General features: G+C 44.4%; 11 protein-coding genes and 1 non-coding gene across 14 annotated transcripts in view; 5 read left to right on the top strand and 7 right to left on the bottom strand.

Annotated features, from left to right (window-relative positions):
• timm9 (translocase of inner mitochondrial membrane 9 homolog) overlaps positions 1 to 4,126 on the top strand; it is an 8,774-nt gene extending 4,648 nt beyond the window's left edge. Inside the window, exon 4 of one of the 2 annotated variants that reach the window (XM_072365680.1) lies at positions 3,690 to 4,125. In XM_072365680.1, coding sequence (XP_072221781.1) covers positions 3,690 to 3,824 — 135 coding nt within the window. In that variant the 3' untranslated portion in view covers positions 3,825 to 4,125. Of the gene's footprint in view, positions 1 to 3,689 lie in introns of both variants that reach the window. The other variant, XM_072365681.1, reaches the window with a different exon arrangement.
• A 3,291-nt stretch (positions 4,127 to 7,417) lies between these two features.
• Positions 7,418 to 47,708, top strand: arid4a (AT-rich interactive domain 4A). The gene is given in 27 exon segments (XM_072364680.1): positions 7,418 to 7,747; positions 8,684 to 8,734; positions 12,146 to 12,256; positions 15,789 to 15,854; positions 16,482 to 16,572; positions 21,377 to 21,456; positions 21,574 to 21,671; positions 23,261 to 23,393; positions 24,150 to 24,229; positions 24,883 to 24,959; positions 25,071 to 25,249; positions 25,400 to 25,472; positions 28,423 to 28,517; positions 28,754 to 28,851; positions 30,767 to 31,001; positions 31,145 to 31,428; positions 33,189 to 33,350; positions 34,732 to 34,813; positions 36,192 to 36,396; positions 36,472 to 36,534; positions 36,620 to 37,575; positions 37,577 to 37,692; positions 37,694 to 38,103; positions 38,184 to 38,288; positions 38,365 to 38,517; positions 39,796 to 39,942; positions 46,371 to 47,708. Coding segments are annotated over 26 exon segments (4,209 nt in total). The 5' UTR covers positions 7,418 to 7,747; positions 8,684 to 8,728; the 3' UTR covers positions 46,475 to 47,708.
• LOC140270972 (small nucleolar RNA SNORD53/SNORD92) lies at positions 19,588 to 19,670 on the top strand. The gene has a single exon (XR_011907788.1). It is a non-coding gene; the product is annotated as a small nucleolar RNA SNORD53/SNORD92 (small nucleolar RNA).
• A 195-nt stretch (positions 47,709 to 47,903) lies between the features above and the next one.
• Positions 47,904 to 52,755, bottom strand: psma3 (proteasome 20S subunit alpha 3). Its single transcript, XM_072365085.1, has 11 exons — positions 52,649 to 52,755; positions 51,800 to 51,882; positions 51,597 to 51,720; positions 50,918 to 51,019; positions 50,725 to 50,798; positions 50,538 to 50,610; positions 50,402 to 50,467; positions 49,024 to 49,070; positions 48,867 to 48,934; positions 48,411 to 48,475; positions 47,904 to 48,059 (listed from the first exon to the last, which is right to left on the bottom strand). The coding sequence occupies exons 1-11, from the start codon at positions 52,667 to 52,669 to the stop codon at positions 48,015 to 48,017; spliced, it is 768 nt and encodes a 255-aa protein (XP_072221186.1). The 5' UTR covers positions 52,670 to 52,755; the 3' UTR covers positions 47,904 to 48,014.
• A 2,118-nt stretch (positions 52,756 to 54,873) lies between these two features.
• snx6 (sorting nexin 6) lies at positions 54,874 to 65,762 on the bottom strand. Of its 2 annotated transcripts, none has more exons than XM_072365168.1 (14): positions 65,664 to 65,762; positions 65,477 to 65,527; positions 63,829 to 63,933; positions 63,636 to 63,746; positions 63,301 to 63,422; positions 63,103 to 63,226; positions 58,543 to 58,638; positions 58,343 to 58,448; positions 57,870 to 57,945; positions 57,432 to 57,471; positions 57,244 to 57,330; positions 56,998 to 57,157; positions 56,236 to 56,321; positions 54,874 to 55,767 (listed from the first exon to the last, which is right to left on the bottom strand). In XM_072365168.1, the coding sequence occupies exons 1-14, from the start codon at positions 65,667 to 65,669 to the stop codon at positions 55,714 to 55,716; spliced, it is 1,224 nt and encodes a 407-aa protein (XP_072221269.1). In that variant the 5' UTR covers positions 65,670 to 65,762; the 3' UTR covers positions 54,874 to 55,713. The 2 variants fall into 2 exon arrangements, with proteins under 2 accessions (XP_072221269.1, XP_072221270.1); XM_072365169.1 differs by having other exon boundaries at positions 65,477 to 65,524; positions 65,664 to 65,685.
• Positions 65,763 to 68,177: 2,415 nt separating this feature from the next.
• cfl2 (cofilin 2 (muscle)) lies at positions 68,178 to 77,538 on the bottom strand. Its single transcript, XM_072365144.1, has 4 exons — positions 77,429 to 77,538; positions 74,622 to 74,929; positions 71,889 to 71,965; positions 68,178 to 69,204 (listed from the first exon to the last, which is right to left on the bottom strand). Exons 1-4 carry the CDS (start codon positions 77,429 to 77,431, stop codon positions 69,092 to 69,094), a joined length of 501 nt encoding a protein of 166 aa, XP_072221245.1. The 5' UTR covers positions 77,432 to 77,538; the 3' UTR covers positions 68,178 to 69,091.
• A 9,196-nt stretch (positions 77,539 to 86,734) lies between these two features.
• On the bottom strand, positions 86,735 to 109,921 carry baz1a (bromodomain adjacent to zinc finger domain, 1A). Its single transcript, XM_072364841.1, has 30 exons — positions 109,776 to 109,921; positions 109,325 to 109,460; positions 107,226 to 107,504; positions 106,732 to 106,893; positions 104,757 to 104,855; positions 101,729 to 101,816; positions 101,532 to 101,654; positions 100,653 to 100,895; positions 100,469 to 100,564; positions 97,622 to 97,760; positions 97,239 to 97,370; positions 96,376 to 96,696; positions 95,953 to 96,118; positions 95,162 to 95,269; positions 94,301 to 94,383; positions 92,996 to 93,102; positions 92,521 to 92,759; positions 92,221 to 92,441; positions 92,014 to 92,144; positions 91,780 to 91,934; positions 91,554 to 91,705; positions 91,356 to 91,427; positions 91,124 to 91,209; positions 90,857 to 91,021; positions 90,367 to 90,584; positions 90,109 to 90,291; positions 89,862 to 90,037; positions 89,395 to 89,579; positions 88,326 to 88,413; positions 86,735 to 87,928 (listed from the first exon to the last, which is right to left on the bottom strand). Exons 2-30 carry the CDS (start codon positions 109,435 to 109,437, stop codon positions 87,753 to 87,755), a joined length of 4,506 nt encoding a protein of 1,501 aa, XP_072220942.1. The 5' UTR covers positions 109,438 to 109,460; positions 109,776 to 109,921; the 3' UTR covers positions 86,735 to 87,752.
• A 5,316-nt stretch (positions 109,922 to 115,237) lies between these two features.
• LOC140270619 (uncharacterized) lies at positions 115,238 to 123,837 on the bottom strand. Its single transcript, XM_072365817.1, has 8 exons — positions 123,707 to 123,837; positions 121,613 to 121,734; positions 120,894 to 121,032; positions 116,538 to 116,659; positions 116,310 to 116,420; positions 116,124 to 116,230; positions 115,946 to 116,036; positions 115,238 to 115,801 (listed from the first exon to the last, which is right to left on the bottom strand). Exons 1-8 carry the CDS (start codon positions 123,801 to 123,803, stop codon positions 115,688 to 115,690), a joined length of 903 nt encoding a protein of 300 aa, XP_072221918.1. The 5' UTR covers positions 123,804 to 123,837; the 3' UTR covers positions 115,238 to 115,687.
• Positions 123,838 to 125,279: 1,442 nt separating this feature from the next.
• slc3a2b (solute carrier family 3 member 2b) lies at positions 125,280 to 136,680 on the bottom strand. Its single transcript, XM_072364842.1, has 8 exons — positions 136,198 to 136,680; positions 135,333 to 135,523; positions 133,853 to 134,026; positions 132,398 to 132,495; positions 131,578 to 131,720; positions 129,858 to 130,173; positions 129,587 to 129,646; positions 125,280 to 125,864 (listed from the first exon to the last, which is right to left on the bottom strand). Exons 1-8 carry the CDS (start codon positions 136,524 to 136,526, stop codon positions 125,514 to 125,516), a joined length of 1,662 nt encoding a protein of 553 aa, XP_072220943.1. The 5' UTR covers positions 136,527 to 136,680; the 3' UTR covers positions 125,280 to 125,513.
• A 12,224-nt stretch (positions 136,681 to 148,904) lies between these two features.
• Positions 148,905 to 178,209, bottom strand: ehd4 (EH-domain containing 4). The gene is made up of 8 exons (XM_072365138.1): positions 177,708 to 178,209; positions 173,027 to 173,203; positions 169,209 to 169,306; positions 157,235 to 157,401; positions 157,019 to 157,152; positions 156,691 to 156,802; positions 152,674 to 152,838; positions 148,905 to 150,176 (listed from the first exon to the last, which is right to left on the bottom strand). Exons 1-8 carry the CDS (start codon positions 177,935 to 177,937, stop codon positions 149,619 to 149,621), a joined length of 1,641 nt encoding a protein of 546 aa, XP_072221239.1. The 5' UTR covers positions 177,938 to 178,209; the 3' UTR covers positions 148,905 to 149,618.
• Positions 178,210 to 179,913: 1,704 nt separating this feature from the next.
• On the top strand, positions 179,914 to 197,507 carry g2e3 (G2/M-phase specific E3 ubiquitin protein ligase). Its single transcript, XM_072365178.1, has 17 exons — positions 179,914 to 180,066; positions 181,667 to 181,741; positions 182,761 to 182,858; positions 186,247 to 186,348; positions 187,632 to 187,756; positions 188,309 to 188,477; positions 188,684 to 188,790; positions 189,051 to 189,167; positions 190,278 to 190,402; positions 190,584 to 190,677; positions 192,964 to 193,134; positions 193,234 to 193,388; positions 193,513 to 193,697; positions 193,807 to 193,979; positions 195,417 to 195,456; positions 196,496 to 196,667; positions 197,206 to 197,507. The coding sequence occupies exons 2-17, from the start codon at positions 181,684 to 181,686 to the stop codon at positions 197,505 to 197,507; spliced, it is 2,193 nt and encodes a 730-aa protein (XP_072221279.1). The 5' UTR covers positions 179,914 to 180,066; positions 181,667 to 181,683.
• Positions 197,508 to 202,357: 4,850 nt separating this feature from the next.
• scfd1 (sec1 family domain containing 1) lies at positions 202,358 to 237,102 on the top strand. The gene is made up of 25 exons (XM_072365255.1): positions 202,358 to 202,440; positions 203,663 to 203,733; positions 204,855 to 204,943; positions 205,907 to 205,997; positions 206,903 to 207,025; positions 215,572 to 215,659; positions 216,131 to 216,220; positions 217,214 to 217,269; positions 218,664 to 218,749; positions 219,015 to 219,114; positions 219,325 to 219,464; positions 221,204 to 221,294; positions 221,650 to 221,723; positions 222,495 to 222,576; positions 222,986 to 223,082; positions 223,426 to 223,496; positions 227,408 to 227,487; positions 228,737 to 228,799; positions 229,140 to 229,215; positions 230,827 to 230,880; positions 234,713 to 234,765; positions 234,883 to 234,916; positions 235,629 to 235,694; positions 236,749 to 236,817; positions 236,912 to 237,102. Exons 1-25 carry the CDS (start codon positions 202,410 to 202,412, stop codon positions 236,933 to 236,935), a joined length of 1,899 nt encoding a protein of 632 aa, XP_072221356.1. The 5' UTR covers positions 202,358 to 202,409; the 3' UTR covers positions 236,936 to 237,102.
• The last annotated feature ends 23,557 nt before the right edge of the window (positions 237,103 to 260,659 follow it).

Here is a 260,659-nt window from a genome sequence, read left to right on the forward strand (position 1 = left end):
ACGCCATCACACCCCCACCACCGTGTTCAGCAGAGCAGCTGCTATGCTTTGGATCTTGGTTCCTGTTGGTCTCCACTCTTTCTTCCTGCCATCACTCTGATGCAGGTTCATCTGGGTCCAGAACACCTTTTTCCAGAACTCTGCAGCTCCTTTAAGGACTTTTTGGCAAACTGTCACGTGTCCATCCTGTTTCTGTGGCTAACTAGCGGTTAGCATGTAGCAGTGGCTAACTAGTGGTTAGCATGTAGCATGTAGCCTCAGTGCTTCTGTGGCTAACTAGCGGTTAGCATGTAGCAGTGTAGCCTCTGTGTTTCTGTGGCTAACTAGTGGTTAGCATGTAGCATGTAGCCTCTGTGCTTCTGCTCATGAAGTCTTCTGTGGACAGTCGTCTCTGACAGAGACACACCTGCCTCCTGCAGATGGTTCTGATCCGTTGGACGGGCCTTTGAGGATTCTTCTTTACCACAGTGAGGATTCCTTTGTCTTCTTTGGCCGACCAGTCCCTTTGTGATCACAGAGCTCACCAGAGCATTCTTTCTTTCTAATGTTATTCCAGGCAGTTAATTTTGGTTCATTCTTATTTTTCCGCCTTCTTGACTTTCATTGGCACAGCTTCTCTCCTCATATTGAACAACTACAGACTCCAAACTGTAGAAGCAAGCAGAGGTGTCTTGTCCCTGCACTGATGAAGCAATGAAATACACCTGAGGCAGCACAAACACCTGAAATGAGGATAAAACTTGTAATTTCCTCATAGTGGAACTGAAATATAAGGAAGAAATACTTTCAATGGCCTCATGAAGCACTGAAGCTTTCCATCTGAGTAGTTCACACAGGGGCTGAAGCTTCATGGCGCTTCATTTGCTCTACTGCGCCATCAAGTGGACAATAAATGTAGAGCAGGTGGTGATTGAAATGATAACATGGCTTCACTGTGTGAAGCCTGGACATGATTTGTGCCGATTTGATTATGCTAATAGACGAAATGAGCTTGTGTTGCTTGTGTTTGGGGGGGGGGGGGGGGGCATGTATTATTTTTTATTGAAGAACAGTAACTGTTCAACAGTGCTTGGCTTCAGGCGGTTTCTTTCTTTTGAGCAGACACCGTTTCACAGGGCACAGGCAAAGCTGGGGTGCACAGAGTCTTCAGTGTTGTAGCGGGTCCTCTGATCTCTTGACATTTGGTTCTGCAGGATATGTTTTGACCTCCACTGTTGCATTCATTTTGGATTCTGCTCCTTGTACTTCTGGTATCTGTCGTCCACCATAGCCTTCAAAGCCTGAAAGAGAGAACTTTCTTGGTAAATATCAGAAAATGCTTCATGTGGCTGCCTTGTAGGGGGAACATAGTTAAGGTTCAAAGCTTTAACAAGCTTTTTGAGCCCTTTATCCTCCACAGCAGTGAAGGGCTGTGAGTCATCTCAGCCGAGGCCTCATCCACAGTACTCTTCTCTCCAGATTAAAAAAAGAAATACAGTGATGTAGTAAGGAGGCTGGGGCCAGCTGGCTCACCTGAGCTCGGTTCACTGTTGTTGGGCTCAGCATAGATGTGTTACTGTTGCATCCGGTTACTTTGGAACACAACTAAAAACACTTTTAAAATGCCAGAATGTGGAAGATGGACATTAGTAACAGGGTTATGCAATGCATTATCACATTTATATTCATTTAAAATATTATTTATTTCATAAATGAATAATATTACAAATACTAATATTTATTTAATATATATGCCATTTATTCTGTGTTATTTCCCTATAATTAATATTATTATAAAGGGATTAATAAAGTATTTCTAGTCTATGTCCACCCAGTTATTATTGTGTGCCTGCCTTATTTGGAGAGATCAGCGGAGGAAATATCCGCTTTCTTCCTGGCTCCATGACAAAAAGGCAGCTAGCTATGAACAATAAGTCCACACAGTAAGCTCCTAAATCCACAGAATGTGAGGGTAGATCCTTTACGATTCGCTGGCACTTGGAACGCTTCCTGAACCGGTCCAACGTACAACAAGGAAAAGAACAGACACAGTAGCCAACAGGCACTATCACACCAGGATAGTCTGGGGGAAATAAAGGGGGTTTATTTTCACACTGCACTTTGGTAACCCAACCGCCTGAACTACGGCACGCAGGTACAGCAGCTGCTCGTTTGGGGCAGCGTTGCCCGAAACCAGCACTGACCAGGAAGGTAAAAAGCATGAGGAAGAAGAAAACCGCACTCATTGATTGGTCAGGACCGAAAACGGAAATCCACCCCCTTCAGTTGGCTTGTTGTCAACAAGCAACAGCCTCAGCCACATGCTAACGCGACATCTAGTCCTCTGACCGTATATCAATAAGCTCCTCGCTGTTTTCCTACTTTTTCTTTGTCTACCTCTGCAGTTTTTTTCCATCCAAAATGCACAGCACTCTGTCACTTCCTCTCTTTGGATAGGCTGTGTGCATTCCCACTGTAAGTTAATTTCCAAGTAAACCGAGTTTGTGTGAAAGCAGCTGAAGGAAATGTGATTTCCATCCAGAGAAGCCAAAGTAAAGCATCAGCAACACCTAAAGAGGAGAGAAGCAGCTCACAGCGGCTGAAGAGAAGCAGCCAGGGACTGTGGATGGTTGGATGGAAGTGAGACTCAGAGACGAATCACCAAGGAGACGATGCTGGAGCTTTACTTTGGTCCAATGAAACCAGCACATCTCCACCATCAGTGATGATATGAGCTGATGATGGACCGGGGGAGATGGCAGCATCACCTCTGCAGGAGGTGTTCAGGAGGACACTTTCCTCATCACATCTATCTAAAGGAGGTTTGGTGATGCTGAGCTCAGCTTTCAGGGTGATGATGCATCTCTCCACAGAGCAAAGAGGGTTCAAACTCTTCTCCAGGACAGACACATCAGCCCAATGACATGAGCAGCAAACAGTCTGGATCTCAGTCTGTTCAGATTTAAGGAGGAAAGGAAGAAAAAGCTCCATGACGAGCCTCCATCCTGCAGAGCTGATCTGTCAGCTGCTGCACAGCAAAGCTGGAACCTGACTGATGAAGGAGGATGTTTTTCAATCATTCTTTCTCGTTTCTCGTTTTTTTCTTATCCATTATTCTTCTGCACATCAAGCAGTTTTATTAGACTTTTTCCAGGTATGTTTTACAAAACCAAAATGTTCAATTATTAAAGTTTAGTGTCGTATCAATATGTTGCTAATTGTCTTTACAAAAAAAGCTGAATGAACTCCAATGCACAGTGGTGTGGTGGGTTAGAGGGTTCCTGGTTCAACCCCCGGCTGGGGCCTTTCTCTGAGGGGTCTGCATGTATGCCTGGGTTCTCTCCGGCTTCCTCCCACCATCAAAAACATGCATGTTAGGTTAACCGGTGATTTCTAAATTGACCCGAAGAGTGAGGATGAGCATCCATGATTTCACCATTCTGTTATGGACAGGGTATAGCCCCGCAGCTGGGATAGGCTCCAGCACCCCCACAACCCTGAATGGGATTAAACGGGTATAGGAAATGGAAGGATGGATCGTTTCCATACTTTTTGGTAAGGGTTGTTAGTTTTTACTGACCTCAGGGTCAGTAAATGGCTCCACCAATGAGCCCATTGACATAGAATGTGAGTCGCTGTTGTTGGCTCAGTGAAATAATTCCCCACTGAGATGTGTGTTGTTGTTAATGTTAATGCTTCTGTGGTTCCAGTCCAGCTGCTCGGAGTCCTGCCTACAGAAGTATCTGAAGATGACTCAGCGGATCTCAATGCGTTTCCAGGAGTATCACATTCAGCAGAACGAGGCTCTGGCTGCCAAAGCTGGACTACTGGGTCAACCTCGCTAAAATGGTCTCAACCAGTCTGACAAAGTAAGCAGAGCCAGGCTGCTCCTGGTCTAGAAGATCCATGATCATCTGCATAAAGACTAAAGCAGTAGCCCATCAGGGTGGGTTGAAGGTGCGAAAAGATGCTGCCTTCTTGCACGAAGGCCCCTTTATTTGCTTTTCTTCAGTTTGTGAGGCTCAGCAGGGCAGAAAAGATCTGAATCAAAATCTGTAAAGTATCCTTTAATGTGTCTATTTCTTAAGTGTTTCGTTGAGGAATTGTTTTGATTTTTAAGTAAACACTTGTTCCTATATTCTGAAAATAATAAAAACCATCAACAGACAAATTTTTTTGCATTTTTGTCCATTTTATGGTGTCTTTACTTGCAGGTTTTCATTTTGCTTAGGTGGGAGAGCTCTTTCAAACTGATCTTTTACAGTTAAATCTTATGATACACAGTGGTTGTGGAAAAGTGCATTTACTCAGATACATGTTAATATAACGTCTGTATGTTACTCACACCTGCAGTTTAACATTCAGAGTAGTAAAACTGATGAGGAAAAGCAATAACCAGCACAATGGAGCAGCTTCCCATGGCCCAGTAACGTTTTATATATTAAAAATATATTCACTAGTTTGGCTAAGCCACACAAAGAGAAAAATCAGTCAAATATGGGGAATTAGGGGAAAGACGTGAACTCGATTCCCGCTAACTTGTTGAATTAAAGAGAAATATAAAGCACCTGGGTTCGAAAGCTCGCCCACAGACGGGTTTCCAGTGTAAAGTCTCTTATTTTTACTGTTCTTTGAAAGAAGTGGTCGTCCACTGTAATGAAATACAAAGGTAGTTACGAAACCTGATGCAGGATCATCATCAAAGCGATGCATCATATTGGAGACTTGATGATACATTTGCCAGCTTTGAACAAAAATCTCAAAAATGTGGACAGACCAGTACTCTCTTTATCTTTATGAGGTTTCCAAATATCCCCCTTTATCATGCTTGGACTCAGTTAATATGATTATTAAGGCTTTACACTCGCATGATAAATAGATCCAGTCCCTCTAGTTCTCATATCTGACATGAGAGGGAAATGACTTTGGGTAAGTTAAGTTTGTCATTATTCCACCCTGGTCAGGTCATCAGGCCGATGCAACACAGACACCAACAAGACAGCCAGGCACTCATATTCACTCCACTGTAGAGCTGTCTGTGAACCTAGCATGCATGCTATTTGGACTGTGGCGGGAAGCAAGAATACCTGGAGAGAAGCCTCTCAGCTGGGATTTGATTGAGGAGCTCTCTTGCTGTGAGGCGACAGTGCTGACCAACACACCACTGCTCAGCCCACATTTGTCTTTCAGGCCCAAGGACAGTGCAAAGGCAGGAGCGTGTTCAGACCCTTACGTTGGGTTAATCTGAGGACAAACCACAACTGTTAGTTTTAATCCCTTTGGCACTTCATCTGCTGAATTAAATGGAGGAGCCGCCCCAAGTCCTTCATAATAACCACCAAGATCTACATTTATAAATAACCTCCACGCTGAGCCCAACATGATGTGGCTGTTGCCGTCACTTCTTCATGTTTCGTGTGGGCTCACATGGTGAGAAGCCCTCTGCTGGAATCTGGGCCTGAGCAAGATGGGACACCTGTGAAGAAGTAGAGTTACTAACTCACGTTTCTCACAGCAGAGGAAAGGTAAAGCAAAAACAAAGGACTTTAACATAGAAATGTGTTTGTGTATCCCTACAGAAGAATGTTTAGCCCAGAAGAAGAAGATCTGTGCCTATCCTTATACACATGTTCAGGGGTTCTGACATTGAGCTCTGAGTCACTCACATTGCAAATGTCAGATTCTTGAGCTGCGTTCAGATGTTAAAGTTTGTGTATTATATAAATATATCACATAAGAATGTTTTTCCAAATCATTTAAAGTGACCGTCCTACAGTACGATTTCTGTAAGTCAAGTCAAATGTATCTGTAGCACATTTCATGGACAAAACAATTCAAAGTGCTTTCCATAAAAGAAAAGCATTGCAGCGGGGAGCGGAAAAGCATTAGAAATATATAAAGAATATAAGTAGAAAGAAATAAAATAATTAAAATGAATGAAAACAAGCAACAGTTGAAATAGAAATAAAGATATTGTGCAGATTTCATGCATAGACACATGAGAAAAGAAATGTTTTTAACCTGGATCTAAAAATGTCTCCATTTGGTGACAGTTTAATCTCCTCTGGCAGTTTGTTCCACTTGTTTGCAGCATAGCAGCTAAATGCTGCTTCTCCAGGTTCAGTCTGGACTGGACCAGCTGACCTGAGTCCTTGGAAAGAAAAACACACCTCAAAGATGGCCACACATGAGGAATAGAATAGAATAATGCTTTACTTGTCCCTAAGAGGGGAAATTTGCATTATGACAACAGCATACTTAAAAATGGACCAAAAACAGAAATACAGTCCTCAAAATTCCTTGAAATAAGTATACAAAGATAAGATCATTTCGTTTTTGTATTGTATTGTATTGTGATGTTTTATGTGGCTTGAAAAGGGGCTGAAGATGGAAATGAGCTCTGGCTATAATCTTGCATTTTTACATTTATATATTCATTAATATGCACTGTCCCCAAAATAAACATGAGAGGGACAGGATGTGGGGGGCTGGAGAGTGTGGATGGGGGGGGGGTGAGAGCTCAAACCGCAGTCACATTAAAATATTGTCTGCATGCAGATCTATAGTTTTTTGTGTCCCAGACATATAAGAGTTATAAACAAGAGTTTTTCCAAATGGCCATTTCTTTAAGTGATTTTAGAACAAAAAAAATCCTGAAAGTCCACTGGAAGTTGTTCCAGTCATGAAATGGGAGAAATTCCTCTGATAGATCCATCCACCAGGTGTTCACTGCATCCGGCAGTATTTCATTAAGGAGCCTATTATCACGCATGGTGGGTATTCATCCGTCTATCGCACCAGAGGTGCCTCTCACTGGGCCCTTTGAGGCCGGTGCAGCCGGCGCGTATCCCGGATGCGCCGCTCAGTCAGTGGCGCAGGCGGCAAACACGCACCTCGACCGCATGGATTACACAACGCGCGTGTTTTGATGGTAGCACCAAGCCAGCAGTACACGGCCAGCTCTGTTGAAGGTTTCCCTTCAGGTCGTACAGCAAATGAACGCTGTGAGAATTAACGACACGGTGCAGCTTGATTACTCTGACATATCAAAGGCGACACCTCCTTACGCGGCAAACGCATTCCTCTCCATTTAAGAGAGAAACTCCTCCCTCGCCGTCCTTCACCTCCTCCAGTCGGCTTCAACGCGGAAAGGAGGACTGGATGCACGCTCCGCTAACAGCCCAGAAAACTAGTTTTAGTGCCGGCGAGCCTCCTGCACAGCCGCGCTGGTTGACAAAACTTTTTCGCGACAAAAATTACGGTGGAGCCATTTGAAACGTGTCCACAAATATATTTGCAACCACATTTTTGTGAGTTATTGATGTGAGAGTACAGAATGACTTTTTTTGGTACTGGGTTCAGTTAGCAGCGCTCCAGCACGTAGCGGGCCGGGCTTCTTACGATGTTGGTACAAACAAGGAAGCTCGCTCAGCCAATAACAACATGCATCTGTTGGAACAAAACCTAAATGGCCAATTGCGGGTTTCTGTGGGGGTCTATTTCAACTCCCCTCTTACTGGACAACAAGACGAGCAGTTATCGTCATTTCCCTCGTGGCGCCGCGTTCGTACCCACCAATAGCGACTTCACATGAGGTACATCCTATGGAAAACGGGGAAATGCTCCACCAATCAGATATCTCCGTTATGACTATCGCTGTCACCGCAGCCAATCAGCTGTCAGGAAACCCACCTCGGGGCTCAACAGCTTGTTGTTCGTGTATCTCTTTGCAGCTCGAGCGAGAGAGGAAGCCGTCGCGGTCGCGAATGTAAGTATAAACCTTATATATTTTGTCCCGGCCGATACTTTACGTTGACCGGTGACAATAATTGACAGACCGGTGACATAGAAGCGGGTGGATGTCAGTGGAGAGGCCAACTGGATTGTGTAGAAAGGGGTTGACTGTGAACTGAATGGCAGTGAAGAAATGTGAAGCTCCTGAGCCTTTGTGGAAGAGCCGCTTATTAAATAAATAACTTCCCAACAGCCCTCGCTTCGTCCAATGTCACAGATTCGTAGATTGTCACTTTGTTTATATTCAGAACCAAATGAGGACTCGTGTGGTCTCGAGGCAGGGTTACCCTGCCGCTGCCAGGCAGTTAAAATCGCCGTGTGATCACAAACTAGCTAGTTGCGTCGCTTGTTAGCCTAATGGCTAAACGCCGCTTTGACCAGGCGAGGGAGGCGAAACCCGCTCGGTTCGCTGTCTGGTACACTGGGTTGCGACGCGGTTGTGTAGCAGCGACCCTCCTCCCAGCAGCCCGTCGCGGTTTCGATGGGCGCAGGCGGACATGGTGAAGTTAGCCCAGCTAACTGCCACCGCGAGCTGTGATGGCGACGTGACTCAGTTGCTCTGGGAGCGGAGCGGGAAGTAAAAAGGCTCTTCTCCGGTCGCGCTGCAGTCGCTCTGTGCTCCACGCAGACCCACCGACACAGCTGCCCTGGTCAGCTGTATTTGGGACCTGTCGTTCAGTGAAAGTAGATGTTGCCAGCTAAGTTCGCTGTAACACAAATCTGCTCTGATCCAGGCAGAGGAGGAGGAGGGGAAGGAGGGGAGGGGGGCTCAGCCAGCAAAGAATGCCGAAGCTAACAGAAGTGCGTGGCTAGTTTGTTAGCTTAACATAGCTCAAAACGTTACATTTTCGGCTCAGTTAGACTCTGTCCCATCTATCCTCATAACCTAATCCTGATTTTTGTCTTTCAGTGATCCAAAGTATCTCGAGCTGGACTCCTTAGAATAGCAGGGAAGATGAAGGTAAGTGCTCTGCTACACAAACTGAACAGTGTTCCCACTTCCAGCTCTCTGTCTACATTACCAGGAGAGATTCTGTTGGAGCTAGCTTCTCACTGGTCCCTGGTTGTCTAATGCCAGCATTTACCAAGATCAGTTTGATTTTACATGGCAGGATTTTGCTCTGGTGTTACAGTGATAGGCCACTGTTTTCATCTGTGAGCACGAAATAAGATTAGGTTCAGCACTTAAATCAGTCTTTTATACAAATATTTGAAGGTCAGCCAACAATATAAAAAAATTCTACTATATTTCGTCATCTGTAGTTTGGAGTCTGCACCCCAGGATGAACATTATAAATGGTACATTTACCTCCTCACGGGCCTTACAACCTGCAGTTAAAATGGATGCAACATGTTTATTTTATGTAAGCAACAAAGGATACAAAAGAAAACTCTTAGTAGGGTTTGTCTGTATCATCTGGCCACTGGGACTGTTGTCCATTCTTTTAGGCAAAACTTCATGAGTTAAGCCACAGATTGGGGTCTTTGTCCTGCTGGGAGGTGAACTTCCTTCCCAGTGTCATATCTTTAAAAGGCTGAGACAGATCTTCTTCGGGAATTCATCATTTCTTTGTTTTCTTTCCACTTTCTCGGTCCTTGATAATGAAAAACATCGCCACAGCATGATGCTGCCACCACCGCGCTTCACTGCTGCTCTTGGAGCAATGCACCACCAGACATGGTGGTTCCTTGATGGCCAAAATGTTCATTTTCAGTGTAGTTTTAGTCTTGTGTGACGTCCTTCCACATGTCTGGGGACTCTCATACATGCCCTGTGTAGCTTACAAAAATTCGTAAATGAATAAAACACCAATGGAGAGTATGTTTGCAAGCCACTGTAGCTCTAAATGATTCTGTTATTGAGCTGGAGATGGAAGCTATACGTTGATATTAGGCTTATGTTGAGCAGAGGAACCGAGCCTTCCTGCTAAAAAGTACCAATGCTAGATCAGCTGTACACTTTCAGTCCATCCTAATAAACACGGTTAGAAAATAAGCAGCTTCTCTGCTAACTGCACTCGGCTGCAGAGATGTATGATTTGTGGAGGGTGTTCATTATATTGATCAGCAACTGCATTAAAATAACACTGTGGAAATGGGAAAGTGAAAGGTTTTTCTAACAAAACGAGACGAACAGACTCTATTTAAGCTGATTTCACGCCAGCTATCTTCAGGTGACATTGTCAGCAATTTGGTGTGGACTTTTTTCTTATTTCTGTGTTTCGTAGTTGGAGAATTGCACTCTGGTGCGTAGAAATGTGAGCGCAGGGGAACCTGTGTCTGAAGCATGCTGGAGGCAGAGCGTGATGAAGAAATTACGCTATGGCTTTGCTTCCCTTACAACACATTGATGAAGTTCCTTATTAGGCTTATAAATGGTATGAATGTGAGTAGTATTCGCACGTGCCTGTTCACGGCTGTGAGATGCCAGCGGAAAGCAGCATGAAGGAGCGACTCTTACCTGCACAAAGGCAGTAAATGCTCAAGAATATCTGCTGATGCTTTTGCACGTAGCTTCACACACTGATGCTCCAGAGATTTTACTGGATGGAAAATCTCCACAAAGTCCAGAGAAGATGGAAACGGAACAGAGTTTTTAATCTTTTTACTCTTTATCTAGGTAAATGGTTACTTGCACAGCTGGTTAAACAACAGTTGCAGCTCTACTTGGCTGTGGAACGGGACCACCTTCCTTCCTGGTGTACGTGCACAGCAGGAGAATTAAGTTATTGGCCAAAGTAGGCCTGCCACTGCAATGCTGTGGACTGTAGAAACTACTTCTAATTTTCTTTGAGACAGATCATCGTACATGCAAGGACAGCTGAATTCACTGCACAGGCGTTGTCTTTAAGTTGGACAGCAGAAACCCAGGGGAGGGCTGGCGGAAGAAGAGAAGGAACCATCATGGAACCATGAGCCTCATGTATCGAGAAGTCCTATTAGTATAGGCTGGTATAGGCTAGTCCGAAAGGCAGTAGTGAGGCAGTAATCGTGGCAGCTGAAGAACAGGCCCTGAGGTCTACCACATCACACAGGACCCCAGGTGCAGGCTGTGCAAAGACGCCTCCGAGGCAACGCAGCCCGAGGCAGCAGTGACAGATGTAGCAACGTCACGTGACGGCAACACCAAGAAAAAGGAACACGAGAAGCTTGAAAAATACCACGGGCTGAAGGAGGAAGTTTAAAGATGTGGGAAACAGCGGTTCCACTGGTAACTGGAGCGCTAAACTGGGGGGCTGGCTGCAGCAGATCCGGAAACACCATCAGAACTCTTATGTCCAGAAGAAGCAGTTCTAGGAACAGCTGAGATACTGCGTGGAACCCTCAAGCTCCCAGGCTCTGTCCACAGTTAACTCACGATTAATCGCAAGATAATCACACCTCTGGCATATGTTCGAAATGCACCTTGAAGAGATATTTATGAGACAAATATGCTTTCTTTATGCAAATGCATATTATATTCATCTATGTCCTGACAAATACTGTCCAGAACTTTCTTCAGTATTTTAAAATAAAAATGCTTTTCATGGCGAACTCGAGCCCAACAACAGAATGGCACATTGACCTGAATATAACCGCCTTTCACTTGTTTCATATTCAGAGTGTAAGAAAATAGTCTTACACGTTGTAACTGTGTTTAACCTTGCTGTAGGTAGCCTTTATCCAGACGCCACCAGGAAACTACTCGGCCTGCTCTGCATTTGGCAGGAAGGAGCGGGATCTCTGCCGTGTGCTTTGCCACGCCGGTGATGACGCCGTTCACCTCGACAGTACAGCAGATAACTGTGGTCTTGTCGAGAGAACCATGTGGCAGGGTTTTGAAGATGAACTTGCCATTCAAAAGACCATTTTCTTAATCTATTTTAGCTCGTCATTCTCAAGATTACACCCCGTCTTGATTCCTCACGCCATGCGGCGGACCAGGGCTCGCATTCAGAGAACATGCCTCTGCGTGTATAATCCTGCTTAAAATTAGTGGTGTTAAGATGAATTTTTGTTCATTCATTATTAACATGTAGTTTTCACAGCCCTCATGCAAATATTTGTGTGTAAAAATAAACTCCTCACCTGCTGTTCTTGTGGGTGGTCCCCATCTTTCTAGCTCGGGTCCTCTGCCAGAGGCCTCGGAGCTCGAAGGCTCTATTCAGTATCTATGCAGACACACCGGCTCACACAGTCCACATACACCTGGTGGAGTACAGATGAAAAATGCAGTATAATGCCCTGAATTTGTGGTTGGTGAGCTGTGGAGGTCATTGGGGCTGAAACGGCTCAAGTTGGCAATTTAATTAGACCACCATTCTTGTCCCAGTACAATTGCTGATGAAAAGCTGATTTGGTTTATTTTGTTCCCCGTCTTTGTACGTTTCAGGCAGCAGACGAGCCTGCCTACCTGCCAGTGGGGACAGACGTCAGCGCCAAGTACAGAGGAGCCTTCTGTGAAGCCAAGATCAAGACTGTTAAACGCATGGTGAAGGTCAAGGTAAGTCCTGCACAAAGGAGGCGTGGCCTTGGACATGCTGTCTGTCTTCATCTTAGTTTCTGAGTCTGTCCTCGGAAGCAAGAGAGGACAAACTACGCTTCCCAAACTTTTTATTTCCTCAAAATATTTTCATAAAAGACTTTTCACATGACGTACACAAACAGAACCCCACCACCACAGAGGAAAGGTCTGCACAAGGCAAAGAAAAACCCTGAGGAGGGGGCCGTAAACATGCATACATGATCTGTTACAGCGTCTTTTTAAAGAGGTTCTTTAATTTGCTTTGGATCCATGTTATTCTGTTTTCTGCAGACGACACCATTGTTTTTGGACTGTAAATCTTGTTTTCATGAAGTTGTAGAAACATCGGATGACATTAACTGTTGACACCCTACACTCACTAACTTTAGGCCCTTGAGTGCAATTGGAAGTGTTTTATCAGTCCTCTGTGCTGCATCTTATGTCCCTACAGCAGTCAGTTTTTTAACTCTGCACATTATTGACAGTGCTGGGATGCAGAGGCTGATTTTCAGTGAGGCTGCTCAGTAGGGGCTACAGGAGTGGAAATGGCTCCCTGTTTACCGGCGGCGTCAGCTCACCGTCCCACTGTATGGGGCTGATGTCCACACTATTAATTGTATTGGACACAATTTATTGTATTGGAGTCTCTAAACCTTTTTTTAAAAGCTGTTCACACTGTTGCAGAGCAGTGGAGATTTTGGCTTTTTTGGCTCTAAGGAGAGTTGTCTGACCCAACTACTGCAATGTTTTTATGAATATTAGCGGTCTGCAGCATTACCATGGTAATGCTGATGGTGCGCGAAGTAGGTGGAGCTTGCACAGCTTTTTAAAAGCATTGATGCATTAAATTCAAACAGCGTTGTTTGCTGCCCCTGTGGTGCAGTTAAAGGCACGCAGAGCAGTTAACACAGGTAGTGAAAAGTAAAAAGACGACATGTTTGGCATGTAAAGCGCATGAATAGCAGCATGGTTTGTGCAGACTCTCAGACAGTGGAGTAAAGTGAGATACATCGGTAATAAGCACATAAATATAGAGCAGGTATGAGTGGGTGCAGTGTCTGAATATGGTAGCAGCATTCGCTTTGGGTACAGCAGGTTGTTAAGTCCAGTGTTGGTGGGGGTGACTGTTCAGTGACATCAAAGGTTGCCCTTCTCCTCTGTGTCCTGCAGCCAGGGCGTCCTGAAGGTCCAGTAGTTTTAGGGCAGATTTTCACTGTATTCTGTAGGCTAATGAGTGGAACCCTCTTTGGGACGTTCCGGCCGATTCCAAAGGTGTTGAGTTTGTTTTGTGGCATCTCCTGAGAAGCTCCTCTGTTGGCGTTTAATTTCAGAGACTTGTCAGAGATGGTGCCCTGGTATTTGCACACCTCCACCATCTTTCCAGTCCTCCCATGGGTTGTGCTGATGGCTGCAGCAGCCAACTCCCTCTGCTCGTTAGAGAAGGTCGCCACCATCTCTGTGGCCTGATCCATGTTTAACCCTAACTAACCCATCAAAGAATGAGCTGAGCTGAGGTGATGCGAGGGTCCTGAGAGCAGGGAGAGGACAACCTTTGATAACCATCTGTGTCCTCCTTCTGGCCGGGATGTAGGCTGGTGCCAGCAGGATGGTCGGCAGAGCCCAGAGGATGAAGAGCCTTATCTTTATAAGCATCTGGGACAGTTCTGTAGCGTTTATCCAGTCTTCCCCACGTGGGTGCTGCAGCTGACATATTGTGGAAATCCTTTTAGTGACTTCTCAAGTTGGGAGTGATCGAAGTCACCCAGGATGAGCTGAGGAGCGCCACGGGAAAGGAGTTTAAGTGTTTCCCTTGTACACTCTATGGCTGTAGGTGCCTTAAACCAGGATGAAAAACAGCTGAGGGAATTCTCTGGCTAGATGAAATGTGCACAGGAAGTTTGAGTTTGTGGTTAGCTCGCTACCCGTCTGCCTTGTGCTGTAAAGAGCGCACGTTTGCTCGTGTGATTGAGGAGAGCCCTCAGTGTTTCTCCCTCTTTGCTCTGGCTTTAATGCCACCCTTTCTCTTCCCTCTCCTGGTTCTTTTTGCCATGGCTGGTTTCCTCTGTTTTAGCAGACTCGTCCCGTAGAACTGCCTCAGGAAACAAAAGGCTTGTTGTGAGTGAGCTGCGAGATGAGGAAAGCGAGTAGGTTTCTGTCCAGGTGGTGTGATTACTGGAATATTTACTTTTCTGTGGCATCTTTAGCTTGTCAGTGATTATTGGCGCAGTAAATCTGCATCGCTCTGACTGTTTAAAGGTGGAACTTCTCCCCTGCTCCTCATCCCATCCACTCAGATAACACACCGGTGTTGGGAGAAGGAGCTCTGTTTTCCTGCCTCTTTACTAAAAGACAACCTGATAAATGACTAAATATTTGCTTGTTGATGGAGGACTGGTGAGTTGATTGTAGGCTGAGAGGATGCTGACCCTCACTGATCCAATCACAGGTGAACAAACTCACTCCAGACACTCTGAGATCCGATTACCTTTCCGATGAGGTTCAAGCACTGGTTCTGGAGCATATTCTACGCTGGTTCTCCAAAGAACCAAACCAGTTAATTCCGACACTTTAAAGCTGCAGCACATTGAGTTTCTGCAGAGGATTGTAGTGCAAGGAGACAGTTTGTCTGCACATGTAGGCGGCTGTAGCGTTTCCCTTCAAACTGTTTTTGGCACAGAACAGTAAAGAACAGCACAGTGTCAGTGGGGTACACATTCTTAGTAATACTCAAACATCTCTGCCATCAATCAAAGGTCTTTGGTGGTGTCTCTGCTTTGAGATTTGTATTCTGTCCATTTTCCCCTTTTATCGAATTTTGTTTGCTGGAGTCTCAACATGTTGATTATCTCTGAGTCCAGCCAGTTCCTGGGTGGGAGGGTCCACTGTACGCCGTGTCCTGGTGATTGCCTTCCTGGCCGCAGTCAGCAGAGTTTTTACCAGACATTCGTCATCATGTGGTACATGATTACACGGGTATAATATTTCACATGTCTTTGGCAGCTCATATCTCAGTATTGTTTTAAATTCTACCCATACATCCTTCCAATAACTCCCTAAAAACACGACTGTGGTCTGCATCCCGCTCCCCACGCCGTCTCCAGCATGTTTGTTGTGTAGTTGAGCATTATTGTTGCTATTTTAAACACTGGTTTTGAGCCAACAGCTGTTGTCAAAGCTGCTGGTAGGAATTAAACGCGTCGTTTCAGTGTAACACTTCAACACCTGGCCGTGTTGGTCCGCATTATTGCAAAGGTTGTGTGAAAAGAACCGAATTTTGTGGCCTGCACACACGTTTGCACACTATTCGATGAGCTATGGAGTTTATGATCTGTTTATTGTGGATTTTCTTCCATTTGGAAAAAGGTTTTGGCACGTCCACAGGGGCGTAACCGTCTGAAACTGTCGCAGGTGACTCTGAACTGACCCATACGTTGCTTTCTTCCATCACTCTGTGGAAATGAATGAAGGCATGAGGCTGTTACCCATCTTTCGTCTTGCTTTGCATCTGCAGGTCTCTCTGAAAGGTGAGAGTACGTCCCAGGTGGTGCAGGATGACCAGGTCAAAGGGCCTCTGAGGGTAAGTTTTTCACATTGTTTCTATGCTAAATTAAATTGTACAGACCGCAGCTTTTCATCTTATCATAAGGCCTGGGAGGCTACTTCAGAGCTTAGTTATATAAAGCTCTAGTTCTACAGAAAGCAGCTTGTGCCCACAGTGATTAATCGAAACATTAAATTAACTAAAAGGTGTTTTGTTTTAAAGGAGACAAGATTTTTCAAATGTTTTCAAATTTCTATGGTGATTTTTTTTTGTCAAATGATCTTAAACTAAGCATCCTGCACTGTTTGGCCGTCATACCTTAATGACCTTGAGCTTCAGCGAGTGATGGTAATGATGTGCTTCCTCACTACTGGCACTTATCAAAGACTGTTGGGTGTACTGAGGAAGAATATTGTTGGTTGGACTCCAAAACAAATAATTAAAGCGATTCAAATTTTGAAATGGGCTTTTGGTGTGGAAAACCTTGCAATGGACTCAGTGGAGCACATTTTTATTGGCCATATGCCTCCAGATGTTTTTGGGGTTCCTTGGAGGTGTGTGTCCCTATTTAACTGGTTTTTAACTGCTGGAAGAGTTGATATCTCTGAAAGAAAATGTAATCCTGTTGATGCTAGATCCATTCTGAGTGTCTGTGTGCTTTAGGTGGGCTCGACTGTGGAGGTGAAGACCAACGAGGGCTTGTGTAGTGAGGCCGTCATCAGTAAGCTGACAGATGCCAGCCTCTACACTGTGGGTGAGTCTGCCACTCGGCCCACTCTAATTGCTTCCTGATGCAACGCTCCACCTTCTTTCACAGAAGCCTTGTGGGCAGTGGGCCCTGAGGGTAGGAGAAGTTTGTGGCCAACAGCTTGGTTCTAAACATGGTTCATAACTCACAGCCAAATTGAGCTTTAAAAAACTCCTGCTGCTCTAATTGGCTCCTTTTTAATTCCACTGCTGTAGAGTCTCGGTTGGTCAGATTCAATACTCCAGTGGCCTCCTCCCCAGTAGTTAGACCTATGATTAATGTAATATGGGGTTTACTAGAAAGAGAGGTGGAATCATTGGAACTTGTGGCCACCCCACAGCATTGTTATGTCATCCAGGACAAAGAGAAAGCACAACGATATTCCATCAGCACTGGTTTCAATTATGTGCCGTTTAAGTCATTCTAATGGGCCATTGTGCAAGGAGGAGAGTTGGCCAATAGCAATGGTTTGTTTTACCATAACTCTTTGGTTTTTATTGTGAGTCACAAGCTGAAGACATAAGAAACGGGACATCCCTGCGAGAAGCTGAGGCTCCATCAGTTAATGCAGATTCCTCTCACATAAACGAACACTATTGTTATCTTTCTAGTCATCCTTTTGTGATATTCTGCAGCAGAATGGAGAGATGGAAGTAGCCGAGTATGGCATCAATGCCTGGGAGTTCTGGTGAATGCCACATATACCTCTCAGTCTGCAGCAATATGAAGTTACTATGTTTTTCATCAAGCACTTTCTTCAGAAAACTGGCTTAAAGATGCTGAAACGTTGCAATCAAAGTGCTCAGGTGAATCCTGTACCTTTGCTGATCTAAGGTGAGTGTTTGTGAGGCTGAATAGATGCGCTGGATGCAGCTGTGCAGTCAAACAGGACGTTAACAAAATAACTAATTACCCAAACGGGATAAAAGCACTTCAGTCTCAGTCTCACCTTTGCTTCGGGCCTCTGTGGATCCACTCCCTCACATTTCCACTCAGTCCACCCACACCCCAACCTAAACTGTGCATACATCAGCGCCTTTGGGCTGTGGGAGAAGCCGTTTGCTGTGGATTGGCTGATATGAATCTAATGACATTTTCTGTGTCTTATTTTGGGCACTCGTGGCCTTTAGTCAACGGACAGGAAAGGGGGCGTCGAGTTGGGGACGACATCCGGCAAAGGGCCGGACTTAAACCCGAGGAAATCTTGTTTGATTTACGTTTGACTGCAAAAAAAGTCTTTTATTAAAGCAGCTAGTGCCAGTTTTGCTAGCTATCACAAGGATCAACAATGGAATGATGGCTTTTCAGAAAAAGCATACCAGAGCAAGACTTGAGCCAACGAGAAATATCATGGTGGGTTAAAGTATGACAGCAGCACCATCGGCTGGAAAAGGCAGGGTTCTGGGGCCGGTGTCGGAGCCCCGGCTGCCCAACAGGCTCTGCAGCTGTCGTCCTGACTTACTTCAGTAGGGATCTGCATGTGTAACTGAAACCAATGTGGAATATTCGCAGTGTTATTTCTTTCTGAGGCGCTTGCACATGACTGCTTAAAACCAGTTAAACATTAATGACATTTGAAAGGGAAACACTCATAACAGCAACACACCACCTGAGTTTTGTTTTGACGTAAAGAGGGACAACTATGGAGCCAAAAGACGGTTGTGTCCCTGCATATCTGGTGGCCTGCTTTAGATGACACAGGCTTGTGAGAAAATGGCACACGTGAGACTTTCCTCTGTCAAATGACACAATCAGGCGGCGCATTCAAGACATGGCAAATTATATTAAGAAGCGCTTTAGCAACACAGTAATGAAAAGTGGAGGATTTTCACTGTAAATGGATGAGTCAGCATATCTGTCAGGTGACGCACAGCTGCTTTGTAAGAGGGAAAGCGCAGGCAGATGTGTTTTGCATGTCCCTGGAGAGGATGTGCACAGGTCATTACAAGTTTAACAAGCTGAATGCTAAAATGCCATAAGAAGGACTGAATTGAGTCTGGCGGCAAACTGGAGTCTGACAGCGTTTTGCATCAGGTGCATCTGTACAATATAAAAGCCACGATTACGAAAATATATTGATATCAGCACAAGAAGGCAGTTAAACACAAAAGGCAATTCAGGGAAAATGATCTTTATCAAACATCCCAGATCGAGATAAAGCTGTGCATCATGGCTTTACGTTTGGATGATAGAGGAGGCCTAACATCCAGCCTGGTCTGGCTGGATCTGAGGGATGCTGCCGGTGCAGCGGGCGGGGGGGGGGGCCTGCAGTTATAACACCAATAAACCGTTATTAGACTAAAATATTGAAATATGTGTAATATGATATTAATACTGAAATATTACCGCTTTTAGATGATTGGCCATGTTTTAGTGGAGCTGTGATATTTTGCATTCGACTTTCTTCCCGCCATCTACTTTGGTAAAATTCTGCCAATGTCTTTGGCACGGATGGTAGAGGAGGACTCACCGTAAAGTAAATGTTCAGCAAACCACCGGATGTTGAACAACTACCTGTCTCCAGTGGGTTGGGCTAAACCAAAGTGGTGAAAACAAGGGGGGTGTTCTCTGAAGACAGACAGGGCTGCTCTGAAAACACTCTCCTCCTGATGAAATTAACCACAGACTGCATGAAATTAACGCCGCAAAAAACCGACCAATCAGAATTTTGGTCGACCCAGAACATATCGACCAATCCGTGGACTGGGACTTTCCAGCCTTTCACAGTCGATATGCGCCTGTTGTTGGAGCTGGAAGGTGTCCTGTTGGACCTCTCCTCTGACCACACATGACAACGTGCACACTGCTGTGGAATACAGTGACCTTTAGCATTCAACTTGTTTTTTAGCCTGAAAGTGTGAAATAAACCGCTTTTTAATCAGACGCGAGTTGTTCATGAAAACCTGAACTATTTTTAGCATTTGTCAGCCTGAGTGAAAGGAAACAGAAGCTAGCTGTCTGGAACAGATACAGCTTCAGTAGAGGTTGATGTTTCCCTGCAAACACCAACTGGCTGAGGAGGAGGAGTGATGACGCTGAGAAATGGTTTCGCTCATTGAGCTGATATCTTATGATGTCACATCTTCTCTTGGCTGTCTGACCAATCCCCTGCCAGTTTCAGTGAGACATCAGTACGATTGCTATGGATAATCCCATCTTTGATCAACAGGTTTTTATCATGTCATTTGGTTGTTGCAGCAGTGATTCTGTTCTTTTTTTCTGGTGTAGCCTGGAGCTCGCAGGCCCATAACTCTGTAAATGACATCCTATTTCAGCGTTATTAACCTTTGCACGTGTTCTTACGCTCGCTGCAGGGATAAAACAGCTCCCCGCCTGCTGTCTTCTTTCACACTTAAGCTGGTTTTACAGCTGACGTGTCGCTCATGGCGTATTTCTGCCTGGTGCGTGCCGTGAAATGGTGGCAGACACTGAAACGTGGACGGAGATTGGCAGAACTTTGGGGAAGAGAGAGAGTTCTGTAAGAAGCTGCGGGACAGATATGTGAAAGCCTGAAAGGCAGCGATAATTCCCAAGTGTGTCCATTGAAGCTATTTCGTAACAAACAAACTAAGAAAAGGTAACACCTATAACAATATTCTAAGTCCTATATCGGACTATAAGGGTGAATACACACCCGTTGACTTTCAGCTTCTGCAGGCTCATCAGCTGTTATGTGAGCAGAGGTGAGATGGGCATCATCATGCCTATTGAAAACTTCTTCTTCTCCACTTTAGTCGGTGTAGAGTAGCTTTAGACGGTCATAAGACTTCAAAGGGAGGTCATTGTATGGAAGTGGGACCGATCGCTCAGGGTTCTGTGGACTCGGGAGAAGGCGGTTTCTCGGTTTGCATTCACACCACAGGTATGGACACTGAGCAGCCTGCTGGTGGACAGCAAACGAGTCAAAAATCCGTTGTAACTCTTCAGTTGCATATAGACTTGATAAGGCTTGATCCTCTTCTCTGTTTGGTTTAGGTTGTTGGAGGCTCACGTTAAGAGCTTTTAAACAAAAAAAAAAAATGCTTCTTATGTCTCTGTTTGTGGCCTGTGTGGAAAACATTCAGGACAGCTGTCAATCTTCAGGCCTCTACAGGCCTCAGTTAGCATGTTAAAGGTTAAAGTTCACCCCAAGGTGAAAAAGCCCAGAGCTACATCTCAGACTCTACAGGCCTCAGTTAGCATGCTAAAGGTTAAAGGTCACCCCAAGGTGAAAAAGCCCAGAGCTACATCTCAGACTCTACAGGCCTCAGTTAGCATGCTAAAGGTTAAAGGTCACCCCAAGGTGAAAAAGCCCAGAGCTACATCTCAGACTCTACAGGCCTCAGTTAGCATGTTAAAGGTTAAAGGTCATACATCTCAGACTCTACAGGCCTCAGTTAGCATGTTAAAGGTTAAAGGTCATGACAGCACAGTTAGAAAAAGACTGAACAAGGATGGCTTGTTTGGAAGGGCTGCAGGAGAAAGCCTCTTCTCTCTAAAAAGAACATGGCAGCACAGCTTAGGTTTGCAAAGCTGCATCTGAACAAAGCTCAAGACTTCTGGAACAATGTCCTTTGGACAGACCAGAGCAAAGTGGAGATGTTTGGTCCTAATGCACAGCAGCACGTTTGGAGGAAACCAAACACAGCATATCAGCACAAACACCTCATACCAGCTGTCAAGCACGGTGGTGGAGGGCTGAATTATTAGCTTTTAGTTGAGCTTTTGGATCAGTTCTGTCACTGAGCAGGAGAGTGTTGTGAAAATGAAGCTGTGGACACAACTGTGTAAATCCACAGCTTTGATGTGTTATCTGGTGTGTGTGTTTCAGTTTTCGATGATGGAGATGAGAAAACTCTTCGCCGTACATCGCTGTGTCTGAAGGGGGAGAGACATTTTGCAGAGAGTGAGGTGAGTTATTCTATAGATGGACGATGGGCTTCTCGGCTCTATCTGTTCTTAATACCACGGATGTCTGACACCTTTAGGCGTTATGTCTTAAAAGATTGTCATCCTGCTGTCACACAGACGTTGGACCAGCTGCCGTTGACCAACCCAGAGCATTTTGGAACTCCGGTTATCGGCAAAAAGTCAAACCGAGGCGGGCGGCGCTCTTCCCAGGCTGTGTGAGTTTTCTTTCTTTTAACTTTATAGATATGGGCAAGCAAAATGTTCGCCATTAACTTTCCCTTAAATCCTATCTGAAGCTGCTATCCATGTTTGAATGTTGATCTTTACAAATGGTAAGTAAAGACGAGAAGCTGCCTATTGAATGCTGTCACTTGGCCAAAGAAAGAGGATAAAAAAGGCTTTATTACTCCAGCTTTCTGGGCATTTATTCTGACCTGTCCTTACAGGACATTGGGTTGAAAAAGAAACTTCCTGTCTTCCACGCCTGTAAGAAGTACATTTTGGTCTGTGCACTCTGCTTTCCTTGCAATGCAGCTGGATTCTTGTGAGTTAAACTGAAAGTAAAGTGGATGAGACCGCAAAGAAAGCATCTCAAAGGCTGTGTTACAATAATAACTCTGTCATGTCTGACGGCTTGTTTATGGGTCACTCCCCTGAGATTTTGGGAGGAATGTCTGGACTTTTTGCTCGGTTGTCATTCATGCACGTGCTTCACAGCAGGAGGCTTTCTGTAGGAGATGCGCTGTCATCGTTGGAGATGAGATGTGATGCAGAAATGCATCTTTTTTCTTTTTTAATGACAATGCATTTAGAATAGCAGATGAGGCTCCTTGTTGTGTTCGTGTCAGTTTCTGAATGGAGCAAGTGAGCACCAACATGCAGGTCAGCGCTCGCCCCCCCGCACACGGGCAGTAAATGCTTGTAATTGGATCTAGGGCTCTTTTTCAGAGATCCAGACCATTTGACCATTAAGTCAGGAGCTGGCTCTCATCATTAGCAAGAGTCTTACGTCAGTTACGTCACTAGTGAATGCTCCTGAATAGTTTCTGCTACATTTGTACACTGATTTCTGGAGATTTTACCTTGGGCTGGGTGGTAAAACTGTGCAAGAAGTCCTGAGGCAATGCTGCAGCCATTTGTTCTCACATGAATATTTCAGAACTTTTGTGACAGCAGCCCTAAAAAAGCTGGTTTCATCTTAATCACATTTAACCTGTTCGGAGCAAATGAAACGATTCGCTGACTTTGTCTGTTTTGGAACTGGATACAACTCATCGTTACCATAGCTGCTGAGTGGTCAGTCTTGTTCTGGCCTCGCCGCATCAAACACCGACTGTCAGCAGTGCCAGAGTAAGACCATTTAAACACCATTTTCTTATCACAACACGTGAATATGGTCCTATTCGGTGTTGGCAGCTATCAACGCACGCATCTTGCACTCTCACTGAAGCGTGCTGAAGTCACCAGAGTTGCCAGGCCCAGTTATTATGCTCTGAGCTCTTTTTGTTTTGAGATGTTGCCATAGATCGGTCTGCTTGTTTCCTGTCAGCAACAGATTTTAGCGGGAAACAGTAAAAATACCCGAGTAGAATAATGCTTTGAGCAATATGAATACATTGAATATTTTGGATGGACACAAACATGGTCATGAGTCCTTCATTGGGCTGTAACTTATAGAATATCACATATGCAACTCATGTAAACGGCAAAAACTGAATCTTTCCTTCAATATATTACGGTTAGATTATGATTCAGTTCCTGTTTGCTGTAAGTTGGAACCCTGACTTGTCCGTCTGTGTCTCAGAGCTGATGAGGAAAATGACACTTCTTCCAGCGAGGACGAAGAGGATGACGGGAGGAGGCTGAATGATGAGCTGCTGGGACAAGTCTGCAGCATAGAGAACACGGAGGATTCCTGCAGCTGGTTCTTGGCTCTGGTAATCTAATGCATACAAATTCCATCCAAACAACTGAGCAGGAAACCTCCTTGTACCCGACTAAATAGTGACCTGGTGGAATGCAATGATTTAAAGTGGTTTATAGACTGTTTGCTCTCCCACTACTGAAACATTGTAGGGTCCCAACCACAGGGTAATGCATGTCTGAAGCACACTGTGAAGCAATTGAAGTTGGTGTGGGATCCGGTTTCCATTCACTTAATTTAGTATTAGCCCCAATTCGCAATGAAAGTGATCTTAAGGCATTTAAAACGGAAAAAGTAAGTGGGTCCAAATCGAGTACAATTCAATCCAGTTATAATGCAATTGATTGGAATTATATTCGTATAATGCTTGTTTATTTATTAAAACTTGAAAGCATGGTTAGGGAAACCAACGTTGTGAGTGTTCATGGGGCAGCAGCAGACAACGGAGAAGAAAAACTCCCTTTTAAGGGAAGAGACCCTCAGCAGAACCAGGAAGGCCATCTGACTTGACTGGTTTTGGGTGGCAGAGCCACACCAAAACCACAAAGCCAGAGACATCTGTGATGGGGAAAGAGAGAAAACAGAAGCTTAAAGTTAAAGACAACAGGGATGTTGTATCCGTGATTAAGAAGTGGTGCATCATGGGAGGTGCAGGTCTACAGCACTGATCAAAGACTGCTTGATTACTCATTCTGTCACAGACCTGCGTAGATCTAGACATTGAATGGATGAAATACCCATAACTCACTACAGTCTGCTGGCTCTGCAGGTGGTGTCTCCCAGCTGTAACGACGAGCTGGTGGTGAAGAAGGATCAGTGTGTGGTCAGGTCATTCTGCGATGGCAAGTTGTGAGTTTACTTTGATTCTTTTTTTCCCATCTTTGACAAGAGGTTCACATGAAAACAGAAATCTGCTTCTTGGTCTCACATGTACCAAATAAGGATCTGATGACTCAGCATTTTCACACTTTCTCCATCTCACCCGCTGAATCTATGTAAATGTGTCTCTGGAATGAGGCCATTCTGTAAACTTTGTGTAAACCCAGTTCCCCATCAGCTCTGTACCACCAAAGTGGTTCCAAGTCTGGTTCAGCAAAGAAACGATGCTGGAGCCAGTTCTCATTTGGTTTTATAGAGAACAACCGTTTGTTTTTTCTACAGCCAGAGAACCGACACAGAGCCTCATCATAGGTCACTGTTGTTCATCTGGTTTGAACCTCCTTCTACTGTTTATTAAGAAACAGACACACTGTATGAAGGACTTTGGATTTTAAACATGGCAGTCACAACATTTTGATTGGTTTGCTACTTTTCTGTAACTCCAGTAACGAGTTTTTCTGGTCTAGAGTTGGAAAGACAGACAAACCAATTCAAAATTAGGCTCTGGTTCCGACCCAGGACTGGAACTGCTTTGGTGGAAAGGACCCACTGACCTCTGATCAGAAGCATGACTTGTGTGAGATCAGATCTGCTCTTTCTAACCTCCCTGTTTGTTCCTGCAGTTACATCGTGGCGAGGAGACACATCCACCCTGTCAACGCCATCAGCATCACTAAATCTGAGTTGTTCAACAGGAGAGGTATGGCACTCTTCTTTTGTTTTCCTCATCCCTGCCTGATCCTTTTCTCCCACTCTTTCTGTTTCCTTTTTTTCCCCTTACCTTTATCTTTCTCTCTTTCGCCTCCTGTAGGTCTTGCAGGAGCCCAGATGTTCCTGAAGAGCAAAGAGGTGCCAGATGTGTGGAAGATGGATATGAGTCAGATCCTAGACTCGTCATCTGGTGAAGATGAAGAAGATGAAAAGGAAAGTGAGGAAGAGGAGGAAGAAGATGCTGAACATGAAAAGAAGAAGAAACGCATAAAAGAAGAGGTACAAATTTGACAGCTTTCACAGGAGACTAACAAATTGATAAACCACATGTCCACAGTCATCTGACCAAAGTTGTAGCATAAAAGTACTTGAAAAGAAAGATGAAAAAGTGTTACCCACCTCTCTGTTCTGCGTTCTCTCTTTCTCTAGCCTGAGGAGGAGGCAGACCCTGAGGAGAGGGACTACTTCCTTCAGCAGCTCTACAAATTCATGGAGGACAGAGGTAAGAATGCTCAGATCTTTAGCCTGGACCAGAGCTAAACTTAGTACCTACAACTGCACACATTTCAAAGGTACTGATGGTCAGGATTGTCAAAGGATGTTCACCCAAAGAACAAGCTGCTGTCATTATTCAGTTATAGAGTCGGTGAAATACATAAGCAGCAGCAGGATGCTGCGATATTTCAGGAGCCTGGTTCCTATAAACATAGTTTGATGTTCAAAACTGCAGGATTAATAAAAAGGTCCTTCATTTTAAAGTCTTTCTTGTCATTTTAGGAGGGTTTAGGTGGGTGCACCACTAAAGGGAAACCTGACTGTTGTCGTTATGACGGTTCGTTGTTGCATTTTTGATGCATTCGCCCATTTTATACCACTTAAATGGGACTGGCTCACAGGGACAACAGTCTAAGCAGAGATCTTAAGACCTCCTTCTCCCCAGCTACTTTCTCCAGGTCTTCTGAGGGTTGCTCCCAAGCTAGCAGAAAGGTTTACTCTCTTTAGCAGGTCCTGGCTCTTCCCTAAGGCCTCTTCGTGGTTGGGCATGTCTGAAACATAACCACGGGGACGCATCTCTCCAGTTTTGGCATCCAAACTAGATGCCAAATGCCAAAACTACCTCATGTGGTTCTTTTAGGTGTGGCAGAGCAGTGACTGTATTTTGACTGAGCTCCTAACCCGATCCCTAAGGGTAAGCCCGGACACCCTTTGGAGGAAGCTAATTTCTGCTTCTTATATTCACAATCTCATTCTTATGGTCACTGCACACAGCAACTCACGCCCAACCTGGAGGGAGCACTCCACCCTTTTACATCTGAGGACCATAGCCTCGGACTTGTAGTTGCTAATTGTCATTCATTCTGAGGGTCTTAAGGAATTCAGGGCAGATATTTCCACTACTAGGGCCTTTCTGCCACAGAGTTGTTCTCAACAGCTTCGACGCCTGTGATTTACGAGCCTCTCTTCAAACTTCCTTTGGTTTGGAGAAGGCATAGTAGTCAAGTTCTTCTTTCTGCCACCGGATTATATCCCCACTCAGCAGCAACTCCATCCCCACTATCAAAACAATGTCATTTTCATTTTCCAGAGTCTCACCAGATTCCTCCCACACCCAAGTCATTGCTTCTGCAACTGCCCCAGCTGCATTCTGCTGAGCTTGTCGGTACCTGTCAGCTGCATCCGGACTCCCACATGCTAACCGTGTTCTGTCGGACTCCTCCTTTAACCCCAATGGCAGCTCTGTACAGCCATCTCGGCAATGTTGGCCCACTTGGACTCGATGGCCACCGACTCTTTTGGATTGTGGGAGAAGCTTTCCCGAAGATCTACTTGGCTGAGGCCTCTACCAGATGTTCCCAGCACCGAGCCTGTCTGGGGTCCTCCCCCTGCCAGCTGATCCAGTTCAGCTCGGCTCCTCTCTTCACTCCAGTTTCCAAGACATGTGGTTGATGATGCAATTACAAAATCGACTATCTTTCTGTGACTTGGTATCTTGGAGCCAGGGGTGGTTATAGACACCCTTATGCTCAAAAACATTGTTTAACCTTGTCCAACAAGGTTAAATTCCTCTGTCACAGCCCTCCATGAGCATCGAAGAGTTCCCGGGTGGCTCACTTTCCACTAACCTCTTGGAGGCCTCAGGAAGGCTGGTAAGTTTGAACTGTCACAAGGCACCTGAGCGCAGATAACCGAGTCTTCTCACCGACCCAAATGCACAGGGAAACCACCTACTCAGAGAACTGGAGAACTCCAACATTTGAGTGCTTAAACAGTTGGTCTAATCCCCGCCAACAGTCTCACCCAGGACAACTCCAGACCAGCATAAAGTCCAGCCCCACTCCAGAAGACTGGCTCCAGAAACTCTGCAGTGCATTCAGGTAAGCCTGAACATATCCAGCCAGTGTGCACAAGCCCAGGCTCCTTCCTCACCAGTGAAGTGACATTTCATGTTCTGGGGAACAGAACGATGAGGTCTCCGCCTCTGACTCAGTACAAGAAGACCCTTACAGTGCGTCCTGCAGGTGGTTGGTCCACTGGGAGGTCGTCCCATGTAGCTGGTTCAGGCTGTGCCTTGCTGGACCCAGTGGGGAAATGGTCCGACCATCAGGTGCCCACACCTGGTGGGACCCCTGGCTCCCTAACATAGGCGAGGTAACTGTGTTCCCTGAACTTTCCATCATCATCAGGGTATTTGACTCGCACTTTGTCTTGCCCCTTACCTAGGACCAGTTTGCCTTGTGAGACCCTACCAGGGGCAAACAACATAGCTTTTGGGATCCATCAGGCACTCAAGCCCATGTAAGGTTTCATGGTGGCTTTTGAGGGGTTTTGGTTATTTTAGTTTTTAAATGGGCTTTTATTTAATTTTTTACCCCTTTTTTTTTCACTTTCATCAAGTGAAATTTTCTCCAAATACGACAGTATGTGTTGTTGTTTTAGTGGACTGTAGTTGGATTTAGTCCATCTTATCAGATCATTTGGTCTCAGGTGGAAGAGTGGTCACCCTACTTTTGGAAAATGGCAGAGCAATCCGAACCGTTTCTGGAGCAAGACACTGAACCCCACACTTTGGGTGTTTTCAAATGTTTCTTTTGATGAGATGTGGACAGTGTGTTGGTTATGTCATTAATCTGGTGTTCAGATAGGACAGATTTAGCAGTCTGTTGTTGATTTAGCTTTGAATTGGAGGGAGGATTTTCTTCCTCGAATGCCGTTTTATATGCAGGTTATATGCACAATTGGGAGAATTAAATGTTCAGAGCTGGTCAGAGATGGAAAAACTTAGTAGCACCCCCTCAATCCACATATACACACATATAAGACATTTGTACAGCTTCTGTTACAGTAGTCTCAGTTTTCTTATAGCAGCAGATGAAAGATTGTCACCAATAATTTTTCAGATTGCTTTCAAGTTTGTTTGAGAACTGACCACGATTTTTGGCTCTGTGTCTCAGGGACTCCCATCAACAAGCCTCCAGTTTTGGGTTATAAAGACCTGAACCTCTTCAAGCTTTTCAGGCTGGTCTATCACCTGGGAGGCTGCCACAAGGTGAGAAGGTGTAGCTGCTGGTCGTCTGCAGACATGTCAGTGTGGAGCATCAGATTGATTAGAGTGCCAAGTCGTGTGAGTGATGATGCCGAGGAAGGTTTCACATGCTCGACTCCTGGAATCCTGATGAGCCTCTTGGCTGTCTGAGACTGACAAGCTTCACTGTCCAGCCAGTAGATGGACAAGCCTTTCAGTTGTAAGTGTGTGAACTGACATTGTGCTTTCCTGTGTTTCAGATCGAGTCAGGCACAGTGTGGAAACAGGTCTACATCGATCTGGGGATCCCAGTACTCAACTCTGCTGCATCCTACAATGTCAAGACAGCCTACAGGAAGTAAGAGAACGATGGATGGGCTCAGATAGCTGGTTGCATTTAGGTTCTGTCTCCAAGTCGATGAGATGTTTAGCTCCACGATGAATGAGTGATCTCGGCATGGGCTGCACATGCTTTAAGAACGTATCCAAGTGAGACATCTCACTTGATTTAACGATGACATCTCAGTTTAAAAGAATATCACAATAACACGGTCTGATTGTTTCGCAGCCATTTTGTTTAGATCATTGAGTAAATGCACTTCCTGGTTGACCGTGTGGGCAGCTGTGAACTTTGTACTTACTTTGCCAAATCTAACTGTACCTTTGAACTCACTGGAGTTGCTCAAATAATCTTGTAGCTTCCTGGAAAAAAAAGGTATTAGCCATTTAGGTTCTGGGTCCTTTTGATTGAAATGTGCCTAGTGTTGGGTACCACAGTATCTCAGTAGGCTCATTCCCACTGTAGGAACCTTTTGCAGTTCCTAGAACCTTTTCAGGAATAGGGCCGTTTTTTTCGTGCATTCGGACAAACAGGAACTAGGGACCACGGCCCTCAGTTCCTAGAACCTTTTCAGGAATAGGGCCGTTTTTTTCGTGCATTCGGACATACAGGAACTAGGGACCACGGCCCTCAGTTCCTAGAACCTTTTTAGCTCCTTCAGGGTCTTTTCTGGGCTCCACAGGAACATGACGTAGGTGTTTGGTGGCTGTAGCTCCGCCCCTTGTCTGAAATATTTACTCATGCAACACGGACCCAACCGGCGCCTGTTTAATAAGTTAAACTTCGTCTCCTTTGTCTGCGGCGCTCTGCTCTCCTTCTTTCCTCCATGAAACGAAGAAGTATCGCCCGCTGCTGGATTCTTCGGTGGCCTCCTCGCTCTTCATATTAGCTTCTCGGTTGTGTTGTTTTCTTCTCTCCTTACTTTTCCCGGGTTTTGTTTTGTTGCTGAGTGGCGCTAAAGTAACAGTCTGTCGCAGACGGCTGCGTCACATCAGTCCCTGTCGAGGTCCCCGACTCATGTGGGAATGCAAAATGAAACGGTTCCCCCGGGGAAGGACAGGTCTTAGAACATCTCTGTCCAAATGCGCCTATTGATGGATTATTGTAGAACCTGGATGAATGATTTCTAACAGCTGAAGTGCAACCTTTTCAATATGATCACTGCTTCCAAATGGATAATGAAACTAACGCTGGATTTTGATTTTAAAGGGTTAGGTTTGGGAAGACGACTTGGATTAAAATGTTTTTTCTGCACCTGCTCACTTTTGCATGCTGTTCTTCCAGTGATGTAAGCACGGCTGTAGTTTGTCAGTTATCTGGGAGGGACCGTTGTTCTTCTTTTTCGCTTCTGAACAAATGGACAGATGTCAGCTCAGTGCTCCTGGTGTTTGATGTCTGTCTCTCGGCACAGCATAGAGCGTCACTCACAGTCGCCATTTGAGTCTTTTGATTTAAAATCAGCTGGCATCTTTAGATCCCGCTTAGTTCATTATCACTCTTCATAAATACCAGTCAGCGTTCACACAGCCACCATCTGTGGTTTAAAACAGCGTTTTTAAACTAGACTGGTGACAAAATGAGACAAAGCTGTTGTTTTTGTAAGGTTAAAATGCCACACACTCCACGGGAGTGTAACACGTGGGGCTGGCTGTGGCAGACCAGTCGACCTGTTCTGGGCGAGGACACATTTTCAACCAGCACTGGAGCCGGGGCGAAGAGAGTGCTTCCACGGCTGCTTTGGTCTTTGTATGTTCAGTCCAGAGGACTGTTCTCAGACTCTACATCCTTCACCTTCTGCTACTGTGCTGTTGGTTAATCTGTGATGTCTGGTTTTGGTGAACTGGTTGTAGCTCAGTCATTTTTCACACTGATACTATTGGATGATGGCTTGATATTTCTTCAGTGACCTTTGACCCTTGGTTTGTGTTGTCAGGTATCTCTACGGCTTTGAGGAGTACTGCCGCTCGGCCTCCATTACATTCAGAACCATCCATCACAACAATCCCCATCCTTACGTCCTGCTGGTCAATCAGAAGAAGGCTCGCGCAGAGCTTAAAGAGGCCTCCATGCCACAGGTCAAGGTGGAGCCTGTCGATGACAAAAGGGAGGAGGTCGATACGGAGAGTGAGAGTGAGAAGGAGATGAAGGAGAGACAGTCGTCCCCGAGGGTAAGAAGCACTTTTTCCTGTTGTGGTTCATGCTTGGATCTCTGTAGAAACCAGGATGAACTGATGCAAGACGTTCATTTACTACCAAAATGCATTGAGAATGAGGTCCATAAGAGGAGTCGTTTCTCTTGACTGACTTGTAGGGGAGGAGGAGGTGTGTGGGGAGTCGGATGAAGCTCTCCTCCAGGCCGGAGAATGTAGGCCGAACATCAGCAGCAGGCGGAGACGGAGCAGAGAACAGTGAGGAGCAGCCGAGGGAGGCGAGGAGACGCAGCAACAGAAGAATGGAGGACTCGGACAAGGGCTCTGATGATGAGGAGGAGGAGGAGGACGACGACGACGATGAGGACGACGATGATGATGATGAGGAGGAGGAGGACGAGGAGGAGGGGGAAGAAGGGGAAGATGAGTTGAGAAAAGAGAACCGGTGAGACTTTCCACTTCAAGCTATGTCCACTTAAAGCAGCCTGTTGTTAAGCTGCAGGGGAAACAGCTTCCCTGTGTGTGTGTATTGTTAGAAGTCACCTCTGGTCAGCAGGAGGGGGGGGGGGACCAAGTGTAGATGCATTCTCTGTGAATGAATGGGCTCATGGATCCATTATTAATCACATCCCGTGCACAGCTCAGATAGCCATGATTTGAGTTTCCATTCTTGCACACGGAACAATGAAGTCCAACAAAGATCCGAAGGAGCAAAGTGTCTGCAGGGCCTCGGCATGATTCCAGACTCGGGTGATTCTCTGACCAGTCATTAGTCTGCAGCGGTTACATTGGTTTGAACCCAGGCCTGCAGTGATGAGGACTTTGAGCCTCTGCACATGGAGCTGGGGGGGAAACCGTCGGCATGGTTACCTGCGCCGCTGGTCAGGCTACAGTTGCAGCTCACCTTGGCCAGTTAACTGCTCTTGTTGTGGACTGCAGCCTCTAACGTTCTCTGTAGGAGAACAAAGGTACATGGAAGTACGGGTGAATTCACTGCACAGGTGCTGTCTTTAAGTAACTTGGGTGCTGATTCGATGCCCATCATGTAGGTGTGTTAGTCTGGTTCAAGTTTTCTGTTTTTTGTCTGACTAATTGTAATTTATTTATACAGCCCTTTACAAAAATCCATTTCTGTGTACCAAAGTGCTTTACAGCAGATAATAAATAAAGAAAAGAATAAGTAAAAAACAATAAAATACAGCAAAATTGAATAAGATAATATAAAAGTGTCACCATACTACTGGGTATTAAAAGCCATCTGAAATAAGTATGTTTTTAGTCTAGATTTAAAGAGGTCCAGGTCAGAAATAAGATGGATCTTGGGGGGGGGGAGCTTATTCCAGAGCTGGAAAAGGCTCGGTCACCCCAGGGCTTTTATTTTGACCTGAACACTTCCAGCAAAAGTTGATTTGTTGACCTCAGAGCTCTGCCAGGGTTACAGTTAAAAGCTCAGATAAATACGATGGGGTGAGCCCGTTAAGAGCTTTAAAAACAAACATTAAAAGTTTAAAATCAATTCTTAAAATCAAGGACAGGAAGCCAGTGGAGGGAGTTAAGGACAGGAGTGATGTGCACACGTCTCTTAGTGTTGGTTAAAGACGGGCAGCAGCAGCAGAGTTTTGCACCAGCTGAAGGCGACTGAGAGAAGTCTGGGAGACGCAGACAGGACTGTGCATGCATTTCTTCCATTGTCTTATTAGTCTTTGTTTTTGAATTCAGACCCCACTGCGGTGACTGAATAATCCCCAGAATGCACCTTTGTAGATGACAGGCGTCAGCAGGGGAGCTCAGCTGGTTTTGCTGCACACTTCCCAGTATTCTGAGCTCACAGAGTCAGGACAACAAGGCTTCCATCAGCGTTTTTGTTGCACATTTTAATGTCATTTTAAAAAAGTAGATGGAAACAGCCAAATTTGAAGGTCTTCTGCTCAACTGCGGCGGGTTTTTTGCCTCCTTGAAAAGCTGTCACACATGAGTAAATGGACATGCTGGCATGAAACAGTTGGGAAGAATTCCTGAAGGCCTCTCTTGGTTTTCTCTCTGACGCGCCACTTTTGTTTTGCCCCCCCTTGGCGAGCGCTACTGTTGGCTGCAGCCATGTGGAACGTAGCCCATCGCACCACCTGTTTATTTGAAAAAAGAAAGAAAATGTGCTCATTTTCAACTGAATTTGATGTTCAGAAATAAACTGTTTGTTCTCTCCAGCAGTGAGGATGAGGAGGATGGAGACTCCGTGACGGGGACTAAGGTCAGGGTGAAGTACGGCAGAGGAAAGACGCAGAAGATCTACGAGGCTCACATCAAGAAGACCGACGTGGACAACGGAGAACAGTTCTACCTCGTTCACTACTACGGCTGGAACGTCAGGTCAGTGTCACACATATCATCTGTCCTAAAAAGAGAGATTTCCATCAAGCTGCCGTGACTTTAAGGGTGAAGAATGATATGAAGCCTCCCTGCTGGGTCTCCTCGCTTCAGCAGCATCTGAACAAACCAAATGCATATAACTGAGAGGGGGGGGGGGGGGGGGGGGGGTAATACTTGGATTCCACAACAAGGAAAACCACAGGGCTGCACAGAGTAATAAAAAACCAAGCAGTCTGGTCGGTGTGTCTTCAGTAATGTTGTGTGGTGAAAGTGCTTTGGAGAGAAATGGTGTGTGCAAAGTTAGCCGTTAGCTTAGCTCGCGCACTGGGCTGAACAGCCAATCAGAGTGAGCTCTTTCACCAACAGCTGTGAGGTGGGATTGGCAGAAAAAGCTTGTTGACAGTCTGAAAATGACGACTGTACTGGGTCGTATGTAAGGGCTTTGTGCAGAAGTCTCTTTTCCTAAACTTGATTAAGTGTATTTTACTGTTTGTTTTTCTATTGAATCAGTTATTGATGGATTAATTTGTTTCTTCAGTATTTCACTCATTAGTTTCCATGTTTTCTGTCTCAGTATCGCGCTCCTTTATGTATTTCTGCCTTATTTTGTAAATGTTGGCAGCTTCTCACCAGTATGTTGATCAGTAACGTGCAGAGGAAGCATTTCCCAAAAGTGAACCTGTAATACACTGAGAGAACGCAAACTGTTGCAGTGAACACAGTGACTCATTGGTGTGCTGCAGGGAGAGCTGTTTGCACACTTTGAACAAAGGCCAAACAGCAGCGGGTCGTGCAGCTCAGCTTTTTGTTCCGTCTGCAGCTGCAGGTGGATGTTAAAGCACACATCCATCTCCAGTCTCATCCATTTTCTATACCTGCTTGATCCAATGTGGGGGGGGTGGAGCCTATCCCAGCCGTCATTGGCTGAGACAGCTGGTGATTTGGAGATTAAATGGCAAAATAATCAAATGGAGGTATTAATACAGATGAAGGCATATGTTCCACACATTGATTTTTTTGCTTTATTTTAGTAGCATTTGGCACATCTATTAAAAGATATATTTATTTCTATATATATATGTGTGTGTGTGTGTTGTATGAAGGGCTGGGGTCAGGAAAAATTAGTTTCTTTATTTATTTCCTGGAAAGAAAAAGCTGAGTGGAGTGTTTCTATGGACTCTGTCAAGATTCAAGATATGGAATCTGTTAGGAAGCGATTTGAATGTAGACGAAGAAAGATGAAACATAGATGGTGTTAAATAAACGCAAGAGATTGGAAAAGAAAAATCCGAATGAATGGAAATGAAGCGTGTTTCAAATGTCCCACTTTGTCTCCGGTCGGTGGTGAGCTTTAATGTCAGGACATGCTTCTGATCCACAGGTACGATGAGTGGGTGAAGGCTGACCGCATCATTTGGCCTGCAGAGAGGGGGACAAAGAAGAGGCAGAGGAAGAAGGTAAAGGTGAGAGTCTGGGTTTTGTTACATGTTAGAGGATGAAGAATGGGCAGCAGACAGCAGAGCTGAGTCACTTTCAGTTCAGCTGTGTTCCTGTGGAAAGCATTGATGCTCTGAGGGTGCTTGGTAGGGAAAGTAAAGGAGTTCAGTGCAACTCCAGTGAGATTCTCACCCAGTTCAGCATCAGTCATTGTAGTCGAATACATATGGTGCCACTTCACTGAACCTGGCCTCGCTGAGGAAGTCTTTATTCTGAGTCTGTGGCCAAAAAAACTTCCTTTTAACTAGAAGAAACCTGCTGAACCTGCAGGAAACACGTCCATCTCAGCTGGTCGGGCTGAGAGGACACCAAAGGATGAAGCAACAGAGGAATTCATTTCATGGGAAAACGTACAGATCAGACACTGCAACACCTGCCAGCACAATGGTACAGACACAGAACATTAAGGGTGAAGGTAAGGTGAGGTCATCAGGTATCTCAGCCTGGGAATTAGCTCATATCAGCGATTCTAAAAACTGATCAGCTCAGCTTTAGTGAGAAATGTAGCCACAGCTGTGATCCAGTTTGATCTCTTTTTGAATAAATAACAATGGTGGAATGCACAGTCAGACGTTCAAAGATGAATAAAGAATGTTTTGTTTGACAGATCATCAGAAACAGAAGGGTTTTCAGTACCTTTGCATCTTAGCTAGTTTCACACATGAACTGCAGTCCTGATGTGTTCTGGAGAGGTTCTGGAACGGTGCTGCATTTGCTTTTTCCAATCAACTCCTAAAAAGATCGGTTTCTAGCTGCCATCAGGCGAGGCGCGGGGAACAGGTCATAAAAGGAGTAAAAGGAAGAAAGGTTTTAGCTCAGATGCTGCAGTACAACTGTGCCGGAGGGAAAATCCAATAAACAGGGTGTCCGCCGGTATTAAAACGTCTAAAATCCAATCATTTAAGGCCTTAAAATGTCTAAAATGACCTTTTAAAATTTCATGAAAGGTCTTAAAAATGTATTGCGGTTACTTTTATTTAAAACAAATGCGTAATTTATTATTTTTGAGGACAACAGAACATCAAACCCATCTCCAAAGTTAACAGGAGAACAAATATTGGTTCCCAATAGAGAGGCTTCTGGTGTTTTTAGTCGGGTTAAGCATGTTGAAAGAGCTGTAAAAATCTATCTCCTGAGTTTTGTACTTTTTTTCCAGTATGGCTGTGAAAAGGGTCTTAAATTGTATTCATTATGATCTTAAAGTCTTAAATTTGACTTGTTGAAACCTGCAGAGAGATGCAGAAAGCAGTGTTTCTGTGTCACAGACTTATTCAGCTGCATCGGTGGCTGTGAATTCGCTGAATGACGTTTAAAAACGATGGCGTTTCCTGTTTGTTCTGACAGAACAGAGACAAGGATGAAGCAGAGAGGGATGAAGAGAAGCCTGCATCAATGGCAGCAGTTAAATCGACCGCTTCCAGGCGCGGCCGTCCTCAGATCAGGACCAGCGCCACCGGACGCAGTGTCTCCAAAACCCCCAGCAGTGAGGGACAGTCCAACGGCAAGAGCAGCAGGATGGACGCCATGTCCAGCCTGGCCAACGGAGACGGTAAGAGCTCGCTCAGTCCTGACAAGTAGATTCCCACGGGACCAGACCCTGTATGACACGTCATCCTCTCTACAGACACGCCCCGCAGGAGAACCAGGAGGACATCCGGTATCTACGACTCCGACCGAGCGTCCAACGGTGAGAAAACCCCCCCCCTGACAGATTTCCTGTTGGCGATCTTGTCAGTTGATCAGTATCTAACCTCTGCCTTCCTACACTGCAGAGGATTCTGGGAACTCCTCAGATGACAGCGAGTCAGAGGACAAACCCGACAAAAAGCCGTTGCCATGGCGAGGGAGAACTGACGCTCAACCCTGCAAACACGAGGAAGAGCAGCGGGAGGAGGGGGAGGAGGGGGAGGAGGAGGAGGAGGAGGAAGAGCTGGAGGAGGAGACGAGTGAGAGTTCTGATGTCGCTGCACCTGCCAATGGCAGCAGTGCAGCTCAGCTGCCATCTGCCACCACAGCTCTGTGTCCCAGCATGCTTCAGGAGAAGGCTGAAGACCTGAGCCAATCAGAGGCGGGGGAATCCAAACCGGGGGAGGAGCCTGCAGGCGAAGCCTCGGTGTTGTTAACTCCTCTGGACAAGGAGACAGACATGTGTCCCGTGAGCAGGACGGTGTCACAAGCGCAGGACGCGCTCCGGGAGACGTCTCCCAGCAGGACGCCGCCTCCACCTGAGGCGCAGCAGCCTGCGGCCTTATCGCCCCCCGCCACCGAGGACGGTGACCATCCAACCCCCCTGTCCTCACCCAGGGTCAAAAGTCAAAGGGGCAACCTCAGGGAGCCAGGCTCTGAAAGCTCTCCCACAATTCCCCTCTGCAGCCTCAACCCTCCCCCCAGCCCCCCCCAGACAGAAGGGCCGTCTCCTCCTCACGGCGTCCTCAAGAGACAGGAGGAGCCCATGGTGGTGCTCCGCTGCCTCCCCACACAGCACGCCTCCGCCAAGTCGCCCACCGCCACCTCCGACACCGACTCTGCCACGGAGGAGGAGGGGGGGCCGGAGGAGGAGGGGGGCTCGCCTCAGGAGAGGGGGGGCATGGTGACGAAGCGGAAGGCGGCAGAGCAGAGAACGGCGGAGAAGAAGCTGTGCCCCGACAGGAGGCAGGAAGAGGCGTGCTCCCCTGCTGCCCCCGTGCTGCCTGCAGAGGCGGCCCCCAAAGCCCCGGCCCCCCCCCCTGTGTTCGGACAGGAGGGGTGAGGCAGAGGAGCGGGCCCGTCCTGCTGAGGACGCGGCAGAGGAGCAGGTGACCGGTGGCGCTCAGAAGGAAGCAGAGCGTGCAGGGACCCCCCCCCCTCGCTGCAGAGGCCCCTGGCCCCGCTGAGGAGCTGGAGCCGCAGATCGGCCCCGAGGCGCTGGTCTGCCACGAGGTAGACCTGGACGACCCCGATGAGAAGGAGAAACCCCCCCCCTCGTCGGAGCACCTCCTCCTGATGATGCGGGAGCCGCAGCTCGCTCTGCCCCCTCCGCCCCATGTGGTCCACTCCTCCCCTCCCCCCCACCTGCCCCAGCCTCAGGTTAGGCCCTTCTTGATAGCTGCCACCCCCGCCCCCTGCCCTGAGGAGCTCCACCAGGCCAAGGCCGCCGCTGAGGAGGAGCAGGGCGCCGCCAGGGGGGAGCAGGAGGGAGACTCCAGCCCCGGCTTTGAAGGCAGCGCCTCCTCCTCCTCCACATCGCTGCTGTCTCTGCAGGAGAACAGGGACCGAGGTAAGGACGGTGCTTCAGGAGAGCAGCCCGTTGGGTGGGTGCTTGGGTTGTGTTGTAACGCCTGACCTTTGACCTTTCAGGTCAGAAGAGGGTGAATGACTGTAGCTCCAGCCCCTCCGCCAAGAAACACAAGCGGAACCAGAAACGGCCTCATACTCCTGCCAAGGTGGACAAAAACGGAGCAGGTAAGGTGATGTCACGTGACCTGCGGCGTGCAGAGGAGGCCTGCCACCTCTGACCCTGTCCTCCTGCCCCCCCCAGGTCACAGCAGCGACAGCGAAGACCAGGCTCGTCTCTCGCTGTCCAAATCTCAGAAATCTCGCTGTCCTGGTTTTTCTCCTCCGGCTGCTCACAGTAAGGATAAGCAGGGCTTCCCGTCCCCTCAGCGCTCCTACAAGTGGACCCTGCAGCTCGGTAAGAGACCCTCACAAATACAGCCGAAGCTTCCACTTTTATTTCACTGGAGGACTTCAGATTACTCATAGGAAGGCTGCTGAGGCAGTCAGTGGGGGTCTGCACATGTTCTGTACCTAACTAGTTCCTTTTTTCTTTAATCTTATTATTACTAATCATCATATGTTCCTGTTTTTGTCTCTTGGACGTTCAGTTAATCTGTAACTTTGTGTTTTGCTGCTGCCTAAAACAGGTCTCTCTTGCAAATGAGACCCTGGTCTAAATACAGGTTAATTTTTAAAAAATACAGCCGTGTTGTCATAGCGACGCCTGGAATTACGAGTCATTTCTGAGCAACCTGCTGGGGTGAGACTGGGTGAGCATGGAGGATGCTTCCTGCATCATCTCTGAGCCCCTGAATCTGGTTTAATGCTGTGAAAAGGAACCCCAGACGCTGTTTTCACTGCTGGTCATGGCTGTTTCCTCGGGGCACGAATCAGACAGGAAGCCCATCTTTCTGCTGTTTTTCACGGGACGCTGCAGGACTTCAGGCCGTCAGTCATTCCAGAGGAAAGCACCAACCTGTTGCTGCTGGTCGCCTCTCCTTAGGCGTGCCGTAGCTCCGCCCCGTTAGCAGTCAGGACTGGTTGGTGCGGGTTCCTCCAGGTGGTTAATGTAGAGCCTTTGTGAGGCACTTCCAAAGCAGAAATCCTTCGTCATGGTGATGGCTTCTTCTAGCTCTTATCACACGCTCTGTTTCTGATCTGTGGCGTTGAAGCTGCTTGGACACAGAACTTATCGTGACCTTAGTTCAACTAAATCTGTGTGATTCAAGGTCGTTATTAGAAGCAAAAAGATGGTCATGATGGGCCTGTGTTTGTCTCCATGTGTGCATGTCAGAGTGAAGGCTTCTCCCTCCTTATTTCCCTGAATGAGGCGCTTTACAGGAAGGTCTCCCCCCACAGCGAACCTGGTGTTTCACTGGGTTAAGAACCCGCCATCAGAGCACCTCAGAGGTGTGACACGAGATGCCTGATGAACAGAACTGCAGGCTGTAAGCTCGGGTGCGTTCCACCTGTGCATGTTGGTTAGAAACCGAAGCAGAACCTCCTCTGAGTGGGACGCAGCCCACGTTAATTCACCTGCCCTGAAGAAGAAGTTTCCCTTTATGAACCTCATTCAAAGAGGAGCCTAAGACCATCCAAGTGTTTGTTAAACTTCAGTTGGTCTTCGTGTCCATCAGAGCAGAAAGCTGTTTAAACTTGAGCAGGACAGAAATAACCCGAGTCTCTTCCTCAGATGAGTTGGACGGCATGTCGAGCACAGAGAGGATCTCCTTCCTGCAGGAGAAGCTGCAGGAGATCAGGAAGTACTACATGAGCCTGAAGTCGGAGGTGGCCTCCATCGACAGACGCAGGAAGAGACTAAAAAAGAAGGAGCGAGAAGGTGGGAGCAGCAGAGCATGCTGGGAAACGTTTCATATGTGTAACTGCTGCAGTACTATTGCACCAATTACTCACTGTGGGCTGGCTTTTTGATATACTTTCTGATTTCAGCTGTGCAAGTCTGTGTTACCCTTCATTTCTTTCTATAGATCCAGGAAGCAGCTGCAGAGATTCACTGAAACGTGTTCAAACATGAACAAAAACCCAGAATCTGAGGCAGAAACAGAGTTTTTTATCAGTTCTCAGCAGCTTTAAAGTGAATCTCTGGTCTGAGCTCCTTTATTCTCCAACTCAGCAGGAGAATAGGAGCCTTTTTTCTGCCTGAATGCTTCATAGGTCAGAGTTCAGTGGCTGAACAAAGAAAAAACACTGAAAGAGCTTCAGGAAGCTGCAGAACTGTTGATCAGGACACTTTAAATGTTTCAGAAAGCTGCAGAACTGTTGATCAGGACACTTTAAAGGTTTCAGAAAGCTGCAGAACTGTTGATCAGGACACTTTAAAGGTTTCAGAAAGCTGCAGAACTATTGATCAGGACACTTTAAAGGTTTCAGAAAGCTGCAGAACTGTTGATCAGGACACTTTAAAGGCTTCAGAAAGCTGCAGAACTGTTGATCAGGACACTTTAAAGGTTTCAGAAAGCTGCAGAACTATTGATCAGGACACTTTAAAGGTTTCAGAAAGCTGCAGAACTGTTGATCAGGACACTTTAAAGGCTTCAGAAAGCTGCAGAACTGTTGATCAGGACACTTTAAAGGTTTCAGAAAGCTGCAGAACTATTGATCAGGACACTTTAAAGGTTTCAGAAAGCTGCAGAACTGTTGATCAGGACACTTTAAAGGTTACAGAAAGCTGCAGAACTGTTGATCAGGACACTTTAAAGGTTTCAGAAAGCTGCAGAACTGTTGATCAGGACACTTTAAAGGTTACAGAAAGCTGCAGAACTGTTGATCAGGACACTTTAAAGGTTTCAGAAAGCTGCAGAACTGTTGATCAGGACACTTTAAAGGTTTCAGAAAGCTGCAGAACTATTGATCAGGACACTTTAAAGGTTTCAGAAAGCTGCAGAACTGTTGATCAGGACACTTTAAAGGTTTCAGAAAGCTGCAGAACTATTGATCAGGACACTTTAAAGGTTACAGAAAGCTGCAGAACTATTGATCAGGACACTTTAAAGGTTACAGAAAGCTGTAGAACTGTTGATCAGGACACTTTAAAGGTTTCAGAAAGCTGCAGAACTGTTGATCAGGACACTTTAAAGGCTTCAGGAAGCTGCAGAACTGTTGATCAGGACAGTTTAAATGTTTCAGAAAGCTGCAGAACTGTTGATCAGGACACTTTAAAGGTTTCAGAAAGCTGCAGAACTGTTGATCAGGACACTTTAAAGGCTTCAGAAAGCTGCAGAACTATTGATCAGGACACTTTAAAGGTTTCAGAAAGCTGCAGAACTGTTGATCAGGACACTTTAAAGGCTTCAGAAAGCTGCAGAACTGTTGATCAGGACACTTTAAAGGTTTCAGAAAGCTGCAGAACTATTGATCAGGACACTTTAAAGGTTTCAGAAAGCTGCAGAACTGTTGATCAGGACACTTTAAAGGCTTCAGAAAGCTGCAGAACTGTTGATCAGGACACTTTAAAGGTTTCAGAAAGCTGCAGAACTATTGATCAGGACACTTTAAAGGTTTCAGAAAGCTGCAGAACTGTTGATCAGGACACTTTAAAGGTTACAGAAAGCTGCAGAACTGTTGATCAGGACACTTTAAAGGTTTCAGAAAGCTGCAGAACTGTTGATCAGGACACTTTAAAGGTTACAGAAAGCTGCAGAACTATTGATCAGGACACTTTAAAGGTTTCAGAAAGCTGCAGAACTGTTGATCAGGACACTTTAAAGGTTTCAGAAAGCTGCAGAACTGTTGATCAGGACACTTTAAAGGCTTCAGAAAGCTGCAGAACTGTTGATCAGGACACTTTAAAGGCTTCAGAAATCTGCAGAACTGTTGATCAGGACACTTTAAAGGTTTCAGAAAGCTGCAGAACTATTGATCAGGACACTTTAAAGGTTTCAGAAAGCTGCAGAACTGTTGATCAGGACACTTTAAAGGTTACAGAAAGCTGCAGAACTGTTGATCAGGACACTTTAAAGGTTTCAGAAAGCTGCAGAACTGTTGATCAGGACACTTTAAAGGTTACAGAAAGCTGCAGAACTATTGATCAGGACACTTTAAAGGTTTCAGAAAGCTGCAGAACTGTTGATCAGGACACTTTAAAGGTTTCAGAAAGCTGCAGAACTGTTGATCAGGACACTTTAAAGGCTTCAGAAAGCTGCAGAACTGTTGATCAGGACACTTTAAAGGTTACAGAAAGCTGCAGAACTGTTGATCAGGACACTTTAAAGGTTTCAGAAAGCTGCAGAACTGTTGATCAGGACACTTTAAAGGTTACAGAAAGCTGCAGAACTATTGATCAGGACACTTTAAAGGTTTCAGAAAGCTGCAGAACTGTTGATCAGGACACTTTAAAGGTTTCAGAAAGCTGCAGAACTGTTGATCAGGACACTTTAAAGGCTTCAGAAAGCTGCAGAACTGTTGATCAGGACACTTTAAAGGCTTCAGAAAGCTGCAGAACTGTTGATCAGGACACTTTAAAGGTTTCAGAAAGCTGCAGAACTATTGATCAGGACACTTTAAAGGTTTCAGAAAGCTGCAGAACTGTTGATCAGGACACTTTAAAGGTTACAGAAAGCTGCAGAACTGTTGATCAGGACACTTTAAAGGTTTCAGAAAGCTGCAGAACTGTTGATCAGGACACTTTAAAGGTTACAGAAAGCTGCAGAACTATTGATCAGGACACTTTAAAGGTTTCAGAAAGCTGCAGAACTGTTGATCAGGACACTTTAAAGGTTTCAGAAAGCTGCAGAACTGTTGATCAGGACACTTTAAAGGCTTCAGAAAGCTGCAGAACTGTTGATCAGGACACTTTAAAGGTTTCAGAAAGCTGCAGAACTGTTGATCAGGACACTTTAAAGGTTTCAGAAAGCTGCAGAACTATTGATCAGGACACTTTAAAGGTTTCAAAAAGCTGCAGAACTGTTGATCAGGACACTTTAAAGGTTTCAGAAAGCTGCAGAACTATTGATCAGGACACTTTAAAGGTTTCAGAAAGCTGCAGAACTGTTGATCAGGACACTTTAAAGGTTTCAGAAAGCTGCAGAACTGTTGATCAGGACACTTTAAAGGTTTCAGAAAGCTGCAGAACTGTTGATCAGGACACTTTAAAGGTTACAGAAAGCTGCAGAACTATTGATCAGGACACTTTAAAGGTTTCAGAAAGCTGCAGAACTGTTGATCAGGACACTTTAAAGGTTTCAGAAAGCTGCAGAACTGTTGATCAGGACACTTTAAAGGCTTCAGAAAGCTGCAGAACTGTTGATCAGGACACTTTAAAGGTTTCAGAAAGCTGCAGAACTGTTGATCAGGACACTTTAAAGGTTACAGAAAGCTGCAGAACTGTTGATCAGGACACTTTAAAGGTTACAGAAAGCTGCAGAACTGTTGATCAGGACACTTTAAAGGTTACAGAAAGCTGCAGAACTGTTGATCAGGACACTTTAAAGGCTTCAGAAAGCTGCAGAACTGTTGATCAGGACACTTTAAAGGTTTCAGAAAGCTGCAGAACTGTTGATCAGGACACTTTAAAGGCTTCAGAAAGCTGCAGAACTGTTGATCAGGACACTTTAAAGGTTACAGAAAGCTGCAGAACTATTGATCAGGACACTTTAAAGGTTTCAGAAAGCTGCAGAACTATTGATCAGGACACTTTAAAGGTTACAGAAAGCTGCAGAACTGTTGATCAGGACACTTTAAAGGTTTCAGAAAGCTGCAGAACTGTTGATCAGGACACTTTAAAGGTTACAGAAAGCTGCAGAACTATTGATCAGGACACTTTAAAGGTTACAGAAAGCTGCAGAACTGTTGATCAGGACACTTTAAAGGTTTCAGAAAGCTGCAGAACTGTTGATCAGGACACTTTAAAGGTTTCAGAAAGCTGCAGAACTGTTGATCAGGACACTTTAAAGGTTACAGAAAGCTGCAGAACTATTGATCAGGACACTTTAAAGGTTACAGAAAGCTGCAGAACTGTTGATCAGGACACTTTAAAGGCTTCAGAAAGCTGCAGAACTATTGATCAGGACACTTTAAAGGTTACAGAAAGCTGCAGAACTGTTGATCAGGACACTTTAAAGGTTTCAGAAAGCTGCAGAACTGTTGATCAGGACACTTAAAAGGTTTCAGAAAGCTGCAGAACTGTTGATCAGGACACTTTAAAGGTTTCAGAAAGCTGCAGAACTGTTGATCAGGACACTTTAAAGGTTACAGAAAGCTGCAGAACTGTTGATCAGGACACTTTAAAGGTTTCAGAAAGCTGCAGAACTATTGATCAGGACACTTTGAAGGTTTCAGAAAGCTGCAGAACTATTGATCAGGACACTTTAAAGGTTTCAGAAAGCTGCAGAACTATTGATCAGGACACTTTAAAGGTTTCAGAAAGCTGCAGAACTGTTGATCAGGACACTTAAAAGGTTTCAGAAAGCTGCAGAACTATTGATCAGGACACTTTAAAGGTTTCAGAAAGCTGCAGAACTGTTGATCAGGACACTTTAAAGGTTTCAGAAAGCTGCAGAACTATTGATCAGGACACTTTAAAGGTTTCAGAAAGCTGCAGAACTATTGATCAGGACACTTTAAAGGTTTCAGAAAGCTGCAGAACTATTGATCAGGACACTTTAAAGGTTTCAGAAAGCTGCAGAACTATTGATCAGGACACTTTAAAGGCTTCAGAAAGCTGCAGAACTGTTGATCAGGACACTTTAAAGGTTTCAGAAAGCTGCAGAACTATTGATCAGGACACTTTAAAGGTTTCAGAAAGCTGCAGAACTATTGATCAGGACACTTTAAAGGTTTCAGAAAGCTGCAGAACTATTGATCAGGACACTTTAAAGGTTTCAGAAAGCTGCAGAACTATTGATCAGGACACTTTAAAGGTTACAGAAAGCTGCAGAACTATTGATCAGGACACTTTAAAGCTTCAGAAAGCTGCAGAACTGTTGATCAGGACACTTTAAAGGTTTCAGAAAGCTGCAGAACTATTGATCAGGACACTTTAAAGGTTTCAGAAAGCTGCAGAACTGTTGATCAGGACACTTTAAAGGTTTCAGAAAGCTGCAGAACTGTTGATCAGGACACTTTAAAGGTTACAGAAAGCTGCAGAACTGTTGATCAGGACACTTTAAAGGTTTCAGAAAGCTGCAGAACTGTTGATCAGGACACTTTAAAGGTTACAGAAAGCTGCAGAACTATTGATCAGGACACTTTAAAGGTTTCAGAAAGCTGCAGAACTATTGATCAGGACACTTTAAAGGTTACAGAAAGCTGCAGAACTGTTGATCAGGACACTTTAAAGGTTTCAGAAAGCTGCAGAACTGTTGATCAGGACACTTTAAAGGTTACAGAAAGCTGCAGAACTGTTGATCAGGACACTTTAAAGGTTTCAGAAAGCTGCAGAACTATTGATCAGGACACTTTGAAGGTTTCAGAAAGCTGCAGAACTATTGATCAGGACACTTTAAAGGTTTCAGAAAGCTGCAGAACTATTGATCAGGACACTTTAAAGGTTTCAGAAAGCTGCAGAACTATTGATCAGGACACTTTAAAGGTTTCAGAAAGCTGCAGAACTATTGATCAGGACACTTTAAAGGTTACAGAAAGCTGCAGAACTATTGATCAGGACACTTTAAAGGTTTCAGAAAGCTGCAGAACTATTGATCAGGACACTTTAAAGGTTTCAGAAAGCTGCAGAACTGTTGATCAGGACACTTTAAAGGTTACAGAAAGCTGCAGAACTATTGATCAGGACACTTTAAAGGTTTCAGAAAGCTGCAGAACTGTTGATCAGGACACTTTAAAGGTCTCAGAAAGCTGCAGAACTGTTGATCAGGACACTTTAAAGGTTTCAGAAAGCTGCAGAACTATTGATCAGGACACTTTAAAGGTTTCAGAAAGCTGCAGAACTGTTGATCAGGACACTTTAAAGGTCTCAGAAAGCTGCAGAACTGTTGATCAGGACACTTTAAAGGTTTCAGAAAGCTGCAGAACTGTTGATCAGGACACTTTAAAGGTTTCAGAAAGCTGCAGAACTGTTGATCAGGACACTTTAAAGGTTTCAGAAAGCTGCAGAACTGTTGATCAGGACACTTTAAAGGTTTCAGAAAGCTGCAGAACTGTTGATCAGGACACTTTAAAGGTTTCAGGAAAGTCTGAGATAAAGGGCCCTGGGTCAGGGGGATAAATGTATGCTGGATGAGCTTTTTCTCGGCTAAATGAAGCTCGGTGCTGCAGGTTCTGTAACTTCTTGTCCGCTTGTTTCCTCCTCAGTGTCCAACACGACGGCGTCGACCTCGTCGGGCTCCTCAGATACAGGTATGAGTCCCTCCTCGGCCTCGCCCACTCAGAACACTGTGGCCGTGGAGTGCAGGTGATGACACGCCCACAGGGGTCCCCACAGCCACGCCCCCTCTGACCACAGATTCCACCCACTCTGTCAGCTCTGATGGTACGATGGGGAAAGTTAAGCTGGGACTGACGCTGTGGCTGCTGGGAAACCCGCCACTCCTCCACACGTGGCTGCACAAGCCCCTCCCCCACTCCTACCTGTGGACTTACTTCCTGTTTGAGGAGACTAATTTGATTAAAATCTGTTGGCCGTCTGTTGAGCTGGTGCAGAGCCCTTCTGTTTTTCTCCCCCCCCCACCCAGCGGTTTTATTTGAGAAGGAAGAGAGCGAGTCCCCACCTCCTGATGTTTTTGGTCGTTATTTTATATGAAATCAAAGATTTTATTTTAGTAAAAACTCCCAGAAGTCTGAGACGTCGCAGCGAGGACGAGAATGAAATATTTGTACTTGAACTTTTTATTTTGAACAAAAGCAAAGCTTCTGTAGGATTTTGTGAACAGAACTCTTTCTCTACCTGTTTCTTTTCTTTTTCCATGTGGAACATCGAGTGCCAACGCAGTAAATTGAGTGAAATCGGTCCAACTGTTCGCCATCGCATCTTAAATTTTGACGCAGTTTTAATGTGTTCATTTTGGTTTGTCCTGTTGAAATGATTTCGCTGTGATTCTTTTGGAAAGTCACGGAGTCCAATAAAACTCGAGTGTAATGTTTGTCACTGATTTGAATCCATTTTCACACAAATGTGACCCGTAAAAGTTCAGATTTAATTAAAGCAACAAAGGTTTTGATTTGAAACATCACAGCTGCTGCTGTTTTCATCCTAAACGCATTTCTACTGTTAAACAGTAACTGGGAGTGAAAGATGGATCCGCCTCACGCAGCTCTGTGCCGCCTCATCGCCTTTCCTGCTGCTTTCTTCTTCTGTGGTTTCCTTTCAGTTGTTTTCAGCTCCTCGACATGTTTGTTTTGTACATAAAAAGCTAAGAAAAGAATAAAAACCAAACCTGTATTTGAGAACTACATTTTACACGCCCACAAAGAAAGATTTCTAATATTTTCTAAGAGAAGACTGTTTGTACTGTAGTATTATGAACTCTTTGGTTGTCTGTTTTTCCCTTCTGTGGTGTTTTGCTGGCGGTGGTTCGAGAGTGAAAACTGTAAACTACAGAAACACACACACTTCCTCCTTAGAACAGAAGCCATGCTGGAAGTGTGTGCACAACAAGCAGCTCTCTGTTTCTAATAAAGTTTTTAACCATGTTTCCACTGTCTTCTTTCACTCCTGCAGCGATGGCGGCTTCAGGTAGCCCCCGGCTGCACTTTAGGACAAAGTCTGGCTTCTGATCTTCACTAAGCAGAATGTTTTTACTAGTTTCTGCAAAAAAAAAGAAAAAAATCTGCAGAAACGAGGAAATAAATCAGACTGTCCGGAAAAAGAAAAAAAAAAAACTCAACTTTTCTTAGACTTTTATTTTCAAAGTTGAAAATCAAACCAAAAGCAGAACAAGCGACTTGACAGTCAGTGAACAATACAAAAAGAATCAGGAGTCTGAGCCACAGTGGAGTTTACATGTTGTCCTCATCGGAGTCGTCTTCCTCCTCCAGAGAATCCTGAAACAGAAACAGTATCAGCTGACAGCAGCACCCCCTGCAGGCGCACACAGGAACTACACAAAGCTGCTTCTCAACCACAGGAACCAGAGTCCTTTCCCTTTAGAGGGTATTGAACTCTAACTGGCTGGAAGCCATCTTTGTGCCTTCAGGTGACATTGTTGTGATCTGGCGCCAAATAAAACTGAAGAGAATCACCTTCAAAGTCAGACCAACGTTCAAACATGTTCATTTTAACTGGTCACTTTTTTCTACTTAACCAGAAAAGACCGGAATCATCCCGGTGATGAGGTTCAGGTGCTTCTTAATGTCATAACTCAGAACTCGCAGAGTGTGTGTGTTTCAGCTCACCTTAGCATACTTCTCCGCTTCCTCTCGGATTTCTTTGGGAACAAACTCATGTCGTCCATTTGTGACTGAAGCAGAGGAAACAAGAAGCAGATGTGTCACCATGGAAACCACAGAAGCTTTTCAGGGTCAGCACTTTGATGGGAACCTGTTCAACTTCTCGCCAGCTCCTGGCAGACTTTGCATTGCAGAGCGAAGCATCGGTACATGGACTCCATTCATTTCTGTCCCAACATCAAACTGAACACTGGATGTGAAACCGTGTCGGGGGGGAATGCAGCTCAGGCTGAATTCTGACTGCTAAAGAATCCTAAAAGGTCCTTGATTGAAGCACAAAGACCTTCAAAGGATCCCTGACATCAGAGCAGGAAGGAGCCATAAAGGACGTCTTCTGGACTCTGAGAAGCACCTGCCTGCGGGTGCAGATCTTTGAGCAGCTACAAAGAAAAGAGCTCTTACCCTCTCCGACCCAGCTGAGCTCCAACTCAAACGCTTTGTCCTTCACCTCGTCGTGAACGATGTAGATTCTGAAAAATTAAAGAACAAAGTTGGCTTTCTGCAGCCTGCAGGTTCACAGTTTTACTCCCAAACAGCTGATGAAATGAGGCCTACTCACATTTTGGCTACTTCTTTAACCAGCTCTCTGCACGTCATCTCCTTCATCTGCCATCACACACACACACACAGAGTTACATCACAGAGAAACAAGCGCTTCAACATGAAAACAAGTCAAACACACTGATCACTGGTCCTGTGTGACCAGATTTCTCCTTTAATGCACATAGTAGCGAGTACACACTCCCTTTGATCGAGTACCTGAATGCATCGCAGCTGGACCAACACTGAAAATGCATCAGAACCAGTCCTCTACCTGCACTTTGAGAGTATTTATAGTGATTTAAACTGAAGAAATGCCACACAGTGGAACTGGTGTCACCCAACAGGCTGAATCCCTTTCAGAGAGCTGCACTTCTTAACCTACTGGGCTTCACTGAAACTGAGCAGCAGAGGCACAGCTGGGGGCAGTTTGCTCATGATGGACAGCAGGTCAACCCTGCACACACTGAGCAGGTAGCATGCTAACACCTCACAGGACTCCAACACAACCACACCTGCTGGCAGGAATATCACACCATGTGATCTTTTGAGCCAATCAGCCCAACTTTCACGTTCTTCCAGTGCTGGTGACATGGTAGGAATATTTTGGTGCCAGGGACTGTCCTCGGGCCGCGCCTGTGGTGCACCTTTGAGTATAAACTACAGCTTTTAAAGCCGGGAAGCAGACACCCTTTCCACTTTTAAGATTAGGCTTAAAACTTTCCTTTTTGATAAAGCTTATAGTTAGGGACGGATCAGGTAATCCTCAGGTGTTATGGTGTTTTTCCCCCCTCTTTTCTGTCTTTTCTGTCTTCTCAAACCCCAGCTGGTCGAGGCGGATGGCCACCCTTCCTGGTTCTGGTTCTGGTTCTGCCAGAGGTTTCTTCCTGGTTCTGGTTCTGCCAGAGGTTTCTTCCTGGTTCTGGTTCTGCCAGAGGTTTCTTCCTGGTTCTGGTTCTGCCAGAGGTTTCTTCCTGGTTCTGGTTCTGCCAGAGGTTTCTTCCTGGTTCTGGTTCTGCCAGAGGTTTCTTCCTGGTTCTGGTTCTGCCAGAGGTTTCTTCCTGGTTCTGCCAGAGGTTTCTTCCTGGTTCTGGTTCTGCCAGAGGTTTCTTCCTGTTAAAAGGGAGTCGTTCCTTTCCACAGTCCCTCAGGCTCAGGACGGGAGATTGGACTGAAGACAAGTTTCGGTCCAATCTGTTGGTTTCCTTAGCTCGGATATTATTTTTGAATTGGCTCCATATGAATTAATTGGATTATGATTACAATGAATTGAATTCCAGTTGGCTTGAATTGGACTTTATTATTTAAGTGCCTTGAGATGACAATTGTTGTAATCTGGCGCTTTATAAATAAAGTTGAATTGAATTGAATTAAAGCTTGACGCGGGCGGAGCTCACCTGGAGTTTCTCGATCTCCGTCTTGGCAGCTTGTTTAGCTTTTCCAATGGCACAGCCCCAGTAGCCCTAAACACACAGACTGGTTAGTCCCGGCTTAGTCGTGGTCTTTACTCACTGTGGACCGACTCAGACTCACGTAGGAGATGCCGGACGGATCGACCATGTAGAGCTGAGAACCGTCATCCTTGTCGTATGAACCCAGGATGAAGCTGAGAGAAGAACACAGAAGGACAGATTCAGCTTCAGCCCTGATCTTTGACCCCTCCAGGTCTTCCTTTATGTTGGACCTCACTGAACGGGAGCCATGAAGGCTGGAGACTCACCTGCACCCGAACGGCCGGACGGCGCTGTACAGCGTGTAGGCGTGGACGTACATGGCCACTCTGTCCGACAGGTGCTGCAACAACAGCAGGCACAGGAGCTTAGCATCCCGCCGTACTCAGTAAATTACGTTGGGTTTTGTTACAGGAAAGCAGCACCCCAGTAATCAGAAAAAACATGCAGGGGGTCAGGTACCTTCAGGGGAATGTCGTGGCCATAGTTGGACCTGAAGTTGGAGGCTTCTTCTCTGGAAACTTCAGCAAGTGAGCGAGCATCAGCCAGTAGACCAGCCACTGCCTAGAGAGGGGGGGGGGGGGCAATCAAAAATAAAGCACCGACTGAGTACAAAGGCAAAGTTAGACAGAAACAGACCGATAACACGACACCCCCCCACTTCAATAACACAGGAACAAGCATCAGGTGGAACGATTCATTTTAGCCACATTTATCAAAGCAGGAACCACATTTCAGCCCCGAGGATAAAGGATCCTCAGCATAGATGGAAAGTGTGGCGAATATCTTAGGAATGAAGTTTTGTTGGCTCAGGTTCAGCTGGTGCAGCTTTCCTGGACCCCATCAGCTTCTACCTCCAACAGGACGAGGTGTTTGAATGGAAAAGGGTTCAGTGAGATAACTGCGCTGTTCCTGCAGCAGCAGGTGCCTCCAGGGTTCCCATCAGGTGCAAACACTCACTACCAAATCAAATCTCCTCCAGAGGTACAGCCCACCAAAGACTGGTGGAGCGCTGCCTGAAACGGCTGAAACATCCACGACTAAACTGGGATGCATGTGGAGCTGAGAGTTTGAGGCTTTATTTACAGATTATTTATGCTGATGCGTCCGTCTGTGAAGGCTGGAGTAACGTGCGCTTTACCATGCCAACGTGTCGGTCGATGTTGAAGATGCGCTTATTGGAGCCGTCCTCGTACAGTTTGGACAGGACGAGCTTCTCCACCCCAAACACAACACCGTCCTTACAGCGGATCCCGATGGCTGTGCTGCACACACAAACACACCTTCAGTGCACGTCCTTCAGCTCCAGCTCACAGAATTAATCAGTAACACACCGGGACTCACCTGCTGTTCTCCACAGCCTTCATGGCATACTCCACCTGAAACACACGGCCATCAGGAGAGAAGGTGGAGGCCGACAGGTCGTACTGCGGGACACACACAGCTTCACATCAGTCACAGTGGCAGATCATCACCCAGGTAAGCACTTTTCAGAAAGTAAATCATGCTGGAGAGAGATGAGCCAGCGCTGGGTGTGAAAGAGCCAGAGGAACACAGGCGGAAGTACGTAGAAGGATGCTTCCGCCACACTCACCTGCACCTCAGCGGGCTTTCTCACACCTCACTCAGAAATAAAACATTTATTGCATTGTACCCTTTATTTTAAGGAAGTCATTTCTCCGCTTTAAAGGCTTTTAAAGCTTTCTGAATGTAAAATAAATGTAAAATAAATGTAAAATTAGGCCAGCTACATGCTGGGACTTCTGCTCTTTATGGTGCGATGCTTGGTTAGCATGTTAGCATGTTTGGTTACTAGGATTTAAAAACAGTTTGACAGAAGCCGGAGCTAACTGTTAGCAACGAGTTGACCAAGTGTGGGGTGAAAACTAGCTGAATTAAAGTGCTGAATTAAAGTGATGCACATGTTAGCAACACAGCAGCGAAGCTTGTCGTTTTAGATCACATAAAAAGGATGAAAATAAACCAAACTGACTTCTACTTTCACTTTAGCTTGTGCTAGCAAGGCCGCTCTGTGACTCAGCAGGCTAACACTTAGCTACACGTTGCTCCGCAGGAAAAGCTTTTCCTTAAAAACAGGAACACTTTCTTTGAAGCGGAATTAAACACCAAGAAGAAAAGCTCAGTCTGTACCCATCGAAAAGCCTGGGTTTAGACAAACATGGTGATACTCACCCCGGTCCCAATAGAGCTCATTTTCACACAGACTATGAATGCTGAGCAACTTTCAAGCTGTTCTTCCGGAAACACACAATTATTTCCGGTTATTAACTTCACAATAAAAGCCTCAGCGAGATCTAGATAATACAAAATAAAAACAATATTTCCATCTCAGAGCAACCTTCAAGAGTGATAGAAGCGGGATGAAGAATCTATTACAGTACTTACACCTTCTAAAATGCTATAGTCAGCGATCCATTGCAATATGCTCTTAATAGTACAATTATACAATAAAACCCAAAATAAAAAGATTGCATTTTTAATGTTAGATTTGATCAATACACTTTTGAATTTAAGTGTTTTGAACTCTTGTGAGTTGCATATTTCGACACATTTACTGAGGTGTACTTTTGCTTTTGATTGGTACGTTCTTAGTGAAGCTTAAATGGGAATTTTCCTCCATGTTCCTCATTACTTGGGCGAAAACAGAGTGGTAAATAATCGTAGAATAACATGTCTATGATGTGGACTGCATTGATGGTTCCTGGAGAAGTGGGTTTACCCAAAAACAGGTACCCTCCTCACCAGAGGATTTTAAGAATGGTCCCACTATTTCAGAAGTAATTTTCTGTTTACACACAATCATTTTGAGCTGGTTTGAGAGGGTTCCAGGTTCAACTCCAGCTGGTTCTGTCTGTGTGGAGTTTGCATGGGTTCTCGCCGGGTTCTCCAGCTTCCTCCCATCGCCCAAAAACATGCCTGTTAGTCTCTGTGTGGCCCATAGCTCTTTATGGCCAACATCAGGACCGTAGAGCTTCATTCGAGTAAGATTTCTGACAGTTTCTGTTCGGTGAAGTGGCACAGAATGACCCCGAAGTCTTGAAATTAGTGCCGTCAGTCCATTAAAATACTTAATTGCGATTAATCCATAGATTGTCCATAGTTGACCCGTGATTTATGTTTTAATATGCTCTAAATGCACCTTACATAGTTTAATACGCTCATCAACACGGTGGCAGACAAACATTTGTTCTTCCTGCATTTTATTTTTTCATTGACAGCCCAAAACTAACTGTCCTGATAAATACTGTCCAGAACATTCTTCATCCAACCTGCAACGACAGCAGCACACATCGACCTGAATGGAGCTTTCTTTCCTCGGTGTAACATGAAGAGAATAACTTCGCCTGGTGTCTAACCTGCCGAGGTGGAGGTGTCTCTGTTGCAAACTACTGAGCGAGGTCTGCCTGTGGCGAGAGGGAGGGGCTGCATCATAAGGACAGCAGCTGCAGAGAACTGAGGTCCTGTCCACAGAACCATCCGGCAGGGTTTTGAAGATGAACTTGCCGTTCAAAACACACTTTTCTTTAAGAGCTTTAGCTCGACATCCACAGGATTAGGCTCCATCCATGGAGCGGTCACATTTATGGGACGTGCCCACGTTAATCTTTAACGCGTTCATTTTAACAGCCCTGGTTGAAACCATTGGAAACATGAACTGATGTCTATAAATGCACAGAAATCAGACCCAAAGATGGTGTAGAAACCTGCCAGAGAAGCTCATGTGAAAGCTGCCCCCCCTCCCCCCTCTGCAGGGGCCACGAAACTGCTCATACACACAGAGTTTGTAAGAAAAGTGTCCATACATTTTTATTAAGTCTCAGGGTGACCAGGGTGCTTTACAGACCTGCTGAAGTTTGAACAACTAAAATGTTGCATCATCAGCCACTTTTCCTCTTTTCTGTTTAATCACATCTTCATCTGGAACCAGGAATGGAAGCTTTGGTCACGTACGAGTGAAAAAACATTCATATACAGTGCAGTTTAAAAAAAAAAACACAGAATGGGGACAAAAACCGGGATTTCTTCTATTTGTTAGCAATTAATCAAACGAAGCAACTGACTGACTTTAAGGCAAAAAGACTGAAGCTCCACCACCTGGAATGACAAAGCTCATCAGAGAAAACCAAGCGACAGCGATGATTAGCGTTCATTAGTCAATACAAACATGTACAAGGCTTTTCTATTTTATTACATTTTAATGAGAACAGGAACCAAGGGCTGGCCTCCACCATCACACAGCAGCAGCATACATTTAACAATTCCCAGGAAAACAAGCACCACCAAAACTAACGGGAAAGGAGCAGGAAGAGGAGGACAGACGGACGCCGCAGAAAGGACAGACTACGGAAAAAAACACCAGTTAAACCGGCTCCAGTTTTCTACATCAATTCAAAGAGTTTCCTTTAGGTGCCTTAAAACTTTAACATTTTGGCAACTGGACAAACGTCCCTAACATAAGACTTCAGAGTCAGGAGCCATCTCGTAACGAGACAGCCGTCCTGTGCCAGAAAGCGTCAGAGCGGGTAATGCTTCAGAGATCCAGCTTCCACTCTGTTCTCTGGGATATTTTTAGAGCTTCCTTTAAAGACAAAGCATATTGAATGTCCTGGCATTAGGTCACTGAGGATGATGGGGTGGTTGGCTGGGAGGGTGGCGACCACACGTGGAACCGTGAGAGCAGATGGGCTTCAGTTCCTCTGAGTGACATTCATAGCTTTGTTTCTATTCTGCTCCATAAGGAGGATCTGCTGCGTCACACCCTACAACATCAGCTCCATCACCTCACAGCGAGCCTCTCACCGAACAGAAAAGGAAAGGAATACAACTCAACTCAAGTATTTAACCGTGTTAATGATGTCCAACAGAGCTCATAACGTGGAAGCCTTTCATATGAATGTCACTCAGGGAGGAGGGAGAGATTAAGAAAGAAAGAAAGCTTCAAACGGACCCAGGTGCTTCTGTGGTACCTGTAGGAAGTACAGTCATGCAGGTCTAATTCTGAACCAGCAAGACGAGAGCGGGTGCTTCAGAGAGACAGGGAGAGAGTTAGGAGAATGATGAGGAGAGCTTTAGTTGTTGGTGATGCAGAAAACAGACTTCCGGTCAATTGTGAACCCTTTGCTGTCTCTCTCTCTCTCTCTCTGGCCCAGAGTTCTCAGTGTCGTTCGTCCAGCCTTACTGGCTCCCACCTCACAACGAACGGCCGTGTCCAGCTGGCGGTGGGCAGGGTTGGACACTTAGGTGTTTCCTTTCAGTACGCCCAAACAGCTCTGCAGTAGCTGGAGGTTTCCCTGGAAGAGAGAAGGCAGGGTCAGGGTCAGCGAAAGATCCAGCATCAGCTCCAAACCCTGCTGCTGGTGGACAGAGGCAGCACCCCCCCGCACAGCTCTGAGCTGGGCCACTCAGGTGCTGAAAACATGCACCGACAACTTAGGGAATTACCTTTATGAACAGAAAAGTTAGCCGTAGTTTGAGGAAGCAATACACCAAGATGTATTTTTAGATGTTTCAAATCCAATCATGAAGCCAGTTAAAATTCACAAGTATGTGTTCAAAGTTACACGTTAATGTTCCTAGGTTGGTCCCTAGTCAGAAACCACCACCAAATGTTCCCGGAGAAGCAGCGAAGCTCTCCGTCCAACACGACTCAGCTGGGACTCAGAGGCTGTGGGATGAATGTGTTAAAGGCTGTTTCTCCAGCCTGTGACTGCGGTCCTCTGAATGCAACGCCAGGCTGGCCCTGAGCTAGGCTTCAGTACCTTGGCATGTTTGAGCTCCAGCTCTGCCAGCTCCACCAGGTTCTTCCTGAATGCGGCCACTCTCCGTGTCTTGAAGTCTATGAGCTCTGTTCAAAAGAGAAACAAATCGGGAGAACGTAAAACCAACAGTGTAACAGCTACAGTCAGTTTGTCACAAAAACAACTAATCTGAGCTATTAGAAATATACAGACCAAAAGCAACACAAAGCACACCCCCCCCGCCTGGACATAGGCACAGTTTTAGGAAATATCACCAGAATCACCCTTTAATTGAAGTTACCACCTGAAGCTTTAAAGAAAGATAACTTCTGATTGAATTGTTGGAGGTTTCTTCCTGTTAAAAGAGAGTTTTAGGACGGGGGATTGGACCAAAGAGAAGTTTCGGTGCAATCTGTTGGTTTCCTTAGCGAGGATGTTGTTTTTGAATTGGCTCTATATGAATTCATTGGATTATTCTGAAATGAATTCATTGGATTATGATTACAATGAGTTGGCCTCTAACTGGCTTGAACTGGACTGTATTACTGAAGTGTCCTGAGATGACATTCGTTGTGCTTTGGCTTTATAAATAAAACTAAATTGAATTGAATTAACTTCCTCCAAGCAGGCTGCATGTGACCGTGTTCCATGCTGATGTTAACTGCCGCTGTTATGGAGTCACAACCGTGTGATGAACAGCACTCTGCTCAGATGTACACGGATATGGATTCGCTCAAGAATAAATTAAGTTTAAGGCATTCAGTTACGCAACAAAGGACGCACCTTGTTTGGCAGATTCTGAGATCTTCTCAAACTTGTGGCAGCAGAGCTGCTGGCTGGTCTCAGCCTGCAGGACGTCTCTGTTTTTAGCTCGCGCTTTATCCAGAGCTTTGTTAGCATTCTCATAGTCCACCAGAGCCCGGCTCCTTCGGTACAACAAGTCCTGTGGGGAGTCAGAAACTCAAATCAACATTTTCACCAAAGCATTTCACTAAATATCGACTTTTCACTGCCTGTGAGCGCTCAGACCTTCGCAGCCTGCGACTCTCTCAGGTAATACTTGAGCAGGTCAGCCAGCTTCAGATCTTCATCTGCTGCTACCCGGGCTTCAATTTTCTTTAAAATAACAATTAAGAAACAATTAGCAGATGGAATGTGACCAAAAGCACACGAACAAGCCTGTCGGCGTAGCTCATCAGGTGTGAAGAAACACATACCCTAGTTTTCTCAAACAGCTCTGACACCTTCAGGAAAAACCTTCAAAGGAAGAAACAGGCGACAAATCAACAAAGCGGCTGTCAGCCTCCTCAGAAACACACACAAGGCATGCTACACACTGTGCACCACGTGTATGACATGCATCACACATGCAAATGTCTCGCCTGCCCTCAGAAATTTAGAAAAAACCTGGATCCGTCCTCCAGGATGCTGTGGTACCAGACTTATACCCGGATAAGAAAAGTAACCGGCAAAAGTGTTCGAAGCAAGGGGGCGGGTGTAGGAGCGGAGAGGACTGCGGTGGGGGGTGCATCGTGTGCAGGTGAGGCCTTGCATGCATCGCCACAACTAATGTGTCTTAAGGTGTGACCAAAGCAGCCAGACCAGGCTCCAAAGTGAGTTTGTTGAATGTTTGTCAAAGGTTGGTTGGTCCATACTTGCAGAGGTCTGTGGAGTCCTGAGTTCCTAACGTGTAGAGTGATGAGGCGATCCTGTTCATGTCATCAGCAGCATCTAAACAAGTAGAAACATCACAGGATGCTTAAAAACAGCAGCCCCTTCAGTGGTGTAACCCTGGGGCGACCGTTTCAGGTGAGAATAATCTGAAGGTTGTGAGATCACAGCGTGATGAGGGTTAGCTTCACATGGCTGAACAGACTCTGATGAATCACCAGCCTGCTGATGCACACTGTTCACCTCATTGTTAGTTTGAATCCTGCCCAACCGAACATCCAGGCAATTAACCACCGCATAGAGGACTATTAATGAGCTTAACACACCGTTTGATCTTAGCTGAGTTTCTGCCTCTGTCTTCCACAATAGGAGGAGCGTTATAACTGAATGTGTGAACAGAAGATTTCATACGAGACTACAGGGAAAACTTCTACAAAATGTAATGCTTTGTTCTTACTTTTGTGCGAGCGGATCATTCTGTCACATTTGGCCGAAGAGTCTTTGACTCGGTTGTGGTATTCTAACAGAAATGTCTTCTCGTGCTCAAAGAAATCATCCACATCCTGAAACACCGACAGAGAAGAGCGAAAACAGAAAACAGTTATGGAATAATCCAGGTCAGCTGGAGGCTCTGAACTCCGGCTTTTGTGTTGTCACCTTGACTCCGGCCACCAGGACACCATCTGCCGACTTCACAACGTTCTTAAAGAAGTCCTCCAGTTTCTCCTTCTTGTTCTTCCCTCGTACGCTCAGCTGTAAGAGGCAGAACATCTGAGATCACACAACAACACGCACTGACAGAAGGAGGTCAGAGGTCACGCCCCTTCCTTTGGCTACTGCAGATCATTTCTGCTGTCTGCCATCCTCTCCATCTGTGGCCCATGAAGACGACACGATAACCTGCAGTCACTTTCCAGAACTCAACACTATCTGGAAGTCACCCAACAACAGCTGAGCAACACCTCAAATGCCTTCTCCAGAATATGGGGGAATCCCTCTGTACACATGGGGAGCAAACTTCTAGTCACCTCAACTACGGGTCACATGCTATCCCGCCCAACGGGTCAAACGCTATCCCGCCCAACGGGTCAAACGCTATCCCGCCCAACGGGTCAAACGCTATCCCGCCCAACGGGTCAAACGCTATCCCGCCCAACGGGTCAAACGCTATCCCGCCCAACGGGTCAAACGCTATCCCGCCCAACGGGTCACATGCTATCCCGCCCAACGGGTCAAACGCTATCCCGCCCTACGGGTCAAACGCTATCCCGCCCTACGGGCCACACGCTGTCCCGCCCTACGGGTCACACGCTATCCCGCCCAACGGGTCAAACGCTATCCCGCCCTACGGGTCAAACGCTATCCCGCCCAACGGGTCAAACGCTATCCCGCCCAACGGGTCAAACGCTATCCCGCCCTACGGGTCAAACGCTATCCCGCCCTACGGGTCAAACGCTATCCCGCCCTACGGGTCAAACGCTATCCCGCCCTACGGGTCAAACGCTATCCCGCCCTACGGGTCAAACGCTATCCCGCCCAACGGGTCAAACGCTATCCCGCCCAACGGGTCAAACGCTATCCCGCCCAACGGGTCAAACGCTATCCCGCCCAACGGGTCACATGCTATCCCGCCCAACGGGTCAAACGCTATCCCGCCCAACGGGTCAAACGCTATCCCGCCCAACGGGTCAAACGCTATCCCGCCCTACGGGTCAAACGCTGTCCCGCCCTACGGGTCAAACGCTATCCCGCCCTACGGGTCAAACGCTATCCCGCCCAACGGGTCAAACGCTATCCCGCCCAACGGGTCAAACGCTATCCCGCCCTACGGGTCAAACGCTATCCCGCCCAACGGGTCAAACGCTATCCCGCCCAACGGGTCAAACGCTATCCCGCCCTACGGGTCAAACGCTATCCCGCCCTACGGGTCAAACGCTATCCCGCCCTACGGGTCAAACGCTATCCCGCCCTACGGGTCAAACGCTATCCCGCCCTACGGGTCAAACGCTATCCCGCCCTACGGGCCACACGCTGTCCCGCCCTACGGGTCACACGCTGTCCCGCCCTACGGGTCAAACGCTATCCCGCCCAACGGGTCAAACGCTATCCCGCCCAACGGGTCAAACGCTATCCCGCCCTACGGGTCAAACGCTATCCCGCCCTACGGGTCAAACGCTATCCCGCCCAACGGGTCAAACGCTATCCCGCCCTACGGGTCAAACGCTGTTCCGCCCAACGGGTCAAACGCTGTCCCGCCCTACGGGTCACATGCTGTCCCGCCCTACGGGTCAAACGCTATCCCGCCCTACGGGTCAAACGCTATCCCGCCCTACGGGTCAAACGCTATCCCGCCCTACGGGTCAAACGCTATCCCGCCCTACGGGTCAAACGCTGTCCCGCCCTACGGGCCACACGCTGTCCCGCCCTACAGGTCACACGCTGTCCCGCCCTACGGGTCACACGCTGTCCCGCCCAACGGGCCACACGCTGTCCCGCCCAACGGGTCAAACGCTGTCCCGCCCTACGGGTCACATGCTGTCCCGCCCAACGGGTCAAACGCTATCCCGCCCTACGGGTCAAACGCTATCCCGCCCTACGGGTCACACGCTGTCCCGCCCTACGGGTCAAACGCTATCCCGCCCTACGGGTCAAACGCTATCCCGCCCTACGGGTCAAACGCTATCCCGCCCTACGGGTCAAACGCTATCCCGCCCTACGGGCCACACGCTGTCCCGCCCAACGGGTCAAACGCTATGCCGCCCAACGGGTCAAACGCTATCCCGCCCTACGGGTCAAACGCTATCCCACCCTAAGGGTCAAACGCTATCCCGCCCCATGGGTCAAACGCTGTCCCGCCCAACGGGTCAAAAGCTGTCCCGCCCTACGGGTCAAACGCTATCCCGCCCTAAGGGTCAAACGCTATCCCGCCCTACGGGTCAAACGCTATCCCGCCCAACGGGTCAAACGCTATCCCGCCCTACGGGTCAAACGCTATCCCGCCCTAAGGGTCAAACGCTATCCCGCCCTACGGGTCAAACGCTGTCCCGCCCAACGGGTCAAAAGCTGTCCCGCCCTACGGGTCAAACGCTATCCCACCCTAAGGGTCAAACGCTATCCCACCCTAAGGGTCAAACGCTATCCCACCCTAAGGGTCAAACGCTATCCCGCCCCATGGGTCAAAAGCTGTCCCGCCCTACGGGTCAAATGCTGTCCCGCCCAACGGGTCAAAAGCTGTCCCGCCCTACGGGTCAAACGCTATCCCACCCTAAGGGTCAAACGCTATCCCACCCTAAGGGTCAAACGCTATCCCGCCCTACGGGTCAAATGCTGTCCCGCCCAACGGGTCAAACGCTATCCCGCCCCACGGGTCAAACGCTATCCCGCCCTAAGGGTCAAACGCTATCCCGCCCTACGGGTCAAACGCTATCCCGCCCAACGGGTCAAACGCTATCCCGCCCTACGGGTCAAACGCTATCCCGCCCTACGGGTCAAACGCTATCCCGCCCTACGGGTCAAACGCTATCCCGCCCCATGGGTCAAACGCTATCCCGCCCCATGGGTCAAACGCTATCCCGCCCCACGGGTCAAACGCTATCCCGCCCCATGGGTCAAACGCTATCCCGCCCCACGGGTCAAATGCTGTCCCGCCCAACGGGTCAAAAGCTGTCCCGCCCTACGGGTCAAATGCTGTCCCGCCCCATGGGTCAAACGCTATCCCACCCTAAGGGTCAAACGCTATCCCACCCTAAGGGTCAAACGCTATCCCACCCTAAGGGTCAAACGCTATCCCGCCCAACGGGTCAAACGCTGTCCCGCCCCACGGGTCAAACGCTATCCCGCCCCACGGGTCAAATGCTGTCCCGCCCAACGGGTCAAAAGCTGTCCCGCCCTACGGGTCAAATGCTGTCCCGCCCCATGGGTCAAACGCTATCCCACCCTAAGGGTCAAACGCTATCCCACCCTAAGGGTCAAACGCTATCCCACCCTAAGGGTCAAACGCTATCCCGCCCAACGGGTCAAACGCTGTCCCGCCCCACGGGTCAAACGCTATCCCGCCCCATGGGTCAAACGCTATCCCGCCCCACGGGTCAAACGCTATCCCGCCCCATGGGTCAAACGCTGTCCCGCCCCATGGGTCAAACGCTGTCCCGCCCCATGGGTCAAACGCTATCCCGCCCTACGGGTCAAACGCTATCCCGCCCTACGGGTCAAACGCTATCCCGCCAAACGGGTCACACGCTGTCCCGCCCTACGGGTCAAACGCTATCCCGCCCAACGGGTCACACGCTGTCCCGCCCTACGGGTCAAACGCTATCCCGCCCAACGGGTCACACGCTGTCCCGCCCTACGGGTCAAACGCTATCCCGCCCTACGGGTCACACGCTATCCTGCCCTACGGGTCAAACGCTATCCCCCCCAACAGGTCAAACGCTATCCCGCCCAACAGGTCAAACGCTATCCCGCCCAACAGGTCAAACGCTATCCCGCCTAACGGGTCACATGCTATCCTGCCCTACGGGTCAAACGCTATCCCGCCCAACGGGTCAAACGCTATCCCACCCTACGGGTCAAACGCTATCCCACCCTACGGGTCAAACGCTATCCCACCCTAAGGGTCAAAGGCTATCCCACCCTATGCTGTCCCACCTTTACTTTAGATAGTGTTTTTATGAACTATATGCATTTATTTGGCATTTTCCTAAGTTAACTTCCTACCTCCAAAAGAGGAGATATGTTTATGACAGAATAAGCTATTTTGCCATCAGCTGGAGGCCAAGGTAATGTCATGACAACATTGTGACTGACAGGAAAGAGAACAGCCTCTAATAACACGATGCAGGACTGATTCTGCAGATGGACCAGATATTCTTTTTGGCTCCACCTCTTAAACAGTGATGGGAGGTGGAGCTGCCACTCCATTCAGTCTGGGTTGAACACAGGGTATTTTACACAGTGAGGTGGTTATATAGCCACGTGCTTTAGCTACATCAGACCTTTCATTTCTAAATGAAAAGCGTTCCAAATGTCTAACTTCGGCAAACCTACGCACACAATACTTTCCTCTCCACCTCAGTTTGTGCCATCATGCTTCCTCACACAGACCTGACCATCCACCTGATGACTGGCTGTTTTAAGCAGACTTGCAGAAAGCACTTAGTTCTTTTTTTAATGTTAATCCAAAGTAGTTGTCTGATAAATACGAGAGCCGACACTCACATCCTGGTTGTACTCCAGGAAGACATGGAAGTTGAGGTCCTTCCTGAGGACAGGGTGAGCAGCCACACGGCACAGGAAGACCTCATGCATGGCGACGGTCTTCTTAAAGATGGCCAGGTACTCTCTGAATGACAACACACCACAGTCAGTGCAGGGATTTACCAGCTACCTGAGAACCAGCTTGTTGTGTTCACTCACGCCTCCAGCTCCTGTTTCATCTTGGTGAACTCCTCCTTGGTCATGGATCCTTCTCCCTCCCCCAGCTTCTGCAGCTTCTCTCTGGATGCATCAAAGTCAGGTCTCGGAGGGGCTGGGGGAATCTACACAAATACAACACCAGCGTCGGTTCATCCCGTTTCTGCCCATTTTTGATCAAAATTCATTGTTAAAATGATCTAAATCAAATCAAACTAATGGAAGGAAGGGAGCTGCTGCACTGTTATCTCCAAAGAAAGAAAGCACAGGACAAACATTTCAAGAACATTTAGGAAAACGACAGAAATCTAAAGAAAGAAAGAAGCATTTTCTCTTACTATGTATCCTGCATAGTCTTCGTTTTCAACAAACGAGTCGTGCAGCCAGATGAACTCTTCGTGCTGTCGAACCACAGAGAACTCGTTCTGTTTGAAGTTGGTGAGCGTGCTCTGTGGAAACATCAAGCGTGTCACCGGTGCGTTCTAACAGAACCGGAGGTCCACTCTGGCACAGTGCAGCTGGGTATCTCACCTTGGTGTGGACAGTAAATTTGACCTTGTCTCTCTCACTCAGAGCGTCAGAGATGTCGACCTGCAGCGTAGCATCCATCTCCAGATCCACGTTGACTGCCCGTGGCTGCAGGAGGACGACAGACACATATCCCATAATCCATCACTTCCAGTTTTCAGAGGACATGACTGACATCAACCCGGCCTGCATCAAAGTGACAGTTAGCACCCGCTACGCTAACAAAGAAACCGTTTCCTCTCAGTCTAATGACACGTATTCACATCTGCCTAAAAGCATCGTGTCCAGGGGCCTTCAGCTCCACGAACATTTGGTCAGAATAGAAGAAAAGAAAGGCTAAATTACTGAAAATCTCTGAATCTGCACCCAAACATGATCTTTGTGAAGTGAGATGTAGATCATAGCAAGTTTTATTCCAAACAGGTGATCTGAACGGTTCATCTGGAGGTGTTTAAGTCCCATTAATCAACTTACTGAAGCTTTCACTGAGCTTCTGCTGACATCAATGTGTTTGAGTGCAAACCCAAGCTGCTACACCCGTTTGCCTTCACCCAACAGTTTGCTGGAGACAGTCCAAATTCATCTGGAAGGTGCCAATAAAACTAGGACAAAACTGAGGTGTTTTTTTTAACCTGACATGTAAAAGGCTGGTGCACGAGAGTCCTTTACCAGCCCCACAGCGGGGGAACTCACAGCAGCGAAGACAGAAAGACTGTGGAAAACACGGTCTTACAGTGAGGCAGGCTCAAAGAACACCGGTTCCATGTTCTTGCAAGCAAAGATAAGCAGTGAATATATCAACAGGATGGGCATTTTTCAGCCCGTCGGCTGATTCAACCTCCAGTTAGCGTGCACGCATCAGACGGGGTGTCATGGCAGATCACTGGATGCCTGTGGGATTTATGAGGTGGCTGCATTCACCCTTAACTGCACTGCTGTGTGAGAAGCTCCAGAAAATACAGCTGGAGGCCTCCACCACCACCTGGTTCACAGTTTGTCACACTGGGGGGGGGGTTCAGGGGGTTGAGGACCAGGAGCCAGTGGCCCGTTTTGTGGCATGCTGTGGAAACGCTCTCATCCTGAACATGAACACAGGAGGTAACTGCAGATGGTAGGAAGACTGGGAAAAAGGCCAACCTTTCGTCATTTTTCAGTATTTTTTTCCATTGCACACAGAGTATTGGTGAAATCCCAGCGTGTGACAACACACAAGGCCGCACTTCTGCGAAATTAGCGACAGGAGCTCACACACAGGGACTGGGCGTAAGTAGGTCATGTGACAGTCTGATGGCGACCACAGGGCTCAAACAGCAGCTCATGAATGCCGTGAAACCGAGCAGCAGAGCGGGTTGTCACATGAATCTGGTAGCTCCGTTAGCCGCTGAAGCTAACGGCCTGTGGCTGCATTCAGTGCATATGGCTCGTTTGGACTCCGGGCCGGGAGCCCAGTCTGACTAAAGCTGAAAGGCTAAATACTTTAGCATGAAGCTAACATTAGCCGGGACGGCTAACCAGGCTGGAAAAACAGCCAAAGCTAACTCACTGCTTTTGCTTAGCCGAACGGAACCGAATCGTAGCAGACGACTGTGTACACACGCAGACAGGCAGACGGATTCACGAATACAAGGCAAACGGGACGGAACGCACTCACCCCCCGGTCCTCCTCGGAAAGGAAGTCGGGACCGTCGTCCAGCCCTTCCTGCTGCGGAGACAGAAACACGGAGCCATTAGTTTACAGACCCCCCCAAAGTTAAAGCAGTTACAACAGCATGGCTGGCCGTGCCCCATCGTTCAGATGACAAAAACTGTGCGGGCAGAGGACAGAGTGAGAGACCCACCATCATGGCTGCGAACGTCTGGTAACAGGAAGTGGTCAGTGTTGCCAGATCTCGTGAGAAAAACAAGCAACCAGATCTCTGGGAGCGAGTCGCAATCGTTCCACTTATTTCTTCTCAACAAAACTTGGTGAAAAACTTCCTTCTGATTCCTTGAAGCATTGGTTACACTTTGCAGAAGTAAAAGGGCTCAGGTTACACACAAAGAACATTTATACAGTTCACTTTTACCCAGCAGCCTTCTGTTACAGTCATCCTCCACAATGTTTCCTAAAGGTTTCAGTCACAACCTCTGGATTCTAGTACGTTGAAGGCCATTTTCATAAATACTCTAATATCCATCAACGACACAAGTGTATTCAGGGCACAAAGCAGCAAGAAAGAGGTCTCTGTGGTGGTACAGCCAGATGTGATGTGGTGGTGATGCACCTTACCCCTGAGCAAAAATGACTTTTAATAGGTGTGCTACAGAAATTAATTGACCTGAATGGCTGTTTATTCAGCCCTGTGATGGACTGGTGACCTGTCCAGGGTGTCCCCCGCCCGATGACCGCTGGGATAGGCTCCAGCCGACGGATTAAGCGGGTATAGAAGATGGATGGATGGCTTTTTATTCAGGATTTTTTTTTTTTATAAACCTCCCTGCAGCAGCTGTCATTTCTGGTACGCTTTATATTCTGGGGCGAGTGAGAAGGTACATAAAGTATATATACTATCATGATCATCAATAATAATAATTATAATGAGCTCCAAATATTGATCTGGAGAAATATGAAGGTAATTCTACCGAAGCTCAACAAAAGGACATCACTGTGAGGGAGGCAGGAAATGTGAAGGCTTTATATACTATAATAATATAACTATAAGTCAGTCTCACTTCTGTGAAATCAACCTGTCCAGTTAGGAAGCAACACTGATGGTGAATCAGTTCCCACAGGAACAGACACCAGGTGGAAATGAGAGAAAATAGAGGAGTGGTTCTGCCGGTGGTGCCCAATTTAATCCAGGTGTGGGAGCAGATCCCTCAGGAGGTCTTAAAAATGGCGTTAGACATGTACAGTGTAATGAAATTCAATCAACAAAGAAAATAAAATGTTAATATTTTTCTTCATCTCACCGGGTGCATAAAGGCGTGACTGGATGTGCCCTCAGTCAGGCTACACGGGGTCAACAAGTGGGTCAACTGAGAGGAAACAGCTACAGTCCAGAAACCCCTGCTCAGCCTTCATCAGTCAGCTTGAGGCAAAGCAGTGTGCTTCTAAGGCTGAGGTGTGAGTATTCATCTTTCTGCAATGCGTCTGTGCTGGTCCGGCAGCAGACCTTCACCTTTCTGTAGCGTACAGGGGGAATTACAAGAGTCCAGCGTATTTAACTCAGTTAAATATAGGGAAAATAACTGTCCCCGTTTTCTACTGCTCCTTCAAAACTCGGCCCTCACTCTCATTAAGCCCCTAATGTGTGATTCACTGTTATTTGTGTCCCATGGATCAGCCCGAGCCCCTCGCCTCACTCAGCACTCTTCTGGGCACTTACAAAACATCTTGAATCGTCGCTTTTCCGTCTTGGGCTGCTGTGAATGCCAGATGTGATGCTCATATCTTGTGGGTGCGCTTGTTTTACTTCACAGTGCGTCCAGGTGATAGATTACTTTCCCAGAGCAGTAAAAGAAGGAACACTCTCCGTGTATTTCACAGATGTGAGGACATATGAACCCCAGGAGCTCCAGGTACAATGGAGCGAGGCAAAGCAATGAATTAGACTCAAAAAAGCAAACTTGACCTGGTGACCTTTACCTGCTACATGTTCATTCAGTCATTTTCTGTTTCTATTCAGCGAGTGTGAAGCAGGACCTGAAAATGGCACAAAACAAGCTTGACAGAGCGAGTTTTACTGTCATCTGAATTAAATCTTAGATACTATCCCTTCACCTCGGTTTGGCAGCTAGCACGGAGGAGGAGGTGGTGCTGGTCTCTGTTAAGACCACAGAAAGGATTTATTCTCAGTTTCTTAACCTCAGTCCAAGCTTTTTCTCTACGTTTTTTCTCCCGGTCCGTTCCACAATGCGTCTCACTGAAAGTTCTCTAGCATTTAGCTTCACTGCAAGTAGATGTCAGGTCTCTAATCTCCTACAACTTAGAAGTTGTTGGACTTCCTGGATGACTTAAAGAACCCGAGTTGGCCCGCTGACCGGTACCATTCGGCCCCATGGTAGCCGCAGGTCCAACAGGACAATCCCCTTCCAGTGGGGGAGGCTCTACTGGACTTTAAAGGTGCTGATAGGGTTATTCTCAGGTTTGACTGGAACTATGAGGTCAAATGTAGCAGCGCTCAATGAGACTTTAAAGCAATCTGTTTCAGTGATGACAGAGAAGCCCTGTGTAATGTTTTATGCAGGTGGGGGGGTCCTGCTGAGGCCACGGGACCAGTGTGCAGACAGAACTCACTGCTGAGCCTTCCTGGTACCTAAACGGCAGACAGGAAGGAATGATTGATGAAGCAGAGACAAAGCAGGGAGGCTTCAGATCTGCCACAGGCTTTTATTGCAAAGTGGCTTGCTGTGATCTCAGAAACAACGTTCCACTTTAAGGCTCCAGATGTTGTTGTTGTGGGGGTCATCTCTCACTGCTGGGGACAAATCTGCTTCCTGTAGTGCTTCTTTACAAAATAAAAGTGCACTCTAACTCTTCTGTGACGATTACATTCAAACTGAAAGTAAGGCGACAACCAAACAGCTAAAATGACGATAAGTCCGACACGAATGAAAACTGAGGTAACAAACCTTAGCTCGGGAACATAAATACAGAGAATTTAACGTCAGAATTTTTTCTGTCTCAACCTGTAGTGTTTCAACAAAAAGTGCTGGATAATAATCTTCTCCTGAATGCATAGTCTAACACAATGTGTCTGCCTGCATGAATACACCGGAGAGGACACAACAGTTTACAATAATAAATAAAGTCATATGTAAAAAGCATCATGAGTGCGACCCGTGTGCGGCAGGAGGCAGTGCTTTGTGGCGCTCGCTTCCCACACGTGTGGCTGCTTCCTTCATCGACTTTTTGGCAAAACTCTGGCTGAGAGAGAGAGAGAGAGATACAGAGAGAGAGAGAAAGAGAGAGAGATACAAGCTTCCTGGGGTTTGGTAGTGTCGTTTCTTTTGTTTCTGCCAGGTGAACAGAAGTCACATAGCAACGAGCTGGGAGGTGTTTGCATGTAACTGTGTTAATGAGATCTCCACGTTGGGTTGGGGGGGGGGCAAAAGAGCCAAAACAAAAAGAAAACAAGGAGGCCTAAAGATGCTAACTCCTTCAAGACATGGATATAGACAGAGCAAGCTGCTGGAGAAAATGGCGGTGTTCAGGTGGGGTTGGTTGCTTCGGTCCTGATGGCACGGCAGTTGGCTTGACTCCGCTCAGCTCACCGCTGTGACATCACAGCGGCTTGCCCTCCAGAGACACCACCACGTTACCACCCAGCTTCTCCGCCAGCGTGCGGCGGTCCTGGATATCGTCCAGCCCGTTCACCTGCCACTCGTGTTTTATACCTGCGGGGAGACAGGTCCGGTCACTGAGGCTCAACACGCCACGGCAGACTCAGATAGAGCACATTCAAGTCATCACAGCACATTTAAAACAAACTGCGTCACATCTGAGGCCGACGCAACCAAAAACACAGACCGACAGCCACGCTCACATAGGTCCAGAGCTCCAATAAGTCGGGGGGATTACGCACCGTCGCCTGCTTCACATAAAGGGAGCGTGGCGTGGAGCAGCCACTGTCACCTGGTCACGCTACACTGTGCCAGTTACTCACTAAAAACTGCAGAAGCAAGTCCATCCTCAGCGTTTCCACAGGAATTAGAGCGTAAGCAGCAGCCTGATCAGTGAAGAACCAGCCCAGATCATCAGCCCTCCACCACCGTGCTTGACAGCTGGTATGAGGTGTTTGTGCTGATATGCTGTGTTTGGTTTCCTCCAAACGTGCTGCTGTGCATTAGGACCAAACATCTCCACTTTGCTCTGGTCTGTCCAAAGGACATTGTTCCAGAAGTCTTGAGCTTTGTTCAGATGCAGCTTTGCAAACCTAAGCTGTGCTGCCATGTTCTTTTTAGAGAGAAGAGGCTTTCTCCTGCAGCCCTTCCAAACAAGCCATCCTTGTTCAGTCTTTTTCTAACTGTGCTGTCATGACCTTTAACCTTTAACATGCTAACTGAGGCCTGTAGAGTCTGAGATGTAGCTCTGGGCTTCTTCACCTTGGGGTGAACTTTAACCTTTAACATGCTAACTGAGGCCTGTAGAGTCTGAGATGTAGCTCTGGGCTTTTTCACCTTGGGGTGAACTTTAACCTTTAGCATGCTAACTGAGGCCTGTAGAGTCTGAGATGTAGCTCTGGGCTTTTTCACCTTGGGGTGAACTTTAACCTTTAACATGCTAACTGAGGCCTGTAGAGTCTGAGATGTAGCTCTGGGCTTTTTCACCTTGGGGTGAACTTTAACCTTTAGCATGCTAACTGAGGCCTGTAGAGTCTGAGATGTAGCTCTGGGCTTTTTCACCTTGGGGTGACCTTTAACCTTTAACATGCTAACTGAGGCCTGTAGAGTCTGAGATGTAGCTCTGGGCTTTTTCACCTTGGGGTGACCTTTAACCTTTAACATGCTAACTGAGGCCTGTAGAGTCTGAGATGTAGCTCTGGGCTTTTTCACCTTGGGGTGACCTTTAACCTTTAACATGCTAACTGAGGCCTGTAGAGTCTGAGATGTAGCTCTGGGCTTTTTCACCTTGGGGTGAACTTTAACCTTTAACATGCTAACTGAGGCCTGTAGAGTCTGAGATGTAGCTCTGGGCTTTTTCACCTTGGGGTGACCTTTAACCTTTAACATGCTAACTGAGGCCTGTAGAGTCTGAGATGTAGCTCTGGGCTTTTTCACCTTGGGGTGAACTTTAACCTTTAACATGCTAACTGAGGCCTGTAGAGTCTGAGATGTAGCTCTGGGCTTCTTCACCTTGGGGTGACCTTTAACCTTTAACATGCTAACTGAGGCCTGTAGAGTCTGAGATGTAGCTCTGGGCTTTTTCACCTTGGGGTGAACTTTAACCTTTAACATGCTAACTGAGGCCTGTAGAGTCTGAGATGTAGCTCTGGGCTTTTTCACCTTGGGGTGACCTTTAACCTTTAACATGCTAACTGAGGCCTGTAGAGTCTGAGATGTAGCTCTGGGCTTTTTCACCTTGGGGTGACCTTTAACCTTTAACATGCTAACTGAGGCCTGTAGAGTCTGAGATGTAGCTCTGGGCTTTTTCACCTTGGGGTGACCTTTAACCTTTAACATGCTAACTGAGGCCTGTAGAGTCTGAGATGTAGCTCTGGGCTTTTTCACCTTGGGGTGACCTTTAACCTTTAACATGCTAACTGAGGCCTGTAGAGTCTGAGATGTAGCTCTGGGCTTTTTCACCTTGGGGTGACCTTTAACCTTTAACATGCTAACTGAGGCCCGTAGAGTCTGAGATGTAGCTCTTGGCTTGTTGTTCCAGAAGTCTTGCGCTTTGCCATGAACTCAAAGTATTCTGGGTAAATTCTGCCCTACTGACTCCAACATTAGACAGAAAAAGGATCCTCTGCGAGTCGCTGAACCCTGGAGTGGACTTCGGTTTGGTTTTTGAAGTTAAACCACAGTCCGACCATAAATAACCAGTTTGGCTGTTTTTAATCAATAAAACACCTTGTTGTTGTGAGGTCATACGCCCCCCATTTAAAGTCCTGTAAGGACCAGGTGATGGTTTCGTATTGTCATTACGTCCTGACATGTAAAAGCTGCAGCCTCGTACAGAGGTCGCTTCATCTTGCAGGGTTTTGTGTGTTCTTCCTGTGTTGGGCTCCTATACTGGACTGAAGACAAGTTTCAGTGCAATCTGTTGGTTTCTTTAGCTAGAAAGTTGTTTTTGAAATGGCTCTACATGAATTAAATGGACTGATTTTGAATGCAATTAATTGGATTTGATTGGATTATGACTGGACTGTACCACTGAAGTGCCTTGAGATGACATTTGTTGGGATTCTGAGCTGTAGAAATTCAAGTGAATTGAATGTTGGCTCATTATTATTATTATATAATACTGACAAACTTGAGAATTCTCTCCTTTATAAAATGCTGTGGGATCTGGCTCAATCATTCATAATCCTGTGTCATATTTTCATTGTCGGACTCCAGCAGATAACCCGAGCTCTCACCTGTAAACTTCTTTTTGATGGCATCTTTAGAGCTGGCGTAGATCATCTTGCTCTTCAGTGGAGCGCTCTCTGGAGCCCTGTGGAGCAACGACACATTAGGATGAGACGTTAGACCTTTTAACCACACCGCTCTCCTGAGGCTGGACGGTCCAACTGCAGCAAATACAGGAAAATAACTTCTGCATACATGCTACAACTATAGCTGCTCGTTTGACATGTTGCCATTTTACTGCTACTGCAAGGGCATCTATGAGAAGTGAGCAGCGCTGTGTGCATGAACAAATAACATGCACACAGAACCCTGGCCATGTTAAAGCTCTACATGGGTGTGGAGCGCTGACCAGATCACACAATTAGCATTAAAACACGAGCAAAACCTAAGAAAAAGCCTGTAAAAAGTACAGCATCGCTCATTACTGGGAGTGGAAATGCTCCACCAGAGCAGCAACATTCTGAGTATGAAGTTATCGTGACTTGACAGCCCATCATTGGGCAACGTGCACCGCTTTTAAAGCACAGGCACGGCTGCTGTCCAAGTGTAGGTGAGCAGGCTGAACCAATGGGCTGCGAAGGATTAGTGACGGCTGCTACTGATCCAGCAGAAACAGCAAAAAACAGCTGTTCTGTCATGATGAAGAACACAGGAATCCATGCCACCTGTTACATGTGAACGTGCCGCTGGGTCGCTGTCTGCCGCCATCATTGGATGGCGGTGTCCCGCTGATTCAGCGATTCTGATAACAGAAATAAGCTGCTAGCGCTGTCTGCATCCACATGCTAATTAGCCGGGTGTGTTTAAAGGCGCCCTGACTGGAGGATGTAGGCGCCACAGAAGCCCAGAGCATCTGGAAAGGATTCACAGCGCTCCGCTGTTCCAGCCTTATCCCAAACACTTTAAAGTCACCTTTAACCTTAAACGCCCCACAATGGCAACGTGAAGCAAGTGCGTTTGAAACGGTTGCAAATATGTTAGAAATGACCCTCAAAAGTGAGCTCAGGTTCCACTGATCATCCCTCAGGTTTCTACAACCTGACCCCCCCACTCAGCCCTGTGTGCTGCAGAGGCCACTCCTCAGTAAAAGGCCCATGGCGTGAAGTCCTCCGAGGGTACAGAAACACTTCTGCTGCATTCAGGGTCTTTATGTCCTGCATATAGCAGGAAAAGCTGTGCCTGGGCTTTCTTAGCAAAGGGAAAGATTTGATATACTTTTAACATATAAAGGTGTGCATAAAGACTTAACTGAGACCAAAATGCAGACATTAGAAGTCTGATTCACTTCAGTGATCGAACAGTGACTCTGTGTCTCCTCCTCAGCTGTTAGCACGATGATGGGGGACAGATCCATGCTGAATCTCTGATTTAAAAGCAGGCTGGGACTGATCTGTGGCTTTAGGTAGCTAACAAACACATGAAGCAGTTTGCCCAGCACACCTTTGGTCTGACCCTGTGATCTGTGACGGCTGCAGACCGCACTGCACGGCCTGAGAGAGTTTCTGCATGAAAACGTAGAAAACGAGAGGACACGAAGACAACTAACAGCAGAAGTGATGCGGTCGAGCATTAAAATGTCAGTGAGGATCTGCTTCAGGGTGATCAATGAAGACGGGGCCAAAGAACCGTGCTGGAGCACAAGATGGACCGGATAGGACTCAGACCTCTACCAGGGGGGCACACTGCGACAAACCCAGGACCTTAAAACTCCAGATTTTTACAGATTCTTGCAACTTGGACATTATCTGGAGAAAATAAGGTCAAAAATAATCATTTGGGCACCGTGAAGACATTTCTACTCAGCTATAGGTCAGAGCCTGGAGGGGCTGTGAGGACCAGCAGGGGGGGGGTGCTGCAGATATGAACTGGGAGAAGGAGAGTAACATAAGGGGAATAATCAGTGTACAGCAGTGGAGGAGCACTCTCTCTGTCCTGGAGTTGGACTTTACAGAGTTCCTGCTCAAAGGATTTCTCTGGGAAGGCAACACCTTCCATGTGTTCTGGGACATTTCAAAATATTGGGCAGAAATTAAAGAGAAGATCGTGAAAACAGATCCGTCGGGGTTTGAGACATCATGTCTGGGGCTAAGACCGGACCTGGGAACAAATGTACGGGTAATATTTTACTATTAGACTCTCCTGCAGTCGACTGTCGGCTCAAAGCTGTTCAGGACACTTTCATAATAACATTCATTCTTAAGCTTGAACAACATCAGCTTCAAAGTCGCTGGAATATTGGACAAACTATCTGGCAACTTATAGGCAAGATGCTGTTTAAAGTGATAAAGCCCCTCAGAGTCCCTGAGGCTGGTTCTGTTTTTGTTCTAATAACTTCTCTATTATCAGTCCGTGCTATATATCTTCACTTCAGTTCCTCTTATCATTTGGGTCGATGTTGCTCTGTTCTTCGGTGTTCTTTTCGCCCTGATCAGGTGCTGTCAGGGAGAAATGGATGAAGGAAGGTGCACAGGGCAGTTAAAGCTGTTATTTCTATTTTCTGGTGCTCATTTCTCTTTTTCCGGACACTCCAGTTGCCCGGCAGTTTAGGCAGAAATGTGCCTGTACAGGAGCATGGAGGTGCTCTTCATCTTCTCTCTCTCTTTTCTTTTTTAAATCCATTCTTTCTTTTATCCTGAGACGATAAGACCTGATGAGATGTTTACAAAATGCTAAACATGTATGAGCCGCTTTTTTTTTCTTCTTCAATGAGGAAACCAAGGAATAAAAAGCCAGTACTGTACCAGAAGATGAAAACCAGGTCCTCCTTCTTGGACTCCTTGGTTTCATAGGTGGCATCGTACAGGCCATATCGACAGTCATTGAGGGGGAGGAGCTTAACGAAGCAGCCGTAGGGGTCGTCCACGCTCTCTCCGATGTCCCCGACGAGGATCTGCTTTCCCTCCTCCACGATGATCTTCTTTTTGTCGTCGCTCAGGCGGAACAGCACCGCCTTCTTCCTCTTCTTCACCTCATCCTGGGTTGAAGACTTCCTCACCTTCATGTCATTGAACACCCTGATGACCTCATCGTCCACTGTCACACCTGATGCCTGCACAGAAGAGGTCGTGCACATCTATGAGTCACATTTTGCACACGTGTCAGAACATTTGAAGCAACAGGAAAACACTTTACTACAGCCAGGCTGCTACCACACGTGTGTCAAAGTGAGCTCACACGCAAATGGAGGCTGAGGCCATGCAAATAAGGGAGAAACACAAAGCCAAGGACCCGAGCAGCCAAAAGGTTCTGCCACCATCAGAAACCTTTACACATAATTAGTCTGTTCATTTACCCGCCAGGAGCAGAGGAACCGCCCAGTTCAGCCGAAGGAACAGGAGAACAGTGTCTGAGCTGTTAAAGGCGGCCACCTCTGTTAAAATAGCTATAAATCACACGCAGCCATTCATAAGCATAAAGCACATCTTAGTCTTTTTGCACACACTGATGGTGGCAGCAGAGGTCAGGAAGGTCTGCCCACGTTTCCCTGTTCCAGCACACAAATGAACGGCTCTTCAGCAGCCTGCTGCAGAGCTGAAGCATGAGAGGACCAGGGGTGGGAAACACTGCTCTAAAGCACACAATTAGATAGATGTGTGTCATATTCAAAGATTATGAGTGAATGGAGCTGACAGGACGTCTGAATGCGAGTCACAGACAGCAGCTTCAGACAGTCGTCCTCACAGAAGATCTGTTCTGCTGTGGAAAGGACCGAAGCATCCAAGGCCAGCTCTCAGGTCAGGCTGCCCACATACCTCTGAGGCTGCCCCAAAGTGGCGTCAAAATGCTTCGGACACGCACAAAAGCAGACGTTGCATCATTAAGAGCCGAGAAAGAAGCTCTTAGGCCTACAGCATATTGAACAGGAGTGCTGGATAATAAGAAGAATACGTGATATTTACACCCAAGGTCACCAAATCTCCCTAAAAGGAGGATTTTAATGATGCATTTAATAGGAAGCCAGTCCAGTTGCTGGTGGACAGGACAGCTGACTGAAGGAGGGGGTCCTGAAGATAACTGGAGTTTCGACCAGCTGCAGCTTATGGTTGGACTTGTCAGGTAACCCAAAAGGAAGGGAGTGCTGTTAAGGAGGGGAAGGGAAACTCAGGGTGCATTGAATAGAATAAATTATACGATTTAAACCAGTCCATTTAAGATTAGTAAGTACTTTACTCAAGTAAAGGAGGAGGAGGACGGCGAGGAGTCCAGTGTCGGCAGCCATGAGGAGGTTACTGTTTCAGTGCATGGGAGCCAAACTGGAACTGCTCACAGATTACTGAGAGAGAGGTGATCATGAATCTGAGACGCAACAGAGTCTGTTCCCTGTTAAACGGGTGAAAATAACGTTCATGTCACAAAGATTTGGACTTTATTTTCAGTTCTGTTTGTTAGCAAAAAGACAGGCGTGTTTTTGGCTGGTGGGAGGAAGCCGGAGAAGCCGGGGGGAGAACATGCAGACTGGACAGAAAAAGGCCCCAGCTGGGACCCACACCCTGTGCATGTCAACAGGTGCCAACCGGGATGGGTTAAAGGGGGGGACGTGACATTAAAGTAATCTTAATCATTTAGCAGGTGCAGATGTCACCAAATTAGAACAAACTCCCACCTTTCAGGGCAATTCTTTAGAAAGTTTCCCTTTTAGCTGGTCTCACATGGGAAAAACTTTTCCTCAAAGACCCGAGATCAGCAGCATGATCCTGGGTCCAGAGGAGTTTTCATAATGTGAGTGTGTGTGGTGTTGACAAGCAGAAAAATGTGTGGATGAATTAGGAGCTTAAATTGAAAGAATGTAACTGTAGGCCCCGCAGTTTGGGGGGAGAGGAAAAGCCAGCGCCAGTTTAACAACGCCCACCATGCTGCACCTTACCACGTAAAAACAGTTTCAACGCTCGCTTTTGTGGACCAAATAACGAGTTGACCAGAAACACACGTACGGACTACTAGTTTGGCAACGTGACTTCCAGTTTAAGCCTTAAACTGGTTCAAATACGAGTTAAAACGAACATTTGAGAGCATATCGATCGGTTAAGCGCTGACTCAGTTGAGTAGAGCTCAGCCTGTAGGCCTCCGCAAAGATGCACAGTCACGGTCTGACTCAGTACCGTCGGGTAAATCCAGCCTCTTGGTCCCGCTCCCAAACCAGTACGACTGGCCTGGTTTGGTCCGGACCGGCCGGGTGAGGGCTGGTCGGCCCAGCAGGACCGGAGCGTTGATAAGATGGCCGCCTCGAGCCACACGGCCAGCAGGCGGCCCTGCTCAGCACGAGTCGGACAAGCCAGAAGGCAGAGCCGCAAATATGTCCAAAACTCACATCGCTCCCTGAGAGAAAGTGGATAAAAGCCGGACACCGGCACAGAGTTCGGGCGCCGTAAACGCCGAGTAATCGTCGGAGTCGGCGGACAGATAGGAGCGGCAGCCATGCTAGCTAACAACACGCTGCCCGCCGAGTCGGCTAACGGTCTGCCGAAGCCTCACAGGATCCGTCCTGAATACGAACCCAGTTCTCCGAACCTCAGCCTAACGCAGGGGACCGTGTCCCGCAGCTTCTTACCATTTTGTTCCAGGGTTTGTCTGCGTCGCGTCGCTTTCTGATCCGAGTATGGCAGGGAATGTAGCCGGCCGAGCAGAGGAAGAGCAGGAGGGAGGAGGGAGCCGAGAGGCGGGGCGGGGCCAAAACCAGGAAAACTTTATTTATAACAACACGCGACAACATTACATTCGTGCAATTCGTGCAGTGCTCACACTCACCACTCGTTCCAGGTGTCGTTTCTGCTCATAAATAGACTTCATATACCTGTGAAAAAAAAAAAAAACGTTTATTTTTTATGGGAGAGCCATAAGAAATAAACCCCGTGGACCTTTCTAACACGTGTTTCTTTCACTCGTGAGCTGCACGGAATAAACCACGTCACATCTTCCCTTCCTGCCCGTAACCATATAAATCTTGGACATGTACGGTGTGTAAAAGCGTCCGTAGCCCCTCCTCCACTCACGATCCTGAAAGATGCATCATCGTTTCAGAACAGACACAACGACTTTTAATCAGGGAACCGATTAAGATCAATAGAAAATCTAACAAAAGAAGAAGAAATAGCGAGCAAGAATAAGTGCAGGGCATGATCAGTTTTCCACAAGCCACAGCTGATGTAGCCGAAGTGACAAACAGTGTCTCAGATTGTAGATTTGAGTTTGTTTACCTTCTTACTGTATCAAATTTTGATTTAACTTTAAGAGACAATGCCAGAACTTGGCTTCACACCAGGGGGCAGATTCATAAAACTGTGTGTAGCACAAAAGCAGAAATACAAAGTTCAAGGCATTAAAAATGCAATAATTTCCACAACACAAATAACTACTCTGCAGCCAGCTGGACAGCTAGAGCTGACACATTTCACACCTGTCACTGACAAAACAGTCAAAGAGATCATCTGCAGTCTGAGTTAATCGAAGTGCTGCCTTGATGAACTGTCCACTAGATTTCTAAAGTCTGTGCTAAGCAGTTTGTTTCCACAACTTGCTCATCTAGTTAACATCTCACTTCAGACTGGACCATTTCCAAAAGCCTTAAAACTGCTGTAATTAAGCCTCTTCTAAAGAAGAGCAATCTTCATGCCACAGTACTGAACAACTTCAGGCCCATAACAAACCTGCTATTCTTAGGCAAAGTCAGAGAAAAAGTTGTATACCAACAGCTTTCTGACTAACAATGGTCTAACAATGCTTTTGATACTTTCCAATCAGTCTTCAGGCCCCACCACAGCACTGAGACAGCTCTGATCAAGGTGACAAACGATATCCACCTGAACATATAACGCAGGCAAAGTCTCAGTCTTAGTTCTGCTGGACCTGAGTGCTGCCTGTGACACAGTTGACCATGAGATCTTATTACAGAGGTTAGAAGACTGGGTGCGAATCTCTGGTAGTGCTTTAAACTGGTTCAAATCCTATCTTGAGGGAAGGAAGTATTTTGTTGAAAATGGTAACTGTGTCTCAGACCAAATAGCTTTGAACTGTGGGGTTCCCCAGGGGTCCATCCTGGAACCCCTGTTGTTCAATCTGTACATGCTTCCATTTGGCCAGCTAATATGCAGCTATAATGTGTCCTACCACAACTGTGCAGATGACACTCAGATCTATGTGTCACTGATGGCAGGAGAACACGGGCCTGTAGATGCATTGGGTCACTGAATCGAACAGATCACTGTGTGGAGGCAGAGCTATTTTCTCCAGCTAAACTGAAATCCTTGTCTGTGGCCCACAGAAACAAAGAAGAAGTGTTATCAGTCACCTTGAGACTCTCTCTCTAAAACCTAAATCAAGTTAGAAATCTGGGGGTAATATTGGACTCAGACCTGAACTTTAACAGCCACATTAAATCAATAACATCAGCAGCTTTTTACCATCTGAAAAACATTGCCAGAATCAAAGGATTCTGCATTTGTCTCCAGCAGGTTAGACTACTGTAACGGCTGCTCACTGGGCTGTAAATGGTCTGTAAGACAGCTGCAGTACATCCAGAACACTGCTGCTCGAGTCCTGACTAGAACCAGGAAATACAACCATATTAGTCCAGTGCTCAGGTCTCTGCACTGGCTTCCTGTCACTCAGAGAATAGACTTTAAAACAGCTCTGCTTGTATACAAGTCTCTTCATGGTCTAAGTACATCTCTGACATGTTAGAGCCACATGAACCAGCTGGGACTCTGAGAACCTCAGGGAGGGGTCTCCTGCTGGTGCCCAGAGTCAGGACTAAACAAGGTGAGGCTGTGTTTAAGGTTTATGCTCCTCAAATCTGGAACATTCTTCCAGATGATGTGAGACAGGCCTCAGCTCTGACAATGTTCAAATCCAGGCTGAAAACAGCTGAAAGTATTTTATCTGCACTCTGAGTTTTTAATTTAATTAAATAATGATTCATTTTATCTTTAATGGAATGATTTTATTCGTCTTCTGTGTTTCTGTGTGGAGTCTGCATGTTCTCCCCATGTATGCATGGCTTCCTCCCACCCAACACATGCATGTTAGGTTAACTGGTGACTCTAAAATTGTCCCTAGTGAGTGAGTGTGAGTGCATGGTTGTTTGTGTGGCCCTGTGATGGACTGGCGACCTGTCCAGATTGTACCCTGCCTCTCGCCCGATGACTGCTGGGATGGGCTCCAGCCCCCCTGCAGCTCAACCAACAAAATGGATGGATGGTCTGTCTCTCTTCCATTGTTAACTGCCTTTTTACCTGACCGACAGATTAAGCGGGTATAGAAAATGGATGGATTTTATTTGCCTTCTTGTGATTTTATGTAGCTGTAAAGCACTTTGAATTGCCTTTGAATTTGCACTTTGAATTACAAACCGTGCTCTTGTTGCATAAACTTTCATTTGACCACATTCATAAAGCTGCATCTGCACGGCTCTTCTAGAAATCTCAGTTTTTGTGAAACGTGTGCACACAAACCTGATTTCACTCCCCTTTAACCATGAATGGATGCAGAACCCCCCCTTACTTGTCATTTGCAGAGTAAGAGACTGTTTGCACCGCAGCTAAATACACCATCATGGAGGCAACAGGAAGAAGAAGAACAGCTTCACTGAATATAAACTGAGAAACTCAGCAGAGAAGCAGAGAAGAAGGAAATCACTTTTATTTCTGTGATCAGGAACAGAACAAAAACTGCTGAGTTAAAAAGTAACAGGTGATCAGCTCTGGAAGGTCAGAGTAAACGACCCTGCAGAGGTAAAAAGAAACGGTGGGATTAGAAACCAGCAGCCCAAAGGCTCACCGGCCTGCAGAGGAGGACCAGCAGCTGCTGCTGGATCTGCAGTGGATGAACACACAGCCTGCAGTGCACCGTCTGTGTGGAGGTGGTCAGGAGGAGACGCTGCTGTACAGATGCATCATGGGATGTTTTCTTAAACAGTTCTGTGGAAGCTGAAGAACAATCTGCTGCCAGAAAACCAGAACCATCTCTGAATATTTGTTCTCTCTAAAGTCTCATTGGAGAGGTCTCCCACAGCTGCAGTTATTCACAACAGCCACCAAAGTGTACTCCAATAACTCCAAATGTGAGATGCAAACATTCTTCCTTTGTGTCAGGGAAAGGGCAGACATGTTTCTGCATCTGGCCCCGGGAGTGTGGCACACAGCATGTGACAGACCTGCACGACCGTTTTAAAAAACAGAAATGTTTCTGCTGATGACCAAATGTACATAATATGCCTTTCCGGTCATACCAACAGTCACATTAAGCTACTGAAATTAATTAGTAATCATCATCAGTCATAATCTCATTGTAAGATATTTTCCTAACAGAACACTTCGCTCCCAAACTGCAGGTTTACTTGTTGTTCCCAGAGTTTCTAAAAGCAGAATGGGAGGCAGAGCCTTCAGTTATCAGGCCCCTCTCTTGTGGAATAAGCTGCCAGTAAATGTCCGGGAAGCAGACACCCTTTCCACTTTTAAGGTTAGGCTTAAAACTTTCCTTTCTGATAAAGCTTATAGTTAGGGATGGCTCAGGTAATCCTGAAACATCCCATAGTTAAGCTGCTATAGGCTTAGACTGCTGGGGGACCTCATCTGTCACACCTTTCCTCACTTTGCTCTCTTTTTCCTCCTGTTTAATTTCACAATTGATTTTATGTACATGTGACATTACTGTGGTTATTAACGTATGTTTCCCTGTTCCAACAGGTATCCTTTGAATGGTGTTATGGTGTTTTTCCCCCCTCTTTTCCCTCTTTTTTTGTCTTATCAAACCCCAGCTGGTCGAGGCGGATGGCCACCCTTCCTGAGTCTGGTTCTGCCAGAGGTTTCTTCCTGAGTCTGGTTCTGCCAGAGGTTACTTCCTGGTTCTGGTTCTTCCAGAGGTTTCTTCCTGTTAAAGGGAGTCGTTCCTTTCCACAGTCGCCTCAGGCTCAGGACGGGAGATTGGACTGAAGACACGTTTCGGTCCAATCTGTTGGTTTCCTTAGCTAGGATGTTATTTTTGAATTGGCTCTATATGAATTAATTGGATTATGATTACAATGAATTGAATTCCAATTGGCTTGAATTGGACTATATTACTTAAGTGCCTTGAGATGATAATTGTTGTAATCTGGCGCTTTATAAATAAAATTGAATTGAATTGAATAATCACAGCAGCTGTACGATTAATGTCCAAGAATTGTTGGTAGTCTATAAAAGGCTGTGGGTTAATGCCAGTGGCTGCTGCTATGACCTGGGGCTACTTGATAGATCTGTCTGTCAGTGTGTGTCATGATGCTATTTGGTGGTTGTGGGTACATAAACACACCTGTGGGGCGTGCCGTACTCAAAGCCGTCAAAATCTGATAAATATCCTGCCATGTTGCACAAAACGATCAGCAGCAAACTGTGTGTGAAGTTAGCCGACAGGGGAAGAAGGACACTTCTGCTCACCTTCCCTGCGTCTCACAAAGACTCAAAGGCAGGTTAAACCAGAAATCTCAGACCAAACTCCAGATCTACAATAGTTAAGCTTCTCTTTTGGTCTCTGCTCTGAGACGCACCCATCTCCAATCGGACCTGGTGGAAACGGTGGAAAGCATTTGAAATTCTTCTTTTTCAGCAGATGTAAAGGCAGTGAGTATGTGTGTGCATGTCAAGGCTTGAGTAAAGGTGATGAGCGGTCAGGCAGACTACAGACGTGCTCCATCACTAGATCATTTACTTTCTTCATGCCTCATCAGTAAAATGCTGTAGTTACACCAACAGCAAGGGACAGAGGTCTTCCATGGCCAGCTTTCCACACCAGTCTGAACACATCGTTGAATAAAAACAGCTCAACTTGTTTCTATTATTAGAAAAAAGATCTTTTCTCGGCTTCTTGAGAAAAATATATCGGATCAGACTGATGAAAATGCTTCTTTGACCAAACGCCTGCAGCAACCAGAAGCCTGGAAAAGTTTCATTGCTGGTGACAGCACGCCTGAGGTTGATGTCCATCACAGGAAAGACGGGTGCAGTTAGCAGGTTGCTGTCCAAAGCAAACCCTGGTGAGGTCCAAGATAGTTACTGTTAAAAAACAGAGCTTTGTGCAGGAGGCCATTTCTGTGCTGCTAAATGATGAATGAAACCTGGAGCCACATCAATATAACAGTTAGCCATGTCTGAATGTGGCGCTTTAACAGAGCGATGAGGACCTTTCTCCTCTTCTCCTGTAGAGGTGCTCAAGTTGTTTCTCTCTGCTTAGCTTAACGTGTCTGAGTGGGAAGACGTCTTCCACACAAATCTGATTCGAGGGAATCAAATGTCAACAAGAACTGTGTGTGTATGAGCAGGCGGTTTATAAAAACTCAGTTTATTTCAACATCAGAACAACAACAGGTGAGAGAACAGGAAGCTGAGGGCAGCTAGTGGTCATAAATAAAGACAATGCAGACACTTCAGACTAAATAAATACTGGGCAGAGAGGGGGGGCACTGCAGCAGCTCCAGTGTAGTCTACAGTCAACATCCATCCATCCACCGGCGCGTGCACGCACACACACACACACACACAATCAGAAAGGGACAACTCAGCTAAACAGTGTACAAAAACTACTTAAAGCTGGAAAAGTTGCAGTAGTCAACACAAGAAATAAAAAGACAAACCCACAGAGACGGCTCCAGGTCTTAAAGGAACAGTCCAACATCCAGGGAAGCTCTGCTGGGCTGCAGCAGAAGAGGCTCCGCACGGCTTTGTGTTTGCACAGTGAACCTCTCCCTGCTGGAAGGAAACGGCCCGATGGCTTCAGGTCAGCGCTGCCGCTCTCATTCACCTCTGAGCTTTCATTTGCTTGGTTTTTAAAGCCGTGAGCGGCTGGTGGCTGATTGTCAGGGGAGTTCTGTTTGTGTCCCTGCTGAGTATCAGCGTCTGGCTGCAGGGCCACGGCCCCCCCACAAAAAGAGCTTTACTGAGCCCATCTTGAGGAAGGTGCCCCCTCCCCCAAAATCTATTTTTTCAGATTTTCTTTTGGTCAGAAGTTGGTTCAAATACCCATTTTTCACCCCTCCCCCCCACAACAATTCCAACATGTCCGGGTTTCTGAAAATGATCTAACAGTAGTTTATTATTCTTTCTTTTATTCTAAATAAAGAGCAGACAGGACAGAGGACGGCAAAGAGTGGAGCTGTTCATGTTCACAGTACAAAAGTCTGAGGCTACAACTCAAATAACTTACTGGGAAAATGACATCTCTTTGAAAACATTAGAACTCTAAATTGTTCATTTCTCCATATGAAAATACAACACTATTAAAAATTCAATTTAACCACACAAATATCCAATTGACAGTTAATGACTTTCACCTGAACTTTTCTATAAGAAGGAAATGTGAAGTTACTGCCACAATAAAAACCCTGTGACTGACTGAAGCTGTGGGGTCACAACACTTGATGCTCACCGTCCAAATCAGGCTGGACAGAAGCTTTCAGCTGAACTTCACAGGCTGGACAGAAGCCTTCAGCTGAACTTCACAGGCTGGACAGAAGCCTTCAGCTGAACTTCACAGGCTGGACAGAAGCTTTCAGCTGAACTTCACAGGCTGGACAGAAGCCTTCAGCTGAACTTCACAGGCTGGACAGAAGCCTTCAGCTGAACTTCACAGGCTGGACAGAAGCCTTCAGCTGAACTTCACAGGCTGGACAGAAGCCTTCAGCTGAACTTCACAGGCTGGACAGAAGCCTTCAGCTGAACTTCACAGGCTGGACAGAAGCCTTCAGCTGAACTTCACAGGCTGGACAGAAGCTTTCAGCTGAACTTCACAGGCTGGACAGAAGCTTTCAGCTGAACTTCACAGGCTGGACAGAAGCCTTCAGCTGAACTTCACAGGCTGGACAGAAGCTTTCAGCTGAACTTCACAGGCTGGACAGAAGCTTTCAGCTGAACTTCACAGGCTGGACAGAAGCTTTCAGCTGAACTTCACAGGCTGGACAGAAGCCTTCAGCTGAACTTCACAGGCTGGACAGAAGCTTTCAGCTGAACTTCACAGGCTGGACAGAAGCTTTCAGCTGAACTTCACAGGCTGGACAGAAGCTTTCAGCTGAACTTCACAGGCTGGACAGAAGCTTTCAGCTGAACTTCACAGGCCGGACAGAAGCTTTCAGCTGAACTTCACAGGCTGGACAGAAGCCTCCAGCTGAACTTCACAGGCTGGACAGAAGCCTCCAGCTGAACTTCACAGGCTGGACAGAAGCTTCCAGCTGAACTTCACAGGCTGGACAGAAGCTTTCAGCTGAACTTCACAGGCTGGACAGAAGCTTTCAGCTGAACTTCACAGGCTGGACAGAAGCTTTCAGCTGAACTTCACAGGCTGGACAGAAGCTCTCAGCTGAACTTCACAGGCTGGACAGAAGCTTTCAGCTGAACTTCACAGGCTGGACAGAAGCTTTCAGCTGAACTTCACAGGCTGGACAGAAGCTTTCAGCTGAACTTCACAGGCTGGACAGAAGCCTTCAGCTGAACTTCACAGGCTGGACAGAAGCTCTCAGCTGAACTTCACAGGCTGGACAGAAGCTTTCAGCTGAACTTCACAGGCTGGACAGAAGCTTTCAGCTGAACTTCACAGGCTGGACAGAAGCTTTCAGCTGAACTTCACAGGCTGGACAGAAGCTTTCAGCTGAACTTCACAGGCTGGACAGAAGCTTTCAGCTGAACTTCACAGGCTGGACAGAAGCTTTCAGCTGAACTTCACAGGCTGGACAGAAGCTTCCAGCTGAACTTCACAGGCTGGACAGAAGCTTTCAGCTGAACTTCACAGGCTGGACAGAAGCTTTCAGCTGAACTTCACAGGCTGGACAGAAGCTTTCAGCTGAACTTCACAGGCTGGACAGAAGCTTTCAGCTGAACTTCACAGGCTGGACAGAAGCTTTCAGCTGAACTTCACAGGCTGGACAGAAGCTTTCAGCTGAACTTCACAGGCTGGACAGAAGCTTCCAGCTGAACTTCACAGGCTGGACAGAAGCTTCCAGCTGAACTTCACAGGCTGGACAGAAGCTTTCAGCTGAACTTCACAGGCTGGACAGAAGCCTTCAGCTGAACTTCACAGGCTGGACAGAAGCTTTCAGCTGAACTTCACAGGCTGGACAGAAGCTTTCAGCTGAACTTCACAGGCTGGACAGAAGCCTTCAGCTGAACTTCACAGGCTGGACAGAAGCCTTCAGCTGAACTTCACAGGCTGGACAGAAGCCTTCAGCTGAACTTCACAGGCTGGACAGAAGCCTTCAGCTGAACTTCACAGGCTGGACAGAAGCCTTCAGCTGAACTTCACAGGCTGGACAGAAGCCTTCAGCTGAACTTCACAGGCTGGACAGAAGCCTTCAGCTGAACTTCACAGGCTGGACAGAAGCCTTCAGCTGAACTTCACAGGCTGGACAGAAGCTTTCAGCTGAACTTCACAGGCTGGACAGAAGCTTCCAGCTGAACTTCACAGGCTGGACAGAAGCTTCCAGCTGAACTTCACAGGCTGGACAGAAGCCTTCAGCTGAACTTCACAGGCGGGACAGAAGCTTTCAGCTGAACTTCACAGGCTGGACAGAAGCCTTCAGCTGAACTTCACAGGCTGGACAGAAGCTTCCAGCTGAACTTCACAGGCTGGACAGAAGCCTTCAGCTGAACTTCACAGGCTGGACAGAAGCTTTCAGCTGAACTTCACAGGCTGGACAGAAGCCTTCAGCTGAACTTCACAGGCTGGACAGAAGCCTTCAGCTGAACTTCACAGGCTGGACAGAAGCTCTCAGCTGAACTTCACAGGCTGGACAGAAGCTTCCAGCTGAACTTCACAGGCTGGACAGAAGCTTCCAGCTGAACTTCACAGGCTGGACAGAAGCTTTCAGCTGAACTTCACAGGCTGGACAGAAGCTTCCAGCTGAACTTCACAGGCTGGACAGAAGCCTTCAGCTGAACTTCACAGGCTGGACAGAAGCCTTCAGCTGAACTTCACAGGCTGGACAGAAGCCTTCAGCTGAACTTCAGTCTGCCGTCACCTCACCTGAACAGCAAACCTGCTGAGGCAGCAACCTTAAGCTAATGGGAAGCTAATGTTAACCCCAACATGAAGTGTGCCTCTCATGAACTGAGGAGTCTCACCAGAGCTCGGACCCACATTTTTATTCTGGCAGTAACAGTAAAGCACGAGAATGTGATTTCATTTCCATCCTTTCACTCCTCACACAAACCGGCACTTCAGCTGAACATGTTCCCACGTTTCATTCACTGCCGACAGCCTCAGACGGCCATGAAAGAGCCTGGAGCACCCGGCTGCACCGAGGAAGACGGTTTCCTTTCTAATCAGTGGTTTTGTCCCTGAGCAAGCATGAGCAGTTTTCTTCTTCTCTGTCAGTGCAAAGATTCTTCAGTGGTTCTGGGTGACAGAAACATGGGCTGAAATTAGCTGGGACTCTACTGATTCTACAGCACCACGTGTCTGTGTGTCCAACACCTCTGCTACATGTCCGCCACGCACACACACACACACACACACACACAGGAAAGAAATGCCCTGAACACCAGCTGGCTGCAGGAAGGCAACCACAACTTTTCTACATCTAATGAGCTCAAAGTAGCTGCAGTTTTCTCTTTTTCTCTGATCAGGTGAGCATGTGAGGGGGGGTGGAGCTAACGGTACATCGCAGGTCAACTTTTATCTATGCAGGCTAAGTTCTGCGCTGTGGAACTTTTACTGGATGAGCTCTTTTTAAGTGTAGGCCCTCGTTACCTTTGACCTCTGTAGATAGCCTGCTAATCAAATCCACAAACTCTCTGGGGTCAGAGGTCACAAAGGACTGACGCTAAACTAATAACACCACGTGTGTCCATCAGAAAGGCAATAATTCAACTTCTACTCCAGGGGGGGCAGCAGCGAGTCACAGGGGTGCGTTTGGTTCAGTGTCGGGAACGTTTGGCGGGTGGGGCAACGCAGCGTTCTGATAGGCCAAGTCTGCTGAGCTCCGAGTGAAAGAACTGCTGCAGGCGGTGTCCAGCCTTGGCCTCATTAGTGTGGCGGGGATTATACTGAAGACAGTTGGAGAACATCAGCTCCACGTCGGAGATAAAGTCCCCTGCAGACAGCAGAACACACAAATGCAGGTTAGACATCCCTGGGAAACACATTCTCAGAGCCAGATGTATCACAGCTCATTTGTGGACAGAGTCAGGAGGGCACAAACCGGCCTGTGAAGGCTTCACGCTGACGTACAGTACAGTTAAAAAACAAGGGGTTGGAAGAAGAGATGCCCAGCCAGAAGGATCCTCCCAGCTGCCTCTGCTGCCAGGGCCGATTTAGCCCGGTGCCCAATAAAAGCTCGGAATAGCCACTGGACGGGAAAAGGCCATTTTAAGATGAGCCTAAAACCAAATGGACTCTGACTCTGTCTGACACCTTTCCATCAGTCAGCTGCACGCAGGAATCAGTGCAAGTTCAGCTCTACCACCATGCTTTCACAGCTTCTTTCTTACCTGCTGTCTGGTATTCAAAGTTGTTGACTTTCTCTCTGATGGTGCTCAGAGCAATGGGCTTCTTAATGATGTCGTAGTAGTCAGGAACCTGCAAACAGGCACAAACAGGCCAATTACAGTGACTTACAGAGGAAAACGCAACAGGAGGCGGAGCTCAGGCTACAAGTGAGACATCACAGGCTGTCTGAGGCTGAATACACTAATTGCTACATAAAAAGGGCAAAATCGACTCCAGTATCACCCTCCAAGGAACAAGCCCTTTCCATCCAACTGACAATATTACACATCAAGTTATCAATAAGTTTTCCCAAAGCTGTCAGAGCCGTTTAGCCTCAATTACATGATCAATTAAATCTGATCCTCAGGGTTACAAAGAAAAATCACTGAGCTTTTAACATGAATACTGAGCAAATCAACTGCCATGTTTAGTGAAATGGACTCAAATTATTTCTCCCTCTTCCCATTTAAAATCCATTCATTCATTTTCTATGCCCACTTAACCCAACTGAGGGTCACAGAAACCTTCCTGCTGTGGGGCGATGCTCCTTCATAACCAACTAAAAGTGTTCACAGCTTATATTAAACCAGTTTTCAGTGACATCTGGAATCCAGTTTTATTGCACCTTCATCTAAAGGTGACACCCGTGAAAAATACTACGTATCGCCATGATTAGCATCGTTTCTCTCACTACTGATAATCAGTGACACAAGCCAAAAGAAAAAGTGTCACTTTGTTCTGGACGTGCATGTTGAGACCGAGGAAAACGGAGACGGGCCTTTTCAGTCTGAACCCCCCCGGCTTAAGCTGAGAAAACCCAAGAACTCGCTTTACACTGGTCTCCAATGAAAGAAATGATTTCACCCTCTCTGTTGATGCACTTTATTCATATTTTCCACATATGAATCACTGTGTAATAACGGTTGAAGCAGCGCTTCCGGGGACCCAGCCAAACCATTTCACAACTCAAAATGCCAAAGAAAGGTTGAACTGCTCAGCTCTGCAGAGCTGGGAGCCCCCCCGACCTTCAACACCACACCCAGAACATTTGAAAGAAAGAAGCCCAGGTACCTGAGTCCTGGACACCAGCTTCATGAAGGGCCAGCTGTCTTCATGTCGGACCAGCTCCACCGTCAGCTGCTCGCAGGCCGACAGCTCGTGCACCCCCTGGTTCCTCCCAGAGGAGCGCCGGCTGGAGGAGGACGACACCGGGAGAACAGGGAGGACGGCTCTGGATGGTTTAGGTGACACAACACCTGGGTGGACAGCAGAGGAGACACTGAGGTTTGACTGGTGACTCTCAGCTGTGTGCTTTCCCCTCATCCTGATGTGCTGGACACAGAGCACCGTGTGCACCTCCAGCAGCGCTTTACCTGCTGTGGAATGAACATCTGCCCAGTACCGACCCTTCTGTGTGCTTGAAGGGAGCCGGTTCAGTGCCCCCCAGCTGCCTTACCTCCAAACGTAGCTGTGAAAGGCTGCTCAGCTCTGAACTGGGAGGTTAGTGATTTCAGTTTCAGTTGATATTCAGTGTTTACCCGTTGGTCTCTTGTGGGACTCGCGCTGACCAGGTGACGTTTTGGTGCTGCCGTTTGGTGCCGAGACGTCGTGGCTCTGATGGGCGCTGGTCCAGTTCTTTGAGCGTGACGGAGCTTTGTCATTGGTCGTCATGGTTGCCTTTGATGTAGGCTGTGTGGCCTTTTTCCCTGAGGATCTGTGTTCAGTTGTGTGCAGTTAGTTAAGTCTGCTCCAGATTAGAATCAAACCTATGACAACAACACTCACTTGGCGGACGAAGCGTTTTTCCCTGAAGGGGCGGGGCTGTTCTTCGGCGTGGCCTGCTGACCTCTGGGCGTGGCCTGCTGGCCTTTGGGCGTGACCTGCTGACCTCTGGGCGTGGCCTGCTGGCCTCTGGGCGTGGCCTGCTGGCTCTTGCCTTTGGGAGGCAGAGCCTGGCTCCTCTTGGTGCTGCAGAAAAGAACAACCTGCTGTTTTCAACTGCTCGCAGAACTAATGGACCCATCTAAAAACTTCAACAATTACCTCCTCACGACCTCCTCCTCCTCCTCCTCCTCTTCTTCTTCTTCCTCTTCCTCCTCCTCCTCTTCTGACTCCTCCTCCTCCTCAGACTCCTGTTCCTCCTGTTCCTCCTCCTCTTCCTCACTCTCCTCATCAATCGAGGATCGCTGTCGAGACGGAACACGGCTGGATCTCTGTTTGGGTCGGCAGTCTGGGCAGAACCAGTCGCCCTCTGGAACGGCCTGAAACAGTTTGAAAGTGTTTGTAGAGCCGCAGTTTGACACCTGCGCTGCATCACAACGTGCCCCAACATTCACATCCTGTTCAAAAAGGGTTCCTGAACATGTGGTACAATCATTTCTCTCAGGCAGGGAGAGACGAGCCGCTTCATGACATCTGAGGACTCGTCTCGGTCTCTTTGGGATCGTTTTGGTTCTTACTTTAATATCTGCCAAACCTTTGTTGCCTTTGGCATCGTGAATGTTTGGGTCTTTAAAAAGAAGGCTTGTTCTACCTTCAGACGGGGCCTGAGACAGTGCGTGTGGTGTCCTCGGTCGCAGCTGTCACACAGCAGCATGTTGTCTGCATCTCCTTTGCGTCTGCAGATGCGACAGCGGGCGTTGAGGACTGAGCGGGACCACAGGATGCTTCGCTCCAGACTGGAAAGGTGAACAAACACCTGGGAACACATACAGACACCACCTTTAAATAAGTCTCTTGTGAAGAGCTGAGCAGCTCTGCACAGCACAGCCGTCCCAGTCTGGATGTGTGAGACTCTGACCTGAGAGATGCTGGAACAGGACTGCAGAGACTCCCTCCATCGTTCCAACACCGTCTTAATGACCCGCCCACTCTCACTGCCCCCATCTAACAGAGGCACAGAGCAGGAAGCAACTGTTCAGATGATTATTTACAGGAAGTGGCTTTGCTGATGCCGACTGAATTAGATCGATAAACAATAGACATATTTAGTTAGATGGTGTTGTCCTGCGACTGTTAGGATGAAATCATACCATCACTGGCCTGGTCCTCTTCTTTCTTCTTATTCCTCTTCATCTTCTGATCTTTCTTGGACTCTTCCTCACCTGCAGAAGGATGAGACGAGTAGCACAAAAACCTTTTACCTTTGAACCTTTTGCTCACTGCAATGACATCACACAGTGAATCTCATTCATGCCGTAAGACCGTTCCAAGAATGGAGAGAGACCCACCCAGTGGAGCTTTGAGGAAGCGCCTCTCGATGCCTTGTTCAACGTGCCCCAGGGCCTGAGCCAAGATCCGTACCGAGCTGTTGACCGCCTGAGGAGTCCCACTGCCGCTGGTGCCACAGGCAGCCGAGGCATCAGACTTCAGCTCCTGCAGCCTGACACAAAGCTACACATCATGCAACACAATCAGACTAAGCACCCAGTGACAACACGTCAGGGGAGGACGTACCTTTCAGAGCACCGGTCTCTGGCCCTCGTATGGGTGGAGTCCACCTCCATGGCTTCCACCTGTCCATTCGCCCTGGCATTGTCTCTGCCATCAGAGCTGAGCAGCTCGTAATTTCCTGCTTCCAGTGCCGAGCGCCACACCTGTCTGTCCATCACCTTAACCAGTAGAGAGACGGACAGGTGAGGGATGCACCAACGGCTCCAGTCATCTGACAGCATCAGCAGGCTTACTTACTCTCAGAGTTCCAAGGGTTCCCTGGTGGATACGGTCTTCCATGTCCAGCAGTAAGTCTCTCAGTCTCACCTCCATCAGGGTTTGAGCTGCAGCAGTGCATTCTGGGACAGTTTGTGAGAACTCGGGGTCATCTGGACAGATGGGACAGGCGTGTCAGATGGGACAGGATCGTGCACACACAGGACAGGAGTGTGTGCCATCACTTACCTGTGTGCCTGTACATGTTCTGGTCACCGTTCTGCAGCAGCTGCTGAAGTTTGTCTCTGTCCTGCAGGAGCGCCTCCCTCAGGCTGCTCTCTCTGTGACCGCGAGGGTTCAAAGCTTCAATCAGCTGGTCCACCTCTTCCAACGAGCTGTAGAAGAACCACTGGTTGGGACGGTTGACCGGCAGGCCGGTGGCGTGCAGGGGGGCTGGGCTTGAACCGACACTGTGAGGTTGGGAAAGCACGGCTCCGTTAACGCTGAGGATTAGTCTTACTGGTGCAGAGCTGGTTCTGAGGGACCCACCTGTTTCCAGTTGGTGTATTCTTGGCAACTTCTTCATTCTCCATGCTGGTCACCGTGTCGTCGGCAGGTTTTGGGCATGGCTGCAGCATGTCTTCTGTCAGGCCAAAGCAGTCATCCTCCACAAACAGGGCCGAGGCAGAGGGGAGGATCCAGTATCTACGGTACATCCGGTCTCTACCAAGAGGCAGCAGGCAGGTGCAGGCCGCAGCCCTCTGAAGCCGCTCCTGCAGCTCTCGAACCTGCCGGGACGAGACAAACGCTCACTGCTTGGATCCTTCTACTGTGACTGTCATCTTTTTGTCATTTCTACTGAAAAACAAGGTGACAAAAGACGACACCAACGGAAGCTTCAGGTACTGAAGCCTAAAACTGAATAAAAACAAGCTGGAAGTGCTACAGTGACCAGCACAAAGAGACAAGAGGCCACGTGGAAGCAGATGTGTGCTGAGGTGAGCCTGATATCTACACCTCTGACCTTTTCCTGCTCTTTCTCCAGCTCCTCTGCAGTCAGGCTGTAAGGACAGCAGGACGGGGCTTTGGGCTCAGAGTTAGCCTGGTTCTGCCCTTCTTCCTTCTGGTTACCTTTGGTGGAAGAAAACAGGACAACATGAACACACATGTCATACTGCAACTGTCCAAACTAATCTTCAGCTTTAATAGTTTTCCATCGGACTGACTGTCTTTATATGGGAGGCATGCACCTACATCACAGACTCGGCCCCCGAGAGGCAAAAACATTCAACAAGGCCACTGCTGATACTTGTGGGAATGGAAGTACATGTGGAAATAGACAGATAGAACTTTATTGATCCCTGGGGAGGCTCCCTCTGGGAAATTAAGGGACATTTGGGAGGAGCAGCCTGTTGCTGAACAGGCTTCTCTGGTTGCTGAGGAACCACAGACATTAAGATGTGGCCTAAAGTCCTGATATTTCCCAGTTCACCTGTTGTATGCTGTCAGAGTTCATGGAGGAACGCCCCAAAGACTGTGGGCCCTGATGAAATGATGCAGGCCACTGTGCAGCGGTGTTACATCTGAGCAAAGCTGTGGCTCATGACACAGTTCCCCCCCCACTGACCTTAATTTATCACTTTTCTTTTCACTAAACCTGGTGGTCAGTGCTAAAGAGGAGCTCAGGTGTTTCATCAAAGGCTGCAGCTTTATCACGATGTGAGCCTGGAGTCCTGTCGTCAGACTGAGACACGGCTAAACTCTTCCCTCCCTGACGATGCTGTTAGCATGTTGCTCTCAGCGGCACAACCAGGGGTGGTGGTGTTCATCTACAGTAACAACAGCTGGTGTAAGAATGCTAACACCAAGGAGGCTCTGAGTGTGCTGGACCACTCTACCAGTGACTTACAAGCAACACATCCAGAGTGTTTTCATTGTTGCTGGGGATTTTAAATCAGGCCAACATTAAGGCAGTTCTCCCCCATTTCCATCAGCATGTGGACTTTGCACCCATAGGCTCAAACACACTGGACTGAGCCTGCACAAACATGAAGGCAGCCCCCCGCCCCCACCTTGGCTCATCAGGCCATCTCTCTGTAAAGAAGCAGTTCACCCCCACCATAGACTGTTTTCCCTGCCGCCCTCGTTGCATGTTGGCACTCAGTGGGGCATAAAAGAGAAGAGTCACATGTCTAATGACATCACATGTGCACCCACCAGAAAAACTAGGGATAAAATGACAGCAGGCAGGATGCTTTCAGAGGGATAAAAGGAAACCGCTCAGAGGACAGAAAGTACTTTCATTTTAAATTCAGCTCAGGGGCTTTACCTTTTATTGCCGTCATCATCATCTTGTTGGACGGATCAATTTCCTCATCATTGTCCTCGGAGTGATGTTCCACGGGTTCTTCACTGAGGAAAGAGAAGGATACGCCTAATAATACCACTGAAAAATACATTTTTTCCCCCTTCATTTGTAAACCAGTTTTAAGGCTTCAAACGTCTGTTCGTGCATCCTTGGATGATTGCCTCTACAGCAGGGATGTCAGAGGGCCGCTGTCCTGCAGGTTTTAGACGTTTCCCTGCTCCAACACACCTGATTCAGATCGATGCCTCATTAGCAGGTTTGTGTAGAACTTAATGATCTTTTGAAGGGATCCATTTCATCTGAATCAGGTGTGTTGAAGCAGGGAAACGTCTAAAACCTGCAGGACAGCGGCCCCCGAGGACCGGAGTTTGACATCCCTGTTCTACAGCCACACAACAGCATAAAAACAATGCCATATACCTGCAAGTAACAATCAGAACTGCAGCATTTACATGGTTCTTTTGAATTTAGGAAACTAAATCCCAGTCTCTCATCCTTTTTTTATGAATGGGAAGCAACAAAAAACAAACTACTTAAAGCAGTTTTCCCCCATTGTTGGTGTCGGAACCATCGAACTGAAACAAAAAAGATGGATTTTGTTTTCCGCTCCAACTGAAGAAGGCAGATGGCACGCAGGGACAAAAATGAAGTAGTCGAATTAAAATAAATGGCAATGGCCACTCAAAAAGGCAGACATGCTAATGGAAGTTGGACAAAAAGAGGATACAAGCAGGTACGGCAACCATCAAAGTTACATATCTCATATCTGAGAATGGCCGTCTGCACCTTCAGTTACAAACTACTTGTTTTTCTTCTACATACCCATTTGTTTGGAGCCTTTCCTTCATCTCCTGTTCTTTTAGCTTCTCCTCCTTCTCTTTCAGCCTCTGCTCCTGCTCCCTGAGCTTCTCCTCCTTCCGCAGACGAACCCTAAACGTGAGACGAGACGCAGCAGGTCAGAAATTTCAGCAAAAATCACTCCATTTTATGCACTTACACAGCTGGGATTGACCAAATTCTGCTCAACATTCCCCTAACGGATACATTTAACCAGCTGGATTCATAATCTACAGAGTTAAATGTTCCCTTTAAGGCTCATCTTTTGGTCTCTTTGTTGCCTCCCCGACTGCTCTGCATTTTGGTGGACGGCCCTCTTTGGGCATATTATATTTTGTAATGATGGAGACCTTATTTAACTGATAATGTGACTTGGTAATTCCTTAATGTCACTGTACACAACTATCTCCCAAAGAATTATGACCTTCTGCCTAATATTTAGTCCTCCTCCTGCCGCCAACACAGCTGTGACCGGTCAGTGTGGACAAAGAACATCTGAAAGTGTCCTACAGTGTCTGGTACCGGGACATTCCCATTTTCTTTCCAGCTCTGAGGCTTATGGGGTGATTAAAAGTCTTTAAAGTGTAAAGAAACCATCAGATTTGTATGTGGGGAGTTTGAAGCCGGTCCTGATCTTTGATAAGGACGGCCTTCCTAAGCAGCTGACAATGCAAACATGTTCAGGTGGGTTGGAAGAGTCAAAGAACATGAAAATGTAATGAGACGACTTGTACATGTGTGAGAAGAAACTTGGACACTTTAATAAGTGTACACACCTGTGTGCGGCCTCCTCCCTCTCTCTGCGATGCTGTTCAGCTCTGACCTCTCTCAGTTCCTGTCTGGCTGCCCTCTGCTCCTCCACACAGTCCTCAATCAGATCTCTGCAAGAAGCCAACGTCAACAGCTTCCCGAGCAGAGCCTGCAGGATCTTCAGCTTCTCCCCTGCAGACGCAGAAAGAAATGAATATCCATTGAATATCCATCACCAGCACGTTTCTGGGTCTGCAAGGCTAATTAGCATAGGCTACATCAATAACTAGTCAATTAACTTACACAACCAAAACCATTTTTTAACTACCACAAAAGCAGCTAAACAGACACCCAGAATCTTACTTTACTTCTCTGTCTGGGATTGAGTTATGGTTCAAATAAAAATGCTCAATTGATCTGATTGAGTGAGTCCAGCTTTAAAAGCAGACCTGGTGTGAGGTCATACACCGGTGTGCATGACAGCCTTTTCAGCAGCGCGGGCTCAGCCAGGCGCAACTCCACACATGGATCATCTGTAACAGTGAACCCGCCCTGCTTCTGGTAGCGGAACTTGGCGTTGCCGTGGTTACAGTCGGCGCCAGAAGCCAGGATGTGCAGACGCAGGATTTCTGACAATGTGCAGCTGTCCAGATCCAGCTGTTTGAGACTGCTGCCCTGATGGAGCTGAGGCCAGGCTGCAGCCAGTGAAGCGACAGCACTCAGAGCTGACCGGGCAGGGTCCGGGTCATCATCCAGAGCCTCCCACAGGTCTGCAGAGACACGGCTCACAGACTTTTAACACATTCCCACTGAACCACTAACAGTAACAACACGATGAAAAAGCCTAAAAGTCCTGCATCATGTCTTGGTAGAAGGATCAGAGCAAAGCGCCACAGAGCTGCTGCAAAGCTTATTCTTAAACATTTGCACTGCAGTCAAGACGGTTATGGTATGCCTTGGAGTAATCTGCCCATAGATGGTCCTTAAACAGGTTTTAACTTTGAGTTGGACTTCTCACAATGCTTCTGTCCTATGTAATAATAATATATACACAACAAGTTAAAAAAGAAGAAGAAGAAGCTTCAGTTTTGCCATGTTTCATAACTGTTGAAATGATTCTTATTTTTTTCCCCAGTCACCATAACATTAATGGATGATTTTGCTCAAAATCTTCCTCCTTTAACACAAAAAACATCTAATGGGCATGTAATGAGATGAGAAACCAGTTCAGATATCTATAAGCAGGAAAACGCATTCATAGAGTCCTGATGATGCCCATCCCTGATGGGAACCCTGTACACGTTTGTCTGACCTTCAGCTTGATCTTTGGCCACCTCCTCTTGCTCCTCATCCAGAGCCTGAAAGATGGCTGTCAAGAAGAAGAACAGCAGCTCACACAGAGGGCCTTCGGGGTCAGCGCTAACCAGAGCCTCCTCCAGAACCTCTGTGAAGAGAAGAAACATTGTCAGAAGCAGCACCACCTCCTACGACTCTGTGGCACAGCTCCTAAAAGAAGAGGAAACCCTTACAGAGTCCAAAACTGATCAAACTCAAGGATCTTGTTGGAAAAAAAAACTCCCTCCATGTCACATAGTTTGGATCAACTCACAGAACACCAACACCAGACTGACAGGGACTGAGAAAACAATGTAAAGAACCAGTCCATCCAGCAGGGTTTGTAAGAAATGTTCTAACCCAGAGAGATGCCGTCGGGGAATTCGTCCTTGAGGTCAAAGGCCTCACCAAAGGCCCGCAAGAACTCCAGAACCATAAGAACCTCTCCAAAGAGCTCTGCTGGAAGGCGAGTTCTCACTGGAACAGGACTGGGTAACTCCTGATGGAACAAAGACAAAGATCCACCTTCAGCAGAGAGGAATTTTAGCAAGAATTAACAATTCAACACATTCAAAATGTTTGAATGCTACAATCTTTTTGTAGCTTTGCAAAAACAGCGTATCAGAACACAACAGGTGATGTGCACAAAATGAAAAACTCCACAACCAAGTCTCTAATCCTAAAGTCGAGTCCCAACTGAACACAAGCAGGAAAGCTGATGGTTTGATCCTGTGCAGTGGGCCATGGAGGATACCAACTGGGATCCCAACAATTTAAACATTCAGCCTGGTACAAGCTCATGGTGGCTTTCTAACAGGAAATTTTATTTGGTTTTCATGGCCAACTCACTGGTGTAACCAAATGCCATGAATGCATGCCGCAAATTCATTCTGCTGAACAGAATTCCACCAAATTTGGTCTAGGGCCAGAATAAAAGAAACACCTTGACAGCTGCCATCACTAACAGAGGTGAATGATGTAGCTTCAGCTCAAAGACTACAGACAAAGGGCTGTTTGAAAGGAATTGTTGGAGTGGGCATGGTTTTATGGAAATGCCATAACTCACTGGCTTCGTCTTCAGGAAGTGCCTGGAGATGAGTATACATTAGTATTCTCAGGCCAACCCAGATGGGGCCCAACAAAATGCTTCAACTTTCTTCCTAAACAAGCCTACAGGAGTGTGTCACTTTCTCATAATTACCTGCTATATAATGAATTTACTGGGTATTAAATTATGTAGACCTCACCCTAAACTCTTTCCTCACTTGGTGGGGACTTGAGGGAAAGATTTTACCAACAGCTACTTTCAGATTGAGCTAAAAACACTGAAAAAGAGATGGCTTGTGACCACAGACTTAACCACGATGAGCTCTCTCGGTGGATAATGGGAATGGACACTCACAGGTGACATTTCTTGCCTTGTATGCAGAGCCTCTCCTTCACAGTGTCCAGGATTACACCAGCTGTTGTTAACAACCACTGAAATACCTCCAACTTTTCTTTTGCCACTACTTCTGATATCTTAGTGCACCTGTTTAGTCTGACAGCCAGGTCAAGAGGTGTTTCGAGTCCCTTTTATATGTTCTATGTTATATATGTTATATATGTTCCTGCACCAACGTCTCAGTGCCGAGCATAAAAGTGCTTTCCTGACACCGTGAGAGCTCCAAGCTCATTCATTTCATCTTCTTGAGATCTCACATCACTCATGAAATCCAAAGCTCCTTCACAAATTCAGTGTTTCCTCTTCCACTCGTTAGGAATTTGGGGTCTTTTTCCAGGAATTAGTTGGGTTCTAAGAAGCTTAATCTGCTAAACTTTTTAATGGCACGGTATGAGCCATTCTCCCAGTTTAGGGGTCATGGCCCCAAGTGCTCATATTACCCACATCTTTTCAACTTCCTGCTTCAGCCCTGAGTATTTTTCAAGCTTCTTGCGTTCCGTCTTCCTGATGCTGCCGTTACTTGGAATTGCGACACCTTCCTCTGCAGTCTGTCTGGCTGGTTAGCCCTCACCGGTTTACCAGTCTGAACCTGGAAGTCTCACAGGATCTCAGCTCTATCCTCCTCTTCCACCTTTGGAGATGTTTCCCACTTCAACTTTGGGACTTCCAAATTATGCCCCAGAGCGGGCCATAAGTTTAGCATCAGGTACCATGTTGATTTAACAGCTTAAAAGAGCCAAAATTCATGATTTTAAGCCAATAATCTTGTTCAAATGGGACTGTCCCCGTAGGCACAACATCCAATCCAATCCAATTTGATGTCTTAAGCACTTTAGAAGAAGCACAGTGGACCAAAGTGCTGCACAGGATAAATAAAAACAGTAGGTCAGGTGCAACATAAACTGCACGGGTTACATAAAGTAACATAACGAGTTTAAGTGTAGAACAAACTCGACTAGTTTAACAGAGGAGCAAGCAGAGACATCCTGCTGACCAACCAGAAACTATCCATTCAACAGCTACAGACAAACATTTACACTAAAAATCATTTCTGTTTGCTTGAAGGACAAAAAGAAAATAAGGAAATGGTGCACATTAGTTCATGGTGATGATTAAATAAGCTCCGTTTTTAAATCAGCTCAGAAAACAGTTTGGATTAAACTGTTTTCCAGTGTAGCTCATCCCATGTCTTTGGGGCCACAGTAATATCTGTTTGTAGACCACAGCACAAGGAGGAGATTCAAACGATACATAGGAAGAGCCATTTAAAGCCACATAATGACGTGGCTTCCTGCAAGGAACCAGAGCAAGGCTCCAACACCGGCCCAGCACAAAGAACCCATCCAAGTTGGTCAAAAGGGTAAAAGTCTGGCAGCCCATCAGCTATTGTCTGGTGATTTAGCCTCTGGGGGACCAACCAACGTTTTTGGTCATTCAGCATCGACAGGTCCTTTAGATAAACGGCAGTCTGATGATAACTGCTGCTTTGGAGGTCATGGTGCAGCCGAGGCTCGCCTCCTTACCTTTCCACATACACCTGGCCTGTGTTCAAGCAAATCCGGCTCATATCCAACTTCCACACTAGTATTTATTTAGCCATTTAAATTGTACATCTTTTTCTTTCTTGATTCTAAATATATTCCTTTGATTAATGACTTTCATCTTTTTATTGTCAGCACAAATAGTTTAAATGTTCAGCACATTAAAATGTAAAAGCTGCTTAATCACCATGTTTCCAACTTGAGAGACCTTTTGTTTCCTACCTTCAGGTCTTCACACTCCATGTCCTCTCTGGGTTTGTTCCACAGCTTCAGTCTTTGAGCATATTTTTTCTTCTCCTCCTTCAGTTTCTCTCGTTCCTATGAATCAGGGTCATAAGGTCATAATGACACTGACTGAGAGTCAAATGAAAAAAAACAAAAGCTTTAGATAAAATCAGTTTCCTACCTTCTCTCTCTCCAGCTTCCTGCGCTCCTTCTCTTCCCTCTTCCTCTGCTTCTCCTCCTCAAACCGCCGCCTTTGCTCCTCCCTCACCTTGTCCTTGTCCTCCTTCTCCCTCCTCTTGGCCTCCTGGGCCTCTTCCCTCTCCTTTCGCAGTCGAGCTTTGTCCTGAGCGGCAGCAGTCATCTCTTCCCTCTTCTGCAGTAGCTTCAGCTTCTCCTCCACCGCATTTAGTGGCAACGGACCCGCCTGAAAACGTGACAACTTTCAGTCCTCAGGAATATTGATCCAAGCTATAATAATCACAAAAAACTATTTCCAAGAGGGCAGACATAAAGGTGTATGAATAAGAAACAAAAGGGTGTACCATGTCCCTCTAAAACCATCAGAATGACTTAAAAGCAGGGGAAGGAAAACAAAGTACTTGGATTGGAGAGGTTTTTCTCCAATGAACAATCTAACAACACGAGTAAGGCTTGTAGGTACAGGAAAGCAGAGCTGGCTCACTCCACTTGTAGCAAGTCAAAAGCTTACAAAATAAGAACTGAAATCAATGTCCTCCTCATGGCCTGAATAAACTCTGACCTGCTTTGGAAACACATGAAAGATTTATCTCTGCAGCAGTGGTTTCAGATCGTCTCTATCATATCCCAGAGGTGGGCAGCACGCTTATCTTTATTTACTAGACAAAGGGTCCACAACACCAGACAGGAATCAAAGTGGAGGCTGTGCAAAGAAGCCTCTGGGACAGAAATAAGACTTTTTTCTTGCACATTGTTATTTCTGTGAATGTTGCACAATTAATGGAGCATCTACAGGGAGTAATGTGTGTAATGTCTTCAGACTTGTTTTAACAGATGCAGAGCAACAGTAATGATGATGTACCTGTCTGGGTGAGCCATGCCCTCCACCATTAGAGGAGGGGCTGAAGGGGAAAAGGGGCGGCTCATCAGGGAAGAACTGAGAGAAAGCTTGTTCGGTCAGCCGGTACTTCTTCACTGTGGAAGGCTTGGAAGACACAACCAGTTAGGGGTCTGGTTAAAGGGATTTATTTGGAAAGCAGGTATGAGTAATGTCCTTACCTTGAGTGAGATGATCCCTTTCTTAGGCTCACAATGCTGCTTGAAGAGCAGCTTCAGTCTCTCTCTGGACAGAGTGGATTTCCTACGACTGAAAGGCCACAAACGTTCATCAGATTAACGACTCATTTAGGCCTGAAACCAATGATCATCCTCTCAGGGCCCTGACAGATGAGGTGGGACTGACTGGTACCCCCCAGCAGACCAGGCTCACACTGATCAGCATGCTCAAGAAAAATCTGCTTTAAATCTAACTGATGCAGTTCATTCATACCTCACTGCTAATTTGTTCTAGATGCACAGACCAGGATTCTTAGGGTCAGAACACACTGGGAACCACTCGAATCTTCTCACCGACAGGCCACGACAATCATTCCCTCTGCTTACAGATACATACAGGCCGGTTTTTTCCTTTAATAGCAAGTTTAGGCTGCGTGTAGTTGTAGAAATTAACCTTCTACATGGCAGTTTAGCTAGGTTTTTAAATGATGCTTTCCAGATATATCATCACCGATCAAAGCATTATGAATCAAACTTTATCAAAAAGCGGGACAACTACATCTTCGAATGTCACCGCAGCCCGTGTCTGTGTGGTCAGATGTGGGCTGCATCGCTGCATCTGCCACAGAATGCCGCTGCCAGTGTGTTCTGACCGCCTTCATCGGATCTGTCACAGCAGGAAGTCTGAGCGCTGAGATCTGCACGGATACCAGAGACGTCTTCAACAAGACAATTACAGGGAGGCAGTAAAAGTGTTCAGCATCACTTAACTGTCCTTAACAGGGATGGGATGTCACTTCAGTTCAAATGCGTGTAAAGGCAGAAGTAACAAGTGTACATCCTTATGATGGGTGCAATAAATATCCCCAAACAGTCTGATTTTTAAATGAATTTCTGCACACTGCACTAAATGCCAGTTGTAAGACAGGATCAACAGCCTTTAGCAGAGAACATCAAGCCTTTTAGTGAATCAGCAGCAGCGTTCGTTTGATTAACAACTTCTCCAGGGCCTTGTACTATGAAGTAGGAGCAGTGACTTAGTCAGGTCACCTCAGTCTCACAAAACCAGTTTACTGCCTCTCACCGAGGCAACATATGCTGCAAGCTAAGCTGCTCCAGCGCAGTTTGTGTTGTGTAACAGCACTGACAGCAGTGTTTGTTCCTTTAGTTAAAAACCCATCTAAATGTTTCACTTTCACCCAGAAGCAGCTCCATGAGCATTCTCTAAGTTCAGGGAGATGCTAAGCTAAAAGAGAAAGATTACTCTGAAACTTGAGCTCGAGTAGGATTCAACAGTTGGGTAAAAACCATCAATAAGCTCTAAAATATACGCAGCCATTTGCTCGGAGCCGTGCACCTACCAGCTGCTCGTGTCCACACTTTCTAAGACATCCAGCTAACATTTAAAAAAGAAACAAATCTCCAATGAGAAACAAAAAGCCTTGTTTGGTAGCGGGCTGCATGAGGCGCCCCACAGCAGGGGCCTCCTGGTTTGAATCCCGGCTGGCTCTTCCTGTGTGGAGTTTGAATGTTCCCCCCGGGTATGTGTGGGCTCTGAAAATGTCTTCATCATCAGTTTGCTTCAGTGTGTTTGTTCCAGCGCAGACCCACTGAACACGGTCTCCTCCGCCTTCAGTACCCCACTGTGAGGGAATCTGCCTGTGAGCTTTATTGGTGACTCTAAATTATCCCTTGGACTGAGTGTGGATGGTTGTTTGTCTCTGTGTGGCCCTTTGGACTGGGTCGCCCAGTTAGGGCTGCCCTCGATTGGCTGTATTAACGTTACACTTTGCTGCAGGAACATGTGGTTCCGCCCACAGACGGGTTCACATGTATCTGCGTTGGGAACTGTAGTAGAACCGGTTAAACGATGCCACCGAGGTCTAAAGCGTGGCTCCATTTCACCAAGATTGATGCCAACAGAGCGCGATGCAACATGTGCCAAAAGTCATCGCTGCTAAGGCCAGCAACACGACTAATCTAATGAACTATTTGACCTGCACAAAATCAATTTAAGAGCAGAAAGTTGCTCCGTCTTTGACTGCAAGAAGGTCGGACCGCAGCCATCCTCCTCTCAGCAGTCAGAGTCAGCCTGTGGCCACAGAGCCGAGCGGCATCATTCAAAGTCTCCACCTCTGGACTCGGCTTCATCTGAGAGCACCGAGGAGGCGCAGAGTGTGGGATTATAACAGGTAACGTTCAGGGAAATCCGGCAGTAATCTCAGTAATATCAGTTACTGCAGCTTAATACTGCAGAAAGCAGACATGTTGATGTTTCTGAAGGAAAACTGCTGAGTGAAAAGTATCCTCAGTGTGGAGGATGGTGTTAGACACCAACCTGCCACCTGTTGGCAACTGTTCTACTCTGGAAGTTATTCGTTATAAATTTTTTCTGTAAGAAAACTGCTTGGACTGGAAAAATAGACAACTTTATTAATCCCTTTGGGAGAGATTTGGACTGTTATGTCTCATGTAATTTCCTTTTTGTTAGAATTGATTTTATAAAATTGGTATAGAATAAAAAGTATCGTTCAGGTACCGGTATGGAACATTTTGATTGATACCCAGCCCTACGCCCAGTGATAGCTGGATCCAGCCTGAGTCGGATCAAGCGGGTACAGGAATGGATGGATTTCAATTGCTGTAATGACACAAAACTCTAGAGTACCAAGGTTCTCACATATGGCAGAGGAGGACCCTTGAAACACATAACTTCAATGAAAACCAGCAGAACTATTCATTTTTGGCTGCTTTGGCTGCAGCAGCAGAGTAGTTTTGCATCAACATGACTCATGTATATGTAGGGCGTAGTTTGATCTGAGAAACATTGTCCAGATGCTTGTTTCTGATTGGTCATCTGGTGTCAATACTGCCCCTTTTAAATGAGAGCACACATATCCATGCAGGACTGGGTAACTGACTCATTGTGACAGCACTTAGCATGAGATTGATGGTTAGGGTCAGCTGAGGCTGGTAAAAGGTGCTGTGAATACGTTAAACCTTCTTCGTGGCCCCGGGTGAAGCTTCTCACCTGATCTGATTGGCTTTGACAGTAAATGGCTCACTGTGTTCATCCTTCATCATCTTTACTTTGTACTTGAATACTGACGGACTCAGAAGCTTCTTCTTCCTGCAGACAAATACAAACACAGATGGTTTTATCACGAGAGAGCATCCTAGCATAGGTGAGCATTGTGCACCGCTGTCGCTCAGTCCTGCGATGCCACATTCTTATAGATGTTTTATTCTAATCTGGGTTGGTTCTGATTGGCTGTTCAGCATACCCAGTGGAAACAAAGCAAATGGCTAACTCAACATTTCTCAAACAAGCTCAAATTGAAGGACTTTTAAAGCATTTTCAAGGTAAATTTTCAAGATTTTCCAATCCCTTGCTGTGGTGATACATTTCTTACACTTAAACAGAACTTAAATACTCAAAAAATACTCTACAGAACCGTACAGTACTCTACAGGTGACAAATAAAACGGAAACACAACAAAGCTGACATGGGTGCCAAAACAACTGAAGAGCATCTATTTTCTGCCAACTTGAATCCTCAAACAGAAAACAGTTCACCACATCTAGACACTGGGATTTTTGTCTGTTCTTCAAAGCCAAACTGCTCCAGTTCCTCCAGGTTCTGCTGGTGTTGAGAATCTTAATGTCTCCACTTCAGCAGTCTGCTTGGGGTCACAGTCCTGCTCTGTCCCTTATTCTGACCAGTTTTCCAGTCTCTACTGATGAAAACCATCATGATGCTGCCACCACCATGCTTCACTGTGGGGATGCTGCTCTAACCGGGGGCTCACACCAAAAGCGGCGTGAGCGGGCAGCTGCCATCCATTTTCAATGAAAGCTGGCATCAATGAGCGTTGAGAAAGGCTCAACTTTATGCAAATGAGCAGTGACGCGACAACAGCCAATTAGGGCCGATCTGGATTCCGAAGGCGGAAAAAAGCGGAAAACGGCAGAGCACAAACACAAAGAAACACAAAGAAGGCCCAGAGTATGATCCATGGTGAAAGAGGGAACCGATGTATGGATGGATTATTATATATATATATATATATCTGCTAGTTGCTATACATATAAGCCCCGCCCCTTTGGCCGCTTCCGGCGGCAGAAGAAGTACAAGCGGCGGGTTGTGAGCGTCGTGAGCAGCTGTGGTCGCTCACAACGCTTTTGGTGTGAGCCCCCGGTTAGGGTGACAGGAGAGGTTGGCTTCCCATCAGATGTAGTTTCTCTTGAAGCCAAAATGTTCCGTTTTCGTCTCGTCTGACCGGAGAACCTTCTTCCGTATGCTTGGGGAGTCTCCCACATGCATTTTGGTGGACTTTTCTGACTTTTTTTCCCAGCCACTCTTCAGTAAAGCCTTGCTCCATGGGGTGTACAGCTTATAGTGGTCCTACGATACATCAGTCCTCTCTGTGGAGCTTTCCAGCTCCTTCAGGGTTACCTTTGGTCTCTTTGTTGCCCTTCTAACTGATGCCCTTCCTGCCCGGACTTTCCCTGTTCTTTCCATTTTGTGATGATGGATTTAATGCTACTCCATGGGAAGTTTTTTCCCTTTCCTTTCCCTTCCCTGATTTGTACTTCTCCACAGCTTTGCTCCCGATCTGTTTGGAGAGCTCCTTGGTCTTCAGGGTGTCGCTTACCTGGTGGTGCCTTTTTATTAGTGGCATTGACTCTGGGGCCTTTCAGAACATGTGTGCTATAGCACCAGATCTTATTTAGGGGCTTCATAGCAAAGGGGATACATGCCTTTACATGTACTCATACACAGATGTGGTTGAAACCAGATTGAACCACCCGGGTCAGTTACATGTAGCAAACAGCAGAAAACAATGTGGAAACCTGTTAGTTTCACACAGCTTTTCAAACACAGGTGAAAGAAGATGGCTGCGACAGTTCTACGGATCATTTCAAATCATGTGGCAACCAGCTGAGGAAGCGCTTCTGAATCCAAGGTCTATGCACTGTGACTTGATGGCGTCCGATCTACTGACCCGTTGACCTGTGCCGTGGGACTCTGGAAGGCGTGGCTCTCATCATCGCTGTCACTTATGACAATGGTGTCGACATCGGCTGGATTAGTGTGCCCGTTAGTGACTGGCGCTCCCGTAGCACTAGAGTAAGGCGAGTGCACCTGCAGGATCTCACACACATGCCTGAAACACACACAAAAGCAGTGTGTGTTAAGGTGTGCATGCTGGGTTATGAAGACACAAATCACTCAATTTATCGAACAAAATCCAAGATATAATGGACTTTGAGTTCCTGAGCCAGACAACTTCTTATAAACTGGCATCAAAGGAATACAAGCCTTATAACTTGGATGAAATACTGGATTTAATGTGAGCTTTCTCTGTAAAATCCCCTGTGGTGACTCGGTGCTACAGAAACGAACAGAAACTCACTTCAGTGGACAGGAATCGGAGGGAGAGGGCTTAACTCGGTGCTAACAGAGACAGCTGCTTTTGCTTGAGTTGGCGCTCAGTACCTGGCTCCGTTGCGTCTGCTGACATCCACCATCTCTCCAGGGAAGAAGCGGTCTTTGACGAAGCTGTGAACGTCTTCGCAGAGCTCCGTCAGCCTGCCGCGGCGACTCAGAGCAGCCAGGTGGAGCAGGGGCACCACCAGGTACTGGGGGAAGCTCTGGAGACTCTGCCTCGCCCGCTGCTCACTCTCCACTGCCTCCAGGTAGGTGAGACCAGCTCGGCCCGTCAATGCACAACTCCACACCAAACTGTTACAGAGGATGGTCCTCTCAAAGAACTCACTGCGGAGAGGGGCAGAAAATCAGATTTACATGCTCCCACACACTTGATCTGAGGATTTCATTCATCTAATTAACTTCTATAATTAATCTATGATGTCAAGTTAATCTAATCTAATCTAAGTGACTCTCAGAGTTATCTCTTCAGCTGATGAATCGTACTCAGACTGCAGACAAATGGGGAGCAGCTGAAGAGGAGAATAACGTAACACTGCCCTTACAGTTGTGGGATGCAGCACAAATCCCAGCGCGAGCCCTGCACATGCACAGCCATACAATGAATTTGTTGTCAGGTTGAAGAGGCCACAAAGACGCCACCAAAAGATCACATGACTGTGAAACCAAAGCCATGAGCAGCGGTATCACAGCTGCTCGGCGCGCCGAGGCTGCTCCAGGTGCATAACAAAAGTGAACGTTTGACAAAAAGAGTCCGAAGCTCGTAGTTTTAAGGTTCACAAACTTAACCGTTTGGCCATGTCCTTCACCTCTGCAGGAGGTGTTCAGGAGGACACTTTCCTCATCACATCTATCTAAAGGAGGTTTGTGATGCTGAGCTCAGCTTTCAGGGTGATGATGCATCTCTCCACAGAGCAAAGAGGGTTCAAACTCTTCTCCAGGACAGACACATCAGCCCAATGACATGAGCAGCAAACAGTCTGGATCTCAGTCTGTTCAGATTTAAGGAGGAAAGGAAGAAAATGCTCCATGACGAGCCTCCATCCTGCAGAGCTGATCTGTGTATTGATCTTTTACCAAATTAGAAAGAAAAAACTGAAGGAACGTCCTCTCAGTGATGTGATTGTACCATTGAGCGGTTCATTAAAACACATCTGACTGACAGAAATCATTGGGATCACACTTCTATCTGGTGACCATCTATTCTTCTTCCACTCTGATCCGTCTCAAAAGAAGCCAGCTGAGTAAAACAGTGGGTTTTCTCCCAGAACATGGTTCCATCAGAAGGCCTTTTTCTATTTGTTCATTTACTTTTATAGACTTATCATTTTTCAATATTCCCTCTTTTATTATCTTTTTTTATTATCTCCTCCAAACACAAGCCTGCTGGCACAGTCAAAGCACAGTTCAGTTGAGGAGTTCAGGGACCGTTTCTTTGCATTTCTTACACACAAATATCATTTAGTAAATGTGCAGAAGCATCATGAGTAACAGCAGCAGCAGAATAGAGAACTAAAACACCATCTACGACCTGGATAAAATGCCTGTAACTGTAGGTGTCCAAGCTTGATCTTTTCTGGCCAATCTAACGTCAACGCGGATGAAAAGTACTTTAAGTAGGAAAGGAAAAAAGTACTGTAAACGTTGCTGAATGACGTATATGGTTTCGGATGATTTGGTACGATGAAAGGTGAAAGTAGAGCAACTTTTAAACTAGTTTTGCCTCTAAAACGGGTGTAACTACCCTTTAACTGGCCCTCAACAGAACGGCTTAACGGTCCGAGATTAAGCACGAAGGCTCCAGCCGGACTAATGGCTCTGAGCTAACGGCTAAAACTTCCCCTCAGAGCGGCCGCTTCACTGCTAGCTCCAGCAGCTAACCGCCGCTTTAGCTCGTTTAGCTAGCCAACGTTACACCTGTCCCGGCTCGGGCAATCCTTCCCCAACACTCGCTACCTGCGTTTCCGGCTTTCCACCGGTGGATACTTACACCGATTAAAGTTTCCACTTCAAATCAGAGTCAAGCTATTTGTTTCTTTACTTATTTAATTGTGTCTTGAAGTTTCCCAAACTGTAAGTCAAACAATATCCCAGCGTTGCTCTCAGTAACTCAAACATATGAGCCAGGTGGGCTGGTGACTACTTACTCGTAGGTCCTGAAGATTTCATGGGTGATTTTACAGAGAAACACTTCTTCCTCCGGCCGCAGGTCCGCCGGCGGTTTTTGTCGGATAAAGGCTTTTCTGTGGAGTAGCGGCATTTTTTTGTTGCTCCGCTTCCACTCTGGAAGGAAGAGAAGAGTAACCGAGTGACTCACAAGATCAAATATCACACATAAACTCCGGCGAAACACATCAAACTACAGCCCAAGATGGGACACTGCTCCGCAGACTGAACGTGCCAGAGGCCAAGCCGTGTGGCAGGAGTGAGGAGGAGGAAAGCGGGTCTTTTGTTAGACGCGCCGATAATCTGTCCACATGGAAGTATCTCTCCTCACCATCTGAGCCAAAACACCCAACTCTGGCCCGACTAAACACAAAGCACGGATCAACCGACAACTACTGGGCCACAGAAAAAAAGTGTTCTGGCGGTTTTTACCAAGTTGTTTGACGACGAGACGATAACCGGCGATCCAAACTGAGGAGGAAGAAGTCCGGGCTAAATCGGCTCACTGGCGGCTTGTTGACGAAGTTTTCATTTACTTCACGGACTCGCTTTCAGCTGGGAAATTTCAGTGCTTAGCTGTCGTTTTTGCGACGCGACTGTACGCAAGAGCACTAAACTGCGCAAATTAAAATGTTGGTGATTAAGCTGAAGCTGTACTTTCCCACATTGAGAAAGAACACGTTTTTTTTTATATGTAAATATCTTTATAAAGGATTAGGCATATAAACAAACACGTTTAAAAAATAGTTTCTAGATTAATTATTGTAGACTAGAGTGGAGAAAAACAAGAGACAAAGGAGTCCATGTTTAACTTGAATAAAAGTTTTCAAGGCACAGAAATATTTAGAGTACTCATGGCTTTCAGGCTTGTTAGTCTTTTTGTAACAACTGTAGTTGCTCAATGAGTGAATAATACACGTGCACCAGGTGTAAGGACCTACACATTAATTCTATAAAGGGTAGCATGAGACAAAGTTGGCATTCACACGGTGCCTGTCTCCCAATTCCCGTTAGTTAAACCACAGAGACGACGGTTTGCAACAGGTCTTACAGGACCACTACTCATCCGACAGCGGGAAGGGGCAACGGCGTCAACCATACGTGTGTGGTGCAGCGGTAATTACGGTCCCTTGTGCTACATGAGGTAACTAGGAACTAAGGCAAGGTTAAAAGCACTGGAGCACATTGAAAGCGTGATTTAACTGAAAATATTACAAAAAAGTTTTGTTAATTAGGATAAAAATAACATCAACCAAGTGACTCAGCGACACTTACAGAGTTTTAAAGTCAAGTTTATTTTAACAGTGATATTGGGTTTTTCCAATTGGTCCATTTACATGTATTGAAATGGAACAAGCTATAAAGTCCACCTTCTGGCCATCCCTCCTCTAAAGGACTTCTTTTTAGTTAGTAATTCCATATATATCACATCTGTAACTGAAATTCATTCAATAGTTCTCTCCAATCAGCTTATACCTACTATATCAAACCACCTATAACCTCTTCAAAACCTCCCTCACAGCAGACAGACTTCAACAATCATCTCTCCAGAGAATGACATCCTTTATTAAACTGAATTACTCCCCTATCTTCTCACCATAAACACAGCAAACAGCAAAAGTAGTTTCTAAGGGGTTATGTTTTTCATAGTCATCAGATAAGCATATAATCAAACAAACAAACTAATTAACTAATTAGTACATTAAAAGAAAAAGATATTTTCTTCACCAACAAACAACAAACTACCATGAGTCTGATGCGAAGAAACATTAAATTCTCTGGAAATCACCACAATTCAAGATACATAGGGGCATTTAATACACAATCTAAAAGACATGAACATCATATTTTATTACTTTATTCAGCATCATACCACTTTGAAAGAGTACAAAAAATGTAAAATTTTCCAAGCCACTACTACGGCTCATCCTATAACTTCATGAGAACTATGGAAAGCCACTTCCTCCAACTTTAAACTCCCAGTTAACACGGCCATCACAAATAGCATTCTATTAACACTTCTGATAACTCCTTTCTTTGCTGTGGTCAGTGCAATCCAATCAAAAGAAACCACACCTACACATATAAACAGCCTTTTTCAGTGTGGCTCAAACCTGACAAACACACAGCCCTCATTTCCAGTTACAGACCTCCTCAACTCGGATGGAAAAATGGTGTAAAAAGGTGTAAAACTTCAGCAGCTGTTTTTTCCACCTGTTGAGGGCCTCTGTGGTTCACTACCCTGTGGTGTGCTGGTCAGGGGGAGGGGGGGCAGCAGGGACAGAGACAGGAATAGACTCAACAATCTGGTTAGGAGAGCGAGTTCTGGGACATCCACTGGACACCACAGAGGAGGTGGCAGACAGGAGGATGTTAGTTTAACTATGGGCAACACTTCCCATCCCCTGCACCACATTGTTATGGACCTGAGAAGCTCTTTCAGTGCAAGACTGCAACACAGATCATTTTCCCCTACAGAATAAGACTATTCAGCGCCACACAATAGTCACTCCATCACATGCTATGTCATCTGCAATAGTCCCACTTATACTGTGTAATACCCTGTAAATTTGGCTGTAATATTATACACCTTTTTCATTTGTATATACAGTTGTCATACATTTGGTGTAATCATAGTTTTACTTTTAGTACCGCCTTCATGTTGCTGCATCATCTGAATTTCCCCATCATGGGATTCATAAAGTCTTGTCTCATCTTAACTGGACACTAAGGCCTGGTGTGTGATATGGCTCACTGACCCCTCAAGATGCTAATGCTCGAAGCTGATCTCAAGCTGATCTGCCCATGCCAAGGCTGACTGACTGGTGTGGGTTGCACTCCATTACAGGGCAATGACAACTGGGCCATCATGGCTGTCACGAGAAACCATAGAGATAATCTTCCGCTGAGTAGGACTCAGAACCAATTCCTAAAAATGGGTGGAAGCAGCCATATTCGGTAAATAAAACCAGATGAGAGTCAATCATGCAGCTGTTGTGCAGATCTCTATGCTCCTTTCCACATAACGTAAAAGATCTAAACTCCTGTCCACACCAAGAGTTGATCAATAGCTGATAATATATCATTGATCTAACAGATAATAACAGGGATCGCCATTGTCCTTGTTCTCCCTCTGCTTGTGAGGAAAAGAAGAGGTGAAGCTCAATCGTATGTGAGCTGGGAATCTGTGAGAAATATGGGGTGAAAGGCTGTCTTGCAGGGCTGAACGACTCCCATATCATCAGCTACATGTGAATTGATAGGGTTTGCAGTTCCTCCACTCTGTTTTCTGATGTCACTGCCAACAGAAACATTGCTTTGAATCTCTTTTGAGCCACGAGTCTCTAAGCAGCCTTTGGAAAGTGAGCAATAAGAAAGTTCGAGCCTCCCCACATGAGCTGCAATATTGCATCTGCCATGCCTCTACGGGTTGACTGAGCCTTATAGAGAAACAATACATGCAGGGGGAACAGTACACTGCCCACATGGTTACAGCACAGACAGAAGACGCAGCAATCGTTGCTCCGACATATACATGCCACAGCCTGCACAGGAACAACCGTCTCTTTATTCCATCTGCACATAACGCCACTTCAAGCAGAGCATTACTGGCGCTGCACCTACCACTGATTCAGGCCAGATATCAGTGGCTTCAGCAATAGTGCTACACCTGAAACCGCTAAACATCCAAATCAGCCATTTTGTTGTGCTTTACAACCTCATCATGTTGTACACCAAAAGTAGTCCAGTGAACCTGTGGGTAGAACTATTCCACCATGCATTATGCTGGCTACCAGCAGCTGGCTCCAACAATGAAATCAAGAAGTATAATTTCCCATTTTCCATAAACCCTTTCATTGTATCAGGATCAGTTCTTACTGTTCAGTTATGGTTTTTGACCCAGTAGAATGTGATCTCCATGGAAAAAAAAAGCAGCAACATTTCTTTTTTAAAAATATTTTCACAGATTAAATCAAGGTTTCAGAAATCATAAAAGTGTTTTTTAATGAATCTATATTCTATGTAAAGTGATTTAATCCAGATTTGACCAGTCCCACTGTTGCAGACTTTAGTCCAAGACCTAGAATAGGATGATCTACATGCCAAAAAAGAAGCAAAATGGCTCCCTATGTATATCCTCTTAAAGGGGAACTCCGGCATTTTTAAACCTGGACCTTATTTCTGGCATGAAATACGTTCATCTACTCACCGAGAACAGTTTGGTGAAAGTCTGCGTCCTTCAGAAGATATTTAGATAACTGGAGATCCATATAACGGAGTGAACGGGGCTTAGAGGATGCAGCCTCTAAATAAGGCATTTCGACAGGGGGCTGAAGAGCACTCCGTGCTCTGTGACAGTCGGCTAACTTCACACAGAGTTTGCTGCTGATAGTTTTGTGCAATATGGCCGACATGGACGACAACTTTGAGTAAGATGGACGTCCTTACCGGAGTGAATAAGTTGTGCTGCAGCAGTGGGCGTCGATGACGTCATCCCAGTAGACGAGTGTGTAGAAATCCCTCCATTAGCTCTCCTATAGCCGCCAATAACAACAACACAGCAGCTCTGAGCTAACAGAGCTATAGCACACGTTCATTCATTCATTCTTCTTAAAGTATTGGTGAAATAAAGACAGATAATGCCTTATTTAGAGGCTGCATCCTCTAAGCCCCGTTCACTCCATTATATGGATCTCCAGTTATCTAAATATCTTCTGAAGGACGCCGACTTTCACCAAACTGTTCTCGATGAGTAGATGAACGTATTTCATGTCAGAAATGAGGTTTAAAAATACCGGAGTTCCCCTTTATTTCGCAAATCAGAAAATGTGCATTGGAATCCAATTTAAGTTACATTTAAGTGCCATTTGTATTGCATAAACTGATCAAGGAAATACATCATTATTGCAAGATTATAGAAGTTATTGCGAGGGAATGTAAAAAGTTTAAGAAAAAAATAAAAATCTTACCTTGTCCCTTAAGGGGCTCCATACACGTGAGATCCGGAGGGTAAATTGTAGAAATTGGGAGGGTGGTGAGTTATATCTACTGGAGATTACAGCAAGTCTCACAGGAGTGAATGTGCTCCTCACATATGAGAATACACCGAGCAGTTAAACATCTCCAAGAATTTCATGGTGTGGGACATCAGGGAAAACTAGTCTTTAACAGTTATCCCGCTGTCATAGTTACTCTTCACACTTTAATGCTGTTATACGTTATAGTCTGAGAAAAGATCAATATCCATCGATCCATTTTTTATACCCGCTTAATCCAGCTCAGGGTCACAGAGGGGCTGAAGCCAAGCCAGCTGTCATTGGGCGAGAGGCAGGGTACAACCAGTCCATCACAGGGTCACACAGAGCGTCCACTCACACTTACTCCTAGGGACAATTTAGAGTCACAGTTAAGCTGACACATGCTGTTGGGCGGTGGGAGGAAGCTGGAGAACCCACACATACACAAGATGAACATGGCACAGAAAAAAAAGCATGAAATAATCTTGCAAAATTCTGTTTATTAGAATGAAATAGAAAAGCTTAGGATACAAGGAGAAACACTGTATGATCATCGCTACCCCAAGAGATGCCACTAGTTAATGGCTCTTCCCAACTTGCTGTTGGATCCCACACCATGAACGGATAAATACAAATTTGAAAGTCGGTAAACTGAATAGCGAAGATTTATGACACTCGTGGAGAAATACACTCATCAAAGCAGACCCAATAAAGTGTGAACTAAAAGGTGCATCTCAGCTATTTTACCTGAAAAGATGAGCAGGGTCATGCTCTAACCTTCTGTGTTGTAAAAAGAAACTAAATGTGTGCGAGTCTTCCGTAGATTTCAGGTTTACTGCATTCATTTGTGCTAATTTGATCATTATTAACATTCAATTCAATAAAATTCTGTTTTATTTATCGAACACCAAAGCACAACAAATGGTGGCACATGTTAGAGGACAGATCAGCCAAGATACAGTCAGTACAATCTATTCCAATTGGTCCAATTCATACCAAGCCAATTGAAAAAAGAGAAAGCATGATGTGCACGTGTTTGAAAATCAGTGCAGGGTTTGAGGGTGTTATCTGGAAACCTGGACACTCTTAGAAATGCCATTTCTGACTGCTGCCAGACTCAAATTTGCATGGGATGGTAAATTCAGGCCGAGGAGCCCAAACTGGTTCAGAGCTGCTCATGTACTTTACAGGCCAATCGGTTTGTGGTCATGTGACTTTGTACAGGTCAGTCTGTGGTCATGTGACTTTGTGCAGGTCAGTCTGTGGTCATGTGACTTTGTGCAGGTCAGTCTGTGGTCATGTGACTTTGTGCAGGTCAGTCTGTGGTCATGTGACTCGGTATAAGTGGATCTGCCTGAGAGCTTCAGGGTCTACATCTCTGCCCAGGTAGATATCGTAGTCCACAGGAAGCTCCTCCACCCAGCCAGGCTGCAGCGGCATCTGATGAACACAAAGAGAATCCTGAGGACCGTCTGCTAAATGCTTCATGATTAAACCCACGGCTTCACTTGGACGTCTGCGAGTGAACTCATGCAGGTGTTCTTAAAGGCTTACTGATGCTTTTGTTTCCTTCACTGATTTTACCTGCAGGGCGTTGAGACTGTCCTGCAGACTGGGAACAGTGACCAGTAGAGATCCTCTCCTCCTGAAAGTCTGCATGATGAACTTCCATGCTCTGAACACACAGACACACACACACACACCTTTCCCTTAAGAGTGTGCACTTGAGTGCGTATTCTCTGTGCTTTTTCAGTGTCATTACCTGACTTGCTCCTTGGGCTCCATGAAGTACTCAAAGACATTGTTCATGATCAGAACATCGGCGCTTTGCAGGAGAACACTTTGCGTGCACATGTCAGCGTGGAGAACCTGCAGAGATCAGAGGTGGTTTCTACAGGTGTGTGAGCAGCCCGCACCTGGCTGCTGAGCAGAGTTTAGAGAAACAAACCTGGACTCTGTCCGTCAGCCCATACTTCTGCAGCATGTCGTTCTGCAGCCTGACGAACTCTTCATTCAGCTCAAGGCCCAGGAGCCGAGCAGCTGAGCTGTACACATAGCCCTAAACAAACCCAGTAAGAAACGGTTTAAGGTAGGACTGGGATTCCATTGAGCCAACAGGAAGTGGCTGTCATTTCTGAAATGGTTGCGTGTTCGTGTCAGTGTGATGACCTCTGACCCCGTACAGCACAGCCCCCAGTCTGGAGCCAACGTCCACCAGTGTCCGGCCACTTAGATCTGGAAGAACGTTCTGGAACAGGAACTGCAGCTCTGGCGCTGAGAAGGAGTGGGAGATAAAGTCTGCAGGAGGAAATGAAGACAACAGTGTGGTCTGAGGTGGGTTCATCAGGTTTCCTCTTTGGAACATTGTCTCTATGCACGAGATCGAGGTCGTCTCAGTTCCTCATCCGTAAATCCCTTTGGATCAACGTGTCTACAAAATAAAGTGAATCAAACTCACTATGCAGCATTGTGTTTGGTGACAATGCCGGTCCCAACCTATTTCAAGCTTTTTCCAGAGGAACAACGACCTCTCAAATCATCTTTTTGTTTGAATTATATCTATTCTTGTCACCCCATCTGCTCCTGTTTTTACCATCAATCCTTTGTGTCCTGAAGAATGCAAAAGAGACTATTCCCATTATAAAGAACGAGACCCGTAACAGTTTGTATTGCACCTTTTCTGTATTGTTGGTTGCTGTTGGCGACTGCTTTGCTATACAATCAATTATATTTAAAAATATGGTCTGTGCAAGTTCCATCTTCTGTCCCTCCTCAGCAGCAAATGTGGGTCAAACTCCGGTCCTGGAGGGCCGCTGTCCTGCAGGTTTTAGATGCTTCCCTGCTTCAATGCACCTGATTCAGATCAATGCATCATTAGCAGACTTGTGCAGAACTTAATGATCTTTTGAAGAGATCCATTTGATCTGAATCAGGTGCGTTGAAGCAGGGAAACATCTAAAACCTGCAGGACAGCGGCCCTCGAGGACCGGAGTTTGACATCCCTGGGGTACAGGTATCAAACAATAAATGGAGGTACTTTAAGGTATAAACATTTCAGGACAGTGACACAATAATGAATAAGGACTGTGTGACAGAGAGCAGGAGAACTGAAATAGTTGAGGCAGTAGATGAGATTTTTTGTCACTGTACAAAGTGCACACACACAAAAAAGTGCACTGCAGAACTGGTTTAAATTCATAAAAACAAAAAGTTAATAAATAAGTCCATTCACTCACACATATCTCTGTTACCATACACTCATTACACTCATTACCACACGCACAGTTAAAAAAGAGAAGTCCATCTGCACATCACTGCTGTGAAATGCTGCGAAATCTCTGCTCGCTTCGGTTCTGGGATAGAAACTGATCATGAATCTGCAGCAGCCTGAACAAGTGAAGGCAGGGTGGGATGACTCCTGAAAGAGCGTGCATGTTTTCTGTAGGCTGCAGGAAGTGATGTCATCCGGGGAAGGTCACTGTTAGCTTGTGATGTTCGGTGCAGTTTGAATGATTCTCTGCAGGGCGACAACGTCACACCAAGATGCCAGGAGTCTCATTGGAGCAGCGGCAGAGCTGTTGTGACAGGTTGATGTCCTCGAGATTTCTCAGAAAGTACAGCCACTACTTCCTGATTTGTGTTCGTCGCTCATGAGAGATCCGCTGAGATGTTTGTGCCCGGGAATTTGAAGTTTGACACCCTCTCTATCCTCTCCTCACTGATGTACAGTGGTGTGAAGACACCCGTTTCCTGCTGAAACCGATCTGTTGGTTCTCTTGTTTCCTCGATATTCAGGGTAAGATCACTGTCTGTAAACCATCCCCTGGATCTCCTTACTTCCACAGCTGGAATGGAGTCACGAGTGGACAGAGAGTAGAGGAGCAGGCTCACATACAGCGCTGTGGGCTGAGTAACGGGCCTATACTGAGCGTCTGTGGCCACTTTGTTAGGAAGCCCATTTTTCACAGGCAGATATTGTGCTGGACGCCCAGAGAAGGCATCTTACAGTCCGGCCTGGGCACACACTCTCCTGGGTAAGATGTATTAAATGCGAAGCTGTAGTCCAGAAACAGCAGCCGTGCATACAACACTTGTTCCAGGTGGTGTAAAAAAGCATTTTATACATCCATTGATGTGTTGGTCCTGTATGCATACGGATGGGGGTCCAGGGTGGGTGGCAGAACCAGCCTCTCCACACACATTTCTCACTGGTGCTGTAATCATTGTAATCATCATGCTTTGGCAAAATGATCGATGTCCTCAGGTCGATCGAGACAGTTCACAGTAGCAGAGAAAGGTTAAAGAGACTCGTAACTACCCCACCTAACGCTACAGCACAGTCTCTGAGGACAGTATCAGTGCCAGCTGCTTTCTGTGGGCTCATTTTACATCAGCAGAATGGCCCATGATGGCCCATAAACTGGGTTGAGCTGCTCTACCATGAGGTGCTGCTGCTGGTCAGGCCGCTGATGTTATTTTGTCTTATGATGTGGTGCAGCTCCCGTCATGCCCAGCAGTGGTTGGAGTTACCAAAATGCCACCTCAGCATCCCTTATGGCCCTTTTTAGGTTGGCCCCCGGCTGCTTTGTGCAGCCTCATGTCACCACACCAGAGAGCAGCGTGACAGGTCGACAGCAGAAGCTGCACATCTCTGCTCATCCATGGCAGCATAATACAGAGTCAATATGGTCACCCTCAAAAGGTCCTGCAGCTTGTCAGAAGCCCCCTCTGGCCACACTTGTATTTCTTTGAATGTAGGTTCGACTGTTTTCACAAATGCTTGAGTCAAAAACGGGGAGATGTGGTCAGCCTGTCTAAGATGGGGTCGGCGTGTTGCTGTAACCATGGTGAAGTGTGTTTGCTCCTCTGGTGGGACAGTGGACATGCTGATTAAATTTAAGCCTTTAGCTTGGTTACCTTCCATCACAAGCACTCCATCGGGGTGGGCCTGCTGTTGCTAAGCGCAAACAGCCCAGGACTGCTGTACTGTTAGCAGATAGCAGTGACAGCTATAACCTCTGTGGGGGGCGACATCTTACTTATATTCTCCCGGTCCGGGGAGCAGCGATGCTCAGTTATCACAGCATTTCTGCACCAGCTGTTGTTCATGGAAACACACAGTCCACCTCCTCTGGTCATACCGGAGTATGTCGTCCTATTGGCTCATCTATGATTACCGTAGCATAGCAGTCAAGGATGCTTTTCTGCGTGGATGTAGTGAGTTCCAGCTCCGCGAAGCCTTGTGCAGGTCTCTGCTTAGTCTGACTCATATTCCAGCTTCTGCTTCCTCTCTCTGCGCCGCCACAAGGTCATTTCACGGAGATCCCGGTGGTCTGAAAAGCTCCAATGGGAAGTTATGTCTGGGGTCTTCCACATTAAATATACAGCAGCCGGGCATCAAACCGATGACAAGTAGAGTATTTTCCATATGCCAGTGTGGCACACAATATAAGGCAAGGCATCCTGCTATCCAGAATCAATTCTAAGAAGGACTGAAACAGCCAGAATCTGAAATTATATTAAAAAAATATATGAAATGGCTAAATTAATATGTTTATATGATAAATGCCGCTAAAATTAAATGAAAAATAATTAATGCAAAAATAATTGAAAAGAATGTGAAATAAATTTCTCTGCTTCAGTTTCTAACTACATCTAAGCTTGTGTTGATGCTGTTTATTCACTATGCCACTTCTTTTTTAGATATTTTATTTGGAATAAATAAAAATGTTCTTTATTCATTTCTTACTCCTGTATTTATTTCTGTATTATTTTCCTTTACATCATGATGATCCATTCATTGCCTCCAAACTATGTATTTCTGTATTTAATTTTGATTTCACCGTAAAATCATTAAGTTTCGTTTTTGTAATTTATTCTATTTATAAATGTATTTATTAGTCATTTCCCCTTTGCATTTCTCTTCGGATGTGCAACCAAATGGGGTTAGTTTTGGACGGCTCAGGTGAAGGGGGGTGTGAGGAGTGCTGCGGAGCTTGGTTGGCTTGTAGGACACCGAGGAGAGCCGATGGCAACAAACGGAACAAGCTGTTCAAGGCTCCAACATCTGCTGAAGAAAAAACTTTGGTGTGGGAGGAAATCAGTGAGGCTATGGATCGTGACTTGGTTGGTTTCAAATAGATTATGGAACTGTCAGAAGCCCCAGGTGGGGGCAGCAGGTAGGGGACTCGCTTAACTAACCTATCCCGAAGGCTGGGGTCACTGAAGGATATATATATATATATAGATATATGCCCACTTTGACGCCTGTAACTCAGCTGCACAGAGCTTAGGCGTTTTTGATATGTTGTGATGGGTTTTGCCATTTTCAATTCTAACATCTTTAGCTGCATTTTTGATGTTGTCAACATTTTTTGAGGTGATGGCAGTTTATCAGCATTTATTATTCGTATGGCCTAAGGATCAAAACAATTAAAAGGTGGTTTTGAGAATATTTTTCAAGTTCTGATCCTCGTGTACCAAACATCTAACACACATTTCAGTTTGGTTAGCAACAGAAATGTGCTCCCACCCAAAGGTGCAGTCCTGATGGATCCACAGCTGAGACAGTAGGTCCTGCTCATGGCCCCCTCGGCACATAGAGTGTCCACCTGCTCATCACTGTACAGAAAGCTGTCCACGTGAACTGTTGGGCGTGTCTGCTGCTGCATCTGAGACAAATTACACGACATTCAAACACAAAGAAGAATTTATAAGAATTATTTTTTAAAGCTCAGAAAATAAGTGAAAATATCAATAAAATAAAAAAAACTGCTGAGAAAAAAGAAAAAAGCCAAGAACGAATGCATGAAGCTGATCATGAATAGAAGGATTCGGCCTCTATAATAACGCATGGGAAGGCTCCGATGATCTGTTTAGAAGAGGAACCAAGCACAATGCCACGAGCGTTACTAAAGTGATGAAGGGGATTCTCTGAGGATCTCTGAGATTATTTCTAGCAGTGCGTCACATAAAGGTAATTCAGCAAGGTGCAACAGTGCCAACCACTAAACATCTGTGCTGCCCATGAACCAAATTTAAACAGTTCAAATTAAAACAGTATACAGAAGCAGTAAGGTCAAAAGTGACCGCATTCTGGGGAAATAAATCAAATTCAACTTGAAAATGATCTGTAAAACCATTTTAATATGTTATAAGAGCCAATGCTAACTGCAGGAGATGACAATGAGCTTCCACCAATGCAGAAAAGCTGAGTCCTGTGGACTCTTTAAAGCGTGCAGTGGGCAGTACCTTGTGGTGGGCTGCAGTCTCAGAGGGTAACATAGCATCCAGAGGTAATCTGGCTCTTAGGTCATCTGCTATGTTCTGCAGTATCACCTTCTTGTTGTCTACCAGCAGGTCATCCAACTCATCTAAAGGAGGAAAAAAACACATGAAATAAGCTAAATATACACTGTATGCATGGGGCTGGGCGATATGAACCAAAACGGAAATACACGATATATTTAGGCTGAATATCGATATACGATATTTTCTGTTTGGAAGTATTTACATTAAAGAATTTCACTAGACATGGAGCAACACAAACATCTCCCTCATATCCCCAACATATTCTCCAGTGTTCATCCCCCTGAACACTGGTGCCCCCGGAGGCTGTGTGCTCAGTCCACTGCTGTCTGCAGACAGTACATCAGAGCTAGGACTCATCCCCCACAGGGACGGGATGGTGTACCAGCTGGAGGTGGAGAACCTGACACGGCGGAGTGGGAACAAAAAGCTCATCCTCAACATCCAGAAGACTAAGGAGATGGTTGTGAATTTCTGCAGGACTGGTTCCCCCCCCTCATCTCTGCATAGATGGAGCAGCTGTGGAGACAGTATCCTCCACCAAGTACCTCGGGGTACACTTGACCAACACCACAGCTGTCATTAAGCTAAGCTAACCAGTAGGGGTGTGACGAGATCTCATGCCACGAGATCTCGCGAGATTAAACTCCATAATATTTCTCGTTGCGTTAAAAATCTGTCTTGCGAGATTTGTGAGCTATCCAAAGTTTTATTTGTGACCTGTGGGGGCAGTAATGTGCCTTTGCTACATCTAGCCTGCCAGAACCTAAAGAAGGAGAAGAAGAAGAAGAAGAAGAAGAAGAAGCGGCGCAGGAGGGGAAGCAGCAAGCAGCCAGAATGAAAATACCAGTATTACCACTGAAGATGCTGCTATCGCTATGGAAACGGCAGGACACATCTCCCATGAGTCTGAGCAGAGCAACAAAACCCTAATAATAATCTAATGGGATTCTTGCCTTCAGTTATAATGAAACATTTCAAAATGCATGTGCAACTCTGTTAAATAAAAGTCTGTTGGTCCAGTCATTTTGTCATCGTAGTTTTCTTAAAATCTCGTCTTAAAATCTACCAGTTCACCAAGAACGCAGTTATATTAAATCTTTAAATTCAGAATCTTGTTATAGTCAGACTGGTGTAAAGAGGTCTTATATATTTGTTCTAAATTAATCATTTCTTGTTCAATTTGTGAGCTTTTTTCTTTGAGGTTTAAAAAGAGATGATGTGTCCTCTCATGGAAGCTTTAAGCGTTTCCCAGAGAGTGGAGTCATTTGTCTCCAAAGCTTCTCTGAGCTTTTTCTTAATGTATTCCTGAAAACATAGTGATGGAAGTAATTTGGGGTTGAATCTCCACTTCTGTTTGGGTTTGGAGACAGAATCTGAAGCTGCAGAGTAACGGGACTATGATCAGAAATCAATATGCTGTGATCATTTGTGTTACTGATATTTAGGATTGAACTGGCCTCTGCAATAAATAATCCATTCTGGTATGTGACTGATGCACGTGCGAGTAAAAGGGATACTCCTTTTTGTCAGGGTGTTGCATTCTCCAAATGTCTCCCATGTTTCTAGATTTAATCAGAACAGGATTAATTGTTAGAGGAGCTTTAGTAGATGATCTGTCTAAAACTGAATCCAAACAACAATTAAAATAGTCTGGAAGTAAATCAAAAACACAGGATGAATAGAAACAGGACTTTTCCACCCGGAGCACTGACAGACCGGACTCCTCCATGTGCGTCTCACGTGCGCCCCCCCACGTCACGATAACTTTAACCAAGATTGCGTAGCACAAGACAGATAAGTTTAACTTTAAGAATCCACTTGTCATGACACGAGTCCGGTTTGCTCTGTGGTTCTTCTCTTTTCTGAGCTGGACTGAACTTCTATCTTCAGGATTATTCCTCCGGTTTGAACACGAACCTGAGATGGATGCAACTCTGCATGCTGACACTAACCTGAGATTAAACGTGGAACAGAACTGTGCTCGTGTTACCCCTGACAACCACATCTCTCACCAGTGAGGTGTGCACGCTTCACCTGAGTTTCTGATCCAGTCCAGCAGCTTCGGGAGCTCAGACGGCCTCACTTTGCTCAGCAGCTCCTGCAGCTGCAGCTTCACCTCAGTAAAACTCATGCTGAACTGATAAAAACAGTTATCCCGCTGCCCAGACTAGACAAACGTCACAAGGTAAAAACGAGCCAAATGACTTTCTTCTTCGGGCTTTTGGGGCAAACGGCGTCCTTTCATCACTGTTACTGCCCCCTTCTGACCGAACCGTCCACTGCAGGCTTCTTGTTCTTGAATTTTATTGCCAACGATTTAGTGCCTTTTGTTGCTCCTTGAGCCACTTTATCTGCCATTTAATTTCCTTTGACAACATTATGAGCTGGGACAGATCAATATATAGTAATAAACCCAAACCTGAGAACACTACAATGTTAGTCATATTTCTATCAGAAACTTTGGTGTGACTTATGCTAAAGTTGAACTTATTGATCTTAATTAATTATTAGTACTCATGACAACTGAAGAAATTGCTTCAAATTTAACCAAAGGCTTAAACATATCAGTTCTGCACTGCGAGCTGTGCATGCATCAACATTCATATCAAGAGTTATTCCATTCAATTGGCATACTGCAGTGTTAGCTACGCTATATCGTCATAAGTCTCCAGTTCAACTTCCAGTTTTCATACTATGAATGCAAATGTTAACCCAACAGGTTAAGAGCTATTACAAGAGTGGCAATCAGCATGCTTCTGTGTTAGACCCAGAATTGAACTTTGTAGACTTAAAGCTTGATAATTAGCTACCGAACAGATGAAGTGGTAATTGCACAGATATACTTGTAAGCAAAGTGAGCTACACTAACTAATTCTACTAATTCTGAAACACAGCAGTGAAGAAAAACTGTAGTTTTGTATAGCTGCAAAAAAGCTAGTTGTTAAAAACTTGCAATATTGGACATGGTCTGTAGGTTTTGCTGTGGATTTTGTCTTATGTTTTCTGTTGATCTTAATTTAGATAAGCTTGTCTAGGCCCATGTTCATTGATCTTGTCTTACTGCTGTTTACTGCTTAATAACTGGTGTGTATTCATGTTCTGTATTGTAGTTCACTTTATTCTTTATTACTTCCTCCTTTGTATATATTCAGCCTGGTTTCCTTTGTTCATCGTCAGATCATTGTCATTCCTCCAGGTTCCGGTTTCCTTGTTTCTGCTCAGCTTCTTTGTATTTGGATTTCAGTTTTGTGTGGATTTTAATGTTATTTTCCCCCACTCCTGAAGTGCCCTTGGTTTCTGCAGGTGAGCAAATGTGCAATCTGTCCAAAATTGATTATTGCAACTGGGATCTGACCATTTTTTTAATATAGTTTTGTTTGAGATCCCCATTTGCCTTTCCTTTGTCTTTTGTATTCACGGAAATTATCGCACAAGATGGGGCACGTGTATCCTGTACAGGTAAAGACAACGTTCATATTAATTTCATACACATGAGAGCCCTTGTGACATAGGACCATAGAATAAACACATAATTAGTGGAAGTGGGATGATTTTAGTTTTCTTATCAGGTCAGTTTTACTTCTACTTCTCCATAAATTCAAAATAGCGGCCCTTGTGTTTTTAGTAATCGAGGCCATTAAAAGTATAGCTCCTGTTCACAGTTTATTGTAAGTGTACAGACAATTATCATAAGATCATTTTAAAACACCAAAATTCACAGGCAGATTCTGAAGTAACTTTTCTTCTGTTTTTAAGTAGATTCATGACATTAATTTGATTGGATAGCAGAAAATATTAGCCGACTGATAAGAGAATAGTCTAAACTCTGTCAGCATCCTCTCTATCCAGTGTAGGGAAACTTGAGGAGTGCGGCCTCCCCAGGGCCAAGCCGCAGATTCGTCAGGTCCACGCTGCTATCTTGAGGTAGGACACTGCTGTTGGTGCTGAGGACAACTGCAGCATGCCGGGGCACGAGTGCATCACTCAGCAGCAGCAGCGTTGCTTCCTCTGCTGCCCAGTTGAAAGCAGCCAGGTAACGAGCACTCTGATCCCACACCCGCAGGTATGCAAGGGAAGAGGAGGAGTTAGAGAGGAGGACGAAATCTCCATACAGCAGGGAGCGCTCTTTACCCCGCAGCTCACTCACAGTGCGGAAAAAACGACGACATGACAGACGCTCAGCCTGCTCCTCCTGCAAACAGAGAGGAGACATGCATGTACATAAAATATTAATGATACAACTTTGACCTGCAAATAAGTACAACACAGTGAAACCCTGCTCCTCCTGCACAAAGAGAGTGACGTGGTTACTACACAATTTCACTGTTTAACCATCAGCAAAGCTTCAGAATCATCTTGAATAATTACTAATGTGTAAGACAAGTCATCCGGAGTCAGATACAGAGAGAAAATGTACACACAATGAGTTGTTCTGCTCATTCTGGATTTCTTTTTAATAACCGGATAATTTTATTTGTGTAGAAGTAAAGAGGTACAAAAAGTTTCAATCTCTAGAAAAGACAAGATGCCAAAATATATACCTATATGTACATTTTTGTCACAAAGCTGTGGTGTGGCTTGGCAAGAATGTAGGACCCGGATGCAGATATATATATATATATAAAGAAAAACTTGATTTATTCGGATACAAAACAAAACTATGAACATGAAAACTCACAAAACAAACTTGAACTATGATAAAAATGATAAGGACTATGGACAAACTTAACATGACCAACCTGAACACAAATGATGGGGACATCAATGATGGTGAGGATCTGGCAAAGTGCCAGGGGAGACCTGGAAGCTAAATACTGAAGGGAGGTGATTGGTGATGGAGTGCAGCTGAGGGGGAAAGCAAAGGTGACCTGAGTGAACTGATGATCAAGAGTGACTGAGGGGAAACATGGCAAAAAACTATCGACTAAATATGAACCTAAAACATGAAAACAAAAACTATAATCATGGCAGAAAAATATCAAGAAACAAAAACACAACAAAACCCAAGGATGTGACCATTTTGACCAATCTGTGGGGCCCGCATACTGCAGGTTACTACCTCAGACACACAGTCTCTGTGCGTCACATACTGAGGTTGGCTGGTGAGGTAGTCGATGGGCCATGCAACCAAGTGATGGTATTGAAGGCACTGGAAAAGTAAAAAAACACGACTGTGCCCCCGGCGCTCTCGAGGTGAGAAAGGGCCCGTTGCAACAGGTAGACGACGGCATCATCCACCCCGATGTGCAGCCGGTAGGCAAACTGCAGCAGGTCCAAGTCGCTTCTGATGAGCAGATGAAGGTGGTCCAGTATGATCCTCTCCATGGCCTTCATCAGGTGTGAAGGGAGCCCGACTCCATCTCAAGCCAAGATAGCAGCGCGTTGACATGCAGCGGCCACACCAGAGTCCAAAGTTGGTGTTTATGTTGTGTTTTTTTTACCACCGGAATGCTACAGATCGGAGGACATGCAGCAAACCATGTGGCCTTTGCCTGCTACGCAAACCTGCTATGCAGAGCAGAGCCTCAGCACCTCAGCCCGCAGTCTCACCCAATGTTGGTTGCCGGGGGAGAAGCCCTCAGAAGTGGTGTGTGAGAAACCGAAAGCGCAGCAAAAGGGCAGGAATCCGGGCTAGGTGGAAAGCCAGTGAGCTGTCCCTTCCATCCTGCTCGCAAATGTCTGCTCACGAGACATCAAACTGGACTACATCCAACGGAAGTTCAAAGACTGCAGTGTTTTCGTCTTTGTGGAGACCTGGCTGAACAACAGTGTACCAGACTCCGCTATTCAGCTACCAGGACTGCTCATTTTTCGAGCCGATTGTCGTGTAAGACTCGTGGAGGTGGGTTGTGCAGATATGTAAACACTGAATGGTGCAGAAATGTGGTGCTTGCATCCAACTACTGCTGGCCAATAGAAACTGTTTCTGACTCTGTTTGTTGTTGTTGTCATGAATCTGAAGGCTGTAGATGTTATTAGCCTGCCAGGATGTGGATGTGGGTAGGACAAAATAAGCAACATAAAACACTGGAACATGACTCCTATGTCCAGGAGTTTGGTCAATATGTGGATTTTGTGACGAGGGGGGAGAATGTACTAGACTGTGTTTACACAAACATCACTGGAGCCTACCAAGTTAAGCCCTTCCCCCACCTGAGACACCTGGGACACTGTTATGCTAATTCCTGCATACCAGCTCCTAGTCAAACACATCAGACCAAGCAGGAGGGAGACAAGGACCTGGCCTGAGGAAGCAATGTCAGCCCATGGACACTCTCCATGTGGGATGCATAGTACCTTCTAGTCAGTAGTAGACTCTTCTAGTCACCTTCAGTGCCAGTGGACACAGTGTGAATTGTCTCACTTGCTGCTGCCGTATTGGCCACCGGCGGGATTTAAACAGTTATTGTGACGGTCAAATGCTAACAGCTAGTAACTCCACATCCCGTGTACAACACCACTCCTTGACAGCGGTGGGCCCCGGTTTACACCATCGCTCATTCACATACATTACAATCCCCTCACCTTTCCTCTTGCTGGTCTTCCTGCAACACCACTGTGTCAGTTGCAGTAGTGCTGTTTGGCAAATCATTGGCGTATACATCTTGCACACTGATTCAAACACAGACTAGATACACACAGATAGAGAAGGAATTACTTGTTTTTGCTTGCAACAAGTTTTACAACTACAGCCACCAGCCTTTGGCCATTGTCCACAACAATCCTTTTTCACAGTTCCAGCATACCTGCAGCACATGATGTTCAGACTGCAGATATTCAACTTGACTCTCGACCAGAAAAAGGCCAAAAAACTTGGCCAACACCCTTTCCCATGCACCTAGGCATGGTGTCTTTCCCCTGCAGGGCAAATTGGATGAGTTTGATTTGATGGCAGTTCAGCTGATATCTCTCGGACGCCCCAGTTGTGGACACCATCCCCCAGACACTCAGCCATTTCATCCAAAATGGATGGCCAAAGCTTCTGTGCAGTATACCCACTGAAGTGAGACCATATTTTGGTTTTTGTGATTGTTGATGACATCATCATAAAAGGAGACGGAGCAGAAAAAAAACTGCACAAAAAGAATGGCAAGCGTAAGTGTGTTCTCCACATCATTGTGCAATTATATTGAGGCTACTGTCCAAGCATGTAGTATCTGCAACAAAACCTCCCCAACAAAAGGAACCACAAAGATTACGAGCAGTCCCTGACCTGCCTTGGTCTGCTATTGCTTCAGGCATCTTTAAATTAAACCACCATCATTATCTTGTGCTTGTGGACTCATGCTCAAGATGGTTTGAGCAGATTATCGTCCCTATGTGTGATCAACAAGCTAAAACAACTCTTTTCAGGTGACAAGCAGTCCTGAGTACCACAGTTCAATGGCTTCAGTGAGAGGGCTGTGAGGAGTGCAAACTAACTACTGGAGACAACTAAGAGAGATGGAATAGTTTTCTAGTTGAGCCTGCTGAACATGCCCGAGATAAGATCCTGGGTTCACTTGCACGAAGGCTTTTTTTCCAGGTGGACTCAAACGATCCTGCCTATATGCAAAGAGCTCTTAAAACGAGCAGCAAAACCAACAGCCAGCTCCCAAAGAAACGCACGGTCCAGAAACACTGTTTCCAGAAAACCTCCTGCTCCCTTAACACTGACCCAAGTGATGAGACTCCAAACGCAAAAAGGACATGACAAAATAAGAGTGGTGAAGGCGAGGAGCCACGATCATATGGGGGTAGATATCATAGAAATACAATATAGACTGTATTAATGTCACATTCTGCCAGCTTATCACATCTGCAGATGAGCCATCTTCCACAATATACACCTGAGGCACATATATATATATAAATATGTGTGTGTGTGTGTGTGTGTGTGTGTGTGTATATTGCTGGGATGATGATGATGTTTACCTGTAGAGTCCCATTCAGCTCCTCGTCAGAGTCCCAAAGCATCTTGGGAAACTTGGTGTCCTTTGATGGAGGTGAAAATTTGTCAAAACCAAACAAAAATTAAAACGATTCAATTGCAGTAATAATCAAAGATCGCATTTTAACTTGAGATGCTGATGTAATTGCAGTTAAAATGCATTTTGGCTCTATGTTCTAGAAAAGTGAGGAACAGCAGCATCACAGACGAAATGTCTAAATAAGATGTCTGTTCTTCAGTATTCACACGTCTCACCTGGTCCATGAGGCCAATCTCATCTCCATAATTGAAGATGGGTGTCCCTGGTAGTGTCATCAGCAGCAGCAGGTGCAGTTTGACCAGAGCTTGGCTCACTAGTGAGCCCAAATGACCCTCTGCCTGCCCCCCCAGACTCCACGCTAGCTTGGTCTGATTGTGGGACGAATACAAGTACTGAATGGCCTGAGCACGCTCCATAGCATCCGTGGCACCAGAGGAAAGGACCCTGGAGATCAGTAGGTCAACTCCAGTTGAGGAGAGGAGGGCAGACACATTTTCAGCAGAGGAGCTGTCTGTGACACCAATTAGGACTCTGGAAAACACATTCACAAAGGATTTATATACAGTTACAGATGCTCTGGGCTATCTCTACGAATGAAAGGAATTAGGAAAAGTTATCCAATACAAAGCTTAAAATGAGTTATCTTCTTGGAGTCATCAACACACCGACAACAAGCTGCTCCTTGGGGATGATGCAGTGTGTAGGTTGATTTTGACGGGTAAAAAGGTTGATTTAATTTGGAAAAAGAACTCAGTGAGGCAATGCAACACTGCATCCATTTATAATCCCAACAATGAACTCTCCTGGCAGATAATATGGACGCTAAGTCACAGCTAACAGCAGCCATCTCAGGCACAGAGACTCTCCTACACGGTGACACGTCCAGGATTACAGCTCATCCTGTTTATAACCACTATAATACCTCCACCTTTACTTCTGCCCCTGATGCCTTTGTCTGCATGTTTCATCTTTAAACCCCTCTCTTGTGGAATAAGCTGCCAGTAAATGTCCAGGAAGCAGACACCCTTTCCACTTTTAAGATTAGGCTTAAAACTTTCCTTTTTGATAAAGCTTATAGTTAGGGATGGCTCAGGTAATCCTGAAACATCCCATAGTTCAGCTGCTATAGGCTTAGACTGCTGGGGGACCTCATCTGTCACACCTTTCCTCCTTTGCTCTCTTTTTCCCCCTGTTTAATTTCTCAAATGATATAATGTACATGTGACATTATTGTGGTTATTAACTTGTGTTTCCCTGTTCCAACAGGTATCCTTTGAATGGTGTTATGGTGTTTTTCCCCCCTCTTTTCCCTCTTTTCTGTCTTCTCAAACCCCAGCTGGTCGAGGCGGATGGCCACCCTTCCTGGTTCTGGTTCTGCCAGAGGTTTCCTCCTGGTTCTGGTTCTGCCAGAGGCTTCTTCCTGAGTCTGGTTCTGCCAGAGGTTTCTTCCTGGTTCTGGTTCTGCCAGAGGTTTCTTCCTGGTTCTGGTTCTGCCAGAGGTTTCTTCCTGTTAAAGGGAGTCGTTCCTTTCCACAGTCCCTCAGGCTCAGGACGGGAGATTGGACTGAAGACACGTTTCGGTCCAATCTGTTGGTTTCCTTAGCTGGGATATTAATTTTTGAATTGGCTCCATATGAATTCATTGGATTATGATTACAATGAATTGAATTCCAATTGGCTTGAATTGGACTATATTATTTAAGTGCCTTGAGATGACAAATTGTTGTAATCTGGCGCTTTATAAATAAAACTGAACTGAATTGAATTGAAACCAATGTTTTGCAGTTCAGTGGAAAATTACGCACAGAACTACTGTCACTTGCTGAAAAACTTGCTGCCGCTGTAGTGCAGCACGTTCCAGGATCCCCCAAAGTCACATGTTAATTTCAAATGTTTCTTGTTTGGTCTATTTGGGTGAAAAAACCTTTTTCTTACCTGTTGTTGGGGTACTTGTTGGTCCCATTCTGAACGATGGCTCGAATGTCGGTCCACAGAAGTGGAACCACGCTGGCTACATGCTCCACCCCCAATAGCTGGATGCCGTCTACACCTTCATTCAGCCAGAATACCAGAGCAGACTGACAACACAATCAGACACTTCATTCAAGACTTTTTACAATTTCTGTAGCAGCAAGATCCATTTTTAATGCTTTACAACTTGCAAACTTTTGTATTTCACGGCAAATGGAAAATCTTATAATAATCCCATTTCCTCCGTGTTTCTTTCACATATGAAAAACAAGTTTCTCTGGTTTGTGAAAATGTGCCTTCATATATCTACATGATGCACTCAGCTCTGGCAGAAACGAGGAGTTGCAAGATATTGCTGTTTATGCGTATAGATAGATAGAAGTTTAACTGAACAGGATACTTTTCAGTATTTGGTTGGGAATATCTCTTTTTTAATTGTGTCTGGCACTGCATGTACTTGCTGTGGCCACCGTATTGCATACAGTGCATCAGCTGAAATGTGGCATGTGCTCCTGCACAGGACTTATGCATGAAGTGAAATTGTGTAGAACAGCTGTGTTTTAAGGAGTTGGTGAACAGCCTCTTTCATTTGCAACCAGTCTGTGGGCACCTTGGAACACACACCAGGGAGTACTACATCTGATATTATTGCATCTTTGTAGATAACGATTTCCAATGTAGTCCAACACGGAGTCATATTAAATCTAGAATCTGTATGTGAGGTCAGATCCGATTCAGATTATTGACACGAATTGTTCGTAAGCACAGCAGTGAGAGTCCTTACCTTCAGTCTCTCTGCTACATTTGTCATACTGCTGCTTGAGAACCAGGGTCCAGAGGATCCCTGATAGTTTGGAGTCAGATCCAAAACCACAGAAATACCTACACAGGTTAGAAAAACAGAAGGACTAAATACAAATTTAATTAAGTACTCTAAGCACACTGATGGTACTGAAGTTAGCATTTTTCAGATTTTATGTCTTTTTTCTTCTTAAAATACACTGTACTGCCAAAAGTATTGGCTTATCTGCCTTTACACGCATATGAACTTAAGTTCTTACTCCAGAGGGTTTAATATGATGTCAGCCCACCCTTTGCAGCTATAACAGCTTCAGCTCTTCTGGGTGAGCTTTCCACAAGGTTTAGGAGTGTTTATGGGAGTTTTTGACCATTCTTCCAGAAGCTCATTTGTGAGGTCAGACACTGATGTTGGACAGAAGCCTGGCTCTCAGTCTCTGCTCTAATTCATCCCAAAGGTGTTCTATCGGGTTGAGGTCAGGACTCTGCAGGACAGTCAGGTTCTTCCACACCAGACTGGCTCATCCATGTCTTTATGGACCTTGCTTTGTGCACTTTGTGCTTTGTGTGCTGTCGTTCCCAATCCATTTTGTTTTAATACCACTGACAGTTGACTGTGGGATGTTTAGTAGTGAGGACATTTCATGACTGGACTTGTTGCACAGGTGGCATCCTGTCACGGTACCACGCTGGAATTAACTGAGCTCCTGAGAGCGACCCACTCTTTCACAGATGTGTGTAGAAGCAGTCTGCATGTCTAGGTGCTTCATTTTATGCACCTGTGGCCATGGAAGTGACTGGAACACCTGAACTTAATTATTTGGATGGGTGAGTGAATACTTTTGGCAGTATAGTGCATGTTTCAGACAGCAAGAAACAAAAAAATAATTACATTTATTGTGTTTCAGAGGTTGCATCTTTTTGGATTAAGTCTGAAAATAATAATACAGATCAAGCTAGAGACAGAGCAAAAACTGTCTTTGTGATCCTCATGGAAACTCCTACATGTCCTTTCATCTCTTTGTCACTTAAAAAAAAGAGAAATTGTATTCTTTACAATCAACCTGTAATAACACCTTCATTTTATGACGTTAAAATATGCTAAACAGAAGAACCTTAATAAAAAACAGCTATAAGGGACACTGTTCGGTGTTGGAAGACTTAACATTTGTCTGCCTGAGGACTTAAAATCCTGCCCGATGCTTCAATTATGCAGATGAAGATCAATTTGGAGATTAAAATGATTAAAGAACATGTTACAGCGCATCCTGTGGGTGCAATACCTCAAATATTAGACTATAATGGCAGATGTGGATATGTTTGGGACTCTGTAGCAAAGTTTCATGGTGCTTGATCTTATGTTTCTTTTTTCAAGACAAACCGTTTGAGGGGAGAAAAATGAATCATATTAGTACTTAGAACAAAAGTGTGAGGACCTCACCTTTTCTGTGGGCTACATGGAGCAAACTTTTGAACTGATCTAAGTTTCCAGCCTCAGGTGAAATCTCCTCAAACCTCAGGCTCATATCTTCATCAGGCGGAGCGATGTGAATCGGTCCTACCACCAGACCTTTGACCTTCAGCTCAGACAAACTGTTGATCTTCTGCTCCAGACCTGACACAAGGGAAAAAAGGCAAATTTAAATGTTAGTTTTTTTAGCTTTATATTTCTTTGCATTTTATTTTTCGCTGTGTGTGACATCATCAGCTAAGCTGCTGTATAAAACACTCCAACCCGCTGATGGAAACACCTTCCTCTCTGCTACACTTCCAACTTTCTACATGTTTGTCAGCTGGTTTATATTTTATTTTGTTATCTGTGACAGCAGCTGATCTCCAATAAGAATTAATACTGCAGTGATATAACTTCCTTTTAGAATTAATAAAGTATTATCGAATTCAGACTTGTCCATGGTGTACCCCGCCTCTCGCCTAATGACCGCTGGGATAGGCTCCAGCCCCCCCTAGCGACCCGACTGACGGATTAAGCAGGTATAGAAGATGGATGGATGGATTATCGAATTTAACAAAATTTTATTCAATTAAACTGCCCATGACCATGTGTTTCTATGTGTTTTGTGTGTGATGAACGCATGAACCGCCACTTTGTGTCTCCCAGTCTCCAGCCCCCACAACACTTAATAGGATGAAGGCGGTTTAGATGATGGACAGATGGATGAATGGATGGATGGATGGAAGGATGGATGGATGGATGGATGGATGGATGGATGGAAGGATGGATGGATGGATGGATGAATGGATGGATGGATGGAAGGATGGATGGATGGATGGATGGATGAATGGATGGATGAATGGATGGATGGATGGATGAATGAATGAATGAATGAATGGATGGATGGATGGATGGATGGATGGATGGAAGGGTGAATGAATGGATGGGTGAATGAATGAATGGATGGATGGATGGATGGAAGGATGGATGGATGGATGAATGAATGGATGGAAGGATGGATGGATGGATGGATGGATGGATGGATGGATGGATGGATGGATGAATGAATGGATGAATGGATGGAAGGATGGATGGATGGATGGATGAATGAATGAATGAATGAATGGATGGATGGATGGATGGATGGGTGAATGAATGAATGGAAGGATGGATGGATGGATGAATGAATGGATGGATGGATGGATGGATGAATGAATGAATGAATGAATGGATGGATGGATGGATGGATGGATGGATGGATGGATGGATGGATAAATGGATGGATGGATGAATGGAAGGATGGATGGATGGATGGATGGATGGATGGATGGATGAATGAATGAATGAATGAATGGATGGATGGATGGATGGATGGATGGATGGATGGATGGATGGATGGATGGATGGATGGATGGATGGATAGATAGATAGATAGATAGATAGATAGAGGGATAAATCATGACCTCACCCTTCAGGTTGTGCGTGTCACTGAAGGCGTGGATGCTTCCGATCTGGTACAGTGGACCATCATTCCACCAGTTGGTGGTGGGTAGTTCTCTGCAGCCTGGAGCCTGCAGGATGATGAGGACGGCCCCCACCAGCATCCCCAACCAGCCAAGCCAGAACACCAGCAGCAGACCCCAGCGAGTTCTCACCCAGCTGAGAATCAAGAAAAGTGAGGCTAGATTAACATCTACCCAGGACCCTCAGACACACCAGAGCCCCAAAGTCCACAGGTTTACAATTTACCATTTATTCTATTGCAGAAGTTTAACTTTCCCTGATGTTCAACATTTCACCACAGGGCCTGCAAACACCTCTGTAGCTGTTAGTGTCATAAAGCAATCAGAAAAAAATGCTATAATTTTACCTGCCAGCCAAAGCTGTATCTTGTTATCTTATCTTATCAGTTCATTTAAAACAGATATGACAATGTGGAAAACAGGAAAATTCAACATGAAACTAAACCATTTAAACAGAATAGTGTGATTGAGATTTTTTAAGGTTTGTTTCTCAGTTTTTATAATGTAAAGTCACGCGTCATGTGTGTGATTTAAGATGGTGAAGAAGCGCACCGGCGAGGGATCGCTCTGGATTTCTGTCTTCCAGCCAGAGGCCCATTCAAGAAAATATTAAAAAATAGTGCAATTCAAAGTATTCCTTACGAGCAGATTTTCCATTTAAATGGTTAACTTAATGGATTTTTGTCTCGTCTGGCTCAATCATGTGCATGTGGATATTTTTCTGATGAAACTGATCTTTTGGAAATATTTCGCGTCACAGTCCCGCAGTGTGACATCAGAACTGCCCGTGTCTGCACAGTATGTCCTCACCCCGGGCTCCCCGCCACCCTCAGCAGCTCCTCCTTGCTGAGGCCGGTAAATTTCACATCCTCCGCCTCATCGATAATCTTCAGTTTAACAGAGCCATTTTTCTCCGCTGCAGCCTCCTCCGCGCCAGAAGACGGCGCGTCCGCAGCATCATATTCTCCACCAGTCATCGGCTGCTTCTCCTGCTCCTCCTGATCCACATCAGCCTCACTTACATCGGCCTCAGTTGCATCAGCATCCGCAGCGACATTTGCAGAATCTGCCACGTTCTCGGCTTCAGCATCTTTGCTCTGAGCATCCTTCATGTCCACGTTGGTCTCCTCCGTGTTCATACTGGTTCCGATCCCTTACCTGACTCTGATCCAGAAGCTGAGGTTCTGTGTGAATAACTGTCTGTCTGACCCGTCTGATGATCTCTTGATGATGTGGATGTGTATGTCTGTCCGGCTGAGACCACCGCGCTATGGTGAGACTTTCACATGGTGTCGGAAATGTGAGACTCAGACAGATTTATATCTTGCAGACCGTGCTTTTACCTGATCAATTAAAAAAGTCTCTGTGTATCGTTTAGGAAGACCCTGATATAACTTTGATTTGTTAAGATCCCGACTGATTCCACAAAATATCCCACATTTATTATTCAGCATGATCACTGCTACTATTTCGAAATAAAACTACAACAAAGCCATACATTACTTGCGCAAAACTACAAAACAGAGGCATTCCCTCATGTTACCTCTAACAATAATTTCTGGGATGGAATATTTTCATTAGTCTAATTTTTGTCTTTTCTTTTTAAATTCAGTTTCTCTTTAAAAGATGGTTATTCCTAAAGTATCACATTCATAAAGATGAACCCTCATCCAAAATTGTATTCAGCATTTACTGTGAGATTATGGCCATTCATGTCCAGGTCTGGTGCAAACATCAGATTCTGTGCAGGGAGGGAGAAAAATATTTGTTTTTTATTGATGTTTTATGATATAGAACAAGAGCATTGACCACAAAACTGATGCAATGAACAAATCCAATCACTCCAATCAAAGTGAACATACAGCTTGTTTGTTCATGTCTTAGATTCGACTCAAATTGCAGCTTTTATGGGCCCTAACTGTGATCGTCTATAAGTTTTTGTGCCTGACTTTGTTCTTTGGTTTCTTAGTTTTCCTGTGTTCCATTTGTTCCTTTTTTGTCATCAGTTTACATGTTACACTTTAATTTAATTGCTTCTTGTTTTATTTTGTTAGGCTTGTATTCTGTTGCATTTACTTCCTGTGTCACACCTGGTGTCTGGTTTTTATTCTAGTACCTTCTGTTCATTCTCTCTTGCCCTGCTCAAGCGGTTTTTGTTAATTAAAGCCTTTGAGTGCATCTGCCTGTCTTCACCACCTTTAATAGTCACGAGCGTTTGGGTCTGCTGTTGCCAAAACTTGAAACTAACCTCCTAATCCTATTGAAGGAAAAACCTGTAGTAAAAAACACATCAACTTGTTTTTCTATCTTTGTGATAATTCACAATTGGCGTAATGCCCTCCCAACCCCTTACCTTAATCCTGACAGTAACCCTAACACATAAGCTAATTCTAACCTTAACCATGAAACCAAACTTTGACCCTCACAAATCCATTTAAACATGCGTGGGCCCACTATTTGGTCTCCATAGGATAGTGGGCTCCTTGTGTTTGGGCCTTATGGATAAAGGAAAACAAATTCACACACATAATACATAAAAAGTAGGCTACCTGCTTTTTTCATGCCTCACTGTTTCAGCACACAAATCACTTTGATGTCATGGCTTGTATGATTTTAATGCATTACCTTAGAATATCTTATCAAATGTATGTATGCTAATGGATGCTTATCAGACACTATCAAAGCTTCATTATTTATAATGAAAATATATCATCACCAGTTAGATTGTTGTATTTTATTCTTTAGTTTGCACAAAATAAATTCTGTAGTCTTATTTCTAAACATGCATTTCTGAGAACACCGAAAGGCACCATCCATCCAGATCGGACCAGTTTTGTTTTGTTTTTTTTTCCAGTAGAAAGCGATTGAAAATAGATAAGTAGAGAGATCATGGAGAGTGAGAGAGAGAAAGAAAGAGATGGCGGGAGTGAGAGTGTTTGTGTGTCTAGCTGAGTCAGCAGTTAAGCAGACTGCTGACCGCTGTATTTCTGCTTTGTGTTGTCCACTACACCTGTTTTATTTAACAGCTGCTGTGACATTTACATGAGAACATGATATAAAGTGTTAAACCCTCGGTATCGACAATGTCTGGTTTGTGATTGGGACAATTTAACATTTTAGTTCAGCTGCACTTTCTTGCTCCCAATCCTCTTCTGCTACATACCACAGCTATGCTACTAAAAGAAGATTTGCTAACTAGTCTCAAGTAATTTAATGTATTATTGAAACCAGTTTGAGAGCATTTGCTGTGTAATGCAAAGGTGGTAAATTGCAGCCATAAAGGGATTAATATGATCAACATTAGTCTGACAGCTGTGGCATTGAGATTATGCCAATGCTCTCTCCAGGCAGCTGATGTGTGGCCAAAACCTGACATCTTGCGCTTCATTCAACCAAATTGTACATTCAACCACATTCTCAGTAACAGCAATGGCGTTGCAACGATGGGAAAATAATTAATTAGATTACTCGTTACTGAAAAAAATAATGCCGTTATTACCAACACTGTGGATTTTATGCCTGAAATAAGGTCCAGGTTTAAAAAAACTGAACTTCCCTTTAATGAAATGATAAATAAACATGCTCCTTACAAAACAATCAGGGTTAGGGCCATGAAACTGCTTTACTGGTTTACACCCGACTTAAATAATTTACTTCATGAACGAAATGTGGCGTGGGCTAATGCATCTCATAAGGAAACTGACTGATTGCTCTTTAGAAGGTTGAGAAATGCCTGTACTATTGCCATGAAAAAAGCAAACTTTATTGCTACTGGGTCCTTCCCTTCTCCCCCTTTTGATACCCTAAACAAATCAGTGAGTAGTGTCCCAGCTTCTTCTGCACATCAGGGTCGTGTCAGTCAGTTTACCTTTAAACCTGTCACTGTTGCTGAGGTGCACACGGCCCACAGACTTTTAGATTCCAGAAAACCAACAGGTCCTGATAACCTAGAGCCCCATTTTTAAAAAATGGTAGCTGATTTTATTGCTTTCCCCTTTAGTTATTGATATTTTATTTAATTTTCAATCAGTTTTTAGAAAGAAGCACAGCACGACTACAGCGGCTTTGAAGGTTGTCAGTGATTTTATCCATTCCCTGGATAAGAAGGAACACTGTGCAGCTCTGTTCATAGACCTGTTTAAAGCATTTGACACTGAACCACATGATCATGACACGCCGACTACTTAGTGTAGGTCTGTCTGAACAGTCTCTCAGGTGGTTCGATAATTATTTATCAAACAGATCGCAGTGCATGCAGGCTGAAGGCCTCACCTAGAACGCTTTAAAAATAAAGAAAATGGTGTGCCTCAGGGTTCAATTCTGGGCCCATTATTGTTTACCATTTATATTAATAATACCGGGCACAATGTTCGAAATGCCAACTTTCACTTCTATGCAGATGATACTGTTATTACACTGGATATTACTGTTGTTACACTGGAATTGTGATCTGTTTCTATCATTGTTTTGTATTGTTTGTCTGTAATTGTGTTCTAGGACTTGCAGCTGTCTTGGTCAGGACACTCTTGTAAAATAGATTTTTAATCTCAATGAGGCTTTCCTGGTTAAATACATTTTAGATCAATTTAAAAAACATTTTTTGGCAATATAGTGTATGTACCATCTATGGTGATATGATTTACAGGAGTGAGCAAATTCAGAACACCTGGAATTAGTAGAGCCAAGGAGTGGTCTTCTGGTCACAGTAGAGCTGCCCATTGACAAATAATTTATCCACCGCGATAACAGCATGGGAGCCTCCTTCTATGAACTTTCTCCAGATGGGGAACAGGACCCTGCGTCTTTCCAGGATTTCTTTAGGAAACTGGTCATTAACGCTGTAGTTTGTTCCTCTCAGCTCGCTGCCACAGCTCCTCTCCAGTTCGTTGTGTTTATAATGCTCAAACTTGGCCACAATAACTCTAGGTTTGCGGGCATCAGGTCTCTTCCCTCCCAGGCAGTGAACTCAGTGAAAGGTGATATTCTTCACTTCACTGTATCTCCCGAAAGTTTAAAGTATGTTTGGATTAAGTTTTTTATTGTTAGTTCAGGATCCTCATCTGCCTGCTCCGGGATTCCAGAAAACACCAGGTTGTCCCTCATACTGTGAGCCTGGACATCAATAATTGTTTCTTTAACCCTTAGATGCACCAGTGACAAGACCCTACACTAAAAATTACCTGTGTCAGAATCAATGTGTTTTTATGCTATTTTGGTTATTTTGGTTAAGAATAATCATTTGTAATTTAAGGTAAACACAAGAAACTTGTGCTAAAGAAAAAATAACCAGACTCAGTGAATAGTTCCCTATAATCTCTATAGACCAGTGAGCAGTGCTGACCAACATGTCATTGGGGTCATCAGGTGGGAACCTCCTTTCATCAGTGTTTCGTCCAGTTGGGCCAGGACTCCTCCAGGAGGCTAGACAATGATCAGTGGCGTCCCAGAGTTACTCCCCTAATGCCAGCCATCACTGCTCCTCACACCACAACACCCTTCTTTTCGTCCACAGCCACAGGCTACCCCAGCCTCTCACCAACTGCACACCAGTCATAGCAGGTGGGATACAGACCCTGGTTCAGGTAGGGGGTAGAACTAGAAGAGGCAAAGATAAGTAGGAGTTAGATTCAAACCCTGGTTCAGGTAGGGGGTAATGAAAGTATAGAGGGTGCCAGAGGTGGAGGCAGGACAAGACACACCAGCAGATTCAGCAGACAAACTCACCTAAACAGTCCTACAATCACTAAAAATGCCAGCAAAAACAAGGCCATACAGGCCAACTAATCTAAAATGGCCACCTGGTTTTAAAAGGGTCACATAGGCCACACCCTCCACTTAAATATATCCTGGATTTCTTCCTTGCTTCTGCCAAGAGTCTGTTTACCCTAAGTGCTCCCCCTGCTGGGCCCCCAGCTACTATTGCTTCTTCTAATCCAAATCCACTGACTGGACTTTACTGCCTCATCTGACACTTCCTTCACTATTTTCCTCACACTCTGTCCACTTACACCCAACTCCCTCAACAATGAGACAACAGACTTTGCAACAAATCCTCTACATCCTACTTCCACTGGACAGATCCTAACTTTCCATCCTCGCTGCTCTGCTTCTGCCCCCAACTCTACATACCTAAGCTTTTTCCTTTCATATGCTTCTGCCACTAATTCCTCCCAAGGAACAGTCAGCTCTATGAAATAGACGCTCATTCTACTCCTAGACCACAAGACTATATCAGGCCTTAGATTTGTAGAGGCTATTTCCTGGGGAACAACAAGCTTTCCTCCTAAATCTAACTGCATCTCCCAACCACAAGCATCCTCTCAGCTGCCTTGCCTCCTTATTAGCTTATTAACTTTCTCCCCCTCTAGAACAAACTGAATTGCCACTCTCTTCACCTTAGACCCTCCTAAATGCACCTGCCTTCATTTATCTTCAATACCTGCCACTAAGTTTCTTAATACTTGGTTATGTTGACACGTATACCGGCCTTGTGACAGATTAACTTTACAACTTTACAACTTTGAACAAACAAAGCAAGACTATGAAAAAAACAAGACAAGACTATAAATAACTATGAACAAAGAAGGAACAAGACTATGAATGAATACTATGGGGAGAAACATGACAAGAACATAACCTGAAAGCAAGACTATTTAAACATAAACTGTGACACATGGCTATATTGGACAAAACTGAAATGCCAAATAGTAGCATTTAAAATTGGGAAGGTTTAGGCCTTCCTTAGTATAAGGCTTGGAGAGTAGTACATTTTACTTTAGGGTTTTTAATTTGTAATAAAAAAAAGAGGGAATAACTTTGTTGGTCTTATTGAAAAAGCTCTTAGGGTCATGCAGAGGCATACATAGGAATAAATAAATAAATAGATTTTGGTTCCACATTCATTCATCCGGTGAATTTTGTAATTCTTTTTGAAACCAAGAGTGATAACATCCTGGTGGAAACTTAGCAGTTTGTGTGGAGTCATATCAGATCAGTAGGTGGTCACACATTGTGTCACCAGGACAGATTATTTGAGATTATCCTAAGAATACAGACAGAAATGTCCTGGAGCCCTTCTGCATGTGGCCCTGCATGTAGTTATCGAATCTAAACACATACTCAATCTCTCTTGAATGTGTTCATACCTGTATCCAGTGTGCTGTTTGTCCAGCATGAATGTTAGTATCAGGTCTAAACAGCCTCTTAAAATGTCATGAGGCCATTCCTCTGGGCTTGATACCTGTGTTGGTGGGTGTGGTACTGACTTTTGGCCATCTGGAGATTCCCTCCTCATGCATAAATGCACCCCGCCTTCCTCCCACCGTCCAAAAACATGAATGTTTGGTTAATTGGTGACTCTAAAATTGTCCTTAGGAGTGAGTGTGAGCGTTTGTGTGGTTGTGTGTCTCGTTTGTCTCTGTGTGGTCCTGTGATGGACTGGCAGACAGGGTGTACCCCGCCTCTTGCCCGATGACCGCTGGGATAGGCTCCAGCCCCCTCCTCAACCCCAAACTGGATTAAGCAGGTATAGAAAATGGATGGATGAAGGCTGTGTGAATGTGAGTGTGGTCTTCTCTGCTCTTTGGCAGGTTTCCACTCCTCTCAGGTGTTGCTCATCATCTCATCACTGGAGCTGCTTGGAACATACAGCTGTGTCATTACCTCATCGTAGGATTATCTTATCTACCCTGTTTGGATCTCAACTCAATGCCAGATTGTTCAGTTTTCCTCTGTGGTAAACGTTGACCAAATATGTAGCTCCTAGGTTTCTGACCCATTGACAAGGTCTTTAGCTAATCTTGTGTTCTCCATGTTCGTCTTATGAGGAATCTGCAACTTACCTCAGCTGGTCCCTGCTGAAAAGACGATTCCTAGAAACCATTACACCTTCCCACACCGAACCCAGAAACCCACCCACATCCTGAAGGACGGACCCGTTGGCCTGGTTCCTTCGTTTACCCTGGTGACTGAGCTTTTTGATTGCACGTCAGACGGTTTGGATTACCTGTTCCCTTTGAGGTTCTTCAGGCTCCATAACTGCCTGGCACCTCTGCTTCCTGGTATCCACATCTCAACGACATCACTGGTGGAACTTACCTGCCTGACCACTCGCACCCCAACCGTTCTCCTGGAAACCTGGACGTACGAGGACTCGCTCATTAATTCAGACATTCATTATTTTAAAGAAATCTATTTGAACCATTTTCCAGTGCCTCGTCTACCTCTGGGTCCAAACATCTTGATCTTGTGACAGTGCCGTAATGAGGCATTTGCTGCAGGATCCTTGCAGTTGACCATCATGCCATCACAGAAAGTTATCCCTTTAACTATTTGTCATACTGAAAATATACTGCTAGATTTAAAATTTGAGATGAGCAGATGGAGGATAAATAAAATATCTTCTCTGAAGGATGGGATGGAATTTGTAGTTGATTTAAGTGATAGTCTTGGTTCATTCCATTTGACTATATCATCCAAAAAACACTTCAGAAAATTTGAAAACAGAAGATATGAATGCAACTTCACAGAAGTCCTAAAAAAAGATAAAACAAGTCAAAATATAGCTGCAAGCAGCGATGGCGGGGTCTAGCAGAATAGCAGGTAAGCCTGCGGCTGCTCAGGAAGGCATCATGAGTCCATAGACCAAGTTTGGTGTTTGAAATGAACTCGTCTTCATCCAGGGATTCCAACGGTACCTCATTTGTCCAATTTGAACCAACGGCTCCAAAGCTATGAGCAAAATGCAGTTTTTGTACTTATAGCGCCCCCACTGGGTGGACGTTCACCAGACTTCTTGGGCTTCTTACAGACTTGGTCATGAGTCTGTGTTATAAGTTTGATGTCAGAAGAGCAAATGGTTGCTGAGATATGGCCTCACGTCCTGTTTGGCGCATCATCGCTGAGTTTGATTGGCTGCTACGGGCAAAGGGAAACTAAATAAAAGATTCCACATAATAGTTCTTGTGAGGCTTGGTCTGAACATTCTATGTGTCAAGTCCCGTGGAAATCAGACAATCTGGGTGACCTGTAATGCATTTTGAAGGTTTTTGACATAATTCAAAATGGCGGACAATCAAAAATGGCGTGAATGACGTCATAGGATTGGTTGACCTCGGCTATATTCAGGGATTCCAGCTGTACCTCATTTGTGAAATTTGGACCAAGGGGTCGAAAGATATGAGCAAAAATGCATTTTTGTTAAATATAGCGCCCCCTATAGGTCAAATATCACTATAATTATTGGGACTGTTTGGGATCAAGTTATGAGTCTGTGGTATAAGTTTGATGTCAATAGACCAACCGGTTACTGAGATATGGCCTCACGTCCTTTTTGGTGTAGTCGCCACCAACTTTGATTGGTTATAATGGGTGAACAAAGTCAAAATTGAAAAATCCGCTTCCTAGCTTTTGTGCGGATTCGTCCAAAGATAATCTGTACTCATTTTCATGAGAATCGGTTAAAATTTGTGAACGAAGAATCCTTTTGAAGGTTTTCAACAAAATCCAAGATGGCGGAAAATCTAGTCAGACGGAAAATGACGTCATAGGGTGCGTTGGACTCGTCATGATCCAAGGATTCCAACGATACCTTGTTTTTGAAATTTGGACCAACGAGTCAAAAGTTATTTAGCTGAATGGGCTTCAAACTTTGACATGTTGGTGGCGCTAGAGAGTTTTGAATTTGGGTTCCAAATTTGTTGAATTTGCTAATGGGACTGTCCTAAATAGATGTGCAAAATTTCACAACTTTTTACCATTGCGTTAATGGGGCTGCCATAGACTTCAATGGTGGCGGAAAGTAGAAGAATAATAATAAATATAGCTGCAAGCAGCGATACGGGGTCTAGCAGAATAGCAGGTAAGCCTGCGGCTGCTCAGGACGGCATCGTGAGTCCATAGACCAAGTTTGGTGATTGAGATGAACTCGTCTTCATCCAGGGATTCCAACAGTATCTCATTTGTCCAATTTGAACCAACGGCTCCAAAGCTATGAGCAAAATGCAGTTTTTCTACTTATAGCGCCCCCTCTGGGTGGACGTTCACCAGACTTCTTGGGCCTCTTACAGACTTGGTCATGAGTCTGTGTTAGAAGTTTTATGTCAAAAGATCAAATGGTTGCTAAGATATGGCCTCACGTCCTGTTTAGCGCGTCATCGCTGAGTTTGATTGGCTGCTACGGGCAAAGGGAAACAAAATAAAAAATTCCTCATGATAGCTCTTGTGAGGCTTGGTCTGAACATTCTATATGTCAAGTCCCGTGGAAATCAGACAATCTGGGTGACCTGTAATGCGTTTTGAATGTTTTTGATATAATTCAAAATGGCAGACAATTAAAGATGGCGCACAAGACGTCATAGTATTGGTTGACCTCGGCTATATCCAGGGATTACAACGGTACCTCATTTGTGAAATTTGGACCAAGGGGTCGAAAGATATGAGCAAAAATGCATTTTTGCTAAATATAGCGCCACCTATAGGTCAAAGATGGCCACAATTCTTGGGCCTGTTAGGGATCGAGTTATGAGTCTGTGATATAAGTTTGATGACAATAGACCAACCGGTTGCTGAGATATGGCCTCACGTCCTTTTTGGCGTAGTCGCCGCCAACTTTGATTGGTTATAATGGGTGAACAAAGTCGAAAATGAAAAATCCGCTTCCTAGCTTTTGTGCGGATTCGTCCGAAGATACTCTGTGCTAATTTTCATGAGAATCGGTCAAAATGTGTGAACGAAGAATCCTTTTGAAGGTTTTCAACAAAATCCAAGATGGCGGAAAATCTAGTCAGACGGAAAATGACGTCATAGGATGCGTTGGACTCGTCATGATCCAAGGATTCCAACGATACCTTGTTTTTGAAATTTGGACCAACGAGTCAAAAGTTATTTAGCTGAATGCGCTTCAAACTTTGACATGTTGGTGGCGCTAGAGAGTTTTGAATTTGGGTTCCAAATTTGTTGAATTTGCTAATGGGAATGTGCTAAATAGATGTGCCAAATTTCACAACTTTTTACCATTGCGTTAATGGGGCTGCCATAGACTTCAATGGTGGCGGAAAGTAGAAGAATAATAATAATAATAAGAAAAGCTACTAAAACAATAGGGTTCTGCAGCTTCGCTGCTAGACCCCTAAATATAGCTGCAAGCAGCGATGGCGGGGTCTAGCAGAACAGCAGGTAAGCCTGCGGCTGCTCAGGAAGGCATCGTGAGTCCATAGACCAAGTTTGGTGTTTGAAATGAACTCGTCTTCATCCAGGGATTCCAACGGTACCTCATTTGTCCAATTTGAACCAACGGCTCCAAAGCAATGAGCAAAATGCAGTTTTTCTACTTACAGCGCCCCCACTGGGTGGAAGTGCACCACACTTCTTGGGCTTCTTACAAACCTGATCATGAGTCTGTGTTATAAGTTTGATGTCAAAAGATCAAATGGTTGCTGAGATATGGCCTCACGTCCTGTTTGGTGCGTCATCGCTGAGTTTGATTGGCTGCTACGGGCAAACGGTAGTGAATTAAAAAATATCACTGAAAAACTCATGTGAGGCTCAGTCTGAAGATTCTATATGTCAAGTCCCGTGGAAATCAGACAATCTGGGTGACCTGTAATGCGTTTTGAAGGTTTTTGACATAATTCAAAATCGCGGTAAATCCAAGATGGCGCGAATGACGTCATCATATTGGTTGACCTCGGATATATCCAGGGATTACAACGGTACCTCATTTGTGAAATTTGGACCAAGGGGTCGAAAGATATGAGCAAAAATGCATTTTTGCTAAATATAGCGCCACCTATAGGTCAAAGATGGCCACAATTCTTGGGCCTATTAGGGATCGAGTTATGAGTCTGTGATATAAGTTTGATGACAATAGACCAACCGGTTGCTGAGATATGGCCTCATGTCCTTTTTGGCGTAGTCGCCGTTAACTTTGATTGGTTATAATGGGTGAACAAAGTCGAAAATGAAAAATCCGCTTCCTAGCTTTTGTGCGGATTTGTCCGAAGATACTCTGTGCTAATTTTCATGAGAATCGGTCAAAATGTGTGAACGAAGAATCCTTTTGAAGGTTTTCAACAAAATCCAAGATGGCGGAAAATCTAGTCAGACGGAAAATGACGTCATAGGATGCGTTGGACTCGTCATGATCCAAGGATTCCAACGATACGTTGTTTTTGAAATTTGGACCAACAAGTCAAAAGTTATTTAGCTGAATGCGCTTCAAACTTTGACATGTTGGTGGCGCTAGAGAGTTTTGAATTTGGGTTCCAAATTTGTTGAATTTGCTAATGGGAATGTGCTAAATAGATGTGCCAAATTTCACAACTTTTTACCATTGCGTTAATGGGGCTGCCATAGACTTCAATGGTGGCGGAAAGTAGAAGAATAATAATAATAATAAGAAAAGCTACTAAAACAATAGGGTTCTGCAGCTTCGCTGCTAGACCCCTAATAATAATAAGAAAAGCTACTAAAACAATAGGGTTCTGCAGCTTCGCTGCTAGACCCCTAATAACTAAATAAAGTCTTTACCACCAGAGGTCACTGCTCCTCTCCTCTCTGCTGCATATACAATGTAAGCAAAAACCAATACAAGTGGACACAACCTCTCAATCGCTTTGCTCTTCAGGATGTTGTCTGTCTCAACAAACAAATTAGCAGTGAGCTGGTTTTCTTTTCTTGGCATCTGGGTTTATTCATAATGCAGCTTACTTTTTGTCCGATTTCTCTAAATTGTCCTTAGGAGTGAGTGTGTGTGGTTGTTTGTCACTGTGTGGCCCTGAGATGGACTGGCAGCTCTTGCCCGATGACCACTGGGATAGGCTCCAGCGACCCAAGCGACAGATTAAGCGGATATAGAAAATGGATGAACTATAATACTTTCTTGGAAATGCAGTTTGTAAGAAGCATCACAAACAATACCCCCCCCCCTATTTTACTGAATTCATGTCTAAGGTCCAAAAGTATCCATTTAGACGTTTTAGAATTAAACTGAAATTCAATTTTGCAATTCTTAAATGCATTTCTAGTGTCTCATTGCAAATCTACAAGATTTATGCGATCTGAGTACGACGGTGTTTCCTCAGTTCTTTCGTCCCTTGTATGGTGGGACATCATGGGGGGTGGGAGGTATAGTTTGGAATGCTTCTTTTTATTGATTCTAAAGTTTTGCTTTTTTTTTTGGCTTAAACACTAAGAAAGTTGAGCTACATTTAGTTTTCATTACAAGAGCTATGAAAATAAAGTCTTTTTAGATACAACTTCTGTTGTATGCATGTTGTGTTGCATGAGTAAAGGACGTCACTGTTGGTTGGGTGGCCATCTTTGGTCATCTGTAGGCTCCACCCCTGGCTCCAGCCTCGCCAATGTCCCTATTGCCCAATCTTATAAAAAATAGCATGTTCTTTTTCATTCATCTTAATGAATTACAAATGTAAAATCAATGTTCTGTGTTGAGCACTGAGTGGTCACAACAACCATTCTGAAAACACGCGAGATTAAACCATGATCTGAAACAAAAATTGGATTATTTGACAACAACAAAAGTTGCAGGTTTTATTCAACTTCAAGCAATCAAGCTTCTTTATTCCACATCCCTGGAAATGGAAATAAACTCCTTTGAGAATTTTGATTAATCAGCAGGAGAAGGTTTTTTTTGGGGGCAACTTGGTGAAATCAGGGAAGACAAAGAACTTAGAAAATGAAAAATAGGTGAGCATCGATCTTCCCTTCTTTAGTGAGATTTCTGATAAAGCAATCTGAGCAACAAAAACAATAATGCTTAGAATATAAATAAAGTAGCTGAATTAAACCGTGTGCTATGCAGTCATGAAAACTTGCTTTGTGCCATTCCTTACATGATTAAAACAGATTTTTAGTTTGTCAGAAGTAAATTCATATGTTTAAAATCAAGGATACACTTCAGATCAGACATAATCATGTGAAAATGGTAACTAATAGCAAACAGACGACATTTATCAAAAGAAGCTATGGCAGGAAAGGGGACTTTTCTTCATAAAAAAGTTAACTTTCAAAGTAAAAGTGTCCAAATGACACCATAACTTGTCACTTTTCTTCTTTGGTGTCTTGGAGTCAGCTAAAATGCTCAATATATAAACTCTTATGGGATAATATAAAAGTTCTATATTCGAGCATATATTATCATCTCGACTTGTGGTGGATTTTGCCGGATCAGTCAGTCTCTTGTGTGGTTCGCTTGGCACAGTCACGGCACTCTAGTCCTCAGTGTGGTTGTATAGAGCATCTGCAGTGGGGTTTTTGCGGTGGGCGGGAGGCACAAGATGATCGGGCAGCTCAGTGGGCAGCTCGTAGCCCTCCAGTTTGATCTTGATGAGGTGCTGGGCGAGGGCGAACTCGTCATCGTCCAGCATGCCATCCCGGTCGCAGTCAGCCAGTTTCCAGATCTTTCCTAGCACAGTGTTGGGTAGCCGTGAATTCATCATCTCCTTCTTGGCATTGACACCTGTGATCTTGCCGTTGACAGGCATAAGTGTGTAGAAAATCTCATCGTAGCGGTGTTTGTCACGGCTGACAATCCAGTCCTCAGCATCAGCCCCAGCACTGATGCCCTCACCATAACCATGACCAAAGGGCCCATCTTGGGAGCCCTCGAAAGCGCCACCCGATACCATGGCTGGAGGTTGCTTGGACTCCTCCTCCCTGATCATTGTCATCAGAACGGCGATCTTTGTGGCTAACATCTTATCCACAGACTCAATCAGTTTCATTTTCAGAGATGGGAACTTACTGAAATCGTAATGCTGCAGCATGTCCTGGAGGAGAAGAACAAGAGACACAAATGAAAGTCTGCAGAGTTCTGTAAACACTCGTAATCAGAACTGTTCATCTTACATGTGCAGACCTGCTGTTAGATCCAATTAAACCTCCCTCGCTGTCAGAATAAATAAAAATTTTTTCAACAGGATTTACTTTTCAAAATGATCTCTAGTTGCAAACAAATAAGACAAATTAAGTAAAGAAAAGTATGCTCTCATGAACTGCAATAGAATAAACACTGTCAAATGTAATCTGCAGCAAAAAAACCCCAAAGAAATGGCTGATTATGAGTCTGAATCTGTTATCCAGGGTAAGAAAGTCAAATAAATTCCTGGCTGATTCAAAGTTGAGACTTTGTCTGTCTGTCAAGTTAGAAACTGGGCTGCATTCAAGCTGTCATTACCTGATGTGAGTAGCTCGGATACAAGCACGCTGAATAGCGTAAAAAACAAAACTTAGATATATCAGTTACCTAATAGAGGTATCCGTCCCAGATAGATGTGAAAATAAAGGTTTTGAACAAATTAAATCTTCCTTTTTTTAAAACAAATTTTCTACAAACGAAGACCTTTGGTAGAGAAAACCTTGCAAAAGGAACAATGTTTAACGTATCTTGGCTCAAAGGTCAAAAAGCATCAAGAGGTTTCTTTATCTTGACGTCTTCATCAGTGCACAGCAGCCATCATTTCAGCCCCCTGCTTATCTGCAGCCACTGCTCCCTCGGGGTGCTCCTGCTCCATCTCGGCTAACCCAACAACACGCTCCATGTGGTCGGTCCAAAACACGCGGGGACATCGACCGATACATTTAGGATGAAGTCTGAAGTTAGCTTTAGATTCATAAGTTTCATAAGTCATTTTATCTTTAAGGAAGTTTCTATAGAAAAAAAGCCACATGCTTGACACTTTTATGATGTCAAGGAGGGAAGTCGCTGCTTTTCCTTATGAACTTTTTGTGCTTTTAATAAACATATTTCATATTCATCTTGTGGTCCAGGAAATCATATTATCATTTTCATCTTTTTTCAGTCCAACACAAATTATTTTGTACTTTTTTTTTTTAAAGTATAACATATAGCAGATTCAGAGTCTTACATGAAAATCCATTTTATATAGATTTAAGACACTAGTTGCTTAAAACAGGCCAGGGAATTGTGCTTCTTCCACATCCTTCTCTGAATAACCACACTGTCACAGGATGCAAATGCACATATTTACTGAACACCTTGGATAATCATTTGCAGAGCCAGCAGTGCAGTGCAGAGGTTTGAAGGCTGCACACCTAACTCAGGGTTTCAGGACTGACTATAGTCAGTAGACACTCCATGGATTGATTTTCTGCAAAGACAATCACGACTAACACCTGGCAATTTTTTCACCTGGTGGTTTTACAGCCTTTCACCAGATATACCTGGGAGTAACTGCTCTAAATGCCAGATTTAGTCTCCCCCTCCACCTACTGATACGTCTGCAGTGCACCAACAAGCCTATTGAAGCCCCAGCAGGACATAACATACACAACTTAATCCAAATCCATTTGTGATTAATCATCTGAGCAGTTTGCTTTGGCTAAAACCAGGTCTGTTTGACATTTTAATGTGGCTCGTTTGAGCCGATCTCAGAGCGCTTTGCTCGATGATGTTCTGTTCATGCTTGCTGCAATATAGATATAAATGAAACTTTTCTTGTTTTGACGTGATTCTGCACCGATGGACATGTAGCTATGAATATTGTAGATCCTTTCTGCCAACAAATGGTCCTAAATCTTACGCACTGGACCATTGAGGGTCTTTTTCAGGACACTGACTGTTTGTAAGCTGAGCACACATCTCCCCAGGGGACTGAGAAATCTGAAAAACATCCATTCCTGCCAATTATCTAGTAAATACAAGTGCAGCTTGGGAATAGACACACACAGTGAAGAATCTCTCGGCAGGCTTAAAAACCAGCTGCAGTTCAGTTCATTCTGTCCCAACTGTTAAAAACCTCCCTGAAATCAGAAAAACAGTTCACTTTGTCCTCTGCTGCTGACACGTTACTCTCAGGCTGTTTGCAGCTGATATGATGCAAAGTTAAAATCTCAAGCAGGGAGATGCATCAGAGAAAAATCTGACCCGTGATATAGTGTGTAGTGAGTCAGGAGAGGAGCAAGTCACCAAAAACATTTTCCCAATTCTAACACTGGAGTTCCCATCATACCCTGCAGGTTGGAAGCAGGAAGTAGAAGTTTTTATCATTTGTGGAGTTATGCAACACTGTATATTTGAGTCCATTTGGGAGCATGTACCTATGCAGAGACAACTGTCACTGCACAGTAACAGCAATGTGACGTTTGCCTGTAAGAAAATGAGGGCAGAGAACAAGAGAGAAGGGAAGGACATGCAGCAAAGGGCCGGGACATGAGCCAGGACAAACGCAGCTCAAAGTTAGTTGTTGCTAACTGCACGCCCGTCAGCAGCCACACTGCATTAGGAAACAGCACATTTGTTTGTACCTGCATCTTGTTTACATTAGGGAAGTCTCCAGGGCTGATATGATGCTCTCTCTGCAGGACAGTGTAGATCTCTGGGAGCCTCATTATCAGCTCTTCCTTCTTTTTCTCCCGCCCAAAAAGAGATGGCATCTCCTTCTTCAGGTAGCTGATGATGTAAGCGTGCACCTGCACAAACAACACCAGCTGTCAATGTTTGCATTTTGAAAGGTGAGACAGCTGTTCACACTGGTTTCACCCAGTTTCTATCAGTATTTTTGTATCTCCACCTTCACAGCCATTGTTCAGGAACAACCTGTGACCAAAAGAACATTGAAAGGGGTCATAGGAAGCTGAAGAAACACTGCAGTTGTGCTTTGAGGCCACACTGGGACGTACTCTGTGAGATGACATCAGTACCATAACGAAATGTGTAACATCTGTGTGGAGAATATCATCCCCACCAGGACAGGGAGGTCATTCCCCAATAATAAGCCCAGTGGCCTGAAGGAAAAGGATCCTTCAGGAAAGAGCTGCCAAATCAAACCTTTTTACACAAGACAGACTTGTTTCCATTAGTCTGACACAGAGCAGAGGTACTAACAGAGGCTTCCTCTGTGATAATAACAATAAAGTGTTTCAGTCTGTGATAAATAACACAACACAGGCATAACGTTGTAACGTGTGCACTTCCTGTTAGTCGTGATACAGAGCACTAAAGTAAATCTAAAGAATAAAAAGATGTTGAATTAGTTGTAACATATGAGAGCCACGCAAAGCTAATCAGTTATTACTTCTTTATAGCAACGATTAAGCTAACTCTGCATCGGTCTGTCCCTCTGTCTTCTCTCTGAGCCACTCCAGCAGTAAAATCTAATCTGATGCCTATTCTTGTCATGTGTCCTGCTCGTACCCTTTATCTCTTAAACCTCCCTTCCTCTTATGGTGTTGTCTCCATTTTCTGCCTAAACTTAATTTGTAATGATGACAGTGTCCGTTTAAAGAAATCTTCTTTTGCTTTTTTAAGCGTGCTGCTGCTAGTTGACGGTCGGTAACATGGTACCATACAGCAGAACGGGGTCATGCCAGCCCCTGGGAGCTCCAAAGCAGTTTAAGGGCTCAGAATGTGATATACTTCAAAATTAATCAGAGGCACAAAGTCTGAAGGTTCCCAAAGAGCTCTAGAGTTGCTTTAATGTGCCAAAGCGCCTCACATATTGTCAATAAGAGCAGAAGATGCTATCATCTACCAGCTTTAATATGAACAAAGCAGGCAGCACAGAGAGAATCCTTCTCTAGTACGTTTAGTAAGATTCAGCTTGCACTGTTATTTGAGAAGCTTCAGGAAATACAGGTGGAAAATGTGCCTCGATTATTGACTACAGAGCACAGTTTGTGAGTCTGAAGGGTTGTGTGTCTGAGAAGGTGATCAGCACCACAGGAGGCTGTACTCTCACTGTTTCTCTTCACTCTGTACACCTCAGACTTCCAGGACGACTCAGAGTCCTGTCATCTCCAGAAATGACTGCAGTAATGGACAAGAGGCTGAGTACAGGGAACTGGTTAAAGAGATCCATCCATCCATATACCCGCTTTATCCAACTCAAGGTCGTGGGGGGAGTGGAGCCCATCCCAGCTGTCATTGGCTTATTGGAATAAGCCAAACACCATCTCCATCCGAGATGTATGGAGTTCATACTGCGCGAGGACCATATGAACTCCGTTTATATTTACTGAATAAAGAGAGCTGCCAGCTCGAAACCAGCTTGCTGAACAAGAAAGGTTGGGACCCCTGTAGTCATGTAGAAAAGCACAATAGAAATCACAAAAAAATAGTAAGAAACACACAACCAGGGCTACTACAACGAGCTGCTACTAGTGTAGCACCTTTCTACAATGAAAAATATGAGCAAAAAAGTGAAACAAGACATTTTATAATAATAATAATACATAGATATATTCTAACTTCATAGTATTCAGTTTTACTGAACAAAATTTATTCAATTTATTAAAATGTATTCAATGAAAATCATACTTTTATCATAATTTTCAGTTAGTAACAATTATTGTAAGAAATACAATGTAAACTCATGTTTTCAGTCGAGTAGAATCAGGTGAAAAACAACCAAAAAGTGAAGGTGTTGAGACGGATCGGACAAAATAAAACAGAATGGCATCAGAGCCAGTGGTGAATCACAAAATCTGACATTTATCATGTCAGGAAAGTAGTGAAAGAACCACAAAATCCTTATTTATGAAGAAGTGATGAATGTCAGCGAACTGAAAAAATAAGAGGTTTTAAAGAGATTTATTTTGAAGAGGTAACTTTTATTTTGTTAACTTTCCGGTAGATAAAAGTAGTCCTGTTTGTTAATCCTTTCCTCCTTCATTGCACTGTTTATTTGACTTTGTAGATTTGTTTAGAAGGATTAAATATGTCGTAAGGTTATATTTGTTTGATTTATTCACACGTTTAATATGTTTTGTCTGTATTATTTGCTTAGTTTCAGTTTTACCTGACAGCCTGCTCACTGGAGGAGATCTGTGGAGAGTTTAGCTGACTGTTTCATAGCTCACATGAGAACAGCACAGACAGACTGTTGATGTAATGAAGCTGGTTTTATAACTTCAGGTTTACTGGTAAACGAAATGAGAAAAAAGAAAATACACATAGGAGATCAATACAGTCCTAAAGAAGGAAAACTGGGTGATATGAGTAACACAGACACAGGAGAGTGAAAAACCTGGAAGAATGCTGAAACCCCCTCAGACCCTCATCTCAGTCACAGGCATAACGGGAGATGGAAGGAAGGGAGGGGTAACAAACACAGGGCCTGAACTGTTTCTGAGGGCACGGCCCCTCTTATTTATTACTACTTCATCAAGGAAGAACAAAAATAAGTGAGCCAGTATGACCGGAGGTTGAGGGCCGGGGCAAGCTGGGCTCCTCTTTATTCATATAAACAGATGTCATGGCATCTTTAAAAATGTGAACCTTTGCGCTGGGAGAACTAATATTAGCTCCTCTCAGGGTGTGTCTCGGTGTTGGAGTTCTGTACGGATTCAAGTGGCCTGTTTATCAGTGCAGAGACAGGAAAGTGAACAGAAAGACGGGGACGACATGTGGTTAAGGACCGCAGGCTGGGACTGGAACAGGAGTCTCTTGTGATAAGGACTTTCAGCCTTTCTACTCAAACAGTTGGAGTGCATGGCATTCCTCTACATGTCCAGCATCACTCTATTCACTTGACATTTTTCAAGTCTAAATGAAAATGAATAGCAAGTTAAAACCACCTTTTGGCATAGGCCGGTGAGAGCAGTGCTACTAGCAGGCAGAGAATACACAGGTCCTGCCCATCTGTTTGATTTGACATTAGACCCACTCCCCAACAGAAACACAGACGGGACCCCTGCAGAATGCTTAGTCATCGCTCCTAACGGCCATGTTCTCAGCCATTCAAACCTGGGAAACATAACAATTCAAGTTTAAACACAAGACAACCACCCCTGCATCATAAATAGACTTGAAATCAACAGCCCCATGAATCTTTGAACAAAGCTGTCAAAACAAGACCCCCCCCAGGTAGCTAAAATATGCTAACTTTTGTCTTTACAACGCTCCCCTTCACTGTTAGTCCTGAATAGCAGCTACACTCTGTGTCTCAGAGAATAAAAAGAGAAAAGGACGAGGAAAGGTGCATCAAATGAAGCCCCCCTGCAGTCCAGGCCAATACCAGCACCACTTCAGGGACATGTTGAGGTTCATCTGACTCATCCCTAACTTTAGTTTTACACCTAATCTTAAAGGTAGAGAGGGTATCTGCTTCCTGACCCTGATAACGGCTAAGTTAGGATTCTTCAGAAATAAAATAACCGCTAAACAACACCTAATGTTATTGAAGACTCAGTGGGGCCCTTTAATTTCCAACTCAGACAGAGGGAAACGACTTTGGATATACAGAAAGATCAAATTTCCACACTGAGGTTTACTTAGGGGTCTGAATGTTAACTCCAACCACAACATGCAACTTCCCATCTCACCTTGGCCAGTCTCGCTCTCTTAATGAGGTCATTGAGTTTACGCAGCGCCGCATTCCTCGGAAGACTCTGGATGTCCCTGAAGAGATCCTGCGATTCAGCCTCGAACAGACGCCTGCAGAAGTCAAAGTATGAATCAATGAAACAAGATATTATAAGGAATGAAAAACTAAAGACAAAAGATATATTAAATAAGTTGGTGAATAAACCTTCCTGAATCTAATTCCATTAGAGTCCATCAATGGCTCCAACCTGCTTTCAGTGTTCTTCAGGTTTTAGAATGAATGAATGAATGTGTGAATGAATGAATGGATGGATGAATGGCTCTGACCTGTTCTCTGTGTTCTGCAGAGGTTTTGCCCAAAAGGAGCCCAGATAAACCCTCACCACTTCAGGAGTGTTGATCACCTTTCCAAGTGACCACATGAGGGCACCGTACACCCGCATCAGCTGCTGGGTGTCGACCTACACAAAGGTGAGGAGGAGGTGAGAAAGACGGGAGAGCTGAGGTTGACCCTGAGGTCAGGAATAGTGCTGGAAGTCCTACCTGGTCAGCCTTGTTAAGGACCACTCGGATCTTGTCATCTTGCCCCTTAAAGGCTTTGATGGCCTCTGAGAACTCATCAGAGATGTCCAGTTTGTGTGCATCAAACAGCAGGATTATCCGGTCTACCCTCTCCCCAAACCAGCGCAGGACCTCCGCAAAATCATAACCTGATGATGGACAGACAAGAGAGAGGATGAGGATTATCATAGAGCAGGAATACCCACATCCGGTCCTGCAGGTCTTAGATGTTTCCCTGCTTCAACACACCTGATTCTGCACAAGCCTGCTAATGATGCATCGATCTGGCCCTCAAAGACCGGATGTGGGGGGCCCTGTCATAGAGGCCTTTACTGGAGCCATCAGAGGCCCTCCAGTAAGGAGAGTTTAAGGAACCCCCACCATGCCAACATGCCACATCTTCTTTGTTAAAGTGTTAAAGTAAAGTGTTAAATTGGCATTCAGCCCTGTATGAACTGATTGCAGCAGTCACAGGTATTTATGAACTCTGGCTACAGTCGCATTGGTGGAAGCACAGCATTCCAAGACCTCCATGGTCCAGTCAGTCATAATAAACTGGCTTAACTATCTCAGACAGTCGTTTAATGCAGCCTGTAGAATACGGGGTAATGTTATACCTCACCAGCTTTCCCCTGAGGGGGGAAGTCAGTTTATCTATATGTTGCAGCCCTCAGAGATCTGAGGGTAAATCAGAGTGAAATGGTTTTGGGCAAACATTTATTTGGCTTGATTTAGCAGCTGTTTCAGCCCTTTAATGGAACTATTTACATATAATATTTATTTTTAATATGGGCTTTTCTGAGGTTGGGAGCCAGGGTTGTAGGAGCTCTATTAGAGAATGACAGGATTTTCAAAAATGATAAAATGCATGAATATACGTTTTTGTTTTGGGTGTACACACAGACCAATTATTTACAGCACCAGAGAGAGCGCCGAGGACATGTCTGCTGATCTCCTATGCCTTTAAATTGTGTGTGTGTGAGCTGTGTAAAGTGATCTGTGGCAGTCTGGGTGTGGCTCCTCTGTAATGGGGAACACTGAGCTCAGATCTGGAAACTCAACATCGACAAAAGCTTTTAAACACGAAGAAGAAAAGTGCTGCAAGACAAGGAAAAGTCCCTGAAACTGGTTCCACTCCTGCAAGGATCTGTGTGGCTACTCATGTCATTTCCTGACACCCCTGCATGAATGATTAAGACGCTTTACCAAGATTAACTTGTGCACCGGTGACTCAGTTTTGGGTCCCATTTTAATTTGGATCGTTTCCATTCTGGCAACCTGAAACTGAAACGGAATAAAATGCATCAAAATTAGCTGCAGTTTAACCAAATTTGACAGCAGAGATGAAGCAGCACTGTGGCGTCTTCACCCAATCACAGCAGGGTCAGTGTTGAAGGACACAACAGACAAACCTCGCTAATGATGACAGAACAAAACACATAACCATGAAGACAATTACAAGCGCAAACATTATGTCCTCTGTGAGGCAGAGACCGACTTCAGACGTCCTGTTTTCACCTCCAGCAACAACACACAGGACTGGTGTAAATTTAGAACGCTCCTAAGGATGTCCTGATGATAGCCTGCTAACAAAGGTATTCTGGAAACACATTAGGAAATCTGAAGCAAGAAATTCTTTTATATATATATTATTTTTTTATACTGCCCTCTATTCCTGCACTCCATCTCCACGCTGTCACCTCTGACAGAGCCCGACTCGTGGTTTCCTTCTACGCAGCTTATTGTTAGCTTTGACGTTAGCTGTGTGATTATTGAAATATCGCATCATTTGAAGATACCTTTGTTGCTGATTCTGTATTTGCTGTAAACCAGGTTTTTACTTCAGTTCATTCTTAAGTGGGGAGGTTAGCTGGAGATTTTCCAGCCTGAAATCGATCATTTATAAATAAATGAGGGGGTTGGTGTGGACAACAGTAAGAGTCCCTCCCCCGTCATGATTCAGGTTACACCAGAGGCTGGAAGTGCTGGCTCATGATTGTCCCAGGAGACGTGATGCTCAGGGGTAAATACAGCCATCAGCAAGGAACTTTCCAGCAGCTTTACAGCTGACAGTAAACACACCTGAGAGACAGAGAGAAACACTCATGCAGAGTGAAAACAAGGAAATTCCTCCGATATGAGCTGTAGTTTCTATAACGAGGCAACTGATTACTTCACATGTTCCATTTCCTTTAAAAAGGGAAACACCCTCCTTCTAACAATACTACTTCCCCTGAAATGCTCTAACACACGGTTTTATGTCTCGGGGGTTCAACCTTGAGATTTAATCATGACCATTTTTTTTTTTAAACATGCTGGAATGTTGGGAAGTGTGGTTCAGACATGGACTGTAACTGAGCAGCACCGCTCTGCTGCTGCTGTAACAGGAAGTTCTGCTCCACCTCCTTCTGCCTCACCAAGACTTTTTCACCTGAGAAAGTACTTTCTAACATCTTGAAAACAACCGGTCGCTCACACTTTCTTCCTCCCTCTGTTGTGGTGAGGAAAATACACTCATACCATCGGCTTCAGCATGAAGCTGCTTGCAAAAAAAGTAAGAGAATTCAAAGATACTTTTTGGGCAAACCTGTTATGTCTTCATATTATTTCTGTGGGTTTAAAACAAAAGGCTGCAGCCTTACACCATGTCACTTTATGATTTGGATAAATACATTTCTTTAAAATAGTGTTAAACCTTCATCTTCAAATCTAAAAAAATTAAGAAAAGACCATGAATTTTTCTGAATGAAATGGAGGCTAATAAAGTTTCAGAGCAGTGGAGAGGGTTACCACAGAAACGCACACTCCAGCCTTCCCAACATGCACAGGCAGAGAAGAAGAAATGCTGCAGTGCAACAACTGAAGGCCACAGTTCTGGTATGTTAGCTCTGCACACAACTAGTGTCAGAATAATCGAGCAGTTTCTCTTCCTGATTCTTCAGAAAACATTACTCGTGCTGCACAGAGCAGCTCTGCAGCAGTGGAGCCACTCATTGGGGTGCATATCTTAGGATTACTCTCATGCATAGCTTTGGGGTGCATCATTAATTCTTTTAGTCCTTCTTATTTACATACGCAGGCTTGACAGCCATGTAGAAGTAAGCAGTGCCTACACTCAGTTTTTAAGCATTGTAAACCACAGATAAAAGTCATTTAAAGTGGATAAAATAACCTTAGATATGAATTTCCAAACTCGGTTTTAGTTCTGTTTCTATTTATCCAATAATTTTAGCCAGTTTTACTTCTTTATGCATGTATACTTTTTGTCTGGTCTCTCATTTAATTATTTTATATAATTTTTGTAGTTAACTTAAATTTCACTGTTTTACTGTTGATTTAGCCGATTATTTTCTCTAAAATGTAGCCTGACAATGAAAGTTTCGTAGTCTATCGCAGCTGTCATTGGGTGAGAGGCCGGTACACCCTGGACATGTCCCCAGTCCATCACAGGGCACAACATACGTCTGTATGTGTTAAGAACCTCCTAGGAATTTAAGCTAAAATGAGAAAAAGAATGCTCAGATACCACACCCTACACCCAGGCCAAAGCTGTGCTTTTTAATGCAAGTGATCTATATCAAAAGGTAACAGGTTCTTCCTTTGCCAATGCTTCAACATCCCAACTGGCTTCATGAAATTTGGCTTGGTAGCTTTTGCATAATGCCACTGACAAGCAGAATCACATAATCTCTACAACAAATTCAAACAGAGACACAAAGCCTGGACACTGAAGATATGTTTTAAAGTGGGCCCTTCTAAAAGGCAACAGTAGGACTGAAATGCTTGCGCCAAACCCTGTAATACAGCGAGACACCACCCTCTGGCAGTGGAGTAGCAGCTCCACCCTGCAGACAAGTTACAGCTGGCAACTGTTTCCTTATCACACACCTGGTTTGGGTTCTTAACCAGTGTTTCATGTCTGTTTAACTTATTTATCATTTCTATTTGATCAACCATTGTTCTTTTTAAATTCATTTGGAACTGACACACTGTAGAAAAATCATCCAAACGTGTTTCCTGCAACTGCAGAAATCCAACTCAGTTACAAACTGCAATCAATCAATTCAATCCTCACTGAATGCATGAGAATGAAGGATGCACTGAGCCTTCAGATGGCTTAAAAAATGGTGCAGATGAAAAAGAAAATAGTAATATTACCAGGGGACAAAGAGAAAAATAACAGCCTACAGTCAGTGTTTTCGTCTGTTTAAGGGACTTCTCTAAGTCTCACTTGATCGCCTCTCAAGCCTTTGCCTTCCAATTCCTTCTAATTCTAGTGCCACCATAAAAGATTACCGTCTTTTTATCTTGCAGGACAAACTTGTCCTTGCTTAGTGCACACAAGTGCAAAGTCTCACGGTGTCTCAACAGTTTCACTCAATGCTTGAGGTCCGGACTCATGTTCTTTTAGTGTTGGAACAGCCTGATTTTCAGCTGTAGTCTCTTTGCAAAGCCAGCATCGTACTGATAAACTGTGGCAAACAAATTCAGACATTTTTGTGACTGTGACCAGAAAAGACAAACCACAGCCATTGATCCAAGGTCGCCGGGTCTTTAGGTAAAGTAAAAACTCTCCCAAACACCCTCAGTCCTGTGCTCTGAGAAGTAGTGGAGGATCATTAGTTCTTTGCAGCACAAAATCTTAAAACAGCTGCAGTGGATAATGTGCACCCTCAACTATGACATGATAAATAAAACAAACAAAAGTGTGTGCACCCTCTGAACGATTACCTTGGGTATGCACATACACAAACACTGCACATAAGACATGGAAAAACATGTCATGGGCCCTATAATACTTTTCATTTTGTAACCAGAGGAACAGTTGCATTATTATTAAAAGTGTTTATTACAAATCCCTATAGAAAATGATCAAAAACACATAAATCAAAGCGGCATAACCTTGTATTCTCACAGCTAAAATAATCTCACATGCAGCTTAGCTAAACTTTGATGCATGTAAAATCACGCTTGTTAAAGAGCAACTGCAAAAGACTCTCAGTCAGAACTCTCAGTCCAAAGAACATGCTTCATGTGACTATCATACGAAACATTCCTGAGCAGTAGCGTTGATCTCACTGAACCGGCAGCATCTGTGCGGTGGAGTTTTATCTGTCAGTGATGCTAGCATTTTTGTTGAATCACAGCTGGTCTGTCAGGAGAAGTTTTACCTCAGCTGAGCAGCTCTAAACACTTCCAGATGGAGGGAGGGCCCATACTTCCAGCGGCCCTCCGTCCTTCCCTGTATTCCTCCTTCCACCCGCACAGCCTGGCTGAAGCATGTAACGAACGCTGTCACTCATCCAGGCTGACTCAATGCAGGGCAACGGGGACACGGTTTAGAAAGAGCAGGAGAGGCCGGCGCTTCTACAACAACATAAATGCTGCTTTCTGGACTGAATTGAGCAGAAGTAAACCCAGCTTACTATGGCTTCTGCATACACACAGTAGAGTTTGGATGTGCACTCCAATAGCCTTGTAGTTACCACAGTAGTGAGTTGACATTTAAATTCCCAGCCAGCCTGACATGTCTGACCACCACTCCTCTTATTTCCAGTCTGTGTCTGCAGTAACTCTCTGATAATAAGTTTGCTTTTAGTGAAACACAATAAGCAAAAGGTCGCAGTGCTGAGTGGTGGTTGGCAGGGCCACAATCACACTTCACATGACAATGAAGTTTTGTACAAATAATTATGATCACTTACATTTAGTTGTAATCACAAATTGAATTTGGCACAATCACGTTCTCCCACAGAACTGCACAGAATTTTGCCAGCAGATATTCAGCATGAGAAGCTCACAATGTGGTTTGAGTTATACGAGTGGAACTGCGACTCCACGCCCAGCATGTCACAGCAGAAAACTTTCAGTAATGACTCCAAACTGTGAGGGTGCTGAGTGTCTGAGGCTGGACAATCATTGGGCAAACAGCAGCCTGTGATGGGATGATGAAGCCTGTGAAGGAAGCCAGATGAGCTGTGATGTGAGATGATGTCAGTGCTCTGTGACTGAAGGACCAATCGCTGGTTCACATAAACGCTGATGTGAATTAAGTCGATGATCATGGGAAGTGGAATCATGAATATGCTGTTCAGAGGGTAGGGTGCAGTCAGAGCCACATGAGTTATTAATTATAGGTGGAAATTATCACTGATCACTGATGACCTGAGGACTAAAAAGCATCTAAAAAAGTATCTAAAGACAACTATTTTCCAGTTCTATGGGGGCGTGTATTAATATGTGTTGATATCTTTATTATATCTGATCAGAACTCTCTGGAGTTCTCCCTCATAAAAGAGGTAAAAACTACCGTTTGGATCACTGGAGATATTACACACAGGAGATATTAGAAGAGCTCCCGTGTGAGGCTGATGAAGCACACGACAGCTTCCTCCGATTCCCTGAATAAAATAAAATGTTTAGAATTACATATTTTGTCCATGACAATGTCTCCTTACATATGGGAAACAAAAAGGGACAAAATGACTGAGTAGTGCAGATTAGGGATCATATTCGGGTGGAGTCGACCGACCGACTGTGTGTGAACCAGTTTGACAGAATGTGTGTGTGAGGGGATCTGTGCTGTGTGCTTTCTTGCTTATGTGAATAAAATGCATGCATCTGACCTCAGTACATGTTGAACTCAATGCAAAGAGAGCTGATGTCGGTACAGAAAGCTGATGGAAGTGAATCAAGGTCAGAGTTGGAGCTTCTTAGGCTCACCTGTTAGTTTGGGCTTTAGTGAGAGGAGAGAAAGGACTTCTTCAGAGACAGAGTTCAGAGGTTAAAGGAGGATTCTGTAGGTGGAAAGCTGCTATAACAGAGCTGTGGAGCTAAAATGAGGGCATAGGGTGTAGTTACAGTGATGCTCTGTGAGTTTCTGAGGTTGTATTTTGTTTTCCTTATTTCTTGAACATCTGTTGAGCCTTACTGGGTTTTTCTGGGTTGCAGTGTGATCTGTATTGGTTCTGTTCTTCTTTGGTTGGCCTTTATTGCTTGTGTTGTGTTGTGCTCTTGCTGCACAGGCTGCTTCCATCTTTTACAGCTAAATCACCCACATTTAAAGCCCGGCCCAGTCTGCAGCGTTCCCTGAAGCCCTTACCGTCTGATTTCCTCTCACAGCCCTGGAGTGAGTCCGAGTCACAACAGGTCAAGTCAAAGTTTTTTTTATTTTTTAAAAACAGCATCTCCAGAGAGCTGTTCAAGCTTAACAAAAATAAATAAGAGTTAAATTAACAGTAAAACATTGAATAAAATGAATTAAATGCGTTTCCATGGCAACAGTCAAGCGATGTCCCTCAACCAGATTACCAAACTGCGAAAAGAAGTGGGTTTAAGTAAGTTTAGAATAATCTAATTGGATGAATCCATCTCTAACAGCTTGAACATTTAACTTAAATTGGAAAAATCTAATTGTACAAGTTTACTGTAACTGTACTTAAAGTATTGATTTTAATGCCAGTAATTATTGTGTTATTGAGATAAATATACCCTCTGCCAGACACAACGTTTCAGGCCGACGTTTTAATCTCAGCCCAGGACTTTATGTGCCGTGGCAGACGCTCGACCTTACAGAGCAGCTCAGCATGGATCAGGGAGCAGAACCAGCTTCTTCTGAACAGACGGAGCGGTCTGAGCAGTTTTGGGGGCTCACACCACATTTTGAACATTTGTCCAGCAGTGATTGGATGTTGAACCACAGAACATTTGGAAGTGAATTCAATGCTTTTTGAGCTGCGATCTGCAGAGCGTTGTAAGCAGAACAAAGGCCTCAGAGGGAGAGCCAGAGACTGTGAATCCAGCCATAAACACCACACAAAGAATGAAGGAAGTGAAAACCAGAAACTTCAGGGGTCCCATCTGTATCAGCCTTCAGGGGCCGAAGAGGAACCACACCAGGTGTGCAAAGACCCACAGGAGCGTGCTGGAGCTGTGATGAGCTCCGTCATTATGCAAACAGCTGACCACCAGGAAACTCTGACCCTCAGCGTGACCGAGGCCAGCCTCTGCAGGGTGGAGCGAGAGGCCCGGTGGATACCTGGGCAGGGCCACACTTTAGCATGGAAATTAAAATACAACTACTCATTTCCAACTGGACCCCCAACAATTTATCAGAGAGAGCTGCTTTTTATGAAATTAACTTAGAAGTAAAGATCTGGTGTTGTCCTCAGGGTGTAAATCATGATAAAACGAAGCTTCCAATGTTCAAGCAAACAGAAACCAATAAAGTTTACTGTTGAAAGGCATCATTCATACAAACTGCTGCACAAGTTCAAATGTCTATCAGCGCTTTTTAATTACAAGATGCACCAATGATCAGAATCCTGTGTGACGCATCAACGGTAGCAGAACCGCAGGCTGTTGCAGCAAAGCAGTGAGGGAACACCATAAATCAGAGAAAAATCAGGTAAAAAGTGACGAGTTCAAGGAGAAGCTAACACACAAAACTCTGCTTCCTTACTTTAAACTAATTCCAAGATTTCCAAACAGACTGAAAACAGCAGCCAAAGAGGGAGTGATAAACTTTCTGAGGGATTAACTCGATATTTACAGATTTAGTGCTAGAACAACATGTTGTAGCACAGGTACAGTCTGAAGGGATGCCTCACACTCTCCTGACCACCAGATGATAAAGTATCATTAATGCTCTGCTTATTTAGGGTTTTTCAGAGTTTCTCTGGCTGAGGACTCTCAGGGTTTGTTAGCATTCATTCAGAGGTAAGCAGATGTTCATCTAGCACAAAGTTAGGGCATGACTGAGAGAATTAATGAGACCTGGAGAGCCAATGTTGATGTGATCTATGAACTGTCCCAGAGATAGCTGAGGGGAATCCTTTAAAGGTCCCCTACTCTGGAGGTTTCTGATTATTTTCATTTTAGATGTGCACAGTATGTACAGGATGGAAAGGATAAAACAGCTGATTACTTACTGATCCAGACATGTGCTGACAGACAGAAAGAAGAGTGTGAGGTGCAGAATGTGGAGGATGTGAAGGGATGAATGAAAGGTTTTCTTCATGTGTTATACTGATTCATTCAAAATGTTTCATCAGAAATGACCTGAGTCGTTTAATCTGGTGCACTGAAGTAAAACAGCATAAACTGAAGGCAGAGCTGCTCTAAGCAAGGTGAAGCACAGCGCTTTGAACTTCAGGATTAAAGGCCTAAATTATGTCAAAGGAAAAACAAAAAGGATCCTCAACAATTTGGCTAACATTCAAAAGCTGCTCAGAGCAAAGAAAAGGATTACAAAACAATATTTAGAAGAAAAGTGAGAGCATCAAAGCTGATCTGGGCCCTGAGGTCAAAGCATGCAGGCAAGGTAACAGTGATCAATAACAGTGATCAATAACAGTGATCAATAACCAGCCAAAGATCTGATGTTGCTGTGGCACTGCCAAGGAAAAAGTTGGCAGCACAAGGCTCGCCTCAACAATAAAGTGACTCATCTAATGACTTAAAATAAATAAAACCTTTGTTTTTAATTCTAATCTGCATGAAAAGCCGTTTATTTTGAGTGATTTTCAGTCCATTCTGACCCCTGAATGTCTTCACTTTTTAAGTCATAGAAAGCACAGATCACACAAATTTGTATTTATGGTCATTACAAGACTATGAGAGTCTAATATCCCAATGTTTATAAATCAGGAAATGTTTTCAACATCGATCATTTATTCTGCAATAGATCTAACAGCACCGACTCATCCTGGACCGAAGAGACATCCTTTTGTTAAATAACACTAAATTGAACTGCCATTTAAAAGGCAAAATGCAGCTTCAGACAAACGTTTTAAAATGCTGTGCTGCAAAGATGTCGTTGATAACTACAATATTTTGCCTTCTGTTTGGCTCATTATTCTACCAGTCAGTAGGGCTGGGTATCAATCAAAATGTTTCGATACCGATACCTTCACTTCGATACCGGTTCCCGAACGATACTTTTTTCTATACCAATTTTACAAAATCAATTCTAACAAAAAGGAAATTACATTACACATAACAGTACAAATCTTTTTCAGCTCAGTATTTTTCCAATCCAAGCAGTTCTCTTTCAGAAAAAAATTCACAACAAATCATTTTAAATATTCCCACCGAACACCAGACACCATTTGGACATTGGTTTTTGGGCTAAATCTGGTCCGTCATAGTCTTGATTTAGTCCAGATTTAGTTGTTGAAAATTGGGCTGTGTTTGGTCCGTCCGATCTTCTCCAAATTTCAACGGCCTGAAAAGGCCTTTCACTTTTCAACCAAACGTAGATGTTGTTTGGACGCATACCATCACGTCTTTTCAATGTCTTTTCAGCTAACTTTTGCTGGGTGAGTTTCAAACAGGTGCCAGGTTGGTGTCTAACTCTATCCTCCACACTGAGGATACTTTTCACTCAGCAGTTTTCCTTCAGAAACATCAGCATGTCTGCTTTCTGCAGTATTAAGCTGCAGTAACACTGAGATTACTGCCGGATTTCACTGAACGTTACCTGTTATAATCCCACACACTGCGCCTCCTCGGTGCTCTCAGATGAAGCCGAGTCCAGTGGTGGAGACTTTGAATGATGCCGCTCGGCTCTGTGGCGTCCACAGGCTGACTCTGGCTGCTGAGAGGAGGATGGCTGCGGTCCGACCTTCTTGCAGTCAAACACGGAGCAACTTTCTGCTCTTTAATTGATTTTGTGCAGGTCAAATAGTTCATTAAATTAGTCGTGTTGCTGGCCTTAGCAGCGATGACTTTTGGCACATGTTGCATCGCGCTCTGTTGGCATCAATCTTGGTGAAATGGAGCCACGCTTTTGACCTCGGTGGCATCGTTTAACCGGTTCTACTACAGTTCCCAACGCAGATACATGTGAACCCGTCTGTGGGCGGAACCACATGTTCCTGCAGCAAAGTGTAACGTTAATACAGCCAATCGAGGGCAGCTCCATCAGTTCTTGATCACATGATTAATCTCTGGGGACCGAAAGACGAGGCGTGTTTTGATACTCGGTGCTACCGAAGCATTTCGGTCGGTGCCTCAAGAGAACCAAAGTTCGGTACCCAGCCCTACCAGTCAGCTGTTACACATTAATTAAAGTGTATCACCACACAGTTATTGTACATAACTGACGTGACATTTGTAACAGTGGATTAATCAGTCTTGTGAAATGTTCCTGAGTGTTTGTTCCTGTATTGATGCTTTCAATCTGTGTCTGTGGTTTCAGATCTGCATTTATAAGCTCTGTGGTTTCAGACCAGCAGCTCTGATTCATGAGAGGAAACAGACTAGCAGAAAAAGCAAGAGGTGAAAAGAGGGATAAATAATTCATTTCAACATTTTGCTATCACTAAGCCCTCTTTTACAAAAGTAAAAAAAACTGTAATTTGTCCTGAATAGAGTTGTCACGATACCAAAATAAGTAACCATGATACTATACCAGACAAAGTATCACGGTTCCGGCTGTTATCGCGATACTGCAGAATTTCTATAGAATTTCTAGTATAGTAGGAACCGTAACGATTTGGCACCGCGGGGTACCATAGGTACCGTGGGTATCGTGCAACTTTAGTCCTGAATATGGCACCTTAGGTAACATTCTTCATAACTGAAGAGGAAGAGAGGCAGCATGTGGTAATGAAAATTGGCCCATGATACTTCAGGTAAATGGCAGAAGCACAGCTGCAGATATGAAATGTGAACGTGTCCGTGACAGCAGCTCCTTTTCTAGCTTTCGTAGTCAATGCATTCGTTTGGTTCAGTGGATGTCTGCTGACATGGTTTGCAGCTTAAAGACGCACACAAATGTACTTTTCTTTCTGACTGGCATAATGCATTTAACAGCCCCTAACCCTAACCATCACAGCTGAGTGCCTAACTCTAACCTTTACTCTGAACCCAACCATGAACCCAAGTTCAAACCCCGACTCTGAAACCAAGCCTCACCCTAAAATATTCATTTAAACGAGCTTATATATAATACCTCTGCTGATTCTTTGTTTCTCTCCAGACAGGATACCAGGAGTGTCGATGATGCTGATGCTCTGAAGAACCTGATTGGGCATCTGGGAGCAGATGAACCTGAACACACACATGCAAGCATGCACACACACACAAAACTGTGAAAATGAATTATTTTATTTCAGTGGCATGATTGGCCAGTTCTGTGCCATTAAACCACTGCAGAGAAGGAAAATGCACTGAGATGAAGACATTCAAAGACACCGGTTGCAAAACATGCTGAAAATGCTGCATTTCTGTTGGTATCGTTTTAAAATGATTAATCCGGTATAAAATGATAATTTACAGTTATTATTCCAGTGGCATTGACAGCTAAGAGAAAATCTGAGAAAGAGGAGTGTATCATTCTTAAAACCATTTCTGAACAACTGCAGGTTCTAAGATCATCAGTTTAAACTGTTTAAGTACAAGTTATTGAGACTGGAAGTACACAAAGTGTTACCCTCAACTCAGAATCCATTAGTTTGGGCAGTCAGGAACAACCCAGAGACCATCAAGGTGCAGGCCTGAAAGAACTGCAGATTTCTGGAACCCCAGCGCAACTGTACAGTCAATTAAGTTTTAGATTTTCTGGGCTGTAGACTGGACTGCGAGGCTGTTAACCATCAAGAGATGCTCAGCTCCAATCCCTTTAAGCTGGAGTGAGGTGTGCAGCTGACCACCTACAAACCCTCTGAGGGAAGTTAAGAGGGGACAAAGATTGAGTTGCTCAGTGACGTGGTGGTACCATAACTACTGTTAAATAATTAGAGGTACCTCGGGATTCCTCAGCATAACTTTCAGCCTGTGGGCTCAGATCAAGACTGAGACAATACAGATAATATTTAATATCTGAGATCATTTTCCTAAGCGGAGGTACAAATGTGACTCGTTTGCAGTGCTGCTCTTCCTTTACAATTTTCATTTCAGTTTCAGTCTCTTGTGCAGCCAGCTTGGCTGATTCCTGCCTTTAAAAAGCTGGGGGTTAGTGTGTTTTTCTGCACTTTTACAAAGCAAAAACACCTAAAATATCTTTATCTTTGCCTGCTGTTTCCTCACCATTATTTTGGGCTTTACGTCACGTCACGTCTTTTCTTTTTTACTTTCATCTTTATTTTTAAAATACAACATAATTCAAAGGGCTGAGCGAGACCAGAGTGCAGTGATAACCTGCACTTTCAAATGTCCTCCCCATGTTGTTATAATGTCCGTCATGCAGGCTGTAAACGCTCCACACCACACACGAACACACAGGACACGGCATGGGGGTGTTTTTTCTGTCAACTGGATGCCACGGTTAGTGCTGATGCAGCTGCAAATAAGGATTTAATAATGAATGAATGAAAAATGCTTTCCTAAACAAAAAAAATGTTCCTGAACAACCTGAGGGGGTGGTGCTTAGCTGTGGTCAAATACCAAGTTCTGGTTAAAATAAAATAATAAAAAGAAATAAAAAGAAAAGTTTAAATAACAACTTTAAACAAAACAAAAAAAAAAAAAAAAGAGTTAAAAGATGGAAACGCACCTAAACGGTTGGATGGAGGCTTATGGTTGTTCAGTGTTCAGCACTTTGGTCAGTACCTGCTGTTTTTAAAGTGCTTTCTAAATAAAGTTCCCCCCATATCCAGAAATCCTCAGTAAATCCTTCTCCCTGCTGTCCCTGCACTGATTGGGAGTTCTTCTAATTTTTTATTGTAATTATTTACTCATTTATCTTTGCTGTGCTCTCTTTCAATCAGCATAGAGAGAAATAAATACATCTTCTTTATGAATCAGGACAAAATGAAAAAGAAAAGACGTTAAAATTAAGTTTTTTTACACACTACTTCTACATTTTGTTTTAGTTCAATAAATCATGGTAATATCTAATGTGTTGCTGTTAATCTGAGGTGGCATTTACTTTATTGTAACACCTTGTAAGAGCCAGCTTCCTTTTATGGCATCCTAAAATGTAAAAAACTCAACACTTCCTAAAGTGATAACCTTAGCCAGCAGACTACACTAAATCATCTGACCGTGCCGGATTTGAAGACTGGCAGCGGGAAAAAACAAAGCCAGTGAGCCGACACATGGTGACGCACACACACTTCCTCCTGGAAACAATAACTTATTGTTGAGGGTTTCTACGTTGGATCAGGGCAAGGTGAAAATCCTAGTTTAAGCAGTGCCTCAGGTACAGATCTACACACACAGATGGAGGGTCAGCCGTCCTGCCATTTCCTCACTGGACACAGGAAACGTGTTTGGACCCAGGTTAGTTTGGAGCTAAATTTAGATAGCCAGACCAATCGCTGATGTGTCTGGAATCTGACAGCTCACAGTGAGTGGGGGTGTGTTTATACGTCACTGCGGGGTGATGGGGGTCACATCCCACATTCAAAATGCTTTGAGGAAAGCGGTGACAATAGCAGAAGGCGGTACCAATGTGTCATTATGTGCAGAGACTGTGTTTGCCAAGAAGGGACGTTTGTGGTAGTTTATGTAAGGAGGCTGGAGCAGATGACAAAGATACTGGATAAACCTTCAAAAACAGATGATATGGGGTAACCAAATTAAGGGAGCTCCCTCCATCAGGCACCTGGATGCTCTGAATGCTTCAGAAGTTTTGGACCCATCAGGCATCCTCAGTGGAACCCTAGTTGAGGCACAACAGCCGATTGTTGGCCGCCTGCATATATGAACAGCTCTTATAGCCTTTCTAAATATTCCTGAAGAAGCTTTAAGGCGTTTGATATCACAGCCGGAAAAGGGTGGAATGCTCTCTCCGGGTCGGGAATGAGATCCTTCCCCAAGTGGAGGAGTTCAAGTATCTCGGGGTCTTGTTCACGAGTGAGGGACGAATGGAGCGGGAGATTGACGGGCGGATCGGTGCGGCGTCTGCAGTGTTGCGGGCTCTGCACCGACCCGTCGTTGTGAAGAGGGAGCTGAGCCAGAAGGCGAAGCTCTCTACTTACTGGTCAATCTACGTTCCCATCCTCACCTATGGTCACGAGTTGTGGGTAGTGACCGAAAGAACAAGATCGCGAATACAAGCGGCCGAAATGGGTTTCCTCCGCAGGGTGTCTGGGCTCTCCCTTAGAGATAGGGTGAGAAGCTCAGTCATCCGGGAGGGGCTCGGAGTAGAACCGCTGCTCCTCCGCATTGAGAGGAGTCAGATGAGGTGGCTCGGGCATCTGGTTAGGATGCCCCCTGGGCGCCTCCCTGGGGAGGTGTTCCGGGCACGTCCCACTGGGAGGAGACCCCGGGGAAGACCCAGGACACGCTGGAGAGACTATGTCTCTCGGCTGGCCTGGGAACGCCTCGGGGTCCCCCCGGAAGAGCTGGAGGAAGTGGCCGGGGACAGAGACGTCTGGGTTTCTCTGCTCAAGCTGCTGCCCCCGCGACCCGACCCCCGGATAAGCGGCAGATGATGGATGGATGGATGGATATCACATCAGTCAGTAGTATTCTTACTTATCCAGCTTCTAAGCTGTTAATAAAACAGCAGAAACTGCAGCATCTAAAGCTCCATCCCTCTCAGAAACTGATGATACACTTCGTTATCCCTAGAAATTCCCCAATAGGTTCCAAAATAACACGATCAAATGATTTCAATAATTCAATATCAACTAACATTTACATAGCTAATAGTGTAATTCAGTGTCTAAACAGACTACAGTGTGTCTGCTCCTGGTAAAAAGTTTATTATCCATGTTTTCATGAAGTTTAAGCAGATGGTTAGTACTGGCTGGCTGAATTTGAACATCAAGATCACTTCTCACTGTCATTTTAGGAAGGTTTTGATGAAGCTTTTATTGTTACCTGTTGAGGAAGGAGTTTCCAAACGCATTGAGTTTCCTGAAGGGTTTCTTGGGGTCCACTACCAGAGCATTACCAGGGACAACACCTTCGTTTTCACCATACATCACTGCAATGAAGCCGTCAGTGGTCGGCTCCGGACCAATGCGCATGCCAGGGAAATCCTGCTCCAACAGGTACCTGAGACCAAAAAGAAAAGGAAAAAAAACAACTCAGATAAACTGTATGTTTCAGGGGAAGTCATTTCACTGGACAACACACTCTCAAAGTGAGTCTTTGGGCCAACACAGGAAGACGATTCAGTCCAGTCCAGTTCATTTTCATGCCATTCTTTTTGGATAAGCCCATTAAGAATCTATTTCCAATATTTCTATTGGAAATAATCAATCCAAAAATGCTCGTGTGCCTTTCAGACTGTCTCTGACAGGAGAGGAGTGTTAAAAGATCAACCATTTCATTCAGTCAGGAGCCTTACTTCTGAGTTTCCATGGATCAACTTTTCAACACCGCCAGAGAAGAGCTGCGTTAGCACACATTCAGTTTTTTTCCTTCTCCACCAACACTGACCTTTGCCACCCTCTCACACACTTCTCCTGGTTACAGAAAAGTGAGAGAGGAAGGAAAAGAGGGTAGTCTCTGTCCTCTTACATCCTTCCTTTCAGCACAGCATCAAAGAGGTTCAACAGTTCTGTCTACTGCTGCTGAGCTGGTACAATGTACATCTTTCTGCCCATCTTTAGCTAGAACCAGGTCTACACATCAGGAGGATCAGGTATGTTCTGACCAGAGTGTTCACAGCAGCAGTTCAACAGCAGTGGCACCCCCGACACCAGGAAGCTACTGGCCCATGCAAACGCTGAGGCCCCTGTCTGTTCCTCAGTTTTACACTTATTAGCCATTTTCTTTGCTTTTCTTAATGAGGTACTCATTACATGAGATTATCTAAAGTGTTCTTGCACTCATCTAAAAAATAAAACTATGCGTTATTCAAAATTTAACATTTCCAAGTTTTTGCCATGGCCATAGATTAGACTGGGTATGATTTTAAATCCCTCATTCAGTAGGAATCTATGAATTTGCTAATGTGACCCCACCCACATCTTCGTCCTTCAGCAGGGGACACCACCTGCCCGGTTTCCTCTACACTCTGCTGTGGCCATTACTAAAACTGAAATGAAACTGATTCACTAATGCATCTTCGAACCAAACATTCACAGCTTGTAACTGTGATTTTCTGACCCGCTGGAAGTGTCTGGTGAACAAATCCTACTCCTTAGGCATCTTAAACATGAACTCATTTGTGTCTTTTTCTGTCTGAGATGCAGAACTTTGGTAAAGTAGAAACTGGAGCATCCAAGAACTGTCCAAAATGCATTGGCAGCTGGCCACTCGTGGGTCCTCTATATGTTGAACACTATAAAGTGAGGAGGTGAACAAGTGTGCATTTCAAACACAACCCATAAAACACAGAAAAAGAGAAGAGAATAAGCAGAAGAATTGACAGTGTAGTTACTGGCAAGTTGTTCACATCATTCAAAGCATTCCTCAGGGCAGGGTGGGCCTCAGCAGTTTCCCCCTTTTTCACACACAGACACACAAAAGCTTGTGCAGCTATAGCTATTGGGACATTGCATCGACTTCCATTTGGTGTGGATTGCCCAACCCAAAGCCTGAGCTTAAGGCAATAATGATTCAGACTAGCTTTACCCTTAATCAGGACCCCAGAAATGACATCCTGCCTCTTCAGGACTGGGCTTTGGTCCCCGTGAAGCCCACTGGTCCTGACCAGGTCAGTGCTTATAGCTCAACAGGTCCTCATGACGTACAAATAACAAGAACACACACACACACTATACAGAGCCAAAGTTTTCCTGCAACTTGTGCTGATGAAAATGTTGAGCAGGTCAGATCTGCTCGCTCTGTTTGCTGCCAAAATGTTTGAATGTTTGCATTTGACATCTGCACACACCCATACGCTCTCCGTCAGCAGATATGAGAGTCTGGAACTCTGTTCTCAGCCAGCCTGAACATGTGATCCACTTCTACGTGTGACCTTACATACCTGGCAGCCGATTAGTCGTCACTTTATTGAGCTTAACTTTAATACTGACATGGCTTTTGAAACATATGAGTTGTAGACTCACATACTCGCATTAAGGTCCTTTCATAATGACAGTGGAGCCACCAGCAGATCTTTGTTTGGTGTAGAGACTGTTTCCACTGAAGATGAATTTATAGAATAGAAACATCGGCTTTGCACAAAGTTAAAGCTACACAAGAGAAGTTTGTGAACCTTAAAACTATGATGAGCTTCTGACTCGTTTTGAAGCACACCAACACCAAGCCTGAAACTGTCTAGAAGCACCTGGGGCTCAGATGCTGCAGTTCAACCATTTTGCTTTACAGTACCGGGGCGGCGACATCTTTGTCACTACATACATGTAGATATGTTTAAAAAAAACAACAACTGTGTGCCAGAAGCAGCAAAAAGAAGAGCTCAGTGAAATAACAAGACGCATGCAGAGCTAGCTTCAGTGTTAGCCCTCTAACTGCTGTGGTACTGGTTTTGGTTGGTTCTGTCGGTGAAGTTGCTGCCGTACATGTTAAATTCCCGAAAATAATCCGATAATTTTTCCCTCTGCTCTGTGTAGGCTGTAAATCAGAGAATATTTAAGCTGTGATAAAGCTAATGAAACATGGTTTTATACTGCAGACATTGTATCATGACTAACAGGAAGTACACAACATTACAACAGTTTTTTATTCAAACTTTAATGCACATTATTGTCTGCGTTTCACAGATTAAGCCTCAGTTAGCGCCTCAGACCAACATGAAAATACGTTCTTCTCTTGTTTAATTACTTTTAGAAAATTTCACAACAAAATCTTGGAAGTTTGCAGCCTTTCAAAATGTCCTCTGCCATCTTCAACGCTGGTTGCACAACACAACGTGCATTACGTGTTGCACGCGTGCGGATTCCACACAAAAATACCAAACAACCGAGGGGTCCGTCTGAAAATCACTCGTGAATTTAAAATCTTACTGGAGCTAATATTTGAGAGAAACTATTTATATATGGAGGGACATAAGCTTTTCTTTAATTCAAAGGTTTTTTTCAAATTCAAAGAAAAAGCGCAAACAAGATGGCGCAATCAAGGCCAAACATGGCAGTTCTGTGACTCAAACTCTACAGTTCAGTCAGAGCAACTCAAACGACAGTCACCCTGCCTCTGTTGCAACAGGCACACATTTGGTTTCATGGGGATTTATGCAGAGCTGAGAGTGAGTCACATGCTGCACACAGCGAGTCCCAGCCTGTCTCTGCCATCACAGGTGCAGCTAAAACTCTTCTTCTGCACACTTTCTAACACAAACACAAGAGATGTTCCAAACTATTCAGTCCCTCCAGGAATTCAGCCAATCCTCGTGAATTTTGCACATCCTTTCCGTGTTGTTGAATCACCACAACTTTAACTCAGCTTTGACCAATCGCGTCACTCACGTCGACCTATATGTCATGAACTTCTGTGGGTCTGGTTTTGAATGTGCAACAGAAACGGATCACATTTACCAATCAAAAATCCCCGTGCACGACAGATTCCCAGTGTTCTGCATCAAAGTAAGGGGGAAAATCTAGCAATTTCATGGCTAAAAACCACAGCAAAACTTGTGTCGCAACCTTTCAGAAGCGCTGCCACAAAGTCAGGCATTCTGAGTCCCAAAAAACCCTGCAGGGCCTGACTCCTGTCACCACTGGACCACTGGAGAGTGTGAGAAAGGCGATCATTTGTCATCAGCTTCATGTGACACGAGCGAGTCACCGTAGTGAATCTGACATTTGTTTAAGATCACAGCTCATGCTCTGCCACGCCCCTAACCTGAGCTAAACTCTAAAGAACAGTGAAAACAGTCCATTCTTATCACTTCCATAGTGTGAGCACCTCTACCAAGCAGCCGTCAGGAAAGCAGCACTCTTAAAAAGCACATGACCTGCTGCAGGTGACTGAACAAAGCACAAGACTTCAGGAACTGCCCTGTGAACAGACCAGACCAAAGTGGAGAGGTTACATGTAGCCTGCTGCTCCAGACAGCATGGATCCATTCATCAGATTCTGTTTCTGAGAGTTTTGGGCGCACAGTCTGGAGTAAACTCTTCAGACAAGTGTGTGACCCTCTGTGGCAGATCAGGCATGTCCTGTGAGCCCATCAACAGCCCCCAACCTGGCTTTAGGTTTTCCCTTGCTACACCTGCAAAGCTCGGAATGCATTTTCTGTATTTTCCTGCTCCACAGCCATGTCCGGCGCTCCAAGCCAGAGCAAGCAGCACAGGCTGGGCCAATCTGCACAGGCTGGGCCAATCTGCACAGGCTGGGCCAATCTGCACTTCCACACAGGGGCATTTTCACAGAAGAACAAGTCATTTACATGTACAATAACGGACCATAAGAGGTTTAATCAGTGCCCAGAGAAAAGTGTTCCTTCCCTTGTTAAATCAGAAAAGCGAGCTTGTGCCATAATGGAGATCACCTTCAGTTCAGGCGACCTGACCGCAGTGCTCTCAGGTTAGTTTCTGCATGAGAGAAGCAGACTTAAAGTGGGAGATCTTAACATCCCACACCTGGCACTAATGGACAGAACAGCTAACACAGAACAGAAGAGCAGCTGCACGCGCTGGGGGCCCACCTGATGAAGGTGGTCTTCCCGGTGGAGTACTGGCCCACCAGCAGCACCATGGGCTTGCTCTGGAAGTCGGCGCCCTCCAGGGCCGGGGAGTGAAAGTCATGGAAGAGGTAGGTCTCCTCCAGCGGCAGCAGCTTCTTGGTGTAGAGCGTCTGGAGTCCCTCCGTGACCGTCTGGTACATCTCTCCTTCCTTGTTGCGGCCACCTTGCTCCTGTTTGACCCAACTGAACATACTTCCTAAAGCACACCGAGGCGCTGAGCTCCAACTTCCCTGTTTCGATGTTTCCAAATGCTGCGGATGTTTCGCCTCCTTCCTCTCGGTCCGTCTGTGAGGCTGAGCTCGGGGAAGTATGCGGCTGACACCTCGTAGTCTGCTCTGCTCGGGACACACTGCAGCGGTTTGTTCTGTTGCCTGTGCTGATGTGGGTACCTGCGGGCACCGCCCTTCCCCCCGTGACGCCGTTCTTTCCCTGGATATTACCAAACACCAGAGTGCGCGCGCGTGGAGTGGGGTGGGGGGCACTTAGGGCAAAAGTATTTATACCTCACTATAGACCAACCCTGTGAGTCTCACAGGAAAAAATATCACGAGAGAAGTGAAAGTGCAGAACATGGTCACGTTAAAGCGCAGCTGAGCCCCAACCGAGCCCCACAGTTTGGGGTTATTTCTCCAGAAAGTTTGAGTTCAGATCTCAGTTAATCACATGGCAACATGCTTCATCAAATATGAATAATCTGATCATAATTTAGTGATAATAACATCAAATGTTGGTAGTTTGAAGACAAAAATACTGAAGCAGTTCTAATAAGAACCATGTGTGAAAAGAAAACTGAGGTCTGAGGACGGTCTGTTACTTTTGCTTCATGAAAATAGTTTTTTTTGTGTTTTTTGATTACTTAAAAACAGTTGAAACAATATATAATTTAGTAAAAAAATATGATTATACATCTAGAAGCAGTACAGTCTGTGTTGTGTGTCAGCGGGGGTGAATTTCCATCATTTCTGAAGTCAGTAAACATAAAACTGATGTTCACCAGTAATCTGCAGACTGTTTGTCTTCTAGAATACAAAAAATGTAAGAAAATAAAATAGAAATCCCACCAATTCGTTATCCCGTCCTGAAGTGATGCCTTCACTGTCAAAATGAGAAGAATTAAAATCCAATTATCAAAGTGGTTCAACGAAAAAATTAAATCCTCACATTTCAAAAGTTGTACACAAAATATAAATATCAAACAGATCATTAGCTTTTATACTGCTTGCATTTTAACTGTTGCAATACGTTTAGTAAACAGAGGAATTAAAAAAAGTATGAGACTTCTGTACCTGTGGACAGCAGTTTAGGGCTATTTATTAATATATATGTTAATACAGTCCATCACTGTCTCCTACAATCACAGCAGCTCAACCGTGGCTGAAGATAATGTCGCTATTTACTTCAAACTTCACACATTATCATGGAATTGAACTGATCTTGACAAACAAAATACATAAAAACTGATATATCTTTAAAAATGTTTCAGAAATAACTTTCTAATATTTACAGGTGAGTGATATTCTAGACTGTCAAGGTTTATTTCAAATGCATCATCACTCAGTAAAGTTAATGGCTTTCAGATCCTTATTAAACTACCAGTAATCATTGTATTAAACTTAAAAAATGATTAATCAATAAAGAATAAGTAATAACAGCTTACTGCAGTGTAATCCTGCACCTCAAACGCTTCATATTTGACTCAAAATAGTTTGAACTTGTTAAGACTCATGCCAAAATCCCTTTAAAATGAGATGATAGTAGTTTCTTCCAATCTTACAACAGATCACGTGTTGTAGAGCACTAAAGTAGAATTAATTTGAATATTTCTAAATTATTTGATTCTCTAATGTGACTTTTCATCTATTATTATTAAGTAAATATCTCATGAGAAGGAAAGGGAGACATCCAACAGTAGGAATGAAAAGTTTAACCAATTAATGCACATTTTATTTGAAAGAAAACGAATTATTGGAGAAATAAAACACCTTTGCAGAAACATTCACAGCGTCTGAAGGGGTCAATTCAAAGTCAAAGTCAAAGCGAAACGAGCATTAACAGCTCTATCACAAGCAAAGGTAGGCAACACCTGAAAGTGGCAGCAAAATGCTCCGTCAGATGAGTTCGGCGAGGTGCGTGTCCGTGCCAGGGCGGAGGAGGAGAAGAAGAAGAGGACGAGCGGAAACGGAAGTGCGACTCTTTTGTTTTGAAAGAGGGAAATTTAAAACTGGATGGCGTTAGAAGTAAACAGACGAAGAAGCGGAATAGCTCTACAAAAGAAGACTAAAAATGACCACAAACTGACATTCTTCACCTTGAAGTTAAAGTAGGTCGATAGGTAAACATTTCTGTCGGTTTTAGTTGGTTTAAATCTTCTCTGACGGTTAAATTCAGCGTGTCCGTAGAACTTACTGGAAACGGTTCGCGGTATGGTTTAAAACACACAATTACACACTATTCATATTTTTCTTCCCTTTGCCTCGTCTTTACCGGGTTTTAATAGTACCAGCAGCCTGTATCCCTGTAAGTAGATACCAGTGCCTGGTGTTTACCTGCAGAACTTCTGCAGAGAGTTGCATGCAGACTTAATTCATCAGAAAGTATTCCGGGAATCAACAATAATATGTTTTGTATTCTTAAGAAGAACACTTCAAACTCGTCATTGATTGACTTTAGATTTAATTTAGATTAATCCCCAGAAACTATTCGCCTTCTGGAGATGAAAGAACTTGCTGATATAGCATTTTGAACATTTGCAGCTTTGCTAGCTTTTTTCTTTCTTTCTTTCTTTCTTTTAAAGAATAATCTCAACATTTCTGTCATATTCATGAAATATTTGAGTGTGTGTTCTCTTTAAGGTACACAGTCATGTAACAGACACATTTTTACAATTTTCTGCTTATTAGTATCTTTATTTTTATTGTTAATTGTGTAATTAAATGTAGGAACTAATTTGACACAACCTTGCAACAAATAAGGTAATTGTTATTTGAATAATCAAGGTCTTAAAATTGCACTTTAACATAGAAGCCATATGACAGACTGATAGATGACCTGAAATAGATAATATTCAAAACACAATGTCCTCCGACCTGTCGTCATTGCGTTCAGGAACGTTTCGGCCGTCCATGATTTCGGCTGTGAGATTACTGCTGGGATTTGTGGGTTTTATTAGCATGTTCAACTGAGTGTTGTTCGTATAAAAACTACTAATGTACATTATGGCCTTGAATAAGCTGGCCACCAGGTAACATGTAAGAGAACAGAGAGGGGGCCGAGGACTGAGCCCTGTGGCACATCACAAGTCAGCTGAGCTCGGCTGTTTAGGAGGAAAAATGATTCAGCTTGACAAAAAAGCTTCTATTAGAGAGATATGAGACTAATAGACTTAAGAGCCAAGTCTCTAAACAATAAGGGCTCTAAACAATGCAGGATCGACAGTATCAAAGGAGGCACTTAAACCTATAAGAACAAACCGAGCTGTCTTCACTCAGTGATAGGTTATTGATCGCTTTAACATACGCTGTCTGTGATATCATAGTTATTGTTACTATACCATCTGAATCAAGATGGTCAAGATTGGTCACCTGACTCTACCTATGCAAACCAGTACATATCCAGAAGCAAAAAAGCTGGGTGACTTATTACCGTGACAAACACTGTGTCTGCTGTTAGTGTTACTGCAGAAAGAGCAGAAAGAAACCGGTTATGTTGAACTTTCATCATAATGCAGGCACCTGGATACTTACCTGCTATGCCTAGTTGGGGATCATTTGTTGACCACAGGTGGCCCTAATGGTGCTTTTTCTGTTTTGTTTCTTTATGACTTATGCAGTATGTTGTTTGTTAAAGACTTTGTAATGATAATTCTGTAGGTGAAAGCTTAATAAATGTGACCACGGCTCACTGTCGTCATGCTCCAGCAGGTTTCATTAGCACAAGCATGAAGAAGAAGACGAGGCGGTTGCAGGTTCCTGACTCATCCGATTTCCACGAGGGCTGTGAGTGATGAACACACACTTGTATGCTGTTTAGATTGTCAGCTGATGTAAACACAGCAGGGGGCCTTGCTGTATTTCAGATTTAGAATCGGCCGATAAAAAGAGCTGAGCGCCCTGGTGTGTTGGCATATATAGAATATTTAAGTGTGAAATAGTGGGCTCCTTATCCATAAAATTCTCCCTTTGGAGCTCTGTCGAAACTCGTTCTGATCTCTGCAGTTTATTCTCTGTATAAACCAGTTTGATATGAAAAGGACAAGTCGATGGATCTAGGTTCTGAACGACTTCCTCAAGCTTTCCAACCCAAAAATGGTGGAGTTAGCTGGATTAGCACTGATCGAGTCCACCGGCTGACTGCATTATTCAAGCCGATGGAAAGGACCTTGTGGTGGCTCCCACCCAGCTCAAACTCTGCCTGAAATAACTGCTGCAAGGTTGTTGGATTCAAAGAAGAGTTTAGAGTAGCTGCTCTGCACATTGTGAAAATGAAGAGATTGAAGGTCACTCTGTGTGACTTGACCTGAGCTGAGGTGTTAAATAATCATTAGATTCCCATGGAGAAGATGTGAAAGATATGCTTTTGACTGCAGTGACCAGTCAGGAGTGAAGTCCGCCTAAAGGCCGGTTTACAGCTCCCTGTTGGTGTCAGTTAACGTGACTTTCTGAACTACAACAGGTAAATGTGTGCTTGCACAGCTCAGCGAAGCTCTAACGCAGTTCTAACTCCATACCATGCTGCACCCGCAAGTCCAACAGGAAACTGAGTCCATTGAAGGCAAAGAAACGCTTGCGGGACCGTCTCAGATGTTGTGCAGCATGTATGTGAAGGACATGGTGTTGTGATGATACCATGCTGTGTCTGTTTTCTGAGAGTAAGATCCTGAGCTGCATCTCTGCAGCTCATTGTTTTATGTTCATGATCCACTAGCTTAGAAATGCTGCTACTAGCAAAGTAAGAACAGACGTAATGCAAGGCTAAAGAGACAGAGGAAAATAAAATAATATTTCTGGGTGTCCAGGCTGTGTTCTGTGCAGGCTCAGTGACGATGACCCAGCCATGTTTGGGGAGAAGGTTACAGTTGAAGAGCACAAGCTGTCCGTCCACTACTTCTGTTTGGTAAGTCTGTGTGAGTTTGTTCGTTTATTTGTGGACAGTTTTTCGTCTTTATTGCAATAATACATTATGTTCACACTTGTCACAAGAATATAGGGACTCCTAAAAGTACATTTTTTCTATCTCCATCTATCATACAAGGTAAATGTAAGTGTTTTAAACAGCTGGATATGAACTCAAAGATATATTTAAACTGTCAAACAGAAAAGAAAAGCACTATTTTTAACTCGGCTGTTGTGTTATCAAGTGTAGCACACACAACACGTTTACTGCGGGGGGGGCTAAATGGATGCTAAATGTAAATGAGCAAAGGCTGGTTTTGGCCACACATTTTATATTTTTATGTGTAACTCAGTCAGGAAGATCAAAATACATTTATGTAAGATTTAAGAAACCACATTTTTGAAAAATTCATGGAACAATTTAACAATAAAAATGAATAAAAAGCTTAGACGAGAACAGATACATGTTGACAAAATAAAAGCTTCAAAGAGGTAAGAGTCGGGGATGGATGAGAGGGGGCTGAAAGTTTGGAAGGCCTCTGAGGGTGCATGTAACTTTGGGACTGTGTCTCTGGACAGGCAAACTGGGCCGTTAGGGGTTCTTTCACTCTCCAGCCTCCCTGGTTATACTGAGTCGGGTCATGCCTGCCCTGTAGTAGTAGTAACCAGCTTAAATAAACTTAAACCAGCTTTATTGATACACATCCAAAAACATCAATGAGTAAGGCTCTCTGTTGGCGCCTTGCAAACAAAGATGGAGATGTGAGTGTTTTTGCTGCTATTTGGGGGCAGCCGTTCTGTTGCTCTGCTGTAGAAAAGAGAGGCTAAAGGGGACAAAGATCTGCTTTGTGAAGGTGTTAAGATTAGGAAGATTGTCTGGCTCAACAGTGGTCATTGTTTTTCTCCTTTGCTTTTTTATGTTTTTTTGGGGGGATTTCGTCCTCTTTATTGTGAAATTTGTTGTTGCTGAAGGTTGTCTCGAAGGCTCAAGCTTACTTTCAACACATAGTGTCATCACAGAAGCCTGTACAGTGTTAGCTTTTTGGAGGACTGCACATCTGCCTGTCCATCTGTGGAGGCACTGCAGACAGATACCTCTGTGAAGGTATAAAAGAGCCCTGCCTCTCAGTAACTCTGAACAGGACTTAAGCAGTGCTGCCCTTCAAAATGCAACCCTGCAACCTCTCGCACTCATTCAAGGGATGTCACACTGCCGAAGCAATGGCAGAAATAAGGAATAATGCACCTAAAGTAACTTTATACAGCCTGTAACTAATAATAATTGAAAAAACAGTAGGTTTTATCCTCATTCGCCATCATCAAACCAGGTTGAAAACCTGCTGAGAGGCTAAGCTTACTAACAGGTCTGAGGAAAAAAGGGTGGAGGCATATTTATTGATCAAATAAAATGAATTGATTTAAACATGCCCCAACCTTTGGGAGATTACATAACAACATAATGCTACTCTTTCAAAGTCCCTTTTAACACAGCATTGCATTACATGCTTCTAAACCAAGTGACTGATAACCTCCCATATTCCTGTGAGTAGTATTAATGTTTTTCCATTGACACTTAAACAGATGCTGGAAACAACCAGCTGGAACAGCTCACAATGCAGCACGATAAAGAGTGAATACATTTTTGTAACCAGAAAAGAAAAAAACTAAACAAAAACCCTGCAGATTCTTGAGCTGGTGTGTGATGCTCATGATGCTGGTCACTGATGCTTTTGTCTTACAGTTTCAGTAGTAAAATGTTTCACTCTACTCTAATGAGATCCTGAATATAAAACTGCAGCATCATCGGATGAAATCACCATTCTTATAGCTGAAAGACAACATCTGTTCACTGAATTCAGCTACACTTCATGTACACCGATGTCCCAGAGAGAGAGTGAGAGCCCCTTTCTGTCCTCGGAGAGGTCATTCTTTTCAATGCAAATGAACAGCCCTGCAGTCCCTCAGAAAGCTAACGGTGCACAAGCTCTGGAGATCAGCTACACGTGGATTGAATGCTAATTGATTAAATGTTAGCTTGAGCTAGCCAGAACAAGGACAAAATAACCGATTTCACAATCTGTTTATAGCAAAGAAGTACTGATGAAAAGCTCATACAACAGCTGGTGAGCTAGTTTCAGTCCATCACAAAGCAGATCTGTCTCCACCTAAGCCTCTGTCTTTTACACAGCACAGCAAGGCTAAACAACAGTGCTGACACAACAGAGAGCAGCCCACAGCTCAGACTGTTCCACATATTCATGGGACTGCCTCCAAGTCACCGCAAAACCCTTTAACATGTAGACGTGTGTTAGCAAGGCAAAAAGGTTTTAATTTTTTTAATTAACATGGGTAAACCATGCTTAATACAGGGCTATACCCAGGTTAAACAATTAGCCAAGTACCAACAGAAGTACAACATCAAGCCCACATGTTTGTGACACAAAGTTTCTAGTCACTATGTAGACATGTGGTTGGGCGATGTGATCTAAATGTGAAATCTTCGATTTTTTTTTCCCCATGTGACTTAATTTTTGATTTGAATATTTTTTTCTGTTTCCTTCATTAACATAACAAACAAAAAAAATGACAAAGAAATTGTTAAAACTAGTTTTTGCTTTATTTTAGAAGTAAAATGGGAGGAAATTAATACATTTAACTAATTTTCCTTATTGTTTAGCCAAAAGCGGAACCTAACAAAAGCCAAGATATATATATATATATATATATCTCTTATAAAACATATTTCTGACAGTGGCACAGTACCTTATATAAGCCCCTCCCCATATATAAGCTCCTCCCATGTAGAAGCTCCTCCCCTCTGGGAAAAAGCTGTCTTCTTTTGATCATACATACAGTTAACATGCCAGATTGAATGTTCTAGCAAAAATAGACCTTCGTTTCCCATGTGTAAACATAAACATGATCAAACTGAACCTTTTGGCTAATTACACATTTGTGGTGGATGTTAAAGAGCAAACTGAATCCATGTTTCAGTAAAATGTGTTTGATGCCCTGCCCTAGTCAGCCGACCCTTTCATAACCTCATCATACTTGCATACCTGTCTGTGATTCATTTCCTTCCTGAGCGTCTAATCTCAAGGTTGTAGTGAGCTCACGTTAAGTGATGTAATATGAATGAATTTATTCAGCATGAGAGCAGTACTGTGATCATTAAACTCATTTTAGTCACCAAGAAACGGACAATACGGCATTTCCAGATTTCCTTTAAACGCAGAAGTCGGAGAATTTCATGTGGACTTTTAGTTGGACTACTCCAACTAATTGGTCAAATTGGTTCAGTCAACATTCATAGTTTAGCACTTAATATATTCCAAATAATGTTCCTTAATATCAAGAGTGTGTGCTAATGAATTTGTGTGTTGTACCAGTTAACATCTTGTGGAGTTTATCAGCGAGGAGAAGAGGATGAGGGCGTCTTTGGTTTCCTGGTTGACGACATCAAACAGGAGATCCGCAGGTCGGCTCGACTGGTGAGCGCATTATTATTTCACCGTATTACACTGTTCTTTATTATCATTAGTCCAACTGTCCAACACCAAAAATGACCCGATTTGTCACGAGCTTCAAACAAAGTTGAATAAAAGTGGTGCCTTTGGTCAAGAGGAAAACCAATGGATGGGATTTTTATTGGCTCGTGTGTGTCTACTGTTTGTTTCTCCATCAAGGCAAATCAAAGGTGGAGATACGACACTAGTCTAGTATGTTTACTCCACAAAATTGAATGGAGTTTGGTGGACAGTTGGAATATGGGTGAATCAATCAGTTCATCTTTATTTGTTTAGCACTTTTCATACAAAAAATTAGCACAAAGAGCTTTTCAAAAGCAGTAAAAACAGCAAAGATCAACCAAAACAGCCACGCCACCTCGAAGAGGTTGAAACATTCAAATAAATACATAAACAAGAGATTAAGACTTGGTTAAACTAAGGTAGGTTTAAGATGGGATAAGATTCAATTCTATTTAGCATAAAACAACTAAATCTAAGTCAAATATTGGAAAGTATGTGAATGAATAAGATTCAGTTTACTAAAACGGTAAGTCTTAATTTAGCTTCAACACTCCCAGCTGCCCTCAGTTTCCCAGGAAGGCTGTTAAATGGTCCTTCTCCATATGTTTTAGGAATGGAAGACCTGCGGGCTCAAGGTGATTCATAAACCAAAAGCAAATCAGACCAATATTTCGGTCAAAGACCATTAAATAATCTTAAAATCAACTCCGAAACACACTGGAATGTGGAGATGCAGAGGTTTTAAATGTGATGTAATATGTGCTCTCTTTCTGGTGCTCGTCAGCAGACAAGCAGCTGAGTTTTGCAGTAGCTGTAAGGTATCAGTGTTGTTTTCAGGAAGCCCAGAAAGAAGAGAACTGCAGTAATCAATTCTGCAAGTGATAAAAGTGTGTATCAGTGTCTCTGCGTTGGCTTCAGAGAGAAACGGGTTAACCCTTCAGTTTAAAGAACAAAAAACTGCAAGCTGGGATCAAATAAAACTCAAAGGCTCTTTATTTCTTAAGTTTATTGATGGTGACTTCAATTTTGAATACAGTTGCTCTTTGTGTGCCTCAGGACCGATGGCCAATACTTCTGTTTTGTCCTGGTTGAGCTGCAAGAAACTGTCTGCCATCCATGTCTCGATGTGCAATATTTAAAGTTTAAAAGGATGTATATGGGGCTCGGGCGGAGGAAGCAGAGTACAGACTTGTCCTTGGCAGAGTATTCATTTAGTGATCAGTCTGGCTTATTGTGTGTTTCAGAAATGTTGTGGCTGTAAAAAGAAGGGAGCATGTGTTGGCTGTAATGTCAGAAGCTGCAGGAAGATGGTTCACTTCCCCTGTGGGCGACAACAGATGTTCATCTCACAGTTTACTGGATTGTTCCCGTGAGTGCCTCCACGAGACGTTTTCTTTAAAGACGGTGCCATGGTCAGAGTCCTCTGTCACTTGGAGTGAACTGAACTGAGCTAATGCAAAAAAAATACATTTATGGTTGAATGTTTGCACCGTTCTAACCAAAATATACTGTAATAATTGATTTATTAAGACTCTGATATATAACTTGAGGTCATTTTTGTATACTTTATATGTAGGTATTATTATATATGATTGTATATTTATATTCATGTGTGTATATTCCAATGAATTAATGAATGACTACATAAATGCAATGGATAAAATTGTTGAATGTAAGAAGATTTATGTCTGAAACAGTGGAAATCTGGTGAAAAATCTAAACGTACAGCTGAAAGTAATGGATAAATGTTGAAAAGGCTTCATTTGGGGTCCCAAAGAGTAAGAACTGATGGCTCAGGTGGGGTTTATTTATGCAGAAAGAGTATCCTGCCAAACAGATCATAGTACTTCCCTGCTTCTAAGCTGAGAGATACTATGGATCCACAACTATGTGATCTAAACCTCTTTATCTGCTTGTCCAGGTCTTACTGTCAGGATCACAGTCCTTCTCAGTCTGTGTGTGTGGCTTCAGACATCAGTCTGCCTCAGTCTTGCTCTGTTTGTTTGGACTCCATCGACCCTGTTCTGTCCTACTCTGTCCTCAAGTGTCCATCTTGCCACACCAGCTGGTTCCACAGAGACTGTGTGCAGGTATTACACACATGCAGTTCACCCCAGTTTTATTTGTTGATTTACATCTTCAGTCGGGACATTTTGCATTAGTTTTATAGGAAATGGAGAGCAAATAACGTGCCACCCTTTCTGTGAGGGAAGCTAGTGTTTTAGAATGTAAAAATGCTGCAGATACAGGACAGTGTCCGTGACTTCCTCCTTGTATTTCTATGTGTTTGTGTCAGCGTCAGGCTCACAGCGCAGGCCTCTTCTTCTTCAGATGTACTCTCTGTAACAACAAAGAAAACTTCCAGGAGGAGATGCTCAGGATGGGAATATACATCCCGGAGAGGTACCACAACCATTCACCACCAGATCTGTTTCTCCCCACGAGGAACAAGCAGCTGAAAATACTCTAATCTATCCAGGATTCTATAGACATGTCCGGTGTTTTCTGTCCTTAAAACATCAAGAGCATGACAAGCTTATCCCAGAACACGCCACATGCTTTCTTCTGTTCAGAAAAGATAAAAACTGCCTCCTTATGTCATCATATCGGTTGTCATGCTGAGTTGGAGATGCTAACACTGGATTCTTTTTCTTTCTTCGCAGAGATGCCTCATGGGAGTTGGAGGCAAACGCATATTCGGAGCTTCTGGAGGTTTACAACTGTTGTGACTCTCTCACCTGCCTCTGCGACAGCGGACGCACGCACTCCGCCAAGAGCGGGTATGGCTTGCAAACCTTAGACTGCTCAATTGCCCTGAAGTGTGCTCAAGTTGTAGTTAGAGTTCATTTATTCAGCACAATGTAACGAGGTTATGATGAAAGGACAAAATGAACCGAGTGCTGACAGAGCAAGAACAGAATGATGCTGACGAGACATGATTAAACAATAGTTAAAAGCACGCTAAACTCTCTGTGAGCCAGCTTTTGAAAGAAATGACCTGATATTTGAGATTACCTTAAGCTGTAAAAAACACCACGTTTGACTTGAATGTCAAAGCTGAGATTAGAATCACAGATCACCCCACAGAGTTTGTGACATCATTTACGGTGACTAGAGCCAACAGGACTGACAGAAGGACCTCAGACCAGGAAGGAAAATGTTTGGTCTGTGTCAGAGACGAGCAGTGCATGCCAGTGCAATGTCAGTTTGTGACCTTCAGCGAGGGGTGGGTGATGCATCACAATATTTCAGAGTATTCTGACCGTGCTGAACCAGCTCACTTTGCTCTGTTAGCTGCTGAGCTTTCAGACTATCCTGGCACAGGCTCGGGTGCTGATGCTTGAGATGGTGAAATAAGTTCCCCCTTTCGATGTTTCAGGCTTCTTATTTCTCGTGGTCTGTTGTGTATCTGCTCGTTTGTATCCAACATAATTCCACTGAAGTAGCTGCTTTTTTGGGAAGGACATCTTCGGCAGTACCGCTTCCAGCCTTGTTTGCCTTCACCGTCACAACTTGAGTAACTTTGTGCCTTCAGGGGAGGGGTGGGCAGGGGTACCTGTGACAGAAAATGAGCAATGTTGAGCCTCAGAGGCTGTTCTATGCTGAAGATAATGTTTTATTTAAAGTATTTGACTCAAGATATAATACATCAGTACGATGTAGAAAAAAAGAGTTGTTAATTAATTGTTAATTTGGGTGTAGAGGGTAATCAAACCAATGGGAATAAAGCTTAAGGAAAATTCATCTTGACAGCACAGCTTGGATTGCGAGCAGACGTAATTTTCAGTTTGTTCAGATGTGTGCAGCATCAGCACGTCTTCTCTTTTCACATCATGTAAAGGCTTGGCCCTTCTAAAATGAATGTGTTTCTGTGTTTGTGCTTGAATAAGTTGGTTTGAGGTGATTCGATGCCGGCTGTGTGGATCCAGGGGCACTCACAGAAAATGTTCGGGGCTGAAACTGGACACCAGAGACTGGGCCTGCAGCGACTGCACAAAGGCTACCGACGGCAGAGGTGTGAGCCCTTAGATGAGCTGACTGCTTGTGTTGTAGCCCATGTGAAGAAAACTTAACTTTTCTGTATCTGAGACTCCTGCTCCTCAAACCCTCAGCTTGGTCTCATCTCTGCTTAGCAAAGGGATGACAATTTAAACCACCTGTACCTGCTGTGAACTGTGTGTTTCTGTCTGCTCCAGCATGCCTGGTCACGTCACCTCAGAGAGGTCAGCGGAGAAGCCTGCTATCCAAACGGCATCTCTCCCCCATTCACTCCTCAGTCACCTGTAAAAGGTATACAGACATAGCACAGCTTAGCCATGTTCCCATCTGTAAAAGGTACACAGACATAGCACAGCTTAGCCATGTTCCCACCTGTAAAAGGTACACAGACATAGCACAGCTTAGCCATGTTCCCATCTGTAAAAGGTACACAGACATAGCACAGCTTAGCCATGTTCCCATCTGTAAAAGGTACACAGACATAGCACAGCTTAGCCATGTTCCCACCTGTAAAAGGTACACAGACATAGCACAGCTTAGCCATGTTCCCACCTGTAAAAGGTACACAGACATAGCACAGCTTAGCCATGTTCCCACCTGTAAAAGGTATACAGACATAGCACAGCTTAGCCATGTTCCCATCTGTAAAAGGTACACAGACATAGCACAGCTTAGCCATGTTCCCACCTGTAAAAGGTACACAGACATAGCACAGCTTAGCCATGTTCCCACCTGTAAAAGGTACACAGACATAGCACAGCTTAGCCATGTTCCCACCTGTAAAAGGTACACAGACATAGCACAGCTTAGCCATGTTCCCATCTGTAAAAGGTACACAGACATAGCACAGCTTAGCCATGTTCCCATCTGTAAAAGGTACACAGACATAGCACAGCTTAGCCATGTTCCCACCTGTAAAAGGTACACAGACATAGCACAGCTTAGCCATGTTCCCACCTGTAAAAGGTACACAGACATAGCACAGCTAAGCCATGTTCCCATCTGTAAAAGGTACACAGACATAGCACAGCTTAGCCATGTTCCCACCTGTAAAAGGTACACAGACATAGCACAGCTTAGCCATGTTCCCATCTGTAAAAGGTACACAGACATAGCACAGCTTAGCCATGTTCCCACCTGTAAAAGGTACACAGACATAGCACAGCTTAGCCATGTTCCCATCTGTAAAAGGTACACAGACATAGCACAGCTAAGCCATGTTCCCATCTGTAAAAGGTACACAGACATAGCACAGCTTAGCCATGTTCCCACCTGTAAAAGGTACACAGACATAGCACAGCTTAGCCATGTTCCCACCTGTAAAAGGTACACAGACATAGCACAGCTTAGCCATGTTCCCATCTGTAAAAGGTACACAGACATAGCACAGCTTAGCCATGTTCCCACCTGTAAAAGGTACACAGACATAGCACAGCTTAGCCATGTTCCCATCTGTAAAAGGTACACAGACATAGCACAGCTTAGCCATGTTCCCACCTGTAAAAGGTACACAGACATAGCACAGCTTAGCCATGTTCCCACCTGTAAAAGGTACACAGACATAGCACAGCTTAGCCATGTTCCCACCTGTAAAAGGTACACAGACATAGCACAGCTTAGCCATGTTCCCATCTGTAAAAGGTACACAGACATAGCACAGCTTAGCCATGTTCCCACCTGTAAAAGGTACACAGACATAGCACAGCTTAGCCATGTTCCCATCTGTAAAAGGTACACAGACATAGCACAGCTTAGCCATGTTCCCACCTGTAAAAGGTACACAGACATAGCACAGCTTAGCCATGTTCCCACCTGTAAAAGGTACACAGACATAGCACAGCTTAGCCATGTTCCCACCTGTAAAAGGTACACAGACATAGCACAGCTTAGCCATGTTCCCACCTGTAAAAGGTACACAGACATAGCACAGCTTAGCCATGTTCCCACCTGTAAAAGGTACACAGACATAGCACAGCTTAGCCATGTTCCCACCTGTAAAAGGTACACAGACATAGCACAGCTTAGCCATGTTCCCACCTGTAAAAGGTACACAGACATAGCACAGCTTAGCCATGTTCCCATCTGTAAAAGGTACACAGACATAGCACAGCTTAGCCATGTTCCCACCTGTAAAAGGTACACAGACATAGCACAGCTTAGCCATGTTCCCACCTGTAAAAGGTACACAGACATAGCACAGCTTAGCCATGTTCCCACCTGTAAAAGGTACACAGACATAGCACAGCTTAGCCATGTTCCCACCTGTAAAAGGTATACAGACATAGCACAGCTTAGCCATGTTCCCATCTGTAAAAGGTACACAGACATAGCACAGCTTAGCCATGTTCCCACCTGTAAAAGGTATACAGACATAGCACAGCTTAGCCATGTTCCCACCTGTAAAAGGTATACAGACATAGCACAGCTTAGCCATGTTCCCACCTGTAAAAGGTATACAGACATAGCACAGCTTAGCCATGTTCCCACCTGTAAAAGGTATACAGACATAGCACAGCTTAGCCATGTTCCCACCTGTAAAATGTCTTGTTAGTGGAACTTTGTCTCTGTCTCTTTCAGGCCATCTTTACCTGTACAATCTGGATCACCTGAGGAGCTACTTCAGTCTTTAGTCCCTCAGCTTCATCCTGTCAGTGTCCAGGTGGAGGTGAACGGGGACCAGGCTCTGTCAGCTGGTCTGGAGCTGGTCAGGAGGGCCGACTTCAACCCCAGCCACACTCTGTCCATTAGGTCAGTAGATAAAAAGATTCACCTCTGTCTGAACATTTTTCTTTTGGATATTTTCCATTTTGCCTGTTCTCCTTTTAACTGTTCACCATCTTTGTCCAGGTTCATAGATGAGCATCAAACTGCATTTCCCAGCAGCCTCCTGGACCGAAACACAGCCAAGCAGTACTTTTTGAAGCTGCTGATGCAGCAGATCCAGGACTCTGTGGCGTTCGAAGGTCCATATGGGTCCAAAAACCTGGCACTAGACTCCCAGGGTAATAAGAAGTGATGGAGATCATTTGGGCTTTCTAATCATGTGTAGACATCTCAAGCATCCCACTGGGGATTCCACTTTTCAAACCTTGTGAGATCTGCATTAAGTGTGTGTGTGTCGTTCAGCTCTTCGGGATGACCTGTACTTTGACCTTGGCTGTCTGCTGGCCCTCTCTTTGGTTCACGGTGGCCCACCTGTTGGCTTCTTCTCCCACGCTCTGTATCAGTGTCTGTTCAACTATCCAGCCAACTGCCCACTCACTATCAAACACATGACCCCTGAAACACACTTCACCCACCAAGTCACTCGGGTGAGCACGGGACAAAGTTCCAGGCCTTCTACACCCCACAGCGGAGTACAGCAGCATTCCAGACATCTTTAAACCTTTTAAAACTAAACTAAACATATCATTGTTTCAGATTGCAAAGGCAGAGACTTTAGATGATCTGAGAAAAGTCATGGCAGCGAGCTGGGAGTACCTGGAGCTGGCTGGCTGCAACCGACCAATCGCTAGCCTCGAGGAGAGACAGGCTCTGGTGGATGATATGGTGAGCTTCACCATGATCACCAGGATGCAGCTGCCACTGCAGAGGTGAGATAAATGAATAGAAAGGCACAGTGCATGGAGCTGGTCTGTTGACAGGACTGCTGTGTGTTTTAGAACATTTTCTATCAGACCACATCTGGAATCGCCACTCCTGGAGGATGTTCATTTAGCTGTTCATCTTTTTGCTCGTTCGCTTGTTTTGCGTACAGTAAATATAACAAGCCACATTATGACATGAAAGCTTTTTGTAACATTTTGGAAAACATACCTAAAAAGGAATTAAGATTGTTGTAATCGATGGCTTTTTTCCAGACAAACGTAGGAAAAAATGTTGGCTTTTTTTATGAATTGAATGCTTTCTTCATCAGTCAGGGTCCAGCGGTTCACAGATCATGGACAACTTTTCCATTTCCAGGAACAAAATGGATCAAGAGAAATAAGAGGTTTGAGGTTATCATAGGATCATCATCAGCGGCAGAGGAGACGGGCGAGCTTGGACCCCTGGTAGGACGTGGCAGAAATATCGGGTGGCAGTACTGTTTTGGTTTGCAGAGACTCGGCTGATAGAGCAACTGTAATGCCTCTCTACTCAACTTTAAAACTTTAAAAAACTTTACCTGCCAGTACTGTATGTGCATCGTCTCCTTGGTGATTCCTCTCTGAGTCTCACTTCCATCCAACCATCCACAGTCCCTGGCTGCTTCTCTTCAGCCGCTGTGAGCTGCTTCTCTCCTCTTTAGGTGTTGCTGATGCTTTACTCTGGCTTCTCTGGATGGAAATCCCATTTCCTTCAGCTGCTTTCTTACAGTTTACTCAAACATTTGCTTGTTTCATTTCTTTTGTTGGACATTTTCAGACACAGTTTTCTGTCCCGACTCTCTGACGTCTTCCTCGGCCGACCTGTATGCTTCCCTTTTACAACCTTCCCATTTAGTTTAAACTTCAGACACAGGTGACTGAGAACAACCAGCATCTGGTTGGAGGAGTTGTCTAATCCTTTCCATGGTCCCTACTGCCAGCTCTCTGGTTGGGACCATGTTTCCTGTCAATCATCCGGATGAGGCAGCACTGCAAGAACTCTCCTTTGACTGCAGTTTTCCTCTGCTGGATTATAAAAGCCATTGATTAAAACTATTCTAAAAACTTTTTTAGGTGTGTTTTTTTTAGGTGTGTTCTGCTCTTTTGTGTCATATCAGTGATTTTTTTCTTACTTTCTGTAATCGAAAACAGCTGAATGATCATCCTCCAAGACTGTGGAATCTATATGTTTTACCCGTTGGAAAAGTATGGAAAAGGTTATGACATGAAATGTTAGACTTGCCATAAAAACACAAGGATAAAGACACCTTGAATGTAAAAGAATAATATTAATACAATATCAGTTGCAAACACTTCATCATTATTACTCAAACTTCTCTAACTGCATTTTTTAAGGTGAAAAAAAGCTGTAGTAACTGTGCTTTGGTTGTTTCTGTCCTGTAGGTTTCGTGAGGGTCTACAGACTTTGGGTGTCTTTGATCAGGTGAGTTTTCTCAGCACAAAGCTACCGTGAACATTAAGACACCTACGAAGCCTCAAAGTAACGGTGGATTCATCCATCCATTAGCCATGGGTCAGTCACTTTGTTCTCAGTTAAATGCTATCGTGTTGCTGTTGCTCAGAGCAGCAAACAGTGCATGTCTTTGGGTAGAAGACACGTTTAGAGTTGTGATGTTCTTGTAAAAGTTTGAAAGATTTGTAGTTGGGTTGCAAAATTCCAGGAAAAGTTGGAAACTTTTCATGGGAATTAACTGAAGATGTGGAACTTAAATAGTCGGTATGAAATATTTTGTAGCATAATCTTGGCTAAAACGATCAGATCTGATGCAAATACAGTTGAGTATCTGTTATTGTGCAATCACAGCACACTGCCTGCTGCAGGGCTGTGCATGGTGCATCCCTCCATCATTTGGAAGTCTGAATTACTAAAGCTACTCTTTGAGCCCACAGCCAGACAGACTACTGATGTCACACATTTGAGCTCAAAGTTTTGGTGATATTAGGTAGATATATTTGATCTTTGGTGTCAAAGTTTAACTCGCAGCTATTAAATAAAAATAAATTCATACATTAGCTAGCTAACTGGTAAACCAAATATACTGACTGGAAGCTAGCTAGCACAATTTCACCAAAGAGGCCATCTTATCATGGTGCTACTGTGATGCTGTTACTTCTGCCTCCTGATGGATTAAATCTTTATCCATTTCTTCAGCTATCTAGCCATACAGCTGTTTGTCTTATTCAACAGTAAAATGCCATTTCACACCAGCTAAAGTTGATGGAAAGTCATTGTTTAGAAATGAATAATCCAATCTGGAATATTTCCAGAATTCCAGAATTCCCCGAAAGTTCTCAGATATTTTCTGGGAATCTTCTGCCCCTTTGCAATCCTAGATTGTGTTAAATCTAAAGCATTTTGAACTGTGGACTGAATGATGTCAAAGCCAGCAGGCTGTAAGCAACATTCAGAAGTTTTGCATTCAGTAATCAAACTGCAAAACTAAAACTTTGCTCTGATCCAGGTTCAGCTCTTCCCGTCAGTCTTCTGCAGCATTTTCTGCCAAGCTGCAGCGCGTCCTACAGCTCAGACTCTGGGTCAGCTCTTCACCGTCGGCTTTTCTGAGCAGGAGGAGAAACTGAACCAAGAGATGGCCGTCGTCACCTTCTGGAGACACTTTCTGCTGGAGTGTGAAGGTAGAATTTAGATTTAATCTCAGATCTGTGGTTTTACTGACATTGTTTTTCAAGAAAGACTTGAGCAAAGGAAGATATTCAGATTACATTTGGACAAACATGTTTAATTAAGATAAAGGGAGGTAAAGCTGGATAGGAGCCGTGCTGCATAAGTAAGATGTGTCTTAATCAAAAGATGACAATCACACGTGAGTGGGTGTCCTCTTTCAAGTTGCTCTGCTGAAAAAAGTGATTTTCTTCAGGAAAAATGCTTTTCTCAAAGAGAAGGTTGAGACCAGAGTCCACGGATTGCTCTCAGGTTTTGCCCTGTTTGACTGGACTGTTTTGAGGTTTTAGATGGTTGTAGATGGGACCTTTTAAGGAAAGTAATTGCTGTGTGAAATAAAATAACTTCTTATGGGCTCATAGGAATAAATTGAGATAAAAACAAACTTTGACCATCTTTTTTCTGCCCTGTGTGTGCAAATATCTTCCTGAAGGACTGTAACTTAACACTTAATAGTTCATGCAATACTGAAGTCCCCTTCCCTCTCCTCAGTTGGAAGAAGCTCCATCTCCCTGCAGGACATCCTTCGCTTCGCCACTGGAGCTGACGAGCTGCCAGCAGTTGGCTTCCTCCCTGATCCCTCCATTTTCTTCCTCCACCATCCCACCTCCTCTCAACGAGGATCCAAAGAGGAGGATGAAGACGCAGTGTGGAGAGATAAGGGTCTTTTCCCTCAGAGCAAACCAGAGTCCAAAGTCCTCCTCCTGCCGGTCACATCCTCCTACCAGGCCTTTAAGAGCTCCATGGAGCAGGCCATCAGCCACCATGCACACCTGCTCCCCTCAGAGAGTTAGAGGGGAGGAAGCTGGAGGCTGACTTTGGATTAAGTCATTTATGTTACGTCTTCAAAGAAACTTCCAATGAAACATCTGTTGTTGGAGCTGTTCAACATACTGATTATTATTTAGTTTTTCTTTTTGTATTCAGTCTCATGTGTAGCAGAACAGCGTAACATCTGTGGAAGTTTTGCTGATTATCTCAAGTGTTAATTGTTATTTATGGATGTCAAACGGTTTGATCATGTTTTGGTGACTTTAAAATGCAGTCACTGCCGTTGTTTTCACTCGTGGTCAGTTCCAAAGTTCAGCCATCACATCAAATACACTGAGCTAGCGAATATTCCTGACCAGTGAGCAAAACTGATAGTATCTGACAGAGCTAAATCTATACAAATTATTCGGCTTTTTAAAACTAGACTTGTCAGCAGGGATTTTAAGACCCAGCAACAGGACACGACTGGAAACCACAGGCCAGAGCAATGTCTTTTCTGTACTCTGTGGCTATGATAGAAATCACGTGTATTAAATGTCAAATAGCATTACAAATAGCAGCATTTTTAAAGTGAGCTTTTCTTTTTCTAATTTAGATACTGCTCTTAAACATATCTGCTGCACGAGACGTGGGCAGAAGCGTCACCTCACAGCGAGAAGGGTGGAGTTTGCATGTTGACCCTGGGCATGCTGGGACTGATTGGTGCTTTTAACAGCTCTCCTGGAGTCAGGGGGATAGATAGTGCATGGTTGTGTGTCTCTGTGATGGCCTGGCAGTCTGTCCAGGGTGGACTCAGTCACAGCATAGGACCCCCACCCGTGACCCCAAGCAGATGAATGTCTGATATATTTTTAAAAAACCAAGATATCCAACACATCTTGCATGTAATATTCACTGTAAATAAAGATAACCTCATGCATGGATGTTTTCATTCTTTAAAAGGTAGCAATAAGGGCAGTTGGTACTTTCACTGTTGCCTCAGAGTTTTATTGTGAGATTAATTCAAAATCAGAATGTTCGTTATGATAGTAGAAAAGTTACCGTAGCAGTATATGTGTTTTAGTCATGTCTCCTTTTTCTGATTCTGTTCATGTTGTTATGAGTTTCATTAGTAATGCATCAGCTAAAAAACAAGACATAAATACTAGAATTTTCCTTTCCTTAAATACATTGTTTATCACTGAGCTGTCTTACTTTTTGAACTGAATGAAAATGGCTTTATCCTGTGTTTTTCGTGCTGACCCGACACCTTTGCCTTAAGAATGGCTTTTAGCTCGGTGACATTTTCACCAAACACTTTGTGCTTCAGGATAACTGATTCTTGTTCTGCTTGCTGCTGTTTGTCATGTTTCTGTTTGTTTTTCTAAATGTGATTAAACATAGAAATGATTACCAGATTTTACCCGAATTTAAAGACCGTTTTTTTTGCTGTTACAGAGTTTCTCAGGTTGTGGGTTAGCTGAGGCTATTTGATCAATATCCCTTCCTGTGAATAGCAGACTGCCACTGTTTGGTAGATCTCCCCATATTGTTACAGCATTATTAATACAGGGGAAAAACTACAAAATAAAAATGCACAGAGGAGAGTGTCCCTTCACTGAACCAGTACTGTCATCAGAGTGCACACTGAGTGATCTTTCATCTGAGTAAACAGGTCAAAGGTGGTTCAAAATCAAACCTAACATGCATGTTTTTGGATGGTGGGAGGAAGCCGGAGAACCCGGAGAGAACCCATGCAGACACAGGAGAACATGCTGAACCTGGAACCTTCTTGCTGTGCTAACCACCATGCAGCCCAGAACAGTCCAGTTATTATATCTAATTAACATTAACAATAGTAACACCACATTGATGCCAAAATGCTCCCCACCCAAAAAATGAGATAAAAGTGCAGAAAATTCTAAAGTCAAAACTCGTTTAATTATTCCCATCAAAATGAATAATTTGATGTGGCATGAAAATTAGACCTGGTTTTATGTATTCATTTTCAAATGTTTATAAGCTGCTAAAAAGATGGTAATCATCTGGAGATATTGGGACTTAATCGTGTAAAAATCCAGACAAACTCAACTTTGTAAGAGTTGGGAGAAAACTAACTAAACTCATATATAGAAATAATTCTGTCAAGTAGTTCTTGCTCTAAAGTTAAATGTATTTTTCTTTACCTTATAGCATAATTATCTGTCAAAAGTAGAAAGTTGTCTCGTAAAGAATAATGCGAGTTAACTAAGAAGTAAAAGATTTGGCAAACTAAGCATCCTTGTTGGTACAGCTTCAGAAGATATGAACAGAATTATCATTCTACTGATTTTTCCAAGATTCTCAACAGAAATCTGTGACAGTTGTGAGCAGGTGATCTCATTTATATGAACATTTGTGTATTGATAATATGCTATTAGAAGTCAGTCCATTAAACCTGAAGAATTTTTGTTCTGAACTGAAATGTTAAAATCACTGAGTGTAAACCAGTTCAGGAAACATGGTCTATGTTAAGAAAACCTTTGTTTTTTTATTGTGTACACTTGCAAGAGACAAGACATAAGAAGTTCTACAAATGTACAGAAGCGGAAAAAGAAAAGCCTCAAACAAAGAGATTTAAAGGAAGGGAGCAGTTATGTATATGATTTGAAAAAAAGATGAAAAGAAGTAGTAGAAAAAGATCTTTAAGATGAAAAAAAAAGATTTGGTTCAATTCAAATGAAAATTAGGATGACAGAGATAAGAATGATGATAAAAACACTAATAATCATAGTAATAGGCTCAGGCAGCCATTGGAGGCAGCCTCAAGTAGCAAGTTGTGGCAGAACCCGCAACGTTCATTTTACAGAACCTTGATTATCATCTGCTAAAAGTCTGCATCCTTGAATCAGATCAGAATCTTTATTGTCATTGTACATTTGAAGTAAACACAAGAAACTTGTGCTAAAGAAAAAAGAATGGACCAGACTCAGTGAATAATTCCCTATAATCCCTATAGACCAGTGAGCAGTGCTGACCAACATGTCATTGGGGTCATCAGGTGGGAACCTCCTTTCATCAGTGTTTCATCCAGTTGGGCTAGGACACCTCCAGGAGGCTACACAGTGATCACTGGTGTCCCAGAATCACTCCCCTAATGCCAGCCATCACTGCTCCTCACACCACAACAACCATCTTTTCTTCCACAACCACAGCCTGCCCCAGCCTCTCACCAACTGCACACCAGTCATAGCGGGGTGGGATACAGACCCTGGTTCAGGTAGGGGGTAGAAATATAAGAGGTAAAGATAAGTAGGAGTTAGATTCAAACCCTGGTTCAGGTAGGGGGTAATGAAAGTATAGAGGGTGCTGGAGGTGGAGGCAGGACAAGACACTAGGAGATTCAGCAGACAAACTCACCTAAACAGTCCTACAATCTCTAAAAATGCCAGCAAAAACAAGGCCATACAGGCCAACTCACCTGAAATGGCCACCTGCTTTCAAAAGGCTCACATGGGCCACACCCTCCACTTAAATATATCCTGGATTTCTTCCTTGCTTCTGCCAAGAGTCTGTTTACCCTAAGTGCTCCCCCTGCTGGGCCCCCAGCTACTATTGCTTCTTCTGATCCGAATCCACTGACTGGGCTTTATTGCCTCATCTGACACTTCCTTCACTATTTTCCTCACACTCTGTCCACTTACACCCAACTCCCTCAACAATGAGACAACAAACTTTGCAACAAATCCTCTCCTTCCTGCTTCCACTGGACAGATCCTAACTTTCCATCCTCGCTGCTCTGCTTCTGCCCCCAACTCCACATACCTAAGCTTTTTTCTTTCATATGCTTCTGCCACTAAGTCCTCCCAAGGAACAGTCAGCTCTATGAAATAGACTCATTCTACTCCTCGACCACAGGACTATATCAGGCCTTAGATTGTAGGTACTTCCAAGCATTAAAAGCTGCATGGTCTGGCTGTCTATCTTTCACAGATGTTTGTAGAAGCAGTGCTTGAATTTATACACCTGTGGTCACGGAAGTGATTGGAACACCTGAATTGAATTATTTGGATGGGTAAGTGAATACTTTTGGCAATATTGTGTATGTCAAGGTGTACACCATCTCCACAGTAAATAAAGACAGTGGGATGTATTCTACAACCATCTCCTCTTTATAATATTGATACAGAGATTGTTGGCTCTGTAGCAGTTTCTCCACCTGCTGCTTGTACACATTGTTGGAGATCAGTCCGACCACCGCTGCCTCGTCTGCAAACTTAACTATATAATTTCTCAGGTACCTTGCAGTGCACTTATTTGTCAAGAGATTTTATAGGAGGGGGCTCAGGGCAAATCATTGTGGGGAGCCAGTATTGCCTCGACCACCCTCGGTGTCCAAGTCTCATTCTTTCAATACTGAAGTAAGAGATATCATGTTAAATTTCTCAAGTTCTAACCCTGTTATAATATATATTTTTATTAGAATTGAAGCTATATATTGCAGTGATAGTTTTCCGATAACCAAAAAGCTGTGAATACTCCTCAGATCTTTGAGTATTTTAATCAAACAATCTGATGATGAATGCTTTGTCTTCATAATGATCTAATTTACATATATTCTTGTTTAAATTAATCATTTCCAGTCTTCCTTCAGTAAAAATAAAGTCCCAATTTCTGTAGAAATCTAAATTTTTTGTTTATTATTCATCTGCTCCACCTTCATTGCTGTATTCATGATACTTGTGTGAATGTATCCACTTTGTTATTAATAAAGATTGCTTAAATGAAAAAAAAAACAAAACAAGCGAGTGTTCTGAACGTCACTTCTTTTTGGCGGAAGTGTGGAGTTGGTCGTCGGGAAACAGAGGCGGAGTGAAACCTCCTCACTTTCGATCGCTCTCTGCAGTGACGTAAGGTCGGGCCGGGCTGCCACGTCAGATGCTCCGTCACCACTAACAACAGAAAACATGGCGACGTCTATTAGGGAGAAGCAGACAGGTATGTGACAATGGTGTCTTTCAGTTGGTTTCAGTTACTTTCAACAGCAGGCAGTCGCGATAACAGGCAACGAAGAGCTTCCCCGGACCGACGTCTCTCCGCGGATGCTAAACTCAGCGCTTCTCTCCAGCTAACAACCGCCCCGCTTTAACAGAACTAGCTGCCGGTTGAGCTGCTCAATTTGTTTCTGTTTCACATCATAAAATCGTTCATTTCTCCGCCACTTCAATGCCAGTAACTGAACCAACCACTCCGTGCACTGAACTGTTAATCGCACGGCTAGCATAACAGCTACTCGTGCTGGTGGCTTTGAAACGGAGGAATTGTCCAGTTGAAGCTAGCCTGCTGCTAAAGTGAAAACTGGATTTAGGATATTCTGGATTTGTAAACCCAATGTGAACCCATCCGCCCCTCCTATACCCACCCTACCCCTTTAAGTTTCCTTTAAGTCGTGGCATTGTAGACCCCTTATCTCTAAAATGTGGCTATGCTCTGAAATGTGTCAAAATTGTGGCTTTTTTAAAATGATTTCCTTCAGATTACAGTTAACACTCCAGAGACTGAGCAGCAAAGTATGTAAGATGAGAAAACTACTTATAAGAACATAAAAAGGAGAAGTCATCTGAACACCAAGTGTTTCACTAAAAGCTTGGAAGGTAAAAATGCAACTAAAACACAAAGAAGCAAGCTTAATTGAACAGATCCCAGGAACTGTTGACATCAGTCCCGCATGTTTCTGCCTTCCATGATCTGAAAAAGAAGTGTGGAGCGAATGCTGGAAATTGTCGGGGGCATGTGGTTCGATGTCTTGTGCAGGGACACTTCCACATCCACGTCTGTGCAGAGACTTCCACACGAGCCTGCGAGAGGCTGCCTCTTCAGCTGAGTGAAGCTCGAGTTTGGGGGGAGCTTACAGACTACGCTCTGCTTTTTATTCAAACACACATCCACACACCAACGATCAGCAGGCAAAGTGTCTCCACCTCGACATGTGGCAGTTGAATCGGGAGTCGAACCAAAACCCATGAAGGAATGTCCTGCTTTTTTTTGTCTTTTTCATGTTAAAGTTAATAATGATAAGCTGCAGTCCCAATGTAAACTGGTGTTTAACTGAAACAGCTTGTTTTGTACAATCAATGGTACACCCCCCCCCAAAAAAACCGTATGATGTAAAGAATCTGATGGCTCAGATGTTTAAAATGATTTTTTTGTGTTTGCGCAGTCGCTTTAAAGCGCATGCTGAACTTCAACACTCCTCCTGTGAAGAGCACAGCAGCCGAGCCAGTATGGAAGGTAACGCTCCTCAACACCTGCTGCACATCATCACACATCCAGCTGTTTGACATTCTTTTGGAAGTTAGAGTCAGAGGTGAATTGTTTTAGTTCAACCTACACACTCCTTGGAGTTGAGCGGCGAAAACTCCCTTTCTCTTATTATTTGTACATCAATCAGTCGACCAAATCTATATTTCCACCTGAAATAACATCTGGATTGCTCTGCCTTCACTAAATCAGCCACATTAGTTTTTTTAATCTATGGTTGGTGTGATGTGAAGCTGAATTGAAGAATACTGTATTAATCGCAAAAAAGAACGTTATTTTTTACATAATAAAGAAGTTATTTCTATGGGCAGCCTCTGGCCGGGGAAGCCTCTTCTGGCCGGGGAAGCCTCTGGCCGGGGAAGCCTCTGGCCGGGGAGGCCTCTGGCCGGGGAGGCCTCTGGCCGGGGAAGCGTCTGGCCGGGGAGGCCTCTGGCCGGGGAGGCCTCTGGCCGGGGAAGCCTCTTCTGGCCGGGGAGGCCTCTTCTGGCCGGGGAGGCCTCTTCTGGCCGGGGAGGTCTCTGGCCGAGGAAGCCTCTGACTGAACACACTTTGTTGTTTGATCATTATGTTCTGTTCAGGTTTTTTCCGTCAAAATAAGGAAGCTTAACGATAATAATACTTTAAACAAGATTATTAACAGTATTTGGACGAGGACTTTGAAACCCCAGTTTTGAAAATACCCTCATTAACTGGCCTCAAAACTTTTCTATCTACACACAACGTGAAGATCCTGGGTGTCATCCTGGACTCGATCCTTTGAAGCTCACAGACTCCCTCCTTTCTGGTGTACCACTCAAGCTTCTCCATAAACTCCAGCTGGTCCAGAATTCAGCTGCCGGGTCATCCCCAGAACCCTCCATAAATCGCAGCAGTCCTGTTCTTCAGGAGCTGCACTAGCTGGATCTTGTTCTTATTTCTAATTTTTTGCACTGTGTTTGTAAGGTGACCTTGAGTGTCCGCTGCCTGTAAATAAAAGGTATTATTATCATGAGTTTTACTGTGTTGCCACAGCTGGGGTCACAGGCAGAAGCTCAGAAGACAGAGAAGCTGTGTTGATGCTTTTCTAAGCTTTGACCCGTGTGTTTCTGCAGGTGTTGGTGTACGACCGGTTTGGTCAAGACATCATCTCCCCGCTGCTGTCTGTCAAAGAGCTGCGAGACATGGGCATCACCCTGCATCTGTGAGAGAGCTGCATGACTGTGTTTGATTGTTGGAAAGTGATCTTAGTTGACTAACTGATCTATCATGTTATTCATTCAAAAGCTGAAGCTCAGTTTAAGGGAATGGAGCCTCACTCTTTTCCAAATGTAGACCTTTAGAATTCAAGTGGATATATATACGCTGAAGTCTAAGTGATGCATACTGACACATAAAGATCTTTATTATTATCTGAAAAAAAGATGCATGAGGTGGTGCAAAGTGATCAGACACAGTGGGAGATGCAAACGAAACATTCAACAGCTCTTTTTTTTTTATTAAAAAACCATTTGATAATGATAAAGACTTGTCAGTATTTCCTTCTTAGGGATGAAGCAGCTCTTTAAATGACTCACAGATCTTATTTACATGCCTCCACTGGAGTTAGGTCTCTTCCTTGATCAGATTTATCAGGGTGAGGATGGTGATGGATTATAATGATATGCAATCGAGACTACATGAGAATTCTGAAATATAATTAAATGTAGAGCAAAAGTGGTTAAGAAGTGAGCTCAAGATCAACATTTTGGATTGTCCCAGCCTGTGAATTTTATCCAGTGTCTGTCGAGGGAATGAAAGTGAGAACAGCAACAAAGAAGCCTTTCAGCCTGGGAGCTGTGGATCATTACCGTTAATCCCACTCCTTCTTCTTCTTTGGGTCAAATGAAATGACAGGTTATGGTTAAAGTGTTTTTGATGTAGTGGACCTACAGAGAGCTACTCTCTCTTCCTCCTCTCACCTTCAAGTCAGAATTTATACAACAGCAAACTAGGAAAAATCCCAGAAGGGTGAATACCTTTTCAGCGCACTATATATTCATAAATAATGAATATTTATATGTAGAAAAAGGATATATAAGAAGATAGAGTTGTGTTTGACTTTACATTTATACAAATAATTTTCCACTCAGAGAAAAATGTGAAGGTGTTCTTTGTGTTTGTTAAGGCTCCTTCACTCAGACAGAGACCCCATTCCAGATGTTCCAGCCATTTACTTCCTGATGCCCACAGAGGAGAACATCGACAGGATCTGTCAGGTGCTGCCACACACTGACACATGAAACACCATGCGGCAGCAGGGTCCAACTTTGTGTGCAGCTGTAAGAAATGTTTCCAAATGAAAAGCTTTAAAGACAGGAGAACCTTTATAAAATAACCTGGTGAAGGAGGGGGGGTTCTTTGGTGCGTTTACCAGTATCAGTTACCCCGTTCTTTCGTTAATTATTTGATTTTGAACATGATAAGAATGGTGTAACAGCCCTGAGCATTTTGATTACCACGAGCACTCATTTTCCTTAATTTTCCACACCTGTTCTACTTCCTCTTTCTTTTTTTTTAGCTATTTTCCTTCCTTCTACATGATGCTGTTGCTTTGGATGGTTACATCCATCACTACTGGAGTTAGTCAACCACGACAAAGTCAGGATGGTTAGCCATCACCAGTTTATCAGTGTGGGTCTGGAAGTCCCACAGGAAGTTAGCTTTGTCCTGTTCTTGAGTTGGATTTGGGCCTTTCAACCCATACTGGTTGCCTGCATCTTAAATCCTTTAAGTACAGTTTTTGGCCAGATAGATCTTCACACTGCCTGGCCTAAAACAAGGAAATGAAGAAGAGGGCAGCAGTGATAGTTGTGGCAATTTCAAATGACAGCCATGAATGACAGCTCTAGATGTAGATACACGCATACATACATTAAAAAGTATATATTAAAAATAACAGATGTGTTTAACACGTTGAATTGTCTGATTAAAAAGACTTTGGCTGGGTTCAGTGTGGATGGTGTGGGACACACTGATGGTACAGCAGTGACTCAGGCTCCTGACGTTCCTGACAGATGATTTGCAGCATCTTAGTAACCTTGTAGCTGTAATCAGTGAATGATTAGCACTTACTGTAACGTGGTGATTCTATGTGTGTGTGTGTGTGTGTGTGTGTCTGTAGGACCTGAGGAACCAGCTGTATGAGTCGTATTACCTGAACTTCATCTCTGCCATTAGTAGAAGTAAACTGGAAGACATCGCCAGCGCTGCTCTGGCTGCCAATGCAGTCACCCAAGTCACCAAGGTTACCATGGTTACACCTACCTTTTTGCATACTAATCTTTTTTTCTTTTTAGTATTGCAAGAAAAGCAATGCCTCCATGACTATTTGGAAGCTACAGCAGTTGCCTATAGCAGTTCCCTATATTTCCCTAAATTAATGAAAGTACTGTAAAGTGCCCCCAAATATTTAATCAAACTTGCGGAGATGTGTGTTAAGGCATTGCACCTTCTTAGATGATTCCTGATACATCACAGCTACTGCGGGTTTGCAGATCTTTTTTGCTGGAGAAGCAGCTAAAAATAGCAGTCTATCTTAATTTATTTAACAGACTCAGCAGGCCCTAAGTATCAGTTCTACTTCATGATTTCAACTGAGGACAACATAAAGATAGACAGCTTTATTTTTGCTGCAGCAGACAGTCACAGCACAATGTTTTCTGTTTCAGGGCTGCACTTTGGTGTCATTTAGCAGCTCAAACTGCAGTTTTTGGAGTGCAGTACTGAGTCATGAAGAATAGTGTTGGTAGAAGAAAGAAGATCAAACAAAATCAGTTGCCCTTAAAGGATGGTGTCAGTTATCATGCATTTTAAATGGAATTCCTGCCAGTCCAACGAATGCATGAGGGAGATTTGATTTTATAATAGACTTTATTCAGTCACAAACAAATTAGGTTGTTTTGACTGAAATACTGATCTGAGTAAACCACAGACTTTCTGGTATTTTTCTGCTTGGACGCTGAATGGTGTCTCTTTGAATGGAGTACTGTTGCATTGTCTGTATAAAGAAAGCACACACCGTTCACTCTTTTCCACACTGTGGTAGGACAATGTTACTCTCCTGCATGCAATCATATTTATAAGGATTGTTGTCACAGGCTGCAGACAAGCTGCAGACAAGCTGCAGACAGGAAGCAGACAGGAAGCAGACAGGCTGCAGACAGGAAGCAGACAGGGAGCAGACAGGCTGCAGACGGGCAGCAGACAGGAAGCAGACAGGAAGCAGACAGGCTGCAGACAGGAAGCAGACAGGGAGCAGACAGGCTGCAGACAGGAAGTAGACAGTAGTAGAAAGGCTGCAGGTAAGATACAGACAGGCTGCAGACAGGCAGCAGACAGTAGCAGAAAGGCTGCAGGTAAGATACAGACAGGCTGCAGACAGGAAGCAGACAGGAAGCAGACAGGAAGCAGACAGGAAGCAGACAGGCTGCAGACAGGAAGCAGACAGGCTACAGACAGGAAGCAGACAAGCTGCAGACAGGCAGCAGACAGGCTGCAGACAGGAAGCAGACAGTAGCAGAAAGGCTGCAGGTAAGATACAGACAGGCTGCAGACAGGAAGTAGACAGTAGCAGAAAGGCTGCAGGTAAAATACAGACAGGCTGCAGACGGGAAGTAGACAGTAGCAGACAGGAAGCAGACAGGAAGCAGACAGGAAGCAGACAGGCTGCAGACAGGCTGCAGGTAAGATACAGACAGGAAGCAGACAGGCTGCAGACAGGAAGTAGACAGTAGTAGAAAGGCTGCAGGTAAGATACAGACAGGCTGCAGACAGGCAGCAGACAGTAGCAGAAAGGTTGCAGGTAAGATACAGACAGGCTGCAGACAGGAAGCAGACAGGAAGCAGACAGGAAGCAGACAGGAAGCAGACAGGCTGCAGACAGGAAGCAGACAGGCTACAGACAGGAAGCAGACAAGCTGCAGACAGGCTGCAGACAGGAAGCAGACAGTAGCAGAAAGGCTGCAGGTAAGATACAGACAGGCTGCAGACAGGAAGTAGACAGTAGCAGAAAGGCTGCAGGTAAAATACAGACAGGCTGCAGACGGGAAGTAGACAGTAGCAGACAGGAAGCAGACAGGAAGCAGACAGGAAGCAGACAGGCTGCAGACAGGCTGCAGGTAAGATACAGACAGGAAGCAGACAGGCTGCAGACGGGAAATAGACAGCAGAAAGGCTGCATGTAAGATACAGACAGGCTGCAGACAGGAAGCAGACAGGCTGCAGACAGGCTGCAGGTAAGATACAGACAGGAAGCAGACAGGCTGCAGACGGGAAATAGACAGCAGACAGGCTGCAGGTAAGATACAGACAGGCTGCAGACAGGAAGCAGACAGGAAGCAGACAGGAAGCAGACAGGAAGCAGACAGGGAGCAGACAGGCTGCAGGTAAGATACAGACAGGAAGCAGACAGGCTGCAGACGGGAAATAGACAGCAGAAAGGCTGCAGGTAAGATACAGACAGGCTGCAGACAGGAAGCAGACAGGCTGCAGACGGGAAGTAGACAGCAGCAGAAAGGCTGCAGGTAAGATACAGACAGGCTGCAGACAGGCTGCAGACAGGCAGCAGACAGGAAGCAGACAGGAAGCAGACAGGCTGCAGACAGGAAGTAGACAGCAGCAGAAAGGCTGCAGGTAAGATACAGACTGGCTGCAGACAGGCAGCAGACAGGTAGCAGACAGGAAGCAGACAGGCTGCAGACAGGAAGCAGACAGTAGCAGAAAGGCTGCAGGTAAGATACAGACAGGAAGCAGACAGGCTGCAGGTAAGATACAGACAGGCTGCAGACAGGAAACAGACAGGAAGCAGACAGGCTGCAGACAGGAAGCAGACAGGGAGCAGACAGGCTGCAGACGGGAAGTAGACAGCAGCAGACAGGAAGCAGACAGTCTGCAGGTAAGATACAGACAGGAAGCAGACAGGAAGCAGACAGTAGCAGAAAGGCTGCAGGTAAGATACAGACAGGAAGCAGACAGGCTGCAGACAGTAGCAGACAGGGAGCAGACAGGCTGCAGACGGGAAGTAGACAGTAGCAGACAGGAAGCAGACAGTCTGCAGGTAAGATACAGACAGGCTGCAGACAGGCTGCAGACAGGAAGCAGACAGTAGCAGAAAGGCTGCAGGTAAGATACAGACAGGCTGCAGACAGGAAGTAGACAGTAGCAGAAAGGCTGCAGGTAAGATACAGACAGGAAGCAGACAGGAAGCAGACAGGCAGCAGACAGGAAGCAGACAGGCTGCAGGTAAGATACAGACAGGCTGCAGACAGGAAACAGACAGGAAGCAGACAGGCTGCAGACAGGAAGCAGACAGGGAGCAGACAGGCTGCAGACGGGATGTAGACAGTAGCAGACAGGAAGCAGACAGGCTGCAGGTAAGATACAGACAGGAAGCAGACAGGCTGCAGACGGGAAATAGACAGCAGAAAGGCTGCAGGTAAGATACAGACAGGCTGCAGACAGGAAACAGACAGGCTGCAGACAGGCTGCAGACAGGAAGCAGACAGGGAGCAGACAGGCTGCAGACGGGAAGTAGACAGCAGCAGAAAGGCTGCAGGTAAGATACAGACAGGCTGCAGGTAAGATACAGACAGGAAGCAGACATTCTGCAGACAGGAAGTAGACAGTAGCAGAAAGGCTGCAGGTAAGATACAGACAGGAAGCAGACAGGCTGCAGACAGTAGCAGACAGGGAGCAGACAGGCTGCAGACGGGAAGTAGACAGTAGCAGACAGGAAGCAGACAGTCTGCAGGTAAGATACAGACAGGAAGCAGACAGGAAGCAGACAGTAGCAGAAAGGCTGCAGGTAAGATACAGACAGGAAGCAGACAGGAAGCAGACAGGCAGCAGACAGGAAGCAGACAGGCTGCAGGTAAGATACAGACAGGCTGCAGACAGGCTGCAGACAGGAAGCAGACAGGCAGCAGACAGGAAGCAAACAGGCTGCAGACAGGCAGCAGACAGGAAGCAGACAGGAAGCAGACAGGCTGCAGACGGGAAATAGACAGCAGAAAGGCTGCAGGTAAGATACAGACAGGCTGCAGACAGGAAACAGACAGGAAGCAGACAGGCTGCAGACAGGATGCAGACAGGCTGCAGACAGGATGCAGACAGGCAGCAGACAGGAAGCAGACAGGCTGCAGGTAAGATACAGACAGGAAGCAGACACGCTGCAGACAGGCTGCAGACAGGAAGCAGAAAGGCAACAGACAGGCAGCAGACAGGCTGCAGACGGGAAGTAGACAGTAGCAGACAGGAAGCAGACAGGCTGCAGGTAAGATACAGACAGGAAGCAGACAGGCTGCAGACAGGAAGCAGACAGTAGCAGAAAGGCTGCAGGTAAGATACAGACAGGAAGCAGACAGGCAGCAGACAGGAAGCAGACAGGCTGCAGACAGTAGCAGACAGGGAGCAGACAGGCTGCAGACGGGAAGTAGACAGTAGCAGACAGGAAGCAGAAAGGCTGCAGGTAAGATACAGACAGGCAGCAGACAGGCAGCAGACAGGCAGCAGACAGGCAGCAGACAGGAAGCAGACAGGAAGCAGACAGGCAGCAGACAGGAAGCAGACAGGCTGCAGACAGTAGCAGAAACGCTGCAGGTAAGATACAGACAGGAAGCAGACAGGCTGCAGACAGGAAATAGACCGTAGCAGAAAGGCTGCAGGTAAGATACAGACAGGCTGCAGACAGGAAGCAGACAGTAGCAGACAGGAAGCAGACAGGCTGAAGACGGGAAATAGACAGTAGCAGAAAGGCTGCATGTAAGATACAGAATGGCTGCAGACAGGAAGCAGACGGGAAGCAGACAGGCTGCAGACGGGAAGCAGACAGGCTGCAGACAGGAAGCAGACAGGCTGCAGATAAGATACAGACAGGAAGCAGACAGGCTGCAGACAGGAAGTAGACAATAGCAGAAAGGCTGCAGGTAAAATACAGACAGGCTGCAGACGGGAAGTAGACAGTAGCAGACAGGCTGCAGACAGGCTGCAGGTAAGATACAGACAGGAAGCAGACAGGCTGCAGACGGGAAGCAGACAGGAAGCAGACAGGCTGCAGACAGGAAGCAGACAGGAAGCAGACAGGCTGCAGACAGGCTGCAGACGGGAAGTAGACAGCAGCAGAAAGGCTGCAGAAAGGCTGCAGGTAAGATACAGACAGGCAGCAGACAGGCAGCAGACAGGAAGCAGAAAGGCTGCAGAAAGGAAGTAGACAGTAGCAGAAAGGCTGCAGGTAAGATACAGACAGGAAGCAGACAGGCAGCAGAATGGAAGCAGACAGGCTGCAGACAGTAGCAGACAGGGAGCAGACAGGCTGCAGACGGGAAGTAGACAGTAGCAGAAAGGCTGCAGGTAAGATACAGACAGGCAGCACACAGGAAGCAGACAGGAAGCAGACAGGCTGCAGGTAAGATACAGACAGGAAGCAGACACGCTGCAGACAAGCTGCAGACAGGAAGCAGAAAGGCAACAGACAGGCAGCAGACAGGCTGCAGACGGGAAGTAGACAGTAGCAGACAGGAAGCAGACAGGCTGCAGGTAAGATACAGACAGGAAGCAGACAGGCTGCAGACAGGAAGCAGACAGTAGCAGAAAGGCTGCAGGTAAGATACAGACAGGAAGCAGACAGGCAGCAGACAGGAAGCAGACAGGCTGCAGACAGTAGCAGACAGGGAGCAGACAGGCTGCAGAGGGGAAGTAGACAGTAGCAGACAGGAAGCAGAAAGGCTGCAGGTAAGATACAGACAGGCAGCAGACAGGCAGCAGACAGGAAGCAGACAGGAAGCAGACAGGCAGCAGACAGGAAGCAGACAGGCTGCAGACAGGAAGTAGACAGTAGCAGAAACGCTGCAGGTAAGATACAGACAGGAAGCAGACAGGCTGCAGACAGGAAATAGACCGTAGCAGAAAGGCTGCAGGTAAGATACAGACAGGCTGCAGACAGGAAGCAGACAGTAGCAGACAGGAAGCAGACAGGCTGAAGACGGGAAATAGACAGTAGCAGAAAGGCTGCATGTAAGATACAGAATGGCTGCAGACAGGAAGCAGACGGGAAGCAGACAGGCTGCAGACGGGAAGCAGACAGGCTGCAGACAGGAAGCAGACAGGCTGCAGATAAGATACAGACAGGAAGCAGACAGGCTGCAGACAGGAAGTAGACAATAGCAGAAAGGCTGCAGGTAAAATACAGACAGGCTGCAGACGGGAAGTAGACAGTAGCAGACAGGCTGCAGACAGGCTGCAGGTAAGATACAGACAGGAAGCAGACAGGCTGCAGACGGGAAGCAGACAGGAAGCAGACAGGCTGCAGACAGGAAGCAGACAGGAAGCAGACAGGCTGCAGACAGGCTGCAGACGGGAAGTAGACAGCAGCAGAAAGGCTGCAGAAAGGCTGCAGGTAAGATACAGACAGGCAGCAGACAGGCAGCAGACAGGAAGCAGAAAGGCTGCAGAAAGGAAGTAGACAGTAGCAGAAAGGCTGCAGGTAAGATACAGACAGGAAGCAGACAGGCAGCAGAATGGAAGCAGACAGGCTGCAGACAGTAGCAGACAGGCTGCAGACGGGAAGTAGACAGTAGCAGAAAGGCTGCAGGTAAGATACAGACAGGCAGCACACAGGAAGCAGACAGGAAGCAGACAGGCTGCAGACAGGAAGTAGACAGTAGCAGAAAGGCTGCAGGTAAGATACAGACAGGTTGCAGACAGGCAGCAGACAGGAAGCAGACAGGCTGCAGACAGGAAGTAGACAGTAGCAGAAAGGCTGCAGGTAAGATACAGACAGGAAGCAGACAGGCAGCAGACAGGCAGCAGACAGGAAGCAGACAGGCTGCAGACAGTAGCAGACAGGGAGCAGACAGGCTGCAGACGGGAAGCAGACAGTAGCAGAAAGGCTGCAGGTAAGATACAGACAGGAAGCAGACAGGAAGCAGACAGGCTGCAGACAGGAAGTAGACAGTAGCAGAAAGGCTGCAGGTAAGATACAGACAGGAAGCAGACAGGCAGCAGAATGGAAGCAGACAGGCTGCAGACAGTAGCAGACAGGGAGCAGACAGGCTGCAGACGGGAAGTAGACAGTAGCAGAAAGGCTGCAGGTAAGATACAGACAGGCAGCACACAGGAAGCAGAGAGGAAGCAGACAGGCTGCAGACAGGAAGTAGACAGTAGCAGAAAGGCTGCAGGTAAGATACAGACAGGTTGCAGACAGGCAGCAGACAGGAAGCAGACAGGCTGCAGACAGGAAGTAGACAGTAGCAGAAAGGCTGCAGGTAAGATACAGACAGGAAGCAGACAGGCAGCAGACAGGCAGCAGACAGGAAGCAGACAGGCTGCAGACAGTAGCAGACAGGGAGCAGACAGGCTGCAGACGGGAAGCAGACAGTAGCAGAAAGGCTGCAGGTAAGATACAGACAGGAAGCAGACAGGAAGCAGACAGGCTGCAGACAGGAAGTAGACAGTAGCAGAAAGGCTGCAGGTAAGATACAGACAGGCTGCAGACGGGAAGTAGACAGTAGCAGAAGGGCTGCAGGTAAGATACAGACAGGCTGCAGACAGGAAGCAGACAGTAGCAGACAGGAAGCAGACAGGTTGCAGGTAAGATACAGACAGGAAGCAGACAGGAAATAGACAGTAGCAGAAAGGCTGCAGGTAAGATACAGACAGGCTGCAGACAGGAAGCAGACAGTAGCAGACAGGAAGCAGACGGTAGCAGACAGGAAGCAGACAGGAAGCAGACAGGAAGCAGACAGGCTGCAGACAGGAAGCAGACAGGCTGCAGACGGGAAGTAGACAGTAGCAGAAAGGCTGCAGGTAAGATACAGACAGGCAGCAGACAGGCAGCAGACAGGCAGCAGACAGGCTGCAGACAGGAAGTAGACAGTAGCAGAAAGGCTGCAGGTAAGATACAGACAGGAAGCAGACAGGAAATAGACCGTAGCAGAAAGGCTGCAGGTAAGATACAGACAGGCTGCAGACAGGAAGCAGACAGTAGCAGACAGGAAGCAGACAGGCTGCAGACGGGAAGCAGACAGGCTGCAGACAGGCTGCAGGTAAGATACAGACAGGCTGCAGACAGGCTGCAGACAGGCAGCAGACAGGCAGCAGACAAGAAGCAGACAGGAAGCAGACAGGCTGCAGACAGGCTGCAGACAGGCAGCAGACAGGCTGCAGACAGTAGCAGACAGGGAGCAGACGGGAAGTAGACAGTAGCAGAAAGGCTGCAGGTAAGATACAGACAGGAAGCAGACAGGCTGCAGACAGTAGCAGACAGGGAGCAGACAGGCTGCAGACGGGAAGTAGACAGTAGCAGAAAGGCTGCAGGTAAGATACAGACAGGCAGCAGACAGGAAGCAGACAGGCAGCAGACAGGAAGCAGACAGGCTGCAGACAGGAAGTAGACAGTAGCAGAAAGGCTGCAGGTAAGATACAGACAGGCTGCAGACAGGCAGCAGACAGGGAGCAGACGGGAAGTAGACAGTAGCAGAAAGGCTGCAGGTAAGATACAGACAGGCTGCAGAAAGGAAGCAGACAGGCAGCAGACAGGCAGCAGACAGGCTGCAGACAGGCTGCAGACAGGAAGCAGACAGGCACCAGACAGGCTGCAGACAGGCACCAGACAGGAAGCAGAGAGGCTGCAGACAGGCACCAGACAGGAAGCAGACAGGCAGCAGACAGGAAGCAGACAGGCAGCAGACAGGAAGCAGGCAAGCTGCAGACAGGCAGCAGACAGTATTTGTTTATTTCATTGCTCAGGTATTTGCATGTATTAGTTTAGTTGTGATATCCATGTGTTTGTCTCAGGTGTTTGATCAGTATCTGAACTTCATCACCCTGGAAGACGACATGTTCATCCTCTGCCACCAAAACAAAGAGCTCATCTCCTACCACGGTAAAACACACGCATATGCCTCGCTTTCTGTCCTTATGATCTCACTGGTTTACTCGCCAAATTCACTCTCTCTCACATAAATCCAAAGCCAAGCATCCATTCCCCCCTTTAAGTTGTAAAAAGCCAAACAAAAGCCAATCATTTTTAGTGAAAATTCTCACAGAGAGAGAGACAGAAAATGTCTTCCTGTCACCAACATTGGTTTCACTCTTCAAAGTATATTAGCTGCATCATCTGCGTAGCCTACCACATGTTTTATGATCTGTCAGATGAGCATTTAACATGTTTTATGATAATAAAAAAGGCGTCATGGCTCTGTGGTGACTGCTGTGGTTAAGCCACACATACACGGGGAGAACATGCAAACTCTTCTATGAATGATAATGATGATGCTATTGTTTGGAAATGACAGAAGCTGCAGTTGTGAGCAGAGTGTGATGAAGTATTTTTCTCTTTTTGTTGTCTGTGCAGCCATCAACAGAGCATCCATCCAGGACACAGACATGGATACCATCATGGACACCATTGTGGACAGTCTCTTTTGCTTCTTTGTTACTCTGGGTGAGCACAGCCCCGAGTTCACTACAGTAAATCAATTTGATTGATTTGCTCGGATATAGAGACCTTTTAACCGTCTAATATCAACAGTGTGGAATAGACTCCAGCAAACCTCGACTAAAAATAAAAACATATATAGTTACTTCTGTGTTACTAAATAAATGTATCGATCTAATAATAATGCCATGCATAGTCTACAGCTTGCTTTACTGTTTTTGGTGGGATAATGTACAGTTCAAGAGGTTTGGACAAGCTATCATTTTATTTCAATTTACTATCATTAAATTCAATGGTTAGGTTACCATTACCAAAGTTTTGATTTTCTGACATTGTCTGACCTTCATTCAGCTTCATGAACATGGATTCAGTTCCTCTGTCTAACAACAAATGTTCGTATATCACCGTATATCATTCATGTTGCTTTGTTGGACACTCCTCCTTAAATTGTACAGTTTTACGTTTGCGTTGGTCTCAAAACGAGATGAGGTGATACAAATCTGACCCCTATGGTAACATTAACCATCAGTACATGGCTCCCAAGAATCAATTCATATTATGTTTCATGAACATATTGAAAATATTTTCAAGGAGGTGACAAAGTGGAAAAATATCATTTAGAATAGTTGAAAACAAATTTGGGACCAGATACTGATCTGAAACAGTTCTTTTTATCAATCAAATGATTTTTAGACGATTCAATGTGTTACTGTCTCTCTCCACTAGGTGGTGATGTAAACGCCTGCTGATTTAGAGCCAGTTGGATTTTCAAATAATCTCCATGTCTGATATTTTTTGACAAAAAAAGGAGTCTTGCAATATTTCAAGTAAATGATAACCTGTGACACGTTTAACATTTTGATGTTTAAAACCTCCAAAGGTCTCTTTGTGGGATTAAACAGCTATGGACACATTTTCATGTTTGCCTAAACTGTCCTAATCATGCTTTGTGTTCAGTGGAATGAGACTTTATTAATAAGTGATGCTGTCGTTGGTCAGGCGCGGTGCCGATAATCCGCTGTCCTCGGGGAAATGCTGCAGAGATGGTTGCTATGGTGAGTTCACTTCAACTAGCTGAACCAAAGTAGTTTTCCAAAGTAAAAGCCTATTTAAATCTTGTTTTGACTTAAGAAATGGTCAGTTTCAAAGGCTGCTCAGACAAAAACCGGCCCGTGCAGGATGAAAAGCAGATCTTTGTTTCTGATAACCTCTGATACTTGTCAATTCATTCTCCATCAATGAATTTTTCTTTTTTTAAATCATGTTTTGCCAATTCATCAATTAAAAAATAATCTCATGGTACTTTACTCTGAGAGAAACCTAAAAAGTCTAATATCTAAAATATGCAGCTTCAGACTCAAAAATGCCTGCATGGAGGAGAGAAACGAGACAGTCTGCAGGAGAGACACGCACGCAAAGTTATTCATGTTTGGGGGAGATAAACGGTTCTAGCGATCAAGCAATTCTGAGACGGGTGCAGCTTTGCCTTGTAAAATAGGCTCTATGTGGTCACCCTTCTGGGCTTCATCATCCAATGGACAACCCTGTGTCCCCATACCACCTGAAATCCAATGCCTGGACTCTCAGTGGCTTGATCGATGTCAGGTCGAACGTAGAGGCCAGATGCGGGGTCCCCCTACGGTGACTCCCAGTCCCCCTACGGTGACTCCCAGTCCCCCTACGGTGACTCCCAGTCCCAGCGCTTCCCTTGGAAACTCCATGCTGTGCAACAGTCTCCAGCTGCCTGGCTGTCAGCCATAACTCTCCTTGCTCTGTTGCAGATGAGGAACGAATGATTATGCTCAAATGGTGCAGGATGATATCAGATGGAATTTGATCATTAAGGTCTTTGATGTTTTGTGCAAAGGTCTATATTTAAATGTTCTGTACTCATAGCTGAGCAGCTGTTAAGTTTACCAGATGTTGTACGACTCTTGAAACGTGTCATGAGAAATTCAAACCAACTTTGGATGCTCATGAGAGAAGCTTGTCCTGGTTATTCAGCAGGAATTCAGCAGAAAACCAACTGGAAATACAACTGTTAGCAAATGGCATAGTGTTATTCCAACCCTCTTCCACAGGGGCCCCAATTGAAAGTATTTGGTGGACTAATTTATTTGTGTTGCTCCTCCTGACTCCTCAGATGTTATTCTGTTGATACTTTCAAAGATTCATAATTCCTTTAAGGCTTCAGATAGCCCTGTGGAAGACCAAAGGATGTTGAATGGTTTGACTGGTTTAGAGATTTAATTAGGCTAATTTTCTTTGTTTAGCCTAAACTCCTGTTAAACTAGCCTTAACTGAAGTAGACATTCATGGCTCAATCGATATCTCATTCAGTAGCACTTACAAATGATCACATAGTCCATACAACATTTACATATACATACCTTGTAATATTTTGCTGAATTTCAACTTCTTTGTGCCAAATCTTGTCTGCTGTATGTAGAAGCTGGATAAAAAGCTGCGTGAGAACCTGCGCGATGCCAGAAATAGTCTGTTCACTGGAGATAGTATGGCTGCAGGACAGTTCAGGTCAGTATTCAAGCAGGCACTTGATGTTAATCGAATACTTTCACTGTTTTAAAAAACTAAAGATATTTTAGTTTTTGTCCCATGTAAAAATGTGTTATTCACTGAGGATTTTAAGTTACAACGGGTCAAACGTAGAAATCAGTTTATGAATCAGAGATATCATAGGCTGCTTGGTGAGGGAAGGAGGACTCCATCTCCCATGATGTTAGACATTGGCTCTGTTTAAATTAGACGCATAATTGCTTCATTGTCATCTCTTTACCAGTTTCCAGAGGCCACTTTTTGTACTAGCAGATCGTAACATGGACATGGCCACACCCCTTCACCACACCTGGACCTATCAAGCGCTGATCCATGATGTCCTGGTAAGATCAAGTCAGTCATCTGTCTCAGAGTGAAACATCATTGCTGTTCCTTTACTTCCTGTCCTGTGTTACACCTGGTTTCTGTGACCGATTGCTTTCACCTGTTATAAATCCTGAATAATGCAATAGGATGCACTGAGATCGGGGCGTGATCATACGTCTACAGTTGTTACATGATGCTTGATCAGCATCTTTATCTGTGTGCACTAGGATTTCCATCTGAACAGGGTGATGATGGAGGAAGGCGGGGGGACAGAACCATCACCTACCGGTGCTAGACCAAAGAAGAAGAGTAAGAAGATCTATGACCTCACTGCAGCTGACAAGTTCTGGCAGAAACATAAGGGCAGGTCAGTTCCTGAAGACCAAGTCTTTAATTTATGACGAGTTCACCATCATTCTAGACAGTTTGAGTGAATGTGTGTGTAGTAATGTGCCTGAAATAGAAAACATATACATATGTATATGTAGGGTGTGCTGAGAGCAACCCTCTCAGACTGCTGCAGGCATTGTTGAGGGACGCATTAGGCTGTGGATGTCCTCAAAGAAAGACCACTTACACTTTCTGAGGTATGTTTTGTGAAGGACCAACCAGAACTCCTAGGAATCATGAACAAGGGGAAAGATTATTCGTGTTTTATTTTACTTTAGTGGAGCTGTAATCATTTTCTTGTCCCTCTCTGATCAGGAGGGTTATACCAAACTTTCCGCCTTCTGAAAGGAGAAGACCAAGAACCCACTAATTAATAATAACCAAAATTATGATAGGAATAGTTCATTTCACTCCACTCCACTTGTTGTTTACAATGCAGTACCTTCTTGGCAGTGACATCAACTGAATGGAAAGCCCTTATTTTGGCCTTTTCACCAAAATGGGCTTTTTAAATGTTGATACAGCAATAAAGATATTACTTGAAATATACACTGAGAGTGACCACAATACGAGAATGTCCATCTCGATACTGAGATACACACACACACACATACATATATATATATATATATATATATATCCATTTCTGTATGTTGAAAATCAAAATATTAAACTAATATAAAAATTAGGGCTGGGCAAAATTCTTTAATCGCATGATTTCCTGTGATTAATTACGATTAATCGCATTGTTATACACAAAATCCAATAATGGATTCAAAAGTAGCATAAAACGCACTTTTATTGGACTTGTACAGTCATATGATGGAAGCACTCCGGTGATAAGACAATTCAATGTTGCAGTGCTATAAATAACTTTGACTCTATCGACTGCGCCGTCTGGACGAACTTTGAAATGAAAATGTAAAAGTTCGGTAACCTTCTCCATGTTTGTTTAGCCCGCTTCATCTTTTCTTTTCTGACTGTTTCCTGTGAGCCGCAGCAGGAAGCAACATACGAGGCTCGCTCACGATGGACCTTTTCAAAATAAAAGCCAGTTTACAATAAAAATACACGTTTACAATAAAAATAATAAAAGCTGCGTTAATGGGAGACAAATAATTGTCGGCGATAATGAATTCATTAGTTAACGCACAAATCACGCATTAACGTGCCCAGCCCTGATAAAAATGTTTTAAGAAAAAGAATCTTCACATGCTAAACAAGGCAGTAATATGATTCTTAATAGTGCCAGTCTGTAGTTTAGGATCCCAACTTGCCAACTGCTAGTGTTGTGCTTTTGCAGGCACTCACACAAACACTGTGTGCTCTGAGCCAGTCAACCAGCATAGCTCTCACTCTTCTTTGCCTTTAGGTTGTTCCTTGATGGAAATAAATAGCTTAGGTGAAACAGCTGTTCTGAGACAATTATTCCAGAATCCTAACATTCCAAAATAAGAACTGGCATGTAAATGTGTGAGTAGTTCTGTAACATTACCATTAGTTTCTATAAGTGAATGAATAACTGAAAGATAAGAAATAAACACTGACTGAAGCCTTGAGTCATGACTGGGCCAAGGTTGGATGGCTCAGGATGGAGAAACAGGTGGAGGCATTCATACAAAAAGTGACGCACCACTCTTAAATGATGCCATTAGGATTGGTGTGAGTGCTCTGTGACAGGCTAAGTTAAGTTGTAATGTGTTGCGTTTGTTCCAGTCCATTCCCAGAAGTGGCAGAGTCTGTTCAGGAGGAGCTGGACACATACAGAGCCCAAGAGGACGAAGTGAAGCGCCTGAAGAGCATCATGGTGAGACACCTGCACAAATAATACGCTAGTTGGTGTGTTAAAAATAAACACACACACACACACACACACACACTGATCAATGCATTCAGGCCCGCGTAGTGTTCAGTATCTCATATTCCCAGTTTAGGTCACATCTGAGTCCCTAATGCCATGTCTAATACTTTTTGCCTGTGACGAAGGACTTCTGCAGCGTTTCCCCGACCCCTTTTTTTCAATTATGTTGAATTAAGTGTTATGTTGATGAATCTGAAGATCATAAACAGATGACTAAGAAATAATCTCAATGCTCTGTGGCTTATCTTCCATGATGGAGTCCCACTGAAGTGTTTAAACCTGTCATACTGTCTCTGTGCAGGGTTTAGAGGGGGAGGATGAAGGAGCTATCAGCATGCTGTCAGACAACACAGCCAAGCTCACCTCTGCTGTCAGGTAATGAAGACAGTTAAGTTTTAACCCTCCTGATCCCAATAACGTCTACATTAGAGTTTCTTTTCCACACTTACTGAAAGACATTTTGCTGAGCTCATGCACCAGTCATGTCAGTCTTTCCTGCTGTGGCTTTATTTCTTCCTCTATGAATTAATTCCTTCGTGTGTTTGCTTGCCTTGCCTTTAACTTCTTTACTGTAACTTGAATGAGATGGGAGGGTAGGCGATGATAATGAAGCATAAAAAGGTGGCCCATTTGAAGTGGGGTTCCTGTGTCGTCATTATTAGATCTAAAAGAAGTTAAATAACATGATGATATTCTGGATATTAGTGCAACATTACCATTAAATAGCCCTGGGTCTTTAGTGACCAGAAGGAGCTGCTGAGCATACAGAAGATGGCCTTAATTCATGGAGACAGTGTGTTATTGAGGAGTGAGACCTTAAAATGAATCCAAGAGAGCAGGAACGTGTACAGGAAGAAGCTGCAGAGGAAGCTCCTGTAGGACACTGTGCTGTGCCTGTGGGCAGGGATGAAAAAGACTGCAGGTTTCAAGGAGAGGTCAGAGCCAATGAATTAAATGGGTTTTTCAACGAGTTCAAAGTCCGTTTAACCATTAGAATTGTATGCTGTGTATAACTATATGTATAACTATAACTGTATATAACTGTGTTTGTTGAGGTTTTTTTGCTTCCAATTGGGTCATTTCCATCGAATGGGCAGCTCAGTGTCATTTTGATGTAAATGATGCATTTTCTTCTTTTTCCTGTAGCTCTCTGCCTGAGCTTCTGGAAAAGAAAAGACTGATCGATCTTCACACCAATGTTGCCACTGCAGTGCTTGACCACATCAAGGTACAAAGCAGTCACTTTGTTGCATGAGGGTGAGACTCTGCCCAGGGTTTAACTCAAACCTGCTGTAGACAGAGAACAGGGTTCCCGTGGGGTCGTAAAAAGTCGGGGAATGGGTTACTAGATTTTATGATGGAAGCGTTTATCTGAAAATCATGATAGTTTCAGAGACTGATAATCATATCATCTCTGTGGCCTGTGAATGAGTTGGTAGTGATGAGGTTTAAAAAGAAGGGGAGGCTCCTCATGACTTGAAGGTGGCCTGGAACTAGCGAGCTGGTGCCGGGGAGAGGCAGCTGGAAGTGGCAGTATCTGTATATGAATAAGATCTGCCCTGTCGGGGCCTTGGTCACAATGAGTCTGAAAACCTCTGAGTGCTGTATTTGTTGTAAGTTCACGTTTCTGTTTTCAGAGTCGGAAACTCGATGTTTACTTTGAATACGAAGAGAAACTGATGAGCAAATCAACCTTAGACAAGTCACTGCTGGACATCATCAGTGACCCAGATGGTACGTGTACACACACACACACACACACACACACACACACACACACACACACACACACACACACACACACACACACACACACACACACACACACACACACACACACACACACACACACACACACACACACACACACACACACACACACACACACACACACACACACACACACACACACACACTCATATGTATGAAATCAGTAATTGTAGGTCGATTTAAAATAGTTCCACTGTTTGTTTTCAGTATAATCCAACATTCATACTGATAGAAAACACTCCATTTATCGTCATACACTGAGTGAACTCATCCCACAGAAACAAAGTCAGTAAACTGTGTTTTACAGCTGGGACCCCAGAAGACAAGATGAGACTGTTCCTCATCTACTACATCACTGCTCAGCAGGCTCCTTCAGAGGTAATGCAGCCCCACAGCACCAATGTTACAAAATGCCAGGCTAACAAAAAGCACTGACAGGTGGACATGAGAAATCTAAGGAAAGCGAAGGAGTTTAGACAAACCACTGCAAATGTGTTTGCATGGAATCACTAGATTACAGGATTTAATTGAGATTTTTCTTGTTTTTTAATTTATTTTGGGTCTGATTTTTATCTCCTTTGCCTTTTACTTGGTATCTGTATATTGTTAAAACCATTTAAGGCTATGAACTATTTTAGAATTTAGATTTTTAACAAAGAAAGCTCTTAAATATTTAAATATTAGAATTGCTTGTTCCTATTAAAAAATATGAAGGTATTCCTTTTAGAACTGTGTTAAGTTTTACCCTTTAATAGTGGAGAACATATTATTCCATTTAACTTATTCATTTTTATATTTCAATCACTGTATATGACGTTTTTAAAAGAGAGAAAAATAGCCATAACATTGAGATGGATTTAGAATCAATCACTCTGTTGTGAAAAAGTAGTTAGATTTTCCATGTGCATTCGGCTTATTGTCATTATATCAATGATATAACCACAAGTCAAGAAATGAAGTGTAACTAATATCTATGAATCAGGTCCTAAATCTAAATGTTTTCCATGATTATGGATGTCTTAAGAGTTCTGTGTCCAGCACAAGCTCTGGTTGCCCTCAGGAACATGTCATTGGAGCTTTCTAAGGGTGGCAAACTGAGATCACGAGCTGTGTGAGTCACCTCCCTTTCTCTGTCTGAGCTGGACACTTGGATCTAACATCTCAGTCGTCTGAAACCAGAAACGCTGTCAACAGTAACGAAAACAACACCCCACGTAGCTGGGAGCAGCAAATAAGGAGCGCAGTGTGTCTTGGGTTCACTTCGGAGGCTTTTTGTATGATCTGAGCAAGAAAAGTTCACATAGAAACATACCTTCAAACTGTGAGCTCATAAAGATCAGCTGGTGGATCAGGATTAGTCGCACTGATTAGAGTTATTACACGTTTCCTTTCATACTGATGAAGTAATCGTGTTTGGATTTTGAAGCCTGCAGTTTTCCTGAACCACCTGGACATTTCTTGGCATAACATTCAAAGGAACTCTCACAATCATTACTTTTAAATTTGTCTCTGAAAATGTTTGCTCTGAAAAGAAAATCAAGGCCAGGAGAAAGCTCCCCGACTGGACTTTATTCGTTGAGCTTTTCTCATATTGCTGTACAGGGAAAGTCCCACATAAAGTTGCACATACAGTCCTTTTTATTTCTGTTTCTCTATCAGACATATCAGACACACTCAGACCAGTGAAAACCATGGGACAATTCTGGGATTCAGCGTTATGCTCAGTGGCATTTAAACACATGGCCTGGAGAAAGCAGGTTAAACCAACAGACCTCCTCCTCCTACATCAGTCCCAGAACAGAACAAATAACGCTCAAAGGGAGTCCTTTGTAGGTGACCTTTGCTGCTAAAACAGAACAGATTTACTTAACAATGACTTCAGCTCTCAGGTTGAACTTTTGACTAAATATTTGCTTTTCTGATGACTAATGACAGATAGCAGCATTGTTAGAGTCTGAATACACCAACACCCATGAGCCAAATAACCTGTTTCTCGTTAGGACTTTGTTTCAAAATCCAGTGGTGAAGTAGATTTGTGGGGGGGGGTGTTTCATGTGAGAAGCTGAATGATTCATGTGATTTATTCGTAGTGAGTGCTGACCTGGTTCAGCCCTGACCCGGTGACTGGAGGGTTGTGGTTTAGTTTTTGTCCCTGTGTGGTTGATTTTGGTCCAAATAAAAGGTCACACGAATGGAGGAAAGAATACGAAGCGAATACTTTCTGTGATCCCTCTGCGTTTCCACGTTTGTTTCAGGGAGCGACACAAGGACAGAGGGGTGGAAGATGAAAGCAATGGCATCTCTAACACAGTTGGTCACATGACAGAAAGTTTGATTGTTTCCACCTTGCTTTGGTTATTTTATTCCAATATTCCAGATTTCACGTTTCCTTAAATCGCTCATGCCTGGCAGAGCAGAAGACAGGGGAAGCAGGTCTTGTACTGGTTAGTTTTTCATATATGTTGGATATCAGGCATCAGCTGCCAAATCCAACTTAAGAGGGGCATCAGAGATATTCATTTCATGTGCCTTAAGGGAAATGGCTTTTCTTAGGGGGGGGGTTGTTCAAATTATACAAAAGATTTATCAATGACTAGATCTGCAAAGTGCTCCATACCCTTTTTATGCAATTCCTCTGTTAGCAAAGATGGGAAAAGATGGTGTAACCAAACTGGACTAAAGAGAGAAAACGATGTCTGAACGAACATACTCTGACAGATTATCAGTGGGTTTCACTGAGGTCTGAAGGGTTGTGGGTCCTGAAAGTGCCTGAAAGAGACGTTTTTAGCAGGAATTTACTCTACAAAAGTGTGACCAAAGTGTGAGACAAAGTATATTTGACATCCCAATAAAAGATGCTGACAAGAGTTCGAGCCAAGTCTTTGTGGAATTTTGGAAATCAACTTAATGAATCAAATTTGCTTGCCCTGCCATATGGATTGTTTTCCTTCTAAAGAATGGTTAAAAAAAAAAAAGATTTGTGAATGAAGGTTGATTTGGACAAAAAAAAGGTTTAAAATTTGGAGAGACTGTTGATTTTTAAAGACAGCTCTTAAAAATCCATAACTATCTTAGGCATTGGTTCACTAATGATGAGTGGAGATTCCACCATAGCTCGTCTCCAGAGAGCTCGTTCAGGAAAGGATCTCTGCATGCAGCTGTTGATGAAAACAGTGCAGCTGTTCCATTTAGCCTCACCCCTGCCCGATGTCTCCCCCTGCAGCCGAGGAAGGAACCACACACAAACCTCTTTGTGCAGTGATGATTTAAAGATGGGGCCAATTATCACTATCCTGCTACCCACAAGTCATGTCAGCAGACTGTTTAAAGAGTCACCTGATGAACGCATGCACAGAGCGATGCAGGACAGGCTGTCCATCTGGCTGATCTGAATATAAGCCATGTTAGGGGTATAAAAAGTACAAGGATATTGGTTAGCATGTGAGAAAAGGTCCAATTCTCCCTGAGAAAACTCTGGGCATAGCTGTTAACTGTTTGTTGCTGATATAACGTTGAAAAAGGCAGTTGTACTTCTTTGTTTGAAGCCTCCACATCGGTTTTCTGTGATCCTCAGACTCTTCTTGTTCTGTTTTTCAAGTCATAAGACACTGTTTCAGATGTTCATTCCGGGATTATCCCCTTTTTCACTTCATCCCTCTCCAATTCTCTTCCCTCTTGTCAGTTTCTTTTTGTGTGTCACCTTTTTCTTACCCCTTCTTTTTGCTTCAGACTCTCCAGGGTGCTGTTCAGTTTTCTGACAGATGTGTTTGGACGCTAAAACACAAAGACACACACTCTTTTGTGGCCACCCTCACGTGGCTCAGCACTTGCGTAATTCTTTCTGGCTGAGGTGCCATGCAGACATGTACTGAAGACAGTACTCTGTGTCCATGCCCACACGACAGTTTTCACAACTGAACCTTTAAAAGTGTGAGTGCTGCACAGCTGAAACAGGCATTAATGAAGTGCTGGAATGGACACGGCTGCTGATGATGCAGAGATGTTAGAAATTGTATTTTGTTCTGCGTCAGCATTCAGCATTTAATTCTTTCTAAACCATTAGAAAGCCTCTCATGTTTCTGTCATCTCTTACTTGTGTATTTAATATCTTTAAAGTGACAAAGAGCAAAAAGAACAGAAGGAAAACTATTAAATAGCCAATGATTACAAGTCAAAACTGATCATTACAATGTGTTCCGGTGCTTTTGAGGAACAGCCTACCTGTCCAGTGCTGTTGGGGAAACGAGGCCCAGTGTTCTGACCTTTTTTTTGTTCTTTCTGTGTTTCAGTCAGACTTGGAGCAGTACAAAAAGGCTTTGTTGGAAACAGGTTGTGACCTTTCTCCCCTCAGCTACATTAAACAGTGGAAGTAAGTGTGTCTAATGGTGTCTACTTGTGTTGTTTAACTGAAACTTTACTTTTTAGCTATGATTCCAGGAAGATCCTTAAAAATGCCTGATTTGAACCAAATTGAAAATACGCTGACAAACAGCACGATTGTGCAGAATCAACAGAATTAACTCATTCTCATTCAAATAAATCTGTGTGTGTGTAAAAATGAAATGTTGCTGGGGATTTTCAGCACACAGCAAATAAGCTCTGAAGAAGAATAGACCGTGTCCGTCTGAATCCATGAACAATAAACTGAACATTTCCTTAATACTCAAAGTATATGACCCTAAATTTGTGGAATTCTCTGAAGTGGTTTTTGGGGTACTCAAAATGCTTTGGAAGGTCTATCTTTAAGCATTGCCTGAAAGCAGCTTACAAGGTTTAATGATTGGACAAAAAAACCTACAAATATATTGGTCCAGGAGGCTTTTTTAGAGCAAGATTAGCGACTTGTGTCCGTCAGATTTTGTGCGTCGGCGACCATCACCCGGACCAGGTGTTGTCCCAGACCTCCATGTGACAGTAAAAGAGTCATGTCAGCCAGGACAGCCCTACAATGTGTAGCACCTGCCAATAGAATGCATCTGCTGTTGAACACAGAACATGTTTCCATGCTAAGCACTGAGTTTGCTTTACTCATAGTCCAAAAAGTGCCCCCAAAGTGTTTTATTAATAATGATAAAAAGGAAATATATGGTGGTGCATCTCCCTAATCTTTCTGTTTGACAGTTTTAACCCTACCTCTACATCCTTATCTGTATGATATTAAAACTGCACCATATTTACCGTAGGGCTTAAACTTTGATTTATGTGATTGAGTTTTTTCTTCATCAGCATCTCTAGAATAATTATGGTAGTCATAGTTGGTGCTTTACAGTTTTCAAAACACAGCACTATTAAAAATGTGCTTTTTCTTTATGAATGACTGCAGCACCTCTGTGTCTCACCTGCTGCACACCGGCTGAGTCCTTGGTGCAGCAGCCTTCAGTCCAGCCTCAGGCGTGTCTCTCTCACTCCCAAGTTCATATCACTTCCTCACTTTAGAGAAGAGCCCCCAAAAAATCATTGGAGAATGATCTTTACACATTTCCTGTTGTAATTCATAGTGCCAACTGTATGTCGGCGGTTCTCATTGTGTTTTATAGAAATGAGAGACTGGACTGCAGCTCAGTCACTGTGTAGCAGATGAGCTGGTTGCATTATGGGCTTTTCCTCATTCTTTGCAGGGCATTAACCAAATTAGCTGCCACCCCGGCCAACTATGGGAACAGTGGAGTCAAACCCATGGGGTAAGTCAGCATTTAAATAAAAACGTAATTTTATACGGAACCTTTTGTTATTCTGTTTAACTGGAAGTTTTCACTGGAATCCAGAAGCAGTGTATTTGTAGTGATATGACTTCTTAACTGGCCCAAATTCATCCTCAGCTACTCAAGATTTTCACAGTATTATCAATAAAACTGCCTTTTCCATTTTCTTATGAAAAATACACAATTATTCACCATTTAATGTCTTTAAAGACACGGTCTGAGTGCTTTCCTCAGACTACCAGCCTAACCCTGTTCTCCTCTTGCTTTTTTCCTCTTTCATCTGTTTCTCCTCCCTCGTCCCCCACCCTCCCCTCCACAGGCTCTTCTCCAGAGTCATGAATACCGGCTCGCAGTTTGTCATGGAGGGTGTGAAGAACCTAGTGCTCAAGCAGCATGTGAGTGACACACTTTGTGGAAACATCAGTAAGAGGACTTAAGTGAAAGACTTAGAATTAAAGGGGAAGAGGGACTTTTACACATATGAGCTTCAAATAATTATTTGGGTTTTGACTTCTTGTTTTATTCATTAGTTGATCAGGTAGAAGGTATTTTCATGGTCTGCACATTGATCAAGTAACTTAAGTATATTTGTGGACATTTACTAAATATTTCTGCTTCTTGGGCTCTGTGGACCTGACCTGGTTGAAGGTGAACCGCGTGTACAGAGGCTGTCCAGCTACTGTTGAAGAAAGGCCAGTAGTGCCAAAAAAAAGACTTAACGAAGGAAAACAGAGTTCGGCATCTCACAGAAGTGAGTACACCCCTCACATTTGTGTTAAGATATGACACTTTGATGCAGTGTAAAGCAGCCTGTGTGCAGCGCCTCAAAATAACCAAACACACAGCCATTAATGTCTAAACCGCTGGCAACAAAAGTGTGAACACCCCCCAGTGAAAATGTCCAATTATTTTCCCTCCCCGGTGTCATGTGACTTGTTACGAGGTCTCGGGTGTGTCCTGCTCACTGGCTGCTTTACATGGCATCAAAGTGTCATATCTTCAGTGTTAAGATATAAAAACACATTAACACAAAGGTGAGGGGTGTACTCACTTTTCTGAGACACTGTATGCATACATAGGTCTTAATAATTGTAATACAGAGCTGTAGATCATTGCGATTCATGAATTAGTTGTTTATTATATGTTCATTCAACCCTTTTCTTGTTTGTGTCGTTTTCCTCTTGAATAAAACTCATCCCCACTTTCATCAGGCCTGCATCTGCACGACTTCCCTATGATTGGCTGAATATGCATGCAGAAGTGTTCATAGGAGAGAGCTTTATTTATTTCTTTAACAGGGACATTGCACGTAACAGAACACAGAATAAAAGTATGATTCATAAAGGTATTAGGATTCCAAAGCTGTGCAAATATAACATTTAACACACTCAAACACAAATGAGCTTTAAATGAATTGTTAGTATCCAGTTATCTTATCACTGCTGGGACTGAGACTGACCTAAAGAACTTTTAAGTCAGATGACACAATGTCCTCTTGTTGCCCCCCCCCCCCCCCCCCCCCCCGTGTAAGTCGATATGCATTTGATGACTGTCGAGCAGAGAAGTCACATAGACTCTTATAGATAAGACAAACTGTTGCAGTACATGGATTTAATCTAGTCTCAGCTCTTACAAGGACAAGCTGAAGTCCGATGCTTTGCAGGGCAGCCGAAACATGACCATAAAACATTCACATTTATCGAGTCAGTCTTGATGGAGATGATACTTGAAGTTGTCACCCACAGTCACAACTTAAGTATGTGAAACATCTCGGAAAATATTTCACAAGCCATATATGTACTGTAATAAAAACAGTACCAGTCCAAACCTGACAAAGCAAACGGGTAAAGTTACGACTGGGCTTTTTACGATGAAGATTCTGAGAGTGACTGAGATTTAAAAAAGACATTTAACCACATGAACTAAACTCAGTTCACATAAAACTTTGGTATGCCTTTATTTGTTGAGTAAACACTTTAAAAGTTGAATTTATTTTGCTGTTCCAGAACCTTCCAGTCACTCGGATCCTGGATAACCTGATGGAGATGAAATCTCATCCTGTGAGTTTAACTGTTACTCATTTGCTTTTGTTCTTTCTTTGTCTTCTTGTTTCTGTGACGGAAGAATGTATCATCTGATGGGAAATTTAGAAATGTCTTGAAATAAAACCAGGGATAAAGAGATGGAGTGAGATCACAGTGCCCTGTGGTACTTCTGTGCTGCTGATCACCTTCTCAGACGCACAAACCTTCAGCCTCACAAGCTGAGGTCAGTTTTGGCTGTGGAGCAGTGGAGGCTACATTCCGTGAATTGTGGTAAAACCACTGAAATCAAAGAACATGATCATCACAGTGTTAGCCCAATTCTTTCATTGGAAGCCCAAGAACAAGTTAAACAAAGTATAAAGTATGGCAGCGCTGGGCTCGGAGTGACAGAGCGCCAGCAGGAAGCCCGTCAGCCCGAGCCCCAATGTCCGGAAACTTATTTATCTTCTCCACATTTATCTCTCAGAGGTTGGACTTACACACAGCCGAGTGTAATTGGTCAGGTATGAGTGACACGAGCAGGCCAACCACCGTCCTCGTCACCTTCTTGGGATGTGATAAACAGCGTATGTGTGTGTGTGTGAGTGTGTTGTTTTAGGCGTGTATCTACTGTAACCGACCTATCAGACGAGATAGAGAAGCTTCATCTGACCCACATATTTAGTCCCGTTATGCCATCTTAAAGTCTTGGACCAGTCAAGGACATACATTGTGTTGTATGAGCAGAGTGGGAAAGTACATAATAGGAACATTTAGTAAAATACAGAACATGAATATGTAATGTCTAAGAACAAAGCCAATTATAACAACCGTGCTCCAGCATGTATGGTTTGTTTGGTTGTATGGTTTATGGGACTGGAGAGTATATAGGTAAGATTGCCACCTTTCATGTGGGTGACCTGGGTTCTAATCCTCTGCATGAAAGGTGGCAATCTAACCTTCAGTAGGGGTCCTCAGGGGTCCCCCTTACCCTACCTGCCTAGCTGTAAGTCGCTTTGGATAGAAGCATCTACTAAAATGCATAAATATGAATATATTACGAGGTGTAGCTTCCTGACTGGTGTAACCAGTGTTCACATGTCACTAACACCCCAGGCAAGCCTCCAGTAATGCAAAGTCCTCTGTAAAGACATGCAAAGGAGTACCTTTTGTCATTCTTAAAAGTTTAAAAAAGGGTAGCTGAACTTTTTCTTGGATCTTGAGGACGTTTCACCTCTGGCTGAAAGGCCTCTTCAGTTCTAACCAGATGTTGGGGAGTATCAGCTTATAAGCAGAGAGAGGTCATTCACAATTAGTAAGTCATTACAGTCACTGTGTAACTGTACCCCCTGACCAATGTGCGTGCCGTTTAAGTCATTCTCACCTCTACATTTTGTTTCCTGCATCTCTGAAAGAGCGAGTTTTTGGTCACAGGATCCAAGGTGTGAATGGTTGTGAAACTGCTCCAGGAGGAGAGACAGTGCTGCATTATAGGTGCTGGGAAGGTGGTACCTGAGACCAGCTACTTTGTTCAAAGATGCTTTTTCCAGTTTAACAAAGATGGCTTCCTTAACTCCTCTCTCAAACCATCTGTCTCTGTCCAGAATGTGGACATTACTGACCTCAGAGTCCCTTTTCCTTAACATGTAGGTTCTTCAGGTTAAGACTCAGCAGTTCACCTGTATCTTAAGGACTTACATCTCCAGTTGCTCTTATTCAAGCTCTTAGGATTACCGTGACCTGGATGTAATCTACACCAACTTGTATTTTGGAATGTTCCAGTTTATTGTTATTTACTGTAGAACCTGCTTAACACAGAGGAGGCAAAACGTGAAGAGAACACTGTAGAAATTGATTAATTCCTTACGACACATCGGAAAAAGCATTTAAGGCCCCTTGATGAGCTCCATCATGGGTTGATATCAATTCTGATTTCTGGGAAAATCCACAAATACAAGGAGTGACTGGAAAATTAGCCAACAGGTGAGCAGAAAGGGAACCTGGAAGCAGCTCTTACCAGTATGCACACCACTCATTCCAGTCTCACCTGCTGGTGTTCCACAGATTTAACTGGGGCTCTGCATAGAAAGTGTCTGAAAGGTGCCTTGGGTGAATGTTGCTGACTTTTGCGTTCTCTAGAATATTTCAGGACTCCAGCGCATGTGTCAAAATGTTCTCCTTTTTCATTTGGTACTTCACCTTAGCAGTGATTGAAAGCTCTGACATATAACCACAGCAGCGTGGGAGATCACATTAGTTTCATAATATCTGAGTGTGTGAGAAGGGTAAATGCTCGTGATCACAGAAGTACGAGTCAGCACAGTTATGCTGAATTAAAAGAGCTCCTTTTGTTTCCACTCTCCCACTCATATAGTCAGATGTGCTAACCTCAGCCCGGGGTTCAAGCTACAACCAAAGGTTACAGATTTAACCCAGAAGCCTCAAACAGCCCCATGAAGCTAAATGTCATTACTCCTGAAAGCTCAAAGCGGTCCTCACAATGAATGACAGACATGTACGTGCACACACTGCAGGTTTCTCAACGTCTGGAGTTACAGACCACAAACAAAGATCCTGCTGTTGTGAATCTGAAGGGGGGGCAGGACTGGGATGGAGATAAAAGGAACAGAAGAGCACATTCTCTCTCTATCAGATTGTCCTTACTGTTAGAATGTGCTTCTTCTTGCATTTTTAGATTGTGTTTGACTCACGGTTTAACAAAAATTTGGAGGGATATTGACGTGGAATAATAACCCCAAATTTTTGGGTCAGTTTTCGAACATGCTTGAAATCTCAAAGCTTAATTAATTTACATTTTTACAAATATCATTAACAATATGTGGTGCTTGTGAAATTTCCAAACATTTCAATTAAAGTTTTTCAATTAAAAGACTTCAGAACTGTCATTTGTCTAATTTGGACCAGTATGAGGAAGAGCTATCTCAGACATATTTAACACTTTTAGTAATTGGAAGTTTTCCTTTTCTGCAGCCTTGCACACAGCAGCTAGTTTGTGAGATTCTTCATAAGGTGTTCACACAGAATTATGAATCACTGTAATGTGGGGAAAATAGAATTTAATAATTGAAGCAGCTTGGTCACATGATTAAAAAACATGCCCCTCTCTGAAGATTCAGGCTCAAACGGAGGAATAATCCTTGGTTTATCCCTGGGAGAAAGCAAGATCAACGGGTTTCTGTGATGAGTGGCTCACCTTTTAGAAAGTTAAGAAACAAATACTCCTCCTTAATAAAAAAGACCAGGTCTGAATATTTTTTATCAATCACCTCTGACGGCCTAAATGACCCCAAACGGTTTTGGAAAGAGTCGGTGAGAAATCTCAGTCCTTGCCTAGTTACATTGGAATGAGTCATCTGTTTTTGGAGGTAAACACGGCTTACTATATATGATGAGCACTTCATCATATTCTTCTGTCCCTACAACAGTACAACAGCCAAGTTCCTGCTGCATCCAACCAGTGTACCTCCACCTTTCAGCCCATTATGGTTCACAAAGTGCATAAAGAGCTCAAAGCAGAACCTATAGCAGAACCCTTGGCTTTCAGGCTCCCTTTGTTAGATATTGTGTGTACAGTTTATGATGTACAGTGAGTGTAAATCTTAAAACTGAAGAAACTGCGTCAAGATATCTGATAGAACAAACCACAACTGAATCACATTATGGAACATAATTCAAAGGGATCTAACAGGAGGTCCGTGATATGAGTGGAAGCAGAGATGACTGGATTTATGGCCTATGAGAAACAAACTTTTCAGTTTTTCTCCATCTCACTGTCATCTATTCACAGGTCAAGTCCAAAGACAACAGTGTTTTGTCATTGTCCTTGTTTTTCTGTCTGATTTTCCAGGAAACGGATGACTATCGATATTTTGACCCAAAGATGCTGCGGGGCAGCGAAAGGTAAGGCAACAAATCAGTGATCACTAGCAGAACTGGAGCTACTCTGTCACTGACACTCAGATGCTGCTAAGGGATTAAAAGCTCTGGAATGACTCATCATCTCTTCTTCTTTTTCAGCTCCATCCCCAGGAACAAGAACCCGTTTCAGGAGGTGAGTAAAAGTAATTACCGGAATAAAAACAAGTTAAAAGGAAATATAAAACACCGTAAATCTGCCGCTTCACTTGCATGAGAGCATTTTCGAAGAGTCTTTTCTTTGTAGACCGCTTTAACCTTTGACTTTAAAGGGGTCAAATGTAATCACTAATAATGCACACTCACAGCCAACAAGTAAACCCAACTGCAATGATGTACCACAGAGAACATGCTGTAAATAATGCATGTGGTGTAGCCCTGTAGAGTTCTCATTTGACACCAGACAGAGAGAAATAGAACTACGCCACCATCACAGGCTGAATATCAGGCTGAGTAATGTAAATGTCATCTTCCTTATGCGATACAAAGATCTGATTTAGAAAAACCTGAACAAGCAGAAAGCTGTAGACCAATCCTCATAACAAGTGTATTCTTACAGGCTCATTCTCATTCCATGCTTACTACATTCTATGCATTTATCATTTAAATGTGTCCTTGCCTTTGATACTTTACACAAACACTGCACAGACACTTTTCTTTAGCCCACAAACACGTTTAGATGCACTTTCATGCGCTCTGTACCCTTTTTCGGTATTTGTTGCTCCTCTTGTGTATCACACAACTGTAACTGTATCATTTGACACATCAATTATTAAATACAATCAGTACTTCCAGCCCTCTAAATCCTCTGCTGTGTTAAGTTTTCCGTTTCCCCTGCTGTGTTTCAGGCCATCGTGTTTGTAGTTGGAGGAGGAAACTACATTGAGTACCAGAACCTGGTGGATTACGCCAAGGTACCACATATTATGTTCAACATTTTATTTCAGTAGAAATTCCACGAGGACGCCTCTCATTGAGGCTATTCAGCTTTACACAGCTGCAATAATTTCACATAAATATCTTGCAGTTAATGTGAGATTGTGTAAATGTTTGCAGCTTTAAAGTCAGTAACTTCCAATAAAAGCTGAAAGTTTAAACTTTTTAATGATTTTTATGTTTGTGGTTTCTTCAAAGGCTGACAAATAAACATTTTAAACAAAGCCTATGGTCCTAATGGGTTAAAAAAAACTTTACTTTGAACTAAACTTGACTAATGGAAGTAGCCCCCTTTAATAAATAACTGGAAAGTTGCCTTTTACTGATTTTACTAATGAGACATCAATTTGTTCATATAAAAAGGTTAAAAAACCAAAAACACACTCGATCCATCGCTGTATAGCTGTAAAAAAACATTATTCGATTACAACCACACAGGATTGATGAACTCTTTGCACAGAAACACTTATCTGCAGATACTTGCAGGGCTTTTGGAATGAAAGGTGAAGTGGAACTCTTTCTCCTTTCTGCCCTGTACATGTTTAGATTTGCCTTTTTTTTTTTTTTTTTTTTTAATTTCACGGCTCAAGCTTCATTTGCTTTGGTACAAACAAATGAATGCGATCATGTCTCCTTTCTCCTTGCTTTTCACTGAAGAAATCAAACTGCTTGCTATTTTCTTGTGAACCTCATCAGACAGTGGGGCTTTAAAGGAGGGGAGGAGCACAATAGCTCTTTGTATGCTGATGAAATGGTATTCTATATTTGCAACCCTTGAAAGTCAATACCCTGATTATTTTAGTTTTTAATACATTTAGTTATTATATAAATATAATTAAAGTATAGTAATATACTGTTCCCAAGTAATACTCTAGATGAAATCTTGCAATATCTTGAAAAAAAATTGTCATTGTAATCATGACATTTGCAAATAAGGACCTTATACTTCAGGAAGTGAACTTGTTTCCTTTTTGTCTGTTTGGTGATGTCAGTATCTACTGTCAAAAACCTTTTTTTTCTCTGTATTTCAAGTCAAAACAGGGGAGGAAGGTTGTTTACGGCTGCAGTGAACTCTTTAATGCTGCTCAGTTTATCAAACAGGTGAGAAAGCACACCTATCCTGTTAATTTCTCTGTACAGCAGCAGTAAAGAAACAGCCCTGCTTTTTGTTGACCCTCCTCTTTCCTCTCCACAGCTCTCTGAACTTGGCCAAAAGTGACATGGACACCAGCAGTATGTGCATCTTTCTCTCTCATAGCTGATCTCTTCATTCATTCTACTTTGTTTTATATCAACTCTGTTCTGTAAATGGACTAAAACATTTTCTGTCTTTGTAAAGTCTGTTCCATCCACTCAGTGCTAATAAAGCTTAACAGTTTCAAATCACTGTTGCCTTGAAGTTATTTTAGGAATATAAAGTTCAGTTGATGGCACAGTTGAAGGCCAAAGAAGCAGCTTGGGACCAGAAGGTCTTCGGTTATCTAACAGGAAAAAATGTCTGTCAGAGCACTGAATACCTGCGCTCTACGGCTCCACTGTTCACAACTAAAGCACCTTTTGGAAAGGCACCCAACCCCCCACTGCTCCTCGTATGCTGAACCTGTGTCTAAGCACTGCTCTGGGTGTGTGCTCACTGATTTCAACGTGTGCGTCTGCTCACAGCTTGTTTGAAGTGGCTGTGTCCTTACAGACGGATTAAATGTCCAGATCAGATCTGATGTGTTTACACAGAAAAAAAGAAATAAGGAAACCAAGAAATGCATTGTTTTTAATGCTTTAATCATTCATGTTTTGTTGTAGTCTTTTTTTCCCCGTGTCTTTAATAGTGTCCTGCATTTGAAAAGCATTTCATGCTTATAAGTCCAATTGAATAAATGTGTTAAAGCTATATTTAAACCTATATAACCGTGTTTATGTCACGTTCTCATGTAAAATAAATGATCAGTTTTTGACCTACAGGTCGGAAACTTACACAAACACACATAATCTATGATTTTAAAGTAGTATAACAGCTTGCTGCAGCTCTCTGTTGAGCCAACACACTTCATTATAAACACAGAGCTCAATCTGAGGATTATGTCATCTTGGTATTTTAATCTCAGTGTGTGTATTTGGCCATGTTTGAGCTTTAGAGTTTGGAATTAATTTCCAAAAGGACATTTTCTCTGGTCTGACTTTAGTGGGTGAAAATGAGTAAAAAAACATTTATGAAAACATAAATGGTGATGTTGCAGGGCCATAAATCTGTTTACTTGCACTGTAGGGACTTTGTGTCCTCAAATAATGTGTTCCTATAATGGGGAATACAATTCAGATGAATGGTTAGGATTAGTACGTCATGTATAAAAACTGTAGATGCAACATGTGTCATGATTCATGGCTGGAGACAACAAAAGATTGATGTTTTTTTTCCTATGTAGGAATATATGGAACTTAATTTTGAACAAGGTATCAGACTTTAAAAACTCTTCACAACCTATATTTTATGTGCAACTTCCTAATTTATGAAGTAAAGCTGTCAATCTGTGTAGTATCTAAGTACAGTGTTGTATACTGAGCTGTATAAGTATTACAACTCTAACTTACACACTGATGTAAATTAGAGGAGTGCGGTGCTCCTGGGCTGTTGACCACATTCTCACGAAATGTGGTCTGTCAGGTACTCAATAATTCACGTACTTGTGGCACCATCCACCTCTATTTTCTTGAGCTTCACACATAACCGTGCAGACTGGATTGTCTTAAAAAGCACTGGAGAAATCAAAGAACATGATCCTCAGTGCTGCTGGCATTGTCCAGATGAGACAAGGCTGGGTGTTCATTTGCTTTCTTAGGTGAGGCAACAATTGTCTTACCAAGATTTTCATGATGTGGGATGTTGGGACAACTGATCTGTAGTCATTTAGGGCAGATAGATGATATTTTCTAGGTATTGGAACAAGGCAGGATGTCTTCTTCAGGACTTGAACTTTCTCCTGACTCAGGCTAAAGTTGAGATGCTTTAGAATTCCACATAGCTGTTCCACACAGGCTTTCAGGACTCTGAAGACCATGTTCTGGTTCAGACTCTCCAGCTACCACTTAAGTATTAAGTTTATTTTTTACCATAATACACTGGGAAATAACTGTTTGCTATATACACTCTATAGTGATGTATTAGTGGTCATAACAGAGAGAGAAGTCATTGTTCCTCTGTGTATGCGGAGTCCCTGCTATGCAGTCTGGCAGGTAAACTTCCAGATTTTCTTCCAATGAATAAGTTACTATCTTAAGCTAAAAAGCTTCCCGTAGGACAAAACTTAACCGTTATCTATTTTTTTTCTCAAGATCGATGGATCTATGAGTTGCCCTGGGGCTACAAGTAAAGTTTCAGTCTTTGCTGAGGCGCCTCTATAACAACACTCAGTGTTTTTTTTAGATAAAATATTTGTCACGATATGGTGAGAGGTGGAAGATAAAGGATCCAAATGCAGAACAGCAAAGTTCAAATGAAAAAGAAAAAAACGAATCAGCAGAGGCAAGTCCAGAAACTGGTCAAGGCCCAACAAGGCCAGTCCAAATGTTCAAAAGTCTTTTGGAGGCCCAGCAGAGACCTCTCCAGAGGTTGAAGAAACTGGCAAGACAGAGACCCCTCTGGGGGCCAGGGGAAACAGGTGAGACATGGGCCCCTCTGGATGTCAGGCTGAAGGCTGAAGAACTGGTGAGACAGAGGCCAGAGAAACCAGTGAGATAGAGGTTCCATTTGTTGGCAACTGGTGCCAGGAGCACAGCCAGACATGGAACATGGAAGGGACCAGTCTAGCAGATGGTCAGACAGACGCTCAGCAACAAAGGAGCAGGTACCTCTCTGGCAGATGGCCTGGCAGGCAGCTGGATGACAGGTGATACAGGAGCCTGTCAGGTGGGCAACAAGATGTCAGGTAGAACTGGAGCCTCTCAGGTGAGTCGTCAGGTAAAGCAGGAGGAGCAGGAGGATGGAGGACCGCCCAACCAGGCCACCTCAGAGGAAGGAGCAGGAACTTGATCCAATGGAGGAGCATCCCTCTGCGGGACAGCCTCAGAAACAGGATCAGAGCAGGGAGCGTCCCACTCCAGGAATCCCTCAGGAACATGGTGTAATTTGGCGGCCCCTACAGCTCTGATGCAGCTGGTGGTGTGGACCAGAGCTGGGACGCAGGTGGCATGGGCGTTAGAGGGAGTGGACCAGGCAGGGATGCAGATGTGCTGAAGACTGAAGCTCACAGAACTGGAGCACTGAAGACTGAGGGTTGTCAGAAAAACCCAGAGTAGTCGGGCTCGTCACTGTCGGTTGATAACATACAACGTACATGGCCAAAAACACCCTTGACTTGGTTCCCTCATGCCTGCATCTTGCACAAACATCTAATGTTGTTTACCTTAGCAGAGAATCCCCTGATCTCAGTCTTGACAGACAGTATGTGATGTGGATTTTATATCGATTTACTCCCATAAATGCCCCATGAAATCACTGATTTGAAAAATAAAGTCATTAAAATATATATTAACTACTACCATACATACTACCATAAGTTTTAGATGCAGACTCTGGCAAAGACTGTGGCTTTAGACCAGGGACTGGAGAGGACAATGAGGTAGACAGGTACTGCCACTCCGAAGGCCAGCCAGTAAGATCCCTTGGGATTGAGGCCAGCACTGGACCTGTGGCAGGAGAAGCCGGTACTGGATCTGGAGTTGTTGTGGAGAAAAGAGTAGTTGGCCTAAATCTAATCTCTGTCTGTGTCACAGTCTGCTATAGAAGTTTATGTTATGTCACAGTTTGTTTAATCATGGTTTCAGTTATGTTCTAGTCCTGTTTCCCCTGCCACCTCAGTTCACTCAAGTCACCTGGTTAATTTTTCACAGCTGCACCTCATTCACTGATCACTCCCTCCACAGTATTTAGTCTTCTGGTTTCCTTTCAGTCACTGCAGAATCCTTACCTCACTATCCCTTCATGCTTCCACGAAAAAGATAAGTTTGATTGCCAGCCTCATAGTCTGTTTAATATAGCCATAGTCAGTGTTTTTTCATAGCCTTGTTTTGTTTAGTGTTTTTTTTCATGTTAAGTATTTTTGATAATCCGGCTCTGCCGCGCCTTTTGTTCCTGCTCCCCGTTTTGTAAATAAACCTTTTGATTTTTGAGAAGAACTGCATCTGGGTCCCTTCTCGCACCACGCACCGTGACAGTCTGGCACCACTGTGTCTGAGATTACTGTTACATCTTCATCATCGCCTGGACAGAGATCATTCTGACTCTAAACAGTATGTGGTTCAAGCAGTGTCAAGGCCCTGCTCTCCCCGACAGAGTGAAACTGGTGGAGCGCCTGACTGGGTCTCTTCAGAGGCAGGAATAAGAAGAGCGCCCAGCTGTACCCCATCATAGACATGAGGTGCACCTGTTCGGACCCCCTCCAGGACAGGAATTCGAGGTGTGACAGCTGCAGGTTCCAGTGTAGTAAGCACTGGCTGTGGCTCTGGTGTAGACGCTAGCTTTGGTTCTGACAAGGAAGCTGGCTTTGGCTTTGCTCTGGCATGGACCCAGGCTGTGGCTGTGAAAGTACAAAGTGGATGGGAAAAAGCCTCCTTCTGGAACAGCCCAGAGGGTTGTTCTGTGCTCTGCCATAGCTTCCTCCTTCATACCCAGAGATGAAAGGAGATTTTGTATGCAGAAAACCCAAAAGCTCACCTGACACCCTCGGCCTCGCCCAGGGTCCCGAAGGTCCAACCAGTGTCACAAAAGGTTTTAACATCCTATGAGCCACCTGGAACTCCTCTGGAGTGAGCTGATCCACTGGGTCCATGCAGATCAGATCCTACTGTCATGATTTGGTGGGTGATGAAAGATAGAGGATCCAAATGACCCAAAATTACTTGATTTATCTTGTGTTTTCTAGTTTCATTTTCAAAGCTAACATTTTTCTGTAGTTTTCTTTGTGTGGCACAGCAGGTTATAGGTTATAGACTGCAGCAGAATCAAGGCAGTGAGCAGAACTTAGAAAAGGGGGTAGGGAGTTGTTATGGAAGTTTTTCAAGCTTCCTTCCTAATATCTCTGATGAGCAATGAAATAGAGAACTTTTTTCTTTTTTGCCGGCTGGCTAAGTTGTATTTGATTGATCCGCAGTGTTGCGGGCTCTGCACCGACCCGTCGCTGTGAAGATGGAGCTGAGCCAGAAGACGAAGCTCTCTATTTACTGGTCAGTCTACGTTCCCATCCTCACCTATGGTCACGAGTTGTGGGTAGAGACCGAAAGAACGAGTTCGCGAATACAAGCGGCCGAAATGGGTTTCCTCCGCAGGGTGTCTGGGCCTCCCTTAGAGATAGGGTGAGAAGCTCAGTCATCCGGGAGGGGCTCGGAGTAGAACCGCTGCTCCTCCACATTGAGAGGAGTCAGATGAGGTGGCTCGGGCATCTGGTTGGACACGTTGGAGAGACTATGTCTCTCGGCTGGCCTGGGAACGCCTCGGGGTCCCCCCGGAAAAGTTGGAGGAAGTGGTCGGGGACAAGGACGTCTGGGTTTCTCTGTTAAAGCTGCTGCCCCCGCGACCCCCGGATAAGCGGTAGATGATGGATGGATGGATGGGTGTTGATTAAGAGATAATAGTTTAAAACAATTAGCATGTCTGGGTGATACAAATGGCTAATGTGGATTGGAGAGTTAGTTAATTATGAGACATAAAATTTACCATCACAGAGTACACCTGCATGTCTCTGATTGGGAGTGGGGGCAGTGTTTCATGTTAGCAAGGTAATTGAACTGTCTTTATGTCCATGGTTTTAAACTGTTGTTTATCATTGAATGATCATTTTGCTTTTGTTTGTAGTTTTTGTTCTATGATTTCACCAGAAGTACTAACCACTTTTGTTTTTGTCTGTTTTTGGCTTTTCAATTACAGCAACATAAACCCAAGGGCCATGACAAGTGCTGTCTTGTCAAAAGAAGAACGTGGAACAGGCCTTGAAGGAACGACTGGTCGGTGGTCCAGTCCTAGGCTATGCTGACTTTGCTAATCCATTTGCCCTTGAGATTGATGGAAGCCATACCGGACTTGGTGCTGTACTGTCTCAAGATTAAGAAGACCAACAGAGGCCAATTTCTTTGGTCAGCAGGGGCCATAGGGATTCAGAATGTAACATGTCCAACCATGGCTTACAGAAGTAAGTGGAACAGTGCTGGGTTTCAGAGTTAGCAGCGTTTGACTTTCAAGTGGCACTACAAATAGGAATGTGGATGCACTGTTACATCTGGCAGCTGAACATAGGAACAGTCAACTGAACCCAAATGCAATAGCGATATTGGCACCAAAGACCCTCGTCCTAGAAAGAATGATCCACTTGGACGCTATAGGATCCAGGACATCTAGGATAATATTTCTGAGACTGTACACTGTTTGAATAATAAGGGGAGGCTTTATAAAATCCGACCAGAAGTGGAGTTGCTCCAGAAAAGAATATAAACAGGAATGGAACTGAAAGGTGTTCCTTTGACTGCTCCAGTTGAGATTTCTGACCCTTCTTTGCCTGAATTGCAAGGTCCATCTCAAGAGGAAAATGATCTGAAGAAGTTGGAAGATGAAAGCACAGTGGGTAGTGTAATAGGGGTTCATATACATCCCTTTGAATTAGAAAATTAAATTGCAGGTTATGCTCCCTGATCTACCACATGATGTGCCACCAACAAAAGTACTCGCTAAATTGTCTGGTAAACCCATTAGATGAAACGTCTGCTATCTCCCCTTTCCTTGTGTGACAAACCAATACTACAGGCTGCCAAACAAACCCATTTAACCTGTCTCGCTTTGTTTTTAGACCAGGGAAAAGTGACCGAGGTAATGACGAAACTAACAGTTCTCAAGCATTTGGCCAACCAGTTTATGCAGTATTTAGGTTTCAAATGATGAAGTTTGTTTTCGTTACCGGGACAGTGACTTTTTCTTAGAGATGCAGAGAGGAGTATGAGCCTCTGGTCACAGCACAGAGTAGAGCTACTGCTTCTCTGCATCAAAAGGAATCAACTAAGGTGGTTCAGGCATCTGATTAGTATGCCTCCTAGCTACCTCCCTTTGGAGGTTTTTCAGGCATGTCCAATTGGAAGGAAACCCTGGGGCAGACCTAGAACACGCTGGAGGGATTATATATCTTTTCTGGCCTCGGAATGCCTCTTGATCCTCAGATTTAGATTTTCTTTATTGTCATAGCAACAAGTACAACGACAAGTAAGGTGCAGGCCTTTCAGTACAGATATGTAACAATTCTTAAACAAAATAACTATAAAGGACAGTATGACTATAAAAAAAAACAGTATAAAAACTGAATAAAAAAACAATATAGAACAATATGACTATGTATTAAAATCAATATATTGCACTTCACTGTGAAGAGGCACTTATGGCTCTGACAACAGTTGGAAAGAAACTATCTTTACCTTTCTGTAACATCTGCCCGATGGCAGTGGCTCAAACAGGAAATGTCCTCCTGGAAAAGCTTCAAACTGTTGCTGGGCCTGTTGTCCCCGCTACCAAGAGTGGATGTAATAGACATATTGATATAACATAAAGTGATATAAGAGACGAGTTTGAGCCCGACGAAGACGCAGAGCAAAAATTGGGAAGTCAGTATCATTTGTGTCACAGAGACATGTCTGCTGGAGCAAATCTTAACACCTCTTTACCCAGTTTTCAGACTAAAGACAAAGACCGCAGATAGGAAGGTAGCAGTCAAGAAGGGGGGATCGCAATACTTTGTAATCCTGAACTTGTCACAGAGAAGAACAAAAATGCTGAATCTTCAAAAGTAATAAGATGTTGGCTCTGTAAGTTCAGAGCAAACAATCCCAAAAAGTTCAAACAGAAATGGTTGGATTTCACATCAGGGACGTGGCAGAGGAACAACATCCTTTGTTTTAGCTTCACAAGATGCAAGGTGTTGTTCGGAGATAATGAGGAGGGAGTTTCTTGTTCTTGTTCAATCAAAACAATCACTAAAGACTTTACATTTTCAAGTTTCATTAGAGAAGTTTTCCACAGCCATTACACTCAATGCAAGGCTGCAGTTATAAATAGCTCCCACGATTACTTTCAATTAGAGTATATTGTGAAAATTGAAAATAGATTAAAAAATCACTATAGATGTAAAAAATCACTGTAATATTGAGCAAGCTCCATAACATTCTCTGTTTTGTGTTATGGTAATTTATGCCTCCTCTTCATTCCTCCTCTTTCCACCTCAAATCACGGTTACATTGTTATTACAACGTAATTACGCAAGGTCAGAAAAATAATTGTTTCTGTAAAAATACCATTTTGTTTGGATGAGAGGTCGTATACGTTGTGAGTACACATCGTTTTTGCATCTGGACCCAAATGTTGAACTGTTCGCTGAGTTTCTGTTCATGTTGTTCGCATCTAACATTATCATCCCAGTTGTTGTAAAAACAGTACCCAATCCATTTATGTTAATCTCTGTCGATTTCGACCACAACTCTCTCTGCTAAACTTTCCAAAGGTTTGTGAGCTGATCTTATTTTGTTATCTATAACAACAACACTTCTGTCAATTATTCATATTGCAGCAATATAATTTTCCTTCCGGGATTAATAAAGTATGACTGAATTTGATTTAAATGAATAACCAAGAACTAAGCGTGAGCATGCATGGTTGTTTGTCTCGTTTGTCTCTGTGTTGGCCCTGTGGCAGACTGGCAACACGTTCAGGGTGTACCCCACCGTTTGCCCAATGGTAGCTGGGATAGGCTCCAGCCCCCCTAAACTCTCAATTGGATTAAGTGGGAATAGAAAATGGATAGATGAATGGATGGATGAATTGAATGATATGTTGTACTCCCCCATAATAAAAGATTATACAGTTAAAGAGACAGACAAAAATCAGAGCTGTCTAGCTGATGGCACCATGTGTTCACCATTTGCTCCTGTCAGGAACTGGTGGAGAGGTGGGACCCAGATGCAGCTCTTTAGGTTCAAAAAAAGGTTTATTTCCAAAAAGACAAGGAGCAAGAACAAAAAGCGCAGTTGAGCCGGATTATCAAAAATACTTAAACTGGGTTAGCAAAACAAGACTATGGATAAACAAGGCTATGGAAAACAAGGCTATGGATAAACAAGACTATGGCTGAAATAAAGAACAAGACTATGAGGCAAAACCAGACTTAACTCTCTGTGGTAAGGCATGAAAGGCTAGTGAGGATTCTGCAGTGACTGAAAGTAAACCAGGAGACTAAATACTGTGGAGGGAGTGATCAGTGAATGCGGTGCAGCTGTGAACAATGAAGCAGGTGAGGTGAGTGAACCGAACGGGAAAAACATGACTAGAACATAACCTGAAAATAAGATGAACTGTGACATGAAACCTAAACGGTGACAGCTCCTGCAGAAAACCCTAACGGCAGGTCCAGCACACACACGTAGAAACACATTGATGTTTGACCCTCCTAGGTGTTAAATATGTGCATGCTTACAAGCCCAGTCATGCACTTCCACACACATCATTTCTGGCTGTCCTTGTGTTTTCCTTGTGACTGTCAGGAGCCTGCCATTGGTGTTGGAGTTCAGTTTTTATCTGCTGGATGAGGAAATGTCCAGAAACATTCCTTGACTGTAATAGTCTTATTCCAGTCTGTTAGTCCTGATAACCAACACGGCGAACAAATTAGGCACTCTTTAATGCTGCATTAATGGCACCAGTGCTCAGATTGAATTAAGGTCTCGCTGTTAAGTAAGATGTTCCCAGAGTGGATTAAGGGTCTAAAGCTTTGGCAATATCCCCATATGGTAAAAGTCTAAATTAAACTAACCAGATAGGGGTCATGACTATTTCAATTCTTTTTTTTTTGTCCAGACTTCATGTCTGTGCAGAATTTCTGCTACTTTATTAGTCTCTATTGCACAAAGAAGTTGGGATGTTTCCTTTTCACTCTCATACAATCTGAGTAGGCTTCCTACTGCTTTGAGATTTTTCTTTTCTTTTTTCTGGGATTGCTTATTTTGATTTACTTTATTTTACTTAATTTTTGTATTGTAATTTATCTGTTAATATTTAACTGTTCAGGCTTCTTTAAAGGATTATTTGGGTTTATTTGATCCAGGTGGATTTTCCATTAGTGGATGTACTGTGTCTCTTTGGTACTCACTGGTTGTGTTGTAGAAATGAAGTCAAGCTCCCGGAATATGGTCGCTGCAGGCCCCGAGCCTGGTGGACATCAGCCCCTCCTGCCCTGTGTTGGCTCCCAGGTAGCGGGGATGCCTATTGCAGCCAGTCCCTGGCTGCCTTCTCCGGGGGAGAGTAGCTCCCCCCGGTGTATATCCCCATACCCCTCTCCCTTCTGGCTCCTGTACACAGCACACACTCACACATGAAGGGTTTTGGGGCCGTGTGTGTTCGGTGGGGTGTAGTGGATGGGGCCACGTAGGTGGTCCCCTTTGGTTGCACTCTGCAGTTCCCCGCCCCTGTTTTAATTACACCTTAGACATTACTACTTATCAAACACACACTCACACACACACATTAGGTCTTGGGGGGTGGTTACACTGAGTGGCATCTGGTGGGCGGGGCTCTTTGGGTATGTAGGCTGCCCAGAGGGCCGCGCTCCCAGTCCTACAAGTTTGGCTGCCCCTCAATTTTAATCGCTCACTATTAGAAAATATTGAAGAGCCAGAAGGGTGAGGGGAGGGGTCTTCTTCCCACACCCCTGCTTCCTGGTTGCTGCTCGAGGCGGGAGGGGCCAAGAGGATTAATTAATTGTTCTGCTGGTTCGGGGTCTGTGGTGGCTGGGGGGCTGCTGGCCCCCTGGTGTGCCCGCTGCGCTACACCCCAGCGGAGTTGAGGGAGGGAGGACGTGTGGATGTATGGGACGTGAAAGTGTGTGTGGTAATGATTGGGCCTGGATCTGGGACTTGCTGTCGCCTGGCCTGCCTGTGCTTCTCCCGATGGGGGGGCGGCATTGCCTCTCTCCGCTGCTCGCGACTTCACCCACCTGTGGGCACGTCTTGGCTCCCAGGGCACTTGGCCGGGGGCGCTGGGGCAGGCGCTGACCCACTGCGTGGCTGTCTGGGGCACTTGGCCCTCCTGGGTATTGGGTGGGGCCTCTGCCGGGGGGTTTGGGGGCGCTCGGGCTCCCGGGCTCCCGGGGCCCGGGTCCAGTGCACGGCCCATGTCTGGGCGGCTGGGACCTGGCGGGGTCGGTGGGCTGTTGCCCCTGGCTCTCTGAGGGCCTCTGCCCTATGCTTATGGGGGCTCTGTCCGGGGGCTTCCTCTGCAGTCTTCTGGGTGGATGCGTGGTTGTCCCTGCAGTGGGCTTCCTGGGTTCTGTGCTCCGTGGGGGCTGCTGGTGGCCTGGGTCTTGTGGCCCTCTCTGCCTGCTTCTGATTGCTGGGGGGGGGGGCTGTGGATTGTGGCCCTGTACACTTATACACTCATAACTAACCACGGTTACCATGTAGATCCTGTGCCATGGGTGTTGCATGTTCTCACACACACACACACACACACATTCATTAGCCCAGTAGCATGCTCGCTAAGCAGTTGATGTATTATCATGTCGTCTCAGGTCATCTCTCCACAGCTGTGTTGTATGCGATTACCGCTTCTTGTGCTTGTTTTTGTTTGTTTGTGTGTTTGTTTTTTCTCTGCTTGTCTGCTTTCAGGTGCTCCTGGTGGCGCTAAGGCTGGATTCCCCCCAGAGGCCATGGATTGTTGTCTGTTTTGTTTTTTACAGGTGTAGCAGCTGGTTGTCTGGTTTTTGTTTCTATTTTTGTTCTGTTTCCTCTTCTTTCCTCTTCTTCTTTCCTTGTCCCCCGGTCCGGTTCAGTTCTATTACATGTTATATATTATAAACAAAAATAAATAAATGGGCATCAAGAGGAGCTTTACATTTATAAAACTTCCCTTGGCAAAGCAAATCTGTTTGGCATCAAAGGTATTCAGACTACAATTCTGCTGCCATAATGCTGAACAGGACAAGGGGGAAAAAAAAAAAAAAAAAAAAAAGAAAAAAAAGAAATGAAGTCAAGTGAAGAGTCAGATTATGTGGTGAAAATGAGAGTAAAATAAGCAGACTAACAACAACGGTGATAAGAATAATAACAATAATTTCAAAAAGTACATCATTTGTCGCAGGGTGCGAACTACGGGGGAGCCAGGGGGGTCTCAGCCCCCTTAATGAGACATGAGCTCCCCTGAAAACATGATTTGTGAAATTTTGGGGGGGGGTCTCTAAAATATTGGCAAAAAGCTGTTTTTTTCCATGCATTTCCTTTTTGTTTTTTGTTCTTTTTGTACTGTCAAAATCCTGGATCATGCGTAAAATTAGGCTATTTTTAATGTATGATTTGTGCACGAGGGTGATTATCGCTGTTTCAACTTAATAAAGATACCGGCCTGCATGCCATTCTTGTCCTCACCATTGAAGCGAATGGAGGCGCTGTGTCTTAAACCAAACGTTACTTAAAGGGGAACTCCGGTATTTTTAAACCTAGACCTTATTTCTGGCATGAAATACGTTCATCTACTCACCGAGAACAGTTTGGTGAAAGCCGACGTCTTATTCCCTGAAGGGGATTGGGCTACCAACCAGTCTCAGCCGCCCGGCTGTAGCTCAGCCTCTGAGACTGTAGCTCAGGCGGCTGTAGCTCAGGAGGAAGAGCAGTCACCCACCAATCGGTCGGTGGTTCGACTCTGGCTTCCCCAGAATACATGTCGAAGCGTCCTTGGGCGTCCAAGATACTGAACCCCACGTTGCCCCCCACAGTGTATCATAGGGGGTATGAATGTGTGTATGAATGATTAGAAAAGCACGTAGTTATGAATCTTAAGACGTGCTGTATGAATGTGTGTGAGTGGGGTGAATGCGGCATGTAGTGAAGTGCTTTGAGTGGTCAGCTAGACTAGAAAAGCGCTATACAAGTACAAGTCCATTACCATTTACCAAAATACGGAATTCGATAATGAACTCGGCCACAGAATGGCTGCCTTGTTTAAGATTTAAAAGTCTCTTTGCTGCATTAGCCTCATGAAGGGGATGATCAAAAGTCCTTTTTAGTTCCTCCTGGAAGGCGGAAAAAGAGAAAGAGACAACTGAATGCCCAGTCCAAGGTTTTACCCCTTAACAGCACTACAATGAATGAAATCTTGCTCATCAGAGCAGGAACCCTCTGCATCTGTAGGTGTCTCCGGAGAAGTGATCTGGAGTAGGAAATGCTGCATCACGAAGCACGGGTTCAAGAGTAGCTTCCTGGCTGATAGGAGCTGGGGAACTTGCCTGAGGAGGAATCAGTTAAGCGATCATTGAGATTTTTCAAAATGACTCAAAGACTTGATTAAGGTGTTGGTTGTTTGACCCTTGTTGTTCATTTAGAAACTGTAGCACCTTCTCGTGTTCCCCAAGCATAACTCCCTGAGTAGCCAGAGTCGACCGAAAGTCATCCATTCTAGTGGCCAGATCATGCTGTCACGGTTTGAAGACTGAAACGCAGAGTGGGTATGAAAAAGGTAAAAGGGTTTATTAATAATGTCGTTGGAGAATAGTTGAGGGTGGATCCAGTTAACTTGGATACTCTGCAGAAGGAAGGAGAGGGTTAGAGTGTTCTTCCAAAATAGTGGGAAAATCCAAAAGGGTTGTCTTGTCCTTTATTATTGAAAGGAGGGGGTCTGCTTAGGAGGGGAGGGTGCTGGCTGTGTTGGTTTTGGATCCGAGTCGGTGGCAGGTTCAGCAGGTACTCAGACTGGACTGGAAATCCAGTATGGGTGGTGAAGCAAGGACGAGGAAACCTAGGACAATGGAGCGAGGGAACGTGGTAATCCAGCACTGGAGGAGAAAGATAATCGTGAGGAAGACTTGAGAATAATTCGCAATGAACACACTGGAGTCGACCGAATTACCACAAAGGTTTGTGAGACGATCTGGCGAAGACTGGCTGCTCCTGCAGCTCTATAAAGGTGTCTTGATGAGTACTGATGAGGAGCAGGTGTGATGGCAAGAGCAATCCAGGCTCCGCCCAAAGGCTCCGAGGAAACCCAGAAGACTCAGAAACCAAAACAACAACAGCCAGCGATGCTTTGGGTGATGAGTAAATCTCTTTATTTCAACTGGAAAATCTTTATCCAAACCTGCTTTTATCCAAATCCAAGCCTGTATCGGTATTCTACAATATCGATACAAAACCTACAAAACCTGCACCAAATTTAGCTCCGGTGAGCCTTTTTTCATGACTCATTCTAATTTTGCAGTAAAAAGGTAATCTGTTATCAAAGAACTGTACTGACTAATAAATTAGCAATAATGTCATCCTCACTGTCTGATGGTCCTGTGAGCAAGAGGCTAGCAGGCCTGTTCGTCTGTTCTCCAGAGCCATGCTCCACTTTCACAAACTGTCTTCTTTCACTTAACTCTTCACATATTTGCAAAAAATTGAGTGCCTTGATGGTTTTACTTCTGCCATTTTTGCTTTTTATTGCCAGCATTATCAATCAGCAATTTGCATACCATCTCTCTGCTTTCATAAAAGTTGCTTTTCAGCCTAAATACGGCATATTTAAGCCATTATCCCTTTCATTTTTACTCAAGAAATTATATTAGAGGAAATATATTGTAATTTATTGGGACATCTTAACTGCATACATTCATATCAACTAAATTTTTCCTTCCCTCTTTACATAGTAAAGTTCAGCATTTTTATAGTATGTTTAACTTTAACGAGTGTCCGACAATTTTTTAAAGTATTGAGTTATTGACCTCTTTCAAGTTCATTCAGTGTTTGGGTTTTATGTGGTTTTATGTGATTCACTAAGAATATATCAGGTGAGGGTTTCAGTTTTTATCTTCAGTTCATTCCTTCTCTCTGTCTCAGGTTCACTTGCCACAGAGGCCACTCCCACCCAACCCTCTGATGTCACCACTCTAATGTGTGTTTGTGTGTGTGTTAGAAAGAGAGAGTGAGGGAGAAATGATTTAAAGAGCTGCCTTTCTCTCACCGAGCGACTGACACCAGCTCAGCATCTTCGGCTGACTGCTTACTGCCTCTTCAGGGAATCAACTTTAAACACTTTAAGCAGTGTTCTCCCTTGGAGACATCAACTGAAGAAACAGTCAGTAAGACTTTGCATGGAGATTCTAACCAATCCCCTGAATTGTTTCGATTAAAACGTTGGGACTAACCAAAAGAAAAAGCTAAGAGTTAACATATTATTATACATACTGATTATTTGCTGATCTTTTTTAACTATGTACTGCTTGGTTTGACGGCTGGTTCAGACAGTGACTGACAGTTCCTAGTTGATCTTGTTCTGCTTGTTATTGACTGGTTTAATTTGCAGGCTCTGCTTGGTATCTTGGTTGGTTTACATCCCGAATAACGTTGTTAGACCAGTTATTATAACACTAGTTAGTATATTGTCTTTCTAATTTTGAACTAGTACACTGACTGATTTGCTATTTTCTGGAATCTGCTGAATGTGGAGTTAACTTACAATCTCACTTTGTGATACTGTTAACTGCCTGGTTTACAGACAAGACTTGTTTAATGTTGCTTGATTAGTTGGTTTGCGTTTTAGAGACATCTAATTAGCTAACTGGCTTGGTGGCAGCATTTCTTACTGGGTGTTGGCTAATATAGTTGCAGCTTTACTGAATAGCTTCAAAATTATTTGACCAGTCAATTAAGTTAAGTTAATGACATGTGAATGTTTATTTCCTTAATGGTTTGTCCATTGATTAAATAGTGTTCTGGCCAATTTGCTGTAATTTATGTTGATTTCATACAGATTAATCGGATATTGTTCTGTTTTCCGAATGAAGTAATTGTATCTCAATTTAAAATGAGTTGAAAATGTGTTGAAAGGGTCTGAGAACTTTCTCAATACATTAAAAGAAAATTCTAAACTCTTTCAACAAGCTTAAAATGGACCTTATCATATTTCTTACATCATCAACCACAACAAATTGCAAAGCAATTTTTTTAAAATTGTGTTTGGATAAACATTTTGTTATTTGTTAAATTAATTAAAGACGAAGGAACACAATATCCAATGAAAACAACTATTTAATTGTACTTTAGCAACATTAGAATTAGCTTACAAGCTTGGAAAACCTGTTTTTGTGCAATTTCAAGCTCAAGTTGGATAGGTAGTATCCAGGATAGAATCCTAAGATTCTATTACTCAAGTTTGCTCCACAAATTTCCATCCTGACTAGTCTTCTAGTCCCCTTTGGGAAAAAAATATCCTCACAGAAGCATGTAGCCACGCCGTTGGGATGGGATTTTTAGAGATAACCTAAAGAAAAGCTTCTGTCTGACCATACTGGGTCTGATTAGAGGAGTGTTGCTTTGATGTGAGATTCTGCCTTCTCCACACAGGAACTGTTTAGATATTTTTTGTGGAAATATTATATTGAGGACCTTATAACCTAATTAATCCGTTTGTGCAGCCAGGTCTAAAAGAGTGTTGTTCAGGATTAAAAAACTTTTTCCATTTTAGAATGATGAGGCTTTCAGGCTCCTGTGCACGTTCAGTGCCACATGAATTCCTTACCCAGATGTGTGCCTTGAAACAAAGCCTATTTTAACCTTATCATCCCAAAAATATTGTCCTCGTTGGTTGCTCATAAGGACCAATCAGAGGTGGATCAGCTGATCAGATGAGTAACAACAACTGATGACAGTTGGCAAGAGTTGTATGTTCCACTATATGGAATGATAGGAGTGCCACAAAAGTAATAAATCTATAAAATAATAAGAAAATGAGAATGAGTGAATGAGAAAATGTCAAAATATAAAGAGATATTAAATGAAAAAATACATTTGGATATATTTTTATGTTAATTCTTACATAATGTCTATCATTTCTTTGGATAATTGTCTAGGTATTTTTCACATTGCTTTTGTGTTTTTATTTATTGATTAACCTTTGCTTTTATTATTTTTCAATAGGTTCTGATATGACCTTTTTTTAAAGCTTTTGCTTTTTCTCATATTAATTTTCAATGTTATCTTTTTTCTGCTCTTGATATTTCCCTTTTTTTTTTACTTACCTTGGTTATTTGTCAACTACTTTTGCTTTTCCCTTCTCGGAATTGCTTTTTCTATTTATCCACTCCCCACTCTTTAACAACATCTGATCTTCAACTTAAAAACCTCCAACTTATAAGTCCATGAAACTAACCAGTAGGCTATGTCCATAATTTAGGTTCCATCTATCTATCCATCTATTCAATATCTTCCGCTTATCAGAGGTTGGCTTGTAGAGGCAACAGGTCCAGGGGATAAACCCTGACTGCCCCATTCCCAGTGAAACCCTCCAGATCTTCCAGAGGGACCTCAATGCATTATAATCTCTCCAGTAGGGTCTGCCCTGGAGCCTCCATCCAGTTGAACATGCCCAAAACACCTCCAAAGGAAGGTGACCAGAAAGTATTCTAATCAGATGCCTGAACCACCTCAGCTGACCCTTCGGCTTTATTCTCTGGATAGTCAAGCTCCTCATCCTTTTTGTAAGGCTGAGTCCAGCCCTTCTCGGAAGGGAATTCATATCAGCAGCTTATATTCACAACATAATTTTGACCACTATCCAAATCTCGTTACCATAGCGGAGGTTTGGAACAAAAATGGACTAGTAAATTAAAAGCTTTGCCGGTCCATTGTACGCTTGATGGTCATGGCTTGAAGATGCCAACATCATCTGCAAAAAGCAGAGATGCAACCCTTTGGTTGCCAAACCAGACACTTTCCTCTTCCCAACAATATCTCAAGATCCTATCCATAAAAACCACAAACAGGACTGGCAACAAGTGGCAAACCTGGCCAAGTCCAGCATTCACTGTAAACGAGCTTGAACTTGTGTCAAGAATGTGGACACAGCTCTTGTTTTGGTTATACAGGGAACAAATAGCCCACAAAAGTGACTCTAGTACCCTGTACTCTAGCAGCACCAGCAGAATCCTTCAGGGTATGCGGTTATTAGCCTTCTCCAAGTACACAAAACACATGTAAACTGGATGGCCAACCTCCCATGACCCCCTCATTAACTCTGGCAGGATTTAGATCTTGTTTCAGGTTCCAGAACAAGCAAAGTCTACAATTGCTTACTGAGAAAGAGTTAATGTAGTCTAGTATACATACTTTGCTTGCAGAAACATTTGGTAGAGGGTGGGGGAAGACACAGAGCTCCTGCTGAAGCCTTGCTGCACACACTTCCTGTTCACAGTGGGTAGGGCTGTGGTGTTGGCAGGATATAGATCTGTTTAGGGTGCAACTCTGTTGCCGTTTGGATGATGTATGAGGGATTTATAACGACATTTGGTGTCATGGCATGATATCAAAATTTTCAACTGGCCCAGTCAAATTGTCTCCTGGATTGTGTGCACGAGAAGGATCTACCCGAACTTAACCGTTCAGCCTGTTTTTGCTTTGTTAGTGTGCAGTATTGTATGTAGAGTGATGCTAAACACTAGGGATGCGAATCGAGAATTCTCTTCAAGAACCGGCTCCCGGTAGTTTGATTCTGTGGAATCGTTAATCCGCCTGCCAAACGATCCCGTTTATAGGTTCTGCTGACGTCTGACGCATTTGCACGATGACGTCATGTGCACGCTTCATCTTTTGGCTCAGAATGTTTCCAACATGGCGTCGAGGCAGAAGCGCTCCATAGTTTGCTTTTATTTCACCAAAAAGGACAATTATAGGGCCAGTTGCAACACGTGCAGAGCTTTGATCACATCAAAGGGGGGAAATACCTCCAACATGCTGAAACATTTGACCACACAGCATGCAATTTATTTCACGAATGTAAAGTCTCTGACACGCTGCTAAGCGATGGCGGCGACTCTCGCGGGGTAGCCTGTGCCACAGCATCTTCCATCTCAAAAGTTCTCGGTAACGCAGAGCTCTCACACAATGAGCGTGACAGTCACGCTTTTGGGTGTTTTGTCACACACTCCCGCCGCGCATTGTATTTCTCATGAAAAAAATGTGAAAAAACATTTCTCTGGTGCGCCGCTATCGCTATGGAAACGACAGGAAATAAGCATGTCTCCCATGAGTCTGAGCAGAGCAGTTGTTCATAACAACAACACTATTTTTTATTAATGTTTGTCACACAAATACAAATAAATACATTTTACCTCGTTGCAGTTCAATGGATAAGAGTGTATTTATATGTATCTGCCCAGTCTTTTTTTTTTCATTTACAAACAGCAACAACAACATGAAAAAATAAATGCAGTCCAGCAACAATGTACAAAGCAAGCCAGACCTACAACACAAAACAAAACACCCCAGGAAGTATACATACTATCCAATCCTGTACCTGCATCTAATAAAATATAGGTAGATGGTGACATCCTTACATATCCAGCAATTGAGCCAAGAATGGGCCCCACACCTCATTAAATAAGTCTTCCCTCCCAGCCACTCTATAGGTGACCCACTTGTAGCTGGCCATTGAGCTTAAAACCTGTATCCACTCCTTAGAAGTGGACTGAGTGGGAGATAAGTGGCGTAAATTTATCCTGCACCCTGCTGTCATAGCTAAATGACACCAAAGTTTTTTGGTCTTTTGACATTTGAATGTTATCTGGGAATAATCCCAACAGACATAATGCAGGGAAAAGTAAAATGACAGAGGCGAAAGTAGATAAAATGCTGGTGCATACTTAAAATGATAGCGTTACTGCAACCAAAGCCATTTGTACTACATATAACTGGAAGAGAATCGGTAAGAGAGTCGATAAGGAATCGAATTGATAAGTGATATCGATAATGGAACCGGAATTGCTCAATTCTTAACAATTCCCATCCCTACTAAACACAAAATAAATTTTACAATGAGTCTCAAACTGGAAACGCAAACATCTTGAGAGGGTTAAAACCTCTCTGAATGCAAAGTAGATATATGAATGTACAAAGGGATTTTTTTTCACATCAAACTGGGATCATTGTGTTTCAGGTGCTGAAATGTCTCAGCCATTTCCCCTGCTGCCTCTGATAGGTATAATCTTTTTTTCTTTCTTTCTTGTACAATAATATGTACAAAAATAGTGAAAACCAAAGAGTAAAGTTATCTCTCTCTCCTTTTTTTCAACAGGTCTTTCCTTGTTTATCCCATCATTTGGCTTGGAATCTGGTGGTGAGTTCTGGCAGACATTTGTGTTTCTGTCAACCCGATGCATGTTGAAACCAAAGAAGAATATAGTAATAACAATCAACAGCATGCAGGAGCACTGACTTGATGAATACACAACACATGCTGAAAAGAAAAAAAAGATGAACAGCTTGAAGACATCTGCCAACAGATGTATTATTGGGAATTACTTTAGTTTTAACTCCTGTCCCTTGGGCTACATTCACACTGCAGGTCTTAATGCTTCAGATTTTTTGCTGAGATCTGTTTATTTTTGCGAGGTGGTTCACATGGTAATTCATATGCAAAGGTCATTGCATTCACCAGTGTGAACAGGGGGACTTCGTTGCAGCATGCTGCGTTTATAGAGGTACAAATTAATGCTCTACGTGTTAGCGTGTGTGTATCAATTCTGCGGTTGTCGTGCAATTGGAGCCGACAAAATTGTGAGGATTTTAATTAAGTCCAAAACCTCACTTTCTTTCCACTGTCCAGCTCCATCAAGGGTGTCTGCCATGCTTGTTTCCTTACATTTGATCTTGCTGTGTCCCGCCTCCCAGCCTTCAATGACATAAAAGTCGGATAACATGAGTCTGAAGTTGCTCTGAAAAACATCAGATATGTCTCTTTGTGGCATTAATAATATTCAGTAACTATAGTTAAGTTTTCATATGCTTGCTGCTGGTGATATTGTTGCTGTTTGTTTGTTTATCTTTGTTCGTGTTTTTTATTCATTCATCAGTTTTGCAGGTACTGCTGATGGTCCTTCTCTTAGCAGTTGTGTTTCTGTTTGTGGCAGGAAATGTATTTTGCCGTGATTACTGGCCAACTGGCTCTCTGCTTGCAGTATATAAACGCTAGATAGCAGTTTACCTCTCTGTCATGCTTTCAGCTCTCCTCTGGGGTTGAGTGCATGCCCTGTTACCTGACTTCTGTTGCTCTTGTAGGTATGAGTGTCCGTGGTGTTTCGTTCTTTCAGTCATTCTGTAATATTTGCTTATTGTGAGCATTTAATCATCCTTAGGTCAGCTTGCTGTGTGGCTTCCTCCTGTTGTTCTCTTCTGGATTGTTCCCAGTATGTTTGCTTCTTACCTGTCAAGTAAGCGGGTGCTTTGCCTCAGATTTATACCACAGATAATTGGATAAGCTCATGCCTCCTGTGCTGATCATTTTCTAACATCTTTTTTATTCATGCCAGGGATCCTGTTTTGAGGTTTTTGGTTTAGCTGGGACGTGACCACTGGTCGCTGCAGCAGCTGTGGTCTCGGCTGCAGGAATGTTGCTGTTTTGCCCTACTTTACTTCATTCATTCATCATGCATTGCACTCCTTTATTACTTGGGTTTGTTGTGACAATCTGACTTTGTGCGGGTTTTGCTCAATCGCTCATTGCTACTCTTGGGCAGAGTGTGAGACCTCCTGGTTACACAGCTGACCCATATGAGGTCGGAGCACTGTTACCTCAGCACTGTTACCACAGTCGCTGTGGCATGAGTGAGGGGAATTATCTGGTTTAAACACTTGGAAGAAGAACATTTATTCTTCCCTGGCACTCAAATGTCTATTTATCTAATTGTCTTGTGTTTTATGTGGTTTATCTTAAATTAGTTATAGGGATGCACTGAATATTTGGTAGCCAAATATTGCAAAAAAAGCCACATTTGGTATTCGGTGGAATGAGTGACAAACAAGGCCGAATATATATATATATACATAGGTATACATAGGTATACATAGTATATATACCTATGTATAGGTATAGCAAACAACGTGCAGTGACGCGGTGAACATAAACAAAGATGGCGGCAGTGTGTCGGAGACAGAGCATGTGAACGGAGCTGAGCGGTAAGAATAGACTTGTGGCGTGAGCGGTATTGGAGTGGAACTGGAGCGGCACGGAGCAATCGCTCGTTCCATTTGATAAAAGCTCGCGCCACGCTCCGACTACATTTTGCATGCTCCTAGCTCGCTCCCCGCGTAGCTCCGTTCACATGCTGTGGTCGGAGAGCGAGAAAAGAATTTGCAACGAGTGTTTAACTAAAGTATCTAGAAGGGGTTCCTCTGCAAGCACAGACTTATTGGGATTTACCTGAGCCTGCAGTTTACATTATTAGCCAACTGTGACTAAGTAGACTTGTGCCAAAAGGACAATAATTCATTAGATGTGGGTTTATCCACTTTTATGCACTTTAGTTTTTTTGGGAATGCACTTCTAATGCAGGTGTTTTGTTTGAAGGTCTACAGAGTAGATATTTCTGAACTCAGTTACATAGGGCTAATAGAAATGTGAAACTACTTGAACTAGTATTCAAATGTCAGAATATTAAATAAACATTTCTCTCATCTCGTCTTTCCTATAACCCCGGAGGGTCGTTGGGGCACCACAGATGATCTGTTGACCAGCTCTCTCCATCCCTCTCTGTCCTCGTCAGCTCTCATTGCCTCAAGTGAGCCCATTCTCCGATGTTATCTTCCCATCTTTTCTTTTGTCTCACTTATCTCCTGCCACCTTTTACGTTTCCTTGTAGAATGGTCTTTGCAAGGCCTGAGGATCTGGTGATGTGTCCGTACCACCTCAGTTTCCGCTTAATAACAGTGGTAAGCAGGTCATCATGTGGGCCGATGGCTTGGCTGATCTTCTGCCGGACTTCCGTGTTTGTGACATGTTGGGTGTAGGAGATACCCATGAGTCTTCTGTAGCATCTCATCTCCATGCTCTGTATTCTTTCCTGTAGCTCAGCTGTAAGGGCTCAAGTTTCACAAGCATATAGAAAGATTAAGATAACAAGTGACCGCAGCAGTCCCACCTTGGATGCCAGTTTTTGTTTTCCCATATGGGCTTGAGTTTTGCCAGAGCAGCAGTTGTTTGAGCAGTTCTGGCAAGGACTTCCTGCTTGGATCCTTCATTGGACACGATTGCTCCTAGATGTTTGAATCTGGACATTGTGTCCAGTGCCTGTCCGTTGACCTTGACATCTGAGAGGATGCCCCTGTTGTTGTTGGTCATGATTTTGGTTTTCTTCACATGGATTTCCATTCTGTAGGCTCGGGAAGTGATGTCAAGCCTTTCAACTAAGCTGGCAAGTTTGCTTTCTTCTCCAGATTGCCCGTCAATGTCATCTTCAAAACGGAGGTTTGCAATTGGTCTGCCTTCTATACTGACGGTTCCTTCACGGTCTGCCAGGGCATCCGTCATGGTACGCTCCAGAAATAGAATAGGGCAGAGAAGGCATCCTTGGCGCACTCCAATTGTTGTCCTGAACCAGTCTCTGATAGCTCTGTTGTAGAGAACTGCACTGGTGGCTTTGTTGTACGGGTGTTGAATGATTCTGACAAGGTTAGGGCTGATGTTGTACTTCCTCATAGTTGCTCACAGTGCAGCATGCCATACCCGGTCAAAGGCTTTCTTGAAGGCTACAAACACGTGGTAAAGGTGTTGTTAATGCTGCAGGTATCTCTCACAGATAATTCTTAAGTTGAAAATCTGTTCTGTGGTGCTCTGCCCTGCCCTAAATCTGGCCTGTTCTTCAGCTATGATTGGTTCAGCTTGAACCAGGTTATAACCTGTTCAGTATTATTTTCAGAAGGACTTTGCTGGAATGGCTGATAAGACGGTGCAGTGGTTTTGGCACAGTTGGAGATTGTGGTGGTCATGCTGTTGACGTCAATTTCTTCTGCACCTAGGATGAGCAGTGGTGCAAACCTCCCTCCTATCTTTGCCTTGAAGGCTTCTGCCACTTCAGGGTCTCGTAGTTTGTCCAGATCAACTTCATTCTAGTGCACTTGGAGCTTTTGATCT

Source organism: Leuresthes tenuis, unplaced genomic scaffold, assembly GCF_036924035.1.
Source record: "Leuresthes tenuis unplaced genomic scaffold, fLeuTen1.0.hap1 SCAF_15, whole genome shotgun sequence".
Lineage (NCBI taxonomy): Eukaryota > Metazoa > Chordata > Actinopteri > Atheriniformes > Atherinopsidae > Leuresthes > Leuresthes tenuis.

What these genes read in the sequence shown, in the direction of transcription:
- psma3 (XM_072365085.1), bottom strand. Translation starts at nt 52,669, where the DNA reads ATGAGCTCTATTGGGACCGGG. An exon ending in AAGGCTGTGGAGAACAGCAG is followed by an intron (nt 51,721 to 51,799) that starts GTGAGTCCCGGT and finishes TTGTGTGTGCAG; the next exon opens with CACAGCCATCGGGATCCGCT. An exon ending in ATCCGTCCGGCATCTCCTAC is followed by an intron (nt 50,468 to 50,537) that starts GTGAGTCTGAGT and finishes CTGTGTGTTTAG; the next exon opens with GGCTACTGGGGCTGTGCCAT.
- snx6 (XM_072365168.1), bottom strand. An exon ending in ATGAAACAGGAGCTGGAGGC is followed by an intron (nt 63,227 to 63,300) that starts GTGAGTGAACAC and finishes GTTGTCATTCAG; the next exon opens with AGAGTACCTGGCCATCTTTA. An exon ending in TGGAGCTCAAACATGCCAAG is followed by an intron (nt 55,768 to 56,235) that starts GTACTGAAGCCT and finishes TCTCTCTTCCAG; the next exon opens with GGAAACCTCCAGCTACTGCA.
- cfl2 (XM_072365144.1), bottom strand. An exon ending in GACCTGGTTTTCATCTTCTG is followed by an intron (nt 71,966 to 74,621) that starts GTACAGTACTGG and finishes GTTGCTCCACAG; the next exon opens with GGCTCCAGAGAGCGCTCCAC. An exon ending in CATCAAAAAGAAGTTTACAG is followed by an intron (nt 69,205 to 71,888) that starts GTGAGAGCTCGG and finishes GTCTCCCCGCAG; the next exon opens with GTATAAAACACGAGTGGCAG.
- baz1a (XM_072364841.1), bottom strand. Translation starts at nt 109,437, where the DNA reads ATGCCGCTACTCCACAGAAAAGCCTTTATCCGACAAAAACCGCCGGCG. An exon ending in GGCCAAAGATCAAGCTGAAG is followed by an intron (nt 96,697 to 97,238) that starts GTCAGACAAACG and finishes GTGTCTCTGCAG; the next exon opens with ACCTGTGGGAGGCTCTGGAT. An exon ending in GAACATGTACAGGCACACAG is followed by an intron (nt 92,145 to 92,220) that starts GTAAGTGATGGC and finishes CCATCTGTCCAG; the next exon opens with ATGACCCCGAGTTCTCACAA.
- LOC140270619 (XM_072365817.1), bottom strand. Translation starts at nt 123,803, where the DNA reads ATGAGTTTTACTGAGGTGAAGCTGCAGCTGCAGGAGCTGCTGAGCAAA. An exon ending in AGACTGCAGCCCACCACAAG is followed by an intron (nt 121,033 to 121,612) that starts GTACTGCCCACT and finishes AATTTGTCTCAG; the next exon opens with ATGCAGCAGCAGACACGCCC. An exon ending in GGCTGACGGACAGAGTCCAG is followed by an intron (nt 116,231 to 116,309) that starts GTTTGTTTCTCT and finishes TGATCTCTGCAG; the next exon opens with GTTCTCCACGCTGACATGTG.
- slc3a2b (XM_072364842.1), bottom strand. Translation starts at nt 136,526, where the DNA reads ATGAACACGGAGGAGACCAACGTGGACATGAAGGATGCTCAGAGCAAA. An exon ending in AGGGTGGCGGGGAGCCCGGG is followed by an intron (nt 135,524 to 136,197) that starts GTGAGGACATAC and finishes CTTGATTCTCAG; the next exon opens with CTGGGTGAGAACTCGCTGGG. An exon ending in CCATGTAGCCCACAGAAAAG is followed by an intron (nt 132,496 to 133,852) that starts GTGAGGTCCTCA and finishes TAACCTGTGTAG; the next exon opens with GTATTTCTGTGGTTTTGGAT.
- ehd4 (XM_072365138.1), bottom strand. Translation starts at nt 177,937, where the DNA reads ATGTTCAGTTGGGTCAAACAGGAGCAAGGTGGCCGCAACAAGGAAGGA. An exon ending in GGAAACTCCTTCCTCAACAG is followed by an intron (nt 169,307 to 173,026) that starts GTAACAATAAAA and finishes GTGTGTGTTCAG; the next exon opens with GTTCATCTGCTCCCAGATGC. An exon ending in TCCTTAACAAGGCTGACCAG is followed by an intron (nt 157,153 to 157,234) that starts GTAGGACTTCCA and finishes ACCTTTGTGTAG; the next exon opens with GTCGACACCCAGCAGCTGAT.
- g2e3 (XM_072365178.1), top strand. Translation starts at nt 181,684, where the DNA reads ATGAAGAAGAAGACGAGGCGGTTGCAGGTTCCTGACTCATCCGATTTC. An exon ending in TCCTCAGTCACCTGTAAAAG is followed by an intron (nt 190,678 to 192,963) that starts GTATACAGACAT and finishes TGTCTCTTTCAG; the next exon opens with GCCATCTTTACCTGTACAAT. An exon ending in AGCCACACTCTGTCCATTAG is followed by an intron (nt 193,135 to 193,233) that starts GTCAGTAGATAA and finishes ATCTTTGTCCAG; the next exon opens with GTTCATAGATGAGCATCAAA.
- scfd1 (XM_072365255.1), top strand. Translation starts at nt 202,410, where the DNA reads ATGGCGACGTCTATTAGGGAGAAGCAGACAG. An exon ending in AGCTACATTAAACAGTGGAA is followed by an intron (nt 227,488 to 228,736) that starts GTAAGTGTGTCT and finishes CATTCTTTGCAG; the next exon opens with GGCATTAACCAAATTAGCTG. An exon ending in ACCTGGTGGATTACGCCAAG is followed by an intron (nt 235,695 to 236,748) that starts GTACCACATATT and finishes CTGTATTTCAAG; the next exon opens with TCAAAACAGGGGAGGAAGGT.